The sequence below is a fragment of the Ahaetulla prasina genome, chromosome 4 (assembly GCF_028640845.1).
Source record: "Ahaetulla prasina isolate Xishuangbanna chromosome 4, ASM2864084v1, whole genome shotgun sequence".
In the NCBI taxonomy this organism is placed as follows: Eukaryota; Metazoa; Chordata; class Lepidosauria; order Squamata; family Colubridae; genus Ahaetulla; species Ahaetulla prasina.
In genome coordinates this window covers 135,496,108-135,784,465 of record NC_080542.1, presented here as the reverse complement: position 1 = coordinate 135,784,465, position 288,358 = coordinate 135,496,108, and the positions used below count along the sequence as shown (strand labels likewise).

General features: G+C 40.4%; 4 protein-coding genes across 17 annotated transcripts; 2 read left to right on the top strand and 2 right to left on the bottom strand.

Moving 5' to 3' along the window:
- Positions 1-10,356: 10,356 nt before the first annotated feature.
- LARP4B (La ribonucleoprotein 4B) lies at positions 10,357-68,228 on the bottom strand. 7 transcript variants are annotated; one of them, XM_058181080.1, is made up of 18 exons: positions 68,097-68,228; positions 52,320-52,436; positions 41,630-41,760; positions 32,885-33,029; positions 32,161-32,322; positions 29,141-29,222; positions 28,043-28,179; positions 25,606-25,709; positions 24,605-24,715; positions 23,665-23,718; positions 23,365-23,577; positions 22,039-22,145; positions 21,240-21,491; positions 20,082-20,127; positions 18,176-18,337; positions 16,933-17,051; positions 16,483-16,591; positions 10,357-14,045 (listed from the first exon to the last, which is right to left on the bottom strand). In XM_058181080.1, the coding sequence occupies exons 3-18, from the start codon at positions 41,708-41,710 to the stop codon at positions 13,782-13,784; spliced, it is 2,148 nt and encodes a 715-aa protein (XP_058037063.1). In that variant the 5' UTR covers positions 41,711-41,760; positions 52,320-52,436; positions 68,097-68,228; the 3' UTR covers positions 10,357-13,781. The 7 variants fall into 7 exon arrangements, with proteins under 7 accessions (XP_058037063.1, XP_058037062.1, XP_058037066.1 ...); XM_058181079.1 differs by lacking the exon at positions 68,097-68,228 and adding an exon at positions 67,690-67,830; XM_058181083.1 differs by lacking the exon at positions 68,097-68,228 and adding an exon at positions 67,690-67,830 and having other exon boundaries at positions 10,357-14,042.
- Positions 68,229-109,750: 41,522 nt separating this feature from the next.
- Positions 109,751-140,993, top strand: GTPBP4 (GTP binding protein 4). The gene is made up of 17 exons (XM_058184286.1): positions 109,751-109,905; positions 114,285-114,455; positions 116,300-116,403; positions 117,337-117,473; positions 121,662-121,762; positions 122,315-122,407; positions 123,343-123,534; positions 123,633-123,698; positions 124,614-124,703; positions 126,526-126,636; positions 127,129-127,206; positions 130,066-130,117; positions 131,592-131,692; positions 132,688-132,885; positions 140,158-140,223; positions 140,408-140,548; positions 140,767-140,993. The coding sequence occupies exons 1-17, from the start codon at positions 109,858-109,860 to the stop codon at positions 140,917-140,919; spliced, it is 1,902 nt and encodes a 633-aa protein (XP_058040269.1). The 5' UTR covers positions 109,751-109,857; the 3' UTR covers positions 140,920-140,993.
- A 685-nt stretch (positions 140,994-141,678) lies between these two features.
- Positions 141,679-172,594, bottom strand: IDI1 (isopentenyl-diphosphate delta isomerase 1). Of its 2 annotated transcripts, XM_058184296.1 has the most exons (6): positions 172,466-172,594; positions 167,424-167,506; positions 149,140-149,312; positions 145,305-145,397; positions 144,406-144,536; positions 141,679-143,363 (listed from the first exon to the last, which is right to left on the bottom strand). In XM_058184296.1, the coding sequence occupies exons 3-6, from the start codon at positions 149,279-149,281 to the stop codon at positions 143,046-143,048; spliced, it is 684 nt and encodes a 227-aa protein (XP_058040279.1). In that variant the 5' UTR covers positions 149,282-149,312; positions 167,424-167,506; positions 172,466-172,594; the 3' UTR covers positions 141,679-143,045. The 2 variants fall into 2 exon arrangements, with proteins under 2 accessions (XP_058040279.1, XP_058040278.1); XM_058184295.1 differs by lacking the exons at positions 167,424-167,506; positions 172,466-172,594 and adding an exon at positions 150,481-150,823.
- A 77-nt stretch (positions 172,595-172,671) lies between these two features.
- WDR37 (WD repeat domain 37) lies at positions 172,672-248,611 on the top strand. Of its 7 annotated transcripts, none has more exons than XM_058184287.1 (16): positions 172,673-172,915; positions 180,303-180,435; positions 192,082-192,259; positions 193,955-194,051; positions 195,506-195,601; positions 195,749-195,813; positions 197,049-197,132; positions 202,298-202,433; positions 202,667-202,738; positions 203,554-203,598; positions 203,978-204,054; positions 204,542-204,779; positions 207,786-207,927; positions 236,733-236,867; positions 238,549-238,663; positions 243,046-248,611. In XM_058184287.1, exons 3-16 carry the CDS (start codon positions 192,122-192,124, stop codon positions 243,175-243,177), a joined length of 1,572 nt encoding a protein of 523 aa, XP_058040270.1. In that variant the 5' UTR covers positions 172,673-172,915; positions 180,303-180,435; positions 192,082-192,121; the 3' UTR covers positions 243,178-248,611. The 7 variants fall into 7 exon arrangements, with proteins under 7 accessions (XP_058040274.1, XP_058040270.1, XP_058040272.1 ...); XM_058184289.1 differs by having other exon boundaries at positions 180,299-180,435; XM_058184290.1 differs by lacking the exon at positions 172,673-172,915 and adding an exon at positions 178,977-178,991 and having other exon boundaries at positions 180,299-180,435.
- Positions 248,612-288,358: the final 39,747 nt, after the last annotated feature.

Genomic DNA, 288,358 nt, shown 5'->3' with positions numbered 1-288,358 from the left:
GGAGATGAAGCGCCGGAGAAGACGCCTAGAGAGTGCCTGGAGATCCAGCCGCTCTGAGGCTGACCGGACACTAGTTAGGTCCTATAGTAGGACCTACCTAGTGGCAATGAGGATTGCGAAGCGTTCCTACGTTTCCTCCCTCATTGCGTCGGCAGATAACCGCCCGGCCGCCCTGTTTGGTGACCGCTCGCTCCTCCAACAGGAGGCGGAGGACCCCTACAAGGCGTGCCGAGGAGTTTAACGGTTATCTATACGACATAATCGTTCAGCTTCGGGACGGATTGGATCAAAATTGGGTAGATCCAGGTGAGGGTTGCGAGGCCCGTCTTGTTGAGGTCGTTTGGGATGACTTTGATCCTGTGACTCCCGAGGACATGGACAGGTTGCTGGGCAGGCTGAGCCACCACATGTTTACTGGATCCGTGCCTCCTGGTTAGTACTGGCTACTCAGGAGGTGACGAGGCTGGCTCAGGGATTACAAATGCTTCTCTGCGGGAGGGGTCTTTCCGCAGCCTTGAAAGAGGCTGTGGTGAGACCCCTCCTCAAGAAGCCTTCCCTGGACCCAGCTGTTTTAGGGAACTACCGGCCAGTCTCCAATCTTCGCTTTACGGCGAAGGTTGTAGAGAGTGTGGTGGCATGTCAGCTACCCCAGTACCTGGATGAAGCTGTCTATCTAGACCCGTTCCAGTCCGGCTTCCGGCCCGGATACAATCGGAGACAGCTTTGGTCGCTGGTGGATGATCTCTGGAGGGCCAGGGATAGGGGTTACTCCTCTGCCCTGGTCCTATTAGACCTCTCAGCGGCTTTTGATACCATCGACCATGGTATCCTGCTGCGCCGGTTGGAGGGGTTGGGAGTGGGAGGCACCGTTTATCGGTGGTTCTCCTCCTACCTCTCTGATCGGACGCAGACGGTGTTGACAGGGGGGCAGAGATCGACTCCAAGGTGCCTCATGTGTGGGGTGCCGCAGGGGTCGATTCTCTCACCCCTCCTGTTCAACATCTATATGAAGCCGCTGGGTGAGATCATCAGTGGCTTTGGGGTGAGATACCAACTGTACGCTGATGACACCCAGCTGTACTTTTCCACCCCGGGCCACCCCAGTGAAGCTGTCGAAGTGTTGTCCCGGTGTCTGGAAGCCGTACGGGCCTGGATGGGGAGGAACAGGCTCAAACTTAATCCCTCCAAGACGGAGTGGCTGTGGATGCCGGCACCTCGGTACAGTCAGCTGCAGATGCGGCTGTCTGTCGGGGGTGAATCATTGGCCCCGATGGAGAAGGTACGCAACTTGGGCGTGCTCCTGGATGGCCGGTTGTCCTTTGAAGACCATTTGGCGACCGTCTCCAGGAGAGCATTTTATCAGGTTCGCCTGATCCGCCAGTTGCGGCCCTTCCTGGACCGGGATGCCTTATGCACAGTCACTCATGCCCTTGTTACCTCTCACCTGGACTACTGCAATGCTCTCTACATGGGGCTCCCCTTGAAGAGCACCTGGAGATTTCAGCTAGTTCAGAACGCGGCTGCGCGGATTATTGAGGGAGCGTCTCGGAGCTCCCACATAACACCTATCCTGCGCAGACTGCACTGGCTACCTGTTGTTTTCCGGGTGCGCTTCAAGGTATTGGTTACCACCTTCAAAGCGCTCCATGGCTTAGGACCGGGCTATCTACGGCACCGCCTACTGCCGGCTTCTATCTCCCATCGTCCGGTACGCTCCCACAGAGAGGGACTCCTCAGGGTGCCGTCAGCCAAACAGTGTCGACTGGCGGCCCCCAGGGGGAGGGCCTTCTCTGTGGGAGCTCCGACCCTGTGGAACGAACTTCCCCTCGGACTTCGACAATTACCTGACCTTAGGACCTTTCGCCGCGAACTTAAAACTTATTTATTTCATATGGCTGGACTAGCCTGATTTTTATTTTTATTGGATGGGTTTTTAAAATTGTGTTATTTTACAGGGGAGTATGTTTTTTAACGTTTTGGGCATTTAAATTAGTTTTTTAAGGATTGTTTTTAAATTATTGTGTGTATTTATATTTTATCTGCCTGTTCACCGCCCTGAGTCCTTCGGGAGAAGGGCGGTATACAAATTAAAATATTATTATTATTATTATTATTATTAGCAATAGAAATTTGTTATAAGTCAAGGACCACCTGTATCACATCTTCTGTATTTACATAAAAAGCAGTATAACTGTCTGTGGGCTGTCAGGCTATTTAACATGGAGAAATTATGTAAAGAATACATTTGAGTAGCCCTAACCTGAGATTACAGGACATGGTGGCTCAGTGTCGTGTCCCACTCCTCCGCTGACAGCCGGGTCAGGGAAATCCGAATCAGGCGTGCCTCTGCAGCTCTGCCAAAGTCCTAGCAAAGTTCTCAAGGCAGGCAGGAGACCAGAAAGTGACTTCAGCAACATATGTTAGACTTTGCCTGACTCAGAGAATGCCAGAAAGCAGATCCTTTATATAGGCCATGGGGTGTGGCTCCATGACTCAGCACTTATCCAGGCCTGCCCCTCCCTTCCTTCTGTCGCCGCCTATCAATTCTTCTGAAGCGAGGGTCACTCCAATCTGCAGCTGTTGGTAATTGACCTCCCTCAGGCTCACATGCTGTAGGGGAGGGAGAGGGGTCTAGTTGCTCCGTTTGCCTGGGCATGGAGCCAGAGCTGGGGGCTGGAGGTACTTCTTCCTCCTCAGCCTGTCTGGGCATGGAGCCAGGGCTGGGGCCGGGAGGCATACTAGGATATTCCTCAACGTTCGGAAGCAGATAAGAAGGCCCCGGCTGCGGTGAAAGCGGACGAGACACAACACTCAGTGGCTAAGACGCTGAGCTTGTTGATCGAAAGGTCAGCAGTTCAGCAGTTCGAATCCCTAGTGCTGCATAATGGGGTGACCTCCTGTTTACTTGTCCCAGCTTCTGCCAACCTAGCAATTCAAAAAATGCAAGTAGAAAAATAGGGACCACCTTTGGTGGGAAGGTAACAGCATTCCGTGCGCCATGCTGGCCACATGACCATGAAGACATCTTTGGACAGTGCTGGCTCTTTGGCTTTGAAACAGAGATGAGCCCCCCCCCCTGAGTCGGGAACCACTAGCACATATGTGCAAGGGGAACCTTTACCTTTACCTTTAACCTGAGATATTTTTCAGCACAGGGAACCCCAATCTTCTTGGAAGGATATAGATATATTTGTGAAAAATATTGTAGGCACAAAATGGCTATCTTGGTTAATCAGTGGACCCAAGAAGACAGAAATAAAGCTAAAATAAAGGATAATCAAGACTAAATGCAAAATCATTTTACTCTATTCAAAATTCCACATTCCCTTGTATTAGGTAAAGAACTTGACCATGAAACTAAATACAAAGGAAAATTAAAATCACTTATTTCTAAAAAAAAAATACCGATGATGCTTAGTAAAATACACACACACACATTCACACGCACAGAAAGACAGCCTATTCCTATAATCAGAAAACAAGACCATGCAAAACAAATATCGCACATGCGAACACGTTAACTTCACTACTAATGTAGGTAGCCTCCTGCCCATACCCTCTCATCTTTCTTGGTGACCTCAACCTACCTCTTATTAATTGGACAATAAACGAATGTACAAATGAACCTATTCATGCAACCCTATACAATGTTGTTACAAATCCAGGTCTAGATCAACTAGTAACTAACAACACTAGACTCAATAACTGCCTCAACCTCGTCTTCTGCAACAGCTTAAATTCAATTTATGGACTACAGATAAAAGAACCCTTTTCCAACAGTGGTCACAGCATAATTTCCAACAATGACCACAGCATAATTTACTTTTGTCTCAATATACGCCCTTATAAAAATCACCAAAATAATGGGATACCCAACTACAACTTCAAAAAAGCCAACTATGATCTCATAGATACCAACCTCTCATCTCTTGATTGGCAAATTCTATTCTCTGAATGTAACACTGCCAAAGACCATTATAATATTTTTTCCCTTGAAATCAATAGAGTTATTAAACTCTATGTACCACTAATCACCACCAAAACCAGGAAAAACAAATTACCCTTATCGATAAGAAAGCTCCAATCCAAAAGAAAATCCCTCTGGCAAAAAAACAAAGCGGGCTATGTAGCTAACTTTAAAAGCCACTAGAAAAATATGTCACCAAATAAAGACTGAAAGCACCAATTACCACACCAAACAAGAAGAGAACCTTCTATGCACAAAATCCTACTGCACCTTTTATAATTTTGTAAACAAAAAACTTAAAGACTTGAGATCCATCCCACCCCTAAAAGGTGGGATGGATGAAGCATTTAACTGCTTCAATGATGAAGCAGTTAAAGCAAACTTCTTCAACACATTCTTTGGCTCAGTCTTTGTAAACAGCAATGGCTCATGCCCAACATTCCCTAGTCGTACCACAAATAACTACAATGATCTAACACAAATAGATTTCACTATTTGTGAAATAGTGAAGATAGAAGATAATGTTTAAAAGGCACTACGCAGGCTAAAACCATCTCTATCTATTAGACTTGATGGTCTATGTGCATACTTCTTAAAAAAGCTTTCCACTGCTATAGCAGAACCCCTAAGCATAATCTTTGAAAAATCCTTCAGGACTAGTTCCCTACCCAAATTATGATCACTAGCCACAGTCATCCCTATCTTCAAAAAGGGAGACCCCTGCCTAGTTGAAAATTACAGACCAATTTCTTTATGCTGTGTCACCTGCAAAGTAATGGAATCAATCATCAACCAATCCATTACCCTCCACTTAGAAACAAACAATCTACTCTCTAATAAACAATTTGGTTTCAGAAAAAAATTATCCTGTAATCTATAACTTCTGCATTGCAAGAACATATGGACTACAAATCTCGATCAAGGCAAAGCAATAGACGCAATTTACATAGACTTCTGTAAAGTCTTTGATTCTGTGGTACATGACAAACTACTTCTAAAACTAAAATCCTATGGCATCTCCAGACCCCTACATAATTGGATAGCTGCATTCCTGTCAAACAGACAACAAGTGGTCAAAATAGGGAGCGCCCTATCAAATACTGAACCTGTTAATACTGGGGTCCACCGAGGCAGCATTCTAGGACCAACACTCTTCATACTATACACAAATGACCTTTGCAATCATATTATAAGCAACTTTGTTCTCTTCGCTGATGATGTAAAAATATTTAACACTACAACAATGCTGCTATCCTTTAAAAAGATCTTGGCTTTGTGTTAGAATGGTCAAACAATTGGCAACTCCAAATCTCAACCAACAAATGCTCTGTCTTACACATTGGCAAAAAGAACCAGAACACAAAATATATGCCGAGTGGACACGACCTTGTAGATAACCCTCACTCTGTCAAGGACCTTGGAGTACTCATATCTAATAATCTAAGTGCCAAAGCCCACTGTAACAACATCGCCAAAAAGGCATTAAGAGTTGTAAACCTAATCTTACGTAGCTTCTTCTTCAGTAATATCACACTACTAACCAGAGCATACAAAGCATTTGCTAGACCAACTCTCGAATACAGCTCATTTATCTGGAACCCGCATTGCATATTGGACATTAATACAATTTGAATGTGTCCAGAAATATTTCACAAGAAGAGTCCTCCACTCCCCCGCTTGCAACAAAATACCTTATGCCACCAGACTTGAAATTCTGGGCTTAGAAAATTAAGAACTACTCCGCCTTTGGTATGATCTAAACATAGCTCATAAAATTATCTGCTACAATGTCCTACCTGTCAATGTCTACTTCAGCTTCAACCACAACAATACATGAGCACTCAATAGATAGAAACTTAAGGTAAACCACACCAAACTCAATTGCAGAAAATATGACTTCAGCAACAGAGTGGTCAATGTCTGGAATGCACTACCTGACTCTGTGGTTTCATCCCAAAACCCCCAAAATTTTAACCTAAGACTGTCTCCTATTGACCTCACTCCATTCCTAAGAGGATTGTAAGGGGCGTGCATAAGTTTGCCTACCGTCCCTGTCCTAATGTTTCTATTTTATGTATCCAATCCATACTTATACTTATTACCTAATACATTCTTGACAAATAAATAAATAAAATTAACTAACTAACCAGCCAACATCTATCATTAAATCAAAGGCAACCCACCATTCTCTAAGTTGCTATCTCCCATTTTTATTTCTGAGAATGGTAACCTCAAGTCATTTTCCAAATAAACATAGAGGCGGTGTCATTAAACTATAGGTAGTCCTTGCTTGCACTTATTTGAAGTTGCAACAGTGCTGAAGGTGTGGTACTTCTGACTGACTTTGAAATTACAGCCATTGCACCACTCCTGCAATCAATCTAGGCTATTGGTCCCCAACCTTTCTGGCTTTATGGACCGATGGGGGAAGGAGTGGGGTTAATTTTGGGTGAATACTGTGCATACGCACCTGCTGCTTGCACAACTTGAGTTTTGTGCATGCGGAAATGGAGCTGAGCACATGCGTCCATTTACTGCTTCAATGGCCCAGTTCTCAACAGGCTGAAGCCCGGGGGCTTGGGGACCCCTGACCTGGGCATTTGGCAACCGGCTTGCACTTATGGTTACAGTACCCCATGGTCAAGTGATAATCATTTTTGACGTTCTCTATTAGCTTCCCAAAAGCAAAGTCAATGGGAAAAGCAAGAAAGGTTGCAAGTCGCTTGGTAAGTCTCTCCCATCTATCAGCAGAACTATGCCTGGCCTCAAAATAAAAATCAATAATTGGAAACTTGATGGGCATCAAGGAACTCATCCATAGCTGTCATGAATGAGGTCTTAGATGCTGGGCTTTTATTCAAATACTTTAAGTCACCCACCTAATTATTATAAAGCATAGTTCATTGTGATAGATTTCAACAGTGCTAACAAGCCAACAGCTACCAAAATATTTTCAGCATGTCAACTGTCTCACTAGAGGCAAGAATATTTAGACCATTGCTGTACAATATTAAAAGATGCTTATCAGTCTTTACCATGAGCAGCTGTGGGATACTCTGATCATTGCATGATTCACCTTGTACCCGTTTATACTGTAGATAAAGGCTTAAAACCATAACACCAACAATTAAATCAGTGACATCTTGGACTGAGGAGGCAAAACTAAAACTACAGGCTTGCCTTGACTGCACGAATTGGGACATTTTTGAAGATACCTCTGCAGACTTGGATGAACTCAGATACTGTAACAGCATGTTTTTGTGAAGACTTCTATGTGCTGACCAGAATTTTGTTGTTTGTATCTTTATGATTTATATTGTTTTATTTAGTTCCCCAGTATGATTTTATGTTGATTGCTTATTTAGTATCCTATGACTATCACTGTTAAGTTATAATAATATCAGAGTTGGAAAGGACCTTGGAGGTCTTGTAGTCCAACCCCCTGCCCAGGCAGGAAACCCTACACCATTTCAGACAAATGGCTATCCAACATTTTCCTAAAAATTTCCAGTGTTGGAGCATTTACAATTTCTGCAGGCAAGTTGTTCCACTGATTAATTTCTCCTTAGTTCTAGGTTGCTTCTCTCCTTGATTAGTTTCCACCCATTGCTTCTTGTTCTACCCTCAGGTGCTTTGGAGAACAGCCCGACTCCCTCTTCTTTGTGGCAACCCCTGAGATATTGGAACACTGCTATCATGTCTCCCCTAGTCCTTCTTTTCATTAAACTAGGCATACCGAGTTCCTGCAACCGTTCTTCATATGTTTTAGCCTCCAGTCCCCTAATCATCTTCATTGCTCTTCTCTGCACTCTTTCTAGAGTCTCAACATCCTTTTTACATCGTGGTGACCAAAACTGAATGCAATATTCCAAGTGTGGCCTTACCAAGGCATTATAAAGTGGTATTAACACTTCACGTGATCTTGATTCTATACCTCTGTTTATGCAGCCCAGAACTGTGTTGGCTTTTTTGGCAGCTGCTGCACACTGCTGGCTCATATCTAAATGGTTGTCCACTAGGACTTTATACATTATGATGAATGTATTTTTATGACTATGATCATGATTTATCACTTATAGCTTTTATATATACTGAGAGCTTATGGACTGAAGACAAATTCCTTATATGTCCAATCATAATGGGCAAAAGACCTATTCTATTCTATTCTATTCCGTTTTGTTTTTGTTCTATTCTATTCAGATTTCCGCATCTTTCTATCTAGAATAATGAATTCAAATAGGCTCCACTCTTGGAGCATTGCTGAAAATTGCATCTGTAAGAGAAGTATAAAGCCCACTTATCTAGAGAAGTCACATTTCATAACAAGCCAGTTTCATCACTGATATTTGAAAGGAACAATGATCAAACTAGATTTAATACTGTTTGTTCTGATGCCAAGGGATGTATTAGGTAAACTATGGAAATATGCCTCCATGATGAAGCTTAAGTTGGTACAACATTCATGAGCAGGCTCATTTCTGAGCAGTCAGCAGGGATCAATCAAAATATGTTTAATATGTAGTCAATATGCACAGTTTGTTTAATAAGATTTCTTCCCCTTTAAGATTTCCAGCTTCATGGAATAATTCATGACAGTTTTAAAAAAACTTTATACTATACGTATTGCAGGGGCGGGTTTCAAAATCTGTTGCTTCCGGTTCACTCATGGGCACGCGCACATGTGACGCTTCTGCATCTGGGTGGAGCCTCCCGTCGCTGCTTACCAGTTTGCCCGATCCCACCACTGATGTATTGTTAAGCTGCAATGTATAATTGGTCTCTCATTTGGTTTTTGGAATATCTCCCATTGCAACAAAATTAAGCATTTGCAAAAAAATTCCTGCAATTAAATGACTGTATGAAATATACTGTACCAACTCATACTATTAATTCTTGTATAAGACACCAGTCAAAATCAGTGGGGCTAGTCACATCTAAATGTAATTGATTTCAATAGGGCAACTCTTGCCTAAATCTGCACCTAAGCAAAGTACTGATGTCTTTATTTTCCCATAACAAAAGGATCTTAAAAGCTTGCAGTTTTGATTATCTGAACAAAGCCATTTCCCTTGCTTAAAGTGAGAAGAATCTTGAGTATTGAATTTACCTTGTGGGCCAACCCCTCCCCCTGGTTTCCCATTTACAGTTTGGTTATACTGGCTTGTGAACAAATTCTAGCGAAGGTATCATATTCCCACAAGAGCCATATATGGGGGGCCAATTAGAAAATTGAATCCATATAGCATCAGGTTCTTAAAAATAAATCTTGGCAAATAATTTTAAGACTAACCATTGACTTTCAAAAGCTGTACTGTATATAAAAAAGGTAAAAGGCTTTCCCTGTGTGGTTGTGTCTGAACCATCTCAGATTCTTAGCGGAGGGAGTCAGTGTTTTCTGGAGACGCTTTTGTGGTCATGTAGCCAGCAAGGCTGTATATGGCCGATAAGCAAGGAACTCTATTACCTTCCCACCAAAGTGATACCTACTTATCTTGACACATTTTACATGCGCTCGCACTGCTAGATTGGCAGGAGTGGCAAGTAACCGGAGCTCATTCCATTGCATGGTGCTCAGGTCTCGAACCCAGGCTGTCAGTTTCCATCCGACAAGCTCAGCGGCTTTAACCACTGAGCCATCACATCCCTTTCACACACTGTATACAATACTTTAGTGTCATGCCCTAATACAAAAAGGGTAACCTTTTTGCCATTGCGTGGGGGTAGGTAGGTGGGGAACAGGCCATTTTCGGCCTCCGGAAGTCCTCCAGGTGTGTGGGTGGGGAAGGCCGTTTTCGCCCTCCTAGAAAGGCTCTGGAGGCTGGGGAGAGCAAAAAACAGGCCTTCCCCCACACCACCCGAGCCCTCCAGAGGCAGGAAACAGCCTGTTTCCCAACTTCTGGTGGGCCCAAAGGCCCAAAAATCAGCTGGCCAGTGTGCGCGTGTACTGTAGCTGAGCTTGTGCGCCCACCGATATGGCTATGCGTGCCACCTGTGGCATGCGCGGCCTAAGTTCGCCATCACAGCCCTAATAGATGGGATATTATCTGTTAGTTTTAAGACCGCAATTAACTGAAATAATTGCTGTGAACCAGTTGCTGAAAGGATGACACACTCAAAACACATATTACTTCAGTTCATGGCCAAAGTAGTTTTAAAGCAAGCAAACTATATAGTGAGTGAGCCAGGAACAAGCTAATTAGACGTATATTGGAAAAAAATGAGGCAAATATTAACAAGGAGCAAACTGCACATTGGGTCAGTTTTCAGCACCAAGAAGGGAGCAAAGGAACTTCTAGTAGTGGTCTTTATTGCAATAAGCCTAGATATAAGTGAATGCAAGGATGAAGGTTTTTTAAAAAGACTTTTTTTTTAAAAAAAGAGATAAACTCAACAGTGCTAAATCTTTTTATTTTTCATAACCTACATTTTTAGACAGTTGTACATTTTATGACATAAAAGGAAACTTAAATTATCAAATAGTTTACATGTAAGCTTGATTCCAGTCTTAAACAGAAGAACTAAAAATCCACCTTCAGGAAAAATATGGCCTCCCTATGACATTTTTGCTTTAATGACTTGGCAGCTATCACTTTGCAGTAACCTTTGATTGTCCGCTGCTAGCAGTCTGATTTGGGCCTGTAACCCCTAAAAATTACAGCATGTTGAAAGGGATATAGAAACAAGTGGAAACCTTGGTCAACCAATGGTTGTGAGAATGCCACTGGCATCCAAGGAATGACACCTCTCTGAAAACAAGTTCTAATTCCAGAAGAGAGGCAGGGGAAAAAAAACACCAAAATTAAGAGCTTGACAATTTATTGGGTTTTTTTTTTCTGATAAGATGCAAAATTGGAGCAAGGATAATAATGGTAGATAGGACACCCTAAGGCAAAAATACTGTACATATTAAATATGCAGAAACAAAAATTCATATTTGAATGCATCCTTTGAATAAACAGACTCAAAAGAACCTATATAATTCTATTACAAGGAGCACCAAAGTAGTCTTATCCTGTCCTGTCCACCTTTTCCAACGGGTTCTCCCTGTTTTAACCTGCAACTCAATAATTTAAGACGACTTTAAAAAAAAAGAAAGGCAGATCTGAATAGTTAAACATAAATAGCCTGTGTTGTTAAATAGTCCTGAACTGTTGGAAAATGAAAATGTTAAAAAATTACTGGAGAAGTTATTTGGCATGACACTTTCTTTTAAAGAAAAAGCCATCACAGTAACAGTTTCAAACTTTTGTCACAGACTGTTATTTGAGTGAGAATTACAGTGTATTAGCCTAGTATAAAGAGCAGCAGCAAATGCATTAAAAACAATGCAGTCTATCTACTGACCTGCAAAAGTTATTGTATCAGCTAGCTCCGATGATTAGCTCTATTACTTGTGGCCACTTCTCTCTTTGTTTGCAGCTGTTTTATTCATGCTCTCAGCAGGCAAACGAAGACACCTCATAGCTGGCCAAAATTATACCTCCAGTCTCACTGCCCCTTTCACTGCTCATGGGATGGGGGTGGGGGTGGGTGGGAGGATCAATGTTAAACCAATGTTACTTAAGGTGATTTTTGACTCCTTCCTTGTGTGTCTTCTCAGGAAATAACAAACAAGACTCAACTTGCCATTTTTAAAGTCTGCAGTGCAAGGAGCAAGATGGTTTGCTTGTTCTTCTTTTGATAAGGATAGTTATAAATAGCAGCAACTTATGTTAGGAGATCAACTGCCCTAGGATTTTTATTTGTTTGCTTTTTAAATAGCTACGTGGAAATTTAAATCCAGTTTTACTAATGTGTTGGCCTACAAATACTTGAGTGTACTTGGGGTGGGAGCTTCTGGTGGCAATGCTGTTCTTTTCTAATTCATCAAAATACTAATTTCAGCTCCTAGGAATTGAAATTTATACTGCACACCTGTGTTCCATATGAATGAAATGCAAAACTTCCAGGAAGTATTTACAATGTCAGGACTTTTAAAGACAGACTTCCTTCCATTCCCCTTAGCAGTGAAGAGGCAGACTTAGCTCAACATATCAGAGTAAAGAAAAGAAACAAGGGAAAAACAAATTAAAGTAATATTCAAACCACAACACTTAGTTATCTACATCCAGTTCAACAGCAACATTTATAATATATCAATAATTTTTATCAGGTTTTTTAATGGTACCTTTTTATATGTTCTGATTATTTACACCTGTACAAGCAAAAGCACACACTTCCAAGTGCACATCTTAATACAGTATTGACTATTTCCATTTACAGTTTTTTTTCAACATTTTGAAAAAGATCAACTGCTTAAGATCTTTCAAGGTATATTACAAAAACTGCCACTATGACCTGTACTAGAGTATGTTTACCCAGTCAGACCAGTGACAATACATAGATACTGTAACTGAGTAATTCTGTATATGCCACCCCGTGCTAACCCTTAATGGGGTCAGACTTCAATAATTCTAAGCTGTCTTATACAAAAGTTAAGGCAAAGTCATTTTCAAGTTTAAATAAAATTCAAGTCTTTAAAGATTGGATGGAAATAATTCTTTTTTTTTAAAAAAAATCAGCTGTTTAAATAAATCTTTTGGTGTATATGCGTGCGTGTATGAGTGTGTGTGTATGTGTGTAGGTGGGATAAACTACTTAGCAGGAACACCTTTTGATCTGAACCATCTGCTGCTTAAACACCCAAAGGAAAAAACTTTAGCTATTTAAAACAAAAAATAATTTATCACCACCGTTATTAGAAATTTATTAATTTAAGTGCAGCCTTGTCCTTCAGGAAGCATGTTGCTTCTAAAGTAAATGTGATAAATCTCACCCCAGGCAGAATAAAGGGCAATTTCCTTCTTCCGCATACATGCACACACATACTAAAACACCATCAATTCGTGGACTAAAAAAAAAAAGAAATTAAATCCATATGCCAATGTTGGTAGTTATAGAACATGTCAGCACTCAGGCTGATTAAGATATGAACTCTTTCAAAGAGCATTTGGAACACAGTTTTGAAAACTTAGACAGAGCACGGGGTTCAATCAGAAAAGGGTTCAAAATTTTCCTTCCTCAGTTGAGGAAGGAAAAAAAAAAAGAAATCTCATCACAAGAGTGCTATTGTGCTCTCTTGTGAAAAACTGCCATTAGCTTGCACCTGCCATACACAAGGGCACATTTATTTAATTCCTAATGTGCTTTTTTTCTTTTCTTTTCCTGAAATCATTTCAGCTTGGACTGAGAAACTGGTTACTTGCTTACTGTCTATCAATACAAATAATTTAGAGAACTCTCAGTAAATCTTTATGAAATTCTCCTTTGGCCAAGAACAAAAATATTAGAACCAGTTTTATTTTTTTAAACTTAAAAAAAATATATATAGCCTGTTTGCCAATTTGCTAAAGCAACTGGAATTTCAAAAAAAAAAAGTTACACTTATCTTACTGATTTATAAAGCATCTGTTCTGCTTTATACCTTATGTATTAGCTGCTATTATTAGTTTTCAGTATTTCTTCAGCATCGGCTTAAGTTCAGCACCAACTAACATAAAGTTTAATTAAATCCTGAAGGAATTGACTGTTTGCTCAAGGGAAATTTGATGATAAGGATGTAAGAAAAGAGAAGGAAAAAAAATCTATTTTACAAAAAAAAAGAAAGAAAGAAATAAACAATAACAATAAACAACAAAAAAAACCCTAGCAATCATTTCATATACTTCATAACCCCTGCAAGCTTTTAACCAGCAACTCCTTCTTTGTACTCTGAATGTCAACATAGGGTAGCTTCATACTGAAAACTTCTTGAAATTCCTCCTAAGTGCTACTTTCACTGAGGAGATTTGGGAGGAGTGCTCTGTTCTTTAGTCGGACGTTTCCCAATGGCTGGAGGAAGAGGAGACCTGCGTCCTGATGGTCTCCACTGGTCTTTAGACTTCAATTCTCTGCTTCTTTCTAGTGTTTCTGTGGGTTTCCTTTCCTCTTTCCCACAAACAACATTATTTGGCTTCTGTTCTTTTGGGGATTGCAACGGAGCTGCATCCTTACTAATCCTCTGGCAGATTTCTGCATAGCTAGGTTTCCGCCGTTCCTGCTTTATTAAAAACACACACACACAAAAATAAAAATTGAATAAAACTGAGCAATCTCATCACTACCAGAAATATTAATTCTGCACAAAAGAAGACGAAGGTCTTGCTTAGGCTTGTGATTCTTCAATGTGAAAAGTTACTCCTTAAGAAATTTTTTGTCTTTCTGAAGAATTGAAGCAAAAATAGAATAAGGCATTCAATTGTTCCCTTGAATCCCTGATAGGCATCAGAGTGATAAAAATCATACTGCAGTTTCAGCCTCTCTGGAAATTATTTGGGAAAATAATGTAAGGCATTATTACAGAGTTATTTGGATTGAAATCCCATCCCATCATTAAGCAGTGCTGTCCTAAAGCATGACATCCTGTGATCAGTGAAATTCCTTTAATGATTGCATCACTTAGTGCTGGCACTCCTGAACAGAATTTCACCAGTCATCAAGAGCCGTGGTAGCGCAGTGGTTGGTCTGCAGGCTAACTCATTGCTCATTGCCAGGAGTTCAGTCCTGACTGGCTCAAGGTTTACTCAGCCTTCCATCCTTCTGAGGCTGGTAAAATAAGGATTGTTATGGGAAATATGCTGACTCCGTCAACATAAGAGTGTCGTAAAGTGCCATGAAACTGTATATAAATCTAAGTGCTATTGCTTTTAGCTAAGGACCTGACCTAATCCAAACCATTCTGGGTTTGGTCCTTCCCAGCCCCGAGCCTTGGTAAAGTAACGAATTGCTTCCAACTCCTCCCCATCTACCTCTCTCTCCCCATCCCTGCTTTTGGTCATCCTGCACCCTACTAATTGGGTGACTCTGGGGCTGCCTGCCATGCTTTAGTTCAGGAGCTTAGGAGCATTCTTGGCAAGCCGCAGCTCTGTGGCTGTAGGAAGATCCTGAACTGCAGTGTGAGACTGCAACCAACCCTAGAAGCCTCAGCTTGGCCCAACAGTGTGCAACAAAATAGCTTTTTAGTATGCTGCGGTTATAGGCCACAGCACGATGTGAAGCCCAGCCCCAGCGGCAGGGCACAAAAACTCAGCCTTGGCCCCCTGCATTCCGAGGCCACTACCACCTGGCGCTCTGCCATCCCAGCTAATCTCCCTGTTCCCACTGCTGATGAGGTATGTCCAGCCTAGCTCTTCTTAGGGCAAGTGTTGGCTGTGTGAAGCCATCTTCCCCAAGTGTTGTGAAGAAACCATTGCGCACAACCAGAAAAGGAAGCTTTGTGCAGCCAGTAATTGCCTCGCAGAGGGCCAGGCTAGGTAGGCATGCTTGGTTAACAGTGGGAGCAAGAAGACAGCAAAGGTCAACCAGGGCAGCAGGGAAGGCGCAGTGCTGGGTGCCAAAAAGTCATAGATGGAGGGAGGGAGGTGGGTGGAGGTAATTGAAGTGCTCTTGCAGTTTTAAGTGGGCTATCAAGTCCCTGAATTCTGATCATGTGACCATGGTACTATTGAAACTGCCGTAATGGGGCATTGGTCACTATAACGTCAAATGAATGGCTGTAAGTTGAGGACTATGTCATAGTTCCGACCAAAAAACCTCGCAAAAGTGACGTCCATTGTAGAGTGGCTGCACCTGAGGACTTAAGCATACATACCTACTAATGCAATAGGAGGTCCATGTACTGTTAGATGTCTGACTACCTTTATGGCAGTTGCACATTTGCTTTGCAAACTTCTACTGGCAGTTCATCCCCTTGTTCGCAGAGGTAGCCCTGCCGATCACAGACCTACTGAAAACAGGGAAGGCAGCAACCAAGCCTTGGCCCAATCAACCCCTCCGGTGGACGATGGAATACCTTGGACCTCTCAGGTGCCTGTCTGGGTGGCCTCTTTCACTTTTTGGGGCCGGGTGGGCTGGTCGTTTCGAAGTTGACAGGCTACCTATATGAGCAATCTATCAGGAGGATGGCTGAAGCAGTCATGAACAGGCTGGTTAACATGGCTGGTAAATAAACCTCAACTGCCTTAATTCAAACAATAGAGTGAACCATAACCCAGGGCTTTTAAATTAAGATGGCTGGATTTGTGTAACAAACAATGGTTCATTATGGTTTAATTCTTGATTCTCAGCATGCAAGATAGATATTAACATATCTGCTTTTGACAGGATGGATTTACTGCCCAGGCACACATTCTGACTACTTTGCTGCTGGAATTTAATTGTAACTTTTTGATTCAACATGTTGTAATTTTAAGACTTGTATGCCTGCCATCTGTAAGACAACTGGAATTCTGAGGTTAGAGAGCACTTTGAAAACATGATGGCTCTTTTAAAAAGCATCAGAGAAACTGGATTTGCACAATATATTAAGTGAAAACAAATATATCACATAGTTTAGCATGGTGTGTTTTTGTGATAACAAATCTCTCCTCTAGTATAACTAAAAATATTAAAGCCAAAAGATTCTCATCAACGTCTTACAAAAATCAAAATGCACTTACTGCTAGAAGATCCCCATTGACTTGTACTGATTTAGAAGCAGTAGTAACAATGCAACAATGTCTTTGAGTACTTTGGGTTTCTTTCTGCTTCTCGATAGCTTTGGGATCACTGTAAAATAATATACAAGAAATAAGTGAGTACAATGAAAATACCTCAATTCTATCTTCTGCCCAGTGACACCCAAAGCAATAGCAAATCACTACTATCTATTTTTATTGTAAGAAACCTGTTTATATTGCAGACACACAGATAATTTTTTCAATATTGACTTATGTGCTTTTGTACAATTCAGACAAAAATTCTAGGCTGCTGCTATTACATAAGCAGTATTGTTTATTAAATGGCCCAAAAGCTATTGACAGAATAATATCCAGCCTTTTGACGATGGAAAAATGTAAAATGTTGATTCAAAACAATATGTTCAAAGCTTGGTATTATGAGGTCCTTACTCAGTAGCTTTGGATGCGGAAGAAGATGCTTCAGATGTCCCTGGCAGAGCAGAAGAAGCTGGCAAAAAAAGCTCACGTGGAATTCCAGCTGGTACTGTGTTTGTACCTACACTGATGCCCTGAGAAAAACAAAATTCAAGTCATTTAAAGTACATTTCAATTCAATAGCAGAATATATTTATAACCAAACCATTGTCTTCAGAGGCAGAACAAAGATAGTACAAGTAGTTGTTGACTTAAAACGATTCATTTAGTGATGGTTTGAAGTTATACCATCATTGAAAAAAATGATTTATGGCTGTTTTTCATATGTATGACCACTGCAGCATCCCATGATCAAAATTCAGATACTTGGCAACCAGCATATATTTATGACAGTTGCAGCATTTCAACATCATGAGATCACCATTTGTAAATCTTTCTAGCTGGCTTCCAGCAAGTAACGTCAATGGGGAAACCAGATTTATTTAATGAATGATTTGCTTAACAACTGCAGTGATTTGGTTAACAATTTTGGTAAAAAAGGTCGTATATTGGGCAAACCTCCCTTAACAACTGCCTTGCTTAGCAAGAGAAATTTGGAGTTCAATTGTGTTTGTAAGTCGAGGACAACCTGTGGCAGCCTTGCCCAACTACTGTTGTGGATTACTAAAATCTCAAAGAAAGATTAAGCCATGTTTACCTCAGAAACTAAGCATGGTTCAATAGCAAACATTTTTAAAATAATGTCAATCTGCATCAAAGTCAATGCTGAATATGATATATTGCTTTAATCTTGGCCAAATACAGACCTATTTCAGAAACTATCCACTGCAAGAAATAAACAGTAGAGTTAATATTTGATGCCACACAGTTCAGTATCTGAGAGGTTCAACAATACATGTAAGAGTAAGCATTCCCACCTAGTGTTTTGAAGTGTGACCCTTTTCCAGGCTGAAGATTATGTACCCCATTATATACCAGTCTGGGAAAAATCTGACTTCAGGAGCAGGATTTAAAGATACTTAAACATCCATGCCAAGCAGGCTTCTAGCCAAATGATATTGGCAAGGCTACTATCAAGTACAACAGCACTACCAAAAATAGCCTGCTGGAGAAAGCAATACTTTATAAGATGGGTGTTGTTCCTGAGCCGCTCTCTTTTCTCAAAACAATCACAAGGACCAATGAAGAATTATGATCCTCAGAGTGAACAAGTGTGTGTCCCCAAATGCACCCTTGCCCAACATCTGTGAATTTTTACTTTTTCTTTTGGTGATACATTCACATTTGACAATCTGTTTTCAAACAAGTCTTCGGTCTTTAGATGGCCAGCAGCTCCAGGTAAGGGAGGGAAACTGGATAACCCCAGCTCAAAACTTGGAGATGGTGGTTTTGTAGTGGGTGGAGACTGCGTTTGTCCTCTCTGCAAGAGAAGTGTAGAATAAGAAAGCAAGGCAACAGCAACCTTCAAGAAAAAGGGCACAAACTTGTAGGTAACAATCAAAATTTGCGTACCTCACACTCAAGCAGTCATAAAGTATGAATATCAGTTGGCTTTCTATTTATTAAATACATTTCTTTCCTGTCAACAGGCTATGTCTGAGTAGGTGATATAGATTTAAATATCATTCACAGGTTAGAATGAAATACAATGCATTATAAGCATTGTCCATCCATTTCAGACTGCCTAACATAAACAATGATTCTTAACAAAAATTAACAACAGAGGAATTAACATGCTATAAAAGAAGATCCATCACCAAGAAACCGTGAAGAAAACAGTCTTCCATATCACCCCAACCTAAACATGTCTACCAAATAACATAACTAAATCCTTAGAGAACAGCCATATTTTTAAGGTTGTCGCAAAAGCAAGAATGGTGGGAGGGGAGTGATTCTCCAAGGGATGCTGTCCCAAAGGAAAGGTAATACAACAAAAAAAGCCCTTTTACCATAATCTTTATTTCAAGAAACCCAGGTGAATAAAAAAAATCAGCTCTTACTTTAAGGAGTTGGTGCGGATTTTCTGGGCATAACTTGACAATTTTATGCATGAAAAATAGTCAACCAGAGATAAGGAAAGATTAAACACTATCCACTATGGAGGAATGTTTGGCAAAATTGACATATCTTGCAGACATGGATAAATTAATTTCTTTGATTACAAAAAAAGATACTATTTACATTTATTAGTAGATAGAGAGAGAGAAAGCTCTTAGGAACTTTTTGTGTAAAAATGAAAAAAAAATGAACTTAAGATTTATCAGGATACATTAGAGAAAGAAGAGTATTATATAACTTTAGAGAATGAGATTAAAATGTAATTGTACTTTTATCAGCTGTGAAGCTGTGTATTTTTTTCTTTTTTATATATATTTTTCTTCAACTTTTGTTTTTTTGCACTTTCTTTCTTGTTGATTTCTTTTGTTTCTTACTTTATACTATCCTATATTAGGCAATCTTATTTTTTTCTAAAAAAATTTCAATTAAAGTTATTAAAAAAAAACAGCCATTGCAGCACACAGCTTCCTTTAATTATGATTCGACCTGGTTTTTCTACAGGAAGCTGAAAACAATAACCACTGTAATATTTTAAATGGGAGAATTAAGTGTTTCTTCTTACTAATATGGCCAAAATATGAAAAAAGTAATGTGAGCATATCTCTGTTTTGTGGGGAAAGCGGAAAGGGAGATTTATTTTTTAAAATAAGATCCACTTAAAAGCATAAGGAAAAAAAGATGGAAATTATAGATAAGGAGAAAAGTAAGAACACAATCAGCTAAAACATCAAGGAATTTGTAGGAAACCACTGTGACTAAAATGAGAATCAGTTATTTTGCCATGGGAGAATTTTCTCCTGTTTGATAGAACAGATTAGTTAGAAAAGGAATTCAAACAGACCTGGACCTAGAAGTAGGATGCTTTGTAAAATTGCTTCAACAACTTAAAAATCTAACGGAAATATGAGTCACCAACGTCATCAACTTCGCCATTATGATGATTTGGGGTAATTCAGAATAGATATTTAGATATTTTTATCGCTTAAATCACCACTGAACATCATGTGAAATCATTCCTCACCAAGGCTGCACTACTATATTAGTCAAGAATCTTCTAGTCATGAATCTTCCAGTCTCAAGTGAATAACTAGACAATGCGTACTCACCACGAACTTGTCATCTCTCTTTTTTCGATAGCCATAAGTGTTTTTTCTGGAAGGACAGACATCATTATTATTAGAATTTATTCATTCATTTTAAATGTGATTATACTGTTACACTGATAAAACCCCTGGGGCATAGCTGTCAGAACTTTCAATTAGGTCAAAGAAGCAGGCTCAAAATTCTTTTTCTCAGGTATGTGAACTCTGATCTTGGGCAAATCACTATTATTCAGCCTAGTGTAACCTACACTCTCTCCGGGTCTCTCTCACCTAACCTCTTGGAGTCATTATGTGAAAAATTTTGGAAGGATGTAGAAAATGGAGGAGTTTGTATGGTGTCCCAAATTTCCAAAAGGAAGTCTTATACACGTCTGAATGGCCTTGTTACCAATTTTCAAATCTATACTTTCCATTTATTTGTAGCACTCCAGCTTCTGGAATATCAGAAATGTTCAATATCCTGAGTCCATAAATGTCACAACTTTCACTGAAGATTACTTTGTTAAGTCTAGATGTACATTGTTTTATTTTAAATATTTTAAAAAACAAAAAGTATGATGCTTATTAAATAACTTTTTTTCTTTTTCTAAAATAAAAACATTTTTCAAAGTTTCTGGAAGTAATTCCTTCGCCATTAGTTTTCCAAGCTGCGCTAATTAGATCCACTTTAATAAACAATTCAATATAGTAGCAATCAGCTTTTTTGATAAGTAGTTGTAAGTTATGCACAAAGTATTATTGCGCATATCATCACATAAAGTGACATCTGCATCACTACTTTCCATATGCTGTTATGTTTCTACTCAGTTTATCTTTAGATAGATAGAAAGATAGACAGACAGACAGACAGATAGATAGATAGATTACTTCTTAGCTGGATAACTGAAACTATAAACAAAAGTCAGTTCACATACTGAAGAGACCTAAATCATCATGGCTTAATTTGACCTGAGAATCTCCTTAGTGCCTTGCCACTGATTATACTATCAAATACAAATTCACTTCAAATAGTTCTGCTTGTTTAGATCTTTCTCTTTTCAACTGAGAAGTTTTTTCTTGCCTTATTTCCACAGAATTCGTCTTTTTGAAATCTCTAACATGGAAACACACAACATTCCCAACCTCAGGGGCTAGTGCTTTACCCTAAATTTCAATACGCACCTTCCTCTGCCTAAGCTGGGGGATGAATCTGAAGCCATGGATTCTACTCGCCCGCTCCCTACATCTCGCTTTATGTAGCTTGTAGTATTTTGCATCCGTGTTCTGTTTTGTCCTGGCTGCCTGGTTTGTGGGGTCCTGACACCGTTGATTAATCGGTCAGCAGAAAGATTGAATATTGTAGGGCTCTCTAGCAATCCAGTCCCTCTGTCTACAGTAGGAATTGTATGCCGTAGGTATGATTTGCTGGGATTTCTGGACAGGGAAAAATAAAAACCTTTCAGAGCTATCATATGCCATCTTCAGGAAATGTTTAGAATTGCATCAACATGCACAGCTTTTACTGGCGTCTAAGATCAATTGATCACAGTATTCGGCACTACTCTCAACCGCAATCCGTATTTCCAAGAATGCTTCTGGGCCAAGCCCAAATCCTAGAGACATCTTTAGAATGATGGGTACTACAGTCCAAAGTTTATTTTGGAAACATACTTCTCTGCACAAAGATAGCAGTTATGACTCAATAGTCATTTTGTAATAGAATTCATAATTTGCTATAAAATATTTACAGCTAATTCGCCACTTTCTTTGGTTCTTAGTCTTCTATACAAATATTTCCCTATTCCATTTTACCTGCCTTTCTTGTTGTGTATGCCTTTTTAAGAGACCAAGAGAGAGAGAGAGAGAGAGAGAGAGAGAAAGAAATTGTGACATTTTGTGATTGAAATCCCTGAGAGATATATGAGTTTATTTGCACTAGGCATATTGTCCAGGTAGGCAAAAATGTGTGAACAGAACTTGCCTGGTTCTTGGTGTATACTGCCTAAGAGTAGCAAGTGGAGCAACAGTTGGCTTGAAGGTAGGAGCTGTAAATCCATTGATAAATCCAGTATTTGGAAATGGGGTGACCTATAGAAGAGAAAATTTCAGATATAGATTTGAAACTTTCAATATATCCATAAAGTTCTGAAAATAGCACAATGGTTTCATTAGTTCACTTTACCTTTCCTCATAAGCATCAAACTTGTGCTTATTAATATTCTCATTTCATACCAAAACCATTACGTACCAATTACAATATATTTATAAATACACTTATAAAACAATACAAGTACAGGTATTCCTCAACTTACGACAATAGAACCCAAAATTTCTGTTGTTAAGTGAGATATTAAGTGAATTTTGCCCCATTTTATGACCTTTTTTGCCAGTTATTAGTGAATTGCTGCAAGCGATATGATACAACAGACCTAGTTGTTAAATGAATCTGGTTTTCTTATTGATTTTGCTTGTCAGAAGGTTACAAAAGCTGATCACATGACCATGGGGTGCTGCAAAGGTCGTAACTGTGAAAAACAGTCATAAGTCACTTTTTCCAGTGTCGTCGTAACTTTGAATGGTCACTAAATGAACTGCTGTTAAGTCGAGGACTATCTGTACACTAATATATCTAAAACCTTGGTTCTTCTGAACAAAAATTTACATGAAGAAAATAAGCATACAAGTATACAAGAGAGATGACAAAATGTCTCAGTATGCAATTTTACATCCTACGAGATTTTATTTAGTAAGCTTAGTATAATGGATTTATAAAAATTAATATACATCAAGAAGGCAACATTATCAATCCAATTTATCCTGTAAGTTTTAAAATATAAAATAAACACATGTTATATATCCAGCAAGTTGTCCGGAATTTTAACTTGTTTGATTATTAAACAGAATGTTCTGAGTTTGAATCATAGTATTAGATCGCGTAATGTAGATTTAACTCTAAAATTAGCTACTTCAGGAAATGTCCTGATGTCCAACTCAAAAAGAAAAAGCACAGGTTTCAAAATCGCACTTTGCAAACACTGCAAACATACTAAAGGCTTTAAGACTATACTGTCCGGTTTCAAAGGATTTTTATTTTTCCCATTAAAAGTTTCCTGTGCCTTACTGAATACGATTGCGGAAAACTTGACCATAATCATCTCCTCTAAGTATAGATACATAAGAAGTTTTTGGTACAGAGGAATAATATATAGAATGGTTGTAAAATACAATTGTGTAAGTTTTCTCCCCAAATCTTCTGCAATAGCATGAACATAAAACAAACAAACAAAAATGATATCCCAGTGCTTACCAATGACGGATCAATATAGCTATGTGTTGTAGACCAGGCTTGTGGTGCAATTAAACTATATAGTGGAAATTGCTGTTGGGGTCCATATACTGGAGGTATGTATGCAAATGATGTTGTATAACGCTGTTGTGCGTAGATATTCATGTCCACAGGTCTGTAGCCATTCTTTGGCAAAAATGAATTTATAGCTATTGCTTTTGCTTTTATTCTTGCCTGCGAATGACAGAAGATTATATTCTTAGAAGATGCAGTTCAAAATTATCCCAATTATAATTTCAAATTCTCAAATAATTCAGTTACCTTAATTGGCTTTCCTTGGAAAGTTTTCACATCTTCTCTAAGGTATTTGTAAGCCTTTAAAAGAAAGATACACTTGTTTGAAACGATGCAAGTGAATTAATGGGAATAAAAGCATGAATACCTTTTTACCTAAGGTAAAATTTACAAATGTGATTCAAATTTACAAATAACGTATTATAGGCTCCATATTAGGAAACACATCAATTTTTTAGTGTTTATTTTGATCTGGCAATAACCTCATATTGTGAAAAAGAATCAGCTAGAGAAAGCACTGGAAATTTTTGCAATTATGGGGTTGAAAAATGTTTTTGAGAGAAATCCAGACAAACTTGACAATCACAGAATATGCATTTTGGATTTAACAAAGCCAAAGGAACAAGTTATATAACTCATTTTAGTGGGAATTGAACCCAAGTGATACTATTAACATCTTATAGCAGTTGGGGAACTGTTAACTTCAGGCTCCTTTTCATTAGACTTCCAAACTCTATCAAGAAGGTAATAGGATGTGGGGGGGGGGGGAGAGAGAGAAATAAACTATTTGCTATGCTTCCAATGGACTTAGCGTACCTATTAAAATTACAAATACCTTCCCAACTGGAGAACTTACAAGTATATGACAACACTGCCTGTGGCTACTTATTTAACTATTTGGTGACTACCTTTAATTATTTGCCAACTGCCAAATTAACTGGGGGAAATAATTAGTTCATTTAATTATAGAATCCTTATTTGCATAACAGAGTCAGCATTTTGTTCCAAACATGGGAGAATGATCCCTTATTGTCACTTAGTAGCTGAGGTCTTCTTTGGTTGTGTTCTCATCATAGTACTGTACTTGAACCATGATTAACCTGAATCATACAGTCTCTGACATAGGTAATTCAAAATAATGTATGCAGAAATGTATACATACCCACATACAAAAAAGAAAGTTTACCTGTTGTGCATCCGCTTCAGACTCAAATGTAATAAACCAGTTGTCATTATAGGCAAACTCACAGTTGATGAACTTAGGCAGGTTGTCGCCTTTGAAGAGTGCTTGGACCTCCTTAAATAAATAAAGAAATTAATTAATTAATTAATTGCAGGTCATGAACATTACGAGGCGAAATTAATTGTAGATTCCCGTATTTATAAGGGGGAATTGCAATATTTAATACACTGGAAAGGATATCCTATTTTAGAGGCAACCTGGATAAAAAGCTGGAAGGTGAATGCTGATAGACTGATTAAAAGTTTTCATGGGAAGGATCCTCATAACCCATAAGGGGTTCCTGGGGATGGCAGGGAGGTTAGAGTTAATCTTTTATGGTTTTCTCTTTCCCAGACTCTTTTCACTTGAAGGAGGGCAGCCTGTCGACCCTGAGGACGACATATGTGTAGCCATATTTTCTTGTAGCCTTTGTACTCTTTTTCTATTAGCTTTTAGATTTGTGGTAACTGAATTTTATAAATATTTCAGGCTCACCACTTTCTAACTGTTGAAAGGGGGATGCAAAGATAAAGAGGGAATGTTTTCCTCTTTATTCCATTCCTTTCCCATGGGAAGAGAGAAGACACCTGCAGCTGGCTGAAGGTGGAGTTTGGAATCACTGGGTTGTTGGACTGATAATTGATTGGAGGTTGTGAATCAAGGGGGAAGTTTCTAATTTATGCTTTTATCGAGTGTACTTCAAGATCCGGTTCAGAGTCGGAATTATACCAAGTCCGTGCCAATTCAATGTGTTTCTAATAAATGGATCTGAAAAGGAAGACGGATGCCTTGGACTTTATTTTTGGAGACACGTTACTTGGAGGCTTGACATTTGCTTAATTTCAAGACAGGTCATGAACTAGTAAAGCTAATACTCAAGGTATCCTCCTTATTAGTGTTTTACTATCTTCATCAATTTAAAAAATAAACCTTTAAAAACTCTGTTGATGAAATAATATACTTACTTCAATTGGAGTGGATTCAGGTACTTCACGCAAAATTACAATGCAGCGATTTTGGTTTGGCCTGACTTTTTCACCTTTTTCATCTACTTGGACTAAAGGCAATGCTGGAAAAAAAACCCTCAATATTGTTGCTTTGGTATCAACAGGTAGAATTATATCTTGCATTTATTACTTTTAATATTCTATTACAGTGTTTCTCAACTTTTTCGTCATCACGGATCCCCTTTAAATACATTTTGTGGCCACGTACCTGCAAGACTTAACTCAAGATTTAAATCATAACATTTCTTCAAGTCTTCTTAGACCCCCATCTGATGACATCAACACCCCCCAGGCGTTCACAGACCGCAAGTTAGAACCACTCATTATTAACCTATAATTGCATTAGCTCAATTGTGATTAAAAATAAACATTTAACAGGGGAATAAATTAAAAAATATAATTCCCCCCTGTTATAACCATTCCCGGACACTGCCTAAATCTATATTCAATCTAATTGAAACATGACCGAGAAGTATAATAGTTCTTGGTTCTCCTATAAAGTACTGATTACTGATCACTAATAAAAGAAAGTATATCAGAATGGATGGAAGGAGAAACCTTCTTTAGCTCCAATTTAAATTTGGAATTTCCAGAAAAGCAAAAAGCAAACACAGCTAAAAATGAACCAGGAAAACCCCCATACAATTCAACTGGAGTGTTACTTGGGCAATAAGGATAAATGTCTATTTAGCAGTGAGCTAAGGTTATTCTTTATTTCCTAAGGACAAAGCAGAACTTTATTGGTTCTGATATATATTTCATACAATGGAAGCTCAACTATTCTACGTTTAATAAATTTTGAGATCTCTGTGCAATTGTGTCTCTTATGCTATTCATCTCCTGAAATCTGCCTCAGACTGAAATTCTCCTTTGAAAATTTTATAGGAGATTTCTTTAAGATGCTGTTGTGAATTGAGCAACATATTTTTATTTCTTTTACTACTAAAAGTTTTATCTGTTGACTATAGGTTGGGAGGCTCTGTGACTCACTTGGGTTAAGTGAGAGAATGTGGGATAAAGACATATCTCTGGAAGACTGTAGTTAGTTCTGCCATTACCTAACAACTACATCAAGGTAGGCTAAGGGTGTGTACCATCTAGAGCAGAGGTGTCAAACTCATGGTCTGCGGACTGGATGAGTCATGTGCTGGCCCCAACCCCACCCGGTTTAGTGAAGGGGGGAAAAAGTTCTGATACGTCACGTGACGCTGCCATGATGGTGCAAGTTTGACACCCCTGATCTAGAGGCCTTCTGGGGAAGGAAGATAAGATATATTTGACTTTTCATGCTATAGGCTCACCTGACACTTTACTATCAAACACATTCAATGCCTAAGGTAGAAATTATCTTCACTACTCTATCTACCGCATCTAAACTTTAAACAGCAATACACAGCTGTTCTAATCCGATGTGGAAAAGGGGTTTGAGATGAAGCTAAGGAGACCTCCCAAAAGAAGCTTCCTGGATTTCAACCATGCACTCTCAGAAAAATATGTGTTTGATGTTAAGAGGTGCTGGGAGAGTCATTTTAGAAAAGAAGTCATTTTATCCTGTTTCCAACTCCTTAAAGGCTTTCTAACTACTGCAGATATTCTTGAGAGTGCAAATAAGCTTCAGGTAAGGCACTCAATGCACACTGTATTCAGGAAAACCACCATTATTCAGGACAGCTGTTTGCAAACTCATAGTTCACTAGAAGAAGCCAGCAGGCACATAGTTCACTAGAAGAAGCCAGTGCATTCCTGAACCCTGACTCAGGCTAGTGAATAAATACAGGTAGTTCTTGACTTATGATCATTCATTCAGTGACTGTTTGAATTATGATGGCACTGAAATAAATGACTTATGATTATTCCTCACACTTATGACACGTGAGCGATCACATGACCAAGATCTGGGTACTGGCAATCAGCTTGGCTTTGTGATGACTGCAGAATCCTGGGGTCACATGATTTCTAATTGTGAACTTCCCAGCCAACTTCCGAAAAGCAAAGTTAATGGGAAGAGGGAAAGGGAGGTCTCAAATTGCAATTGTTATGTTTCACTTAATGGCTATACGGATTTGCTTAATGACTGGGACATAAAGGTCATAAACTCGGGTGTGGCCACATGATACTTCCTTTAATGCCTGTACTGTTTAACAAAAAATCTTCCAGTCCTGATTATGGCTCTACATCAAGGACTGCTGGTATAAAAAGGGACTTGACTCTGTTTAAGATAAAAACAACTTAGTATTGTATAAAGCTTTCCTATTAAACACGCCCCTGGTGTTCCAATTTCAAGATACATTGCTTCTTAAGAGAATAAAAATGACTTTCGACCTTGCCCATCTCAATTAAGCCCTTTTGTTTTAAAGTATGGTGCAAAAATAATACATGATTTGCCATGACTTACATCGCAGCACTTCAACAATCAAATCCATATCTGTAGTCAACTTTTTGACGTGATCAAGATTAGCTACGGTCATTATTGGCACATACTGATCACTGTCCATTTGCGATATAAGGTACATGTCACTAGCAAGATTCTCTCTGTAGAAGAAAAAAAGGGGGGGGGGATTAGTATAAAATTAACTCTCCATGCAATTCCTAGTGGAACATTCCAATAGTTGCCCTTGCCTTTAAGATTATTTCTCAATATTAAGATACTGTTGTGTTTCTTTAACTTTAAATGCCTCATTTCTTGCAAAATTACATAATTATAGCCACACTTGAAGTTTTTGCCTCTAAAGATTGTCAAGTCCTGCTTTTCTTGAACCATTTGACACAGAAAGCCAAATGTAGCCCATTTTCAAATGCTTTTAAAAAGCAATATCCAGGCAGACAGAAAAAACAATTGTGATATATACCAAACTTCTAGTAAGTCATGAAGGCGGCACATGGCTTCATTAAATTTTATTTAAAGCTACAGCTTTATATTAAAGACTAAACATTAATCAGATTATGTGGGGAGTTTTGAAAAATTACTGCTATGTAAGTCATTCTATACAAGATTTCAAAGTGTCTGGTGCTTTACATTGAATGATAAGTAAAATAAGGTATCAGTATCGAAACATTCCTTTTTAGTGCAGACGACAGCATACAATTGACTTGCATCTATTCTCAACAATTAGTTCTTCTAAAGCATTGAAATAACAAACCTTCCTGTAATAGGGAGCCCTGGAATACCTAGCAAATGGCTGGCAGCTTGTAAAATTGGGTTTTATCTTTTGTGTTTCAGTTGTAGAAATCAAGATAAGAAAATGAAACAATTAAGGAAAATAAAATATTTGTGATTGGATTTTCATTCCTTCCCAATCCTTTCTGAATTTCAAGCTATAAAATTAACATATAAATATATCCCTACCTGATCATGAATTTCTATGCGGTCCAAAGGCTAACATATTGGTTATGGCATTCATATTTAATTATATTGCCTATTCCACCCTAATTAACATTTAATCTTATTACAAGAGCAAGAAGCTTGACTATATTATATCCATTATATATTTACCTTGATAAGCAGAACTCCAGTGTTTTTTTAAGAGCTTCTCGTAGCTCTTCTTGATCTTCTGGCCGAAGATCTTCTTTACTCCCTAGAATGGAAAACAAGAAATAAAGAAAAAAAAATGGTATACAATTCTTCATAAAAGTAGCAATGTACCTTGATCAGGATTTTTCAATCTTGGCAATTTTATCTTGGGTGGACTTCAACTCCTAGAATTCTCTAGTCAATACTAGTATAATTCTAGTATACTAGAATCAATAATGGCTGGAATTCTGGGACATGAAGTTTACTCATCTTAACTTTACCCATCTTACTGCTCTAGATAGTCTACCACTATGGCATACAGTATTGACATTACAGGTTTTTTTTAAAAAATCAGTATAGAAATTGTTTTCCATATATTTCTTCTTTTTAAACTTCCTACTCAGACTGGCCAGGAAATTCCTATCTAAACATTAACCAGATCTAAACTGGTTCAGGTTTTGAAGATAAGCGAAGATATTTGATTCTAAGCAGATGAAACAAATATGTCAATGGTGATAAGCTACATTTAAGAAGGGTAATCATGGACATCCCACAATTTAAAAATATTTGATAAAAGAGGAATTACCTAAACTGAACAGTCAATGAACAAAAATATATTTAAGAGTATATTGTGTATTTAATACACAATCTGTTCACAATTTCTTTCCAAATTAGCAGGTTGTAGGAAATCATTTATACATAAAAAATAAGTAACTTTTTGGATTAAGACTGGTATTATGTATCTGAAAACAATTAAGGGCCTCCAATAATTAGCTATCACTGTTTTGGATCTTTTAGTAGCAACAGCACCTGAAATTTGCACAAATTGGACATGATTGAAAAAAAATATTTGTTTGCGTTAACTATTTCTAGTGGTTAAGGAAACCATCACAATTTTAAGGCAACATAGCTAGTATTGTGCTTATTATTTGACGCTACATATAGTCCTTGGTTTATGACTGGTCACTGAGTGACCATTTGAAGTTATGATGGACCTCTCCAGATGTATTTATGATCTGGTTCCAAAGTTTTGATGGCTGCAAAAATAAAGGTTCTATAATCAAGTTGGTCATGTAGGTGTTTGTTTTACAACCGACATGACTTACAAACATGACAGGCTTAATACTTACTTTGAATAGCAGCAGCTTATAAAATGCCAAAACCTTCAGTGGAGCAAATGCTTGTGGTATGAGAACTCAAACTACAAGCATTTTGTTGCTATTATTTACTGTTCAGATCTTTTGTTTACATTCCTTTTATACAGACCTCCAGTTTATGCAAAGTCATTGGGCAAGTTTATTTATTCACTTTTCCCAGCTCCTCCATGCAGAAAATAAATACACATATAGTCACAAGAATATGGTTAAAACCAAGCTAAAGCAGTCATTCTGCCAATTCGGTGATGAAGAAGAACTGCACCAAGGGAATGTCAAAGCTAGGCGCACTTCCAATTAACCACATTCCAATGGTTTGTGAACAAATCAGAAGGTTCAAAAATAACCTCATCAAATAAAAATTACAAATATTGGTATGAACACCATTCTTCCAAAATAAGTTTAAAATAAATTGTTATATAAGCATCCAGGAATGTCAGGTGCAAGCAAGCAGAATAGCTCTGGGAATGGGTCAAATAGGTTTCTTTATTGTTGATCACCAGTTTACAAGCATCACACCAGATTGTCTGCCTTCCCTAGGGAAACATCAGGTATGGACTTAAGGGTTCGATCTCAAATGTTTCCTTCCCCAAATGGATCCTAAGCTAGTCTGTCTTTTAACCCCCACCCCAAATCAGGACCTCGTCTCCTTCTGGCAGTGGTTTCATCATACAAAAACTATTTTCCAAATACTGTATAAAAGAGTTAAGATGACAGCATGAACTACCTTTGCTCAACAGTTACAATAAGATTATGTTTATTTTCTTCCTCATCTCCACTGTGTGGAGAGAGGCCAGAAAATATGCAAATGTTGGTGGAGGAGTGAAAATATACCGATGTCTTACATAATATTTTTTTTCCTATGACCATCATATGCAAAACATTTAATTTAAAGAACATCTGCATAGTATTTATTTATTAAATTTATATGCCACCCACTTCTCCTGTCCAAAGTGACTCTGGGATGGCTATATATGGGATGACTCTGGGATGTGGTGAATGTAATCTGGTTTCCCAGGAGAGAGAGAATGCCTTCCAGAGGAATAAGAGACAGCAAATTTTAGATAATTTGGTTGGGAGGGAGGGAGAAGGTCAAGACAGCTCCTCCCTAGAAATCCTCAAAGTATATCTTATAAGGATGCAAGGAGTTTCCTTTAGTTTGGCAAGATCTCTGTGGATGAGAAACCATGAAGGAAACTGCTTAGAAGAAACTCTGGAACTTTCTTGGCCATGATAAGACCACCCAATTCAACTTTTCTTGGAACTGGATTTTTGAAGTACACAAACCTTTTTGGAGGTATGAATTCACTGTAGAACTGAAATTAGTAGCATAACACAATATGCAGACTCATACTCTACATTCATATTTACTATCAGAAATCCAAACTCCCAACATTGTCTGTAAGGCAAAACCTTTCTACCTGACTCGACTCTGGGTGGTTCTGTGCTAAGCTGAAAGGGGGTGTGGAATGTAACATTTTAAAAAAAATACAGTTGTACATTCAGCTTGATATTAAAATGGAAGATGACAGGAAGCAATTTGTTCTTATAGTATGTGTGTAAGCAGGACAAACCTAACAAGGCAAGCAACAATTCCAATTTGATGAGTCGTAATACATGGGTGTGCTGATAAAGTTATTACTCTGCACTTCCTACTAAATAGGGTGTTATGGATTTAATAGTCACAGGTATTGTTCATATAGGCACATCTGTAACAATGCCTACAATTCAGTCCTGCTCAGGTGTGTTTCTTCAGTAGCTAGAATGTGCAAATTTCCTGAAGATCATTCTATAAACTCTTATAGAAACTCTTACAGCTTTAAGAATGAGCAAGGACCTTTTCCATACCTGACTCAGTGTTTTCATGTACAGTTTTGTACTCTGCATGATCTAGAGCCAAAGAGTTCATATCTGTTTGATTTGATAATGGAACAGATAGTGATGGTTCTTGATGTTCTTTTAACGATTCGTTCTGGTGTTTTTTGTCACCATCACCATTGGCCTCTAATGCTGTGGAGAAAACTATAAGAGTCACAAAAATATACTTCATTTGTTGTGACTTAGACATCAAAGGTTTCATAGTCTGACTAACTCCTGGGTTTGCTGTTATTTGCTGTTAAGTTTCTTTCAATGAAACCTGCAAGAAATATGCAATGATTTTTTTACTTGTGTATACGTGACTGCTGCTGGCAAACAACTTTTCTTCTTTCCTCAAGCTAAGCCGTTATTTGGTGGCTCTGGTGTGTTTTAAGAATGGACTAATTAATTTTTAAGTAATTATTTTTTAAACTGAACAACTAGAACAGGGTATACCCTCTGGATTAGGATATGAAGTTGGGGGGGGGGGGGAGAAAGGAAGAGATTAGCTAAGAGTAGTATATTGCTCAGTAAATGCTAGTTTTGTTAAGGTTATAATAAAAACAGAGAAGAAAATGTGGGCTGGGAGGAGTATGAGGAATCTTGTTAATTGAAGAAAGAAAAATTGTTTGTATAAGGAAAGTATTGTGTAAATTCAAATAGTTAGCTTTAGTTGTTAGTAATAATGTGGTATTTCAAAACGGATTTCTTGTACCTTCTTTACAGGAATCAGGTGGGTGATCTGTTACTTCTTCCCAGGGTTTGCTCACACCCCCTTCAGTACCACTTGCTTCCACATGTACCATGTGATTCCCCCACACTTTTGCATTAGGATTTAATTCTGAAACCTTGGCTGGTTCCTGTAATACATAACACATACTCAGAATACCTATGTTCATTGACTGCATATACATATACAGATATACACACAGCAGTATTTATCTCATTAAAAATAAATTACTGCTAAGAGTTGCATATATAGGTACTACCACAAAATGAAAGATACACTTTTTTAGAAAAGAAACTTCCTATAAAGATCCTGAATCAAGATGTTTAGCTGAATTAACTTTGCTTCTAAGTCTAAATCATAAGCATCCTATGTATACATTTCTTTATTATGATCAAAGCTATTTTATCTTTTGTAACTAACTTAAAAGTTGTTCCAATATCAGATAAAAGGATGGATTTCCATCAACTTCCCCTTTATTTACAGTCCCTTTGTACAACTTATTCCCATAACATTCTCTGTATCCTCACAGTTCCCACAAACAAGCTCTGGGGGAACAAGAAAAAGCAATAACGTTCTCATTTATGACAAGAAAGTAGATCTAAGTCTTTGAAAACATTGTAAGATTAGGGCCAATATCTTCATCAACTCATCATAAAGACAGCGGGGAACAAGGGAGCCAAACAAAAAGCATAATCAATAGAAAAATCAAAAGCAATACTGTATTCTTATGGTAAACCTCTAAAGTTAAAGCCAATGTTTTATAGAGGTACAGATGATTGCAATTTTAGAGCCACTTAACCAGTGAAAACAGAAGACTTAAATATGAATTTATGAATATGAATTCATACAAATACACTACTGTCTGTTTTTTATGTGTTTTAATATGTGAATCCAACCATTACATAGCTAAACAACTCAGGAAAATGTTTGAATCACATAATCCTAAGTGGTTATGTAGTTTGTAAGTCCAAGTCCAGCCAATGACAATTTAGTCAACAAATTATAATATGCATGGTTAAAAGCCTCAAGCAAAATTTATGCTAGAACTGTTGAAATCCTTTAGGTTTATAGTTCTCCATGTTAACCTATTATTTTAGTTATAGCGATTCAAAATAAAAAAGCTATTTAAACGTTTATCATATTATAATTGGGCCTTTTAATTAAATAATTCCCTTAAGGAATTTGTTTTAATTGCACTGGCTGTAAAATATATGCCTGGGAACATTTTTAAAAAGAAAAATACACTGCATTTAAATTATTAGGTATTACTTCTCCTTTCCAAATAAAGACAAAAAGAATGCATAAGACACGTGCAGCATAACATTTTATGAAGATAATTGGTTAGCTCTGCCAACAATTAAAACTACAAAGTTCAGTCCTTCGAAGTTAATAAGGAAGTCAATGCCTGATTATTTTTAAACAATGGCAATATTCAAATGTCATATTAAAACATGTTTAGTTACAAATCCAGTTTAAGCAATATTCATGTGCCCTTGATTGATATTCGTGCAACTGGATCTTAGTCAGGAAAACGAATCTTGAGAGTACATTAAAATTGCTAACAAAAAACTCATGTGTATTTTTTTAAAAGAAGACAAAACCATGTGATTTGCAACCAATGAACTAAGAATTTTCTCACTGTTCTTGTATTTCAACAAGGTGACTAAGTGCTACACTGTCCTAACTTCAACATTTGGGCATTATATACACCATAATTTTCTGTATATTTTGCAGAATTATATAATACATAATGCTATTCTGTCAAGTTACGCTAACTTAAATTGTATTTCTCAAAGTGTCTCAGTTACAAACTCATTTCCTATCCAATTCCCTATTGTGGTGGCCGGGGTAGATAAAAATCAAGGATTTTTTTTAACAAATTAAAAAAATAAGATTTTTTAAATTTATAAATCAGATTTTTAATTTTTTTATCAAATTTTATTTTAATAAAATGCTTTTGGATTAAAAATCTATCGAAAGATAGTTTTCTGTTTAAAATACATTACTAATTTAGTTTATTCAGCATGAAATGGAGCTTAGTTATGTGGCATGAGGCTGTATATTCTGCAATATTGGGACTGTTGGTGAGTCAACAGCAGGTCAGAGGAGGAGCTGCTGCAGGAGAGAGATGACAGTTGCTCTTAAAAAATTATAATTTAAATCGAGCTGATTTAAATCAAGCCTTTTTACTAGTGATTTAAATCATGATTTAAATTGAATTGATTTAAATAAAATACATCCTGGTGGTGGTGGTAATGATCTTGAAGTGGTGTTCATGGCTTAAACCTCAGGAGAAGGTTAGAAAACTTTACAATAGTGAACTGATTCTACAAAAAACGAGAAGAACTTTGGTCTTTCAATAGGGCCGACTGCAGCCTCCTATGTTCTCACAGAATGGGGCAAGTCATGGAGAAACTGCAACATTACAGGAGTTTTGCAGGAATGTATCGGTAATACAAAATAAGCAAATAGTCACTTTTAAATCCAAGCCACAGGATCTTTAAGTAAACCTTTGTCAAATTAAAATCTTCGAGTTAAGCGTCAAATAATGTACAGGTAGTCCTCAACTTACGACCACAATAGAGTCCAAAATTTCTGTTGCTAAGTGACACATTTGTTAAGTGAATTTTGCCCCGTTTTACAAACTTTCTTGCTACAGTTAAGTGAATCACTGCAGGTTTAGTTAAGTTAGTAACCTGGTTGTTAAGTGAATTTGGCTTCCCCAGTGACTTTGCTTGTCAGAATTTTGCAAAAGACATGACCCCGGGACACTGCAACTGTCATAAATATGAGTCAGTTACCAAGCATCTAAAATTTGATCCAGTGACTGTGGGGATGATACAATGGTCGTAAGTATGGAAAATGGTCATAAGTCACTTTTTTGCCCACTACCATTGTAGCTTTGAATGGTCACTAAATGAACTGTTGTAAGTTGAGGACTATCTGTTTTCTAAGAAAGTTCATGAATGAAGCTACAATTACTTACACATTCTTTATCTCTCTCTCGCCATCCCCAAATAGCACTCTTTTCTTTCATTAACAAATGATAAGGATATTTTTCCATATGAAAAGGAGAAACTCTTAGATCTCCACCTTGGTTTTGCACTGTGCCAGCTGACAGACACGCATTTTCAGTTTTGTTAAAAGAATCAATCCATAGATAGCTCATACATTCCTGACCACATGTAATATCAGTGGCTGAAAACAATCTGTTTATTTCGGCAGACTGACAAACCGGATATGCATCATCATCTTCTGAATCTCTTAGATATAGTTTTTGCATATTATCAGAGTCCTTTAATATATCTTCCATTAGATCTAAAACGTTGCTTGAATTGTCCTGTTCAGATTCTTGCTCATTATTAGGGAAAAGCAGTATTTCGTAGGAAGGAATAGCAGCATACTTATCTTCTTGTCTGGGGTCAATAAAACTCAGACCTGCATCTTCATAAGTTTCCAAACCACAGCTCCCACTGCGTTTAGGTCTTACTTTAGAAGAACTTTCTATCTTGATTTTTAATTCATCATGGTTATCTTCAAAAGCAGAATTCTTTGTGTTTTCTTTTATTAAATTATCATAATGAACAGAAAATCTAGAAAAATGATCATGTGGACATATAGTTGCTGTTTTACTTTGTTCAAGTGAAGAGCTATTTTTATAAATATCTGAACTTTTTTCATTTAAATTGCTAGATGTTTCTTTGTATTCTATTTCTGCTATTAAATCTGATATAGGAAATCTCACGGTTTCACTTTGGCTGTTAGATATGCAAGTCTGCAGATTTTTAGGAGCTTTCAGATCTGCAACCATGTATTGTGCTTCTGGAGATACACTATGCATCGCTGGTGAATTATTACTGGTATTTAATATGCAACTAAAACTAATACTGGAATCATCAGAATCTTTAGATTCCACTCCACTGAACGGTGTCTCATGGGTTCTATTTATAAGGTTTTCTGAAGGGACTACATTTATTTGATCTTCAGGCCTATAGAATATATATTTGTTCCATGCCTTTAACTGTTTCCTGTCCAAATCCAACTCATTTGATTCAGGGCATGCCAAACAGATGGAGCAATGTCTGTCTTCATTAAGTGCATTGGAATTTTCATATGTTTTACTGCTGCTTTTTAAGAAATTTTGCTGGGTTTGATCTTGCAAGCAATTTTCTTTTTCAATGTTCTTACCTTCAACATTTATGTTGAAAAGGTCTGAAAAACTTGTAGTCTCCTTGTTCTCCAGCAGACCTCCTTTTAAACCACTGTTTTCTGAAGGTATGATATTTATCTGAGATTGGAATTGCTGAGCAGTTCTTATAGAGTTGCAATTTTCATTATTGTTAAACTCTGGTACATGTGTTTGTTCTGCTCCAGAAACGAAATCATTTGATGCTGAAAGCATGATGAGAGCATTTTCAGTCAGGTTTTCAGGACTGCATGAAGCTTCTTGATGGGAAACTATATCATATTTTAAGAGATTTTCTAGATTATTCTGTTCAGAAATATCTGATATTTCCTCATTGCTGCAATCAGAAATTGTCTGAACTTCATTCTCATTCCTAAAACACTTGTTTTTGTTTTCTAATTTTTGCCTATTTCCTTGCCTTACAATTTCTGTATTGGTATGTCTTACAAAAACTGAATCAATGGCTGCATGACTACATTTTGATGAAATCAGTGGCTCTGATAACAGACATCTACAATATTCTTCAATATTCTGATTTTTATGATGTTCAAAATTTACTTTAATATCATGACTACTCCTGCCATTATCCGGGCTGGAATGGCATGTATACCCTGACTTTCTGAATTGCAAAGAATTTATGTCTACGCCTTTTTCCACAAGCAGAGGCGTTGAAGAATTGTGTTCACAATCTGATTCATTCAAAATGATTCTACTATTAAGCATATCCATTTTCCAAGTTCTATTTTGAGGTCCTTCTTCAACACGTGCTTGTGCCTCTACACCGCATGTTGCTATGCTTTCATAGCCGTCATTCACCAAGCCAAGGGGAGGGTCTTTTTTCTTTTCACTTTCTTCCACTGTGTTATTGTTCATCAGATTAGCATCTTTCAGAATGCTGATATTAACTGGCACACGCCCTGCCTCCTCAACTAAGAGTTCTTCCCTATCTTCTACCGGGTATGTTAAACTGCAGTCTTCCTGAATAGCGGATGATTGTACAGTGGTAATAGACTCTTCATTAGTGATTGCTTGCCTTTCTTCATTTCTCACATCATCATCAATTATACAAATGCTATAGAATTCATCTTTGACATTTCTATGATGTCCATCTATGTCAAAACATACAGAGTTTGTCAACGCTGATATTTCCTTATCCATTTTACTTGAAACCGCATCATTATCTTCAACAGTCTCCATTTCAGCTTGTGGCATGGAACTCTTGCTCATTACACCATAAGCATTTAGAGCTTCTAGGAACAAACCTTCTTCATTTAAAGCCATCGGCACACACAAAGCAGAAGCATTTTCAAATGAATGCCATTGCTTTTCCGAGAGAATCAATTCACTTTCACTATTACTATTAATATGATTGCCTACATTATTCACAAACTGATTATTGTGACTGCTTTTTTCTGTTAGCTTTTTATCATTAATCCCGACTGTTAATTCAGTTTCGGGTAAACGATCGTACTTATTCAAACTTCTTTCTGTATTAAACCAATGAGGCTTAAACTGCCTACTAGAAATGTTTCCAACAAATCCCACACGATGGGCTGAAGGATGCTTAATTGATTCTGTACAGTCGTTATAAATGGTAGGTTCTAGGCAATCTGCCTCTTGGATTACGTGCAATTCCATTTTTTCCTTAGCCTCTAAAACTGAAATTAAAGTTTTACTTATCCTATTTTCAGAGGTTTCCTCTTCTATACTTTTCTGCAGCAGGCTCATTTTCTCATTATGGCTGTTATTTGGTTCTTTAGTGAAACAGCAGCCCATTTTAAGTTCTCCTTTGCAAGTCCCAGAGCTGTAAGCTCTTTTCTGCATACAACTACTTCACTTTAAAACTGCTGGGGAGACAAGCCAACACCCAGATGCCAAAAATAGTACTGTTTAAACAGTGCAGGGGGCTCATGTGCTATTGCCACTCAACATTAAGCTCAGTTTCGTAGAAATGCCTTAGTATATTATACATACAAGATGTTTTGCACCGAGAATTTTACCCCTTAACTATTTGAGGGCTTGCACTGTGTTCTATGAGAGGAAGGAGTAAATTAGGAACTTCAGAAGTTTCTCCTTACAAGAATGTTGTCAAAAAGCCAAAGACATACTTGCTGAATTCTGAAGCCACTGATATATGCATTGTATAAGCACGTTATTTTAATACAATACAGAATTAACTAACAGGAAAGTAATACTGAATTCAATGTATTTTGTTGGTTAAATGTATTTAAATAAACCTTTACTGGGTTTTTTTGGGTGTGTGTGTGTGTGTAGAAATTCAGTTTTCATCACACCACACTCATGTGGTCTGCAAATTAAAATAAGAAAACATAACTTATTCTTAAATGAAACTCCACCATTACTATAGCTTGCTGAAATTACTAATTTCACATAGGAAAAAGATGTGCTATATATAGCAGCCTACGGCCCTCCGAATATGCTAAATTACAATAATTCCAAAATCACGTAACCATTTATTGTTACAATAAATTGAATGGCAGGAATTTGTACACATGAATCTTCATTTCTTGGCAATTACCGTATTTTTCAGAGTGTAAGATGTACCTTTCCCCCCCCAAAAAGAGGGTGAAAATCTGGGTGCATCTTATAGTCCGAATGTAGCCCACCCAAGCATTGGTACTTTTATTTTCTTAATGTTTTTTCTGTTGATCTGAAGTCTATGAATAGTTTGTGATGGTGCAAGAACATGTACACTACCTTAATTTCAGTTGTCTGGGTAGTCCTCGACTTTATGACTACAATTGAGCCCAACATTTCTGTTGTTGAGACATTTGCTAAGTTAATTCTGCCCCATTTTAAGTTGTTAAGTGAATCACTGCAGTTGTTAAGTTAGTGACATGGCTGTTAAGTAAATCTGGCCCATTCACTTTGTCAGGAAGCTGCAAAAGATGATCACATGATCCCTGGGACACTATAACCGCCATAAATATGAATTAGTTGCCAAGTGTCTAAATTTGGATGACGTGACCACATGTGGACACTAGAACAGTCGTGTGAAAAATGGTCATAAATATTTTCAGTGCCATTGTAACTTTGAATAATCACTAAATGAAATGTTATAAATTGAGGACTACCTGTACTATCCAATGTTAAAGAAACTCATAGGACAATATATCTATCCTGTATACTTTTCAGTATTTCAAGCTAGAAAATTAAGAAGGAAAACTATCCTTCAAGGCAAAAATATCTTGCCAGAAAACATTGTTTTTTTGACTCACTTCAAGAATATGAAGTTAAAACAAGCTCTTGCTCCATTGTTTTTTTGTAGTCACAGGAACAGATGAGGTAAATATTTTAAGAAATGAACTTTCTACCACCCAAGCTAAAAAAAAAAAATGGCCAAGGTATTTTGATTTTTTAAAAATAAACTAAAGTTATTCTGAACAATGTTTTATTTTCCTGTGCTGGAACATTAAAATATTCAGGTTTGTTTGTTTGTTTGCAAGTAGATTCCAAGCAGAATCGCTTTGGACAGCAAGATGGGCAGCACATAAATTTAATAAACAAAACGGAAAATGTTCCTATATTTTGAACAGACTGATCTGTTTTGAGTTCTAAACATCATGTTAAAACTTGCATATGCCCTTATACCTGGACCATGCCTGTATTTCGTTACATATAATTAATAGTACAATTCAATTACCTTAAATAGGCAAGCGGACAATGTCCACCAATTCAGAAGCCCATAAAAATGATTCAGGGTATATTTATGAAATTTAAGTCTACTGAAATCAGTATTAAAATCTAATCATAACTAACTAAAATTATCTTTAATTTCTGTGGCAGTGAAATGCAATCCTTGTACCAGTATATGGATATGAAAATTATACTTTCCATTGTTAACAGCAATTTAGATAATCTCTGATATGGCTTTAGTAACAATTTAGATGCCTGGGGGTATAATTCAAGTTGATTCCAAAAAATTTCAAACTGGATGAAGGAAACAAGATTCAAATTAAAAAGATGCCTTAGAGAAATGTAATTAACACCCTGTTCGTTCTGTTTGATCAAAATACACACTTTATTACATTATTTAAATAAAGGCTAAGTGGTTCATCACAGAAATTTTGCTCATGTAGATATTCTTTTTTTCACTGGGATTTGGTAAAAACAATCATATTGTGTAAGCCATTTTCACTGTATAGGGAAAGTAACTTTGGAAATCCTGTCTTTACAATACCTCATCCAATATCTCCTTCTCCTGTTGGGATTTTATAAATAAACGGTGCCTGTTTTCTCTGCTAGTAATGTAGACATGAAAAAGAAATCTTGCTAGTCCAATGAAGGATAGCTACTACTGGCAATATCAGTTATGTAATGTCTTCATTTATGTTAGTATTAATTAACTAAAATCTGAAAAAATATATTATAGTGTCATGAGAAGATTGCTACTTGCTACAATGGATTTTGTAAAGTAGTCTGACAAGTAACCAAGTGCAAAATTGTATTTCACAGCATAAAACACAGTGCCTAATTAATTATATTTGCAAGCTCCTACTAGTCGAGATAATGTCAATACTTACCAGAGGAGAACTATCCTTTACTTCCTGCACTTGCTGTACCTGCGGTTCAGCCACAACTTTAGTGTCCTGATCAGAAGTCATGAGCTGTCTGCTTTTTGACTCCTCAAAGAGAACTATATGGATCACCTAAGCTGCAAAAAGAAACAAACCGTAATTTATTTTCTATACAATTGAAAGTAGTAAACCGACCTCATAACAATTAATAGTTGATATTATACTGAAAGAAAGTTTGTGGAAAAAAATCTGATGCAAAAACTTATCTTATGCAAAAACATTTAATCCTCTTTAATCTCATTGGTAGCAGCACATATTTAGCATTTATTTTGCTAAAAAGTCACTTCACTGACTTTTGCTGCATCAATTCAGAGCATGTAGTGGGCTCACTTTGTCTGGGCAAAGATCTATTCAATTATTTTCAGATTCAATCTAGAGCTGCTGTTATACTTCTATAAAGTATATCTCTCAATTGCTTTGTTCTATTTTCTGAATTCCATTGGATTATTTCAAAGTTACTCTCCAGACATGCCTCAAGATTTCTGGCTGTCAGATTTGGCAACAGATTGGTAGATTTGAGTTAACTGGAAAGTCAAATTTTTAAAGAACTGCCACACCGTTGCTTCATGACAGTGTGAACTGATTAACTGCCCACCTAACTCCATGGAAACATGGAATTTACAAATGGATATAGGTAGATCTTGACATTTGATTGTAATGGATAGTTGAAAGTTGTTAGGATCATAAAACAGATTGTTCCCAGGACTGACTCAATTTTATGGCCTTTCTTTTTACAAAAGACATAAGGCAAACCCATGGTTTGCCATGGGGGTGATTTTGCCAAACACAGGAAGTTCCAGTTTTTAATAAATCTGGTATAAAACAAGGTCATTTGACTGTAGGGTGCTGCAAATGGCCTTAAATGCAGCTTTGCTGTCAAGAACCCAAAGTTTGGTTATATGACTGCGGAAGCCATGGTATCCTGCTGCACCGGTTGGAGGGATTGGGGGTGGGAGGCACCGTTTTTCGGTGGTTCTCCTCCTATCTCTCCGATCGGTCGCAGATGGTGTTGACAGGGGGGCAGAGGTCGGCCCCGAGGCGCCTCACTTGTGGGGTGCCGCAGGGGTCGATTCTCTCGCCCCTTCTGTTCAACATCTATATGAAGCCGCTGGGTGAGATCATCAGTGGTTTCGGTGTGAGGTACCAGCTGTACGCTGATGACACTCAGCTGTACTTTTCCACACCGGACCACCCCAACGAAGCTATCAAAGTGTTGTCCCGGTGTCTGGAAGCCGTACGGGTCTGGATGGGGAGAAACAGGCTCAAGCTCAATCCCTCCAAGACAGAGTGGCTGTGGATGCCGGCATCCCGGTACAGTCAGCTGCAGCTGCGGCTGACTGTTGGTGGCGAGTCATTGGCCCCGATGGAGAGGGTGCGCAACTTGGGCGTTCTCCTGGATGAATGGCTGTCCTTTGAAGATCATCTAGCGGCCGTCTCCAGGAGAGCTTTTTACCAGGTTCGCCTGGTTCGCCAGTTGCGCCCCTTTCTAGACCGGGATGCCCTATGCACGGTCACTCACGCTCTCGTGACGTCTCGTCTGGATTACTGCAATGCTCTCTACATGGGGCTCCCCTTGAGGTACACCCGGAGGCTCCAGTTAGTTCAGAATGCGGCTGCGCGGGTGATAGAGGGAGCCCCTCGTGGCTCCCATGTGACACCTCTCCTGCGCAGACTGCACTGGCTACCTGTGGTCTTCCGGGTGCGCTTCAAGGTTTTGGTGACTATCTTCAAAGCGCTCCATGGCATAGGACCGGGATACTTACGGGACCGTCTGCTGCTACCGAATACCTCTCACCGACCCGTGCGCTCTCACAGAGAGGTACTCCTCAGGGTGCTGTCGGCCAGACAGCGCCGGCTGGCGACACCCAGGGGAAGGGCCTTCTCTGTGGGGGCTCCCACCCTCTGGAACGAGCTTCCTCCAGGACTTCGCCAACTTCCCAACCTCCAAACCTTTCACCGCGAGCTTAAGACACATCTATTTATTTGCGCAGGACTGGACTAGATTTTAAATTCAAATTGGTTTTAATGGGGATTTTATTATTTTTATTATTATTTTTATTTTAATTTATTTTAATTATTCGACCAATTATAATAAGTTTTTTAATGGATGTTTTATTTGTATTTATATGTATGTTTTTATCTGGTTGTGAACCGCCCTGAGTCCCTAGGGAGATAGGGCGGTATAAAAATATGAAAAATAAATAAATAAATAAATAAATAAAGCCCAATCGTTGGAACTTTGGAACTGGATCATAGATCCATCGTAAGTTTGAATAATCACTAAACAACCAGTTGTAAATTGATGACTACCTGTAGGTGATTAGACATATTGATCATTAAATAATGTTTATATAAAGCTATGACTTTTTTTGGACATGGAGATAGCCCATGTCTAAGATTTTTCCTCCTAAACAAACACACTTTATACTAAGTAATATACTGTATATGCATACATCCTTTAGACAATTTTACAGGATTTCATTTTAGAACGGATTAAAACTGAACCACATAATTAAAGAACCAGAGGGGGCGCTGGGAAGGTGAATCCTTGGAGGTTTTTGTAATTCTGCATCTGCATTAACTGTTGGGAAACTACCAGGCAAGTAAAAGACCTTTTGCACAACCGCAAAAGACCTAGAACTGACAACCCCCACTCCCACACTCCACTCCAAGTTCCATGGAACCTTTCCAGTGGTGGGTTGCTCCCAGTTCACTCCGGTTCTGAAGAGCCGGTAGTAAAAATCTGCTGGCGTTCGGGAAACCGGTAGTAATGGCTGACTGGCCACGCCCCCGAACCGGTTCCCCGATCATCAGAGGTTTGTTTGTTTTTACTTTTAAAAGCATCTTTTTTTTAGCCAAAAAAAGGGCTTTTAAAAGTAAAAAAAAAAACCTTTGATGACCATGTGACTGAGCAGGGATAATCAGACCCCTTTAAAAGTTTTTTTTTTTTAAAAACAACCTCTTTGGCCAAAGAGGTTGTTAAAACAAAAGATTTTAAAAGGCCCCTCTGGCGATCCCAGCTGTTTTAAGAGGTTCTGGGCTGTGATTAGGCAACTTCAACTGGGATCATCAGAGGAGCCTTTTAAAATCTTTTTTTCCTCTGGCCCACCCAATCCCCCCTCCTCACTTAATTACTGCTCCTTTTGGACTCGCTTTCCTTCGGCTTCTGCAATCAGTTGCATTAGCTAGCAACTGAATCTGCCTGCCTAAAATCCATGTCCTCAGTGAACAACTAAATCTGCTTTTGCTGGCTGAGGAACTCTGGGAATTGAAGTCCACAATCCTTAAAGTTACTAAGGTTGGAGACCCCTGATCTAAAAAATATAAATAAAATAAAATAATAAAATATTTGTGCAGTTTTCTGAGATTTGGTGTGTTTCTATAGTGTTTCACTCTAACTACACAAACACACAGAATCTCAGAAAGCTGTATGTGGCATGTGTGAGTCAGTTGTGTTGTGTTGTATGTGTGTAAAGTGTGAAAGTTGGTTTTTGAGCTTTTTGTGGCTGTGTGAGGTTCCTGCTGTTGCAGGGGCCATTTTGGGTGAAGTGCAGCTGCTTTTACATTGTGTGTGAGTCTGTTGTGTTGTGTTGTGTGTGTGTAATGTGTGACAGTTGGTTTTTTAGCTTTTTGTGGCTGTGTGAAGTTCCTGCTTGTTGCAGGGGCCATTTTGGGTGAAGCGCAGCTGCTTTTACATTGTGTGCGAGTGTGTTGTGGGATGTGTGTGTGTGTGTGTGTGTGTGTGTGTGTCCCTTCACAAGGACTTGGAGGCAGCTCCTCTGAGGAAAAGAGGAGGTGGCGAAACTCTGGCTGTCCCCCGGGAGAAATTGCCCTGTCTCTGCAGCATTGGTCATGTGACTGAGTGGGCGTGACCGACTTGATGTCACTTACAACAAGGTGCTGCCCCACCTTGCCCTGAGTGACTTCAAGTTGGCCACGCCCATTCAGTCACATGACCACCAAGCCACACATACCAAATAAGCCACGCCCACAGAACCGGTAGTAAAAAAAATTGGAACCCACCCCTGAACCTTTCCTTTTGGTTCCCAAGTGAAGGCAAGCAGTCTGGACAGATACTTGTATTATAGGTAGAATATATTAAGTCAACTTGAACCTTTTACATGGGAATCTGGTTGCCTGCTCATTAATCTCTCTACAGATTTCTATCTCTCACTTCTGGGGAAAGGATAAAGTTTATTGCGATGGCCAAGACCCAAAGAATCAGCTCAGAATATAGTAGATGCCTAGCTATGGCATCAGGAAGGGATAGAGACTGAAGTGAGGAACTTGGGAGGCTTCACGTGGGAGGTCAGATCACTCTCTCCTTCGTCTGGACTTTTGGACCGCCGCTCAACACCGCAGGGAGACGGGACCAATGCGTTGGTTCCGTCCCAGGCGACTGATGGACCCAGGGAGGTTCCTGATGGAGCTTGGGCCGTTCCCTGGTGATCTGACCCATGGCTCGGCCGAGGAGCTTGTTGCGGCCTGGGAACAGGCCGCGACGGGAGCCTTGGACCGTGTCGTGCCTTTGCGGCCTCTGACCCGGCGTAGGTCTCAACCAGCTCCTTGGTTCTCCGAGGAGCTGAGGGAGATGAAGCGCCGGAGAAGACGCCTAGAGAGCGCTTGGAGGTCGCCTTTCCGAAGCTGACCGTACACTAGTTAGGTCTTTCACCCAGACCTATCTAGTGGCATTGAGGGAGGCCAAGCGGGCCTATGTTTCTACCCTCATTGCGTCAGCAGAGAACCGCCCAGCCTCCCTGTTTAGGGTGACTCGCTCCCTTCTACACCGGGGGGGGGGGGCGATGATCCCTTACAGGGTTGTGCTGAGGATTTCAGCAGGTATCTGTTTGACAAAATCGCTCAGCTTCAGGACGGACTGGACCAAAATTTGGTAGTTTCGGGCAAGGTGACGGAGGCTAGTCTTGTTGAGACCATCTGGGAGGAGTTTGATCCTGTGGCTCCCAAGGACATGGACAGGTTGCTGGGATGGCTGAATGCCACCACATGTTTATTGGACCCGTGTCCCTCCTGGCTGGTGCTGGCCACCCAGGAGGTGACATGAGGCTGGCTCCAGGGAATTGTCAACGCTTCCTTGGGAGAGGGTGTTGTTCCCACCGCCTTGAAAGAGGCGGTGGTGAGGCCCCTCCTCAAGAAGCCCTCCCTGGACCCAGCTGTTTTAGGTAACTATTGTCCAGTTTCCAATCTTCGCTTTGTGGCGAAGGTTGTTGAGAGTGTGGTTGCACATCAGTTACCCCGGTACCTGGATGAATCTGTCTATCTAGACCCGTTCCAGTCTGGTTTCCGACCCGGGTACAGCACTGAGACAGCTTTGGTCGCGTTGGTGGATGACCTCTGGAGGGCCCGGGATAGGGGTTATTCCTCTGCCCTGGTTCTCCTAGATCTCTCAGCGGCTTTCGATACCATCGACCATGGTATCCTGCTGCGATGGTTGGGGAGTTTAGGAGTGGGAGGCACCGTGTTTCGGTGGTTCTTGTCCTATCTCTCCAACCGATCGCAGACGGTGTTGGCAGGGGGGCAGAGATCGATCTCAAGGCGCCTCCTTTGTGGGGTGCCACAGTGGTCGGTTCTCTCGCCTCTCCTGTTCAACATCTATATGAAGCCGCTGGGTGAGGTCATCAGTGGTTTTGGGGTGAGTTATCAACTGTACGCGGATGACACCCAGCTGTACATTTCCACCCCTGACCACCCCAATGAAGCTGTCGAAGTGTTGTCTCGGTGTTTGGAAGCCGTGCGGGTCTGGATGGGGAGAAACAGGCTTAAGCTCAACCCCTCCAAGACTGAGTGGCTGTGGATGCCGGCATCCCGGTACAGCCAGCTGCAACCGCGGCTGACTGTTAGAGGCGAATTATTGGCCCCAATGGAGAGGGTGCGCAATCTGGGTGTTCTCCTGGATGAACGGTTGTCCTTTGAAGATCATTTGGCGACCGTCTCCAGGAGAGCCTTTTACCAGGTTTGCCTGGTCCGTCAGTTGCGCCCCTTTCTAGATCGGGATGCCTTATGCACGGTCACTCACGCCCTCGTCACTTCTCGCCTGGACTTGTCGTGTCCCACTCCTCCGCTGATGGCTGGGTCCGGGAAATCCGAATCAGGCTTGCCTCTGCAGCTCTGCCCAAAGTCCTAGCAAAGTCCTCAGAGCAAGCAGGAGACCAGTAAGTGACTTCAGCAAGATAAGTTTGACTTTTGCCTGACTCAGAGACTGTCAGAAAGTAGCTCCTTTATATAGGCCATGGGGTGTGGCTCCATGACTCAGCACTCATTAAGGCCTGCCCCTCCCTTCCCTCTGTTGCCTCCGCCTCTCCAATCTTCTGATGCGAGGGTCACTCCAATCAGCTGTTCTTGGGAGTAAACCCTCCTCAGGCTCACCTGCTGTGGATGAGGGGGAGGGGTCTAGCTGCTCCGTTTGCCTGGGCATGGAGTCAGGGCTGGGGCAGGGAGATGCTCCTTCTTCTGCAGTTTGTGGGGGCATGGAGCCAGGACTTGGGCCGGAAGGCATACATTCCTCAGTGTTGGGGAGCAGGTAAGAAGGCCCCGGCTGCTCTGAGGGCGGGCAAGACACAACAGGACTACTGCAATGCTCTCTACATGGGGCTCCCCTTGAGGAGCACCTGGAGGCTTCAGTTGGTCCAGAATGCAGCCGCGCGGGTGATAGAGGGAGCCACTCGTGGCTCCCATATAACACCAATCCTGCGCAGGCTGCACTGGCTACCTGTGGTCTTCCGGGTGCACTTCAAGGTGTTGGTTATCACCTTTAAAGTGCTCCATGGCATAGGACCGGGATATCTTCGGGACCGCCTTCTGCTACCACATGCCTCCCACCGACTGGTACGCTCCCATAGAGAGGGTCTCCTCAGGGTGCCGTCAGCCAAACAGTGTCGGCTGGTGACCCCCAGGGGGAGAGCCTTCTCCTACCCTCTGGAATGAGCTTCCCCCAGGACTTCGACAACTTCCTGACCTCTGGACTTTTCGCCGCGAGCTGAAGACGTACCTATTCTTCCGAGCAGGACTGGCTTGATAGGGGTTTTTAATTTGTTTTAAATGGGGTTTATTTTATATTTTATATTATGTATTTTATATTTAAATTTAGGCCACATTGAATAAGTTTTTTAAATAGCTTTTATTGTAATATATTGTACTGTTTTTACTTGGCTGTTCACCGCCCTGAGTCCTTCGGGAGAAGGGCGGTATAAAAATTAAAATATTATTATTATTATTATTATTATTATTATTATTATTATTATTATTTATTATTATTATTATTATTATTATTATTATTATTATTATTATTATTATTATTATTATTCACCTAGTTCAGCAGCAAGTTCAGAGCATCCCACTGCCAGGGGCTCTGGCTACTCAATATACTGGCTGGCCAATATCCCCAGCCATTCCAGCTGCACAGCCAGTTTTGCTGCTTTGCCATGGAGGTTTGCCATATACATTTGGGGGTGGGGGTGGGGAGAAGTGGACAAGATAAGAACCTTTACCACTCAGGTTGAACTGAAGAATTTCCCTACAGAACCCAAAAGGGTATTCTTTGTGCTAAGCTTGCTATAGGAGTTGGCAGTTAAGTGGATGCTGCCAATCCTAAAGGGAAACAACCAGGTCATGGACAATTACCAGAACTTGATGGACAGATCCAAGGGGCATTTTAGAGCCTCTGAGTATAAATCATGACAGCCAGCTGTGAGATTTAGCAGCTCAAAGAAGGCACAAGCAATTTCAAGTTATTGGCAGATGTGGATTGGAACAAAGCAACAGCGATAGAAAGCTGGGCCAGAATTCCATCTAAGAAGCAATATCTAATATCAACAAAGGAATTGTTGATCTTATTTGAGTTCCAATTTGCAGAGAGGATTTATCAGACCCTCAAAGTCACCAACTTTAGCACTTACCTTTTTTGTTCTTAAAAAGAGACAGAATTTCAGAACCCAATTAGTGAGGTCCAGATGTGCATAGTGCACAATTACAAAGATAATTACAGTAGTAAGATCACAGTAAGGGTTCATTACCTTTCTGTAGCTTTGCCATCATATTGAGACAACTGGTCATGGAAGTGTCTTCAAGACACCACACAGGATATTGTGAAACTTTGGGTGATCTAGGATGGTGGCAGACATCAAGGGATATGTACCGTCTTGCCACCTGGGTGGGAAGATTCTAGACTTGGGGCAGACAATTCCTTTAAAGTGGCATTGCTCCCACCCATCTGAATTTCCTATGAGAACTCAAACATTGGAAGCAACATGGAAAAGAGAGGGGGGCTTCTGTGGTAGAGGGATGATGTTGGTAAACTACCAGCAAGACAAGGAGGGATCAAATGAGGAATTAGCCTTGCATCGCTGCACAGCTACAAAAGACCTCAAACTGACCCCCTTCGCGAGTTCCGTGGAATCTTATTTGCTAGTTCCAAAAAGAAGGGAAGCAGTCTTTTATTATAGGTAGAGTACAATAAAGTAGGTATATTCTATTTTAACCCCTCATGTGTGGAACTGCTTGCCTGTGCTTGACAATACAGATATTAAATAACAGCTTATTTGAAAGAATGCTCAAGTACTGTACTGTGCTAAGGACAGAGGCAGACTTTCTGCTCATCCATAAAAAGTGCTAAAAAAATTGGGAATATTTTTAAAATTCAGAGTATCTACTGTATTGTTTTGGTTATACAGCTAAAATATTATTTTAGTTGAGAATATAATGGTTTACAAATTTGTAAGCTACTGCTAATAGAATAAGCTGTGCTGCATCTTCCCCAATATTTCTAGCAAAGTTACTTCCATTAAATTGCTTTAACATTTATCAGACTTTGACAATTTAATGTGTCACCTTATGCTATGCAGACATGAAATTAACAGCATATTAAGATACTGCTATGACATGCTCACTAGAAGACACTGTAACTATTTGGAAAACATCCATTTATTAGTGAACATGCTGTAGTCACCTAGAGTATATGCAAACTATGGTGTGGGTTTGAGCCTACTACTACATGTATTATAGAACACAACGTGTGGGCACATATGTAGTATAACTTGCTCCTTTAATATATCCTAAAGACACTAGAGTGTAGTTCAGATGCACTGCATATACATACTTACAGCCATTTTATATGTTGTATTTACATGGTGCAATAGGTTTATTCAGAGACCCATCTCAGTATATAAAAGCAATCATGGTATTCGTTACCTCATTGATTACCCCTGGCATTTAAACTTTAAAATAAACTTTAAAATAATCCTTACCTTGTAAATGCTTAATTCCCACCCACCCCCCAAGTTAACTTTTTAACAACATGCTAATTATTGTGTAAAAAAATTAGTAGACTTGAAATATTCATACCTTAAAACAAATGACTTGAATAACTGTTGTGAGATTATGAATTGAATGAATATGAATCGACTATTATGCGAATATGAATTGGCAAAATATGATAGGTTTTGCAATCTTGGGAGCCAGCCAGTATAACAAAATGTCCTTATTATACCTAAGTCAAAGTTTGCATTATTGTTGATTTACCCAGAGATAGTTTCCATTCAGAATCACAAGTACTACAATTATACTATTATACTATAATAATGTATTGCTCCCAAATAGCTTGTCTGAATATTTTAAAATATAACTTTTAGTAAAAAAGGAAATCCAAGCTCTCCAAAATGGCATTTGTTTGGCTCATGCCACCTGATCATCTTATTCAAATGTAATAAGTTATCCTAAGGAATTCTGTTCTTCCTAATTATTAATTACCCATATTTTTCAGTGTATAAAATGCACTTTCTCCCCCCTAAAAAGTGGGTGGAAATATCTGTATGTCTTAGAGAGCAAATGTTGCCAAAGTCCCACCCACCCTCCGGTCTCCACCTTTCGGCCTCTGCTTCCCAGCAATCTGCCTCCTTGCAGCAAACAGTCTGGTCAGCTTCCGCAGAACCTAATTTACCATGAGCAACTGATTGGCAGTTGGATCTGCCTCCTGGAATATCGCCAATCAGCTGTTCCAGGCTGCCAGAATTGTGCCTATTGCCACCACTGCATGTCCCATTTTCACCCACCGCGTGCCTCATTTTCGGCGATCCCTGCTGCCTGGAACAGGCTGAAAATGGAACATGTGGACGCCAAAAATGGGATGAGTAGAGGAGGAGGCGATCCCCGATCCAACTGCCAATCAGCTGTTCCTGCTAAATCAGGCTGTGCTGAAGCTGACCAGGCTGTTTGCTCCAAGGAGGCAAATTGCTGGGAGACAGAGGAAAAGGCAGGGGTTTTTTCCCTTGTTTTCCTCCCCAAAAGCTAGATGGGTCTTATAGTCCGGAGCATACAGTAAATAATCCAATGTATTAAAATACTGACATTTGAGAAGTATAGGCTTTGCATGATACAATTAATCCAGGAATATTCTGGACATCCCTATTCCAAATACTTTAAAACAATGCTATTAAAAATTATAGTGTCAATTCTACACTGTACACTGAATAAAAGACAACCTTCCCAGCATCCAGCATTCTATAAACTGAAAGCTGTACAAGAAGTTGGCCTTCAATGCCTTCCTACACAATAAAAGGAGAGCACTCTCTAGTAGTGGATAGGGAAGGAATCCCAAATACAGTAAATACATTTTTCCTCTTACGTTCAAATTGCAGGCTCCTTCTCTGAAACCCGTCAGTTCCCCTTTTCTGTAGCAGTAACACAGTGCTGCATCTATGGTATTCTGGAGAATCCTTCAATCTGGGAAGCCGTCAAAGTGCTAGAAACAGGAACAGAAATGGGTGGGTGAGAAAACCCTCTTCAGTGAAATACAAGATTACTTAGGAGTGTAAGATTCATGAGATTGATAAATCATCCTGAAATGTTCCATGGAAATATGACTCCCAAATCTAAAAAACAAGAGGGCTATATAGTGCTGTGGATTTAAAAGTAAAACATATTTTGAAGCTTACAAGAGTAGACACATAGCATCCATCTGCAATTGAATGAAGAGTCTTTTCCTGGGGTGGTGCAACAACTGTGGAAGGCTGCCTTAATATTTTTGGAAAAGATGCAGCTGCTTTAAGAGTTACAGAGATGTATATGAGTGCCCCCAAACATATTTTTACCTTTGACATCCAAGTGCTGCACAACTCACCTCCTTTGGATGAGGGCTGTGCTCCTCTTTAAAGGAGCAGGCAAAGATCCTGACAGAAATATACAATTGTTACTAGAGGCACTTAAAGACTAGAAATTATTTTAAACCAGAGGTAAACTATGCAGAAATGACATGGATTGTATAGCTTAGTCCCTAGAACTAATATTAGTCCCTTCTTAATGGGATTCTTATAATGTATTCTATGGGTGGGGGGAGAGGGCTACCTTTATATAGAACATTAAATGCAATGTGTAGATCTTATCACAAGTAGCATGCAAAATGCATTAGTAAGATTGTTGTGATTTACCTAGTCACTGCAAGCATAAACTGTTACTGAAAGATTAGCTGCTGACTTGGTACCATACCATTTTAAAAGTTTTTATATTGAGGCACTGATGGAATACCTTCTCTATAAATCTGCTTGCCTACTAAGAACCACATCAGGTATAAATCATCCTCCAAATGTTCCTTTGATCTCAACCAGGAATATTACATTTAAGCTTGTTAACATCCATTCCCTGAATGGCTTCCTTTCAAAATAAAATTGCAAAGACCCTTTTGATTTTTGATATGATTAATTTTAAATCTTGATAATCCTGACAAATTGTAATCCTGATTTATTATTATCATAATAAACTGTGATTTTATTGTTTCATTTACTCTTTCATTTTTAATTTTGCACATCACTTACAGATGCACCATTTGACTGACAAAATATAAATATTTTAAATAAACCTGGAGAAATGACACTACCAAGCATTGAAAGCTTAAAACTGAAGATGCTGACTACATCTACCAACAGTTTACATATTACATACACGTTTGTATCACTGACATTTTAGCTATGGATGATACTTCCATTTTCCATTCCACATAAGTTGTGTACAATCATAGACATTACACAAAGGTAAACATCCTGCCAGCTAAACTACTTTTAGGTTAATAAGCTACATGTCAGCTGCATGTCAGGAATCATCACTCTGGATCACAGCCTGGGGAGAAAATGTTTCTCTGTGAGGGAAGTGACACAACAATAGTTTTTATTCTCATTTATAAAATCTTAGCAGCTTGTATGTTATTAACAAATGCCATTACACCTTGAACAACTGGAAGGCATCTATTTTCAGCTGCTATATTGCATTTGAGAAAACTTAGAGGAAACAGTTCTCACTAACATTGTTGTTCCTTTCAAAGCGTTCTTATCAATAAGCAATTCTAAATATTAGAGTGTAAACTGAAAAGTCTAGCAATATGCGGCGCCGAAATGAGCGACTTATCTGAATAATTCCAAGATATTTTGCTTTTTCTGTCTCTGTTTATGCATTCTGTTCCCTCTCCTCATTTGCTATCAGTTGTTATTCATGCCATTATATTTTTTTAGAATTCTATCATTGCATTTTCCTGTTTGTTGTGTGGTGCCAGCTTCTTGACCTTAGATTTGACCGTTCAACTTGTTACCCGTAAAAACCTTAGTGTTCACAGAGGTTACAAAAAGTTCAATAGGCAAATTGGATGAAATGCTTTTGCAAATATTGTAGCTTTTCTGCCTTATAAATATGAAAGTATCTGAGCTTCAAACTGGCAAATTGGTGGTGAGAGAGTATTAATATCTATAATAAAGCCTAAATCTAAGCCTGAGGTGGTAATTTTCTAGATGAATTGGATCTATTGTTATTATGATCAGAAATACGTTATTTTACTGATCTGCAAAAGTTTTAGATAAACAGATAACTAAACCTTTCCTAGCAAATTCTGTAGTATGAAAATAAACATGCAGTTGGGAGTCAATAGCAATAATGTGAACTACCTATTATAGAAGTTAGCTATTTACTAGCATGAAACAAACAAAAAGCAGAGTGATCTTGACTATTTAAAAAAATCTGAGAATTATACCACCTATGTATTAGAATAATCCGAATTGTAAGTGCTATCTTATTTTAAATAGGACTATTTTGCCTTTCTAAATGCAAGTAGCTGTGGTTTAGTGACTGCCTTAATCAATTACTGTTTGCAATTAAAAGATGAACAAATAATTTTATGAGCAATACTCACATCTATGACTTTCACAGGTCTGTAAAGCAAAGGAAAGCTAAAGTAAGACCATATAACACAGTTGCAGTTTCACTTAGCAACTGCTTTAATGACCATGCTGCTGATCCTAGTGTGGTTGCTAAATGAGGACTACTTATAATCCAACTGTTGTTGCCTCAGAGAGCTGAATCTCAATTGGGGAGCTTGGACTACTGCTGCAGGTTCCTCGGCCCCAACAAACTGAAGTGGAGGGACACAAACAAACAATTCAGCCCCCTACAAGAATTTGTAGCCATGCTAACAAGAGGCATCTGGGGAACCATCTTCCACAGCACACAACCGGTGGCACACAGCATCAGATTTTCAAATCTAGTATATAAATCCAGGATTTACTAAATATGTGGAAAAAAAATGGAAAAGAAATGCCAAGGCAATAAAAGCAGCCAGAAAAGGGGATACATTAAACAATTTTAGTGACTGCACTTTTATCAGAATTAACCAGTAGAACATCCAGCTAAGTCATATCTTGGTTTGTTTTTTTTTCCTTTTAGCTGAATGGCAAACAGACATTTAAAACGGGGATAGCAAAAACAATTTGCAAAATTGCCTGGGTTAGGAGTTCAACAGAAAAAGAAAAACCTAACATTCTGCAGAGCCCTCCTCCTCCTCCTTGATGCTTCTGGGATTAGAGATATCAACAGATGATCGGGGATATCTCTTAGGGCAGGGGTCTGGAAACTTAGCTCTTTTAAGACTTGTGGACTTCAACTCCCAAAGTTCTGGGAGTTCCTCTGGAACTTGAAGCCCACAAGTCTTAAAAGAGCCAAGTTTCCAGATCCTTGTCTTAGGGTTTTTTATCAGTTACACACAGTGACAGTAATCCAGCTACCAGATCATAATTTGATATGGATATAGTCATATTTTTCAAGTTTTCAATTCACCAGATAGTTTTTCCCTATCAAAAATGTGTTATGTATTTCAGTCACATAGCTGCAAACTTTTGCAAACTCTTCAAAGACAGGCAATTTTGCTATGAGGATACCCATTACAATTAGCCAACGGAACCAACAAAAACTTTGAAGATATGCTACACAAGTGCCTACTCACAATGGAGACTTCTCAGAAAGACACAGGCAACTCTGCAAGCCTAAGACGGTTTGGGCAACTTCCTATGTAGGTGGGAATGCGTTTACAAGTTGTATTATAAAAAGTTATTGTGGCACTTTAATCTACCTTGAATCATTATTTAGGAATTACTGTTTTAGTCTTTTAAAGCATTGGTAATGCAAGCACTGTGATTATCCTTCCAATGATAAATCAGAGAAATGCTCAACTATGACATGCACACAGGTTTTAAAAGCTGACTGCCACCCCAAAGGTGGAATTCTATATTAGTTATACCGAATACTGATGCTACCCATTATACAATCAATCTTGGAAAGAATATGCTTCTGGTAAGTTATCTGGGTGCCCATTTCTTGTAAATTCTTAGCCTCTAATTGGGAGAAAATAGGAAAACAAATTAAGTGTTGACTGCTTAAAGCAGGGGTCTCCAACCTTGGCAACTAAGACTTGTGGACTTCAACTTCCAGAATTCTTCAGCCAGCTTTGCTGGGAGTTGAAGTCCATAAGTCTTAAAGTTGCCAAGGTTGGAGACCCCTGCTTTAAGCATCTTTCAGGAAGATCAATGCTACTGAAAATGAGGCTAGCATTAAGATAGTACTAGCACTAAAATGGTACAGTACCATCTTAAACCACATTTAAGTGTTCTAGCCACAGAGACAATACACCCAACTAATTAATGTAGTATCTCTATTCTGAGAATTTAAAGAACAAAGGCTTACAATACAAATAGATGTAATTAAAAAAAATATTTTGGATTTGATGGTCTTAATTATTGCAAGCTGCTAGAGTTGCTTGAATAAGCAACAGGTAACTAATTGTAATGAATACAGTAGTTTCTGAAGCACACTTCCTATCAGCATATTAACTTTACATTAAAATAAATTCCTAGATTGCTGTGTAATAGCTGAAGAAGTGTGCTTGAGATAACTGAAATAATTCTTCTAGTCATTTAAATTCATCTAGTAGTTCAAATTCAAATAATTCATCTTGCATTTGTGTAGTGTTGCATTTATTGGAGCACTGTCTGGTCTGAAGAGTGATAGCAAGCTATGGGGAACAATCCAACAGCTTTTTTTGCAGGTCTGCCAGTGACAACTCAGCATTCTAGATACATAGCTACAGAACACTGTCATGGAGCCAACTGCCTTTACTGTAGCTAAGAGTACAAGAAATGACTTCAGAGGACTTTCTTCTCTCTTTCTGTAACAATCAATCCCAATAAATGTACTGCAATGTTCCAAATTAGGATACCCTTTTTAAAACCATGCCATCCTTTCCTTTAAATGCATTTGACAGAACAAAAGAAATAAGAATGCCAGGGATGTGTCATCTAAGTTTTTTTTTCTTTACCTCATTGTATGAAACTTAAAAACCCAATTGCATAATAATAACATTTCAATAAACATAGAAGTATAATTGTTTTGTTGACAAATATCTGTGTATAGCTAAACAGATTATTATCAACACAACTAAGATGCCTATAGTTCCATTAATGTGTATTTCTTAATTCATAACCAAATTCCCTGTGTATTACTTTGAATTTAGAACTATTGTACTATAGACCTTGGTCCCTTTAAGACTTGTGGACTTTGCTGGCTGAGGGACTCTGGGAGTTGAAGTCCACAATTCTTAAAGGGACCAAGGTTGGAGACCTCTGCTATAGATAACATACCATTTGAATTATTTAACCCATACCATAACAGCAGTTATTACACAGGTTTCTTGTTTTAAGGTCATTCTCCTTCAGGGAATGGTTGCAGTTTTGTAGTGATGGGGGTGAGAGATCAGATTTGTGGACCCTGGTTTGTGGAGTGCAAATGAGTGGTCATCTCTCTTCTGCTTTTTAGTAAACATATGAAATCACTAGAAAGCGTTTAAAGCAGGGATCTCCAACCTTGGCAACTTTGAGACTTGTGGACTTCAACTCCCAGAATTCAACAATTAAAGTTGCCAAGGTTGGAGACCCCTGGTTTAAAGATTTGGTGATCATACCCAATTATACCTTGCTATTCCAGGCTATAGGTGAGATGCTGTTGATGTTTTAGCCAGCAGTTGCAAGAGTTTGGATTAAAGAGAACAGACTAAAGATGAACCCAAACAGGATAGAGTTGCTGTTTATGCAGTGGAAAAAGTTCTGTCTTTTGACAAGCAAGCAAGCATTACCTGTGAAGGAATAGGCTTGTGATTAGGGGCACTCTGGCATTTACAGTTCCTGCTTGAAAATTAAATGCAGGTTTTGCTTTAGATAGACCTTTGTCCAATTCCAGCTAGTGTAACAATTGTAACCTTATTCGGTGCAAGAGGGACTGACTACAGTAACAATGCCCTCATTACCACTTGGCATACTACAGCAAGGCACTTTATATGGGGCTGCTTTAAAGACTACAGGCAGTCCTTCACTTACAATCATTCATTTAGTGACCCTAGGAAGTTACCACTCTAATAGCAGAAAGCGAAGAGGAACTAAAAAGGCTCTTGATGTGGGTGAAGGAGGAGAATGCAAAAGTTGGTTGAAACTCAACATTAAGAAAATTAAGATCATGGCATCCGGCCCTCTAAATTCCTGGCATGGGGAAGAAGTGGAGGTAGTGACAGATTTTATTTTCCTGGGCTCCAAGTTCACCGCAGATGGGGACTGCAGTCAAGAAATTAAAAGACGCTTGCTCCTGGGGAGGAAGCTATGGCAAATCTAGACAGGGTACTAAAAAACAGAGACATCACTGTGCCAACAAAAGTGCTTATAGTCAAGGCTATGGTTTTCCCAGTTGCAATGTTTGACTGTGAAAGTTGGACCATAAGAAAGGCTGAGCGCCAAAAAATTGAGGCCTTTGAATTCTGGTGCTGGAGAAGACTCTTGTGAGTCCCTTGGACTGAAAGACGAATGAAAAAATCAGTCCTAGAGGAGATCAACCCTGACTGCTCTTTAGAAGGCCAGATCCTGAAGATGAAACTGAAATACTTTGGCCACCTAATGAGAAGGAAGGACTCACTGGAGAAGAGCCTAATGCTAGGAAAGATTGAGGGCAAAAGAAGAACGGGATGACAGAGAATGAGGTGGCTGGATGGAGTCACTGAAGCAGTAGGCATGAACTTAAATGGACTCCAGAGGATGGTAGAAGATAGGAAGGCCTGGAGGAACATTGTCCATGGAGTCACGATGGGTCGGATACGACTTTGCAACTAACAACAACAACAAGGAAGTTACAGACTGAAAAAAGTGACTTATGAATATTAAAAAACTGACTTAGGACCATTGCGGCATGCCCATGGTCACATGATCAAAATTCACACTTGGCAACTGGCATGTATTACAGTCATTGTGATTGTACAATGAGCCACCCACCTGAGTGACTGATCCATCTTTTGTGGCGCTCATTAAGTGAATACCAGAGTTAAGCAAATCAAATGTTCAACTCCGATCCTGTTTTGCTGTTCTGACAAAACGTCATAAAATGGGTCACCTTGTAAACAGCCATAAATGTGGGATGGTTGCCAAGAGCCTGAAATGTGGTCACAGGACTGCAGGGATCCTCAGCCACCATGTTGTAAGTATCACTGGGGAGTACTGTTGTAATTTAGAAAGGTCATTAAGTCAAGGACTATCTGTATAAAAATAAAAAAGTGAAAACCAATAAAAAGGTAGAAGAATGGTCAGTAAGCAAAGCTCACTCAGGCAACAAACAAGCCAAAACAAGAACTGTACAAGAAGACCATGAAACCTGCTTTTTGGCACCTGGCTAAGTACCTTAATGTAATGTCTGAAATCGCCTCAAGCAACTGCTCTTGGCACAATGATGCACAGTTGAAATAATTCAAATAATCAGCTATTCTGGACATACAAAATGTGGAAAAAAAGGAATAACCAAAATGAATTATTCTAATGTAATTCCAATGCGACATAAAGAAAGATATCAGAAAAATTATAATCGTGATTTTCATAACCAAAGTCTTTTCAGATTTCAAAATTCATATGTTTAGGTTACAAACCTTTTGGTGAGCAAAAACCAAAAAAGACAAGGTAAATACTTGACTAACATTGAAGTCATGAAATCCAGATTTAAGTCATCCTGTTCAAATGGACCGCAGGAGGAGATTGTAGAAATTCACATTGAGATCTGGCAAGTGCTAAGTTTGATAATTATGCTAAGGCTTCTGGCATGAAGAAATAATGTTTACTGCCCAGTATAAACAAAAAAACCTAATTGTAACTCTATTCTTAGAGTAAGTATACTGGTTCTTCTATATATTATAAGCAAGTAACATATAAACAACCTAACCAACGTTTATTTATAAGCAATTCAAGCAAGAATCTGGCTGGTCTATGTGTTATTGAAACGTTTGCTAAACACATCTAACCTGCTGTTACCACAATACACCAGCTCAGTAAAAATAACAGCTACTCACAGCATTAATAAAGTTAATTTTAATTCAATGGCTGGTTCAAGCATCATATTTAGCCATAAAGTAATTAGTCTGGCTTCAATCTAGAGTGATATGTAAAGTGAACCATTGTTATTAATGTGTAACTGCAGCCACTAATTGAACAAATGTTTGAGTAATAAAGATACTTTTCAGACTGTTTTGTTGAAAACTGTCAGTATTTAAGGCAAGAAAAAAAATTAAAAGGTGAAAGGTGGCTTTCTCACTAAAGGCAACAATTATAACCAACAATTTTTACCCTTTCTCTAAACAAACGGTTCTGGCCAGAAGAAAGCTCAATAATTAGCAAAAATTGAAAGAGTAGCAGATTATTATCTGCTATTAAGTGCTATTTTCCTATCTATCTCTGAAGGACAAGGTCAGCAGGAGAACGTCCTAGAAGTTAAAAGGTGTGAGTCATCACCATCACCACCACCATTGCAATTAGCCTCCATTTAACCTACTAAGAAACAAATCTATCAAATAATATGATACAGTACACTTGCTATATATGTAACAAGATTAAATCTATGCTTATTATGAAACCAAATCACTGTTGCACTGCAGGCATCTATTACAAATACTGAACTTAAATTTTCAGGGGGGGAAAATCTAGTAACAATCAAAACATCAAATAGTTGTGAATATAGTATATTCTTTTATAATTATATAAAATTAAAAGCTGGGAGAAGCACTCCATACTTCATAAGAATAAGTTGGTTCATTAGTTTTATAGTCCAGTTATAGGATCTCAACACAGATAGTAATTTTAAAGGAAAAAGTACCTTCTGTATTTGTCCTATAGATATATACATATGATCTTAACATGGAAGATATGAACTAACAGCAGGCTAAGTAGATATCCTGCTCACACAGAACTCTGAAAATACACAGCTTAAATAATTTCAAACTAACTCTATATCTAGACCAAGTAGTACTGTGTTCTTGGTGTAATGTTTCCTAAAAAGGTACTGTACTTAACTGTCTGTGACACTGAAAGAAAATAACCAGTGATCTGTACCTATGACACCCTCTGGAAATCCTAATTAAATTAAGAGATGTGGGGTGGGGAAGGGACCGATACAGAAATGACTCAGAATATTTTCCCAATGATCTTTATGTAGAATGAACTACCCCCCGGACTTCGTCAGCTTTCGGACCTCCGGACCTTCCGCCGCGGGCTTAAAACGTATTTATTTAATTGTGCAGGGCTGAGCTAGATTTTAAATTATTGGTTTTAAATTGGGTTTTATTTGATATTTTAATTCTAAATTTACGGGCTTGTTAGAATCAGTTTTTTAATTGTTTTATATTGTATTTATATGTCTTTTAAATGCCTGTACACCGCCCTGAGTCCTTCGGGAGATAGGGCGGTATATAAATTTGAATAAATAAATAAATAAATAAATAAATAAATATATGTCCCATAAAGTTAACAGTTCACTATGCAGGAACTGAAATCAGATTTTAAAACATTTTGGGAAAAAGAAAAATGCTTCTTTTTTTATATATAGCAAAGTTCTAACAGAAATAGTACAAAATGCTTGAATGGCAGTTTTTGTTATTCCCTGTTAAAGGGAAGACATAAAAAGGTAACTGCAATGCTGCAGCATAACAATATGAATTGATCAAGCAATGTGTGCATGTGTGCATCCAAAATATACCTACAAAATCAACCATGAAGCATAGGAAAAAGGACACCTGGTTTGGAGCATCCTTCATGGCTCTCAGACTGGGATAGAAGTGAAAATCTGTGGGGAGATTTCAAGTGCACAATGCATGTAAGGAGGCTCTATAATATTTCTGAGCTGCAAGGATACTTTTAGATGGCTTTAGGAAGTTGCATTATCTGCCAAAGGAAGTGTTACAAATACTAACTAAAAAGGGTATCCAAACTTATACACCATCCATATTTATTGTTTTCTTATCTTGAATAAACAAACAACTACAAATAACTAGTAAGAATGCATTCAAATATGCAGAAAGATGCAATGTTTAACACTCTACTATGCAGATGTTGTGTCAGCTTTTGTTCACTTAGGGATTCACTGAAACACTTAATTGACCAGGGGTGCATAAACCTTTTCATGCAATTGATCTGAGGACCAAGTGAAGCATGACAACTTTTTTGTTTGTGAAGCAAACTTCAAGGGAAGGTTCTTAGTGTTTCAAATGTATTTCTGGTACTCAATCAATTCAGATTGAGGTAGCCAAGGAAAGAACATATTTTTAAAATATTAAAAAAAATCACAAACAAGAAATACTAGCTTTACAGAGGTTGTGCTGTAGATATTTTAAAAATCTATCCTAAATTTCTGAAAAGCCACCAATTTTTATTTAAACAAGCAATTCTAGAGTATTTCTTTAAAATTCACGTATTAACCAGAAGAGAATCAGTAAAATATTAAACATTACTGAGTATGAAAAACAAGTATGCTAAAACTTTGTAAATTCATAATGTTAAAACTGGATGTTTTCAAGGAAACATAATTCAAAGGTATTTTTAATTTTGGGAAATAACATAACCATGTGTCATACATTTATAGAAAACCAAACTAAACTATAGTTTAGGCAACACACCTAGGCCTTTTTAATTATACATACCTTAGAAGCCTATTATTTGAAGCCAGTTTCCTCTATCAAGTATTTCTAGCTATTAACTTGCTACTATAATAACTATTCGTGTATCACATACATTTGTGCTGTTGGCTGTCAACATTTTGCAAAGTGAAGCAGAACTTCTGCATATTTTTCAGAAAAGTTGACTTGCCTGCCATTTTAGGCCAACAGAACCAATATCTGTAGCCATTCTGTTTAAGGACAAAATTACAAGAAAAACAAAAATCTTCCTACCTCCAATACAATTTCTTATTTACTATGAATTTCATTTTAAGGCTGGCTGAGAAATCATCAAAGCTTTAGCTCAGACCTTTAGTTCATTTTAAATCACTCATATAGGGCTGATCCAAAGTGAACTAAAGAACTGAGCTGTTATGTGGTGGGGTAAAGAACCTTGTGTCCCTCGGTTCAATTTGAATATTTTTCTACTTGAAACTACTCTTACCAATTTGGGGATAGGATGGCACACAGGGACGTAAAGAGTTGCTTGTTTTAAAAAAGGATATCGCATAACAGGTGTATGTTGCTACTCATTGCTTTCCCTGATCCAATGCTTCCCGCAACTACATTAATATTCCAAAAAGTTTGTTGCCTTTGCTATATAATAAACTGTGTTTTTATTATGGTATGGGTATCAACTGGTCAAAATAAACAAAGCTTACAGCTACAAAAATTGTGTTCACATTCAAGATTGTGATTTCATATTGGTTTGCTATGCCTAAGGCTGTGATGGCAAACCTATGGCACGGGTGCCCAAAGCGGCACGCAAAGCCATGTTGCCCAGCACGCACAGCCTTGCCTATTTGTCTTCTTGGTTTCTGGTGCATGTGTGCACGATAATCAACTGTCCTTCATGTGCAGGGCAGAGCCGAAAACCAGTGTGCGCATGCACATCAGCCAGCTGATCGTCAGGCATGCATGCATGCTAGAACCCAGAAGTTCGGCTTTTCCAAAGCGCGGCCCAGATGAGTGCATGCATGTGCATGCAACATTTCCGTGCAACATTTTTGGCACTTGGTGCCGAAAAGGTTCGCCATCACCGGCCTAGGGAGTCAAAGGGATTTACATATTGGTCATCGCAGGCAATAGCAAGATTCTAGTTAACTTGTCAAGTGTTAAGATATTGATACATATAATTTCTTCTTTCTGGCAACATTTATGGTTAAAACAAAACTTTATCTTTTTCGACTTATTTACCACACTAAATATAAACTGCAGCTTACTCAGAGACAAAAAACTTGATCATAAGCTAAAATAAGTTGTATCTTATTATGGCCTACTACAATATTCATTTACATACATATACATATACATATACATATACATATACATATACATATACATATACATATATATATATATATATATATATATATATATATGAATGTTCATTCATATATATGTGTGTGTGTGTGTGTGTGTGTGTGTGTGTGTGTGTGTGTGTGTATGTATATATGAATGAACATTGTAGTAGGCCATAATAATAAAGAAGTGTTGTGTGTGTGTGTATGTATGTGTGTGTGTATATATATAATTCAGTCAGAAATACTTCTACTTGGAATCATGTACAAGAAGACTCAGTGGCAGAATCTCATTAAAAACAATTTAATCCTTTGGCAATATCAGACCAAAACTAAGTTTTATATGTGCCAAATATTTCTTAATACTTCCTGCCACTGCTGCTAAATCCAATAACTTACTTCACATAATATTGAGTCACTAGGTCATACGATTGATTAGTCCCCATTTTTTCTCCAATCCCCGAAGAGCCACTAGTATCAAATGTTAGAAAAAATATTGGGTTACCTTTTAAAGATGTGAATTAACTATTGAGAAGAATGCAAGATGTGCTTGTTCTGCAAAGTGTACTTTATGTATTCTGCAAGAAATAGCTCTTCAAGAGAAGACAATAAGGAATGCCAATTTCAAGCAGGAAAAGACCTGGAACTTTTAAAATCATATATAGTAGTGATTCAATATGTCTCCACAACCTACCATATATTTTACAATCAAAAATACTAAAAGTGTTATTTAAAAGGAATAAGGTTAGTTGTCAACTATACTAGGCTTTAAATCCTATCTTACACAGTTGCACTGCTATTTGCACCTAGATTTTCAGAAAATATTTAAAAATTATTTGAAGATACAACCAAAATTGCTAAAAGCCTCCCGTGTTTAACAGCAATTAAATTTACTATTCCACACTCATTTATATATTACATAAAATGGCGTTTCTGAACCTTGGCAACTTTGAATTCTGGGAATTGATGTCTACGCAGTTTAAAGTTGCCAATATATGGATATAAACTTTCAATATTTATGATTTTCAGTACAATATGTAATGCATAACTTTCAACATTTCTTGTTGAAACAAAACTTATTTCTGTCTTACACTGAGAAAATATTGCATCCTTTAGTAAATCACACCATGCAAGCAAGCTTTGTATGATCAAGATTTTTATTAACATTCTCTATATATTGATTGGCTTTTAGCCTAATATTATTAGCAATTCTAAACATACTTCAAAAAATGATATACAAATGCATATAGTACTATACAAATACTATCTGAATGTAGTGGTTGACACAAAAAAATAGGCAAATAAATTAGATTTTATTAATTTAAAACTACAAACTAGAAAATACCATAGAAGTAAATCAGAATTCCATCTAAATAAATATGCTTAGAATGGTGACGCCAACTTCTATGCATGACATCCATTTCAAATACAAATTATAATTAGAAGACAATGTGGCATCTATTTAGCAATTTGCCAGATATAATCACTTACAAAAAAGTAGCAGTTTTTGTTGTTGTAAAACCAGCTCAATGTCTTGGAGCACCTTAAATATAACAGATTTGTTAAGACATAAATTTGATATAAAAATCGATTCTATTGGATGCCCCATGAAGGAAATATTAATTCATAAAAAGTTATGCCATTCATCTGTATTCTTTAAAATGTCTTTAAAAGATTTACTATACTAGATTTGTAACAGAATTAGAATATAGAAACCAAATTCAATTTTTCTATAAACATCACATAACTCTTTTGACTACAGATACTTACATATATCCTCTCAATTGGAACGGATGGTTATGGAGAACAAAAGTTTAAAGAAGTGGTCTAGGAACACTTGCTGGAGGACCTAACGCGTCTCCTGCAAACTCGCTTCTGACAGAAAACTGCTGCTCGCAGACAACGAAGAGCACATAACAAGGACTAGACTGTCGAGGTCAGTGTTTGACATAGCAAGGATTAGACTATCTCGAGGTCAGTGCTTGCATTTCAACCTTGATGATTTTTCTAGAACTCTGCTGTTTGGTCCTTGACTGACGCCTAACTGAGATTAATGAAAATGTCAGCTTATTTTCATATTAAATGGAACAGAGATTTTTATGCAGGCAGAGTTAATACTCTAGATAGAAAAAGGTTCTCTTTATACCAAAACACTTTGACATGTTAGTAAATGACCTCACATATATTGATTTTTGACCTTGCAAACTCTTATTACAAGTGCACCACTCTCAATTATGATATTTAACGAAGTACCATACAGGACTGCTAACATTCTCAATAACCTGTTGATTAAACATTTATATCATTAAAGAGTTTCTCTTGTCTTAGAGATGAATTGTCTCCATTGTAAGCATATCTCCTTTATTTCTAAAGTAAGTGCCTTACATTCACATATGTACTGATATACGCACAAACCCAACAAGAAGGAAAAGATATGATTCCTAATGATGCTTCTTTCAGTTCTTGTGGGAGTGACATGCAACCAAGGTAAAATACATTTCCCTTTTTGGTGACGTATAATCCTAGTAGGCAATTTACAGTCTACTATTGTGGTACATGTATCTTCATTTCCTTTAACCAATCATTTTTTTAAAAGAAAAGCCAAGAGTCCAACATGATACCTATGTCAGCAATTAATCTGCCACTTTAGCTTTCCCAATTTAAGAGACATAAGAAGAAAAATGTGTTATTGTACAAGGCATCCCACATTCCCCTTTTAAAAGCAATACACAACAAAGCTTCCACACAACCGGAGTTCAGGCAGGCCAATGAATCCAAGGCTTTCAGTTTAAGGTATATCAAAGCGTTGGGGGGATAGGGGCGGGCGGGGGAAGCCACCTTTTCGCTATTCCTTTAAGTGACAACGAACCAAGGCGTGACAAGAGAGGTGTGCCAGTCCAAGAGCTTTAGCGTTTTGGAGTTTGGTGTTACCCCATAAACTTTAAAGCTATCAGAAAGTCACAAGGGTCTCAATGGCAGAAGAAAAACAGAAAGAGAAAGTGAACCGAAACGCCGGTTTTCCCTCCTCGGGGTAGTGAATGAGGCCAGGAGGCACGGGGCAATTTGGGGCGACAGCTTTCTCCCCCTCTTCCCCCCCTCCTCACCCCAGAGCTTTGCGGAAACATGAAGCCGGCAAAAAGGAAGGCCAGGGAAGGGAAGCTTGGGAGGGAGGGAAGGGGGAAGCGGACCCATCCCAAACCCGACTTTTCCTTACCGCGAAGGCCACCCCAGGCAGACGCAGTGCGGAGCCGCCGGCACCACCAGGCCTAAAATCCGGACCCACCGGCTGAGGCCAGCCCCGCCCCCGTGAGGGCCTCGGGTGAGAAAATGGCGGGTATGGGGGGAAACGGCGGCCAGGGGGGAAAGGGGGCCTCACTCACCTGTCCAGCCCAGAGCTAATGAAGGCCCCGGAGGGCCGGAGGAATCTCGCTGGGAAGTCGGGTCGGGAATTCTGCTGCTGCTGCCGCTGCTCCTGCTGCTCCCCGCCGCCGCCGCCGCCTCCTTCTCCTCCGCCGCCGCCGCCAAGTCCCAGGAAGGGGGTGAGAGAGACAGAAAGAGAGAGAGAGCGGGGAGAGGGGCAGAGGCGGCGGCGGCGACCAGGCGGAGGAGAAGTGGCGGCGGCGGCGGCGGTAGCAGGGAGGAGGGAGAAGCGGCAAGCGGGAGGGGAAGGGCGCGGAACAGCGGCGGCAGGAGGAGAAGGCAGGGACGGAGGCAGGGGAGGCGGCGGCGGCGGGTCCGAGCCCCGGAACGTTTCGACGCCAAGAAGCAGCGGGGACAATTCGCTCACATATGAGGGAGAGAGAGAAGGTAGAGAGAACGCCAGGGAGACCCACGAGCCTCTCTTCCGGCTCCCGGCGGAAGTCCCGCCCCCGTCCGAGGAAGATTATTGGCTAATGCCTGAAAGTTTGATCCTCGCTTCTTCCCTCGCTCTAATTCGCGCGTACAGCTCTTTCCTTACCCCCACCTCTCAGCTCACGTCCCGGAGGAGAAAGCGCGAGCCTCTGGACTGGGGGAGGAGATATACACCGGCCTGGTCCGTGATTGGCTGGAAAGGAAAGCCGTGTCTCTTTGCGCGCGCGCGCTCTGAGGAGGAGGAAGGGGGCGCGGCATGACTTTTTAAGATGAACTGCACGTGAATCGAAGGGGGAGTGACGTCACCGGCTCTTTCTTGGGACCTGATTGCACGCGTCTGTGAGCGCGGAGGAGGGAGAAGGAGGGAAAAGAGGCGGGGAATTCCCGAGCACGTCGCGACCCCTCCTCTTTCCAAGCGGGCGTGCTAAACGCGTCTGTTAGTTTGTAGAAAATTGCCGTCCTTTCGGCTTCCTTAGTAGGGGAGGAGTAAAGTAGAAGCTTGCCAGGAGTGGTTGCTAGTGACGCGTTGTTAGCGGAGGCCGGGAGCGGGGGAGCGGGGGTGTCGGGGGGGGGGGAGGGATTTCTCTGAGAGGCGCTGCGACAGGAGGAAGATCAGGAGCCTTGTCGCTCCGTCACTCCGGTTTACCTCACAGGGCCGTTGTGTATTTCAAATTAAAAACATCCCCCCCCCATCTTTCTTTGGTGCCTTGAGTTCTCTGAAGAGTTTGAATCCATGTAGCAATAATGTTCCCTTTCAGATTTTTTTCACTAAAACCCCTACAGTTTGTTATTTTACAAATTCCTTACCAGGATGGAAGTATAGAGTATGCATATATAGATAATACATTTAATGATGAAAATTACAACGGTACTGAAAAAAGTGACAAACGTTTATTCACAGTTATGACCTTTGAAGCATCATGTGATCAAAATTCAGATGCTTGGCCACTGGTTCATACTTATGACCCTTGCAGATTCCTGGGGTCACGTGATCACTTTTTGCAAACTTTTGACAAGCGAAGACAAGGGGGAAGTCAGATTCACTTGACAACCAGGTTATTAACTGCAGTGACCCTCTTAACCGTAGCAAAGAAGGCCATAAAATGGGGCAAAATTCAGTTAACAAATATCTCTCTTTGCAACCTTCTGATGAGCACATTCAATGGGGAAGCCAGATTCACTTAATAACCATATTACTAACTTAACTGCAATGATTCACTTAACAACTGTGGCAAGAAAGGTGGTAAAATGTCACAGAACTTACTTAGCAACTTTCTGACTTAGCAACAGAAATTTTGGACTCAAGAGTGATCATAAATTGAGAACCACCTGTATAAGAGGTGAGGTGTTTGTTGGAGGAAACAACACCAGTACTCCATCATTTCCAAGAACTGTAACAATTCCTTTATTGTCCATGGAAGGAGAAATTGCTGAACCATAGGGTTACCATCAGAATCTGGACCTTGGATTTTATTAGAATTGGTTTTGCCTATCCTCAGATGTGCAAGTATATTTGTAGATAATGATTTGTTCTGCAGTAAAGATACATAATCAAATTAACATAATCACAACAACCATGTCCCCATATCCTGATAAAGTGAATGCAAGCAACCCAAAAAGACTAAATTGTCCATTTCATTTATGCTTAGATAAACACAGCAATGTACATTTTAGCCGCAAAGAACATTAATACCATTTAATTCCCAATTTTCCAAAATCAAAACCCGCAAAGCTGAAAAGTAGAAATTTATGCATTTTTTTTTTGTAAAACCTAGTTAGAGTTTAAAAGCTAAAATGCACAAACCCTACCTCCCTCCCCCCCCCAAACATCTGTTTTTCTAAGAATGTGTTGGAAGAAATGTCTAATGTCCATCTAGTTTCAGTTCCAAGTGGGAAGAAGGACACTGGAAACATGGAGGCTATTTGCGAAGATGGTTTAATGGTGGAGAGGACCAGAGGTGGGTTTCAGAAGGTTCTGACCAGTTCTGGAGAACTGGTAGCAGAAATTTTGAGTAGTTCGGAAAACCGGTAGTAAAAATTCTGACTGGCCCTGCCCCCATCTATTCTCTGCTTCCCAAGTCCCAGCTGATCAGGAGGAAATGGGGATTTTGCAGTAACCTTCCCCTGCCACGCCACCAAGCCATGCCCACCAAGCCATGCCACGCCCACCAAGTCACGCCCACAGAACCGGTAGTAAAAAATGTTGAAACCCACCATTGGAGATGACCACATGGTTTGAGATCCTGGGCAAAATGAGCACATGGGGGGGGGGGAGAGAGAGAGAGAGAGAGAGAGAGAGAGAGAGAGATGTATACCTTCTCTTGGGCCCTGCCTTGAAACCAGGGAAATGGCTCCAAGGAAAACAAACAAAGTTTAGTGGCCTCTTGAAAAATCATGGTTTGGGACATGCTGGGTGACTTAGAATCTCCACAGACTTTGACCTGCCACTCCCTTGGCAATGGCAAGGAGTTCCAAATGCACATACTGAATTAGATCTTAAATTTCCCAAAGCAATCAAATTCCATTTTTTTAATCAACTATCATTTTAAAGACTTTCCAGCAAAATCCATCCGGTCTGAGCAACTAGCATTCATCTGTCGGCTCTACTGATGAAACTTAAAATTTCTAGGCACTGCTAGGAAATTAAGGCATCTTCCCAGTCCCTTGGTGTCTTTGATTGATGAAGCCAGTCTACAACTGGATTCCAATACAATCGGATGGCCAACTCAGGATTCTCTTCCAGTCCCATCTCCTTTTTTTTAAAAAAAAAATCCCAGCCCATTTCTTGGAAACCTTGATGCCATTTGTAAATGTCCTCCAGGGGGCGCTAATCAAGAGAGATTTCCAAGAAAAGAACTGCTGAAGGCTAGTGTGATCATCACAAGCTTTGTTAACAGTACATAGAAGAATAAACATTGTGCGTTCCTTGTAACAGACAATGGGTAGATATTGCATTCTGCCATGGTACATCCATGCCAAGGGATTGGTTTATAAAGTTTTATGACCATCATGCTGAGCATGTGTAAAACAAGTTGTGTGAGAAGGTACCTTATCAGCTGATGGAATGCCTTTTTGGTGAACTTAATTATTGTAGGAAGTTAGCACCCACCCGTCTTCTAGAAGAATGAAATATTTTAGAAAATATTAAAAAGGCAGAATATTATATTTCCCTGGATGAGAAATGGAGAAACATTTAAGGACAAAGCAGCTCCCTGCAGCTTCCAGCCTCCCCCCACCTTTGTCAATGGACCAGAGGCAGAAACTCATTTTCCCCACCTTTGTCAATGGACCATCATCTACAACACAATAAGACCCATCTAGCAACAGAAACTCACCACATGGCACTTGGGAAGATTACATCAGCCAGCAAGGCTAGCTACGACCCCCACTCCCTGGGGGGTCTGACAATCAATCAGGAAAGGTTCAAAGCTCAGAGAAAGCATAAAACCAAGATACAGTCAATATCTTGTCCCTTTTCTGTTCAGGCACTCAAACCATATGAACCACCATTAAACCATCTTTCCAAGCAGTCTCCATGTTTCCAGTGTCTTTTTCCCCACTTGGAACTGAACCCAGATGGACATTTCTTCCAACATTATCTTCAGACTTTCTATTACCTCCACATTCATTTGCAGATACTGTATTTTCCCCAAAATAAGACCCTTTCTTATATTTTTTTGAACCCTGAAATAAGCGCTTGGCCTTATTGCCATGCGCTCAAAAACCCAATTGGGCTTATTATCTGGGGATGTCTTATTTTGGGGAAAACTGGGTACAACCTGTGCCACACTGTGCATCTTACAATAATTTGATGGGTTGTTCAATGGATCTATCTAAGGGGGCACTTTTGATCCATATTCAAAGTTCTGACAGTTGTGTTATATGACTGCACTTCAAGTGCTGAGCAACCAGGTTTCAGTTATGGCTGTTGGCCGCATTGCACAGTCATGTGATTGCATTTTATAACGGTTTTCCTGAAAACTTCCAGTTTTGGGCTAAACTGTTCCCGTAGTGGAGCATCGATTTGGCCAACAACCACAGCATTCGCTTAATGATGGTCACAAAAATGGTTGTAAAACTGAGTCAGTCGTGTGACTGACCCACCCTACAGCCATCATGAGTTATGACCGTGATGGGCAGGCTTCATTACAGCCATAATTCGAGGACTACTTGTATTATACTTTAGTATAAATATGGAATTACATCAGCCTATCCTGACTCAGTTGTAATCAATTAAAGAATTCTGACTGGCAGGATCCAAGAAAAGAGCCTGGTCTGCTACTGTTCCCATCCTGTGGAAAAGTTCCTCCCCTCCCCAAGAAGTGAGGCAAGGATCCACTCTTCTGGCCTTTTGGGAAGATTTGAAAACAAGCCTCCACAGCCTTACATGGGGTGCCTGGAGGAATACATAACTGTGGACCTGGTAAGTGCCCCCAAAGCTTCCCTTCAGCTTTTAATTATTTTTAAACACAGATTTCATCATCCTGGTCTCTTTTTTAAAATGTTTAACTTTTATATACTGTTTTTATGTTTTAATATTACATTGCATACTGTCTCTCTGTGATGGGGATATGGGGTTTCAAAATTTGATAAATAAGTTTGGTTTAGCATGTATAGTTGGTGTCAGGCCTGGAAGCCATCAGGCCTGCTACATTTGCTACTGTGGGAAATTGGGAGGGGGATTGTATGGAGCAAGGGTGACATTTATAGTCATAATAACATTTCTTTCTCAGAGAGTCAAGGACATCTTGCCCTGCACCTGGAGGGCTGGTTTTGCACAAAAGTTATAAAACATGGTTAATGGCAGTGGCCCCAAACCTTTTGGGCATCAGGGACCAATTCTGTGGAGAGGAAGGGGCATTGTTTCGCATGCTGTCTGCATCTTGCAGATGGGGCTTCACTTGTTTGCATGGCCCAGTTTCTGGCATGCTGCAGCCTAGTGCATGTCCACAGACCAGGGGTTAGAGACCCATGATTTATGGAACATAAAGGCTATGCTCATTTGCCACAGTATGCTAATATGAAAGCTGATGTAGTACAATTAATGTCTGTTTCAAATCAAGGAATGATACACTAAGCCCAGGTATATGATGGTTTAATGCAATATTGACATACAACTATTATGGATTATAAATATGATTTTGGCTTATATGGTATGAATATACCAAGTATTTGCTATATAACAAATTTAACAAAATAAACCAGTTGTGATTTATTTACAAAAAACAGAACCACATAGTAGAGGGTTGTTTATAGTTTTATTCCCATAAGATGCTTTATATCTTCAACAGCTTTATACTTAGGCTTAAACTCAGATTTCCATATTTTGTTTAAAGACGTCATGATCCCACAGCAAAGTTGGAACTCCATGGGCAATTATTTCAATTTAGCAGAATTGTGACCTCTTTCTGTTAGTCCCAGCAGGCCTGAAGTGAGTAGGAGCTGCGTTAACTATGTTTTTATTAGCAAGCCAGTACCAGTATGTTCCTCCCCTCCTTTTCCCCTCCATTTCCTATAAATAAAGTAAAAGAAGGGTTTGTTCTGCTTCGTTGGAGCAAAAGCACAGCACAATAGAAAGCCATTCATCTGCATAAATAGTCGCTGTCCTATGACATCTTTTTCTACCAAAAATATTCATGGAGTGAGCCTCATTGTTTTTATTAGCAGACTACATGATGAAGCAATTGAATTGGTATTGAAGTGACATGCAAGCATAAATGATGGGCAGGGCTAGGATTTCCTTAAGGCTGTAAACTCATGGCATTATATGGCAAATTCCCTTTCCTGTCGTTTTAGTCTGGAGATGCATTACTCCTAGACAGGTAGTCCTCGATTTACCACAATTGAGCCCAAACTTTCTGTTGTTAAGTGAGACATTTGTTAAGGGAGTTTTGCTTCGTTTTGTGACCTTTTTGCCTCAATTCTTAAACGAATCACTGCAGTTGATAAGTTAGTAACCTGGTTGTTAAGTGAATATGACTTCTCCTTTGACTTTGCTTGTCGGAAGGTCACAAAAGGGGATCATATGACCTTGGGACACAGCAGCTGTCATAAATATGAACCAGTTGCTCAATTGAATTTTGATCACATGACCATACATATGCTGCAAAGTAAGTGTGAAAAAAAAATAAGGCACTTTTTTCAGTGGCCTAACTTTGAACAGTCACTTAGTGAACTGTTCTAAGTCCAGGACAATCTAAACTGTTTATCCTTCAGCTGGTTTCATCATTCAGTTCTGAAAATCATACATTTTTCTCCTATAGTTATTACATTTATGAACTGCTTGGAGAATTCTAGTACATTGAAAAGCAGAATGCAGGCAGCTTATGACCGTAATTGAATCTAGAATTACAGTTGTAATTTGTGCTCATCATTAAGTGGATCATCATGCAACCGACTCAATTTTAGGACATGTTTTTGTGGCGACCATTAAGCAAATGTACTATGAATAGGGCACCTTCCAGATGAGCCAGGTGTGACAATCCACATCTACCATGAAGAACTTGCCTCTTGCTGTCCTGTATAGAATAGAATAGAATAGAATGGAATGGAATAGAATAGAATAGAATAGAATAGAATAGAATAGAATAGAATAGAATAGAATAGAATAGAATAGAATAGATTATTTGTTTAGCAGAGTGATGGCGTTTGGGAAAAAACTGTTCTTGTGTCTAGTTGTTCTGGTGTGCAATGCTCTATAGCGTCGTTTTGAGGGTAGGAGTTGAAACAGTTTATGTCCTGGATGTGAGGGATCTGTAAATATTTTCACGGCCCTCTTCTTGATTCGTGCAGTATCCAGGTCCTCAATGGAATGCAGGTTGGTAGTAATTATTTTTTCTGCAGTTCTAATTATCCTCTGAAGTCTGTGTTTTTCTTGTTGGGTTGCAGAACCAAACCAGACAGTTATAGAGGTGCAAATGACAGACTCAATAATTCCTCTGTAGAACTGGATCAGTAGCTCCTTGGGCAGTTTGAGCTTTCTGAGTTGGCGCAGAAAGAACAGTCTTTGTTGTCCTTTTTTGATGAAGTTTTTGATGTTAATTGTCCATTTTAGAGTTTGCGATATGATAGAACCTACAAATTTGAAGGTTTCTACTGTTGATACTGTGTATCAAAATAAATTGATACTGTGTATCAAAATAAACCTTCAACAGGACAATTGTAAGTGCCTTTTGGGGTAGCATAGAAATTTCAATAGATTGCTAAATGACTGATCATAAGTCAAGGACTGCCTATATAATGTTAGTAAACATAAATAGTTCTCCACAACTACGATCATGTGATCAAAATTCGGACGCTTGGCAACTGGCATGTATTTATGACAGTTGCAGTTTCCCGGATCATGTGATCCCCTTTGGCTACCTTCTGGCAAGCAAACTCAATTGCAAAGCCAGATTTACTTAACAACCGTGATATGAACAACTGCAGTGACTCACTTAACAATTGTGGCAAGAAGGGGTTGTAAAATGGTGGCTAACCCCCCCCCCCAATAACTGTTTTGCTTAGCAATGGAACTTTTAGGCTCCGTTGTGGTCATAAATTGAGGATTACCTGTCCTGTTTTTCTTCCTTTGGATGGGAATGTTGTTATCTTGCCTGCTTCATAAGTTGCTTCCTGCCAAGTGTGAGAAACCAAAAACAACATGAGAAACCTCTTTAGAAAACTTTCTTTGTTGTTACTCCTCTTTAGATAGGAATTTTGCTAAACCAAAACACAAACCTGCATACCAAAGATTTAATAAGGAGCTGCCTCTTTCCTCCGTGGGAATGCCCCCCTCCATCCTGTGACTCTGTATTACATTCCATCACACTTCCAAGGACATCAGCAATTTCACAGCTAACACTGCTATTTCCTTGTAGGGCTAATAAAAACTAGAGAATGCTTATTGATGGTATTAATATCAATGGAGGTTAATTACCTTTGCCCTTTCTCCTTTACATCTTCTTGACAAATAAACTACAGGAGTAGAGAAGTGATATACAAGGTAAATTAGAAGGAAGCAACCCCTTACAACCACCTTCTTACAACCGTTTTGCCCCATGACGTATCAGGCAATATCTGAATGTGTATGTAATGCTTTTTTGAAAAAGTGCAACAAAAGCTGGAGTGACAGGTTGCAGCTACCAAAGAAGAGTGTTGGATGATGTCAAAAACACTTTCTTAATGTACCATGGAGGGTTTTCCCCACCCCCACTTTCCCATTATTGCAGCTTGAAGTGTCCTGTGATCATTATTCATTAACATGTCATCATGATTTTGCCTTTGTTTTATTCTGTCAGTCCGGTTGATTCAGGAGATGGTGTGGGATAGTGTCCTCAGACTCCTGGCATTATGTCAAATGGCTGTCTAGAACCTTTCTCCAGAAGTAAATCAACTTATAAGGAACATCAGTTCATAAGGTCACCTGAAATATGTATTATTCACTTTGACTCTTGATTTAAAAACTAAATAGTTCATGGGTCACATTGGCCAGACATGGGTGGTCTGTTTTAATTCTGTATATGAATTGGAAACTGGCCATTGTGGTTTCGCTAATCTTGAAAAAAAAAGTTAATCAAGTTTAGATCTGCTTAGTTCGGTTTCTATAGAACTCTTTCCTGTTCTGTGACTGATCATAGATCTCTAGACTACACGGGAAATTGTAGAAGACTTTCATATTGTTCCTAAGAAAAATAAATGGAGGTGTCTATTGTTGGAAGAAATATCCATCTGGGTTCAGTTCCAAGTGGGGACAAAGACACTGGAAACATGGAGACTGCTTGGAAAGATGGTTTAATGGTGGTCAGGATCACATGGCTTGAGTTCCTGAACAGAAAAGGGCTGAGATCCTGTGTGCTCCCTGGCTTTATGCTTTTTCTGAGCTTTGAACTTTCTGGGGCACAGGAAGAGTACCCTGATTGGCTGTCAGACTCCCAGGGGGTGGGGGTCTTAGCTAGCCTTGCTGGCTGATGTAATCTTCCCAGGTGCCATGTGGTGAGTTTCAGTTGCTAGATGGGTTCTATTATGATGCAGATGATGGCCCATTGACAAAGGTGGGGGGTGGCAGGAAGTTGCAGGGAGCTGCTTTGTCTTTAAAACATGTTTCTCCATTTCTCATCCAGGGAAATATATTCTGCCTTTTTAAATATTTTCTAAAATATTTCATTCTTCTAGGAGGGGGATGGGTGCTAAATTCCTACACTATGAAGGCACCATGACTTGAGGGACTCTTTATTTTAATATGGTTAAATCAATAGTGGGTTCCATTTACCTTTGCTACAAGTTCAGAAGTGGGAGCTTTTGTGATGACATCTAGGCAGGTGGGCGGAGCCTCCCGCCACCACTACTGGTTTGCCCGAACCGGGGCCAACTGGTAGAAACCCACCACTGGGTTAAATAAATAAATAATGTGGTTTGAAATATTTAGTTTTCTAAATTAAAATGTAAATATTTTTTATTGTAAACACACTTTTATTCATACACTTTCCATGAAGTTAGCAATAAATAGTGTCCTTCCTTGATAGGGCCTTTGATTTTTGCACACCACAAGTAATAATCCTATGTTTCATATTCATGAGCTAGTGTTGGGATTTGATTAACCTGATTCTATCAAAAGCCCTCCCGTATTGTTTGATGTAGATGCCATCATTTCTATTTTAGATAATATGTTTCATTTGGATCATGTGCCATAACCTGGAGTGAGGTATGTCACAGATCATTCACTTTGTCTTCATTAAGTGCCTTTTGCTTCCTATTCCTGATAGATAAAATCTGAAAGAGACCACCAAGTAAGATGAATACTTGCTGCAACAGCCAACCGGGATCTATTTCCCTAATTCTATCTATCTGGTATGCCTTCTATAATTTCTTTCTGGAATGAATGCCCTTTTAATATTCAGACAAATTCTATTTCTCTCTTGCAGATAGTTTTGTTTTTTCAACAGTGCTAGTTCAAACTGAAGACAAATGTTGACATCAACAGTGATGAGATGGTAGATTGATTTCAGGAAAGCTTTGGACAGCGTCTGTTTTCCTTCCAGATGTGTTTAATTACGATAAATTTCAGCACATCTGGAAAGCAACAGATTGAGAAAGGCAACCATGCATAGTGCACTCTAAATTTAGATATCCACATTATTTTATAATCCCTATTATGTTCAATTATAGTCCTTGCTAGTGGTAGGATTTGTTCCATGAAATTTGGGACTCTGTTTATGACTGATATGAAAATATTTGTTTATCATAGAGACATAATTGATGTCTGCATATTTCTTGTTTGATCTCCATAAATAAAATTTTATATTTTCTCCTATTCTACATCCAAATCCAGTTTAGATTTCAATCTCATTTTTGTCTTTTCTATCATATCTTCTTTTATCATATGACTAATTTCTTTCTGGAATTAATGCCCTTTTAATATTCAGACAAATTCTATTTCTCTCTTGCAGATAGTTTTGTTTTTTCAATAGTGCTAGTTCAAACTGAAGACAAATGTTGACATCAACAGTGATGAGATGGGAGATTGATTTCATTCTCTGGACTCCACCAGAATTGGCTGCCTCAGTGGAAATTCCTCTTAATTTGTTGTTTTTAAACTATTGCCATCAGTTTAAGAGAGGAAAGTCTAAAGCAACATTTTTTAGATCCATACTGTGCTCACAAGCTGTGGTAGAAGAATAAATAGAATTGACTGAGAAAAATAAAGATGTGATACATGTTATTATCTAAACCTGATAAAGGATTTGAGATGCTGTCTTTGGTCAGTACTTGATTTCTCAGTAAAGGACTACATGAACAGCCTTGACTTCAACACAATCTCAAATCATAGACCACAAGACTTAGGATTTCATGTACCCTCCATTTTTACACACACACACACACACACACACACACACACACACACACCTTCAGAGAATCCAGAAATAATTTCCAAGTTGTATTATTTAGTGTCATAGACTGCAAAACAGTAGAGTAAGATAGGGAAAGGGATAAAATTGGAATAGAATAGAATAGAATAGAATAGAATAGAATAGAATAGAATAGAATAGAATAGAATAGAATAGAATAGCTTTATTGGTCAAGTGTGATTGGACACACAAGGAATTTGTCTCTGGTGCATAAATCAAAAAACAAAGTGATAGGTCATAGATCATAAACCATAGTTACAATCATTAATAGTAAAATAAAAATAACAAGTAATAAATCATAAGATACCAATAGGAGAAGATAGTAGGAAAGATGAGAAAGATGAGAAGGATAATTAAATTAATTGTATTTAACAAGTAAATTTAAATGTGAGTGCACGTTTGGGATAGTAGTGAAAAGCACTGTATCTGAAACCAGGAGACTGTGAAATATAGTTCTGCCTGACATACAACGCCAACTGGGTGATTTTGGGCCAGTCGCATTCTCTCTCAGCCCTAGGAATAAGGCGGTGACAGACCACTTTTGAAAACGTTGCCAAGAAAACTGCAGGGACTTGTCCAGGAAGTCATAAAGAGGCAAGAGGGACTCAGTTGCATATACTACACAGTAAATGATGTCAGATCATTCCCCACCCCCTTTTATTAAGTAGTGGATAGCAGCTACAGCATGCCATTCAAGAGCCAAGAAAGACTCCTTACTTTGAAAAAAAAAATGTCAAAAGCCCATAAAGAAGGATAGGATGTACCGCTTGTGAATGGGTCACTGATAGCAGGGGATTCAATAATGACCATTCTCATGGTCATTTTAAAGAAGGAGAAAGGCAGGGGTGAAATCCAGCAGGTTCTGACAGGTTCTGGAGAACCGGTAGCGGAAATTTTGAGCAGTTCAGAGAACTGGCAAATACCATTTCTGGCTGGCCCCAGGGTGGGGTGGGAATGGAGATTTTGCAGTATCCTTCCCCTGCCACACCCATCAAACCACGCCCACTAAGCCACACCATGCCTACCAAGCCATGCCCACAGAACCGGTAGTAAAAAAAAAATTGGATTTCACCACTGGAGAAAAGTGCTGAGCTGTATCATCCTAGTAATTCTCTCTGTCACTTCAACCAATCAGCACAACAGCTTCTTCTTAGGCTGATACCACACTGCCAAACAGGAGAAATAACACAGGGGAAATGCAAGGAGATATTCTAAGGCACTTGGTTGAAGCACCAGGCAGAGTAGGCACCAGGCAACTTAATTATAATGTGACACAGATTTGAATGACACCTCTGTAAGAAAGGCATAGGTATAAATAGCACACAAATATTATTATTGTTTTGGAAAAAAACAAAGTGAAATATGATTGGAACTTTGGTATGGATTCAACCCTGACTTGTATTCTGGCCACCTTAGATAATTTTTTCCTTTGCAACAGAGCATTTTTTGAAAGCTAATTTTTTCTAATCTATCCAACTAGAAAATAGACAATTTGCTATCTTTCTGACTGTGTTTAAACCAGCATTTGATCTGATAGCAGCCATAGTAGCAGCAGAGTCACATATGAATATATATGAAAGAAAGGTTTTTGGTTGATTCTTCTGTGCTCCTTCGCTAGCGCATAAACAGTTTTATTTGGATGATAATCATATATAAAGGAAAAAGTTATGCCTTCCTGATCAATTTTTCCAATTATGTTGAAAGTCATGCACTCTGCCTATACTAAGAGTATCAAACTTGATTTCGTTGATGGACGCATTGAGGGCTGGTTGTGTTTGACCTCAGAGGGCTGGAGTAGGCATGGCTGGCTCAACGTCCACTCGTATCGGGGGCATCTATGGTGGCTCGAGCGCTCTGCCAGAGAAAACAGGCTCTCGAGCTCCGTTTTCGGCTGTGACAGCTTCCTGCAATCCTCTGTCAGCGAAAACGGAACTCAGGAGGGCATCTATTTTCACTGGCAAAGGCACTGCGGGCCAGTCCTTTGCTGTTCCCAGGGCAGCCTCGCAGGCCAGATCGTATCTACCAATGAATTCCTTTAACTCTTATCTACCACCAGTTTGTCTTGACTAATAGTAGTTCTGATTCTTGTAGAGAGATGGCATGGATTAAACTTGTGCTCGGTTCCTGATTTCTTGTGCCTAGCATTAATCTGAACTAACACTAACACTTTTCACAGAATCCAGAAGACCCACGGCATGGCCTCAGATCCCAGAGCTGCAGCTACAATAAACGATCTGGCAGGTGCCAGATGACTTGAAGGGCAAGATGAGAAATTTAACAGCAAATATGCATCAGATACATCAGATACATCAGCAGGTACAAGTGTTGACTCAACAAATACCTCCCCAGCCACCTCCATCACCAGCTGCACCTCAGCCCAGGGCCAACTATGGTGGCCGCTGCACTGATTCCCAAGACCCCCAGCTGCTTACTACAAAGATTTACTGGAGACTTTTCCTAGAACATTCCTAGCCCAGTGCAGAGTATTCCTTGGCGCTCATCCAGAACAGTTTCCAGTGGACAAAAGATGGGTGATGTAGGAGCAGGGGTGGGTTGCTGGGGGTTTGCAGGGGTTCAGGAGAACCTCTAGATAAGATTCTGTGCAGTTCAGAGAATCCCAAATCCCATTCCTGGCTGGCCCCGCCCACCACACCCTGCTCCTCCCCTCCCAGGAGTCCCCATGCAGCCAGTTTTGGATGCAGGTAAGTCAGGGGTGAAATCTAAAAATTTTCTTTACCGTTTCTGTGGGCTTGGCTTAATTAGTGGCCGTGGCTTGGTGGTCAGAAACAATAAGAGGTAACAAAAACCAACTTTCACACTTTACACACACACAACACAGCTGACTCACACACAATGTAAAAGCAGCTGCACTTCACCCAAAATGGCCCCTGCAACAAGCAGGAACCTCACACAGCCACAAAAAGCTCAAAAACCAACTTTCGCACTTTACACGCACACAACACAACACAATTGACTCGCACACAAAATGCCACATACAGTTTTGTGAGATGTGTGTGTTTGTGTAGTTAGAGTGAAACACTACAGAAACACACCAAATCTTAGAAAGCTGCACAAATATTTTATTATTTTATTTAATTTTATTTATATTTTTTAGATCAGGGATCTCCAACCTTAGTAACTTTAAGGTTTGTGGACTTCAACTCCCAGAGTTCCTCAGCCAACAAAGCTGGCTGAAAAACTCTGGGAGTTGAAGTCCACAAGCCTTAAAGTTACTAAGGTTGGAGACCCCTGTTTTAGATAAAAGCAGCTAAAGTTAAAACTTCCTTAACTTTAAATTGCTGTCTAAAACAAACAAACAAACAAACAAAAACTCCTTAAAAACCCCAATTAACTATTTTTTAAAGCTCCCCCCATATACTTACCCAATTGGAGGCAGGCAGATTGAGTTGCTCACCGAGGAAATGGATTGCAGACAGGCAGATTCAGTTGCTAACTGATGCAACTGATTGCAGCAGCCGAAGCAAAGCAAGGCTTTGTGAGCCTGAAAGGAGCAGCAATTAGGTAAGTGCGGATGGGCGATTGGGTGGGCGTGGGCATGGGCTGTTGTAAGAGCTTGTAGAAAACATGTTTTTAAAGGTTCTGGTGATCAGGCAACTCAGCTGGGATTGCCAGAGGAGCTTTTAAAAGCTTTTTTTTACAACTTCTTCAGCCGAAGAGGTTGTTAAAAAAAACCTTTTAAAGGGTTCTGATGATCCCAGCTGAGCCGCGCAATCATCAAAGGCTTTTTTTTACTTTTTAAAGCATTTTTTCAGCTGAAGAAAAAATGCTTTTAAAAGTAAAAAAAAAAAAAAAACCTCTGATGATGGCGCGGCTCAGCTGGGGCAGGGGGCAGGGCCAGGTATTTTTGCTACCGGTTCTCCGAACCACCCGCTGCCATCGCTACCGGATCAGGTGATCCGGTCCGAACCGGGAGCATTTCACCCCTGAGGTAAGTGCAGGGTGTGCGTGGAGGCTTGGGGAGGGTGAAAAATGGGCCTACCAGAAGTTTGGGAAGGCCAGAAGCCTTCTGGCCTTCCCAAAAAGCAAAAAGGAGGGCAAAAAGCCCCCCCCCACCATGGTGCAGGAGGCCGACTAGGCCACATCCACCCAGCAACCGGGCAGAAAACCCCTTGCTAAAATTTTTGAAGCCCACCCCTGTGTAGGTGACTGAGACTGAGGGAGGGGTCAAGCATGTCATCAGTCTTGAGTCCCTTCATGTCAACAAGAGATCTAAGTCCAGTACGCCTTGAATTCCTGCAACTCTTAATCTACCACTTGCCTTGATCATTAGTAGTTCAGATTGTAAAGAGATAGCATGGACAAACTTATATTTGATTCCTAATGTCTTGTGCTTGACTAATAAACACGATATACCTCCAAAGAAATATTTCATTGCAATTATTCAGTGAAACTGCTTTTTCATGCATATGTTAATAGGTGGCAAAGCTCATATTGAATTGCTGCAAGGAACATATTTAATATAATTAACAGTTTGTCAAGGGCACCATGCCTTCCCTTTTTTTTTTTTTTTTTTGCTGTGTTCCCTTGGTGTTGACTATTGTTTAGTAAAATGTCAACATCTCAGAAACTGAATTCATACACCTGTGCTAAGCCTTTGTGAAATCGTAGACTACAGGCAATGAGAGATCTCAATTGTTCTCTGTGCATGAAGTATTCCGGATGAAAATATCATTATTTGTGCAAAATGAGTCTCATCTTGATCATACAAGTATTGTGATGGCATTTTTTCAACTAATATATTGTGAAATATTTCAGTATATCACTGCAGATATCTGTGTATCTGTGGACAAGGAAAATCTCTTTCAAGATAGCAATTCCACTTGCAAAATGGCAATGTATCACTGCATTAAAATTGGTACCCTTTCCATATTCTGAGGCCAGGACCATGAAGAAATGATAATACAGGCAATCCTCATTTTATGTCCCCAATTGGAGCCAGAATGTAAAATGGTTGTTAAGCAAGTCACACCCAATAGCAATAGCAGACTTATATACCACTTCACACTGCTTTACAGCACTCTCTAAGCATTTTATGGAGTCAGAATATTGCCCCCAATAAAATGGGTCCTCATTTTACCGACCTAGGAAGGGTGGAAGGCTGAATCAACCTTGAGCCTGGTGAGACTCAAATTGCCAAACTGCTGGCAATCGGCAGTTAACAGAATTAGCCTGCAGTGCTGCATTCTAATCACTGAGCCACCATGACTCATAATGAATCACTGCAGTTGTTAAGTAAATAATGTGGCTGTTAAGCAGATTTGATTTTCTCCATTGACTATGCTTGTCAGCATAGTCTAAGAAGGTTGCATATGGTGGTCACCTGAACCCAGGATTCTGAAACTGTCACAAATACATACATGCCAATTGACAAGTGTCTGAATTTTGATCATGTGGCCTTGGGAAGGCTGCGACTGTTTAAGAGGTCGTAAATTACTTTTTTCCAGTGCCCTTGTAATATTGAATGATCACTAAATGAATGGTTGTAAGTAAAGGACTATCCATATCTTATTCCCTTCTACTTTTACGAAGATTGGGGGGGGGAAGTAATGTTCCTTGTGCTCAGCTGCTATCCAAAGAGGCAAATAATAGTCGACTGACTACAGATCTCTACAGACTCAAAATGCTCATAGTGATCTGATATTTTGAAAACGTTCAAAATATCCTAGATGTAACTTGGATACATTTTAAAATGGATATAGAAGAAGTGGCATATATGGCATATATGTTCCACTAAGCAAAGATATAGTTTATTTATTTTTGATGTGCCTATTTATTCCTTGAATTTAAATATTATTATCATTCATTCATTCAATTTCAATATTTACTCAATATTGTGTGAATTCAGTCATTGAGTGTGTAAATCATTACAGGTACTCCTCGACTTGCAACCATACCCTTTAGTGACCACTTGAAGTTAGAGAGGCACTGAAAAAAAGTGACTTTTTACCATGTTTCACACTTACGACTGTTGCAGCAACCTCATGGTCATGGGATCAAAATTCAGCCACTTGGCTATTGGCAAGTCTTTATGATGGTTGCAGTGTCCTGGGATCATCTTTTGCAATCTTCTGACAAGCAAATCTGGGGAAGCCAGGTTCATTTAACAAGCATGTTAATAATTTAACAACTGCATTGATCCATTTAACCATTGTGCCAAGAAAGTAAAATTGTAAAATGGGGCAAAGCTCCCTTAAGAACTGGCTTGTTTAGCAATGGAAATTTTGGGTTCAGTTGTGGTCATAAATTGAGGATTACCTGTGGTTGTGGGCTAAGCATGTTGGGTGAGCATAGCCATTTGGACTTAATACCATAATTAAATAACAAAGCTGGGCTACATCTATTTTTCTACAAAGAATACAAGTCCAGTTGGAGGCAGTACTCCACTCCCTTCTCAATAATCCTTTATTTTCAAAGAGTGCTTCCTTATCCTTCTGGTGATGCTATTGTTCCCATTGACTTAAAAGTGGTGCAGAACTAAAGGAACCATCCTTTCTGTTCAGTGAGATGGACTTGGACATACACTGGCTCTAGATTCAGGTACAGGTGTGTGAGATTTGAATATGGACTGTAAGCTGGAGAAGTGGAAAGTCCAACTCTTTTCTCTAATGGCCTTATCCTGATTTTAAAAAAATCCTATTTTGAAGCTAATGAACATCATTCCTTCCAATAGCAAATTTTTTTGGTAGAATGTCTGTGGGATTGGTGTCTCCTAGAATATAAACATAAAGAAAAGAAAATATACATACTCTGAAAATGCTGCTCTTCCCCCATCATTACTAGGCAGTTCCAAATATGACCAATTGACATTACCTACTTCGGATAATGAAACATCTGCAAGAAAACAAGCAAACTCAAAGAGGACCAAGGACCACTCTTGATAACTATGCTTCATGTACCTAGGACTTTTTTTTGAAAAAAATAGAAGTGGGTGGGATAACGTAGATTACCAGGGGAAGCCCAAGGGTGGGGTCAAATGCATCATTAGCCTGGAGTCCCTACAACCCCTGAAAGAGATCCAAGTTCATCTTCATTCCCCTTTGAAGTTCATTGACTCTTATCTGGCACTCATTTGCCTTGACAGGTAAGATCAGATTCTAATGTATAGGTTGCACAGAATAAACTTGAAGTGTTTTTGAACTGTATCCTGGCTCTTGGCATCTTCCACCTGGCAGAGACTTGATTTAGCATCATGGAAATTAGGATGTCTGTACAGAGCGCTTAATGCAGAGATAAGAACTTCATGCAACTTCTAAAACTGCCCATTCCTCGTAATCTTGTCCAAGCAAATTATTTTTGAATTCTCATCTGGGATCTCAAAATGTTTGACTACAGATGCTATCACTTAGATTTGCACAACTGTTTTGGTAGCAATTTTTCATTGAGGAAATTCAACATTGAGAAAGGGGCATTGAGAACAGAGAAGGCGGCTATGTAAAGCGTTAACAAGTGTTAGTGTGAGTGCAACCACAGAACAGGAAAAAATGACTTGCAGCTAATTTTTTTTCGAGAAAAGCAATAAAATACAAAACTGATTGGGGTCACTAGTAGCCACTGAAACCAACTGACCTCAATCAGCATAGAAGCCCAAGGCTATAAGTAGATGATCATGCTGGAAACTCAAGGAAAGTAGATGGTTTTTCTTGGGAAGGAAGGCAATTTGATAGAAAGAGAACGCTTTTCTTCATCTGAGATTTATTTATTACATCGATTTATATAGTTTCCCTCCTTCCACATCTCACCATTTGGGACTCTGAGCAGCAAAACAAGATTAAAAATGAACAAATAACAAAATGCAATAAGTAGCACAGGAAGATAATGGTGCTCCAGGAGAATCTAACCAAATTCATAAAAAATTGAAAAATCACATTGGTGGCTCACCCAGCCGCTTTGCTCCATGCCCCAAAGGATCATCTATGTCTTTAAGGATTTACAAATTGCATGTAGGGTTGGGCTGAAGGAATCTCAGGAGACATGATGTTCCACATTGTGGTTGTTATGACAAAAGAAGGTACATATCCAGATGGTATTGTTTAATAGATAGGACCCAGAGGATACCCATTCTTCCAGATCTATTTTTTTTATTTATTTATTTATTTTTATTTTATTTATTTGTCACAACAGTATATATAAGCATAAGCATGAAATAACTATATGATATATAAGCATATATAAGCATAAGTATGTAATAACTATATTAATTGCATATAGTGAAAGGAAACATTAGGATAGGAACTGTAGGCATGCTTGTGCTCTTATGCACGCCCCTTACAGACCTCTTAGGAATGGGGTGAGAATCTAGTGAGAAGGGAAATGATTTCTTTGCTTAATTGCAACCCAGATATACAGGAAGCCCTTGATTTAACAGCAGTTCATTTAGTGACTGTTCAATGGCACTGAAAAAAGTGACTTATGATCAGTGGTGGGATTGAAGTAATTTAACAACTGAGTCTCTGCACTAATAATTTCTTCCAACAACCAGTTTGCCAAACTGCTCAGAAAGTTAACAACCGGTTCTCCCAAAGTGGTGGGAACTGGCTGAATCTCATCACTGCTTATGATCGTTTTTCACATGACCACTGCAGCATCCCTATGATCAAAATTCAAACTCTCGGCAACTGGCTTGTATTTATTATGGTTGCAGTGTCCCCAGGGTCATGTTATCCCCTTTTGCAATCTTTTGACAAGCCAAGTCAATGGGGAAGCCAGATTCACTTAACAACTGGGTTATTAACTTAACAACTGCAGTGGTTCACTTAACAACTGTGGCAAGAAAGATCATAAAATGAGACAAAACCCATTTAACGAATTCTCACTCAGCAACATAAACTTTGGGCTCAATTGCTGTCGTAAGTCGATGGTTGTCTATAGTAGCCCTGGCATGTCATGTTTAACTAATGTAATGCTGCCTAAGCACTTGAGGTATGTCTAGCATAGGAGGAAGGTTAACTATAATTCTGAGAGTTGAAGTTCACACATTTTAAAGTTGCCAAGGTTGAAGAATACTATTCTAAAAAGTCTTTCCAGGCAGTTCGTTCAGATACGGTAGTTCCGCACAGAACTATTGTATTTTTCGGACTATAAGATGCTTTAAGTATAAGATGCACCTAGCTTTGGGGGAGGAAAACAAGAAAAAAAAATCTGCCTCTGCCTCCCAACAATTTGCCTCCTTGCAGCAAACAGCAAACAGTCTGGTCAGCTTCAGCACAGCCTGATTTAGCACGAGCAGCTGATTGGCAGTTGGATTGGCCTCCTAGAATAACGCCTATCAGCTGTTCCAGGCTGTGGGGATCGCTGCTGCCTATTACCGCCACTGCCTATCCCTGCCACCGGGAACGGGCTGAAAATGGGATATGTAGAGGCTGAAAATGGGATGTATGAGGCCAAAAATGGGGTTGTGAGGCGACAATAGGTGACCGGTGATGGGTGCCGCTGGTGCCAATGGGCAGTGGCGATCCCCGCAGCCTGGAACAGCTGATAAGTGGTATTCTGGGAGGCTGATCCAACGCCAATCAGCTGCTCGTGCTAAATCAGGCTGTACTGAAGCTGACCACACTGTTAGCTGCAAGAAGGTAAATTGCTGGGAGCCAAAGGCCGAAGGGTAAGGGCCGGGGGATGGGCAGGGCTTCAGCAACATTCCCCTTATAAGTGCATCTTATACTCCAAAAAGTATGGTAAATATGGGCAGTGTTATCCTTGATTTATGACAAAAAATTGTCTTTAAAATGTGTGGTTGTCATGGGAGCGCACCCAGCTTTATGATAATTTTTACCATAATACTGAAGCAAGACATCACAAGATTGCATTTTGTGGCTTTCTCTGCTGGCTTGGGAGCTGGCCGGGAAGGTTGCAAATGACGATCATGTGCACCAATCTCAACCACATGACTGCAATGTTTGTAAGTGTGAGGAGTGGTCAAAAGCCATGTCTTTCAGCATCATCATATCTTTGAATTGTCGCTAAATGAAAGATTCTAAATTGGGACTGCAGGCAGTCCTAGGTTTAGAACCACTCATTTAGTGACTGAATTGCAACACTTGAAAAAGTAACTTACAACTATCCCAAAAGTACTTTTTTCAAGAGGCAACCGGACTTTCTGGCTTTTCTTTGAAGACGTTTTGCTTCTCATCCAAGAAGCTTCTTCAGCTCTGACTGGGTGGTGGGGAATGGAAGGATTTATATTCCTTGCAGCTGATCATTTGCATCCTTTTAGAGAGTTGTTGAGGCCTTTTGGAGATTTATCTGTGTCGTCAGAGTTACCTGAATGGTACAAATGGGTGTGGAGCCTTCTTGGAGCTACTGAAAAGACTGTTTTTTTTTTCCATAAAAAAGTTTTATTTTTACAATCATATCAAACAGCTCATCCAATGTACAGTTATATACAATTAGTCGGGCTTGCCCAGTCACCACCACCTCTTTTAACACTCTTTCCTCTTCTATCTTCTTTTACTTTCCAGACCTTCCTCTCCTTCTCTTATCTACATCCTCTCCTCCCTCTATCCTACACCTTCCTTCTCCCTCTTCTACCCCTCTTCCTTCCTCTTCTCCTCTTTCCTACCTCCTACACTCTCCTCTTTTCTCCCTCCCCACCGTTCTAAAATGGTAACTGGGCAGACCCGACCCTACATTAATTATATTTATACATCTTCAATAATCCCTGTACATTAACCATCACTCTATCCTTTACCCTCAACCCCCCAATTCCCCTCCCCCTTACCCCCCACCCCCCACCCCGACTTCCCAGAACAAAATGCAAGGTATCAAAACTAATAATCATAATCCAAAATAATTCCTAAATTATAATCTCTAGTCACTCCACACATAATCACACTCTCAATTCCCCTCTCCTTCAGAAATATATCTAATACAAAATATTTCCTAAATTTACTCATATGCTATATATGCTATATTTTTTTATCTGATACTTATTTTGAATATAATCAATCTGAAAAGACTGTTTTGTAGACTGGAGACAGTACCTGGATGAAGCTGTCTATCTAGACCCATTCCAGTCCGGCTTCCGGTCCGGATATAGTACGGAGACAGCTTTGGTCGCGTTGGTGACCTCTGGAGGGCTAGGGACAGGGGTTGTTCCTCTGCCCTGGTCCTGTTAGATCTCTCAGCGGCTTTTGATACCATCGACCATGGTATCCTGCTGCACCGGTTGGAGAGTTTGGGAGTGGGAGGCACCGTTTATCGGTGGTTCTCCTCCTATCTCTCTGACCGGTCACAGATGGTGTTGACAGGAGGGCAGAGATCGACCGCGAGGCGCCTTACTTGTAGGGTGCCTCAGAGGTCGATTCTCTCGCCTCTCCTGTTCAACATCTATATGAAGCTGTTGGGCAAGGTCATCAGTGGCTTTGGGGTGAGTTACCAGCTGTACGCTGACGATACGCAGCTGTACTTTTCCACCCCGGGCCACCCCAACGAAGCTGTCGAAATGCTATCCCGGTGCCTGGAAGCCGTACGGGTCTGGATATGGAGAAACAGACTCAAGCTCAATCCCTCCAAGACGGAGTGGCTGTGGATGCCGGCACCCCGGTACAGTCAGCTGCAACTGCAGCTGACTGTTGGGGGCGAGTCATTGGCCCCAACAGAAAGGGTGCGCAACTTGGGCGTTCTCCTGGATGGACGGCTGTCGTTTGAAGACCATTTGGCGGCCGTCTCCAGGAGAGCTTTTTACCAGGTCTGCCTGGTTCGCCAGTTGCGCCCCTTCCTTGACCGGGATGCCTTATGCACAGTCACTCACGCTCTTGTCACTTCTCGTCTGGATTATTGCAATGCTCTCTACATGGGGCTATCCCTGAAGTGCACTCGGAGGCTTCAGTTAGTTCAGAATGCAGCTGCGTGGGTGATTGAGGGAGCCACACGTTGCTCGTGTAACACCGCTCCTGCGCAGTCTGCACTGGCTACCTGTGGTCTTTCGGGTGCGCTTCAAGGTTTTGGTTACCACCTTTAAAGCGCTCCATGGCTTAGGGCCCGGGTACTTATGGGACCGCCTGCTGTTACTTTATGCCTCCCACCGACCTGTACGCTCACACAGAGAGGGTCTTCTCAGGGTGCCGTCCGCCAAGCAATGTCGGCTGGCGGCCCCCAGGGGAAGGGCCTTCTCTGTTGGAGCACGTACCCTCTGGAACAAACTTCCCCCTGGTTTGCGTCAATTGCCTGACCTTCGGACCTTTCGCCGTGAATTGAAAATGCACTTGTTTATCCAAGCGGGACTGGCTTAATTTTTTAAACTTTTGAATTTTAATAATTTTAATTGGGGTATTTTATGAATTTTATGGGTCAAATTTTCGGCCATTTATAGAATATGTTATTTTAATTTTTGTTTTAATTTGTATATTGTACTGTTTTTTAATCTGGCTGTACACCGCCCTGAGTCCTTCGGGAGAAGGGCGGTATAAAAATAGTAATAATAAAATAATAATAGATGATGTCTTATCATGCCCCCTTTGTTGAGAGAGAGCTGTTCAGTTTTGACATAGATGGCCTGTTTGACCCAGGGGTGAAATGCTCCCAGTTCAGACCAGATCACCCGAACCGGTAGCAATGGCGGCAGGTAGTTGAGGAACTGGTAGAAAAAATCCCTTCCTCCCTCCCCGCCCCCATACCCAGCTGAGCTGCACGATCATCACTGGTTTTTCTTTACTTTTAAAAGTATTTTTCCTTCAGCCAAAAAAATGCTTTTAAAAGCAAAAAAAAAAGTTGGCCACACCCACCCAGTCACATTACACTTTCCCCACCAAGCCACGCCTACACAACCAGTAGTAACAAATTTTACATTTCACCCCTGGTTTGACCGCTCTTTCAAACCAGCTGCCCTCTCTGTCCAAAATGTGCACTTTGCTATCTTCAAAAGAGTGGCTTTTGTCTTTTAAATGCAAATGGATTGCTAAATCTAGTCCTGATGGTTTGTTTTCTTACGTTGTGCCATGCATTTATGAAGTGGTTGTTTTGTTTCTCTAATGTGCAGATCTTCACATGGCCTCAATGACTCTCTAAAAGAATGTGAATGACCAACTGTCTGCAAGGAGTATAAATCTTTCCATTCTCCAGTATCCAGTCAGAACTGAAGAAGCTTCTTGGATGAGAAGCAAAACATCTGCAAAGAAAAACCAGAAAGTCCAGTTGCCTCTTGAAAAAGCATCTTTGGGATAACTAGGACCTGGATGACTGAGAATCTCCATAGACAGATAACTTACCACTAGTTCTTGAACTTACAACTGTTGCAGCATCCCCATGGTTACATGAACAAAATTTGGGTGCTGGGCAACTGGCAATATTTATGATAGTTACAGTATCCCAGGGTCATGTTGATAGATCGTTCCCCGAATGGGTTCGAATTTCCTGGCTGGGAGAGCCTCTCCAGCAGATTGGAGCGTTGCCGATGTATTAGAAGAACTGAGATCGAAGCGAGCTGCGTGAAAGCGAGGTTTCTTTATTTTTCAGGAAGACGAATCCAGCAAGCGCAAGGACCGCGTTCCTGGGTGAGCTGACAACCATATACAGTAAGTGTACATTTTTAATACTCTTTTTCCTTTTTCATTTCTTTGTTTTGGGAGTACTTGATGGGATTTCCCTTTGTGTATGTGCTTGCTAAGTTTTCTGTGTTTTGTCTTTCTGATTATGTTAATGTGGGTGAGTTTTGTGTTCGGGTGTGTTTAATCTGTTCATTCTAACGATTTGATTCCCTCAAGTATTCTCCCTTCTGTTAGTTGTTTTCCATATGTTTTAACTGAAGTTGATCTATTTAGGCTTGTGATTGAATCTTGTCTTGATCTAATCTATTTCTTTTATTCGGTCGGCTATGTCTGTGTGACCTGATTATTTCTTTTCCTGTATTTCTTTGTCTTTTAAATAGCCTTGAGGTTTTTGGGTTTTTCCCTGGCTAGATTTAATTCTGAGTCAGTTTCTTTTGTTATGATGCATCCTGGCTTGGTTTCCTTTTGCTTAACACTGCCTAGGTGAAGTTCCCTTCCTACAATGTGATCACCATTTGTGACTTTCGTAACCAGCTTCTAACAAGCAAAACCAATGGGAAAAACTGGATTCGCTTAACAACTGTATGGTTCCACTAAAGGAGAATATTTGTAGCTCAGAGTTTGACATGAGGGGTCGGTCCTTGGTGCTCTCTGAGCTTGCTTGTTTTCTTGCAGATGTTTCATTACCTAAACCAGGTAACACCATCAAGTACTAACAGCATCACCAGCACTGATGATGTTACCTAGCTTGGGTAATGAAATGTCTGCAAGAAAAGAACCAAGCTCAGGGAGCACCAAGGGCCCCTCAACTTTGTGATTCACATAACAACCATGATTCACTTAACACCCATGTCAAAAAAGACCATAAAATTGGGTGCAACTCAACAATGCCTTACTTAGCAACAGAAATTCTGGTAGTTTCTAGTTGAGGACTAGCTGTGCTTTTAATTCGTTGATCTGAATTCAGGATGCTTCAGCCTGTGAGGTAATAGACTGATTCCATTAATTTAGTTTAGTCTACTTTATCTTATTGTCATTGCACCCCATACAGTTAAATGCCATCTTCAGTGTTCATTATAGCTATAAAAATAAAACACCAACACACATCCTTCATATTCTATACAATTGAATAACAAGATTTTGGTGTCATTCCTCGAAATAAAGCAATGTCTAAGATTGAAAAAAGTGGGTTTTTTTTTAACAGTACAGGCATGATTTATGCTTACTAGTTTCTGCTCACCCCCAGTGATATTTTATTTTTTTAAACTCCTGCTAGAGATTTCATATTCTCTTTTGCAAAACGAACCATTTTGGTTTCAAGGGCAAATGGTGAGACTGAGTTCAATAAAGGGAAGGATTAAGGCATAACCCTGTATTCTTGCTTGCTTGCCCAATTATTAAATGAGTCTTTGGACACTTGTCATTTGAGTGCCCATATCCTATGCCCATGCTAGAATAGAATAAAGCTAGAAAGGACCTTGAAGGTCTTCTAGTCTAGCCCCCTGCTCAAGCAGGAAACCTTATATCATTTCAGATAAGTGGCTGTCTAGACTTTAATTAAAAACCTCCAGTGCTGAAGCACCCGTATCGTCTGACGGCCAGCTGTTGCACTGGTTAATTGTTCCCACTGTTAGAAAGTTTCTCCTTAATTCCAGGTTGCTTCTGTTCTTGATTAGTTTCCATCCATTGTTTCTTGTCTTGCCTTCTGGTGCTTTGGAAAATAATTTGACCCCCTCCTCTTTGTGACAGCCCCTCAAATATTGGAACACTGCTATCATGTCACCCCCTAGTTCTTTTATTTTCTAGACTAGTGAAACTCTAGCTCATTTGCTGTCAATAATTCCATACATTCCAGCTACATTTCCAGTAAAAATCCAGTTTACCAAATCAAACCTAAATTATCTTTTAGCTGAATTATTTCTCATGAAAGGTCCCAGCTGTAGACTGGTTGTTGCATTGTAAGGAGGAAATCATTAAGCATTAAAAAAAAAAGTGATAAATTACAAGCAAAAAGCGCCTTTTTAAAATCCTGTTGTTTTTGGCAGGTGGCCTTCCTAGGCTCATTATCTCATTTTTAGCAAGTGTCTTCCTGGGCTCTTTATCATTTTTGGCTTCTGATTTGAGAAATGATGTTGTGTAAATATTTGCCAATGTTTTCCCAGCCTTATGTACTCCTTTCCCAAGCCTCTGGAGTTTCTCACAACAGTTCTCAGAGAAGGTTCTAAGATACAAAAGAAAACTGATTTATGCTTAGTGATTTCTGCTCACCCCCTCATGACATTCAATTTTTTAAAATTCCTGGTGGAGATTTCATATTCTCTTTTGCAAAATGAACCATTTTGGCTACAAGGGCAAAAGTTCAATAAAGGGAAGGATTAAGGCATAACCCTGTATTCTTTCTTGCTTGCCCAATTATTAAATGAGTCTTTGGACACTTGTCATTTAAGTGCTCATATCCTGTGCCCATGCTGGCTTAAAGGTGGTTTAAGAAGATCCTTTCCAGACTAAAACACTGGGCCAATAACTTTCAAGATGCTCAGTCTGAATTACAGTCCACCTATCCATCTGTTCCAGAAAAATAATTGCTAATTGCCCCTGCACATACATGTGTGCAGTGGTGAGATTCAAATTTTTTAACAATCGGTTCTGTGGGCATGGCTTATTCTGGGGCATGGCTTGGTGGTCATGTGACTGGGTGGGTGTGGCTAGCTGGTCATGTGACTGGGTGGGCGAGCCTAGTTGGTCACTGTTGACCTAGTTGGTCAACAGTGAAAAAAGTAAGGTTCTACATTTAGGCCAAAAAACCAAAATGCACAGGTACCGTATATGTGGTACCTTGCTCAATAGTAGTAACTGTGAGAGGGATCTTGGAGTCCTAGTGGACAACCATTTAGATATGAGCCAGCAGTATGTAGCAGCTGCCAAAAAAACCAACACAGTTCTGGGCTGCATAAACAGAGGGATAGAATCAAGATCACATGAAGTGTTAATATCACTTTATTATGGCTTAGTAAGGCCACACTTGGAATATTGCATCCAGTTTTGGTCACCACGATGTAAAAAAGATGTTGAGACTCTAGAAAGAATGCAGAGAAGAGCAACAAAGATGATTAGGGGACTGGAGGCTAAAACATATGAAGAATGGTTGCAGGAACTGGGTATGTCTAGTTTAACAAAAAGAAGGACTAGGGGAGACATGATAGCAGTGTTCCAATATCTCAGGGGCTGCCACAGAGAAGTGGGAGTCGGGCTGTTCTCCAAAGCATCTGAGGGTAGAACAAGAAGCAATGGGTGGAAACTGATCAAAGAAAGAAGCAACTTAGAACTAAGGAGAAATTTCCTGACAGTTAGAACAATTAATAAGTGGAACGACTTGCCTTCAGAAGTTGTGAATGCTCCAACACTGGAAATTTTTAAGAAAATGTTGGATAACCATCTGACTGAGATGGTGTAGGGTTTCCTGCCTGGGCAGGGGGTTGGACTAGAAGGCCTCCAAGGTCCCTTCCAACTCTGTAGTTATGTTATGTTATGTTATGTTATATGTTATGTGACCGGATGGCCATGGCTATGTGCATAGAAACTACTCAGAGGGCTAAAAAAAGTCATTTTTGACCAGTCCTTGCACTTTTGACCGGTCCTCGCACTTATGACCATCCTCACATTTATGCCTGTTGCAGCATTCTTAACAAGTGTATCACTCATTTCACAACTGCTTCTCTTCACCATGGTTACAAGATAGGACGCAAAATATAAATGTGAGGACAGTCATAAGTGCAAGGACCAGTCAAAAGTGTAAGGACAGATCAAAAATAACTTTTTCAGCGCTCTGAATGGTCCCTATGCACATAGGCACTACCCAGAGGGCTGAAAAAAGTGATTTCTGACTGGTTCTCACACTTTTGACCAGTCCTCACACTTATGACTGGTCATCATTTATGCCTGTTGCAGCATTCTTAATAACCATTTCACAACTGCGGTGCTTCATGTGACCGGGTGGGCGTGGCCAGGTGGTCATGTGACATAGCTTCTTTGGCTTAATGACAGTTTGCTGCAACGTTTGTAAGTGTGAAAAATGGTCATAAGTCACTTTTTCACTGCCATGCTTGTTAAACCAATTACCAGAACAAATCATTCTCCCTCCCTCTCTTTCTCTTCTTCATCTTTCTCCCCCTTTCTCTCCATCTCTCTTTCTCCCGTCTCTTCCTCTCTGTCTCTTTCTTCCCTTTTCTCTCTTTCATCTTTCTCCCCCCTCTTTCTCCCCTTCTTTCTCTTTTATCTCTTTCTCTTCATCTCTTTCTCTCCTTCATCTTTCTCCCCCTTTCTCTCCTTCATCTTTCTCCCCCCTTTCTGTCCTTCATCTCTTTCTCCCCCTCTTTCTCTCCATCTCTTTCTCCCCCTTTCTGTCTTTCATCTTTCTCCCCCTTTCTCCTTCTTTTTCTCCCTCCTTCTCTCCATCTTTCTCCCCCTCCTTCTGTCCTTCATCACTTCCCCCCCTTTCTCTCTTTCTCTCCTTCATCACTTTCTTCCCCCCTCTTTTTCTCCATCACTCTTTCTCCAGATGGGGTAGGGTAGGCTGGCACTGCGTGTGTGGGAGACAGCTGCAGGACAGTCCTGCTGGGTGGGCAGCAGGCCGAGGCAATTGACACATGCCTCGCTGCTCACCTGATTCAAGCACCTTGCTGGCCAGAGCCAACTGTGGTCAGTGGCCACGTGGCCAGCGAGGCGCTTGGTTCGGGTGAGCAGCAAGATGCTTGAATGGAGGTAGGCTTCGGTCGGTGGCCACGTGGCCAGCGAGGTGCTTGGATCGTGTGGGCAGCGAGGCGCTTGGATGGGGTAGCCAGTAGCTCATGGCCGTTGTCCACACAATCCAAGTGCCTCGCTGCCCACCCAATCCAACCGCCTCGCTGGTCATGCGGACGCCGACCAAAGCCTACCTCCATTCAAGTGTCTCGCTAGCCATCCAATTCAAGTGCCTCGCTGGCCATGTAGCCACCGAACACGGTTGGCAGTCACATGGCCAGCGAGGCACTTGGTTCGGGTGGGCTGCAAGATGCTTGAATGGAGGTAGGCTTTGGTCGGCGGCCGCATAGTCAGTGAGGCACTTGGATGGGGTACCTCCTGGCTGCTGTCCACCCGATCCAAGCGCCTTGCTGGCCACGCGGCCGTTGACCGAAGCCTACCTCCATTCAAGTGTTTCGCTGCCCACCCGAACCAAGCGCCTCGCTGGCCACATGGCTACTAACTGTGTTCGGCGGCCACGTGGCCAGTGAGGTGCTTGAATTGGGTGGCTAGCGAGATGCTTGAATGGAGGTAGGCTTCGGTTGGCGGCTGCGTGGCCAGCGAAGCGCTTGGATCGGGTGGCTAGCAAGGCACTTGGATGGGAGTAGGCTGTGGTTGGCGGCCGCATGGCCAGTGAGGTGCTTGGATGGGGGTAGGTCACGGCCGGCAGCCGGGCGGGCGCAGGTTGACCACCTTTCCCAGTCCTGCTTCCCCAGAGGCAGCACTTGGCTGTACTTGCCTATTCTGCTGCTGGTGCAGTCGGGGCAGTCCAAGGTGGGCAGTTAAAGGTGGGGAACAGAGTGGGAGGCTGCGGCAAAAGTAGGAAAGCACGCTGAAGAGCCAAAGAATAGCTACAGCTATGCGTCAGTGTGTCACTAAGCCAAGCTGTGCAACACTTCGAGCGAGGCCAATAAATAGTGGTGGCGCGGGGTGGGGCGAGGGACGGGGTGAGCCAGAAATTTAACAAATGGTTTGGTGTGCTCCGAGGCCAGTAAGTAGTGGTGGGGAGGGGAGTGCGATCCAGCAATTTAACAAATGGTTCATGTGCTGCAAGGCCAGTAAGTAGTGGTGGGAGGGGCAGGGCAAGGGGTGGGGCGAGCCAGCAATTTAACAAACAGTTCGGCTGAACCGCCTAGAACCGGCAGAATCCCACCACTGATGTGTGCATATATATAGAATAGAATAGAATAGAATAGAATTTTTATTGGCCCAGTGTGATTGGACACACAAGGAATTTGTCTTGGTGCATATGCTCTCAGTGTACATAAAAGAAAAGATACGTTCATCAAGGTACAACATTTACAACACAATTGATGGTCAATATATCAATATAAATCATAAGGATTGCCAGCAACAAGTTATAGTCATACAGTCATAAATGGAAAGAGATTGGTGATGGGAACTATGAAACGATTAATAGTAGTGCAGATTCAGTAAATAGTCTGACAGTGTTGATGGAATTATTTGTTTAGCAGAGTGATGGCCTTCGGGAAAAAACATCACATTCATGTGATGTATATATAAGCACACATTTGTACATGCACCAATACAAAGTTATTTTAAAGATAGTCAACAATCATCTTACAATAAAAAATACTTTTCTTCCCACCCTGTTGGATTACAACAGTTTCTATACAGCAGTCTTCAATTTATGACTGGCTGCTTACCAACCAGTCAAAGTTACGATCTTCCTATAAAAAAGAAATTACAGGTAGTCCTTGACTTACAACCACAGTGGAGCTCAAACTTTAAATTGCAAAGTTGTTAAGTGAGTTTTGCTCCATTTTTCCACCTTTCTTGCCACAGTTATTCAGTGAATCACTACAGTGGTTAAGTTAGTAACACAGTAGTTAAGTAAATCTAGCTTTCCATTGACTTTTGCTTTGTCAGAAGGTTGCAAAAGATGATCACATGACCCCGGGACACCACATAAATAGGAGTCAGTTGTCAAGTGTTTGAATTTTGGTCATGTGATCAAGGCGATTTTGCAAACAGTTGTGTGAAAAATGTCATAAGTCACTTTTTTCAATGATGTTGTAACTTCAAATGGCCACTAAAAGAACTGTTGTAAAATTGAAGACAACTTGTATGACCTGGTTCCTGAGTTCTGACTTTTGCCCTCCACCCCAATAGTCACTTGACTGCTCTTCCAGTGGTTGGCACAACCCAGCCATATTTACGGCCATTTTATGGTTGTTTTGCCAAAAACCAGGAGGTTAATTTCTGTTCTTTTGGCAAAACGGTGCCACAGTGAACAATGGATTCACTAAATGATTGCAGTAGTCATTTTACTACTGCTGCATTTGCTTAATGACTGTCCACAAAAAAGCTAATCAAATCGGGTTGGTCACATGACTGATCCAATGTCTGACTGTCATGATACACAACCATTATGGGCAGGGTCCATTGTGGTCATATATCAAGGACTATCTGACACTTCCTTTTTCATTGATGCTGAAATCTTGTGAATCTAAGAATGTAATTTGCATAGTTCAGGGTTAACAGTCTCTAAAAGGACCCAAAGTTTAATTCAAATCATTTATGGCAATGATGACGTGATATACCGGTAATCCTCGACTTACGACCACAATTAAGCTCAAAAATTCTGTTGTTAAGTGAGACATTTGTTAAGTGAGTTTTACCCCCTTTTTATGACTTTTCTTGCCACAGCTGTTAAGTGAAGCATTAGTAACCTGGTTGTTAAATGAATCTGACTTCCTCATTGACTTTGCTTGTCAGAAGGTCGCAAAAAGGGGGTGACGTGACACAGCAAAGGTCATAAATATGAACCAGCTACCAAGCATCTGAATTCTGATCATATGGTCGTGATGCTGCTGTAAAGGTCATAACTATGAAAAACAGTCATGACACACTTTTCATTGCTCTTGTCATTTTGAATGGTCACTAAATGAACAATTGAAAGTCAAGGATTATCAGTAGTTTGGGGGAATTGTCCCTTGGGGGGGGGGTGAGGGGTGAGGTGGGAGAGAATATCTCATGGGATTGTATAAATTGAGGAGTGCCATAAAATGAGGACAATAAAGATTTAAAAGACCATTTCATATTTCAACAATTAAATTGGAAAATCAGTTTAAAATTCAACACTTTTATAAAAGTCGTTTACAGAAGAATGAATCTCCTAAAAAAGAAGGAAAAGAAATAAATTTCAGTTCTCATATTTTTCTTAAACTTAACTAGAAAATTTAGTCCTGTAATCATTTGAAGAACACTTCCATTATTTATACTGAAAACCTTAAACAAAAAATAATGCACATATACAATTATCCATACTATATCTGTAACGTACCAGTCCAAGATCCTTTCTCACAGGATAATGAAAATTATTTTGAGTCAATATTGGGTCAATATTAAAGGGGCGGGGGGAAATTATATTGCCATAGCTTTATACTATAGGCCACCCAACCAAATAGACTGGAAGTGGATGAACTTTTTGCTAATCAGCTAAGGTATGTAGGAAGCACATCACAGTAGTAATGGGGGATTTTAACTACCCTTAAATAATAACAACAACAACAACAACAGAGTTAGAAGGGACCTTGGAGGCCTTCTAGTCCAACCCCCTGCTTAGGCAGGAGACCCTATACCATTTCAGACAAATGGTTATCCAACATTTTCTTAAAAAATTCCAGTGTTGGAGCATTCACAACTTCTGCAGGCAAGTCGTTCCACTGATTAATTGTTCCAGCTGTCAGGAAATTTCTCCTTAGTTCTAAGTTGCATCTCTCCTTGATTAGTTTCCACCCATTGCTTCTTGTTCTACCCTCAGGTGCTTTGGAGAATAGTTTGATTCCCTCTTCTTTGTGGCAACCCCTGAGATATTGGAACTCTGCTATCATGTCTCCCCTAGTCCTTCTTTTCATTAAACTAGACACACAAATTCCTGCAATCGTTCTTCATGTTTTAGACTCCAGTCCCCTAATCATCTTTGTTGCTCTTTTCTGCACTCTCTCTAGTCTCAACATCTTTTTTACATCGTGGTGACCAAAACTGAATGCAGTATTCCAAGTGTGGCCTTATCAAGGCATTATATAGTGGTATTAATACTTCACGTGATCTTGATTCTATCCCTCTGTTTATGCAGCCCAGAACTGTGTTGGCTTTTTAGCAGCTGCTGCACACTGCTGGCTCATATCTAAATGGTTGTCCACTAGAACTCCAAGATCCCTCTCACAGTTACTTCTATTGAGCAAGGTACCACATATACTGTACCTGTGCATTTTTTTTTTGCCTAAATGTAGAACCTTACTTTTTTCACTGTTGAATTTCATTTTGTTAGTGCCCAATGTTCAAGTCTGTCAAGATCCTTCTGTATCTTGAGCCTATCTTCTGGAGTATTGGCTATTCTGCCAGCTTGGTGTCATCTGCAAATTTGATGAGCTCCCACATCTATCCCCTTGTCCGAGTCATCGATGAAGATGTTGAAGAGTACTGGGCCTAAAACAAAGCCTTGCAGTACTCCACTGCATACTTCCCTCCATGTGGATGTAGTTCCATTGAGAACTACATGCTGAGTGCGGTTGGTCAGCCAGTTACGAATCCATCTGGTGGTGGTGATGTCTAACCCACATTTTTCTACTTCATCTAGCAGTAGGTTATGGTCTACTTTATTAAATGCTTTACTGAAGTCCAAGTAAATTATATCGACAGCATTCCTCTGGTCCATTAATTTTGTTACTTTGTCAAAGAATGCAATAAGATTAATCTGGCATGATCTGTACCCTGACATCAACTGGGAGACAAACTCCGCACCAAGTGGAAGATCCAACAGGTTCCTAACAAACCTAGTAGAAAACTTTGTTTCCCAAAAAGTAGAGAAGGGAACAAGGGGGTCAGCCATATTGGACTTAATTCTCACTAATAGAGATGAAATGATAGAAGGTGTTGAAGCGACAGGAACCTTGGGGGCAAGTGATCATGCAATATTGGAATTCAACTTTACGCAAACACAAGTAGTAGAACAAAATCAAACTAGAGTCTTGGACTTTAAGAGAACTAATTTCAATAAACTTAGAGAGAGCTTGAGAAGGATTCCATGGATGAGAATCCTCAAGGGGAAAACAACTCAAGAAGCTTGGGAAGTTTTGAAAAGTGAGATTATAAAAGCCCAGTCTAGCACAATACCAATGAAAGAAACCAGCATGGACGCATAAAGAACTATCTGACAAATTGAAAGACAAAAAGGACAAGTATAAAAAGTGGAAAGAGGGGCAAATAACTAAGGCAGAATATCAGCAAATAGCCCGAGCCTGTAAAGATTAAGTGAGGAAAGCTAAGGCTCACAATGAACAAAGGCTAGTGACAAAAGTAAAAAATAACAAAAAAAAGCTTCTTCCAACAGGTTAAAAACAAGAAAAAAGTCAAGGAAACAATTGGCCCATTGCTGGGAGAAAGTAGCAAGAAGGTGACAAGCAACAGGGAGAAAGCAGATCTACTTAACTCATTTTTTGCATCTGTCTTTACTCAAAAGGAGAAAAACAATCCAACCTATCAAAAACAGCACCACAAAAAACAGGTTAGGAACACAAGTTAAAATAGGGGAAAAAATGGAAAGTGAACATCTGTCTACCCTAGATGAGTTCAAATCACCAGGACTGGATGGATTACACCCCAGGATTCTGAAGGAACTGGCAGATGAGATCTCAGAACCACTGAACTATATCTTTCAAAGATCCTGGAGCACAGGGGAGCTGCCAGAGGACTGGAAAAGAGCTGATGTAGTTCCCATCTTCAAAAAAGGGGGAAAAAAAACCCAGATTCAGGAAACTATAGACCTATCAGCCTGACCTCAATACCAGGGAAGATTCTGGAAAAGATAATCAAGCAATGAATCACTGAACACCTAGAAGCAAACAAAGTAATAACCAAAAGCCAACATGGGTTTGTCAAAAACAGATCATGCCAGACTAATCTTATTGCATTATTTGACAAAATGACAAAATTAGTGGGGCAGAGGAATGCTGTCGATATAATTTACTTGGACTTCAGTAAAGCATTTGATAAAGTAGACCATAACCTACTACTAGATAAAGTAGAAAAATGTGGGTTAGACATCACCACCACCAGATGGATTCGTAACTGGCTGACCAACCGCACTCAACATGTAGTCCTCAATGGAACTACATCCACATGGAGGGAAGTACGTAGTGGAGTACCCCAAGGCTCTGTTTTAGGCCCAATGTTATTATGAAAGGAGTGGCGGGGGGATTTTTATCTGTTGTTACAATGCTTCCCCACTTCCTCCTTAATGAGAAATTGGGATTGTTGAAGAAAAAAGAAAAAATTCTTGCAAACAATTATTATATCTCAATATGTACAGCAAACAGCTATGTGAATCTGTTGGTATCTATATTATTAAACCAATCCTTCCAATGCTTAATTCTACTTCTTTAAGTGCGGAGATTTCCCAGTGAATGTGTCCATCTCTGAACTGCTTTAATAAATGAGTTGAGAATAAATGAGACTATATAAAGGAGCAGGACATGAGTTAATTAGGGTGTTTAAAAGGTTATATGTCAGCCGTAAATACACTGTCAAGGACCAGAGTTCATGTAGGTCTATTAGCCTGTTTGTGATTACTGTTCATTTACTCAAAATTAAAAAAATTAAAACTAAATGGTGAAAAGATTAGTTTAACATTTGGCTGATTGGAGTATAAGTGCTATTGAAATGTAATGACAGTAGCTAGAGTGTTAATTGGCTAAGAGTAGCTGAACAAAAGGTAGTTACAGAAAAAATGCATAATAAATTGATTTTTTAACACGTTTATGTTGAACCTTGCAATGTCAACAATCCTTTGGGTTTTTAAAAGGGCTGAGTCTATTTTGAAGTCTTTACACCTTATAAGGGGAGAACTGTGATTCTGCCAAAATGTGTATTAAAAGAACAGTTATATTGGTGTACCATCTTTCTTGAAAAACATCCTGTGCCTCTGGTTTGATCCCACTGGGGATAGAGATCCTAAACTGGGTTAAGGTTGGCCAATCCAATAACACACGGGGTATCAAACACCGCATCATGTTGCCACCATGTGATGTTTTGTGATGTTTTCCCCATTCGCAGACCTGGGATGGGTGTGGCCTGCGCGTGATGCATGCGGCCCACGGGACTCCAGTTTGACATTCCTGCAATAACACATGAACACATACAATGCTGGGCTTGCTTAACACATTCACTGCTTTATATATGGTTTGTGGAACAAGAAACAATAATGGGGTTTGTTTGTATCCTCTGGTAGGCCGTACCATGGTGTAAAATAGGGCAGGGGTGTCCAAACTTGGCAACTTTAAGACTTGTGGACTTCAACTCCCAGAATTCCTCAGCCAGCTGCTGGCTGAGGAATTCTGGGAATTGAAGTCCACAAGTCTTAAAGTTGCCAAGTTTGGACACCCTGAAGTAGAGTTTTCCAAACTGTGAGGCGTATCACCCTTAGGCAGGTGCAGGTGTGAAGAGCCTTTTAATTATACAGGTAGTCTTCGACTTACAACAATTCGTTTAGTGACCAAAGTTACAACAGCATTCAAAAAAGTGACTTATGACCCATTTTTCACACTTGTGAACACTGCAGCATCCCCAAGGTCATGTGATCAAAATTCAGGTACTTGGTAACTAGCATATATTTATGACAGTTGCACTGTCCAGGAATCATTCCATCACCATTTGCAACATTCCCAGCCAACCTCTGACAAAGTTAATGGGGAAAGCTACATTCGCTTAATGACTATGATTCACTTAACAACTGTGCTAAACAAAAGGCCACAGAAGGGGGCATAGTTCACATAACAACTGCCTCGCTTACCAATGGAAATTTTAGCCTCAGTTGTGGTCGTTAAGTCAAAGGCTACCTATATTGTTATAATAAATCTATCTTTCCCAAAGATTCTTTGTATTGTTGTCATTGTTCATTTGGGTTCATTTTGGAGGGAAGTGGCCTTTTTAAGGGGCAGGGGTTCCATTAGGGCTGAAGTTGAGGCTCAGGCTTAAATGAATAACAGCGTTGGAAGGGACTTTGGAGGTCTTCTAAATCCAATCCCATGCTCAGGCAAATACCTCTATACCATTTCAGACAAGTGATTTCCCAATCTCTTCTTAAAAACCTCCAGTGTTGGGAGCATTCACAACTTCTGGAGGCAAGTTGTTCCACTGATTAATTGTTCTGTCAGGAAATGTCTCCTTAGTTCTAGGTTGCTTCTCTCCTTGATTAAGCAGGGGTTGGACTAGAAGACTTCCAAGGTCCCTTCCAACTCTATTATTCTATTGTATCTGGGGATTAGTTTCCATCCATTGCTTCTTGTCCTACCCTCAAGTGCTTTGGAGAACAGCCCGACCCCCTCTTCTTTGTGGCAGCCCCTGAGATATTGGAACACTGCTATCATGTCTCCCCTAGTCCTTCTTTTTATTAAACTAGACATACCCAGTTCCTACAACCGTTCTTCATGTTTTAGCTTCTAGTCCCTTAATCATCTTTGTTGCTCCTCTCTGCACTCTTTCTAAAATGTCAACATCTTTTTTATATCATGGCAAAAAAGTGACATTTGACCTTATGACCAAAGGATTCTACTTTAGACCCAGTCTTAGTGCTACCACCAAGCTCTATTCTTCAGGGTACCCTAGTTTTTTTTTTTGGGGGGGGGGAACAGATAATGGGTTTTTTTTTCCTCTTTCTATGTGTATGTGTTGGAGTTAAGAGTCAAATTAGGCGTTTTCTGAATTTTTGACACACTGAGTCCAAAAGGGTTGCCAACATTGGTTTAACCAAAGGAATGTGAAGCGTACCAAGCCTGCAAGATCAATTCTGGGGATGTGATCAGAAGCTGGGACCTGACTGACTCTTCTTGGCAATTTAAATTTGCACTGGGCAAGCCCCTCCATCTTCCTGGCATCTTTCCTCCGTGGCCCTGTTGCCTTGACTGCACAAGAGCATGGACATCTGCTTTCCTCAGAGATACCTGACTGGTACTTTTTGAAGCACTTGGTCACTTCAGTGTTACAGCTAAAAAGCAGGACTGGTATTCTCCTGGTCCAGAGTGGTTCTTGGATGTGTAAGCCAGTAGTGGGTTTCAATTTAGTTTGCTACCGATTCGCTTGTGCGTGTCCGCTCTCTTGTGTGCACATGCAACACTTCTGTGCATGTGTAGAAGCGTCAGGGCAGGTGGGCAGAGCCTCCTGCTGCTGCCACTTACCAGTCCACCTGATCCGGGGCGAATCGGTAGCAACCCACCACAGGTGTAAGCCTGAGAGAATGTAATGACACTTTCTTCCTCCTGAGGCTGCAGACTGATTGGAGATTGCATAGCAGTGTGCAGCAGCAGCCAAAAAAGCTAATACAATCCTGGGTTGTATAAACAGAGGCATAGAATCAAGATCACGTGAAGTATTAGTACCACTTTATAAAACCCTAGTAAGACCCCACCTGGAATACTGCAACCAATTGTGGTCACCTTACACAAAAAGATGTTGAGGAGCTGCCACAAAGAAGAAGGGGTCAAATTATTCTCCAAAGCACCAGAGGGCAGGGCAAGAAACAATGGTTGGAAACTAATCAAAGAGACATTGTGGATCATTTGCTCTTCGTTTCCTAACAGGCTGCTACAAACTTCAATATGAAGACTGGGGAATGCCAATTGGGGTGGAAGATCTTGAACTCCCTTAAAAGTTAGCCAGCACCCAATCCAAAACAGAGAGGATATAGCAGGTCACCTCATCATCACACCTGGACAACAAGCAAGCACACAGACGACATTAGGGGCTACCACAAGGAAGAGGAGGTCAAGTATTCTCCAAAGCACCAGAGGGCAGGACAAGAAACAATGATTGGAACCATTGAGAGAAGCAACCTGGAATTAAGGAGAAACTTTCTAACGGTGAAGACAATGAACCAGTGGAATAATTTGCCTTGAGAAATCGTGGGTACTCAATCACTGGAGGTTTTTAAGAAGAGACTGGATAGACACTTTTCTGAAATGATATAAGGTTTCCTGCTTGAGCAGGGGCTGGACTAGAAGACCTCCAAAGTCCCTTCCAATTCTATTCTATTCTATTCTATTCTATTCTATTCTATTCTATTCTATTCTATTCTATTCTATCCTATCCTGTCCTGTCCTGTTCTTTTCTATTCCATTCCATTCACTTCACTTCTATTCTCATTCCCTTTCCCTTTCCCTTTCTCTATTCTGTTCTGTTCTGTTCTATTCTATTCTATTCACTTCACTTCTATTCTATTTTCATTCCCTTTCCCTTTCCCTTTCCCTTTCCCTATTCTATTCTAATTCTATTCTATTCTATTCTATTCTATTCTATTCTATTCTATTCTATTCTATTCTATTCTATTCGAAATCATGAATTAACAGGGGTTTTTGTATGCCTGCTGCCATCTAGCGATTGCTTTAAATCACTGTCCGATTAAGTTGTTTGCCCCAAATTCCTTGGCCCGAACGTCATGGAGCTGAAAGAAGAAACTGCAGTTCTACATTGAGCCATTTGGTGGCGCACAATCCTTTCAATCGAAAGTGGCTTTCCACTCAGGTAAAGGTAAAAAAACAACACATAACCACCAAATCTAACAGACAACAAGTGGTCAAAATTGGCAATGCTCTATCAAATCCTGTTCCTGTCAAGAGTGGCGTTCCTCAAGGCAGCGTCCTTAGACCAACACTCTTCATACTATACATTAATGATCTTTGTGACCATATCTCAAGTAATTGTGTTCTCTTTGCTGACGATGTCAAACTATTTAATACCACTGATAATACATCTATCATTCAAAAAGACCTTGATCATCTAACCACTTGGTCTAAAACTTGGCAACTCCAAATCTCAACCAGCATATAGGAAAAAAGAACCCAAACACTAAGTACTTGCTTGATGGACATTACCTTACAGATGACCCCCATCCTGTTAAAGACCTTGGAGTTTTCATGTCAAATGATCTAAGTGCCAAAGCCCACTACAAATACATAGCAAAAAAGGCTCTAAGAGTTGTAACCTAATCTTGCGTAGCTTCTTTTCCAAAAACACCACACTACTAACCAGAGCATATAAAACATTTGCTAGACCAATTCTAGAATACAGCTCACCTGTTTGGAACCCTCACCATATCTCTGACATCAATACAATTGAACGTGTCCAGAAATATTTTACAAGAAGAGTTCTCCATTCCTCTGTAAACAACAAAATACCTTATCCCACTAGACTTGAAATCCTGGGATTGGAAAACTTGGAACTCCGTCGCCTTCGACAAGACCTAAGTTTAACTCAAAGAATTATCTATTGCAATGTCCTTCCTGTCAAAGACTACTTCAGCTGTAATTGCAATAATACAAGAGCAACCAATAGATTTAAACTTAATGTCAACCGCTTTAATCTAGATTGCAGAAAATATGACTTCTGTAACAGAATCATCAGTGCTTGGAATACTTTACCTGACTCTGTGGTATCTTCCCATAATCCTAAAAGCTTCAACCAAAAACTTTCTACTATTGACCTCACCCCATTCCTAAGAGGATCATAAGGGGCGTGCATAAGCGCACAAACGTGCCTACCGTTCCTGTCCTATTGTTTTTCTTTTCTTTTCTTCTTCCTATATATATATTGATGCTTATACCTCCTAATATTTACTCATATATATGTTTATATACTATATAATCCTTTTTATATGATGTTGGGACAAAATAAATAAATAAAATAAATAAAAATATATAGACGTACTAAAAACAAAGAATCGCCATCCTGCGGCATCAACGGCTTTTTTTCTGTGGTTACAGAAGCCGTAGGTCACATATCATCAGTTACAACGTCCTTCCTGTCGAAGACTACTTCAGCTTCAATCACAACAATACACACACACACAATAGATTTAAACTTAATGTTAACCGCTCCAATCTCGATTGCAGAAAATATGACTTCAGTAACAGAGTTGTTAATGCCTGGAATGCACTACCAGACTCTGTGGTCTCTTCCCCAAATCCCCAAAGCTTTAACCAAAAACTGTCTACTATTGACCTCACCCCATTTCTAAGAGGTCTGTAAGGGGCGTGATAAGAGCACAAGCGTGCCTACCGTTCCTGTCCTATTGTTTCCTTTCGTTATATCCAATTTGTATGGTTATTACATACACATACTCATATATATGCTTATATATGGTAGTTATTTCATGCTTATGCTTATATATACTGTTGTGACAAATAAATTAAATTAAATATTCATTCGCGATCGTGGAATGCTTGTCCTCCCCGCCGCCCCCCTGCCCCCTCCCAATTCTCAATACTGTCATTTTGCCTGTGGCTCAGATTTGGGCCCACGCGTATCTTCCTGACGGGAAAAAAAAACCGTAGAACGTCACGTTGAACGTTGTTCGGCCACGTGACGGGGGGATTCGAGAGAAAATCGATGCCACGGAGGGCTACTTTCTGGCTGCAGCTCTCGCGAGAACTCCTCTCACCGGAAGTCCCGCTGCCCCGTGCCAACCTGCCTTTCCGTACCAGACCTGGCACCGGGTGATCGCGCTGCAGCCATGGCGCTCTACAACTTCAGGAAGATTATGGTGGTCCCTTCCGCGAAGGTAAGCGATTCCCGGATCCCTCTTGCCTTGGAGACACACGCGATCGCCCAGGCTGTGCTGGCTGCGTGCCCCGGGGCGCCCCACGTGTCTGCGTCCGGGAAAGGGAGGGGAGCCGCTCCGCTTCTGGAAGGGAATCCGGTGGCTCAAAGCCCCGGGAGGCTTCGCCGGTTGGAGATCTGCCCGCTGAGGAGCCCTCTGTGGCGAACGCTTTGGTTCAAGCCGGAGGCGGCTTCCCCCGACGCGCCGATTGAATCCAATTCCCCCCCCCCACTCTTAATCCAGGAGCCTCGCCATCCTGCCAACGCATCTGGGCTGGCTCCGATGTTGGCATTGCAGACGAAAGCATCTCCTTTCCTTTTTTCCTTCCTTCTCCCGTTTCCTTCCTTCCTTCCTTCCTTCCTTCCTTCCTTCCTTCCTTCCTTCCTTAGTCGCCTCCAGGAGCCTCGCCGTCCTGCCAATGCATCTGGGCTGGCTCCGATGTTGGCATTGCAGACGAAAGCATCCTTTCCTTTTTTCCTTCCTTCTCCCGTTTCCTTCCTTCCTTCCTTCCTTCCTTCCTTCCTTCCTTCCTTCCTTATTTAGTCACCTCCAGGAGCCTCGCCGTCCTGCCAACGCATCTGGGCTGGCTCCGATGTTGGCATTGCAGACGAAAGCATCTCCTTTCCTTTTTTCCTTCCTTCTCCCGTTTCCTTCTTTCCTTCCTTCCTTCCTTCAGTCGCCTCCAGGAGCCTCGCCGTCCTGCCAACGCATCTGGGCTGGCTCCGATGTTGGCATTGCAGACGAAAGCATCCTTTCCTTTTTTCCTTCCTTCTCCCGTTTCCTTCCTTCCTTCCTTCCTTCCTTCCTTCCTTCCTTCCTTCCTTCCTTCCTTCCTTCCTTCCTTCCTTCCTTCCTTCCTTCCTTCCTTCCCCTTCCTTCTTTCCTTCCTTCTTTCTACTTTCTTCCCCTTCCCTCCTTTCTTCTTTCCTTCTTTCTTTTCTTTCCTTCTCCTTCCTTCTTCCCTTCCATCCTTCTTCCCTCCCTTCTCCCTTCCTTCCTTCCTTCCTTCCTTCCTTCCTTATTTATTTATTTAGTCGCCTCCAGGAGCCCCGTCCTGCCAACGCATCTGGGCTGGCTCCGATGTTGGCATTGCAGACGAAAGCATCCTTTCCTTTTTTCCTTCCTTCTCCCGTTTCCTTCCTTCCTTCCTTCCTTCCTTCCTTCCTTCCTTCCTTCCTTCCTTCTTCCTTCCTTCCTTCCTTCCTTCCTTCCTTCCTTCCTTCCTTCCTTCTTTCTTTTCTTTCCTTCCTTCCTTCCTTCTTTCCTTCTTTCTTTTCTTTCCTTCTCCTTCCTTCCTTCCTTCTCCCTTCCTTCCTTCCTTCCTTCCTTCCTTCCTTCCTTCCTTATTTATTTATTTAGTCGCCTCCAGGAGCCCCGCCGTCCTGCCAACACATCTGGGCTGGCTCCAATGTTGGCATTGTAGGCGAAAGCATCTCCCTTCCTTCCTTCGTTCCTTCCTTCCTTCCTTCCTTCGTTCCTTCCTTCTACTTCCTTCTTTCTTCCTTTTCCTTCCTTCCACTTCCTTCTTTCCTTCCTTCTTTCTACTTTCTTCCCCCTCCTTCCTTATTTCCTTTCTTCTTCTCTTTCCTTCCTTTCTTCCTTCCACTTTCTTCCTTCCTTTTCCTTCCTTCTCCTCTTTCCTTCCTTCCTTCCTTCCTTCCTTCCTTCCTTCCTTCCTTCCTTCCTTCCTTCCTTCCTTCCTTCCTCTTCCTTCTTTTTACTTCTTTCCTTCTACTTCCTTCCTACTTCCTTCCTTTTCCTTCCTCCTTCCTTCTTTCTCCTCCCTCCCTCCCTCCAACAGCACAAATGGGAGAGGTAGTCCTCAACTTACAGCAGTTCATTTAGTTTAAAATTGCAATGGCACTGAAAGAAAGTTATGACCATTTTTCACACTTATAACCGTTGCAGCATCCTCAGGGTTATATGATCAAAATTCAGACAGTTGGCAACTGGCTCATATTTATGATGGTTGCAATGTCACAGGATCAGGTGATCACCTTTTGCAACCTTCTGACAACCAAAGTGAATGGGGAAATCAAATTCATTTAACAACTGTGTTATTAACTTAACAACTGCAAAACTCACTTAACAGATGTCTCACTTAGCAACATACATTTTGGGCTCTGGTGGTCGTAAATCGAGGATTACCTGCATTTAGAAAAGGGGGGGAGGGCAGAAGAAGAAGAGGAGGAAGAGGAGATGATGATGATGATGATTTCTGGAAAAGGGCAAGGAAAACTGAGCCAATAGCAGAGGCGGGATAGGAAGCATATTGATGCCTTTAACTTTAGTGTTGGAAAAGACTTGTCAGGGCACCATGGACAGCAATGAAAATAAATCAGTGGATCACTGGACAAATCAACTCATTGTGGCTCAGACTGGTAAGACAGTCTGTTATTAACACAGCTGCCTGCAATTACTGCAGGTTCTAGTCCCACCAGGCCCAAGGTGGGACTAGGTTGACTTAGCCATCCATCCTTTATAAGGTAAGTAAAATGAGGACCCAGATTGTTGGGGGCAATAAGTTGATTTTGTATATAAATATACAAATAGGATGAAGACTATTGCTAACATAGTGTAAGCCCCCGAGTCTTCGGAGAAGGGCGGGATATGAATGCAAATAATAAACCCCCCCCTCAGAGTTCTCGCTGGAGGCCAAACGATCAAAATAAAGTTATCCTACTTCAGACACATTATGCAAAGACTTAGCTGTCTGGGGAAGGCCCTAATGAAAGGTGAGAGGAAAGAGAAGAGGAGGACTGACCAGCAGCAAGATGGATGGACTCAGGCATTCAGGTGATAAGTGCACTACTCTGGACCGGCACCGGTCGATGGTGTGCCAGAAACTGGTCTGTACAAACAAGTGAAGTCCCATCCATGGGATGCAGGCAGCATACAAAGCCATGTCCCCTCTGGTCCATGGAACAACCTCTCCACAGAATCAATCCCTGATGCCCAAAAGTTTGCATCACTGCACTACTGGAAGACCAGGTCAGGGACAGATCATCATGGAGACAATCTAGGTGGTTGCTAGGAGTTGAAAATGTCTTGACGGCACATAATCAAATTCAGAGACATTAGTAAGAGCATTAAGTGAAGCAGTAGAAAAGAAAAATTGGTGGTCTAGGCATAGGAAGGGGAAAAGCAGATGAAGTTGTTATAGAGCAGGGGTGTCAGACTGGCAGCCCATGGGCTGGATGCATCATGTGCAGGCCATGCCCACCCCAGCTCCGCAAAAGGGAAGCAACATTGTGATACATCACATGACGGCAACGTGACGCCATGAGTTTAACATCCATGTTGTAGAGAAAATGGAAATTGCTGTAAAACAAGTAGTAGATTTGAAGGGGAAGAAAAATCAGAAAGAGTACCTGTATTCATGTTCTCATCAAAGGATTTCCCTCGGAGGTGTTAAATAATCCAAGAAAGAACAACAATGGAAAAAAATGTAGAATAAGATCAGTTGCTCCTGAAATAGGAAAATGAAGAAACTGGTGATAAACTGGAGGAGGATGAAATGATTAGGTTATTCAAAAGGTACATATTTGGCAGATCTGTTTCTGAAGACAACTTGATTAGTAAGAGTTCATTGAAGCTAGTAGAAGTATGGATTGCATGTGTTCTAAAATAAAGGAATAAATCTGTAAAGTACAGGAAAGGGATTGGGTTGAATTTTAAAAATACTATATAATTATTGATATAATGGCATAACACTGACATTTTTCTTCCTTCAATCAAGGAGAGAAATTGTGTGTGTGTGTATGCTTGTGTATAATTTGAGAAGACTCTTTAGAATTCTTTGGACTGCAAAGACATCAAATCAGTCAATCCTAAAGGAAATCAAAACTGGTTGTTCTTTGGAAGGGCAGATAGTTTGGCCACCAAAGGAGAAGAGAGGACTCATTGGAAAAGACCCTGATGTTGGCAAAGATTGAAGGCAAAAGGAGAAGGGGGATGGCAGAGGATGAGATGGTTAATGTCATTGACACAGTGAACATGGATTTGGGTAAACACTGGGAGATAGAGAAGGACAGGGCATGCTATGGTCCATGGGTCATGAAGCGTTAGACATGACTAAGTGACTGAACAACAGCAACAACTATCCATCTATCTATCTATCTATCTATCTATCTATCTATCTATCTATCTATCTATCTATCTATCAGACTCATAGTTATTATTTACAATACCTGTTGTAATGGTTCATTTCCTGTCTCCGAGATTGGGTAGGATTGACACACATTTCTCCTCTTCGGGGCCGTTAATTATTCTTGACACCATTGATAATAGCTGTACTGCTTCTTCATTTTCATCAGTTGTTATTTCTTCTTTATTTGCAGGACTTCATTGATTTAACATTGTCCAAGACCCAGCGAAAGACTCCTACAGTCATTCATAAACATTATCAAATTCACAGGATTCGTCATTTCTACATGAGAAAAGTAAAATATACTCAACAAAATTACCATGACAGGCTTACTCAAATAATTATGGATTTCCCAAAGCTTGATGTAAGTGACTTTTCAACTGAAACGTATGTTCATTACAGAAATTTAATTATATCTTCTTTCTTGGAGAAAGCTTGTATAGAGTTAGTCCTTGGCTTACAACAGTTCATTTAGTGATCGTTCAAAGTTATAACGGCACTGAAAAATATGACTTGTGACCATTTATCACACAACATCCCCATGGTCATGTGATCAAAATTTGGACACTTGACAACTTACTCATATTTATGACAGTTGCAGGGTCCCGGGGTCACATGATCACCTTTTGTAACTTGATAAGCAAAACCAATATGGAACCCAGATTCACTTAACCACTGTTACTAACTTAACAACTGCAATGATTCATTTAACAACTGTGGCAAGAAAGGTCATAAAATGGGGAAAAACTCACTTAACAAATGTCTCATTTAGCAACAGGAATTTTAGGCTTAGTTGTGGTCATTAGTTGAGGACTGCCGGTATTTTAGAAATATGGGGACTAAGGTAGTGCTAAAACATTTCTGTACTGCTATCAAATAATTAGGAATTGAGTTTGATGAGAACGAATCTTAAACTTCATGATGGGAGGGTGGGTATAAAATTTCAATAATCAATTAGGTATTTAGTAGTCGATGGATCTTTTTTAATGGAAATGTTAAAATGCTCTATGGATACTATTAATTTTTATTGTACTTACAAAGGACTGACAGTGGTTGGATTCTGGTATTCTCTGAAAATATAATCATACATTATACTTGTGCTGTTCCTGGCAAAACAAATAATAATGAATTAATTTGTCATTCTTGAAACTTGTATATTATTAGATAAATCTGGATTGATTGATCTACTTTTTTAAAAAAACACAGCTTCTGTTCATGCCATTTCATAAGTTACTTTCTGAGCTTTCTCTATAGGAATCAAATTTTCTTTGGGTTCATAGAATTAGCTTTGAATTCCTTCGAATCCTGGCTGAAAGCCCTCAGGACTAAGCCATTGAGATCTGGTTATTCTAATGGGCTTGGGGTGGGGAATTGTTATAACAAGGGTGCCTATTATAGCATGTAGGAATGTTTGTTTATTCCTTTGAAGCTGTCAACTCTGAAGCGAACCTGGCTGGGGCCATTTTGGAGAATTCAGGATTGCTGCAATGTGAAGATGGGATAGGGAGGGGGAGAACAGTTAGATGGGGGTTATGTAGCCAAAACACAACAGTTCCTGGGACATTCCAACAGGTGGCTGGAGAAGGATTGGTGAAGTAACCAGGCAACCAGCCAGCACCTTGATTGGACAACATGACTGACTGACTGGGGAAAGGGGGAGACATTCACTTTTTAATTAGATGAAAACCGTGGGAACTTTCAGAGTCAGTGTTCACCAGATTGTGCCAATACGATATCTCCAAGAAAACTGTTCTTTGATGAATCTACCAACCTCGGAGTTCTGCTTTCTGTGGGACTATTACTTGGACTCCTGACACATACTTTTCTTTCTTTGGCTTTTTAATGTATTGTTTTTAATCCTGGAGAAGGTTTTACTCTATAAATCTCTACAGATGACAGCAGGGGTCCTCAACTCCCAGTCTGTGGACCAGTACTGGGCCGTGACATGCCAAAAAGTGATCTGCACAAATAAGCGAAGCCCAATCGTGGGATGCAGACAGTATGCAAAATCACACACACACACCCAGTCCGTGGAAAAATCTCTCTCCACAGAACCAGTACCTGGTGCCCAAGAGATTGGGGGCCCACTGGATTAGAGTGTTAATACATACCTACATAATCAAAAATCCTATGGAATTGTGTATATTTTATTGACAAATCGTTTATTAAATATATTGCTGATCGATTCTCTATTTTTGTTGATTTTAGGATATTCATCCCTTTTATGCGGATTTGATGAATGTACTCTACGATAAAGATCATTACAAGCTAGCTTTGGGGCAAATAAATATTGCCAAAAATCTGATTGACAAGTAAGAGAATTTTACTATGTACATACTTATTAGGTGTTTTATATTTATATCCTGTCTTGCTTCTGGAAGCTCACCTGATTGACCTGGAGGATTCTCCAGCCAGTTTATTTTCAAAGCAATAAATATGTGCAGCCAGGAGGGAGAGATTGGCCTGAAATCATCCAGTAAATTTGATACTCAGTTGGAGATAAGCATTGAGTTTGGCCTCTTGCAGTTCCAATACAAGTCATACTAAATAATGATTTGCTGAACTATGAAGTAATCAACAATCCTTGTTTACAAGCTAAGCAGTGTTTCTCTACCTAAGCAATTTTTGCACATCTTAAAACTGCTAAGGCTGAAAGACACTGAGTTCAGGGGGGAAAATGAAATCAAACAAACTATATTATGATTTACTGTGGCAGATGAATTGATAATATTAACATTCTATTCTAACTCATTCTTTGTTCATTCTACCCACCTTACCCTGATAGTGTGCTGAAAAGAAGGATTAGGGGAGACATGATAGCAGTGTTACAATATTTCAGGGGCTGCCACAAAGAAGAGAGAGTCAAACTATTCTCCAAAGCACCTGACGGTAGAACAGGATGCAATGGGTGGAAACTAATCAAGGAGAGATGCAACTTAGAACTAAGGAGAAATTTCCTGACAGTTAGAACAATTAATAAGTGGAACGACTTGCCTGCAGAAGTTGTGAATGCTCCAACACTGGAAATTTTTAAGAAAATGTTGGATAACCATTTGTCTGAAATGGTATAGGGTCTCCTGCCTGGGCAGGGGGTTGGACTAGAAGACCTCCAAAGTCCCTTCCAACTCTGTTATTCTATTCTATTCTAAGTGATAGTGTGCTATCAAGTGAAATAAAATTGTAATAATGTTAAACATTCTCCTAGCTAATAGAATATAGATTTGATACCTGGTTTTGTGACTTAGTGTTGCCAAAGATTACGTGCGTCTGATGAAATACGGGGATTCCCTCTATCGATGCAAACAGTTGAAACGTGCAGCCTTGGGGCGGATGTGTACCATAATCAAGAGACAGAAGCAGAGCCTGGAATATTTAGAACAAGGTACGTCAAATGTAGAAAACTACTATTTGTTAAACAAATTTACCGTATTTTTTGGAGTATAAGATGCACCTTTTTACCCCCAAAAAGAAGGTGAAAATGTGGGTGCATTTTATTCCTCAAATATAGCCCCACTGGCCCCCACCTTTCGGAGTTGTTGGCCTCCGTGCGTCGCATTTTCCGGCGGTTTCAGGCGGCGAGGATCCTCACATTGCCAAAAATAAGGATTGCATTTTTGCAGTGGCTGCAGGAGAACTGCCGCCGTTGTGTTTTCATGAAGGTGTTCAGCTCTGCGAATTGCTTCAGGGAATTGGGGAGGAAAATGCTGGAAAACGTGATGCATGGAGGCAATGCTTCCCTGATTCTCTGAAGCAATTCACAGAGCCGCGCACTCTCCTCCTCCTTTTCCGCAATCTCTCTTTCCTCCTGGCCAGAGCTGTCTCCTGGGCTGAGAGCAAAAGCCGACTCCCCTTAGCCTGGGACGTCTGGAGAAGGGGCAGGCCGGGCGGCAAGCACCTTGCCTTACGCCTCTCACCAGAAGGACCCATTTTGTAAGAGCATCCCCTTCATGCACCGCGTTTTCATCCCCGATTCTCTGATGCAATTTGCAGAGCCGTGCACCCTCCTCCTCCTTGGTGGCTAAAGGGAAGAAAAAAACTCTGGGCACGTTGAGAAGACACCCGCTCCTGTTGCTGGAAGAAGGTCGAAGTTGCTTCCCCCCCCCCACTCTCTTAAACTGAACTGCACTGCTTTTCTAATTCGTTGAGAAATGATCCTGGGAGAAAACAGCAGCTGGCCAATATGGAGGCAGCGCTGATTCGTTTCGGGTGCTCAAAACACCAAGCGGCTGTGGAGAGCTGAGACATTTCTTCTTCATGCTGCCCCCCCCAGCTGCTCAGTGCAGTTCTGTTTAAGAGAGCAAGTGTGGGGGGGGGAACCATCCTCAACTGCGGATGGAGCCCCTCTGGGCACAAAGATCGTTTGGGACGAGAAGGTGGCTGAGGTGGGAGGAGTGTAGAGCCAAGGGAAGGTGCAAGGATGGGAGGGGGGGGGACTGCAGGAGAAGCAGCCCTTCCAGCAAGAGGAGTATGTGTGTTCTCAACGTGCCCAGCATTTTCTTCTTCCTCTTTAGCCACCGAGAGCTCCAAGTTCTCCCAAGGACTGCCTGGAAACAGCTCCAACAGTTCCGACGGCTGCCTTCACAACTTGTGCAAGGACTGGAGATCCCCACTCCCTACAGCAGTAGACTTCTCCTTACCCTCCTGAGATTTCTGCCCCTGTGGCTGCTGTGCGGCATAGGGTGAGGATGGTCTGTGCAGACTACCCGCAGACTTCAGGTGTGCTGAGTGGGCTTGCATCTTCAAGGAACTGGTGGCTTGCTGAGCGCTGCGCAGGAGGTGTAAGGCAAGGCGCTGCCACCCAAAAGCTATTACCTTGATCTCCGCTGCCTGGAATTGCCCGAAAACGCAATGCTTTTTCTTTGCCTCCGCATGGCCTATTTTTGGAATCGGGGAGGCAGCGGAGATCTCCAGGCAACGGAGATTGCAGCAGCAGTGTTTTTGGGTGGCAGCACCTTGCCTTAAGCCCCTGCGCAGCGCCTGCTTCGCCAACCAAGTCCCGACCTCCTCGCTTCCCCGGGCCACTTCTGGAATCAGGCTCCAACCAAGGCAGCAAAGGCGCAGGGGGCTTGCCGGCAAGCTCGGCGCCGTGTTTACAAGATGGCAGCTTCCAGGAGGAATGAAGTGCTGCGTCTCTATGGGGCCTTGCTGCGAGAAAGCCAGGCTTTCAATGCCTAGGGCTATAGGTAGGAATACGAGGGCGTCCCGAGAGTGTAGCCTTCAGTGCCAAGTCCCTCTTCTGCCCCCATGAAAATCATTCCCCACCCCACCCTACCCACTCCAGTTAAATAGAGTAATAGGATTTGTTTTAATCTGGTAAAAAGATCTGTGCTACTGTGTTATCAAAATCCGAATGGAAGTGAGGACTCCGCTGATTCTGATGCTGGTAGGCAGTGGCAGAATTCTTTTTTCCTTGTTTTCCTCTCCCAAAATTAAGGTGCGTCTTATACTCCGTAAAATACGGTATATGGCTGTCTAAGTCCCACATAGGTGATTCCGGGTAGCTTACAAGATTTAAAAATTCATCAAGATTCCCTCCCCTCCCCCCATGGCAGCAACAACAACACAAATCAACCGCTTGGATTGTCAGTGTTGTGGCTCCAGCCCCCGAACCTGGCCCCATGCCCGAAAGTGCCTTGGAGCTGGGCCTGCTGCCCGAAAGTGCCTTGGAGCCGGGCCTGCTGCCAGAAAGTGACTTGGACAGTGAGGGGGAAGGGCCGTCAGGACTTACCTCGGAAACACCGGCCTCCCTGGCTCAGCTGCCGGAGCCAGAAGCAGGCCAGGTGGAAGAACTAATGAGGCTTCCATCCCCTGACTCTTCCCCCCACAGGCCACGCCTGCAGACCCAGCTGACAGCAATCAGGCGTGGTTGAATCCTAGGTTTCGTAGGCAGGAGAGAAGGGAACAACAGAAGCAGGGGAGGGGCAGGCCTAGAAAGTGCTGAGTCATGGAGTGACACCCCACAGGATATAAAAGGCAGCAAGAGCTGGTGTGTCGCTTTGTATCAGGCAAATCCACTGATTGACTAGAGCTGGAGGTTGTGACTCACCAGCGTCTTGGCAGCTATCGAGGGCTCTTGGCATATGCTGGCTCTTTTGCTGCCAGAACTGATAAGAGCCGGCTAATTAAGCCATCGTTCGGACGGAGGCGAGGAGAACAGAACAGTCTCCATCTCTATTTATGGTCCCTATGCTTGCTGACAAAACCATTTTTAGGTTTTTGGGGAACAATGAGGGACCCAACCATACCTTGTGGTACCACAGAGAAGAGGCCACCACCAAAAAGGCCCTTTTTCATGGTCCCACCAGATATAGACCCCTAATCAATGGCTCCAGTGGTTGTTTATGGATGAACAGTCCATAACTACAGAGCAGGTGGCTAGTTTCTGCGCAGCAGCACTGGGGATTCTTTGGAAACACGTGTCTAATGCACCAAAGCTATTTTATACAACAAATGTGGCAAATCCTTTGCACTGCTTATTCCTTTCCCTTTTAGTATTAAACTGACTACAGGCCTCACAGTTTATGGATTGTAATTTTAATATAGTTAGACCATGTATCAAACCATTTATTGGTGTCCATATCACATCCAGACAGACTGGATTTTATTATAGATTTTATCTATTATTTTACTCTAGAATTTTTAATTGCATATTTACTGAATGTTTTTATTTGTTCTGGTCTCTGGCCTTCTCTCTGTGGAATATCATCCCTGGAGAGATAAGCTCCCACATTGACACTCTTTCTCAGGGCCCTGAAGGCATGGTTCTGCCAACGGGCCTGGAGACCTAGGTGTGATATGGACACCATCAAGTGGTTTGTCTGATTTTTGTTGCTGGAGGTTGAGGAGTTATTTGCTTTTTGTATTGAGTTTTAGACAGCATAATAAAAAGCAGAGACATCACCCTGCCAACAAAAGTGCGTATAGTCAAGGCTATGGTTTTCCCAGTTGCAATGTATGGCTGTGAAATTTGGACCATAAGAAAGGCTGAGCGCCAAAGAATTGAGGCCTTTGAACTCTGGTACAGGAGAAGACTCCTGTGAGTTCCTTGGACTGCAAGGCGAACAAACAAGTCAGTCCTAGAGGAGATCAACCCTGACTGCTCTTTAGAAGGCCAGATCCTGAAGATGAAACTGAAATACTTTGGCCACCTAATGAGAAGGGGAATGATGGAGGGCAAAAAAAGAAGGGATGACAGAGAATGAGGTGGCTGGATGGAGTCACTGAAGCAGTAGGTGTGAGGTAAATGGTCTCCAGAGGATGGTAGAGGACAGGAAGGCCTGGAGGAAAGTTGTCCATGGGGTCATGATGGGTCAGAAAAGACTTCGCAACTAACAACAACAATTGTTTTATCCTTTAAGCCCCCTAGAGGTCCTTCAAATACGAAATGGGACAACTGAATGCATTTGAGTGAGGTTATCTAACAGGCCAAGCTGCCAAAGCATAATTTAGAACCATAATGAATGACTGAATTTTTAATACCATAATGGCTAAATTCATACGAAACCGGAAAGTCAAACTACAATATTATGTATCTAAACAATACTTTTGTGTCTTTTTAAAAAATTTTCAGTGCGACAGCATTTATCACGATTGCCAACCATTGATCCTAACACACGAACTCTCCTGTTGTGTGGGTACCCCAACGTTGGGAAATCAAGTTTCATAAATAAGGTTTGTGGATATGCCTTGCATCAGAGTCACACTAAATTAGAATGTAATAATAAACACTGAGTAAGCACAAGTAATTTTTTAGCACTGTATTTAAAATTGCAGGGTTAGTTAAATTGAGAATGGTCCTGTTGATGTATCGTTTCCAAAACTGTGAGAAAATACGTGTTAGTATTTGTTAATACTGTGTTTCCCTGAAAATAAGACCCTGTCTTATATTTTTTTGAACCCTGAAATAAGCACTTGGCCTTATTGCCATGCGCTCAAAAGCCTAATTGGCCTTATTATCAGGGGATGTCTTATTTTGGGGGAAACAGCTTAATAGTTTCACATCTTACCTTTTTGTAAGATATAGTTGCATAAGATTATAAGAAAATAACATCTCCATTTTCCTGTCTTCAGAATATTATTTTTTATTCTGTATCACCCAGTTTAGAAACATTTATTGTATGTGTTGGGACATTTGTGTGTGTTGGGACATGTGTTGGCACATTTACTGACGGTTGAGATTCAGAACAGGAGTTGTTTCATAAATGACACCCTTTTTTGTTTTAGGTAACAAGAGCTGATGTAGATGTGCAGCCATATGCATTTACCACAAAATCTCTGTTTGTGGGACATATGGATTACAAGTATTTGCGTTGGCAGGTAAAAACTATCTTAGTTAAATCAGTTAATTGTTCCTATTTAAGGGAGTGTATATATATATATTCTTTTTGTCTTATAAACTCAGGTTTTGGAATTTTTGCTCAGGCTTTAAATTATTGTTACTATTTACTTATTATTGATTTTCATGTATTCCGGTGGAAATTTGAAGCAGGGTCATTAGTATTTTTGGAGGGAGGGGGTCTGTTGGAACTTTAAATGGTCATTAAATGACCGGATGTAAGTCGAGAATTGCCTGTATTTGTACAGGCAGTCCTCAACTTACAACCACAATTGAGCCTAACATTTCTGTGGCTAACCGAGACAGTTTTTAATTGAACTTTGCCCCATTTTACAACTTTTCTTGCCATAGTTGTTAAGTGAATCTGAGTTCCCCATTGACCTTGCTTTTCGGAAGGTTGCAAAAGGTGATCACATGACCCCCGGATGCTGCAAATGACATAAATACATGCCGGTTGCTAAGCATCCTAAATCTAATCATATAAATGCGGGGATGCTACAAAGGTCATAAGTGTGGAAAAATAGTCATAAGTCACTTTTTTAGTGCTGTTGTTGCTTTGAATGGTCATTAAATGAACTGTTATACATCAAGGACTACCTGTACTATAAATCAGCAATTTCTAACCTTTTGGGTACCAGGTACCAGTTCAATGGAGAGAGGTTTATCTGTGGACCGGAAGGGCTGTGCTGCCTGCATCCAGTGGATGGGGCTTCGTTCGTTTGCACAGCCCAATTTCTGGCAGGCCACAGCCCATTGCTGGTCCCCAAACCTGGGGTTGGGAACCCCTTTTGTAACTCACATTATTAATGCCCTACTTTCATTTGAGATGGTTTCTCAGATGGGGCTCTGTATTCTACCTTACTCTTGTTTTAGTTTGTTGGGCCAGCTCTCTTAATTTTCATCTGTTTCATTGCAGGTCATAGATACTCCTGGTATTTTGGATCATCCTTTGGAAGACCGAAACACCATCGAGATGCAGGCCATAACTGCACTTGCACACCTCCGGTCCGCTGTGCTTTATGTCATGGATATATCAGAACAGTGTGGCCATAGCTTGGAAGAACAGCTGGCACTTTTTGAGAATATTAAGCCTTTATTTGCCAACAAGGTACTTGGGATTTTACCTCTTTAAAGCTTCATGTTGTTTCTTAGAAAATCCAAGCTGGCTTATTCAATATGTGGTTTTCTTTCCCTGTCTTATTTTAGCCTCTAATTATTGTAGCCAATAAATGTGATGTGAAAAGGATTTCTGAACTTTCAGAAGAGAATCAGGTGAGTAGTTTTCAGAAGCAAAGATTATAAAGACAAAGGCATGCTTATGTCTTGGTTGGCTAGCCTCTCCTCCTCCTCTACCACCACCTCCTCTTCCTCCCTCCCCTTCCATTTTTTCCCCTTTTATGGCAGCTTGAGTGCTTCACTCCCAAATCTTTGAAGTCTACGCAAAATCTCAGAGAGCTGGTGGTCTGCCGCGCTTGACTCTTAAGATATCTTTATATATTACATTTAAAAAAATCATTTCCATTCATAATTACTATTGCAGTCTAGGCATCAGTCACTCGATATCTACCTTTGTTGCTCTAGCCAAGCATTCTCGTCATTGCAGCCTTTTTAAATTTTCTATCTTCAGTTCTGATGGCAGCTGATTGATTTTCCCTTTCCCTTTACTTATTTATACCTGGCCTTTATTACTTTACAAATAGTTCAAGGTGGTGAACATATCCAACACACCTTCCGTCTCCTATTTTCTCCTCCCATTTTGCACCTTTCTCTGCTGATGAGCAAGTTCATCTTGCAAGCCTGAAATCTACCTGCATACTGAAAAGATTTATATTTTATAATGTTAGAGGAATATGAAATAATAACACCCACTCTTAACCTTCCCTAATAATCAGTCTTTTTCAGAATGCATGTGCCAAAAGTCAGGTTTTTTTCTCTAACCTGGAAATATTGTTAATTAAACTGATATATCAAAAAGTATGTTTATCACACACACACACACACACACACACACACACACAATTTCCTGTATACAAGTAAGTGTGTGCAGTTTTGAGGTTGCTCTGTATTCCAGTGCAATCTTTACATTATGTTTTATGTGGATAAATAGTATCATTTGGATACCTTAGGGATGAGTGTGCGTATAATTAATTTTGCCAAATGCTTTCATTTATCTATTAAATATTTCAGAAAATATTTGCTGAATTAGAAGCTGATGGACTTCCTGTAATCGAGACAAGCACCATGACAGAAGAAGGTGTTATTCAGGTTAAAACTGAAGTGAGTGAATGCGTGTATACTAAATATCTACATTGGGTTCGATCTACTTCTGCTTATCCAAGGACTATTTTGCAGCTTGCATTAAAATATTGCAGTAGAAAAATGGAAACTATTTTTGCTTGATCTTTGCACTGTCATTAAAACCCCCATTAATTAGATGCTGGGTTCTCTTTTTCTCTCCCTTGTTCCAATATTTGCAGCATATGCTAATGCCAGTTTTCTCCCCTGCTTATGGTTATTTGGCACTATACTGCCTTCCCCCCCCCAAATGACCTTGTATGATGTGGGTGGTTGAACTTTCCTATATCATTGTATCATATCAAAAAAAGAGAATTAAAAAAATAAAATAAGATATCCTCTTATTTGTCAATTCCTGGAAATTGCTCCCAGCAATTCATCATCAGTCTCCACTGTGGGAAAAACAGCTTTCTTCATCTGGTCATTAAAAAGTACAGATAGTCCTTGACTTACGACCACAAGGGAGAGCAAAATTTCTGTTGCTAAGTGAGACAAAAAGTGAGTTTTGCCCCGCGACTTTTCTAAGCCGCAGTTGTTAAAAGTGAATTATTGCAATAACACGATTGTTAAGTCAATTTGGGCTCCCCATTGACTTTGATTGTCAGAAGGTCCCAAAGGGGATACTGCGACCGTCATAAATATGAGTCGCCAAGTGTCTGAATTTTGATCACGTGATCATGGGAAAGCTGCAATGGTTGTAAGTGTGAAAAGTGGTCGTAAGTCACTTTTTTCAGTACCCTTGTAACTTCGAATAGTCACTAAATGAACTGTTGTAAGTTGAGGATTACCCGTAGTTTTGCCTTATGATTTGGCTGTTGCAAGGGGACATGTGATTGCACCTTTTTTCAAGCTCTTGCCTTATTGTTATTTTTTCTTTCTGGTCAGGTTCTAAATGACATTTCTTGAAACTGAGAAATTCTTCTTCCCCCAAACTGAGATTGAGCTTGTCATAGAATCATGTGATATTTAAAGGAGCCATTTATCCCAAAGGTGCTTTTTCAAGAGGCAATTGGACTTTCTTGTTTTTCTTTGAGGATGTTTTGCTTCTCATCAAGAAGCTTCTTCAGCTCTGACTGGATGGTGGGGAAGCTTCTTCAGTGAGAAAGGAAATGTCCTCAAAAAACCAAAACAAAACAGAAAGTCCAGTTGCCTCTTGAAAAAAGCAAGAAGGACAACCATGACCTGGAGGACTGAGAATCTCCATAGACAAGAAGCCATTTAGGTCCTCAAGTTCAATACCTCGTTCAATACGGAAATTCAAATGAAAGAACCCTAATCTGACATAATTCTAACATGCAAATACCTTCCTATTACAAGTAAACCTCAACTTATGACTGTAATTAAGGCAGCCAGCTTAGTAGGTTGAAAAGTGAGTCATCCTTTGACTGGACCTGACTTTGCAAGCTTTTTTTGCAAGAGTTGTTCAGCAGGTGCTGCAATTCTTTAGCAAACCCGTTGATCGCTATAGTGTGTTCTTTTCCAAAAACTGGAAGTCAAACCAGTTTTTAGGAAAAAAATATATATTATAAATTGCAGTCACATGACCGTGGGATGCTTCAAATAGCCATAAATGTGGTCTGGTTGACAAGCATCCAAAATGAGTTCATGTGACTGCAGGCAGGCCAAAGTTCATAATTTTAGAACTGGATTATAAATCGCTTTGGGGTGGGGGTTTCTGCTGTTAACTCTGAACAATCACTATGTCCCTGGTTGTAAGATGAGGATTGCCTGTATGTCTGGATCAGTGTTAATGCTTTGCCTAGCTTCATTATTTCTTGAATTAGTATTTTGTTGTTATTTGCAGGCTTGTGACAGATTGCTGGCCCATCGCGTTGGCACCAAAATGAAAGGAAACAAAGTGAATGATGTACTGAACAGGCTACATTTAGCTCTTCCAACAAAAAGGGACAACAAGGTAGGTGTGTGCGTTTGTGTGTGTGTGAGAGAGAGATTGAGAGAGATTGTATCTCATTGCCTCTATTGCAAACATATGTATCCACCAGCTTTTCCAAATTCGCGCCCTCCAGATACATTTAGACCACATCTGGCAAAATTTCCTGCAATAGTTTCCAGTTGAATGGATCTGAAAGGCATTAGGGTATATGGATCTTTTTTGCAGTGGGGGAACAGTGAAGATTTGTCATCTTACAGACTGAAAGAAAAGCAGGAGGATGTTGTCCTGCTCAGTAACCTAGTTATAGCGGTCCCTGCAGACTGGCAGGGGCAGTTGGTGGGGTGGGGCGGGGGGTGTTATTGGAAAGAATGCCCACCTCTTGCGCAGATGGAGCTTCGTGTGCTCGCCTGCTACTTGTGCGGCCCGATTCCCAATGGGTCATGGCCCCGAGGTTGGGGACCCATGAATCCAGTACAAGGGAAATTCTTCAGCTCACTTTTTCCTGCCTTTTAGGAAAGGCCCCCTTTTATTCCGGAAGGAGCCTTGATGCGGAAGAAGCACATGGAAGTTGATGGCCCGAAAAAGAAATTGGTAAGCATTTTACGTCACATTTCCATATTTTAGGGGTATAAAAGAAATAATAATTTATGTTGCATCTCTATTATTTTTATAAACAACTCAAGGCAGCACAAATATCTAATATTTCTTTCCTCCTCCTGTTCTGTTCTCCCTAAGTTTGTGCAGTATGTGCATTGTGCCACCAGAGGTAAGAAGACTCTAGAGCAGCGGTCTGCAAACCTGGCTCTTTTAAGACTTGTGGACTTCAGCTCCCAGAGTTCCTCAGCCAGCAAAGCTGGCTGAGGATCTCTGGGAATTGAAGTCCACAAGTCTTAAAAGAGCCAGATTTGCAGACCCCTGCTCTAGACCATATGTACTCAAACTTAAGACAGGCACATAGAGCAATCCCCCTCTCCCATCTGGGTACACCTGGCCACATCTCTCTGCTACTGTGCCCAAAGAATATCCCTCTTAAGAAAAGGATACGGCCAGTCAGGAAAATTGTCAAAATCTGCCCCGAGGGAGCACTGCCAGTTGCAGGACTGCTTTGAGACTACCGAGTGGAATATATTTGAACATTCAGAGCTGCAAGAATTCACTGAAGCTGTACTCTCTTACATTAAAACATGCACAGACAATGTAACAGTGAATAAGCGCGTCAGAGTTTACAGTCATCATAAGCCCTGGATGTCAGCAGAGATGCAATCACTTCTGAGAGCCCGAAACTCCACCTTCAAGGCAGGAAATGAAGACAAATACAACGAGGCCAGGACAAACTTGAGGAGAAGGCATTAAGGTAGCTAAACAGAAATGCAAACAAAAGGTAGAGAAGCACCTGGAAGATAATAACTCAAGACAGGTGTGGCAGGGGCTACAACACCTAACCAACTATAAGGGCAATACGAAAAAAAATAAAATAGCCAGTGTTGATGCCCTACCGGTGGAGGAGCTAAATAGCTTCTTCGCCCACTTTGAGGTCTGTGGCTCTAGCCCAAAGGCCCTCTAACCTCCAGCCACTCACCCTGGATGAACATCAAGTGAGAGCTGTGCTGAAGGCTGTAAGTCCCAAGAAAGCTGCAGGTCCAGATAGGGTGCTGGGGAAAGTGGTAAAAATCTGTGCTGACCAATTAATGGGTCCTGGCAAGGATTTTTAACATCTCCCTGCAACAGGCTAGAGCCCCATCATGCTGGAAAGCAGCCACAATTATCCCAGTTCCGAAGAAAGCAGCCATAAACAGCCTGAATGACTGTAGACCCATTACACTGACGTCTGTAGTGATGAAGTGCTTTGAGAGACTGGCCCTACAACACCTCAGGTCCTGTCTTCCACCAAATTTCGATCCACACCAGTTTGCTTATAGAAGCAACAGGTCGACAGGGGATGCCATCGCCACTGCTCTACATGTTGAACTGAGCCACCTTGAGAAATCTGGGAATTACGTCAGAATGCTTTTTATAGACTATAGCTCGGCCTTTAATACCATCTTACTAGGCATTCTCATTGAAAAACTGACTGACCTGAATTTCCCTCCCCTCACTTGTGACTGGATCAAAGGCTTCCTGATGGATTGTGCACAAACTGTAAGGGTTGGTTCCTTTATATCTTCTGCCCTGAATCTCAGCACAGGTTCCCCTCAGGGCTGTGTGCTCGGCCCCTACCTGTACTCGCTGTATACACATGACTGCATATCCTCTGATCCATCCAACATTATAATAAAGTTTGCAGGCAACACAGTGGTACTGGGTCTCATAACTGGAGAGGACTAATCAGCCTACAGGGAGCAATCCAGAAAGTATCCGCATGATGCTCAAAAAACAACTTACATCTAAATACTGGTAAAACAGAGGAGATGATGTAGATTTCTGAAAGCACAGAGAGGAACCTGCCCCACTGTATATTGAGGGGGGCTGTGTGGAGAAGGTTTCTTCTTTTAATTCTTGGGAGTGCTCATTAATCAAGATCTCACCTGGAAAAACAACACGTCCCTGGTGATTGGCAAGGCCCAACAGAGACTTCATTTCCTTAAGAGTCCTGCGAAAAAATCAGGTGAAACAACAGCTGGTGACCGCTTTCTATCGGTCCACGATAGAAAGTGTCCTCACATACTGCATTACAATAGGGTACACTGGTTTAACTGCTGCGGACAGGAAGGCACTACAGAGACTGATCAATTTGGCACAAGGAACCATTGGTTGCCCTCAAACATCACTGGATGACATCGCCAGGTCTTGCTGCTTTAGCAGACTAAGGAAGATACTCAAGAGATGATTCACACTCTGGTCAGTGTCTCTTCGCAGTTCTACCATTGGGCAGAAGACAATGAAGCACAGCCAGCCAAACAAATAGGTTTAAAAATAGTTTTAATCCTTGGGCTGTCAGACTCTTAAACACAATCACAATCACTCCACATGCATGCAGAAATGTATGATTAGTTTTTCTTTTTCTTTCTTTTCCCCCTCTAATTTCTTGCATAGGGATTATTCTTTATACTATTTATGTTTTTTGTATTTTTTGTCATGGGTTGCACCAGTGAGGCTAAAACCAACTTTGTTGTATACATGATGTACAATGACAATAAAGGCTATACTGCACTATACTGTTTTCCCCACAACAGTAACTCTATGAGATAAATTGGGTTTAGAGAGAGAATGACTAGCTCAAAGTCATCCAGCCTTAGGCTTCCATGCCTAAGGCTGGGATAGAACTCACAGTCTCCTGATGATTGGCCCCAAATCAGTCAGCCAGCTTTCATGCCTAAAGTGGGAACTATAACTCACAATCTCCAGGTTACTAGCCTGATGCCCTAACCACTAGACCAATTTGTCTCTGTGTGTGACCTTTTTTGTAAAATTTATAAGAAACTCTTAATTAATGATGCATCTTTGCTGCAGGAGAAAGACGTGGAAATGGAAATGGGGGACGAATATATATTGGATCTTAAGAGTAAGTCTCAAGTTACCTTTCTGTTTAGAAATGCAACAAATTTACACAGCAGGTTGCTCTATCAGATTATTATTTTTTTGTAAACAGCTAAAGTAGAAACAAATTAAAAAAAACCACACAGGTTATGATAAATCTCATAATTTCTAGGCCTACCGTATTTTTTTGGTGTATAAGATGCACCGGAGTATAAGACGCACCTTAATTTTTGGGGAGGAAAATAAGAAAAAAAGAATTCTGCCTCTGCCTACCAGCATCAAGATCAGCCAGGTCCACACTTCCACTCGATTTTGATAATGAGCAGCACAGATCTTTTTATCTGTTTAAAACAAACCCTATCACTCTACATGCATTTAACTGGAATGAATGGGGTGGGGGATGATTTTAATGGGGGCAGAAGAGGGACTTGGCACCGAAGGCTCTGCTCCCGAGTTGCCCCTCCCCCTGTCTTCCTACTGATAGCTCTGGGGTGGGTGGGGTGGGGTGGGGTTGGTGCACAGCCTGAGGAACAGACCTCTTCAGGACGGTGGGGGTTGGGGGAATCTGACCAGCAGCTATGGTCATCCCTCTGGCCACCTAGCAGGCAGTTCAGGCCAGACAATGGTCACAATGACTTCACTCCCCAGCAACATGAGGAGCCACTTCTGCCGCCACCACCTAAGCCCTCTCTACGCCCAGGAGCCGAGCCGAGCGGGAGCCCCTCAAGTGAAACGTCCCTCCTTTCCAGCCACTGCTGCCCATTGGCCCGATTCCTCAATGCAATCCTCAATGCAAATTTCAGGTGGCGGCCAGTCCCTCTTCAATGTGCAGCGGGGAACCGGGACTGCTTTGGATTCGGGGAGGGGATTGTAGCGCTGCCGCCTGAAAATGCTTTCCTTCCCATTGCACATTGCAGAGCCGCGCGCCCTCATCCTCTTCAGCAGACTCACCTCTTTCCTCCTGGCCAAATCTGCCTCCTAAAACGCAATACACTTTTTTTGCCTCTGCACATCCCACTTTTGGAATCAGGAAGGGGATCGCGGGTCTGCCGCCCGAAAACGCTTTCCTTTGGAATCAGGAAATCTATGGGGGGTAAAGAGGTGCGTTTTATACACCGAAAAATACAGTACATTTTCCCCTTGTATTGGTAGGATCCATTCCCCTTTTCATGTTCTGTTAAGAATGGTACCAGGTTATAGGTAGGAATTGCTGCCGACTAGTGGAGAATTCTATTCTATGGGCATTTTAGACCATATATAGTTCAAGCATATATTTCAAATCTATATTTTTATCTAATTTTGATATACTTCAGAATTTAAGGAATGTTGTCAGTTGGAAAGAAAATTTTAAGAGCTCCATTATATGTAACTTACTTCCGGCATGTAATTTATTACTATTGGATGGGCTTTTCTTATTAATAAGGCTATCAACTGAATAAAATTGCAGGAGTTTTAAGAGTTGCACAAATAAAACTCCTTCATTTCACCCCCTGCTTTAGAATATTGGGATCTGATGAATCCATCTGAAAAATACGATGTGATACCTGAGATTTGGGAAGGTCATAACATAGCTGATTATATTGACCCAGACATCATGAAAGTAAGTATTAAACTTACTTGGTGTACTTGGTGTACTAGGTGTACTAGGTGAAAAATAAAATACATGTTCTGCTATCACACAAGTTTCTTATTTTTCTCTATGGTGTTGTGCAAATGGTTTTAAATTCAGAATTTTCTCTTTCCAGTTCTGCTTTACACTCAAAATGAATTGTATAATCACTTTGGGACGGTTGTGAGCTCAAACCGGTACAGGTAGTCCTCAACTTAACAACGGTTCGTTTAGTGACTGTTCAAAGTTACGATGACACTGGAAAAAGTGACTTATGACCATTTCTCACGCTTGTGACCATTGCTGCTTCCCCATGGGTCATGTGATCAACATTCAGAGGCTTGACAACTGACTCATATTTATGACAATTACAGTGTCTCTGAGTCATGGGGTCACCTTTTGCAACTTTCTGACAGGCAAAGTCAGTGGGGAAGCCAGATTCGCTTAACTAACTTAACTAGTTAAGTTAGTTAACTTAACTAACACATTACTAACTTAACAACTGCAGTGATTCACTTAACAGTTGTAGCAAGACATGTCATAAAATTGGGTAATCGTACTTAATAAATGTTTTGCTAAGCATCATAAATTTTGGGCCCAATTGTGGTCGTATGTTGAGGACTTCCTCTATCAAAATTTGAAACAACTATACAAGTCAATCTAGGACAAAATCGTATTTAAGTTTTTATTGCCATATAGACCAGGGATCTCCAACCTTGGCAACTTTAAGACTTGTGGACTTCAACTCCCAGAATTGTTTTGCTGGCTGAGGAATTCTGTGTGTTAAAGTCCACAAGTCTTAAAGTTGCCAAGGTTGGAGACCCCTGATATAGACAGTCTTTCTATGTGAAATGAAACCCCATCAACTTTCTAGTTTAGCAGAGGAAGCAAGAATTTGTGTGAATTGCCTGAAGGGCAATGGTGGTCTATAAGAAAATACACAATAGAAATCAATTTCTAATCTATTGAGTGTGGCGTCTTTCTAGAAATTGGAACAACTGGAGAAAGAAGAAGAGCTAAAGGAAACAGCTGGAGAATATGATAGTGATTCAGAAAGCGAAGATGAGGAAATGATGGGAATCAGGCAGTTGGCACAACAAATTCGTGAGAAGAAGAAACTGAAGATCCTGGAATCAAAGGAGAAGAATATACACGGGCCCAGAATGCCTAGAACAGCTAAAAAGGCAAGTATTAAAAATATTTGGGTGAGAATTTGGTGGGATGTGAGTGTGTGTGTGTCATGGACAGAAGAAAGTTGGACTGGGAAAGAAATAAGGGACTCCAGTAGATGCAGGTAGGCCTCGACCTACAACAGTTCATTTAGTGATTGTTCAAAGTTACAGCAGCACTGAAAATAGTGACTTATGACCATTTTTCACACTTATGACCGTTGCAGTATCCCAACGGTCACGTGATTTACATTCAGATGCTTCATATAGCTGACTCACTCTTATGACCGTTGCAATCTTCAGGAGCCATTTTGTGACCTTCTGACAAGCAAAGTCAATGGAGAAGTCAGATTCATTTAACAAATGTGGCAAGAAAAGTTGTAAAATGAGACAAATTTCACATAACAACATAAATTTTAGGCTCAAAATTGGTCATACGTTGAGGACTACCAGTATCTTAAAGGTCAAGTAGTCCTCAAGTTATGACCATGATAAAAGCCACCCTTTTTACTACCTTTTATGTGCAGTAATCATTAAGTGACAGACACTTAAGCAAACTCATTGTTTGCTATGGTGCAGTTTTATGAAAAATTGGACGTAAGTGCTAGTTTGGGGGGGGGGAGGAGTTACAAAATAGTCATATGATCATGGAATGCTGCAAATGTGACCATATTGCTGGGTTCCAAGGTTTGGTCATGTGACATTGAAAGTTGAATTTAGGTCGTAAATCTCCTACCAAGTGTAAATCAAGGACTACGGTAGAAAAAAGAAAAACAAGGAGACTTTTCAATGGTATTTTCAGCTGTGGTTTGTCTTAAAAAGTACAGATTTACTTGGGTTTCCTATACAGGCAGCAGGGCAAAAAAACCAGAAGGAACCTTATGCTGAAGGAAATCAATACCGGTAGTCCTCGACTTACAACAATTTGTCTAGTGGTCGCAGTTACAACAGAACTGAAAAAATGGACTTATGAGCGGTTTTGACACTACATCCCCTTAGTCATATAAGTCAAAATTCAGGTGCTTGGCAACAGGCAAATATTTATGATAGTGGCACTGTCTTGAGGGGTCAAGTGGTCACCATTTGCAACCCTCCCAGCCAGCTTCTGACAAGCAAAGTCAATTGGGGAAGCTAGATTTGTTTAATGACCGCATGATTCACTTAACAACTGAGGTAATTCACTTAACAGTGTGTTAAAGAAGGTCATAAAGTGGAGGCACTACTCACTTAACAACCGCCTTGCCTAGAAATTTTGGGCTCAATTATGTTCGTAAGTCGAGGACTATCTGTATGGTTATAATAAATCTGCCTTATCCCAAAGTTTCATTGTATTGCTTTCAGTGTTCATTCGCATTCATTTTGGTGTTTGGGTTTTTAAAGGAGGTGTGTGCAACATGAAGATTAGACTAAAGGGTTGGCAAAAGGTTTAGGATCCCCTGGTATCCTAAATGTGTCAGTCAAATTGGATCATTATATTTATTGATTACCATCCCCATTTAAAACATTTAGAGAGTATTCGTGTATCACAGAATCTATCTCCTAACAATTAGTAAGTACCCAAACGAGACATTCAAGGCCATGCTGCTCTTTCCTATGATAATAATAATTGATGAAACTTTTCTGTTTCCTGACTGCCAAATCACTCCGGGCACATCACAACAATCAAACCAATGACAACAAAATCAATATAAGATAGCAAGTAAACGAAGTGAAGGGTCTCGCTCTTACCTTGTCTCCAGCCTGGGTGAGGAGCCAGATTTTCAACATTCTTCTGAACAATGGTGGAGAAGGGATTCGGCTTTCAAAGGCAGGGGTGTCAAACTGGATCCCATTGTGGGCTGCATCAGGAGTTTGTTTGTTCTTGGGGGGAGGCTGGGGTGTGCGTGGCCTGGTCATCGCGGCCAACTGGGTGGGCATGGCCGGTCCCTTGCTGTCTCCAGGACAGCCCCATGGGCCAACTCAGCGGCCTATCGTGGGCTGGATCGGGCCGTAGCCATGTATTTGACATATCTGCTCTAGAGAAAATCTTATTCTGGGGAGTAGGACTGCTACAGTTCTGGAGCTCCAAGAGATGGCACTGTTTAATTCAGTGGCGGTGAACTTTTAACATGTGTCAAAGTTGACACGCTCCTGACAACTGTTCTTGGAAGCATGAGCGTTCTTTCATGATTTTGGGACACTGGGGAGATCAGGTGAGATTGGGATGTGTTCTTGTGTGGCCTCTGGAGCCTCTGAAAATCATGCCAGAATGGGAGTGTGTGCTTTCACGTGGTTTTCAGAGGCTCCGAAGGGTATAGAAAATCATTCTCCAAAGCTGCTTCAAGAATAGCAATGGTATTTAAGACTTACAGTATATACCGCTTCACGGTGCTTTCCAGCCCCCTTTAAGCAGTTTTACAGAGTCAGCCTATTGCCCCCAACAATCTGGGTCATCATTTTACCCACCATGGAAGGCTGAGTCAACCTTGAGCCTGGTGAGATTTGAACTGCCAAATTGCAGGCAGCCAGCAGTCAACAGAAGTAGCCTACAGTACTGCACTCTAACCAATGTGCCAACGTGGTTCTTTAGAGGTCCCTTGTGTCCCAGAGCAGCCTTCAGTAGTCCACAGGAGCATGTCAGCAGAAAGAAAAGAGCCCCTGAAGGCAAGTAATCTTCAGCAGATTCTGGAGAGTCTTCAAACTGGAGGGCAATCACACCAAAGTTACAATAGCAGTGAAAAAGTGACTTTTCACACTTTCAGCCATTATAGCCTTCCAACAAGCAACTGTCATACCCTCAACTTACGACCACAGTTGAGCCCAAGATTTCTGTTTACACGAGATAGTTAACCGAGTTTGCCCCATTTTATGACCTATCTTTCCCCAGTTGTTAAGCCGAATCATTGCAGTTGTTAAGTGACTCTGGCTTCCCCATTGACTTTGTCTGAAGATCGCAAAAGATGATCACATGACCCCAGGACACTGCAACCATCATAAATATGAACCAGTGGCCAAGTGTCTAAATTTTGATCACATGACCATAGAGATCCTACAAATAGTTGTAAGTGGGAAAAGATCATAAGTCATTTTTTTCAGTGACTTCAGTTGTAACTTCAAATGATCACTAAATGAACTATTGAAAGTTGAGGACTACCTGTATTTATAACTTTTCCCAGCCAGCTTCTAACCAACAAAGTCAATGGGGTAATCCAGATTCACTTAATGATTAATTCACTTAACAACTGCTTTGCCTAGCAACAGAAATTTTGTAGTTAATTGTGGTCATAAATTGAGGATTCCCTATTACCTATGTAGTCCATATAACTCCAGTGTACTTATAGTGAAATAAATACACTGGAGTTATATGGGGACGTGGTGGCTTAGTGGGTAGGACGCTGAGCTTGTTGATCGAAAGGTCAGCAGTTCAGCGGTTTGAATCTCTAGTGCTGCGTAACGGGGTGAGCTCCCATTACTTGTCCCAGCTTCTACCAACCTAGCAGTTCGAAAGCACGTAAAAAATGCAAGTAGAAAAATAGGGGCCACCTTTGGTGGGAAGGTAACAGCGTTCCGTGCGCCTTTGGTGATGAGTCATGCCGGCCACATGACCACGGAGACGTCTTTGGACAGCACTGGCTCTTCGGCTTTGAAATGGAGATGAGCACTGCCCCCTAGAGTCGGGAACGACTAGCACGTATGTGCGAGGGGAACCTTTACCTTTACTTATTTATAGTGACCACTATCCGCTATCCAAGCAATTAGATAGGAGAGTTTTAAGTATACAATTACTTCACCCAGTTTTCCCTAAAGGTAAAGCTGGTTAAAGATTTCAGTAGGGAGACCACAACATCTGGAGGCCTACACATTATGAAAAGTGAACATAAACCACAATTCTTCTCCACTTCAAACACGACTATGCAAATCCTTCTGCATTTCAAAGATGGTTACATCCTGTTTTTAAATTCTTTGCAAAATTAAAAATCTTGTTAATTAAAGAGACAGCAAATGCAGAATAAACTTCTACATTTGCTTTCTTTTTTGATTAATAAAAGCCTCAGTTTTGTAAAGAATTCAAAAATAGGATGTTTATTCATTCTTTTTTATCTCACATTTATTATTTTTTACAAATAACTCAAGACAGCAAACAAATCCAACCTACCTTCCTCCTCCTGTTTTCCTCACAATAACCCATGAGATGGGCTGGGCTAGAATGACTGGCCCTAAATCAGCTAGCTGACTTTCCTGGCTAAGTCAGGGCTTGAACTCATGGAAGAACAGAAGAAGCTTCTTGGATGAGAAGTAAAACATTTCCAAGGAGGAAAAAAAACCATCTTTGGAATGGTTTTTTTAGGAAAAGCATATTTGCGACAAGAGGACATGAGTTCAAGCCCTAACTTAACTAGGAAGGCAGTGGGTGACTTTTGGCCAGTCATTCTCTGTCTGGCCCAAAAGGCCAGCAAAAAGCACTGAAGAATTTTCAGTATAGAAGAATAGAGATAGAGATCTTCTATTCCAACCCCTTGGCCAGGCAGGAAATCCTATACTATTTCAGACAAAAAGTTGACCAAAATGTTTTCAAGGAAAAAAAACCCCAAGAATGTCCAGTTGCCTTTTGAAAAAGCACCTTTGGGACAAACCATGACTTGGATGATTGAGAATCTTCATAGCTATAGTGGTCTCTTGCTTTCTAGCCTGGTGCCTTAACCACTACAGCAAATATACTCTTAGCTTGCAAGGTTGGTTGCATTGGGATGCATTGTGCGATTTCCATGCTACAGTTCAAAGAATAACCATTTGGCCACCTTTGCCTGCTGCCTGTGTACCCAAACTTTTCATTGGTAACATTTCAAAACCACTGTTACTGAGATAGTCTTTTCCAGATGTGGAATTAGTAAGAGCATTGGAGCTGTTGATTTTTCACCTCAAAACAGCTATGCTGCTCTGAACTTTGCTGTCCCTTGCTTTTGAGAAGTTTAGGGCTGTTCCCTAGGTTCCTTAATGACACATCTAGAAGATTCAAATTAGATTAAAAAATAGGATGTAAACCATGTTTATTTATTCATTCTTTTTTTATCTCACATTTATTATTTTTTACAAATAACTCAAGACAGCAAACAAATCCAACCTACCTTCCTCCTCCTGTTTTCCTCACAATAACCCATGAGATGGGCTGGGCGAGAATGACTGGCCCTAAGTCAGCTAGCTGACTTTCCTGGCTTAAGTCAGGGCTTGAACTCATGGAAAAACAGAAGAAGCTTCTTGGATGAGAAGTAAAACATTTCCAAGGAGGAAAAAAAAAACATCTTTGAGATGGTTTTTTTAGGAAAAGCATATTTGCGACAAGAGGACATGAGTTCAAGCCCTAATTTAACTAGGAAGGCAATGGGTGACTTTTGGCCAGTCATTCTCTGTCTGGCCCAAAAGGCCAGCAAAAAGCATTGAAGAATTTTCAGTATAGAAGAATAGAGATGGAGATCTTCTATTCTAACCCCTTGGTCAGGCAGGAAAGCCTACACCATTTCAGACAAAATGTTGTCCAAAATGTTTTCAAGGAAAAAAAACCCAAAAATGTCCAGTTACCTTTTGAAAAAGCACCTTTGGGACAAACCATGACTTGGATGATTGAGAATCTTCATAGCTATAGTGGTCTCTTGCTTTCTAGCCTGGTGCCTTAACCACTACAGCAAATATACTCTTAGCTTGCAAGGTTGGTTGCATTGGGATGCATTGTGCGATTTCCATGCTACAGTTCAAAGAATAACCATTTGGCCACCTTTGCCTGCTGCCTGTGTACCCAAACTTTTCATTGGTAACATTTCAAAACCACTGTTACTGAGATAGTCTTTTCCAGATGTGGAATTAGTAAGAGCATTGGAGCTGTTGATTTTTCACCTCAAAACAGCTATGCTGCTCTGAACTTTGCTGTCCCTTGCTTTTGAGAAGTTTAGGGCTGTTCCCTAGGTTCCTTAATGACACATCTAGAAGATTCAAATTAGATTAAAAAATAGGATGTAAACCATGTTTATTTATTCATTCTTTTTTTATCTCACATTTATTATTTTTTACAAATAACTCAAGACAGCAAACAAATCCAACCTACCTTCCTCCTCCTGTTTTCCTCACAATAACCCATGAGATGGGCTGGGCGAGAATGACTGGCCCTAAGTCAGCTAGCTGACTTTCCTGGCTTAAGTCAGGGCTTGAACTCATGGAAAAACAGAAGAAGCTTCTTGGATGAGAAGTAAAACATTTCCAAGGAGGAAAAAAAAAACATCTTTGAGATGGTTTTTTTAGGAAAAGCATATTTGCGACAAGAGGACATGAGTTCAAGCCCTAATTTAACTAGGAAGGCAATGGGTGACTTTTGGCCAGTCATTCTCTGTCTGGCCCAAAAGGCCAGCAAAAAGCATTGAAGAATTTTCAGTATAGAAGAATAGAGATGGAGATCTTCTATTCTAACCCCTTGGTCAGGCAGGAAAGCCTACACCATTTCAGACAAAATGTTGTCCAAAATGTTTTCAAGGAAAAAAAACCCAAAAATGTCCAGTTACCTTTTGAAAAAGCACCTTTGGGACAAACCATGACTTGGATGATTGAGAATCTTCATAGCTATAGTGGTCTCTTGCTTTCTAGCCTGGTGCCTTAACCACTACAGCAAATATACTCTTAGCTTGCAAGGTTGGTTGCATTGGGATGCATTGTGCGATTTCCATGCTACAGTTCAAAGAATAACCATTTGGCCACCTTTGCCTGCTGCCTGTGTACCCAAACTTTTCATTGGTAACATTTCAAAACCACTGTTACTGAGATAGTCTTTTCCAGATGTGGAATTAGTAAGAGCATTGGAGCTGTTGGTTTTTCACCTCAAAACAGCTATGCTGCTCTGAACTTTGCTGTCCCTTGCTTTTGAGAAGTTCAGGGCTGTTCCCTAGGTTCCTTAGTGACACATCTAGAAGATTCAAATTGTAGGAGCCACTGAGCGTCAGAGTGTCTGAAAATTAGCTAGCATTTGGGATATAGTGCCCTGCTCCTTTAAGACCTCACCTTAGCCAGCCCACTTGCCCAATAATGAGCAGCTATAAAAGCAGAGCAGCAGAGGCTGCCTGTAATGGAGTTGATTACGGAGTGAGCAGTCAAGTCGAGTCGTCTCTTCATCGTTGGTAGTTTGAAGATATTTTGGGGGTGGTGGTGAGGGGTAGTGGTTTCTTTTGTTATTCTTTGTGGAAGTAAAGCCACTGGAAGCAGCTTAGAGTTAATAGGCAGAAGTGCTGGTCTTTATAACCTCTGAAAATTTTTTACTTCTGGCTTTAGGTTCAACAGAAAACCCTTGAACAGGAGATGACCAATCTTGGTCTTCAAGTAACTAGCAACAGTGAGGTAAGATGTGCTTTGGGGGGGGGGGCTTATTAGTTTTCTCCCTTCTATAGCATTGCTACACTGGTAATTACGTTTACAAAGAGTTTACTCTTTGTAGGTTCTCAGCTAATATAATAATCTAGGTTAACAGAACACCAGGTTGCAGCAAGGCATCTGATTAGGTTCTTTATTTGCAAATATTCAGGTACACTATTTAGCCGAGGGAAGAAGATCGCGCGCTGTTACCCGCAAACGTAAGCGAGAAGACTCTGAATCCTCTGCATCTATGCCAGTAAGCCGTAGCAGGTCTACACCTCGTGATGTCTCTGGTCTTCGTGATGCTAAGGTATGTCTCAGTTTTATCAAGTTTATTCAGATTTTTGCAATTGAATATATTCCCTATCAGCTGGGTTATCTATAATGTGCATTTTCAGCTTTGAAGAGTTTTTTTCCCCATGGAAACTGAAGTTCAACATACATGGAGCAATGTGTGGCCATGTAATGTTTAAATTCATAATGTGTGGGATGTGCACCTTTTCACTTGCAAATGTTATTTTTTTATAGATGGTGAAGAAAGCAAAAACCATGATGAAGAATGCTCAAAAGGTGATGAATCAATTGGGCAAGAAAGGCGAAGCAGATAGAACTGTCTTTGACCTTAAGCCCAAACACCTGTTTTGTGGGAAGAGAAAAGCCGGCTCAACTACTCGACGATAAAGCAACTATTAAGGAAAAAATAAAAATAAAATATCTCTATGTTGAGAGAAATAAATAAATTGCAAGCATTGAAATTTGCCTCTTTGTTTTTCTTTAAAATAGTTCTCTTACCTGTTACAGGTCTAATTTTCAAAACTGCTTGGGTTATTCAATCATGGTTTCCTTAAACTGCAACTATACAGCAACAATTCTGGTTGAGGGATATACTTTGCCAAACAGCCTATTCAAACCATGTCAGACCTTTAGTGGGCTATGGCCTAACTGGGATAAAAAACATTCAAACTGAGTATGCAAAGTGGTTCATGCACAGAACAGCTGCTTGGGGTAATTTTGGCCTCCTATGGAAGGAAAAGACGTTCTAACCTGGTTTGTGAAATAAAATACAGCTGTTCTAAAATAGAAATGGTTTCAAAGAGTGTTAAGAGCCCCAGATAAGGGGACTGGCCATGATATATGTGTATATTTGCAGCAGCAGCATGATAAAGAGAGGCACTGCGACACCTAGTGGTGGTAGGAATAGGCTGGATAGCCATGGTGGGAATTTGAAATAAAGGGACACACAGCTTGGACATAAACAGCTGAAAAGGGGGTGAAAGAGAATGGAAGCAGCTCGGAATATCAAGGCTGCTGCATTTTAACCATTACATTATCAAGGGAGGAGACATGATGGAAAACCATTTTCACTACACACATCCCTTGTGGTAGTAATAAGTGATTGAAAAAGTTACCCTTGCTTTAAGAATCCTATACAATTGGAAATTTCAAAAAGTAAAAGTGATTTATTAGTCATCTTTGGGTAATCCTTTTCAAATTACAAAACTGGCACCTTAAAAGCAATTCACCTAGAGCTCCCAAAATAGATTACTGATGCCATGACAAGCCATTTGAAATATGTCCAATGTGTAGTTGTTTCTCTCTTCCTTGGAGGATCTGGAAGTGCTACTCAAGCGTTTAAAATGTTTGGACTATCAGCCAGTTTTGTCTTCCAGATAGTACAAATAGTAAAATTACCCAATCGTCCAGCCCACAATTACATTTAACAAGCCATTATAAAGAACACAAAAGCATTTATTTTTGACTCTACATGAACTAATTAATAGGAAATTTCAACACCAATCAGATTCAATTTTTAAACTTTAATTTTCATGGTTCATAATTGTATTTACCAAGAATACACCAACACCATTTCCCCCTAGACCAGGAGTCTCTAACCATGGCAACTTTAAAGGCTTGTGGACTTCAACTCCCAGAATTCCTCAACCAGCAAAACTGGCTGAGGAATTCTGGGAGTTGAAGTCCACAAGCTTTAAAGTTGCCACGGTTGGAGACCTGCCCTAGACCATAGGATATGCCTAACAATCTTTCCCTTCTTGGTTCTGTTAATAGCTCAGGTGTTTTTCAAGGTTCTGTGAAAAAATTATTTACATTTAAGATTTTCTTTCTTTTAGATCATAGCTTAATTCTTATAGGAAAGACGTATTTAGAATCTACAGGTACAGAAATTTTAATTTCTAGTCTGAAATATCAGGCATCTTTTCTAATAGGGAAAATATCTTATGTGCTAGAATAGCTTACAAGGGAATAGGTTCTTCAAAAGAAGTCAAACACAGAACAGTGTGAAGTATAAATATGAAAGTGCTAATTACTCAAGATAGGTAGCTCGAAGGGGAACAGTATAGAAAAGCTGCTGCGCTGCATGCTTCAATAAGTGGTATAAAATATGAAAGAGCTTTAGAGTCAACTTGTTCAGGTTCACCTCTTCATTTTACCTACACTTAATAAGACTGGTTAGCTGATGCATTCCAAATTGTGCAAACAGATCATTGTGGGAGAGATTGTAATCCAGTCCTAATTACTCCCATAGCATTGTGGCTTGGTGACTATTCAGACTTAACAGTGGTTTTTCATGGAGTGCAAACTTGTTAATGACTTATTAATACACATGAAATGAAAGGAAAAGAAATATTATTCCAGGAGCAAGCCAGCTTTGCAATATGAGATAAATATCTAATTTCCACTTAAAGGGGCCTATTCCTATTTTGCAATCAATCTACAAATACATTTCTTCAACAAACAATTTCAGTATGAAAAATGTAAGGTATGATATTTTAGAACAGCCTAATTTGTTACATTCTGTGTATCTTATCATGATCAACATATCTCTTCAAATTATTCAAATTATCCCACCATTTAAAGAGAAAAGTCTCTGCAATTAGTCTGAACCACGGAGTAATCTTAATTTCATTTCGAGAAGCCTTTTCCAGCAGTTCTCTCAATTCTTCTTGCGTCATGTAACAGTAGCTTTTAATTTCATTGGGATCTGGATCCAGCGTTACATTCTTCTGCACAAAAAGGATGTAATCTATTTCATGTTCTCCCCATGTTCCATTGGATTGGGCTTTGTAGTGAATTCGGGTTAGGTAGAAGATTTCTTCTGGAGTGACCTACAATTAAACATGTTTCAAAAGATTCCATATCGATTCTCTTTCCCATTCCCAGAACATCTCAATATAGATATAAAGGCAAGTTATTGTTTCTGCTGCAGGAAAAGCAATGGCATTTTCCTGGTTTCAGGCATTTCATAGCATACTTTATGGAACCAGGGCCCTGGCAAGAACCAAAATGATTCTCTTCTCTAAATGATGCCTGGGAAATGTGACATTTTTCTGAACATTATACAGTGATGGAGCAATTGTGCCTGAAACGTTGTAGGTTCAAACCATGTTCTGAAAATGGTCTTAATAATGAAAATGCATCCTGTTAATAATATTTTTAGATTTTTTTATTATTATTCCGCATTCTATATATGGAGATATAGCTAACGTTTCCTGTCTAATACCTACTGGTAAGAAGGAAATGAAGATTGATGGGTTCCCAGCTTGGCCTTGTACTTGGCCAAGCATTACAGATATTTTGTGCACGTTTCCAGGACAAAAAGAGAATACACAAAAGAGTAGCTATTTTACCCTTGTGACATTTTGGCAATACTTCCTTAGAAGACAATGGTAGAATTTGCTTTGGGAAAAATGACTGCTGAAAAAAGTTCCTAGGTTCAAAATTGTTTAGCCACCAAGAAATGTAAATCTGAACAAAAGTTCTCTTTATAGTGTTGTAGCTTGTGACTGGACAATTTTACTTTTTTTTTTTTTACATCTGGTTATATGCATATTGTGACTACATGGTAGTTTAGGATGAAATTGAAAACTGGAACTTTGGTATAGCTTGGAAGGTATGCTCTCCATCTTGTTCCAAAACACAAATGTTGAGATAAAACACCAGGGCTAACTATTTTAAAAAGGGAGATGGTACAAATATGATATTGCATTAATTGTTCCCTACTCTAGGCTTTTGGGAATACGGCAGGTTATGAGTTTCCAAATAAATATTGTAGGTCTGATTTGTAATTAGACAAAAGGGATTGCCGAATAACTAAATGCTATGCAACAACTTTTCCCCAAGGAAGTCATCGCTCTGAAGAATGTTTACCTGATCCAGTGGAATTCCTAACTCGGCTTTCAGTCTTCTCTGCGCTGCTCTTCTAATGCCAAGGGCATTATTTTCTTCCAGTTCAAGGGGGGTGCTTAGTGGATGACTGCAACAGGTATTGGTAAAACAGTCTTCAAAAAAGAAATGAAAAGTTTTAATAAGGTCCTGCAGCATTTTGGACAGAATATCTGAAATGCTGTCGTTTGAAGTTTTCAGTTAATACAGAGGTCTGCTTTGGAATATTCTGTCCCTCCTCACTGAATGAGCTGTTAATGACAATGGCAATCAATTACTGAAGAATCTAGGAATCAGTCACATTTATCTCCAGATTTAAGCCCAGGATCTCCCCTTTCTCTCTCATACTTTAAAGCTAGTGTGAAATGTGCTTTTTGCTGCAAGAACCAGTCTGTGTCGGACCAGAGTTATAGTCTGTCAAACTTTTGGACTCATGCTGGAGCCCATCCTCAATGAACTTCTCTTTCACCAGAATTCTCTCTCACAGTCTGATGAGACTGATGTCCCTCAAGCTGGGTTCCAGCATGAATCTGAAGGCTCAGATTTGGCCTGCTGATTGATCCAGATCGGATCCTGTAACATTATATATGTGTCATATGTATATTTGCCTTCGTTTGTGAACTTTTTGCTCCTGTTTTTCAGCCTCAGATGTTGAAGACACTTGCAGTATTTTGTCTATCCTCATTTTTTTTTTGTCAGCTTCAAACCTCACATTGTTTCCCCAATTATTTGTTTGTTGACAAATATAATCACACAACTTTTCAATGCTTTGTTTTATCAGAAAATCTCATTCTTTTAATATTTAATAGGTAATAAAGCTCAAAATGTATTCAAACTACAGATGGATCTCTGCTATACTGTTGTACTGATTCATTATTACATACCTGGAAAAGTGATTTTGGCATCTGATCTCTGTTGCAACAGTAGCTTTTTCTCCGTGTTGAACAAGAAGACGCTGAAAGCACGATGCAATAATCCTAGTGCAGAAAGACAGGCAAAGACTATACATATTGCAAAGATAATCAATTTAATGTCTTTTGCATTAATTTTAAGACTATAGGTAATGCTCAACTTACAATCATAATTGGGACTGGAATTCTGGTCACTAACAATGCAGCTGTAAAGCAAGATGTTTGTTTGGGTGACTGCAATCCCTATTGACACTGTTAAGTGAATTTTACTGGTCATTAGCTGAGTATCCATCTCAGCTCAATTTTTTCTGAGGTTTCTCCTTCTAAGCCACAGATGCCATCTAGCCTAACTGCCCTCATTAGCCTGCACACCAAGATTCACCTTGCCCATTTTGCTCTGCTGCTCCAGATGACCTTTGCTGCCTCCTTGTTCCTGCTGCTGATGAGTATGCCCAGTTGGGCTGCTGGCTTCACACAAGGGAAAAGAAAAAAGCACAAAGCAGCCTTTCTTCCTTCTTTTTCGCAGCACAAAGCCAACCCCATAAAGGCCAGAAATGTAGTGCAAAAAGCCTCTTTGTTTTCATTTTCCTTTTTTTGCAGGACAAACCATCTCCCATGACCCAGCAACAAAATTGGGCACATCTCATCAGCATTGGCAACAAGAAGACAGCGACAGAATGACAGAGCCCAAGGGGCCAAGAGAAGGGAGGGGAGATGATGGAAGAAGTTACAGCACCCTTGCAGTTGGGCTACTTAGTCCCAAAATTTTATTCATTTGATGGTGCAGGTGCTGCAATGGTCATAAGTTTGGGCATGGATAAGGCTGCAAGCAATGACAAGAAAGGACAGATGAATTCATGCTTCCTACCGATCAGTGGTGGGATTCTGCCAGTTCTAGGTGGTTCGTCCTGTCCCTTGCCCCTCCCTTCCCCACCATTACTTACCGGTGTCTGTCGGCGGGCGGGTGGCGCTTGGATCGGGTGGCCAGCGAGGCACTTTAATCGCTGGCTAGAGAGACGCTTGGATGCAGGCAGGCTTCGGTCGGTGGGCACTTTAATCGCGTGGCGCTTGGATTGGGTGGGCAGCGGGGTGCATGGATCCGATCAGACAGAAGCCAGCCTGCATCCAAGCGTCTCTCTAGCCAGAGATTAAAGCGCCTCACTGGTGGCCAGCAGCGTCTCTCTAGCCAGCGATTAAAGCGCCTCGCTGGTCACGTGGCCCTTCCTTTACTCCTCCTCCTCCTCTTCTGCACTGATCGTGAGCAGAATTCACGGACTCACATGATCCTTACTCGACTGAGGGGGGTGGGGTAGGTGGGGGGGGTGTCTCTCTGCATGCCGTGGTAGCCCTGGCCTCCCTCCCTTCCTCCCTGTCACGTGGTTTTTGCAGCATTACCGGTTGCCGGAAACACGTCACGGGGCGCGGGCCTGGCTCCTCCTGCGTCTTACCCGTTCGGAATTTCGTTTTGAAACTAAAGCCAACCAAACCAACCGCGCGGGGGGTGGGGGAGTCGCCGGGGATCTGCAGGGGGAGGGGGCCAGTGAATGATTTCCCCCCCATGGGACTGTTGGGGAGGGGAGGGGGGGGATTGGGGAATGAGAGGCAGAGGGGGGGGCCTGGGAGTCCGTGGAGAGGGGCCTTTAAACCGGGAGGTGTTTCTATGGGGACAAGGGGCGCTGGCTGTGGGGCTTCTGTGAGGAGGAAAGAAGCCCTTCCCCCGTGTTTGCTTTGCCGGTTGTCACTTCAAAGGTGCTTAGCCTCCCTCGGGCTGCTGGTGGCCTGCTAATCCTCCTTCCCTGGTCCGCCTATATCCAAGCGTCTCTCTAACCAGCGATTAAAGCGCGGCCAGAGAGGAGCTTGGATTGGGTGGGCAGCGAAGCGTGTGTCAATCGCCTTGGCCTGCCGCCCACCCAGCAGGACTGTCCTGTGGCCGCCTCCCACCCACACAGCGCCAGCCTACCCTACCCCATCTGGAGAAAGAGTGATAGAGAGAAAGAGGGGGGCAGAAAATGATGAAGGAGAGAAAGAGAGATGAAGGATAGAATGGGAAGAAAGATGAAGAAGAGAAAGGGGGGAGAAAGAGAAGGAGGGAGAAAGAGAAATTAAGGCGAGAAAGATGGAGAGAAAGATGAAGGAAAGAGAGATGAAGGATAGAAGGGGAGAAAGATGAAGAAGGAGAAGGCGGGAGAAAGAGAGATTAAGGAGAGAAAGATTGAGAGAAAGATGAAGGAGAGAAAGAGGGAGGGAGAAAGAGATTAAGAGAGAAAGAGAGAAAGGGGGAGAAAGAGATAAAGAGAAAGAGGGAGGGAGAATAGATTTGTTTTGGTAATTGGTTTAACAAGCGTGGCACTGAAAAAGTGACATATGACCGTTTTTCACACTTACGAACATTGTAGCAAACTGTCATTGGGGCAAAGAAGCTATGTTACATGACCACCTGGCCTCGCCCACCCAGTCACATGAAGCACCGCAGTTGTGACGAGTGACATGGTTATTAAAAATGCTGCAACAGGCATAAATGATGACCAGTCGTAAGTGTGAGGACTGGTCAAAAGTGTGAGAACCTGTCAGAAATCACTTTTTTCAGTCCTCTGGGAGAGGGCTGAAAAAAGTGATTTCTGATAGGTTCTGACACTTTTGAACAGACCTCGCATTTATGACTATCTTCACATTTATGCCTGTTGCAGCATTCTTAACCGTGTCACTCATTTCACAACTGCTTCTCTTCACTACGGTTACAAGATAGGGTGGAAAACGTAAAATGTGAGGACAGTCGTAAGTGCGAGGACTGGTCAAAAGTGCAAGGACAAGTCAAAAATAACTTTTTTCCGTCCTCTGAATAGTCCCTTGCGCATAGGGACTACCCAGACGGCTGAAAAAAAGTGATTTCTGACAGGTTCTCGCATTTTTGACCAGTCCTCACACTTATGACCGGTCATCATTTATGCCTGTTTGCAGCATTTTGTACATAGAGACTACTCAGAGGGCTGGAAAAATTATTTTTGACCTGTCCTCACACTTTTGACCAGTCCTCACACCTACGACTGTCCTCATATTTTACATTTTGCGCTTGTAACCATGGTGAAGCAGTTGTGAAATGAGTGACATGGTTGCTAAAAATGCTGCAATGGGCATTAATGTGAGGATGGTCATAAGTGCGAGGACTGGTCAAAAGTGCAAGGACTGGTCAAAAGTGCAAGGACTGGTCAGAAATGACTTTTTTTAGCCCTCTGAGTAGTTTCTATGCCCATAGCCATGGCCACCCGGTCATATGACCAGCTAGCCACACCCACCCAGTCACATGACGAGCCATCCATGCCTACCTGGTCACATGACCAGCCATCCATGCCCACCCGGTCACATGACCAGCCATCCATGCCCACCCGGTCACATGACCAGCTACCCACACCCCAAAATAAGCCATGTCCACAGAACTGGTTATTAAAAAAATTGAATCCCACCACAGCTACCGATGCTTAGAAAAAACTTCTGAATTCATATGCAGTTGGTAAAACATATGTAATACTAAATCTAAATGGAATGACAGGCTATGTCAGCAATTAGAGTAATCTGTGAAAAGCTTTTCAGCTTCTCTATATCAAAATGTTTGTAATGTCTGAAGAACAGTATTAATCCAAACATACTTGATCAACAGCATTTTTCCTTTTCTGACTTTATCTTGATCTATATCTAAAGGTCAGATATCTGGAGGCAAGAAATGTGGCTCTGTATCATACAGTGAGTCTTTGACCCAGTTGAGTTAAGCAATGTTCTCCTTGCCTATTATATACTTTAAATCATAATTTACCTTTGTCGATGTTTTCATTCAGGTGGCAGTTTTTCTTTGTGTCTGAACCGATCTTGTTGTCATTTTCATCTATTAGGATGCACATCTCTTCTAGCAATTGCACTTGCTGCTCATCCAATTCATCTGTATTTATCTCAGGCATGATTGTGTTGTTGATCTCCCTAAAAAAAATACTGAACAGAAACAGCAATTTAGACCATAGCAAAACCTACAACCTGGAATTTGCAATTAGGTGATCCCAATGCAAACATTTTGAGTTAAAGACTACCAATTGATTGTTAATACTCTACATGAGAATCGACTGAATATTCATAAAACATGCAATATTAAAAGACAGGGTAAACTGGTTTCAGAATGCCTCAACATCTAGGGCAATTCTGTATCTCATTATGGATTGCTAAACAAATCAAGCTTTTTGCATCCTGCAAACATTCCTCTATTTTACTATTTTAACTTTTCAAGAACGTATGGTCTGCTCCAGTAGATGTTAAATCACTGTGCCCCTATCCTTGACTTTTTCAGGAAAGATTCTAGTATATTTTCTCTTCATGACAATTTCTCTTAAAGCCCCACAACCTCTGCTTTGACAACTGCCTCCTTGATAAGCTTTTCAGCACCTGGAAAGAAAGTAAATTTCTTTAAAGCAACAACAAACAACAATAGAGTGAAAATAAATTTCACGTAGCCACCACAGCTCCTTGCAGAAAAGCAAGCCGAAAAGTGCAACGAATGACTTATTTAAATGAAAGTTTCTCCTTCTCATCCAAGAATCTTAATTCAGTTTTGAACTGAATAAGCTTTTGGAGATGATGGCAAGTGAAATGTTACCAAAGTGGGGAAAAAATCCCAAGGAAGTCCAGTTTTGTCTTTTGGAAAAAGCACCTTCGGGACAACCTCATCCATGACTGAGAACCTCCAAGAAAAGCTCTAAACTTTGTCCCCACTTATTGGGGGGAGGGTGTGTGTGAAAAGGAATAATTTAGCGTTACTGCCTTTTATTCAGGCTCATCTAACCAGACACTATTACACCAGTCTGCCAGGTTCCCCATCTTCCCCAGCCAGCTGAGTCAAAGACCCATGTTTTTTAAGGTTACCAAAGGGAATCTTACCCCGAAAAGCGGATCTAGAGAGGGATCTTCTCAGCCGCTGCGAGAGCATCGGTACTTCCAGAGCACCTTCCCTCGTCAGAAGCAGCCTACCTACCTACCTTGGGTTCGAGGGTGCAAGGTTTTAAGGAGGTGGCCGGTTTTGCGCTTTTTATCCCGAAGGCCGGCAGACCCCCCCCCAACGTTTAACCCCCGCCCCCCAAACTCCAATCCGATGCCCAATCTCGGTACTTACCGCGCCCCGTTCACCTTCGGGCCCGCGAGGGAGGCAGGCGAGATCCACTTCGGTGCGCGGCGGCTCGACTGACAGAAACAGCCGCCCGCCCGCGATGATAAATGGAGCGGCGCTGCCCTTCCCCCGCCCGCCAGGGAAGACGACGGCGTCGCCGCCGCCGTTGCCGCCGCCAACCTGCGCGTCGCGCGCCACATCGCCAGGCAACACGCCCCGCGACGCGCGCGGCCAATGGCGACGGCGCCGGGTTCCGACGTCACCGCGTGGACCGATGGCACCACCGCCCGGAGAAGACCGGAACGCCTGCCAATCATCCGGACGGGAATGCCACTGGCAGACGGGCCTAGCCCGATGGCAGGAGCGGGCGGAGCTTACGGGAAAGGTGGGTGGGGGGCAAGACAGTTGCGGTGGCGGAAGGATGAAAGCGACAAGCTGAGCAACAGCCAATGGGTGAGAAGAACGGGCGGATGGATAGGTCGGGGAGCAAATGGGAATAAGGATGTGGATAAGAGATTGGCCTATAGGACGCTTTAGAATATCTACCTGTTGATCAATTTTGGGAATAACAGAGATTGCCAGGGAATGGGAAGCAACCAGACAAATTGGATTATTACAATGATCGTAAATCCCATTTGTAATTGTGGGAACACTTCAAATAAATCTGGAACGCTGCTGAAGGAGCATAGAGTACTATAAAGTACAATAGAATAGAATAGAATAGAGTAGAATAGAATAGAATAAAATTCTTTATTGGCCAAGTGTGATTGGACACACAAGGAATTTGTCTTGGGTGCATATGCTCTCAGTGTACATAAATGAAAAGATACGTTCATCAAGAATCATAAGGTACAACACTTAATGATAGTCATATGGTACAAATAAGCAATCAGGAAACTATCAATATCAATATAAATCATAAGGATACAAGCAACAAAGTTACAGTCCTACAGTCATAAGTGGAAGGAAATGGGTGATGGGAATAATGAGAAGATTAATAGTAGTGCGGATTTAGTAAATAGTTTGACAGTGTTGAGGGAATTATTTGTTTAGCAGAGTGATGGCGTTTGGGAAAAAACTGTTCTTGTGTCTAGTTGTTCTGGTGTGCAGTGCTATTGTGTCGTTTTGAGGATAGGAGTTGAAACAGTTTATGTCTAGGATGTGAATATTTTCACAGCCCTCTTTTTGACTCATGCAGTATACAGGTCCTCAATGGAAGGCAGGTTGGTAGCCATTGTTTTTTCTGCAGTTCTAATTATCCTCTGAAGTCTGTGTTTTTTTTGTTGGGTTGCAGAATCAAACCAGACAGTTATAGAGGTGCAGATGACAGACTCAATAATTCCTCTGTAGAATTGGATCAGCAGCTCCTTGGGCAGTTTGAGCTTTCTGAGTTGGCGCAGAAAGAACATTCTTTGTTGTCCTTTTTTGATGATGTTTTTGATGTTAGCTGTCCATTTTAGATATTGCGAAATGGTAGAACCTAGAAATTTGAAGCTCTCTACTGTTATAATAATAACAACAGAGCTGGAAGGGACCTTGGAGGCCTTCTAGTCCAACCTCCTGCCCAGGCAGGAAACCCTACACTACAGGGGTGAAATCTAAAAATTTTCTTTACCGGTTCTGTGGGCGTGGCTTAATTGGTGGGCATGGCTTGGTGGTCAGATGACTGGGTGGGCGTGGCCAATAACAATAAATAATAAAAATAATAAACAAAGTATAAAAAAACAATGAGGTACCAAAAACCAACTTTCACACTTTATACACACACAAGACAACACAACACAACACAACTGACTTACACACAATGTAAAAGCAGCTGCACTTCACACTTCACACAGCCACAAAAAGCTCAAAAACCAACTTTTACACTTTACACACACACACCTGACACACATACACACACAATACCACATACAGCTTTCTGAGATTTTGTGTGTTTGTCTAGTTAGAGTGAAACAGTACAGAAACACACGAAATCTCAGAAAGCTGTACAAATATTTTATTTTATTATTTTATTTTATTTTATTATTTTATTTCATTTTATTTTATTTCATTTTATTATTTTATTTCATTTTATTCAGCTGAAGCAAAACCTTTTAAAAGTAAAAAAAAACGCTCTGCTGATGGTGCGGCTCAGCAGAGGCCGGGGGGGGGGGGGCAGGGATTTTTGCTACCGGTCCTCCGAACCAGCAGCTGCCATCGCTACCGGATCGCGCGAACCGGTCCGATCCGGGAGCATTTCACCCCTGCTACACCATCTCAGACAGATAGTTATCCAACATTTTCTTAAAAATTTCCAGTGTTGGAGCATTCACAACTTCTGCAGGCAAGTCGTTCCACTTATTAATTGTTCTAACTGTCAGGAAATTTCTCCGTAGTTCTAAGTTGCTTCTTTCCTTGGATGAGTTTCTACCAATTGCTTCTTGTTTTACCCACAGGTGCTTTGGAGAACAGCCCGACTCCCTCTTCTTGTAGCAACCCCTGAGATATTGGAACACTACTATCATGTCTCCCCTAGTCCTTCTTTTTATTAAACTAGACATACCCAGTTCCTGCAACCGTTCTTCATATGTTTTAGCCTCCAATTCCCTAATCATCTTTGTTGCTTTTCTCTGCACTCTTTCTAGAGTTTCAGCATCTTTTTTACATCGCAGCGACCAAAACTGAATGCAGTATTCCAAGTGTGGCCTTACCAAGGTATTATAAAGTGGCACTAACACTTCACGTGATCTTGATTCTATCCCTCTGTTTATGCAGCCCAGAACTGTGTTGGCTTTTTTAGCAGCTGCTGCACACTGCTGACTCATATCTAAATGGTTGTCCACTATGACTCCAAAATCCCTCTCAGAGGTACTACTATTGAGCAAGATACCACATATACGGTATCTGTACATTTTGTAGGTTTTTTTGCCTAAATCTAGAACCTTACTTTTTTCACTGTTGAATTTCATTTTGTTAGATAGTGCCCAATGTTCAAGTCTGTCAAGATCCTTCTGTATCTTGAGCCTATCTTCTGGAGTGTTGGCTATTCCTGCCAGCTTGGTGTCATCTGCAAATTTGATGAGTTTCCCATCTATCCCCTCGTCCAAGTCATTGATGAAGATGTTGAAGAGTATTGGACCTAAAACAGAGCCTTGGGGTACTCCACTGCATACTTCCCTCCATGTGGATGTAGTTCCGTTGAGGACTACAGGTTGAGTGTGGTTGATCAGCCAGTTACAAATCTATCTGGTGGTGGTGGTGCTGTCTAATCCACATTTTTCTACTTTATCTAGTAGTAGGTTATGGTCTACTTTATCAAATGCTTTACTGAAGTCCAAGTAAATTATATCGACAGCATTCCTCTGGTCTACTAATTTTGTCACTTTGTCAAAGAATGCAATAAGATTAGTCTGGCATGATCTGTTTTTGACAAACCAATGTTGGCTTTTGGTTATTACTTTGTTTTCTTCTAGGTGTTCGGTGATTCGTTGCTTGATTATCTTTTCCAGAACCTTCCCTGGTATTGAGGTCAGGCTGATAGGTTTGTAGTTTCCTGGATCTGTTTTTTTCCCTTTTTTGAAGATGGGAACTACATCAGCTCTTTTCCAGTCCTCTGGCAGCTCCCCTGTGCTCCAGGATCTTTGAAAGATATAGTTCAGTGGTTCCGAGATCTCGTCTGCCAGTTCCTTCAGAACCTTGGGATGTAATCCATCCGGTCCTGGTGATTTGAACTCGTCTAGGGTAGACAGGTGTTCACTTACCATTTTCTTCCCTATTTTCCCTATATATTCTTCCCTATTTCCCTATATGTTTCCCTATATGTTGTCTAGTATTGTGAGAGGTGGAAGTATGGAAGGGTTTCTCCTAAAGTCTACTATCATTTCTACTGTTTTGAGTGTGTTCAGTTCCAGATCGTTCCGGTCCAGATTGTTCCAGTCGTTCAACCTCCCATCTGTATGCAGATTCATTGTTGTCTTAAATGAGACCGATTACTGTTGTGTCATCTGTGAACTTCAGTAGTTTAACAGATGGATCGTTAGAGATGCAGTCATTGGTATACAGAGAGAAGAGAAGTGGGGAAAGCACACAGCCTTGGGGGCCCCCTGTGCTACTTGTACAGGTATCTGATGTGATTCTGCTTAGCTTCACCTGCTGCCTCCTGTTTGTTAGGAAGCTTATGATCCACTTACAAGTCTGTAGCTGGTTTAGCTTAGTTAAAAGTGTGTCTGGAATGATGGTATTGAATGCTGAACTAAAGTCCACAAAGAGGATTCTTGTGCAGGTCTTTGGAGATTCAAGATATTGTAGGATGTAGTGCAGAGCCATATTAACAGCATCATCTGTTGATCTATTTGCTCAGTATGCAAATTGCAAGGGGTGTAACAGCGGATCCATGATGGTTTTCAAGTGGGACAGCACTAGCCTTTCAAAGGTTTTCATGACTACAGATATCAGAGCAACTGCTGTGTAGTCATTCAGTTCCTTAATGGTGGGTTTCTTTGGCACTGGGATGATGGTAAACCGTTTGAAGCAAGAAGGAACATAGCACATCTCTAGCAATTTATTGAAGATTTGGGTGAAGATGGGGGCCCATTGGTCAGCACAGACTTTTAAGCAAGAAGGAGTTATCTTGTCTGGGCCTGGAGCTTTTCCTGGTTTTTGTCTGTGAAATAGGTCTTGCACTTCCTTTTCTGTGATCACTAGGGGTTGTGAACCCAATGAAATGGGGTCAGTTGTAGGAGGCTTGGCTGTTGCTGGTATGTCTGAGATGGGGATTGTGGAGAGAGGTGGCTGTAGTTTCCTTTCAAACCTACAGTAAAACACGTTCAGGGCATCTGCCAGTTGTTGATTTTCTTCAGCCTGGGAAGGAGATTTGCCATAGCTGGTGATACTTTTAAGTTTTCCACATGTTTGCTGGTTCATTTGTCGAGAATCTGGAAAGCTGCTGAAGGAGCATAGAGTACTATAAAGTACAACAGTCAGCAAACATTGGCTTAAGTCTCTATGGAGATTCTCAGTCCTCCAGATCATGGTTGTCCCGAAGGTGCTTTTTTCAAGAGGCAACTGGACTTTCTAGTTTTTCTTTGAGGACATTTTGCTTCTCATCGAAGAAACTTCTTCAGAAGGATTTCCATTCCCCACCATCCAGTCAGAGCTGAAGAAGCTTCTTGGATGAGAAGCGAAACGTCTTCAAAGAAAAACCAGAAAGCCCAGTTGCCTCTTGAAAAAAACACTTTTGGGACATAAATTAGGTTATTTATTTTTTAAAGTATGAATTGCAGAGATTTTTGCGTATAAGTACAGATAGTCTTTGACTTACAACAATTCATTTAGTGACTGTTTGGAGTTACAATGACACTGAAGATAGTGACTTACGACCATTTTTGACACTTATGACATTGCAGCATCCCAATAGTCACATGATTTACGTTCAGATGCTTGACAATTGACTCATACTTATGACGGTTGCAACGTTCAGGAGTCATTTTGCGACCTTCTGACAAGCAAAGACAATGGAGAACCCAGATTCATTTAACAGCCTTGCTACTAATTTAATGACTGCAATGATTCACTTAACAAATGTGGCAAGGGAAGTCGTAAAGTGGGACAAATTCACCTAACAAAATTTTCACCTAACAACATAAATTTTGGGCTCAGTTGGTGTTCGTAAGTTGAGGACTACCTGTCTATAAGCAGTCTAAATAAGACAGTTTAAAGACTCTGGCGCAAATAAAATAAAATAAAACTTGAAAGGCAAGAAACATTTTGTAACAAGTGGAATTCTAACAAGGGCATAATTGCAATGATGTATTTGTAAGTTGTTACAGCAGAATCTTGTGGTAGAAGAATCTTGGGTTTCACCCAGAACCATGTTAATATTGCAGGAAATACCATGACCATCACATTATTAAATAGTCCAAAGCAGTCCGGTCCAAAGAGGTCCTTGGTCATAATCGCTTTGTGGCGAAGGTTGTAGAGAGTGTGGTTGCATGGCAGCTCCCCCGGCACCTGGAGGAAGCTGTCTATCTAGACCCGTTCCAGTCCGGCTTCCGACCCGGTTATAGCACGGAGACGGCTTTGGTCGCGTTGGTGGATGACCTCTGGAGGGCCAGGGACAGGGGTTGTTCCTCTGCCTTGGTCCTATTGGATCTCTCAGCGGCTTTTGATACCATCGACCATGGTATCCTGCTGCGCCGATTGGAGGGATTGGGAGTGGGGGGCACCGTTTATCGGTGGTTCTCCTCCTATCTCTCTGACCGGTCGCAGTCGGTGTTGACAGGGGGGCAGAGGTCGTCCTCGAGGCGCCTCACTTGTGGGGTGCCCCAGGGATCGATTCTCTCGCCTACCCTGTTCAACATCTATATGAAGCCGCTGGGCGAGGTCATCAGTGGTTTCGGGGTGAGTTATCATCTGTACGCTGATGATACTCAGCTGTACATTTCCACCCCGGACCACCCCAATGAAGCGGTCCAAGGGCTGTCCTGGTGTTTGGAGGCTGTACGGGTCTGGATGGGGAGAAACAGACTCAAGCTCAATCCCTCCAAGACGGAGTGGCTGTGGATGCCGGCACCCCGGTACAGTCAGCTGCATCCGCAGCTGACTGTTGGGGGCGAGTTAGTGGCCCCAAAGGAGGTGGTTCGCAACTTGGGCATCCTCCTGGATGGACGGCTGTCCTTTGATGAACATCTGGCAGCCGTCTCCAGGAGGGCCTTTTACCAAGTTCGCTTGGTTCGCCAGCTGCGTCCCTTCCTTGACCGGGATGCCTTATGCACAGTCACTCACGCTCTGGTTACGTCTAGGTTGGATTACTGCAATGCTCTCTACATGGGGCTGCCCTTGAGGTGCACCCGGAGGCTACAGTTAGTCCAGAATGCGGCTGCGCGAGTAGTAACGGGAGCCGCTCGTGGCTCCCACGTAACATCACTACTCCATAGTCTGCACTGGCTTCCTGTGGTTTTTCGGGTGCGCTTCAAGATTTTGGTTACCACCTTTAAAGCGCTCCATGGCTTAGGACCCGAGTACTTACGGGACCGCCTGCTGTTACCCTATGCCTCCCACTGACCAGACGCCTCACAGAGAGGGTCTCCTCAGGGTGCCGTCTGCCAAACAGTGTCGGCTGGCGGCCCCCAGGAGTAGGGCCTTCTCTGTGGGAGCAGTGACGCTCTGGAATGAACTTCCCCCTGGCCTACGTCAAGTGCCTGATCTTCGGACCTTTCGTCGTGAGCTTAAAACACACCTATTTATTCAAGCGGGACTGGCATAATAGTGTTGAATTTTAAATTTGGGGTTTATTAATATTTTAAAATTTTAAAATCTAAATTTTAATTTATCAGCCTTTATAATCTGCTATGTTTTAAATGTTGTTTTAATTGTATATATTTTGTTTTATCGTTGGCTGTACACCGCCCTGAGTCCTTCGGGAGAAGGGCGGTATAAAAATTTAATAAATAATAATAATAATAATAATAGAAATATGTTATTGATTAGCCATTGGGCCATATCAGAACAACACATATAAAGAACAGAACAATAATAAAACCCTGTATTAAAAAATAAAAGGCATAGCAAATTATGTTTCTGTAACACACTTGCAGATGACTATCAGGTATACCGCTGCGGGCAAGAATCCCTCAGAAAAAATGCAGTAGCCTTCATAGTCGATAAAAGAATAGAAAAAGCAGTACTGGGATACAATCCCCAAAATGACAGAATGATCTCTCTTCGAATTCAAGGCAAACCGTTCAACATCACAGTAGTCCAAGTCTATGCCCCAACCACTGTGCTGAAGAGACTGAAGTTGACTGGTTCTATGAAGCCCTACAGCACCTTATAGAATTAACACCAAAAAATGATGTCCTTATCATCATGGGGGATTGGAATGCTAAAGTAGGAAATCAAAAGATAACCAGAATAACAGGCAAGTTTGGCCTTGGAGTACAAAATGGAACAGGGCACAGGCCAGCGTTGGGTTGCTACCAGTTCATCCCGGATTGGGCGACCGGTAATGGGGGTAACGGGAGGCTCCGCCCACCCACGAGACATCTCTATGCATGCGCAGAAGCGTTGTGTGTGAGCGTACACGTGCCCATGTGCAAACTGGTAGTGACAGGATTTGAAACCCACTAATGGCACAGGCTGATAGAATTTTGTCAAGAGAATATGATGATCATAGCAAATACTTTTTTCCAACAACCCAAGAGATGACTCTACACATGGACATTACCAGTCTCTCAACACAGAAATCAGATTGACTATGTGCTCTGCAGCCAAAGATGAATAAGCTCTATACAGTCAGTAGAAACAAGACCAGGAGCTGACTGTGGCTCAGATCATGAGCTTTTGGTTGCAAAATTTAGGCTTAAATTGAAGAAAGGGAAAAGCACTCAGGTATGAATATCCCTGATGAATAAACAGTAGAGGTGACAAATAGATTTAAGGAATTAGATGTGATAGACAGAGTGCTTGAAGAACTATGGATGGAGGTTCATAACATTGTACAAGAGATAGCAACTAAAACCATCCCAAAGGAAAAAAAATGCAAGAAAGCAAAATGGCTGTCTGAGGAAGCTTTGCAAGTAGCTGATGAAAGAAGGGAAGCGAAAGGCAAGGGAGAAAGATACACCCAATTGAATGCAGAATTCCAGAGAATAGCTAGAAGAGATAAGAATGCTTTCTTAAATGAACAGTACTAAGAAATAGAAGAAAACAATAGAATAGGGAGGACCAGAGACCTCTTCAAGAAAATTGGAGATATGAAGGGGAAATCATGCAAAAATGGGCATGATAAAGGACCAAAATGTCAGGGACCCAACAGAGGAAGAAGAGATTTTTTTAAAATTTACATTAATATCCCGCCCCTCTCCGAAGACTCAGGGCAGCTTACAGTGTGTAAGGTAAGAAGTGGCAAAATTACACAAAAGAACTATACAAGAATGAACTTAACGTCCCTGATAACCAAAATGGGGTGGTTTCATGCCAGACATCCTAGAATGTGAAGTCAAATGGGCCTTTGGAAATCTGAGCAACAACAAAGCTAGTGGAGGTGACAGTATTCCATCTGAGCTATTCAAAATTTATCATTTTTATTATTATTTTTTATTTATTTTATTTGTCATAACAGCATACATAAGCATAAGCATAAAGTATTCCACTATTTTAATGTGCGTTGTCATCAGCACTTTACATCGCCTTTTGGGATTCTTTGGCCATGATTGTTCCCTTGGAACTGTGGTGGAAGAGGCTTGGAGACCGGCTTGCGATCTGCCGGGGGACTTATCCAGAAATGACTGAAAAAGAGATACTGATGGCGATGTTAGAAGAACTACCTACCTCATTTACAATGGATTTTAGGACTTAGTTACTTTTCTATCTTTCTCCATCGTTATATCATTTGTCATCATGTACCAGCCACATTTGAAGAGTCATCAGAAAATGGGTATCCATTGGAGAAACTATTGTTTAATATCCTGGCGTCCTGGGACAGTTTAATCCCTCGTCGAATTCTTTCTTCTAGTCACGCGATGTTTATACGATATCTATGCGATGTTCGGTACATGAACTCTTGCGCCTGCGAGGTGCCCCCGCCTCGCAGGAATGGCCCGCTTCTTTATCAAGGGCCGGCCTCAATGACGGGTCTTGGGATCCACAGAGGTGGCATGCGAAGAAAAAGAGCCTTTGGGGTTTTTTAGATAGGGCATTTTTAAGGGGTGGGAGGGTTAGGGGGTAGCCCGTCGGGTGGGGAGCCAGTTCCTGCGTGTGCTCGTGGCGGTTATTTATTAGGTTCGGAGGTTATGGGGGGGAATGTGTTCCTTCTGGTGAGGGTGGTCCTATTTGTACGGTAAGTGGGAGGGGCAGATACGGCGGAAGGGGGGGATCGTATCGTTCTGTGGGGGCGCGCGCTCGATGTTTACAGGCGATTGCGTGCCCCGATCCCTCTGACTTGTCCCGTTCCCTGGATGGTCAAGACCCTCAGAGCCTGGGCCTTCGGCTTATGTTATGCAACGCACGGTCCGTGGTCAATAAGGCCCCCCTAATACACAATCTTATTCAGGGGGGCGCCGCGGATCTTATAGGCGTTACGGAAACCTGGTTGGGCACAGAAGGGGGCGTGCCCCTTGTTGAAATGTGCCCACCGGGTTTCCGTGCATTCCATCAGCCGAGGGCTCAGGGTAGGGGTGGGGGGGGGGGTGGCGGTTGTGATTAGAGAGAGTCTGGAGCCGAGGGAGACCACTGTACCTCAGATTGCCGGTTGTGAATCCCTCTTTGTGAGATGGGGTCATAGGTGTCAGATGGGCTTGCTGGTCGCGTACCTGGCTCCTTGCTGCATGACAGCTGCCCTGCCCGAGCTCCTGGAGGTGCTTGCTGGGGTGGCAGTTGAGACCCCCAGACTTTTAGTCATGGGGGACTTTAACTTGCCATCTTCCGGCTCGTCATCGACAGCAGCTCGGGAGTTCACGGCTTCCATGACGGCCTTGGACCTGACTCAAGTAGTCGATGGCCCTACTCACACTGGGGGTGGCACACTGGACTTGATTTTTATCTCTGGTCGGTGGTTGAGAGATCTGGACTTGAAGGAAATAGTCATTGAACCTTTGTCATAGTCAGATCATTCTCTCCTTCGCCTGGACTTTCTGACCGCCATTCAACACCGCAGGGAGACGGAGCCAATACGTTGGTTCCGTCTCAGGCGCCTGATGGACCCGGAGAGGTTCCGGACGGAGCTTGGGCCACTTCCTGAGGGTCTGGCTCACGGCACAGCTGAGGAACTTGTTGCGGCCTGGGAACGGGCCGCGGCGGGGGCCTTAGACCGTGTCGTGCCTTTGCGGCCTCTGACCCGGCGCAGGTCCCAACCGGCTCCTTGGTTCTCCGAGGAGCTGAGGGGGATGAAGCGCCGGAGAAGACGCCTAGAGAGTTCCTGGAGGTCTAGCCGTTCAGAGGCTGATCGGACACTAGTGAAGTCCTATAATAGGGCTTACCTAGTGGCATTGAGGGAAGCGAGGCGTTGCTACGCCTCCTCCCTCATTGCGTCGGCAGATAACCGCCCAGCTGCCCTGTTTCGGGTGACTCATTCCCTCCTTCACCAGGGGGAGCGGGATGACCCGTTGCAGGGACGTGCTGAGGAGTTTAACGGTTATCTATACGATAAAATCGTTCAGCTTCGGGACGGTTTGGACCAAAATTGCGGTGACTCAGGTGAGACGTCTGAGGGTGGTCTTGGTGACATTGTTTGGGGTGAGTTTGACCCTGTGGCTCCCGAGGACATGGACAGGTTGTTGGGTAGATTGAATGCCACCACGCGTTTACTGGACCCGTGCCCCTCCTGGCTGGTGCTGGCCACTCAGGAGGTGACACGAGGCTGGCTCCAGGCGATTACGAGTGCTTCTTTGGTGGAGGGTGTCTTTCCGGCCGCCTTGAAAGAGGCGGTGGTGAGGCCCCTCCTCAAGAAGCCTTCCTGACCCGCTGTTTTAGGTAATTATCGTCGGTCTCCAACCCGCTCATGCGAAGGTTGTAGAGAGTATGGTGGCATATCAGTTTCCCTTACACCTGGATGAAACTGTCTATCTAGACCCGTTCCAGTCCGGTTTCCGGCCCGGTTACAGCACTGAGACGGCTTTGGTCGCGTTGGTGGATGATCTCTGGAGGGCCAGGGATAGGGGCTGTTCTTCTGCCCTGGTCCTATTAGACCTCTCAGCGGCTTTTGATACCATCGACCATGGTATCCTGCTGCGCCGGTTGGAGGGATTGGGAGTGGGAGGCACTGTTTATCGGTGGTTCTCCTCCTATCTCTCCGATCGGTCGCAGACGGTGTTGACAGGGGGGCAGAGGTCGGCTCCGAGGCGCCTCACTTGTGGGGTGCCGCAGGGGTCGATTCTCTCGCCCCTTCTGTTCAACATCTATACGAAGCCGCTGGGTGAGATCATCAGTGGCTTCGGTGTGAGGTACCAGCTGTACGCGGATGACACCCAGCTGTACTTTTCCACACCGGGCCACCCCAACGAAGTGCTGTCCCGGTGTTTGGAAGCCGTACGGGTCTGGATGGGGAGAAACAGGCTTAAGCTCAATCCCTCCAAGACAGAGTGGCTGTGGATGCCGGCGTCCCGGTACAGTCAGCTGAGTCCACGGCTGACTGTTGGAGGCGAGTCATTGGCCCCGATGGAGAGGGTACGCAACTTGGGCGTCCTCCTGGATGAACGGCTGTCTCTGGAAGATCATTTGACGGCCGTCTCCAGGAGAGCTTTCTACTAGGTTCGCCTGGTGCGCCAGTTGCGCCCCTTTCTAGACCGGGACGCCCTATGCACGGTCACTCACGCCCTCGTGATGTCTCGCCTGGATTACTGCAATGCTCTCTACATGGGGCTCCCCTTGAAGGGCATCCGGAGGCTGCAGTTAGTCCAGAATGCGGCTGCGCGGGTGATAGAGGGAGCCCCTCGTGGCTCCCGTATGACACCTATCCTGCGCAGACTGCACTGGCTGCCTGTGGCCTTCCGGGTGCGCTTCAAGGTCTTGGTAACCACCTTTAAAGCACTCCATGGCATAGGGCCGGGTTACTTACAGGACCGCCTACTGCTACCGAATACCTCTCACCGACCCGTGCGCTCTCACAGAGAGGGACTCCTCAGGGTGCCATCAGCGAGGCAGTGTCGTCTGGCGACACCCAGGGGAAGGGCCTTCTCTGTGGGGGCTCCCACCCTCTGGAACGAACTACCCCCAGGACTTCGTCAACTTCCGGACCTCCGAACCTTCCGTCGCGAGCTTAAAACACACTTATTCATCTGCGCAGGACTGGATTAGATTTTAAATGTATTGGTTTTAAATGGGTTTTATTATTTATACTGTTTTTAATAATTCGGCCTTGTAGAATAAGTTTTTTAATTGTTATTTTAATCTGTATATTATATGTTTTTTATTTGCCTGTGAACCGCCCTGAGTCCTTCGGGAGATAGGGCGGTATATAAATGTGATTAATAAAATAAATAAATAAATAAAATATCTATACAACATATAAGTATATATATAAGCATGTAATAACTATATAAATTGTATATAATGAAAGGAAACAGTAGTACAGGAACGGTAGGCACGTTTGTGCTCTTATGCATGCCCCTTATAGAGCTCTTAGGAAAGGGGTGAGGTCAATAGTAGAGTTTTTGGTTAAAGCTTTGGGGACTTTGAGAAGAGACCACAGAGTCAGGTAGTATATTCCAAGCATTAACAACTCTGTTACTGAAGTCATATTTTCTGCAATCAAGATTGGAGCGGTTAATATTAAGTTTAAATCTATTGTTTGCTTTTGTATTGTTGTGATTGAAGCTGAAGTAGTCTTCAACAGGAAGGACATTGCAATAGATGATTCTATGAGTTAAACACAGGTCCGGTCGGAGGCGGCGAAATTCTAAGTTTTCTAAACCTAGGATTTCAAGTCTGGTGGCATAAGGTATTTTGTTGTATTCAGAGGAGTGGAGAACTCTTCTTGTGAAATATTTCTGGACACGTTCAATTGTATTGATGTCTGAAATGTGGTATGGGTTCCAGACAGGCGAGCTATATTCAAGAATTGGTCTAGCAAATATTTTGTAAGCTCTGGTTAGTAGTGTAGTGTTTCTGGAGAAGCAGCTACGTAAGATTAGGTTTACAACTCTTAATGCCTTTTTTGCAATGTAGTTACAGTGGGCTTTGGCACTTAGGTCATTGGATATGAAGACTCCAAGGTCTTTAACAGGGTGGGGGTCATCTGTAAGATAATGTCCGTTGAGTTTGTATTTAGTGTTTAGATTCTTTTTTTCCAATGTGTAAGACAGAGCATTTGCTGCTGCTCTGTCTTACACATTGCTGCTGCTGGTTAAGATTTGGAGTTGCCAGGTTTTAGACCATTCTGACACAAAGTCAAGGTCTTTTTGAAGGGTAGCTGTATTGTTGGTATTGTTAAACAGTTTGACATCATCAGCAAAGAGAACACAATTACTTTTAATATGGTCGCAGAGATCATTAATGTATAATATGAAGAGTGTTGGTCCAAGAGCACTGCCTTGGGGAACGCCACTATTGATCTTAAATCTTAAAAGAAAATCTTACAGTCTTAAAAGAAAATCGGGGCCTCTGGTGGCTCAGACTGCTAAGACAGTCTGTTATTAACACAGTTGCTTGCAATTACTGCAGGTTCAAGTCCCACCAGGCCCAAGGTTGACTCAGCCTTCCATCCTTTATAAGGTAGGTAAAATGAGGACACAGATTGTTGGGGGCAATAAGTTGGCTTTGTATATAATATACAAATGGATGAAGACTATTGCTTAACATAGTGTAAGCCGCCCTGAGTCTTTGGAGAAGGGCGGGATATAAAGGCAAATAAAAAAAAAGACGATGCAGTAAAAGTGCTACTCAATTTTCCAGCAAATTTGAAAACTCAACAATGGCCACAGGATTGGAAGAGGTCAATTTACATTCCAATTCCAAAGAAAGGCAATGCGAAAGAATGTTCAAACTATCGCACCATTGCACTTATTTCACATGCTAGTAAGGTTATGCTTAAAATCCTACAAGCTAGGCTCCAGCAGTATGTGAATCGAGAACTACCACAAGTACAGGCAGGACTTCGAAGAGGCAGAGAAACTAGAGATCAAAATGCCAACATACGATGGATAGAACAGAATAGAATTCTTTATTGGCCAAGTGTGATTGCACACACAAAGAATTTGTCTTGGTGCATATGCTTTCAGTGTACGTAAAAGAAAAGATATATTCATCAAGAATCATAAAGTACAACATTCAATGATAGTCTTAAGGACAAACAAGCAATCAAATCATATTAGGAAACAGTCAATACAAATCGTAACAACAAGCAACAAGGTTACAGTCATAAAGTCATAAGTGGGAGGAGATAGGATGGTAGGATCACGGAGAAACGTAGGGAGTTCTAGAAAAATATCTACTTCTGCTTCGTTGACTATGCTAAAGCCTTTGATTGTGTGGATCACAACAAACTGTGGCAAGTTCTTAAAGAGATGGGAGTACCAGACCATCTTATTTGTCTCTTGAGAAACCTATATGCGGGTCAAGAAGCAACAGTGAGAACTGGACATGGAACCACTGATTGGTTCAAAATTGGGAAAGGAGTCTGACAAGGCTGTATACTGTCATCCTGCCTATTTAATTTATATGCAGAACACATCATGAGAAAAGCGGGGCTGGATGAATCAAAAGTTGGAATTAAGATTGCCAGGAGAAATACCTCAGATATGCAGATGATACCACTCTAATGGCAGAAAGTGAAGAGGAACTAAAGAGCCTTCTGATGCGGGTGGAGAGTGCAAAAGTTGGCTTGAATTCAACATTAAGAAAACTAAGATCATAGTATCCGGCCTTCTCAATTCCTGGCAGATAGATGGGGAAGAAATGGAGGTAGTGACCGATTTTATTTTCCTGGGCTCCACACTTGGGGGCTACAGCCAAGAAATTAAAAGACGCTTGCTCCTGGGGAGGAAAACTATAGCAAAGTTAGACAGCATACTAAAAAGCAAAGATATCACACTGCCAACAAAAGTGCATATGGTTTTCCCAGTTGCAATGTATAGTTGTAAAAGTTGGACCCTAAGGAAGGCTGAGCGTCAAAGAATGGAGGCCTTTGAACTCTTGTGGCTGGAGAAGACTCCTGCGAGTCCCTTGGACTGCAAGGCAAACAAACAAGTCAGTCCTAGAGGAGATCAACCCTGACTGCTCTTTAGAAGGCCAGATCCTGAAGATGGAACTCAAATACTTTGGCCACCTAATGAGAAGGAAGGTCTCACTGGAGAAGAGCCTAATGCTAGGAAAGACTGAGGGAAAAAGAAGAATGGAACAGTGGAGAAAGAGGTGGCTGGATGGAGTCACTGAAGCAGTCGGCATGAGCTTCAGTGGTCTCCAGGGGGTGGTAGAGGACAGGAAGGCTTGGAGGAAAGTTGTCCATGGGGTCCAGATCAATCAGACACGACTTTGCAATTAACAACAACACACTTACAATTTATTCCAGTCAGATCCACATGCAATATGCAGTTCTCAGTTGTTCTGTTTTGTTCAGTTAAAGGGCTGTATTATATAATTTTGGGATTCTGACTGCACATTTGATATGTTGTTTTAATGTAAGAATTCCAATAGGCTGTTGTGATCTAACTTTTTATACCACTAATATATCATTTCCTTTGACCAAAGTGTTTCAATGTCTTGGTTCTCTTAATTTTTATAATCCAGATAAAAACGTATGAGGTCTATGGAATTTTTTTGGGGGGTGGCGGTTGCCACATAACACATGCTGCAACAAACATGTGCTTCTATTCCTCTGGTAGGTAATCAGTCACCTTCCGATTAAGCTAATTTAGCAATGAAGCCTTGCCCATTCATCAAAAAAACTAAGTGAGGTTAAATTTTGTTAATAAGTGGATCATCAGGAAATCAGTTTGGTCTAGTAGGTAAGGCACCAGCTAGAGACCAGAAGACGTTGAAGGCTGACTGGGTGACTTTGGGCCAGTCACTTTTTCTCAGCTCAGCCCACCTCACAGGGTTGTTTTTGAGGGCAAAATAGGAGAAAATAATATTAGGTATGAGGGGTCCTTGGTGCTCTCTGAGCCTTCTTGTTTTCTTACAGACCCAAAGTAGATAACATCCATGCTAGTGAGGAATGCAGTTTGCTGTCAGTTTATATTCTGGTGGTCTTGCCCTGTCAGTGTTGGTGGGAGTGATTTTAGAGAGTCTTTGGTTGGGCTGTTTACTGTTGGCTTCTTTGGCAGTTTCTTGATTGAGGTATTGTTTACTTCAGGAGTCACCAGCCTTTCGGACCTCAGGGACCACTAAATTCATAATTTTAAATCCCATGGACCACTAATATGATCTGCGTAATGACCAGCTGGGTTGACGTGGCTAGGTGGTCATGTGACTGGATGGGTGTGGCCAACTTGATGTCACTCACATCGAAGGGTACCTTGCCAGCGTCTACTCACCCCTTTCGTCCCAGCCACTCCTCGCCTCCCCACCAGGATTCCTTTGGGCCCCAGGAAGCAGTTGTTGGAGCTAAGCAGCCACCCTGAGAAAGAGTTAGCAAAACAGCTCAGTTCAAATTGGATCTGACCAAGAAGGAGGCTCAGCAGAAGCACCTCACTTGAGGGCTACAAGCAGAAGGAAGACCTGCGCCCAAGACCAGGTACTGGCGCCTGGAGATTCAGTGGGCTGAGATGGTCAGCCAGTTCCAGGCCATGATGCAGTCCCACTGGAACAAGGCCCTCCAGCTCTTCGCCACCAGCAGCACTTCCCTCCAGCCTTTGCCCAAAGCCCTGCACCAGAAGGCTGAAGCAGACCCCAAGTTGGAATTTCTGCCCCACTCCGACCACACAAAAAACCCAGAAGGGGGAGACTCTCTGCAGCAACACAAACATTCATTGCATATATTTGGCACAGGAGATGTAGTTTGAGGACCCCTGGTTTAGTGCAATATAAAAAATTCAAATAATTTTTCTGCGGACCACCAAAATTTTCTCCATGGACCACCAGTTGGTGACCACTGGTTTACTTGATTGTTCGTCTGATGTTAACGTTGGAGTTAATCTATGCTGATCTGAGTGCTGATAGCTGGTGGAGAAGTGCTCGGATCTTTTTGTTCCCTTTTGGGCTGGTTGATTGCCTTTTTTGCAGTCTTGAGATGTTAATATTTGTGCGTCTATTGATGGCTAATTTGTCAGAAGCCTGTCAAACACCAGGCTTCTAAAATTCCCTGGTGTTTTGAGACTTGGCCTGGTCTATGAAACTATGGTTATCTGTCTATATGTTGTGAAAGTAAAGAATTTTCATCATGTCTTCCAACTGTTAGTTGGTGTTCATGGATGTGTTCTGCCTGTTTGACCTACATAGTGGTCGTTGCAGTCCCTACATTGTATATTGTAGATGATTCCTGTTTTGCTTAGGGTTTTTGAAGGGATTTAGTTGGCTTGTGTACTACACTGATTCCATGTAGTTGTAGTAGTCTGTTGTGGTTTCTGAGCAGTGGTGGGTTGCTACTGGTTCGCCCCGGATCAGGCGAACAGGTAATGGTGGTGATGGAAGGCTCTGCCCACCCACCCGGATGCTTCAGCTCCCATGAGCGAACAGGTAGCAATGGGTTTTGAAACCCACCTATTCTTGAGGTATGGCAGTGTAATTCTCCCTTGGCTAAGAAATGGAGATGAGCACCAGCCCCTAGAGTCGGACACAATTGGATAGGGGAAACCTTTATCTTAAAAGATTCAAAAGCTATCTACCAGCATAAATATTTCCTATCTGGAAGACAGGATAAAAGAAATGATACTTGCGCAAATGGAGCATTTTTTCAGTGAGCACTTTTATCTATCTCAGACAACTTTTTAATATGAAAAGTATTATGTATCTTAGATTATATGTTATACAGTGTAATTAAAAACAATTGTCTTCTTTCCCATTTGTTTTACAGGCAGATCTTAACTTATAATCTAGTTTTTTCTTTTTCTTTGCATTTATATCCCGCCCTTCTCTGAAGACTCAGGGCGGCTTACACTATGTTAAGCAATAGTCTTCATCCATTTGTATATTATATACAAAGTCAACTTATTGCCCCCAACAATCTGGGTCCTCATTTTACCTACCTTATAAAGGATGGAAGGCTGAGTCAACCTTGGGCCTGGTGGGACTTGAACTTGCAGTAATTGCAAGCAGCTGTGTTAATAACAGACTGTCTTAGTCTGTTATTAGTCTGTCTTAGTTGTTAAGTGACCAGTGTTAAGGCACTGAAAAAAGTGGGTTATGACAGGTGCTTGGACCTAATGACCACAGCATCCCTATGGTCACTTACCGTAATCATCATTGGGGTCTTGGTGCTTAGCATGTATTTATGATGATTACAGTGTCCAAAAGTTGTGTGATTTTCAGATCTTCCCAGCCAGTTTCCCACAAGAAAAGTCAATGGGGGAAGCTGGAATCATTTAATGACCATATGATTCACTTAACAACTACAGTGATATGCTTAACAGCCATGGCAAAAAAGATAAAATTGGGTGCAACTCAGTTTAAAGTTGTCTTGCTTAGCAATGGAAATTCTGGTTTCAGTTGTCATTGTAAGTCAAGGACTACCTGTAGAATGTAGTCATTCCAAGTAAATTGGCCTTTTTTAGGGGAGTTCCTAAAATTTATCATCCTGATACTAGACTGAGCATTGCTGAAGATTAGAACAATATAGGTAGTCCTCAACCTACGACCACAATTGAGCCCAAATTTATGTTGCTAAGTGTGAAATTTGTTAAGTGAGTTTTGCCCTATTTTACGACTTTTCTTGCCATGTGTAAAATGAATCACTAGGAAAGGTTCCCCTCGCACATATGTACTAGTCGTTCCCGACTCTAGGGGGCGGTGCTCATCTCAATTTCAAAGCTGAAGAGCCAGCGCTGTCCAAAGACGTCTCCATGGTCATGTGGCCAGCATGACTAAATGCCAAAGGCAAATGGAACACTGTTACCTTCCCACCAAAGGTGGTCCCTATTTTTTTATTTGTTTTTTTTATGTGCTTTCAAACTGCTAGGTTGCCAGAAGCTGGGTCAAGTAACGGGAGCTCACCCTGTTACGTGGCACTAGGGATTTGAACCACTGAACAGTGAATCACTACTGTTAAATTAGTAACACGTTTGTTAAGTGAATCTGGCTTCCCCATTGACTTTGCTTGTCAAAAGGTTGCAAAAGGTGACTACAATGCCCCAAGACACCGCAACGATTATAAATATTATATCTATAATATTTATATCATAAATATTAGTTAGTTGCCATGCATCTATCTGAATGTAAATCACATGACCATGGGAATGTTGGAACGATTATAAGTATGAAAAACGGTCATAAGTCACTTTTCTAGTGCCGTTGTAACTTCAAACCTACACTAAGCAAACTGCTGTATGTCGTGGACCAACTATAGTATATATGCATCTGGCTTTTTAAAAAAGAAAATATTTTAAAAGGAAGCTCATGCTGACTGTAATATCATGTCCTGCCAATTACTAACTTTATCTGAATGAGCAACTTTTACAAAGATCTAATGTTTGTTTTTCCCCCAGATATTGATCATGTCAACATTGGTTTTGCTATACTAATAGAACAATGTTCACATAGCCTTAGTAAAAAACATTTAAAGAGAAACAGCACTAAACATAACAGTTGAAACTCGATCTGAGAAAATCTATTTCCACACTGAAGTTGGCATTTTCACTTTGTTGTTGACAATAATTTGACACTGAAAATTCGATCCTTTGTACAATTTTGGAATTAGCTGTTTTGGAAAGACTATATTTACTCATTATACTAAGGCAGATGTAAATTATTTAGTCTGAGATCCCAGGGCTGCTATACTTAGAAACGATAATTAGACTCTTGTCTAATCATAAGTTTTAAAATGAGAAATTAAATACACGACTGATGATTAATTGTATTAATTACATTTAACTTTATTATAAGAGTAAATAAAATTAAAACTAGTTTAGCATTCTTCCTACACTAATAGGTATGTTTGCCATATTCAATTTATAAAAATAATAAAGGCGGGATAAAAATAAATAAAATATACATAGAATAACAATTTTTAGAAGCATGCTCAAAAGGATAGTGAATAAAGAAAGGATGCAGTGATATGCTATTAAATTGGAAAACCTTTTTAAAAAACGGTTTTATTTGGTTAATAGTGAATTGATGCAAAATTGGGAGCAAACTTAAGAATTTTTAGGAACTCTTCAGTTCAATGATTAAAAATTCAGGAAAAAGGTAAGTAAATGGAACAGGAGAGGTAACGTAATGGGCTGAGTATGTGCTTTGTGTTTAATCGTAGATTGTTTTAAATCATCGCTTACTAAATAAAGCATCATTCTATACAGATACAGGGACACGGTGGTTCAGGGGCTAAAGGCGTTGAGCTTGTCGATCGAAAGGTCAGCAGTTTAGTGGTTCGAATCCCTAGTGCCATGTAACGGGGTGCTCCCATTACTTGTCCCAGCTTCTACCAACCTAGCAGTTCGAAAGCACGTAAAAAACGCAAGTAGAAAAATAGGGACCACCTTTGGTGGGAAGGTAACAGTGTTCCGTGCGCATTTGGCATTTAGTCATGCCGGCCACATGACACCGGAGATGTTTTCGGACAGCGCTGGCTCTTTGGCTTTGAATGGAGATGAGCACCGCCCTCTAGAGTCAGGAACGACTAGCATGTATGTGCGAGGGGAACCTATATCTTTTTATACAGATACAGCAACTAAGATGATTAAAAGTCCTTGACACAAAAACATATGAACGGTTGCAGGATTTGGGTTTGGCTAGCCTAGAGAAAAGAAAGACTGGGGTGGGGGCATGATAGCAGTTTTCCAGTATTTGTGGGGCTGTCACAAAGAATGGATGTATGTGTGTGTATGTCCCCTTTCATAAGGATTTGAAGGCAGCTCCTCTGAGGAAAAGAGGCGGAAAAGCCCTGGCTCCCCCCACCCCACCCCAGAAATTGCCCTGTCTCTGCAGCATTAGTCATGTGACTGACTGGGCGTGGCCAACTTGATGTCACTCACAGCAAGGTGCCAGCCCACCTTGCCCTGAATGACTTCAAGTTGGCAACGCCCACTCAGCTACATGACCACCAAGCCACGCCCACCAAATAAGCCATGCCCACAGAACATTTGGAACCCAACCTTGGGTGTCAACTTATTTTCCAAGGCAACCTGGAATTGAAGAGAAACTTTTTAAAGAGTGAGGACCATTAATCAGTGGAAGGGGTTGCCTTCAGAAGTTGTGGGTGCTCCATAACGGGAGGTTTTTAAAAAGAGACTGGACAGCCACCTGTCTGAAATGGTTGAGCAGAGGGCTGGACTAGAAGACCTTCAGGGTCCCTTCCAGCTCTTATTCTGATTCAGATTCAGATGAATCTCAAGGGAGGGTCTCTGGTCGCCTCCCTTTCCCCAGCAAAGGCGCCCAGGATGAGCATAAGCCTGCGAGAGGCTGGAGGACCCCCGGCCAACCTCACCAGCCTTTCCGCAATGAAAGCGGATCCGTCCCAGAATCCCAGGGTCGTCTTCCATGCCCCGTCTAGGCGCTAAAACCGCTCAAATCACATGATTGCGCTTCGCATACTCGCGCTGGTGAATTCCGTTCTCTACTACGGTGCCCTTCTCTATGGTGGAAACAGGAAGTGACGTCAGGGGAGTTCTGGAGCGAGCGGTTTTGATGCAGGTCGCCTCAGGGGTTAAAAAAAAAGCACAGCAAAAAAAAAAAAAAAGCACCCCACAACTGCAGCTCGGCCGCCGGTGGCGTCTACCTCGTAATTTCCCTCCTCATCGATCCCTCTTGGCCGGCTGTCTTTCCTCCCTCACCGCTTCCGTGCCGTATTCCTGCCTCCGCCTGTTGGTGACCTCTTCTTCCCCGCTCCCGCTCCGGGTTTGGGAGCCGCCCCCTCCGTTTCTCAGCTGGGCTTCAGGTGAGCCTTCGGGGAAAGGTGGGGGGGGGGACGGACACCCACCTGCGGATTGTTTTTTTTTTTTTTGCCTTCCCTTCCTCCCCTCCCCTCCCTCCCCTTTTGCGCGGCGTTGGGAAGACTGACAGGCGAGGCTGCTGGTTCTATTTTGGGATGGGGAAGGAAGGAGGCAACCTGAGGCGGTGGCTGATGGTGCTCTCTCGTGCCTTGGAGAACCGTTGGACTACAACTCCCATGGGCCTCAGCTTCTTTGCCCTCATACCTTTGTAAGGGCATTGGATTATAGCCCTCCGTCGCTCCCAGCCAGTCAGCGCCCCCCCCCCCACGGCCGATTTGGCTAGAGATGATGGAGTTTATATCTCTTAAGCTGCGGGTGATTGGACCTGTAGCTTTTACCATATGGACTTTTACTTGGGTGAGGGGGGAGGTTTGGGAGAACAAATAAATGGGGTTTTGGGGAGCAGTTGTTTGCTTGGCAAGATGATTTCGTACGGATGTTACAAGGATGGTTCATTTGAAATTTCCTTTTTCTCTTTACTATCCATGTTTCAGTCTTTTCCATGCCTGTGAGAAGAGATTAGTTTTATAAAGACGCACTTGGGGATTCTTGCCTATATGAATGTAATATAACTTTAAAGGGGATGAAAAAAGAACAGGTAATTGACCTGACAAGTGTGTGAGAATAGAATAGAATAGAATAGAATAGAATAGAATAGAATAGAATAGAATAGAATAGAATAGAATAGAATAGAATAGAATAGAACAGAACAGAACAGAACAGAACAGAACAGAACAGAACAGAACAGAACATTTGTTTTTATTGGCCAAGTGTTATTGGACACACAAGGAATGTGTCTTGGTGCATACGCTCTCAGTGTACATAAAAGAAAAGATAACGTTCATCAAGAATCATAAGGTATAACACTTAATGATAGTCATAGGCTACAATTAAGCAATCAGGAAACAATCAATTACCATATAAATCATAAGGATACAAGCAAGTTATAGTCATAAGTGGAAGGAGATGGGTGATGGGAACAATGAGAAGATTAATAGTAGTGCAGACTTAGTAAATAGTTTGACTGTGTTGAGGGAATTATTTGTTTAGCAGAGTGATGGCATTGGGGAAAAAACTGTTCTTGTGTCTAGTTGTTCTGGTGTGCAATGCTCTGTAGCGTCATTTTGAGGGTAGGAGTTGAAACAGTTTATGTCCAGAATGCGAGGGGTCTGTAAATATTTTCACAGCCCTCTTTGTGCGTGTATATGTATATGTGTGTGTATATATAACTTTGAACAGCTAATCTGACACTATATATACACACATACACACATACATACATATACATATAAAATTTTAATTTTGACCAGCTAATCTGATCATATATATATATTTGTTTTCTGAGGTTTTCGCGGGTGTTTGTATATAGGTCTTTGGTTATTCAGGTTTTCTCCCGCATAAAATTGGAAGTGTCTTGGCGACGTTTCGACGAAGTCTCATTCATCATCTTCAGGCTTCAGCTTCGTGCTCCCAGAAGCTCCAAGTGCGTCTTTTGCTCCCAGAAGCACGAAGCTGAAGCCTGAAGATGACGAATGAGACTTCGTCGAAACGTCGCCAAGACACTTCCTATTTTACGCGGGAGAAAACCCAAATAACCAAAGACCTACATATACATACATACATACATACATATAAATACATATATATATATATTTATTTTCTGAGGTTTTCGCAGGTGTTTGTATGTAGGTCTTTGGTTATTGCTCCTAGAAGCATGAAGCTGATAGCACCAGCCTGAAGATGACGAATGAGACTTCGTCGAAACATTGCCAAGACACTTCCAATTTTATGCAGGAGAAAACCCGAATAACCAAAGACCTACATATATATATATATATATATATATATATTTATATATATATATATTTGTTTTCTGAGGTTTTCACGGGTGTCACCAACACAGGACACACCCCCAGCCAATCAGAGCACAAAAAAACCCCCATCCAATCAGAGCACAGCCAAGCTCCCACCCAATCAGTTCAAACCCCCACTAGCAGTTAAAAGGAAGAAACAGCTGCGATCACACATTGCTCCCAGAAGCACGAAGCTGAAGCCTGAAGATGACGAATGAGACTTCGTCGAAACGTCGCCAAGACACTTCCAATTTTACATGGGAGAAAACCCGAACAACCAAAGACATATATATATATATATATATATATATATATATATATATATATATATATATATATATATGTTTTCTGAGGTTTTCGCGGGTGTTTGTATGTAGATCTTTGGTTATTCGGGTTTTCTCCTGCATAAAATTGGAAGGTCACATAAGGTCACATAAAATGGAAGCTCTTTGGACTTCTAGTTTTTCATAGGTCCTGGTCAGATGGTTCTCTGCACCGCCTGCCCCACCACATACATTGGACAAACCAACAGAAGAATAAGTGCACGCATTGAAGAACACAAGAACTCATTCAAAAAAGAGGAACCAACTTCTTCCCTGGTCCAACACTTTAAAGTCACAGGACACGATATTGACTTTAAAAAGACCAGAACTATCGCCAAAACTGAACACTTTAACAACAGAATAATCAGAGAAGCCATCGAGATAGAAAAACGCCCACACAGCATGAACAAACGAGATGATACCTCCCGCCTACCAGCCATTTGGAAACCTGCCCTTATTGACAAACGTGTCCCTAACACGAGGAATGACACCAGACCCACACTCACGAGGTCCACACAGGATGTCACCACCACACATCCACCCAGAAAGCACACCCAAACCCACACTGATCAGGAAGCACGACCAAGGACCAGAAGCCAGACCGCAGCTGCAACATTAGCCATTTCAAACCCCTCCAATCCATACATGCAGCAGACTGACACCCACTACGAAGATGTAGCATGACCACGAACACGAAGCCAAACAGCAGCAGTGCAGCTCACCAGCTCAGATCCCCCTGCAACTCAGACTAATTTGAGCACAACCAAGCCCCCACCCAAACAGGACACACCCCCAGCCAATCAGAGCACAAAAAACCCACATCCAATCAGAGCACAGCCAAGCTCCCACCCAATCAGTTCAAACCCCCACTAGCAGTTAAAAAGGAAGAAACAGCTGCAATCACACATTGCTCCCAGAAGCACGGTTGAAGCCTGAAGATGACGAATGAGACTTCGTCGAACATCGCCAAGACACTTCCAATTTTACGCGGGAGAAAACCCGAATAACCAAAGACCTACATACAAACACCCGAAAACCTCAGAAAACAAATATTGCACCTCTACGGGAGAAATCCACCATCTGACCAGGACCTATGAAAACTAGAAGTCCAAAGAGCTTCCATTTTATGTGACCTTGCATTCCTCTGAAACTGCGAGATCAAAATTTAATCCCCAAATGCTTCCAATTGAAATTCCACTCCAACTCTGCAGCCGCCAAACGCATCCTAAAAAGAACAGAATTGGCCTTAATCAGAAATGAACTTCACACAAAAAGATTCCTCCTAGATCAAATCAACAAAGATCTCCTCACACTTCACCTCAAACTCAGCAACAAGATGCACCCTGCACTTTGGGACAAATCCAAACAACTCGCCGTCTGGAGGCGAAACACAGACCACCCTCAAGACAGACACACACCAACAAACTCAAGACTACAAGAACGCCAGAAACAAACCCCTCCACCCTCACAGCAACACATGAAACAAACAGTGCATAACATCTCAGATAGGATCCTCACCAAAGCTGAAACCGATGTCCTTTCCAAAGGATTCAACTTTGCAGTCACTCCCAAATACATCCCCACTGAGACCATTATATGCGGAGTTGAAACCAGCCTGACCAAAATCAACCCCGATGACGCTAACAAAATCAGACTCGAAATCACCAACATCCTCTGCAGCAGCAAGCCACCCAAAAGCAACTTACCCAAAGAGGAACAGACAGCACTACTTAACCTGAAAAAAGATACCAGCATAATAATCCTACCAGCAGACAAGGGCAACGCCACGGTGGTTATGAACACATCTGACTACCAAACCAAATTAACCAACCTACTCCAAGACCCTGCATACAAGCCCCTAAAACAGACCCCACCACCTACCTAGAAAAACCACTAGATCCAAAATAAAAGCCTCCCCATCAGCGAAGAAATCCAACAAAGAATCATTCCCAGAGAGAAATCATCCAGATGCCCTAAGCTCACGGCCTCCCAAGATACACAAAGAAGGAACCCCCACTCAGACCCATAGTCAGCTCCATAGGCTCACCTCTACAAAACCTAGCCAAATTTCTCGCCAAACAACTACAGCCCTATGCAGAATCCATCGCCTCACACGTAAAAACTCATTCCAGTTCATAGAGATCATAAAGAAACAAAACTTACAGCCCAGCGACCTACTCGTGAGCTTTGATGTCATATCCTCTTCACCCAAGTGCCAATCAAAGAAGCCTTGACAGCTATCCAAAACAAATATAACCCCCAAGCACATACTAGATCTGACCAACCACTGCCTATCCAACACATACTTCATCTATAACGGACAAAAATACAAACAAATAGAAGGCGCACCCATGGGATCACCCTCTCACCTGTCATTGCCAACCTCTACATGGAACACTTTGAAACCCAAGCACTAGAAAAATCTGATCACAAACCCAAACTCTGGCTCAGATACGTAGACGACACCTTCATAATCTGGCCACAGGAAAGAAAAACTTGAAAACTTCCTCACACACCTCAATAGCCTACACCCCAAAATACAGTTCACCATGGAAACAGAAGTTAACAACCAACTTCCCTTCCTAGATGTCTTAGTCTACAAGAAACCCAATGGCTCCCTAGGACACACCATCTACCAGAAGAAAACACACACAAACCGCTATCTGCATGCACTCTCACACCACCACCCAGCACAGATCAACTCCGTAGCCAAGACACTCATCTCTAGAACAAAATGCTTAGCTGACGAACAACACCTAAAAACCGAACTACACACTCTCACAAACGTACTAACATCCAATGGATTCCAGAGAAATAAGATTACCAAACTAATCCAAAAAGAACCCCCCACTAAAACCCAAGACAGAGAGCAAGAAAGAGAACCAAAGACCTACATACAAACACCCGCGAAAACCTCAGAAAACAAATATATATATATATATATATATATATATATATATATATATATATATATATATATATATATATATATATATATATATATATATAATGTCAGATTAGCTGTTCAAAGTTAAACGAAAGTGTCCTTTCTTCCATTCCTCTGAAAAATATTTTAAAAGTACACACTGTTATTATATGAAGGGTGTTAACTTAAATGCTTGCTCCAAGGCATATACTTTATGAACAATTGAGGCAAGTTAGGAAATTAGTGTCAGGCACACTGCCAATCATTTTAGCTGGCCTGTGATATTTTAATGAGCTGATAAAATTACCAAATATATAATCTCTCTAATCAAATGAGATCTTTTCAAATTTGAGGATTCATTAGGTAACTGAAGTCTGAATTTTAGCTAGAGCCAGCTTTAAGAAAACATACAGTTTAAATAATGCTTTAAAAAAACTTTATAGTAATATAAAATTTTGGGACAGTGATAGAACGTATGCTCTGTGCAAATGCTTCAGATTTTGTTTCTGCATTTCCTGGTAAGCTTTAAAAATGTTGTTAAAATGACAAGTTATGGTACACATTTAAATTAAAAATAATGTGATTATGGTACACATTTAAGTTAAAAAAAATGTGAATGTTATGATTGCTCAATGAAATGTTTGGTTCAGATTCTTGGACTTCTGTTCTGAACTAGGGATGCTGTGAGGAAGCTCAGTGGTGTAATATTTGATTGTGATATTTACTTTAAATAGGTATATTTGACACCCTTATAATGTGAAACTTAAGGGATCATAAGAAATAAAGAAAATTTTCTTGTCTTTCATATAACAAAACTCACTTAACAACTTAGCAACAGAAATGTTGGGCTCAATTGTGATTGAAAGGACTATCTGTACTGATTGCTCAAGCTTGTGAAGATTAAGATTTTCATCCTGAAGTAAGAGTGACCTGCTTCTAATTATTTCCTCACTGTTATATTTATTATATTTTGAATAGTGAGATGAGTGGCATACAAATTAAATACATAAAATAAATATTTCAGTTTGCTTCTTTTTTGGTTTCATAGATAGCAAAGTGCTCCACATGTAACTATCCTTCATTAAGGTTGTCCAAAGCCTTGACAGTCCTAGCAGAACCACAGTTTGCATGGACATGGAGGCACAGACAGCTGAAGAAAGCTTCCAAGTAACTCAGTGAGCCTTGTAAAAGATGTGGCTACTCTAAGGCCTCCAAGGATGATTATTTGTTTGAGGCTGAGATCCGTCACGAAGTATTTCTTATTTATGTTATACTGTACAGCTTTATTTTGTGTAACTTGTGTCCATACGGTTCTAGTGGCATTTTGTTTATAGTGCTGCTCAAAAGCCCATATTAGTTTCTGTGAGAGACTGAGGTCCTACAATATGTACAGTGCTTACTTTCAATGCTCCATATTAATATTTCAGCAGTGTGTGACGGGTTTCCTGCAACTGTTACTCCTTTGACTTTGCCAACTGGGTCTCATTCTGGATTAAAATTCTTTATTGTGAAGCTATTTCATCCTTTTGTTGTTGTGCTGTTGTTTTGGTGCTGACATTTCACTCCTGTAAATGTTCTGTTGTGTCAGATTTTATAGTGGCTCAGAAATTATGGCCACTGTTAACAGCAAAGGAGAAGAGAAATTAGACTGGTGATCGACTACTATCCTTACTGCAAATCCTGTTTTGCCATTAAACACATTTTAAAATACATCTTGCTTTTCTTTCACTTTTGCATTAGTTGTCACTCTCTTCAGTTAATACAACTCAAATGTTATCTGGGCTAAATCTTATCTTTTAGCTGTGTGTGAAGTGGAAGAGAGAGAACTTACTTGAGTAGGCATCATGGATAACATATGTTCAGTGCTATTTCCAGTATTTTTCCTTTGCTTAATATAAACTTGTGGATCTGATCTGTCAGTGAATTAAGTACAGTGCCAACTTATTTGTGAGATCACTTTTGGCACAGTGTTTTGAAATGTTATCTTTTATCTATATTATGACAAATCTATTTAAACACATGAGGACTTTGCTAACTACCCACATAGATGAAATGTCATATAAACATTTGTAAAATAAACATTAGTGTTCTTCAAATGTGCTTGAATTGCCTTTCCATGAGATAAAGCTGCTAAACCAATATTATTAAATTGGCAATAGAGTCAATGTTAAAAAGCATGGTAAAAAATGTTGCGGTAATTCACTGTTTGCTTTTTTTTCTGCCTAGAAAGATAGGAATGCGGATTTCTGGAAGAGAGGAATTAAGTTGGAATTCTGCACCTAGCAGTCCAGATTGTAATTGTACCTACATTTTGTGATTACTGTAAAAGTTGGTGGCTCATTTGTTACAGAAATTTAACTACGGTATGTGGAGGGTCTTAATTTCTTAGTGATTGTTTATTTAAATTATTACAAAATTCCTTGAACATTTACTTAATGTCGTTATAGTCATGGTCAATTTATTAGACAGCAAGTAGAGTTTTTACAAACAAACAAACAAATAAACAAAAAGTCCATTGCTTAACTAATCTGAAATGTTTAGTAAAATGTTGCCACATATCGGTGTGCTGATTGGCATTTCGCAACTGTCATATGGTTGTAACTGAATTAATGTTGTGTCACTGACTACAGTGTGCTATATTTGTTTTGCCTAAAGTTGCAGTAGCTTTGGAATACTTTGCTTGAAAGTAGTTTACAAATAAGTGAAAATTCGAGCCAAATTTTCATGAAATGGTAAAACTGTATCTGAATTACAGTATTTCAGATACCAGGAGAAGTTCCTATTGCTGACTACTAGTAGACAGAAAAAAGCTACTGTCCATACCTTTCATGTTTCATGCAAAATCATTTTGAGTTCTATTAGTATATCTTGATCTCATACCCTTCCCACTTCTTTTTATAATTCCTTTAAGTCAAGACTGACTTTTAATCACTATATAGACAAGTCCATGCAGTTTCCTTGATAAATATTTTGGACAATGATTTGCTGTTGTCTTTTTCCTTTGTTGAGAAAGGTTGATTGTGCTCACTGTTTTTAAAGTGACCTTTTCCCACGAAGGGTCCCATAAACCAGAATGGGATGTTGGCTAGGAATTCAGGGATTCAAAAATCTTTTAGGCACCATACTGGAAAAGGAAGCTCTATAACTTTCAATGCATTCAGGAGAGAGAAAAATATTGCTATTTTTCTCAATTTTGCCCAATTGATTATTTGATTGCCACAATCAATTTTATTGTAGAATTTTTGGCAAATTGTTGAAGAACTAGTTTATGTAGATCAATTTGCAAAGCCTCATTCTTTTTCAGAGTATGTAATTGTATTCAACATTTTCCACTGTTTAGACCAGCTGGCTGAGGAATTCTGGCAGTTGAAGTCCACATATCTTAAAAGTTTCTGAGGTTGAACAATACTGGCTTAGACCATAAAAGGGATTGGTTTATTTTTAAGGTCCAGAAGACTCTCCAAAGATCTTCTGCTTTTGCTGCAGAGAGTAGCTCAGCTTCCCTCTGAAAATCTTATAATCTTTCATATTGTGTTTTATTGCAAATTGCATCCTTTTATTCCAGCATGTCTTTTGAAAGTGTAATTTTATAATAATTTTGTTTGAAACTTAGGTCCAAAATCACTGTTTGAACCAGAAAAGAATAGAAATCTTGTCTCAGTTTGCATATTCATTCTACTACTTTTCCTACTTTTACATAATTCTCAGGGAACAAGAAAGGAAGCGGGCTGCTTTAGTCATCCTTTCCGTGTTCTCACACTTCTGGTAACCAAAGATAGTCTGTTAGCTTTCAGATCAGATATGCCAGTGGAATTCCCCCTCCCTCTTTTCATTACATAACACATTCCCACTGTTAAACCTCTGATAAGCAAGATTATGAGAATACCAGCTATTTCTGTGTTAGGTAATTTAAGAGGAAAACCTTAGAGCACCATTGCTAGAGCTTTAAGCTTGATCTTTCTTGTTTTTTCATAGAACATTTAAAGCCAATTGATTATACTTGACCTGAATGTAGAAAGCATTCATCAAGAAATAATATATAATTATCAGTTGTTTATTTTGTAGAATACTTTCCTAGTTTATGTGTAAAATTTATCAATATATGAATTATCTAAAGTGAATGATTTTCTATCATGCATGCACTTGATCTATTCTTATATAAATTAATTTCACTTGTGAGTATTTGTAAAGGAATTTTGAGCTGACCATGGGGATAGGGAAGAGATGAACAAGCCATTAAAATTGACTTGCGGAAGAAAAATTATACGGTTCTTACCCCAGAGCAAAGATAAACTCTGCCTTAATTTCACTTCTATTAGATGGGACAAAGAAACGTCAAGATTATGTTATTCTACTTTAGTACAATAAAAAATATTCCTAAATCGTATCATGTCTATTTCTTGACCTGGCCTACCTTAACAGTATTTAAGGAATCATATGCTGACATATTATCCAAGAAAATGTAATGCTAAATCAGAGTGTCTGTGTCATTTGGGGTGGGTGGTGGTGGTGGGGTCTCATCTGATAATGCTAGAAAGTTATTTACTTTATTTGTATTCTGCCATTTTTAAAGACTTCACTAACTAAAAAAGAACTAAGCTAAATCTAAAGAAGAACCTTTCAATAAAAAAAAATTAATAAACCCAACCAAGAGGAAAAATTGAAACAAACCCTATCCAATATCACCAGGGACAAAAATAGATCTAAGTCAGGTATTTGTTAATAGATGTCAATATCCATAACTTCCTTGTGGGATAGATGGAAAATACAGCTCCTAATGGCTCCTCTGAAGCTCAGCTGGCAATCAGATCGCCATAGAGAAGGCGCTCCAAGCTTAGGGTAGGAATAAAAGAGGCCAATTTCCTAGGTCCTGTTAGATGACATTTTTGAAAAAACTAGGGAATTGAGTCTATTTTTAATCTGATTGGATGGCCAGATGAAGAAGGGAAAATGTTGTCCAGTATATAACCAGGTCCAGGGTATAGAGGGTCTTAAAAGTGACAAAAGCATATTGAATTGCATCCAAAACCTAACTGGCAACCAATGCAGCTTCCAAAACAATAGAGGGGGGAGGAGTTTGTCACCTGAATATAATGGAAAACAGCCATTGCCATCCTGAATGCCACAATTAAGGATAGTACTCTGTAGAGTGCGTTACTGCAATTCAAACGAGAAGTACCTAGAACATTAATTACTCTGAACAAGGCTTCCAAGTGTAGTTGGAACAAGGCTTCCAAATGCAATGGAAAAGCTCTCCTGGCTATAGTTGCCATCTAGTTTTTAAACTAGAACTACATTCAAGAGACTCCCATATTTGTAGATTATCTCTGAGCAGATGAGTACAACTATATTCAAAGTACAACAAAGATAGTATTGGACTTATTTTGCTCAAAGCCATTGTTTTATTTCTATCTAGTGCTAGCAGGCCTCTAGGTACTAAATTAGCATGTCACCTGTTTGGCCTAGATCTGGTACCAGCCATGCTCCCAGGAGAGAGTAAGGGCATCTAGAGACATTATTGCACACAAAATGATTTATTTGGTTATTGGTGGAGCAGGTCTCTTGATGTCGTTCACATCCATCCAAAAGTGGCATCTATATACTCAAATTTGTTGTCCCTACTCTGTGGTAATGTTTTAGGAAAATAGTTGCAGGTGACAAAAGGAAACATAGTCTGGGTTCTTGAAAGAAGAATTCTAGCTGCATTGTGCTATTGGGTAATTTTTTAAAAAAAACCTTGTTTGCATGAGTCAATGTCATTCAAATGAACATAAATGATTTATGATCTTATACAGAGGGAGTCCGCGGACTTTACAGGCATTACGGAGACCTGGTTGGGCACAGAGGGGGGTGTTCCCCTGGTCGAACTGTGCCCTCCGGGTTTCCGTGCATTTCATCAGCCGAGGGCCCAAGGTAGGGGTGGCGGGGTGGCGGTTGTGATTAAAGAAAGTCTAGAGCCGAGGGAGTCCACTGTGCCTCAGATATCTGGTTGTGAATCCCTCCTTGTGAAGTGGGGCCATAGGAATCAGATGGGTCTGTTGATCGCGTACCTGGCTCCTTGCTGCGTGACTACAGCCCTGCCTGAGCTGCTGGAGGTGCTTGCCGGGGTGGCAGTTGAGACTCCCAGACTTTTGGTCATGGGGGATTTCAACTTGCCATCGGCTGGCTTGTCATCAACGGTAGCTCAGGAGTTCCAGGCTTCCATGACGGCCATGGACCTGATTCAAGTAATTGATGGCCCTACACACATGGGGGGAGGCACACTAGATTTGATTTTTATCTCTGGACAGTGGATTAATGATCTGGTATTAGGAGATTTAGTGACGGAACCAGTGTCATGGTCGGATCATTTTCTCCTTCGCCTGGACTTTCGGACCGCCACTCACCACCGCAGGGAGACGGAGCCAATGCGTTGGTTCCGTCCCAGGCGCCTGATGGACCCTGAGAGGTTCCGGACGGAGCTTGGGCCGTTTCCTGAGGATCTGGCCCACGGCACGACTGAAGAACTAGTTGCGGCCTGGGAGCGGGCCGCGGCTGGGGCTTTGGACCGTGTCGTGCCTTTGCGGCCTCTGACCCGGCGTAGATCTCACTTGGCTCCCTGGTTCTCTGAGGAGCTGAGGGAGATGAAACGCCGGAGAAGACGCCTAGAGAGTACCTGGAGGTCTAGCTGCCCGAGGCTGATCGGACACTAGTGAGCTCTTTTACTAAGACCTACCTAGTGGCAATGAGGGAGGCGAAACGTTCCTACGTTTCCACCCTCATTGCATCGGCAGATAACCGCCCGGCCGCCTTGTTTCGGGTGACTCGCTCCCTCCTTCAACAGGGGGGGCGGGATGACCCCCTACAGGGACGTGCCGAGGAGTTTAACGGTTATCTATACGATAAAATCGTTCAGCTTCGGGATAGTTTAGACCAAAATTGCGATGATCCAAGTGGGATGGCAGAGGCACGTCTTGTTGAGGTTATTTGGGATGAGTTTGAGACTGTGGCTCCCGAGGACGTGGACAGGTTACTGGGGAGGCTACATGTGACCACGTGTTTACTGGACCCGTGTCCTTCCTGGCTGGTGCTAGCTACTCAGGATGTGACACGAGGCTGGCTCCAGGGAATTATAAATGCTTCATTGTTGGAGGGGGTTTTCCCCGCTGCCTTGAAAGAGGCGGTGGTGAGACCCCTCCTCAAGAAGCCTTCCCTGGACCCAGCTGTTTTGGGTAATTATCGTCCAGTCTCCAACCTTCGCTTTGTGGCGAAGGTTGTAGAGAGTGTGGTTGCATGGCAGCTTCCCCAGTACCTGGATGAAGCTGTCTATCTAGACCCATTCCAGTCCGGCTTCCAGACCGGTCACAGTACGGAGACAGCTTTGGTCGCGTTGGTGGATGACCTCTGGAGGGCCAGGGATAGGGGTTGTTCCTCTGCCCTGGTCCTATTAGATCTCTCAGCGGCTTTTGATACCATCGACCATGGTATCTTGCTGCACCGGTTGGAGGGGTTGGGAGTGGGAGGCACCGTTTATCGGTGGTTCTCCTCCTATCTCTCCGACCGGTCGCAGACGGTGTTGACGGGGGCAGAGGTCGACCGCGAGGCACCTTACTTGTGGGGTGCCTCAGGGGTCGATTCTCTCGCCCCTCCTGTTCAACATCTACATGAAGCCGCTGGGTGAGGTCATCAGTGGTTTCGGGGTGAGTTATCATCTGTACGCTGATGATACTCAGCTGTACTTTTCCACCCCAGACCACCCCAATGAAGCTGTCGAAGTGCTGTCCCGGTGCCTGGAAGCCGTACGGGTCTGGATGGGGAGAAACAGACTCAAGCTCAATCCCTCCAAGACGGAGTGGCTGTGGATGCCGGCACCCCGGTACAGTCAGCTGCAGCCGCAGCTGGCTGTGGGGGGCGAGTTATTGGCCCCATCGGAGAGGGTGCGCAACTTGGGTGTCCTCTTGGATGGGCGGCTGTCGTTTGACGATCATCTGGCGGCCGTCTCCAGGAGGGCCTTCCACCAAGTACGCTTGGTGCGCCAGTTGTGCCCCTTTCTTGACCGGGATGCCTTATGCGCGGTCACTCATGCCCTTGTCACCTCCCGCTTGGACTATTGCAATGCTCTCTACATGGGGCTGCCCTTGAAATGCACCCGGAGGCTGCAGCTAGTTCAGAATGCAGCTGCGCGGGTAATAGTGGGAGCGACTCGTTGCTCCCATGTAACACCAATCCTGCGCAGCTTGCACTGGCTTCCTGTGGTCTTTCGGGTGCGCTTCAAGATTTTGGTTACCACCTTTAAAGCGCTCCATGGCTTAAGACCCGGGTACTTACGGGACCGCCTGCTGTTACCTTTTGCCTCCCACCGACCCGTACGCTCACACAGAGAGGGCCTTCTCAGGGTGCCGTCCGCCAAGCAATGCCGGCTGGCGGCCCCCAGGGGAAGGGCCTTCTCTGTTGGAGCTCCTACGCTCTGGAATGAACTTCCGTTCATTCCGGTTTACGTCAAGTGCCTGATCTTCGGACCTTTTGCCGTGAGCTGAAAACGCACCTATTTATTCAAGTGGGACTGGATTGATATTTTATTGGGTTATTTATGTCTTACGATTTTAAATGGTTTTAAAAATTTTGGCCACGTTATAATATTTCTTTTTAACTTCTTTTTAATGTTTATACATTGTATTTTTACTAGGCTGTACACCGCCCTGAGTCCTTCGGGAGAAGGGCGGTATAAAAATTGAAAGAAAGAAAGAAAGAAAGAAAGAAAGAAAGAAAGAAAGAAAGAAAGAAAGAAAGAAAGAAAGAAAGAATAAATAAATAAATAAATAAATAAATAAATAAATAAATAAATAAATAAATAAATGTTTTAATCTCTCTTGCCATATAAGACATGGTATATATTTTGAGGGAGCAATAGTGGAATGAAGATAGAAATCTGGTTAAAGCTTCACAGTAAAGTGTTTTATACAACTGCATCTAGTAGAGCCAGCGGAGTAGAGCAATAGAAGTTTTCAATAAATCAAGCTTTTACTTCAGCCGCATAAACTCCCTTTGGAATAGGTACTTCCTCAGCCCAATTTACCTCATAGGATAGTTTTTGTGTGTGTGTGTGTGTGGGAGAAATAGGAGGAAAAGAGTGGAGGGTATGTTTCCCTTGAGGAAAAGATGAGAGAGATCTTTAAAAAGAAAACAATATACTGGGAAGGTTGCTGAAACAGAGAAGCCTTCTTAGCAGGAATAGTCTTGCCACCTTTCCCTTCCCATTTCCATTTGCTCAATAATTGTAAAAACCAAAATATGCCTTTGGGAAATTCTGACAAAAGCCATTGTAGCATGCTTTGCCTGCAGCAAGTGTCATGAAAATGTTAGGGTAGGGTTGCAGTAATGTCTCCTATGTCTTATGACCTAGTTGTGTCATTTGGGCAGGCTATTGCTAAGTATTTCTTCTCTGCCTGCTAGAATTTCCTACCCTAAATTCATGTCAAAATATGGTGAGTTTAGATCTTACATATGTAATGACTTCATGTGGCACTTTGATTTAACCAGGTTATGCTGCGACATCTGCATCAATGTTGAGGCGGCCTGAGCAAGCTGAGATTCTGGTGGGCCACAGTTCCCTCTGCGGAATGGGACTTTTTGCCTCCTATCCTTGGCCATGCCTGCTTCTCTGCCAGGCTTCTATCTCGGGAGATTCTCCTCTAGCTTTTCTCTTCGGCTGACACGCCCCCGTCCATTCGCCCTAGCTAGTCATCCATAGCCCCTCCGTCCCACACGCTTCAGCATGGCCCATTCGATGCCACACTGTTAGTCCCGGGCTTTTCGCCTCCTGGGACACTTAGCCACCAGCCAGTCGGCTAGTTGCCAGTGCTGGCAGCCAGAAGCCGGCTTCATCCAAAGAAGTTTTTGTTTCGGGTGGTTATCCTAGCCTTAGAAAGAGAGAGGGAAGGAGGAAGGGAAGTGAGAGAGAGAAAGAGAAAGAGAGAGAAGGGAGATAAGAAGAAAAGAAAGAAAAGAAAGAAAAGAAAAAAGAAAAAGAAAGAAAGAAAGAAAGAGGGAAGGGAGGGAGGGAGAGAAAAAGGAGAGGAAGAAAGGATCACAAACCCTGGTACTAGATGTAGCTTCAGTGGATGCTTTGAAACATCATAGCAATCCAGGGCTGGAAGGGTCCTTGAGATCATCCAGTCCAACCCCCTGCTCTAGCAGGAGACCTTATATCATCTTGAGATAATTAGATGTGCTTCTAACATAGATGAGAAATTCCCAGAAAAGGGAAGGAGTTTACTAGGCAAGGCTGCCATGCAGAGGAAGGCGGATATAGTCCTCGAGTTGCGACAACAATTGAGGCCAAAATTTTGGTTGCTAAGCAAGAGCATTGTTAAAGTGAGTTTTGACGCATCTTACTCAATCCATCCTTGACTTGCGACTGTCATGGCCAGCTGTCACTGATGTCGTATGTCCATACCTAAGAGTCTGCTCTCTCCCCACCTCACACCTGATTCTGCAGTTGGGCTGCTATTCTCCCCCACCGCCAGCCATCTAGGTATGGACATACGACATTGGTGACAGCTGGCCATGATGGTCGCAAGTCAAGGATTGCTGTCAAATTAGAAAAAAGTACAGGTAGTCCTCAACTTAAGACTGTATCATATAGTGACCATTCAAAATTGCAATGCCACTGTTGTCCATTTTTCACACTCATGACCATTGCAGTATCCCAGTGTGATTTACTGTTGGATGTGTAGTAACTGACTCACATTTATGATGGTCACAGGTCCTGAGGTCACGTGATGTGATATCCCTTTTGCAACCATCTGGCAAGCAAAGTCATTGGAGAAACCAGTTTCATTTAAACATTGTCTTAAACAACAATCCACTTAACAACTCTGGCAAGACGGGTCGTAAAGTGGGAGAAAGCTTACTGAACAGCTGTGTCCCTTAGCAAAATAGATTTGGGGAAGCCAGATTCACTTAGCGACTGTGTGACTGACTTAGCGACCGTTCAAGTTAAAACGGCACTGGAAAAAGGGACTTATGACTGTTTTTCACATTTAATGACCATTGCAGCATCCCCATGGCCAGGTGATCCAAATTTGGATGCTTGTCAATTGACTCTTACTTCTGACAGTTTCAGTGTCCCAGAGTCACACCATCCCCTTTTGCAACCTGACCAACGAAGTCCACGGGAAAGCCGGATTCACTTAGCTACTGTGTAACTCACGAGCTGCAGCTACTCACTTAACAATGGTGGCAAGAAAGGCCGTAAAGTGGGAGAAAACTCACTGAACAGCTATCTCCCTTAGCAACAGAGATTCGAGGCTCAATGGTGGACATACAGTAAGTCTAGGGGTACCTTTACCCTTCCCTTACCAGTAATCCGGCAGGCCTTTCCTTTAAAATTCTGAATCTGGCCCACAGTGATCGACATCCACTGTTGGAGGATGGTCAGATTTAGACAGATACTGTAAAGGGCTCATAAGTCACTTTTTCCAGTGCCATTGTAAGTTTGAACAGTCACTAAACGAAATATTGTAAGTTGAGGACTACCTGTATTCATGCAGAAATACTGAAAATTCAAAAGTATTCACAAACATTTAACTATTACTGTCTAATACAAAATAACTCCATTGATATTAATATAAGTGAATATACAGTAGGATGGCAGCCTGAAAAAGAGTATACCTGTAAACTATATCTAGAGTTATTTATACATGAAGCTTTTTCTGTTTTGCTTCGTGATGTGTTAAATTTGTGAAATAATCTACATTGATTGTGAAATAATCTACATTGTTGCATCCAGTGATGTTCTTGATTTTTGTATATATTATTGATATTTATGCATCTGATGCATGATCATAGGTGATAGGATGTTAGTATTGTGAAACACAAATGATAATGTCTAAGCTGTTAGCACTTTGTGAGTAAAGATTTTTTTATCTGGTTCTCAAAATAGATGGGTTTTTTTGAATCCTTACGGCTGGTCTGTTTCTCTTTTACTATTTAAAATTTACAGTGTCTATCTAAATCTGATTATAAACTTACTGGTAGTCCTCAGCTTACAACCAATTGCTTAGTGACCATTCAGAGACACCTAAGAGCTCAATTCAAAGTTTCAACAGTTGCATCAATCTCCCTCCCTAGTTGCATGATGACATTATGGCTCTTGGCAAGTGGATCACATTTATGGCCGTTTGTAGCATCTCATAGTCACATGACCACTGTTTAAGACTTTCTTGCTGGAAATTGATGTTTACTTTTGGCTTCCAGGAAAATACATTCTTTGCGGGCAATGGATTCTCTTAACAACCATGGTATTTGCTTTATGATCATGATGTTTGCTTAATGTCCAGTGCAAAAAAAGAGTAAAATCAGTTACAATCACATGGTGACTCACTTAACAACTAGCACAAATTACAAACATAATTTCAGGTTTAAACATATATATTGTTTATATATGTTTATATATTGTTAAACATCTATATTGAGGATCAGCTATATAGCACAAATTGTCTAAGTATTACACAAGTAACAAAATGATGGATGCCAACATGACTTAATACAGTTCCCAGGTTTATTTTATATTGTGGTTTCTGGCTTTTTCTTTGAGATGGAATTGAGAAGTATTAAAAGAAAACAGGAAGTTCTAATGTTGTAAGCTAGGAGTTGACTACATACCTCAAGGCTAGAGGTTTGTGTGTACAGAGTTAATATAGAAAGAAGGAAATGTAAATCTCTGACAGTGTTTAACTGTCTAACTAATTCTGATGCAATGATACAACTATAACTGCTCTCACTAAGTGAGAGCCACCCAATGTTTTCCCTAATGATCACTTCATTTAGTGATGGAACTTTCTGTTCTGATTAAGATAATTAAGCAAGGTCTATCTGTAAAAAGAAAGAACTGTTGCTGGTTTTTTTTCTAAAAAAATTATTCAAAGTTTTAAGGACGGTGTAAAAACTGACACAAACTAACAGACACAGACTAATAAAAAACAAAAAGAACCAAAAAAAAAGAAAAAGAATTATATGAAAAAGAATAGAAAAAAATAGAAAGAAACTTCCGATTTCTTCTGCAGCAAATATAAATATTGCAACATTATCTTTTATTATGATTACAACAACACTCAATTTTTTCTATTCATTTTTTATAACCATCAAAATCACACACCAAAAGTGCATTTTTTCTTGTTTCATGCAGTAAGAAAGTTGATTTAGCTATCAAGGAAAGTTGCTGCATAAATGGTAGTTACTTTTTAGGTTTCTAAGAAAGAGCTATTAATTATTGTAACTTAATAAGGTCATCTACAGTGTTGGATTCAAATAGGGTGCAGTTCACTTGACACTGCAGAAATGTCACACAGTTTGATGGTTTAAGGGAACCAAATTGTTCATGCATGAGTGAGAGAGGTTGAAGTGTTCTGTCAGGTAATTTAGATAGTTTAATCGAAATTCATTTATGGAATTAAATTTTAAGATGCATAACAGTGACTTAATAGAGGAAAGTATTATAGCATTAATAAATCTATTTCATAGTACCAGTAGGATTAATTGCTGAAAACTTTTGGGGAAGTTTAGCTCTGCAGTAGAGTTTATGGTCCTGAAATTTGACATAGAACAGATTTTTTTAATGACTATATTTACTAAATTGTTGCAGTTTAGAATAAGGCATCAATGCAGTTTTTGAATTTAAATAATTTGCTTGTCATTGCCATTCAGGCATCATGCTTTTATGCTCCTGACTTTGAATTTGTGTTGTGGAAGTGTATATAGATGTGGGTTTCTTAGAAGCACTTTTGATTTTTCATAGAGCTTGCATTTGGAAAGTAGTTATAATTCAAAGGGATTTTTGTATTTATAGAATGGCTTAATAATTGACAAATAATATTAAAAGTAAGATTTTTCACTGTCTCATTGCTCATTACCGTAACATCTTACTCCAATGATATATTTTAGTAGGATTAAATGTTTCCCTTACGTTTGCTACTTAGAAAATAATTTCTTACATAGATCAAATTATAATATTTAATACTTGGCTTTAGTTTATCTTTGCAGCTATTGGAAAGTGATTGTTTTGAAGTAATGCCCACAGAAAGTGGAAGCTGTGCCACTGCTCGCCAAGCCAAGCAGAAACGAAAATCTCACAGTCTTTCTATACGAAGAACCAACAGCTCTGAACAAGAGAGGTCAGGATTGCAGAGAGAGATGCTGGAAGGCCAGGTAAACTGGATGGAAAGAAGGAGCTTGATTTCACTGCTATCTGATAAAAATAGATTAATATCCTGATAAAATCACTTAATTCCCCAATTTTGTATTCTTCACAAGGTCCTAAAACAAACCTAAAATCCAATGTCAAAGCAAGGTTGAAATTTCCTGTTCAAATGTAGGGAAAATGCTTCTGATATTTGGTTATATCTATGGGTTTCTTCACTTACTATAATGACAGTGTCCAAGAGTCTTTGAGTGTACAGGTAGTCCTTGACTTCTGACCACAGTTGAGCCCAAAATTTTTGTGGCTAAGTGAGACATTTGTTAAGTGAATTTTGCCCTATTTTAGGATCTTTCTTCCCCCCGTTGTTAAGTGAATCACTGCAGTTGTTAAATTAGTCAGATGGTTGTTAAGTGAATCTGGCTTCCCCATTGACTTTGCTTGTCAAAAGGTCGCAAAAAGGAGTCACATCATCTCAGGATATTGCAACGATCATAAATATGGGTCTGATCTCAAGCATTTGAATTTTGATTACATGACTAAATGTGAAAAACATCACAAGTCCCTTTTTCAGTGCTGTTGTAACTTCAAACAGTCACTAAATGAACAGTTGTATGTCGAGGACTACCTGTATGTACTGTATTTTTCGGTATATAAGATGCGCTTCCCCCCTCCTCAAAAGTGGGTGGAAATGTCTATGCGTCTTATACAGCAAATGTTGCCGAAGTCCGCCCACCTGCCGGCCCCCACCTTCCAGCCTCTGCCTCCCAGCAATTTTCCTCCTTGCAGCAAACAGCAAATAGTTTGGTCAGCTTCAGCACAGCCTGATTTAGCATGAGCAGCTGATTAGCGGTTAGATCTATCTGCCGGAATATCGCCTATCAGCTGTTCCAGGCTGTGGGGATCACCATTGCCCACCATTGCTGCCCATCGCCGCTACCATCTAAGGCCGCCTCCGCATGCTCCGTTTTCTGCTTTCATGTGCCCCATCTTCAGCCCATTCCAGGCGGCAGGGATAGATGGTGCCGATCCCCGCACCCTGGAACAGCTGATAGGTGGTATTCTGGGAGGCAGATCCAATCACCAATCAGCTGCTCGTGCTAAATCCAACTGTTCTGAAGCTGACAAGCTGTTTGCTGTTTGCTGCAAGGAGGAAAATTTCTGGGAGGCAGAATTTTTTTTTCTTGTTTTCCTCCCCAAAAGCTAGGTGCATTTTATAGTCTGGAGCATTTTATAGTCCGAAAAATACGGCAATTCATACTGTGAATTCAATCTGTAGCAGATAGATAACTGAAGTCTGGTTCAGTTCTGTACATGTGAGCTGCTTAGTTTTGGGAGATAACTTGAGTTCTATTATCTCAGTCTTTTATTTTTTGTCCTTCAGTGTATATGATGCATTTTCCTGCAAGTTTGATTTAGCGAAGTTTATTTGAACATTTACATTTCAAACATCATTTTAAAAATTAAGTCATTATCTTTCAGTTTTGAATTGACAGCAAAATATGCAACCAAACTGTAAAATCTTGTCTTTGCTATAGGATTGAACTAAGGGACTTGCTCATCTTGTTATATCTGGTATATTATGGATTATTATGAGCCACTGTGGCACAGTAGTTAGAGTGCAGTACTGCAGGCTATTTCTGCTGACTGCTGACTGACTGCAATTTGGCAATTTCTGCCTTAACTGATACTTTTGTTTTCCCTAGGATTCAAAGCTGCCATCATCCATTAGAAATACACTTCTGGAACTTTTTGGTCAAATAGAAAGAGAATTTGAGAACCTCTACATTGAGAATCTTGAATGTGAGTTTATGTTTGTGCAATTTTGGGGGAAAATGTTAAATTGGAATAAGATACTGATGAAAGATGCTAGATGCAAGACTATAATTCTGGATATCCATTCCTAATCAATTTCATGCGAACTCTGAATGGTTAGTTAAAATGTCCAGATTATCTAAATACAAGCCTATATTCTTATTTGAGATCTCTAATACTAATGGTGATTAATCCCAGGATAGATAGTTTGGTGCACATTAGCTCATTTAGCCTAAAATTCCCATAATCCTGCTCATTGAGTATTTTAGTTTATTTGATGTCTGTAACCTGATATTTAATTGCATACACATTTGATTCTTCTTATTTCAAAGCTTACTGGAATAACCATACAGATATGTCAGCTTTTATGATTGCACTGTAATGCTAATTCATTTTTTAAAAAAATCTACACTGACTTTTGGATTCCAATGAGCAATGATTATGAGTCGCTGCTTTAAATAGTAACTATATTTTGCTTTTCTAACAAATACAGTTAAAAGATAGTATAGAAAAGGTAAAAAGAGATGAGGAATACTTTATTTCTCAAATAAGTCATCTATGAAAATTATTCTCATTTTGCCTTCAGGAATGTATGGAAGAGAGAAGGTTCGACTCTGTATTATCTTATGAATTGCCTCCTAAGACTATTGTCCATTGGTAAAAAGTTTGGAGGGAAAGCTTGTTTCCATGTTTTAACTTTCTCAGGAACCGTGTGTGATTTAATTTCCAGCCTCAGGGAAGACCCTGTCAATATTCATCCAGACATTTATTTCCCCTTTTCGGTATTCTGTTGGTTTGGGAGTGAAGATCAGAGACCAAGGCTCTTGGGGGCCAGTGTGTCCCTTGGTCTTAGAACACCTGGGGATCATATTATTGTGTGTGTGTGTGTGTGTGTTAAGTAAATAGGGACTGAAAATATATCTACTGTATAAACATCCTGGTACATTTGTAAATCCTCTAGTTGAGGAACTACAGAGGCTCTTATTCATTACTTGTGTTCATTAATATAACTTTCTGTTTTCAGATATCCAGACTGGATGCTGGATATGTTGTGTTTATTGTTTCCAGTTTGGAGAGGAATTACATACAGAAACAAGTTATTTGGCAAGCAGTGGCTTCCTGAATCCGGAAGGGAGATACCAAACTTTTCCTTCCTCAATTTTTATTTAGTTTTACTAATGGATATTTTGCATCAACATGAATCTCTTAGAAGCAGTATTTTTAGAATTAAGATCCATTGTCAGAATTTTATCCTAGATTTGGAGAGTTAATTACTTTCATATTATGTATTTTTTAAAATTGTGGCACACAAAGAAACACAAAAGATTATGAAATTATGATCCTGCACATAATGGCCTTTGAGATAAGGGTTATGTGGTAATTTAAAAATTGTGATTAATGATTCTTCTTTGCATTGACATTAATTTTTGTGCTACTGATAGTACGCAGAGAGATTGATACACTTAATGAACGCTTAGCAGCTGAAGGCCAAGCCATTGATGGAGCAGAATTGAGCAAGGGGCAGCTGAAAACAAAAGGTAAGAAGAGAGTTGAGAAAAATACTCCTCTCTTAGTTGGTTTTTCATAATTTAGGATGACAACCAGTTAGAAGGATGTTAACAATCAAGTAAGATAATCCAATGTGTTTTAAAACAAACTTCCTTTAAATGTATTTGTTTCAACAGCCAGCCATAGTACCAGTCAGCTGTCTCAGAAATTAAAGACTACTTACAAGGCATCAACTAGTAAGGTATGAAACATATTAAGCCTTTTATTGAACTACAGTATACTTATCAGTTTAGTTGTATTTATTTTTTATTACTGTCTGTTTCATGTGGTTGAACTTTTGAAGTTGATGCCATCCCGATATAGTCCCATCTCATATTGCAGAGATTAATGGGAGTGGTTTTGGGAGACTGCGATCAACATTAACCATGGAGTTTCCATTTGGTTTTGTCCTTTAGTTATAATTCAGTAAATAAATGATTAAGAAAAGAAAACAGAGTGACAAAATGGATTCGTAGTAAAACGTCAAAAGCTTTTTTATAAAATGCAAAGAAAACAAAGTTATTATTTTTATTGTGAAAAATTCTTTAGCAGTTAATTACAACATGGGACGCTTCGTTAAATCCATTTTGCTCATTAATTCATAGTCGTTTTAATTTGTCCTTTTCCAAAAATTGGGTTGCATCTGATTGTAACAGTTATTAATTTGCTTGATACTTAGAATTATCAAGCATGTATCAACTGTAAAATGTTTACTAAATTACTTAACTACCTGCCAGTAATTTACATTTATGCAGGAGAGAAGGTTATTTAGTAGTGTTGTCTTTCATATTTGGAAATTATCCAAACTGTATAAACAAATCCAAAGTTGTATTCACTAAGTATGTTAGGATACAGTTTTTCAAATTCCTAGAATTTTCTAAGAATTTGGGAGATGTGCTTCCAAATACATCTTGAAAACTCCATATTGGGAAAATATAGCAAGGGAAAGGTACTTGGGGTATTTTGATCAATTTTTAATCTGGTAGTCTTGGTGCAGAATTTGTAGTATCATTAAATTTTGTTTTCATTAGATCAAATAAACAGCTGTATATATTTTTTGTTATTATGCTGCCAGATTCAACATAATTTACTCCTGGCAACTTTACAATATAAAAGCAGAGTAAAACATATAGAAGCTAATATATAAAGTTTAAACACACATTTCCTGCAAGTAATTTTTTTTTTTTTACAAAAATTGAAATTGTTTCTATCTGACAATCAATTGTGCACACATTGGTTATTTTTAATAGAAAACATTTTTATCCTTTTGTCTTTTAAAGGATGGAAATGCATTTTTTCTCTATTAATGTTTTTTAATCTATTAAAAAGTAGAGTTTAGTTTCTAGATCATATATAAGTATGTATATTGTTTATTGTAAATATGCTGTTCTTTGAAAGCAAGTGCTGAATGCCTATCTTTTCTTACTTGCTATGTAGCGCTCAAATTCTTTCCCAGGGAGATCAGGTGGACCTCGCAAATTCCACGTGGGAAGCTGGGAAATATGGGGTGGCGACTCCTGGGTAATTGCTTTGCTTCCCAGTGTGCCAATTTGCATGCCCAGCTAAACAGTAGTGAGTGGTGGAACATACAGAATCTCATTTCAACCAGTTTTTCTTCATGGATATTATATTTATCAATTGGTGCTTTACCTGGAAGACTTTCTATTGCTCATGTTTAAGTATTGCATATAGATATCAAATGTTAACAGAATTTTTCCTGTTTACTGTTTTTTATTGTTATTGATCTCTGAGATTGGGTAGGCTACAGTTTTTATTATGACAGGCATAGTCTATGCCTTGGCACAGTATTTGCACATTAAGTCTGCCTTTTTTTGTTACTATAATGTCAGTTCAGTTTTGATTTTAAAAATACTTTGTTAAAAACACGTGATTTAAAAAATGTCAGTGAATAATGAAAACATAAATACAATGATAACCCTTCCTAAAACTGCATGCAGGCAGAATAGCAGTACTATCAAAAGACAAAAATTTGACTTAATCAGAAGCTAAGGTAAATAGGAATGTCTTGAACAGATTCCCAAATCTTAGAAGACCTAGTACATGTTAAAATTGAACAGGGAGTTCAATAAATAAACATATTTATTTTAAATATATACATTATATACCTTGCTATCTGAGTGCTTAAGTTATCTTAAGTAAAAATAATGTAGTGTCTGTACTCTGGTGAAGAAATGTTCACATTTGTTTGCTGCCAATGGCCTGATCTGTATTACAAGCTTTGATGGTGGCAAAGAATTTCCATTATGAACTTTGTGGCTCCTCTCTAAGTCTATTTCTTTAACAAGTCATAATATAAATCTATAAATTGTCTGAACTGTTCATAAAAGAGAATGAGCTTCCTTTAAGGTTTCAGAAATAGGAATATTTCAACAATCTTTTGCTGTAGTGTGGTGAAAATGTTTAAAATATTGCTTTGTAGTAATAGTAGCATTTATTGATTGCTGTAAGATTAATAATAATAAAACCATCCACATTAACCAAATTCACAAAATATAAGAATAAAATGTGTGGGCTGGGAATCTAAGAATTGCATAACTAATTCTAGGTGCTTTGTGAGGTTTTCAGGAACAATAATTCCTTCCCTGGAACACAGCATGGCAAACTGTATTTAAAACTGATTGGCATCTGTAAAGGTTGGCTAAATGTAATTTCTCAAATCTTGCTGCTGAATTCCAGAGGTGAATGTCTCATAAATATGCATATTTCTTTGAACTAAAAAAATGAAATGAGAAATATGTTTGAAAATTAACAAGAAAACCTAAGAACATTGGCTGAGTTATGCTCTTGGGGATTTCACTATCTCAAAATAAATAATGATAATGAAAAAGTCCAACCTTCAGTTACCAAGAGGTTGCCTGCTCTTCTTGCAAGTTCCTTGAATGAGATTTTTGACATTTTGGGACTGTAAATTTGACTTCCTTTAAGCACTGTGTCTTATGGTTGTGATCAAAATACACATGAATCATTAAATGAAAGCCCAAGTAATTGTTACAGGAGTCTACAGTACAAATTCATCTTCCATTAACTTGCCAGACTGAAATGGTGAGCAGGATGATTATTATAAGAAAGTATGGTGAATTTGCATTTGAAAGCTTTGAGCATTTGAAGAGGGAACTGTCATTTCCTAGCTAGGAAACAGTCTAGATTTCTCTTTTGCTGTGCACAGTAGCATATGTACTGTTCTTAGAATGTGTTTACTTCATTGAGGTTAGTCAACAGAATGTGTAACTGGTTGAACAACATTTCCTTGACCTTACTATCACATGATTAGGCTTCCTTAGGAACACTTATATTTATTTATAAGTCACATTTTTCAAAGGAGAAACATAACCATTTTGTAGTGTAAAATGAGATATTTCTAAACTCTTGTCTATATATATAAGCTAAGAATTGAAATGGAAGTTTTAATAGTAGTGGTTTAGTGTGCATATTAGCATGATTCCCTGGCTCTGCTTGCTGAACATAACTTGATGACCATTGCACTGGGAGAGTGGCTGGCCCCTTTTTGAAGTAAAGCAGAAAGTTTTGCTGTCCCGTTGCTGTTTGTGATTTATGAAAGGACACTTCCATTATTGTTTTAAAAGTAAAAGGAAACTAAAAATGTGAAATGGCATTAAAGGTGATATTTTAAGGGAAGAGGGGAAAACACTGTAGCCCCTGAAAATTAAACCAGTCAGTTACAGGGGTACAGAAGATTTTCTGAGGAAACTAAAACAGTTTGGTAATTCATTTTATTCCTCACTATGTCTTATTAAGACTGATAAGGTATGTGAGAACTGTTGTGATAATATATTCTACTGTTCCACTACTCTTACATAACTCCATTTTGTTTGAAGATATGTATTAAATTTCAATTGAATTTTAATACTGCCTTGACAGTTTTATGCTTAATGCTACACTATGGTTCAAATACTAATCCCTTCCTAGTTCTGCAAGAATTAACCTGTTCCTTTTGCAGTGCATCTGTAGAAATTATTGCTTATACTGGCTTGGAAACAATTCTTCTCATTAACAACTAAATTATAGTTCCATCTAGGTCGCATTTCATTACTGTAAAGATAAATAAAGAGGTAAAAGCTGAAAATTATATTGTTGCAGTTTTTTCTAGACCTTAAATTTATTTTTTTTCCTCCTGAAATTTTAATTGAATATATATATAAGATGCCTTATTTTTATTTTTAATCATTGAACATTCCTAAGAATATTTTCAATAACAAAATTTAATAGATGTTTTGCTATGTTTGATGATCAGATAATACCTTTTAAAATTTAATTATTACTTTAATCTCATTTTGGTTTAATGAGGCTTTTATTTTTTTAAAAAAATTACATAGTTGATTCTCATTTCTAGGGTGATTTTAGAATTTTTACATTTAAAAAAAATAAAAATTGCCTACAGTACATACCTAGTCATTTACTGTGGCAAAGGTATCCAATTGTAATCTATTGAAATACTCTTGGAATTCTATATTTCACAATTACATGAATATTTTGTCATATTAGACAGCCATATACCTCAGTTTATCATGAAGTCTGCTAGATCTAGCTTAGTGATATTTAACACAGAGCCATTAAAATCAGTACAATGAAAATGAGTTATGACCTATTGGTTTTTATATTATTCCTTACTCCAATGCTTGGCGAAAAGCCTCAGGAAGTTTTACCTATATTTCAGACTATAGACTTGGGCTTCATGCTCAGATGGCATAAAGCTAGTATGAAAGCTTGAGAAGGCGGGATATTTTAGTGTTGAAGAAATCAATTGGAACCTTCCTCTCCCCCTCCTTATTTTTATATTAACTGTAACATTGTATGGTAGCAAAATTTGTCATAAATTCTGAGTGAATAGAAATACATTCATCTTCTAGAACTTTGAAAGGATATGCCAAGATATGATACAATGGGGATAGTGATACAATTCAGCACAGATGTTGTGGCATGGGTTTTCAGAGGGCGCTCTATTTCATATTTCATAACTAACACAGCTTTTTGCAGTCCTGGAACAGCAATCTGCGCTCCCTGTCCCTGTCCAGCAAATCTTCACTGATTACCTTCATCTAGCCGTTCTTCCCAATTATAGCATAAGCAACAATTTCCTCAGTGATTTCTTGATACCTACACAATAGATCCAAATAGATGGTATTGTTTTATACATATAGAGAGTACCTACTGATAGTACAGTACTGAGTTGCTGCTGATCCAGAATTTGGTCCAGTAGCTTGAGTAAATGTGGTTGAGATGCTGCAGATTTTAGCATAAATCATATAAAGGACATAGCAAAGTTCTTATATGATTTCTGTCCAAATCCTAAATGATGAAGATGTATATGTGATATGAAGGTTAGCTCTAGTCCCAATCTGCTTATCTGGACTGAAGAACATATCGGGGTCAAAAAAAAAGGAAAACATTTTGTATGGAATAAAACAGATGGTGTCGCTTGTTAACATGCAAAGACAAAGGCAGCCATTGGAAGACTGAGGGTAGAACTAGTTTTCTCCACTCTGTTGTGGATGGAAAAAGACTTTGACCACTTTGCACCTTTTTCTGATAAGGGAAGTTGAGTGGCTGAAATGAGAAACTCTTTTCATGTCCTCCAGAGGTGGCCATACATGATGTAGGGTGTGCTGAGTCTCTTGTTCTTTCTAAAACCATTTGGCAGTTGCTCCTGGTAGGGCAGAGTAGGACTCTTGAGAACAGAGAGGAATCTGAGGGTGAGCTTGAGGCCTTCCTGCCTGGGGGTTCTTCATTCTTGCTTATTATGCTACTGCATCACTCATGGAACCCCCTTTCTACCCTTTAAAGACAATGCAATTATTGCACAAAAATACTTCGGATGGCCACATTAATATAGCTCATAGTAGTTTGCTATATTTGCTCCAGCCAGCAAGTATTACTGATTTACTTCTTCCAGTCCAGTGACCCAGCATTTACCTAATCCAGTAAATTGATATTCCTGCACTGCTAATCCTTGCTGTGTCACTTAAAGAGTGTGAACCGCTGCTTGCTTGTCCATGCTGATTTTTTAAAAAATATAGCAGTTCCAAATTGAGAGTGTTTTCTTCTATCCACCCGATACATTTATTTATCTAAAGATAGTAAAATAAGTCATTCTTACTTTCATGTTTCTCTTATTATTTTAAAATTTTGATTATGTTATTTCTGTACTGCTTCTTGAAAATAACATTTCATTGTCATACGAAAGGAATTGGTCTGAACTTCCAAGTTAATATGAATATCACTTCATATGGCTCTGAGCTTTGAATTTTTATGCATCTTTTTCATTCTTCCCTCCTAACCCCTTTGAGCTAGCTCTGTTTAATAAGTTGGCTTGTATGGTGCATACAACATATTGTATAAGAAAAAGAGAGGTGCTTTGCAGATTATAGCCACTTGTATTATCATAAGATATGAAAAAAATATCGGAAAAGTTGTATGCTTTTATGATATCCTAAAAAGATTCAATCTGGCCAAATTCGTCTGTTATACCTACATAGAATGGCATCCTAGCTTCATTCAGGACAAATTTGGTCTCAGAGAATATGCTAAAGCTTATGCATCTGTTGATTTGGCTACAGTGCAGTGCTTCAATGGTTCTTACGTTGTGTGTTGCAAGAGTTTGGGGGTAATTTCTCTACCTATCAGATACCTGCCTTTTGTCTCCTTAGATAGTCTCCAGTTTCAAAACAACAACATCCAGAGCAATATGTCAGCTAGTGAAAGAGTATATTGGTCATCGAGATGGCATTTGGGATGTCAGTGTCACAAAAACTCAACCTGTGGTGCTTGGGACAGCATCAGCTGGTAATAATCTTATCTATTGTTTCAGCCACAGATTATATTTTGCATTTCTAATGATTAGATTAGAATAGATTATGGTCCAGGCTTCATTCCCAGATTATCTATCTATCTATCTATCTATCTATCTATCTGTCTGTCTGTCTGTCTGTCTGTCTGTCTATCATCTACCCACATCCATCCATTCATCTGCCCATCCATCATTTTAATTCCTCAATTCTTTTTTAAAATTCTTACAGATCATACTGCTTTGCTATGGAGCATAGAGACAGGAAAGTGTCTCGTGAAATATGTTGGACATGCTGGATCAGGTAAGAATAAATAACAACTGGTGAATAAGAATCATGAGGGAAAATTATCTGTTATAAAGGCATATGTATTGAGTAAGTGAAGTTGACTCTTCTCGGAATTTATGTGCAGTAGGAGTTTGGGTGGAGAATTTAAGAACCTCTTTGTGTGGGAGCCTGCAGGACCTTATTCATTCTTTGCACCCTTTGGGTATCCCATTTCAGTAAGCATGAAAAATCAGTAGTTTGCTACCTTTTGGATGTGAGAGTTATTAAGAAGATAAGATATGTCTTTAAAAAAAATCATCATCGCGTTACAAAGCAGTAGAATTCTGTCATGTATCATTTCAGACAGAAGGGGGACTATCAATTTTTAAAAATTCATGTAAAAATTTTATTGTTCCAAACAGAGGGTCAAATAATTGTTCCAAACAGAAGGGCAAATAATAGTTTTTAAAAAGCTTATTGATAGAGATCAGATGCAGTGATGATTCCCTAATGTACTCAATCCCACAGCAAGTTCTTGTCTGATGTTCTTATGCATGGAATCATTCCCCCAGGAACCTTAGCTCTTCACAAATCGGATAAACTATTCCTTCTGTTGAGAGATTTTGTTCAGTGGTGCCATATGAAGTTGGTTTTTCTCTCAGTTATTATGTTTCTATTTTGATACTAGAAATTCTGTCTTCCAAAAAATAGCTTTATTCTTGATTTTCTTTAAACCTCGCTTTTCCTGTATAATAGGATAATAGGATAGAGAGCTGAAGCTCAAACTGGAAAATTAGATATTTTTCTAATTTTGTTCTTCTAACATATGTTTGTTTTTTTCTTTAATGCAGTAAATTCCATAAAGTTTCATCCGTCAGAACAGGTGTCTCTTACAGGTATGTAAATGGTGTTTATCCTGCCAAATTATGTTCACTCAATACTTGAGGAAAAAAATATACCTCCTAATTTATTTCAGATTAAGAGGGAATAGGTTTATAGTGCACCTGGGATCTTGGTATTGTGGAAAATCCATTCAAGGTTTTTTCAGTGAATGAGTTCTTTCTTTCTATTTCCAGATTGGAAAAGCCTGCAGGACAGCTTTAAAGACTAGGCTGTGTGTACATTATAATAATTTAAGAGGGCTTATATATTAGAACAGAAAAGAACTGGGAAAGAGGAAATATCATTTATACATATTGCTTGGTTCCATTCCTTTCCTGTTTTGGAGAATTAAAATCAAAATTGCTGTCACAGAGTGTTAATTTTGTTCTACAGCTTCAGGAGATCAGACAGCTCATATCTGGAGATATATGGTGCAGTTGCCCACCCCTCAACCTACCACAGACTGCAATGTAAGTTAAGATTACTAGTATGACTTTTGGGTTCTTAAAATAGTATTTATCTCTGCAGAATGAAATGAGTATTGGAGAAAATGCACTTCCCCCCCCCCCCAATTTCATTCATATCAGGGGTGTCAAACTCGTGGCCCACAAAGGACCAAAATAGTTTAGAATCTGAAGAATAGCATTCCGATAGCAAATACTACGTACATGAAATAGCATTTTGTTTGCAAAATTCATCCAGTAATAAACATTCCTTCCTGTGTTTTCTGTTCCCCAAGTACTTATACACACTATTCTCTATTAAATTTACATCTCTTTAGAGTCTTCAACAGTTCCTCTTTCCGTGTCTCATATTATCCCAAGCACTTTAAGCTCTTCTTTTTCTCTTTAGAGATCTTTGTGTTTTCCAGAGATATCTTTGATGTCAAGAATTAATTGGACCAACCTATTTAATGTAGCAAATTTCATGCAAATTAAATATTTTCAAAATTAACAGCAAATGTCCGGTGAAGATGAAGTTGAGTTCTCTGATAAAGATGAACCTGATGGAGATGGAGATGGCTCAAGTGATTGTCCCACCATCCGAGTTCCTTTGACTTCCCTAAAAAGCCATCAGGGTGTTGTCATAGCAGCTGATTGGCTGGTTGGAGGGAAGCAAGCAGTGACCGCTTCATGGGACAGGACAGCCAACTTGTATGATGTAGAGACATCTGAACTTGTGCACTCTCTGACAGGTATCTTCTTGGGGGGGGGAGAGTTTTATCTCCATCTCCTCCCCCCCACTTATTGGTTGGTTGTTGGGCCTCTACTTTTCTGTAGTGCAAACTTTTCTTTGAGAGCAAGGAAGACAATCCAGTTGTGAACTTCCAAGATGTTATATGTCGTTTTGCTGTTTCTTTGAAGTCAGTCAGTCCTTCTTAGCTTGGATACTTGGAAACCATATAATCTGAACAAGAAAACTTCAAAGAGAAAAATAGTACATTTTCAAGGCTTTACATATTTATTAGATATTTCTTTTCTTCAACTTTTAATAACTTCTCTTGTACAGTCTCAGCAGGTGATAGCATTGGGCTGCCTTTTGTTGCAGATGGAAAACTAAGGAGGGTCATATCTGGTTGTCACTTGTATGGCCCATCACCATAAAACCCTAAAAATATAAACTCTTGGTGTGTGTGTGTGTGTGTGTGTGTGGTGTGTGTGTGTGTGTGTGTGTGTGTTTATCTATGTTTATATGAGGCTACATGAAATAGCAATGGTAACTTCACTGTTTTATTTACATGTATTGCATATTTATTTAAATTTTTTGAATGGATTTTTCTTACAAAGCAGGAATAAAAATCGTCATCAATTTTGTGTAGTGCTGTTATTTCCAATCCTTATAGTTATATAGTTATCCCTGTATAATTGCTATGTAATCTTAGTGCACTCTGGCTTCATCATTACAGGGAACAATCTAATTTTTCTCTTCACTAGATATGAAAGTGCAAAAATATCTGCCTGATTAAAAAAAGATTCTCGGTAATTGTCCTTGCTAAAATTTGGCTCAGCAAAAGAATACAGTGAAATTTCAGCTCACTTTATACTTTGTTTTAAGATTAACAAAGTAAAGTACAGTTAATGCCAACATTTTTGTTTGTAGAGAAGTTGGGAGGTTTTCAGTTCGTGCTCTAAATCAAGCAATTTCAAAAATGTATTAACAAGTTTTAGCAATATTTATCTTAGCAGTTGATTTTCTGAGAATTGGTGATGGGATGGAGTTGTTAGGGTTGCTTTTGCTCCTTGAAGTATAGAGTTATCTAGGTAGTTTTCTTGTTCAGATTATATGGTTTTCCAAATATTCTTCTACTGTAGGTAGTTTTCCTAAACCAGGGATGGAAAAAATGAGGATGCCTCAATTTCAATTTCCTGCATTTTTTACTATTAATTGTGCTTCCTCAGTTGCTGGAAGTTCAGCTCTTATCATCTAGAACGAAGATTGGTAACATTTTGGTCTACCAATTACACTTAATGTTGAGGTATGTGCTAGATAAGGTATTAATGCAACTTGCAGAACAAATTTTTTTTCATTTCAGGGTGGGAATTGTACTTTCTTTTTGAAAAAAAAAAGTAAATTAACCTTTTCTAGAGCCAAATATTCTTGCTTTACACCTTGCCTCAAACCTATGGAAACTGTACTACCAATTTTTATGTCATAAAAATGAGTTCACATAATTTGAAAAATCCAGATACCAGAGAAAAAGTGTATATGCACATTAAGATATTTAATATCTTAAATTTGAAGGCTTCATAGCCATAGCTCTAATCCTAAACTATTCCTTGTTTTCAGGCCTTGACATGATAGATGGAGTAGTGTGTTTCTGCTGGTGACAAGTTTATCATTTTCTGATAGTTTATTGGTAGATCATATGATTGCAACTGGAGATCCTGTAAGAAAAATGGATTAACTAACACACAGATGTTACAACATTATGATTCTGTAATCCTAAAATAAAACAAGGACTAATTACTGTACTTTATAGTAGACTTGCTATAAGTTATCTAATTATATGTCACTATAACTATAACTTTATAGTTTTAGCAGCCCCAAATTAAACTGCATAGAACTAGAAACTTGTTTAATATTAGTGTCTGAAAATTTCTTGTTATAGAAGCAAATTTGGTAGCTGGTCTAATACGCAAAAATGCTTTTGTGATTGTCACAGATATATAAATATCTATAGCTAGCAGGCTGCATTATGTGTTTCTGAAAGCATGCAAGAAACAATGTTCATATAGGTACTCAAAATTTGTTTTACAGAATATCCATCATGTCCATAAGTCATGTCAGTACAAGAGTGAAAGAAGTTTGTTCCCTTACATCCGTGATGGCGAACCTGTGGCATGCATAGCCATATCAGTGGGCATGCCAGCTCAGCTCCGGCCCGCATGTGCACGCCAGCCAGCTGATATTCAGGCCTTCTGGGCCCAACAGAAGTAGGGAAACAGGCTGTTTCCTGCCTCCGGAGGGCCTGTGGTGGATGGGGAAGCCCCGTTTTTCTTTCTCACCTAGCTCCAGATCCTCTCTGTGCATTTGGGGAGGGTGAAAACAGCCTTCCCCACCCCCTCGGAGGCCCTCCGGAGGCCCAAAACGGCCTGTTTCCCAACTTCCGGTTGGACACGAAGTGATGTTTTTTTGCTGTCCCCAGCCTCCAGAGACTCCTAGAGAGGCTCTGGAGGCTGGGGACAGCAAAAAACATCACTTCGTGTCCAATCAGAAGATGGGAAATGGGCCATTTTGGGCCTCTGGAGGGCCTCTGAGTGGGTGGGGAAGGCTGTTTTTGCCCTCCACAAATGCACAGAGAGGATCTGGAGCCAGATGAGAAAGAAAAATGGGCCTACCAGGCCATCATGTGCCAGGAGCGGGAGGGGAGGGGGGTTGCGCGCGCATGCGCAGGGCACATAGAATTATGGGTGTGGGCATGCACACGCGCGAACCTTCCCCCCGCCACATACTGACACGCAATGGCAAAAAAGTTAACCATCACTGCCTTACATTTTTAAAATGTCTGTATTTAGATGAAATGTGGAATTCAATTCACATTATTCCAATAGGGAACAAGCAAGATTGGGCAAACTTGTTTTGCCAAGACCATTTTGGTAACCTTTGGAACATAATTGTTTCTATGATATTCTTCATCTCCAATTTTTGTAAGCAGGTCCAGCTTTTTCAAAGTTCATAATGTTTTGCTTTGTGGTTTTAGGACATGATCAAGAACTTACACACTGTTGCACTCACCCCACCCAGCGCCTTGTGGTAACTTCATCGCGTGACACAACTTTCCGTCTATGGGATTTCAGAGACCCTTCTATTCACTCTGTGAACGTCTTTCAAGGCCATACAGAGTAAGTGACAGCTTTGTCCTAGAATTTTTTTTTTTTTTTAACGTGGGAATTGTATTTGGCTACTGATATGGGAAAAGTTTTCTATCTGGATTTTTCATGCTAAATGTAATTAGTCTAAGTCTTCTTTTTCCTGTTTTGTGGCCTAATTAAAGCTTTAATAAATGCTGAGGAGAAGTAAGTTATATCCAATTCAATCATGAAAGGTTGCATACATTTGCAGGTATTTCCTCTTAAAATATCATGTCTGCGTATAGATCAATTTTATTAGACTTTGATCAGCAAATAAAACAGAGAAAAATGGGAATGGAATTAAATAGACAGGAATCCAGATTAAATGTTGCTTTGTGTTTTATCATGGAATATGCCGCTTATGACTGTTTTAATATTTTTTTCTGCATGTGGAACTTCTTTTAGTTATTCAGTAATTTTTTTATTGTATATTTTGATATATTTTTATTCATCCTGATTCATTTGTTTGTTTACCTGTTCCTCTCCGTACATCTTAGCAATTTACTTTTATAGATAAAATACCAATTATACTAATTAATATAATTAATACTTCAATACTTAAATCAGTTTTGTGTCAAAAAGATCAAGAACCTTTCATTTTTATTGAAATGATCTATTAGTTTTTAGTGTAATGATCTATTTGTATGCTGCTTTCTATTGATAGAAATCATGAAGGGTTAATGTCAGTTCTGTTATCTTTGGCAATGCCATGAAGCCGAACATGTGAATGGTTACCTTTCCTAATGACATTTTTCTTGTTCAAGGAGTTCTTGTCTTGAAGCAAATTCTTGTCTTGAAGCTCCTATTCTTTTTGGAAAGAATTAATAGCTTGGTTCAGTTGTGGGATTCAAGTAATTTAACAATCGGTTCTCTGCCCTAATGATTTCTTCCAACAACCAGTTTGCCAAACTGTTCAGAAAGTTAACAACCGGTTCTCCCGAATGGTGCGAACTGGCTGAATCCCACCACTGGCTTGGTTATTGGTATTCAGATGTGCCAAAGAACATAGATTTCTCTTTTTAATGTCTCTAGCAGTGCATTGAAATCTGCATTTGTTGATTATAGTTAGTTGCATTGGTTTTATAAAACAATTTCTTTTATAATTCTGGTTCCGTCCCAGGCGCCTGATGGACCCTGAGAGGTTCCTGACGGAGCTTGGGCCATTCCCTGAGGATCTGGCCCACGGCACGGCTGAGGAACTGGTCGTGGCCTGGGAACAGGCCGCGGCCGGGGCCTTGGACCGTGTCGTGCCTTTGCGGCCTCTGACCCGGCGTAGATCTCGTCCGGCCCCTTGGTACTCCGAGGGGCTGAGGGAGATGAAACGCCGAAGAAGACGCCTGGAGAGCACCTGGAGGTCCAGTCGCTCCGAAGCTGATCGGACACTAGTTAGGTCCTATTCTAGGACCTACCTAGTGGCAATGAGGGAAGCGAGGCGTTCCTACGCCTCCACCCTCATTGCGTCGGCAGATAACCGCCCGGCCGCCCTGTTTCGGGTGACCCGTTCTCTCCTACATCAGGAGGTACGGGATGACCCCTTGCAGGGACGAGCCGAGGAGTTTAGCGGTTATCTATACGATAAAATCGCTCAGCTGAGGGACGGTCTGGACCGAATTTGGGATGATCCAAGCGAGGGAGAGGAGGCACGTCTTGTTGAGCTCATTTGGGATGAGTTTGACCCTGTGGCTCCCAAGGACGTCGACAGGTTGTTGGGGAGGCTGCACGGCACGACATGTTTACTGGACCCGTGTCCTTCCTGGCTGGTACTGGCCACTCAGGCGGTGACACGAGGCTGGCTCCAGAGGATTATCAACGCTTTATTGGAAGGGGTTTTCCCTGCCGCCTTGAAAGAGGCGGTGGTGAGACCCCTCCTTAAGAAGCCCTCCCTGGACCCAGCTATTTTGGGTAACTATCGTCCAGTCTCCAACCTTCGCTTTGTTGCGAAGGTTGTAGAGAGTGCCGTGGCGCGACAGCTACCCCAATATCTGGATGGAGATGTCTATCTAGACCTGTTCCAGTCCGGCTTCCGGCCTGGGTACAGCACGGGGACAGCTTTGGTCGCATTGGTTGATGATCTCTGGAGGGCCAGGGACAGGGGTTATTCCTCTGCCCTGGTCCTATTAGATCTCGGCGTTCGATACCATCGACCATGGTATCCTGCTGCGCCGGCTGGGGGATTGGGAGTGGAGGAACCGTATATCGGTGGTTCTCCTCCTATCTCTCCGACCGGACGCAGACGGTGTTGACGGGGGCAGAGGTCACCGCGAGGGCCTCACTTGTGGGGTCCCACAGGGTCGATTCTCTCGCCCTGTTGTTCAACATCTACATGAAGCCGTTGGGCGAGATCATCAGTGGTTTCGGGTGAGATACCAGCAGTACGCTGACGATACCCAGCTGTACTTTTCCACCCGGCCACCCCAATGAAGTTGTTGAAGTGCTGTCCCGGTGTTTGGAAGCCGACGGGTCTGGATGGGGAGAAACAGGCTCAAGCTTAATCCTCCAAGACGGAGTGGCTGTGGATGCCGGCATCCCGATTCAGTCAGCTGCAGCCGCAGCTGGCTGTCGGAGGCGCAGTTATTGGCCCCAAAGGATAGGGTGCGCAACTTAGGTGTCCTCCTGGATGATCGGCTGTCGCTTGAAGATCATTTGACGGCCGCTCCAGGGGGCCTTCCACCAGGTTCGCCTGGTTCGCAGTTGCGCCTTCCTTGATCGGGATGCCTTATGCACGGTCACTCATGCGCTCGTTACCTCTCGCTTGGATTATTGTAATGCTCTCTACATGGGGCTCCCTTGAAGTGCACTCGGAGGCTTCAGTTAGTCCAGAATGCAGCTGCGGGTGATAGAGGAGCTACGCGTAGCTCCCATGTAACACCGCTCCTGTGCAGACTGCACTGGCTGCCTGTGGCCTTCGAGTGCGCTTTAAGGTGTTGGTGACGACCTTTAAAGCGCCCATGGCTTAGGACCTGGGTACTTACGGGACCGCCTGCTGTTACCACACGCCTCCCACCGACCCGTGCCCTCACATAGAGAGGGACTTCTCAGGGTGCCGTCCGCCAAACAATGTCGGCTGGCGGCCCCCAGGGGAAGGGCCTTCTCTGTGGGGGCTCCCACACTCTGGAACGAGCTTCCCCCGGGTTTACGTCAAATACCTGACCTTCGGACATTCCGTCGCGAACTGAAGACCCATCTTTTTATTTGCGCGGGGCTGGCTTAAATTTGGATTTTAATAAGGGGAATTTTATTAATTTTAAATGGGGTTTTAACTGATGGCAATTTTTTAACTTTGGGCTATTTTAAATAAGTTTTTTAAAGGGTATTTTAACTTGTATATTTGTATTGTTGGTTTTTATCTTGCCTGTACACCGCCCTGAGTCCTTCGGGAGAAGGGCGGTATAAAAATTAAATTAAATAAATAAATAAATAAAATAAATAATCCTGGAATTTAACTTTTAAATGGTAAAGAATGCTTATTGATTCGAAAGACCTAGAGGAGATCATGTTAATCTATTGGTTTTATTTGTAGTGAATGTATGTCTAGAAAGGCTGGATTAAGATGTACCCTTTGATACATGTGGTAGACATTGTACAGCTAAAGGTAAAGGTTCCCCTCACACATACGTGCTAGTCGTTCCCGACTCTAGGGGGCAGTGCTCATCTCTGTTTCAAAGCCAAAGAGCCAGTGCTGTCTGAAGATGTCTCCGTGGTCATGTGGCCAGCATGACTAAACGCCAAAGGCGCACGGAACACTGTCCCTATTTTTCTACTTGCATTTTTTACATGGTTTTGAATTGCTAGGTTGGCAGAAATTTTATAGCTAGTTCTCTATTCTCATGTAAAGGGAAAAATCAAATCTTTCTATATATTTTGTTCTGTAAAGAAAAAATAGAATTGCATGTTCTTTCCTTGGACAAGTGGTCAGTTGGCAAGACACTGAACTTATATTACTGCACTCAGACAGCACATTTTTAAATCACAAGTTGTAAATTTAAAGCTGAAATATAGTAAAACTCACAAACAATTTTGGGGCATTGATTTTCCCCCCCAGCAGATGGCGCCTTAATCCTGTTTTGAAACTCAGAATGTGAAATACTTTCTATGTTCAGTCTTTATAGTTTCTGTGAGGAATACCATACTTAATCATTGGCTTTGTTGAGGTTTTTTTATAAGTTTTATGAGCATATTTCAGTAGGAGTTTGCAAGTGCATTGATTTAAAGTTATGTCTTCTAGGAAAAAACACACACCCAGCAATGAAAAATAAGCACATTTTCTTCTGTGGGATGTGGTGACTTTATATCAGATGGTGATGGTAATGAAATTTCATGTGATATTAATTGAATATATATAGTGCTCAGAATTAATTTGCTCTAATAAAGCTGTTGTGTAGGCTTAATGATACAGTGTTGCTTTGCAACCAGAGGTGTCAGCTTCAATTGTAGCATCATTAGGGAGCTTGGAAAAAGTGCACCACAGCCTGTGACGACAATCAGTGATTTGCTAGATGGGCCCTGGGCCCAACTTCAATTTGGGGCAGAGTTTCTGTTGCTAAGAAAGATGGTTGTTAAGTGAGTCATATACCCATTGTAATCTTTTTTTGCCATGTAAAGTGAATTACATTGCAATTGTTAAGTGCATTGTGAGGTAGTTAAGCAAATCAGGATTTCCTGCCCCCCCATTGACTTTGCTTGTTAGAAGCCAGCTGGGAAGGTCACAAATGCTGATCACATGATCCTGGGACACGGCAACGGTCCTAAATACGTGCTGGGTGCCAAGTGCCTGAGTTTTAATCACATTGACCATGGAGATGCCATGGCAGTTGTAAATGCAGAGATTGGTTGTAAGTCACTTTTTAAAATGCTGTTGGAACTTGAAATGGTCACTAAATGAATGGTTGTAATTTGAGGACTATCTGTAATTCAGTATCAATTTTTCAGTTATTATTTTTAACAGGCATTTTTGCTTGTTGAAGGCATCTGGTCAGAGGGGCGGAGGAGACCTGGATAGGTCACAAAATTTTGTATGAAGATTAAGGACAGTTATGTGCAAAAGCAGAAAAACTATGAGAGAAGAGACCAAAGATCTATTCAAGTCAGTTCCTTTTTTCTTAGAAGCTAATAGGTAGAGATTGTACCACTATTAGGACATGGGTTGAGTAAGGCTGCCCCATTGATGTTTCTAGTAACTGATATTGTGGAATTTATGGTTATAATAACTGGTAGCTACTACTAGCCCTGTTTTTCATTAGTCTATCCAATATCCATGTTAACTATTACAATTGCTTCAAATTCCATTACTGTCAACTTTGAATGTCTGAAGGATTAAACTCAGGCACTGACTCTTTCTTTCTTTTTTCAGAGTTTCATTTTATCTGGCACAGGATTTTATTTTTCCTTTTTATGACTGTTTTTTATTTAAAATAGCTTGAGTGCATTGTGGTCATTATCAATGGACTTGCGGATAATTCAGTGTTTGTTAGATTGCAGATCATCATATATTAAAGGTGGCATATCATAATAATTTAAGAAAAAGACCTTAGAGGAAGTATTCTGAGGCAGGACTTGTAGAAATCAAATCTTGATTCTTGTGAACATGGAATTTCATACATAAAATACAAGGAAATATTTCCAAACTCATTTCTAATCCAGAGATATGAGACCGGTGTTCTCATTTTCTATTTTTATTTCAGGGAATTGAACTACAACTTTTAAGTAACTGAAATTAAATTTGCAAAAATAATGACTTGATTGGCTTCAATCATTTCTTTTTGAAAAAGGTCTATATTATGTAACCTCAAATTAATGAAGACTTCCAGATGAGAGAAAGAAACAGCTACCTTAAAATGATAGATACTAATCAAAAAACGAAGGGATAATTGGAATTAAAATATATTGCTGAAAAGATAGTAAACCTTTCCTATACTGAATATTGTCATATGTTAGCAAGTTCCCAGTTTTTCTAAGTATCTCAGCATCAGTGTTGATGTCAATTCAGATTTTTAAAAATCGTTTAAAAATACTGACTTTTTTGGCTTTACCATCTTGAATTAGTAGTCTATAGAAGAAAGCTTCAATTTTGTTGATGTTAGTTTTGCTTTTGATCCCCTCTTAAAGCCACACCAATGATTAACTTCATATGCAGGATACTGGTGTTCTTTGTATGATATGTATGTGTTATAAATATTCCTAATGAATCTTGAGACTGGTGAAAACAGTAGTACTATTGCTGCCTAATATAGTTCTTAAAAACAAATATTACATGTATCTGAGTAACACATTTTCTAGCGTCTGTCATCCGCAAATGTTGTACCATGTTAAAAGCCCATAATATTTTAAAGGGAATTATATTGTTGACTGGAAAATCCAAGCATTCATGGCTTTTGTCACTATACATGTATGTATAGGAATGAATGATTAAATGAATTAAGGTCAAAAAAAAAATCTTTCCCTTTTTAACTTTAAATATTTTATTCTTGTTTTAACTTCCTCCTGCTGGTTTTTATGTTTTAACTGTATACCACCTAGAGGGAGATGGGCAGGCTCCAAATTGGATAAATAAATAGATAAAACATGCTTCCTGGAAGTTGGCCCTTTTATAAAAAAGATATCTGTGTATGTGTGTTTAAAAAAAACTCTTAACTCTCTAAAATGTCATGCTGTGAGAGTGAAATGGGCACCACAGTGTTAATTTTTTCCCCAAAGCTGTTCCAAGCTGTACACTGCATCACCATTTCATGGTCCAGCATTTTCTGCTTCATATTTTCTGCCCCCACCTCCTCCTACCCAGCCCCAGTGTGAAATTTCAGCAGATTGTTATGCAAAACAGTTTTGTGTCTCTGTGTGACTGGGGAGACAGCTGTTAGTCCTAATGAGGAGTGCTAGCATTACAGTCTTTCTGTTGATTGAGACCCACAGAGGGAGCAGGATATTCCAGTTCAGGCAGTGGTGTGTGGTGAGAGAATGCCACTCTGTCAGCTGGAAGTACATGCTCTGGTGCTTCCTACGACAAGATAAATGAGTTTTGCTGGGGTTTGGCAGAGTCTGAAGTTTTTCCAGAGAATGGTAGTAGCACACCAAACTCCCTTTGGGGAACCTACCATATCAGGGTGTCTTATGAATAATATCTCTTTGCCAACTTTTTTTTTTATGCCCAAAGATACCTGTCATCCATTGTTGAGTTATTAAAAGCCTAATGCCTTTTAGCGTTCCATTAGCATAGAGCCTAATGATCTCTTGTTGACATTTTTCATTAATTTAGTTGAAGAGATGTTAACCACAGTTTTAAGTTGGCTACAGCTGCATAAGAATCAAGCATCTATTGAGAGAAAAATAGGGGGGAAACGTTGAACGACCTTCGCTTCCATACTTCGTTAAACTTTTCAGATTCAAGTGCACTTTGAACAGTATTTTTCATCATTAAAGCTCCAAAGAAGTGGCAAATGCATTAACTGAATACTCTATTTAACCTTCTGCTTTCCATTTAACTTGGTGTTTACACCTCAATTTGGTGGATAAGTTAAAAGTGCTGGCCTCACTCCTGTATTGTTTGTCAATGGAGCAATTATGTAATAGCCTCACGTCAAAGCCGCAAATTATAGTAGTTGAAAGTTGCATTAAATTGGAACAAAAAACCCACATTACATTTAAAAAAAAAATTAATACCAGGCTCTCTTAACGCTGTGCTGTGAAGTATCATTTCTGGAGGATTTAAATTTGCAGGCTTTGCTTAATTAAATGTGGTCATTAAGGGATTGTTTCAGATGCATTTATGTAGTTGGCAAATGATCCATGAGAATTTTTCATGCTTTGTGAAATAAATGCACTTATTGATCAAATTGTATGACCCCCTTTATCTGTTTATCAATCTACCTATCAAAGCGGGAAGATAGCAGGACTTTAAAAATAAGCAAGTATATTTTAGGGTAAGCTTCTGTAGGCACATGCCTACTTCATTTGATGCATGAATTGGAGAATATTGAAGATATTAGGGAAATAGTGGGATAACCCTACAATGCAAATTCATATGCCATCTGCACATTTGAAAGAAAATGAAGTTCTAGTTATTGACAATATTTTTAAATAATCTCAAATGTGGGAAGCATGAAAGAATCAACAAGCTGTATGGAGAATAAGTTTTTCCTTGCTCCTGATCATTTTATATGATACATAAGTTTATGTATAATACAAAATTATAAATAATAATAATAATAATTATAATAATAATAATTCCTGATTCTGCCACCCAACAGGCAGTTAGACTTGTTTACTCCTACCCATGCCTTATCCTGCCTTTTAGCCATTAAGAAAGCAGTTAGGCTGCCGTGGCTGGGCCTGACAGCTATTCGGTGCAGTTCCTTCGGTTATGGAATTATCTTATTTGGATCAGTAGTGGCTTAGCCACCATCATTTGCACCTCTATAACTGTCTGGTTTGGTTCTGCAACCCAACAAGAAAGACACAGACTTCAGAGGATAATTAGAACTGCAGAAAAAACAATTGCTACCAACTTGCCTTTCATTGAGGACCTGTATACTGCACGAATCAAGAAGAGGGCTGTGAAAATATTTACAGATCCCTCACATCCAGGACATAAACTGTTTCAACTCCTATCCTCAAAACGATGCTATAGAGCACTGCACACCAGAACAACTAGACACAAGGACAGTTTTTTCCCGAAGGCCATCACTCTGCTAAACAAATAATTCCCTCGACACTGTCAAACTATTTACTAAATCTGCACTACTATTAATCTTCTCATCGTTCCCATCACCAATCTCTTTCCACTTATGACTGTATGACTGTAACTTTGTTGCTGGTATCCTTATGATTTATATTGATATATTGACCATCAATTGTGTTGTAAATGTTGTACCTTGATGAACGTATCTTTTCTTTTATGTACACTGATAGCATATGCACCAAGACAAATTCGTTGTGTGTCCAATCACACTTGGCCAATAAAATTTTTTATTCTATTCTAAAAAATCTAACCCAGATTTTTTCCCATATTTCCATCATAATAGGTTGTTGAATATTTTGTGCCCATTTTATCATACAATCCTTAACTAACTCTGTTTGTAAATCTCTTTCTATCAATACATTATACAATCTCTTAATATGCTGTTGACCTTGATCTCTAATTCCGTGAACAGCATTTTAACGTCCATCCCACCCAGCACACTAAATGAAACCAACCAATGTATAGCATAGCTGCCATTATAACTGCAGAACTGGGTTATAAAATGCCAAAAAAGAAACCCATTGGAACATCAAAGTGGAAAATTTGACTTGAAAATAAAATAAAAAAAACTATGAGGGGATGTCAGCAATCTGAAGTACTTTAAAGAAGGAAAACTAAATAACAAAAAGCTGAAAAATAGTTTACACAATAAATACAACCTGGAGGAAAAAACAATAACAGAAATCATGGAAAGAACTAAACAGCGTGTAATAGCAACAGCAACGAAAATTGAAAGATATGAAGGATGAATTAAACAATATTGTGAAAATGTCCAGTTCAGAAGAAACCAACACTTCTTCTACCGGTACCTTGATGAAAATCAAGTCCAAACAAATGTTCACCCATATAAAGAAAAATCTTTGAACTTTTGGAAAGAACTGTGGGAAAACCCAGTGGAGCACAACAAAACTGCCTCCTGGATCAAAGATATTCAACAACGAACAATACGAAACAAAATTGAAAATATTGTAATAACAACTGACATGGTTGCAAAACAAGCAAAGAAAGTCAAGAACTGGAGTACACCTGGCCTGGACGAACTGCATGGATACTGGCTAAAATACCTGATCAGCCTCCATCATCGCATAGCCACTTAATTTGATCAAATGCTTCAAAATGCAACAAGCAAAGAATGGTTAACAGCTGGTTGAACATACTTGATAATGAAAGATCCAGAAAAGGGCACAGAGCCAAGCAACTATTGCCCAATTACTTGTCTGCCAACAATGTTCAAACTTTTTATAAGAATACTGGCAAATTCAGTATTCAATCATCTGATGGAAAACAGTTTGTATGCAGTACAACAAAAAGGAAATTATAAAAAAAAATCAAGTGGAACAAAAGATCAGCTACTCATTGACAAAATGGTACTAAAAAATGCGAAACAAAGAAAAGTGAATTTAAATATGGCATGGATTGATTACAAGAAGACATTTGACTTATTACCCCACAACTGGATTAACACCTGTCTGGAAAACTTTGGAATCAGAAAAAATATTTGTACATTTTTGAAAGCAAATATGCAAAAATGGAAAACATTCTAACAGCAAATGGGGAGAACATTGGTGAAGTCAACATCAGATGAGGAATCTTCCAGGGGGATTCACTACTATTCAACATATCATTAATTCCACTGACAATAATCCTACGAAACACAAAACTGGGATACCAAATCTCAAGCCAACATGGCAAGATAAACCATCTACTGTACATGGATGACTTAAAAATGTATGCGAAAAGCCCCCTGAACTTAAATCAATACTCAACACAGTTCAATTGTTCAGCAGCGACATCGAAATGAATTTTGGACTTGAAAAATTTACTATATTATCCATGCAGCAAGAAAAAAATAAAAAAAATAGAAGGAATAGAACTGGGAAATGGAAACATAGTAAAAGCATTAGCAAAGGATAATGGTTACAAATACCTAGGCATATTGGAAGCAGATAACATTTTGAATGGAAAAGTCAAAGAGTCAACACAAAATGAATACATTAGGAGGCTTCGCAAAATATTAAAATCAAAGCTGAATGCTGGAAACATAATTAAAGGCATTAATACATGGGCAGTTCCAGTGATACTTTACTCAGCTGGAATCATCAACTGGACTTTGGCTGAACTGGAAAACCTGGACCAGAAAACACGCAAACTTTTGAATATGTACCACACTTTACATTCATGAAGTGACATCGACAGGTTGTACCTGTCAAGAAAAATAGGGGACAGAAGACTATTGCAAATCCATCAAACTTTAGAAAAAGAAAAACGAAGTTTGGATGATTATGTGAACCACAGTACAGAAAAATAGCTGCAGGCTGTGAAAACAGCTAACATTATAAAAACAACAGAAACAAAGGCAGAATATAAGGAAAAACAGCTGGATGACAGATTAAATAGATGGAAAACCAAAGCTTTGCATGGACAGCACTTGAAAGACATTGAAGGAAAATGTGATGACAATTTTACATGGGCATGGTTTAAGATGGGAACCATCAAGAAAGAAACGGAAGGTTTAATATTCGCTGCTCAAGAACAAGCACTACAAACTAATGCCATAAAAGCAAAGATACAAAAATCCACCAACAATCCAAATTGCCCACTTTGTAACAACAACATCAAAAATGTTTCACATTTAATATGTGAATGCAGCAAAATCACACAAACTGATTACAAAGCTAGACATTACTGAGTTGCTAAATTAATCCACTGGTCATTATGTAAAAAATACGACTTACCTGTAACCAAAAAGTCATGGGAACATAAAGTGGAAAAAGTTATAGAAAATGAGAAGGTGAAGATCTTTTGGGACTTTCAAATACAGATGGATCACCATTTGGAACACAACATGGCAGATATCACAGTTGTGGAAAACCGAAAAATACAATTTATTGACATCGCGGTACCAGGAGATGCCAGAGTTGAAGAAAAAGAACTGGAAAAAATCAGCTATGGATGAAACATGTAACAGTGATACCCATTGTCATCAGGGCACTTGGTACCATATCTAAGAATTTTATAAGATACATCAACAAATTGCAGCTTCCTGCAATAACAGCAGTGGAACTGCAAAAAACGGTGCTACTTGGAACACCTTTTTTTTTTTTTGTTTAAAAAAGTTTTATTTTAATATTCTTAACCAATAACATATCCAATAACATATTTAATGTACCATCATATACAATTAATCGGACCTGCCCGGTCACCACCCCCTTCCTTTTACTCTCCTTCTCTACCTTCTTCTACTTTCCACAACCATCCTCCCCCTCTCTTATCTACGTCCTCTCCTCCTTCCTCCCTACTCCTTTCTTCTCCCTCTTCTATCCCTCTTCCTTCCTTTCCTCTTCCTCCCCTTCTCTTTCCTACCTCCTTCTCTCTTCTACTTCCTTCTTTCCCATCATTCTGAAGTGGTAGCCGGGCAGCTCCAATCTTACATTAATTATACATCTTCAATCATCTTTGTACATTAACTATCAATCCCTTTTCTACCCCCTCCCCCTTTCTTTCCCTTCCTCCCCCCACCCCCCGGGACTTCCGAAAACCGAATACAGGGTATAAATCTAACAGCAAAAATTAAAATATAATACAAATCATAATCCATAATCATTCCTTAAAACCTCCACTCCCCTTCCAGAGACAAAGAAGATACTTTTCTTCCAATCCATTATATATCAAACCATTCCACTCCTAGAGTTCTCAGAAATTTCCGTTTGAATTAGTGTTTGTTCTTGAATAAAGTACATAGTTTTTAATATCCAACCTTCATCAATCAATATCAAAACAACGTTCCATCTTCCAATATTCACCAAGGGTTCTTCTAAAATGTCTTTCTTCCTTAAGCAGTCTCTCAAGAATAGTTCATATTTCCAACTTAATTTCTTTAATTTTCCTGTCCAACCTCAAGGGTAAACAATAGTCCATCTTTTCACATCTTTAACCTTTATATACAACAAATAATATTACAAATATCCAATATATCAATTGTAATAATTAAAATCTTCACTTTACCTTACTTATATCAAATAACATTATTAAAATTACACCTATAACTTATCCAAAATATATCTATTATAACAATTACATTTTAATTAGCCATATAACAACATTACATCCATCTCTTAAATATAATATTTAATCCAAATTCCTAAATTTTACTATCTATCCTCCAAAGTTAAACAATATTCCATCTTCCTATTCCTTTATACCTTAAATATATCAAATAGTACCCCTAAAATTACACATTTATATCCACAATAAATCATTTACAAAAATTAACCATAATCATATATAATAAAGTTAAACATTCTCCCTCCCCTTCTTCTGTCTTACATTTTCCACCATCTTTTCACCATTCAACTTAACATCTATTAATAAAGAATTCCCAATCTTTAATACATTAGTATAAAAATCTCGTGCTTTACAAATTGTATTGAGAAAATACTTTCTTCCTTTATAATTCACTGTTAAACCAGCTGGAACCTCCCATCTAAAATATATCTGATGTTTCTTAAACTCATCCACCAAAAAAGCAAATTCTTTTCTCTTTCTTAACATTTTAGGAGGAATTTCCTTCATCATTATTATATCTTGTCCTAATATTTGAAATTTATTTTCATAAAATGCTTGCAAAATTCCATACCTAATCTTCTTATTTGTAAATTAAATAACCACATCTCTCGGTAAACACTTCTGCCTTGCCCACCAAGAATTAACACGATAAATTTTTTCAATATTAACTTCAAAATCTTCTGGTTCCACTCCCTCTATCTGAGCAAAGGCCTGAATAAAAATCTCTTTCAAATTTTCTTCCTTACCCTCTTTTAATCCTCTCACCCTTATAGCATATTCCATTAATTTATATTGTAATATAACCCTTTCTTCATCTGCCTTATCAACCTTAACCTGAATATCGTCTATTTTATTTTCTAAAGTCAGATTAATTTGAACTTCATCTATTTTCCTTTGCAAATCTAAGTTAATTTGGTTAAATTCATCCAGTCTTTCTTCTGTCTGTGTGCTAGATAACAATAATGGGGTAATTGATTCTTTTAATTTTTTCATCTCCCTCCTCTGCTCTTCCACCAGATCTTTAAAATCCAGTATTTCTTTCTCCATTTCATTAAATTTTTGATCTATTTCTGAAAGATGAGCCTCCATGAGCTCCTGTAAAAAATTCCTTAAACTTTCTTTAATATCCTCTCTCAATTTCCGTACCTGAAGTGAAGAAATTTCCAATATTTTAGAAGTGGTTAAATCTCTTTGCTTAAAAGCCATTTTTAAACTAAGTAATATCAAGAAGAAAAATAAAAAAAGGAATAAAAAGAAGAAAAAATCAATAAACTTTTCTTCTTAAACACTATAAGAAAAAGATGATAAAAAAAGAGATTTTAAAAAAGAAAGAATTCCGTTAAAAAATAAAAATAAAATCTTGTTATATTCTTCTTAAAGGTTCCACGCCAGCAATTGTAATCAGCATTTCCTTAGCTTTCGCTTATCTTAGCTTTCACTTTCAAGAACGCCATCTTTCATCATCTCCACTCTTAAATACAAATACCTTCTCTGTCAGGGAGTTAAAATCATCTTACAATCAAATGCCAGCCCTCCTATTTTCGGCTCTTTCCGTGTTGGCAATCTATCAATAATCCTTTTCAGTCACGGAGATGGACGCTGCGTTTTGTTCTGCTTTTGCAGAAGCGTTCTGGATTCTGGAGCTTTTTTTCGAGCTATAGAAGGAGCGTTCCCAGCAAACCACCAGAAATCATTCTGGGGCCTTTCTTGGGGGCTCTACTTCAGCTCAAATGCTCATCTCTCCCTTTTTGCCCGAGGGCAGAGATTTACGAGCTGTTGACAGCAGATTAACGCTGTCTAAACAGCTCTACAGAATCACACAGAACTGGTGGATTGAGATCGCCCGCCATTTAACGAAGCGCAGCCACCCGGAAGTCGCTACTTGGAACATCTTAAGGTACGTGGTTGATACCTAGGATGCTGGTAGCAACCCGTATCAACCATTAGCATCAGTCAGTGGTATTTGTGATGCATTTTTGAATGTTCAGTTGACTGAGTTTCACGTTAAATGAATAAAATAAATAATAATATTGTTAATAAAATAATCTTGGTCTCAATTCCTGTCAGAAGAACTTGTGTCACATCTGTTGTTAGAAAGTAATCTTTAAAATGTCACAAGAGCCTTGATTTCTTGCAGTAGACTAATAAACTATTCTTTTATTTGTTTTTTTTAAAAAGATCTTTCTTCGAAGAGCTTGCTAACTGGGGATATTGATGAAATTTTTTATGAAAAATATTTGGAAAGATGGTAATGACCTTAGGTTTTAATATATGCCTCCCCAGCTGAAATATTTGTAAATGACAGTTCACCAACATTTAAAATAAGAGCATTATGACTCAATATTTTATGATAGGCATAAATATGACTGTTAATTTCAGTTTTTTAGAAATAGTTTTGGGGTAGCCACATCCTTTCGTAGACTGCCAAAAAAAATATGGAATGCATGATCTCCTAATTATTAGGTATGTTTTTTTTATATTAAAAAGGTTTTTTATTTTCCATAATAATTCCTGCAATTTGACCAGTGTACAGTACAATCACTTATCCAACAATCGATCCTATATCAAATTATGCTCAATCGGGCCTGCTCGGTCGCCACTCCCTTCCTTAATCCTTTCTACCCTTCTCATCCTTCTTCTACTTTCCCCACCATCCTCCTCCTCACTTTCTTATTTCTCCTTCCCACTTCTCACTTCCATCGTTTCTAACCCTCTATCTTCCCCTCCTTCTCCTCCTCCTATCCTTTCTTCCCCCTCCCTTCTCTCCTATCTACCTGCCTACCTTCTTTACTCCTCTTTCCTTACCCTTTCCCTTGGTTACCAAGCAGTCCCAACTTTACACCATTCCAACTTACTTAATTCTACCATTATTCCTGTACAATGACAATCAATCAATTTATAATCTCCCCCCCCCCATTTCCCTCCCCCCCCCGAGACTTCCCAGAATAGAATACAGGGTATAGTAACTAACAAACATAATCCATTTCACATCATCACACTATCAATTCCCTTCTTTCTTAAACTCTAATACATAGCAAATCCTAACTTCACTCAAAAACTAATTGGTATTTTTTAATCTGATACTTATTTTGAATATAATCGATCCACTTTCTCCATTCCAAAATATATTTTTTCTTGTGTATAGTCTTTCAAGTAGGCAGAAATTTTTGCCATTTCTGCTAAATTTGATACTTTACTAATCCATTCTCCAATTGTAGGTAAGTCTTCTTTCTTCCAATATTGTGCAATCAATAATCTTGCAGCAGTTATTAAATTCAAAATCAATTTTGTCTCTATAACAGTACAATCTGGAATTATTCCTAATAAAAAGAACTGTGGAACAAACTTGATCTTTTTTTTCAAAATGTTCTGCATAATCCACCATATTTTAATCCAAAAAGCTTTAACTTTTTTGCAAGTCCACCATATATAAGTAGCATCCTCACAATCACATCTCCAACATTTTGCTTTCACATTTGGATACATACATGACAGTTTTTTCGGATCTAAATGCCATCTATAAAACATTTTATAAAAATTTTCTCTTAAATTTTCTGCTTGCGTAAATTTAACATTCCTCACCCAAATTTTTCCCCATGTTTCTAACATTATAGGTTGTTGAAAATTTTGTGCCCATTTTACCATATAATCTTTAACCAACTCCATTTCTGAATCAATTTCTACCAATACGTTATATAATCTTTTTATATGCTGTTGACCTTGATCTTATATTTGTTTTACCAAGTTATCATCACTTTGCCTAATACCAATTTTCTGATCTATTTTCCATCTAGATTGCAATTGTCCATACTGGAACCATGTATAGTTTCTCCCTTCATCCCTCAATTTCTCCCTAATTTTAATTGTAATTCCCCCTTTTCCATAATCAAAAGCTCTTTGTAAGTAATAACCTCCATTTTTTGTAATATATTTATATTCTCTATCATATGTCTGGGGATAGCCCATATGGGTATCTTACCATCTAACTTATATTGATATTTTTTCCAAACCCTCAACAAAGCACTTCTGACTAATTTTAATTTTAATTTTAAGATTAATTTTCTTGTCATATAATACATATGCATGCCAACCATATAACAAACCATAACCTTCTATATTCAAAACCCTTTCCTCTGTTAAATTAATCCAATCAGAAATTAAAGGTAAAGCAGCTGCAACATAATACAATTTCAAATTAGGCATTTTTAAACCCCCTCTTTCCCTAACGTCTTGCATTATTTTTAACTTTATTCTCGGATTTTTACCCTTCCATACAAAATTACTAATCCCTTTTTGCCATTCCTGTAAATTTGCATCTTTCTTCAATATTGGAATCATTTGAAACAAAAATAAAAATCTAGGCAAAACATTTATTTTTATAGCTGCCACTCTTCCCAACAATGATAATTGTAACTTCTTCCAATTCTCCATTTCTTTAATTACTTTTCCCCACAATACCTCATAGTTATTTTTATATAACTTTACATTCAATGCTGTAATGTATACTCCTAGGTATTTGACTTTTTAACTACTTCATATCCAGTTATTCTTTCTAGTTCTTCTTTCTGATGTGTATTCACATTTTTAATTATCATTTTTGTCTTCTGTTGATTCACTTTAAACCCAGATACCTTACTATACTGATCAATTGTCTCCTTTAGATATACGGCTGAATGTATTGGTTGAGATAAAGTAACAACCAGGTCATCTGCAAATGCTCTTAACTTATAATCTTGATTTTTAATTCTAATTCCTTTTATTCGATCTAAACCACGTATCTTGCTCAATAATATTTCCAAAGTTAAAATGAATAATAACGGTGACAAGGGACATCCTTGTCTAGTCCCTTTCTCAATCTTGAAGGATTCTGTTAATCCACCATTTACTATTATTTGAGCTGTTTGCTTTCGATATATAGCCTTAATTGCTTGAATAAAATAATCTCCAAATTGCATTTTTTCTATTACTTTAAACAAAAACTGCCAATCCAATCTATCAAAAGCTTTTTCCACATCCAAAAAGAAGAGTGCTGCTGAGACCTGGCTGTTTCTTTCCAAATATTCAAGTAAATTTACAATTTGTCTCATATTATATCTCATCTGCCAAAATCCTGTTTGATCATTGTGTATTATTTGAGTCATCAGTGGCATCAATCTATTCGCTAATATCTTAGCAAATATCTTATAATCAGTATTTAAAAGCGATATTGGCCTATAATTCTCTGGTTTAACACCATCTCGATCTTCTTTAGGTATTAATGAAATAAAAGCTGTCCTCCATGAAGGAGGAACCTCCCCTTTGTATTCTGTTAAAGAACTCCTTAAGTGGTTCAATCATCTCATTTTGTAAATTTTCATAATAAGTAGTTGTCAAACCATCTGTACCTGGTGCTTTATTCGCTTTAAGCTGCTTAATTGCAAACACTATTTCCTCTGAATTAATTAATTGGTTCAGCTCTTCCCTTTGATCTGCTGTAATTTCTAAGATACCGTGGTCTTGTAAATATCTATTTATATTTTTATCATTAATCACATCTCTAGCATATAACTTAGAATAATATTCTAAAAAGGCTTTTTTAATCAAGTTTTGCTGATATACTTCCTTACCTCTATATTCTATTTTATCAATTATACGTCGTTTCTGTTTTGTTCTTAATAAATATGCTAACCACCTTCCAGGTTTATTAGCATTATTAAACAAATTATGCTTTGCATATTATAAATTAGTTGCCACCTGATCTGCCATTAACATATTAAATTGACCTCTTAATGTATTTATTGACTATTTTATTTTACTATCTCCTGGGTTACATGCCAATAACTGCTCCTTCCTTTTAATTTCCTCTTCTAATTCCTTTCGCTTTTTCTGCAATCTATTTCTATATTTATTATTCATATCCAATAAAATTCCCCTCATAGAAGCCTTGCTGGTGTCCCAAACTATCTCTATAGGTGTCCCCTTATCCATATTCAAAGAAAAAAATTCCTTCATTTGAGTTTTACATTCATTTACATTTTGTTCAAATTTAAACAAATTCTCATTCGTCCTCCACGACCTCCTGGCCTCCTTTTCCCGCTCTAGCTCAATCCAAACCGGGCTGTGATCAGACAAAGTTCTAGAACAAATTTTAGTCTTTTTCATTCTGAAAAACAAATCATTAGTAATTAAAATAAAATCGATCCTAGAAAATGATTGATGTATATCAGAAAAAAAGGTAAAATCTCTCTTTTTCATTACGTTTTCGCATTACATCTCTCAGTTCTAAATCTTCCATCAAATCAAAGAAGGCCTTTGGCAATTTAACATGATTGGAAATATTTCTTCTTTTATCTTTCTGGATATCCATCACTCCATTCCAATCACCCGTTAATATGTAAGTTTTATAGTCCAAGATGTTATTCTTTTATGTAAAAACTTATAAAAATTTTCTTGTTGTTGATTTGGCGCATAAACTCCTATTAAAAGTATCTTTCTCCCCTCCAATAAAAGTTCGATAACGATATAACTTCCTTGATTATCCGCCTCAATTAATGTTGCAGATAAATTACTCTTTATATAAACAACTAGTCCATTCTTCTTTTCTGTAGCAGATGCAACAAAATTTTGTTGCATCTAATTTATTTATTTATTTATTTATTTATTATATTTGTATACCGCCCTTCTCCCGAAGGACTCAGGGCGGTTCACAGCCAATAAAAAACAACAGAAAACATATAATACATATAAAACAGCTAAAAACAGTATAGAAAACTTATTCAATTGATGGCCTAAAACTTTTAAATACAAATTTAAAACCCTGTTTAAAACCCCTGATTTAAAACCCCAGTTTAAAACTATGTTCACGCTAGTCCTGCTCTTCGAAACAACATCGTCTTCAGCTCGCGGTGGAAGGTCCGGAGGTCGGGTAGTTGACGAAGCCCCAGAGGGAGCTCGTTCCAGAGGGTAGGAGCCCCCACAGAGAAGGCTCTCCCCCTGGAGGTCGCCAGCCGACATTGTTTAGCTGACGGTATCCGGAGGAGGCCCTCTCTGTGAGAGCGCACCGGTCAGTGAGAGGCTACTGGTGACAGTAGGCGGTCCCGTAAATATCCCGGCCCTAAGCCATGGAGCGCTTTAAAGGTGATAACAAGTACCTTGAAGTGAACCCGGAAGACCACCGGGAGCCAGTGCAGACTATGCAGGAGCGATGTTACACGGGAGCCATAAGGTGCTCCCTCTATCACCTGCGCAGCCGCATTCTGGACCAGTTGGAGTCTCCGGGTACCCTTCAAGGGGAGCCCCATGTAGAGAGCATTGCAGTAGTCCAGGCGGGATGTAACAAGGGCATGAGCGACCGTGCATAAGGAAGCCCGATCCAGAAAGAGGCGTAACTGGCATATCAGGCAAACCTGATGAAAAGCTCCCCTGGCGACGTCATATGATCTTCTAAAGACAGCCGTGCATCCAGGAGGATGCCCAGATTGCGAGCCCTTTCTGTGGGGGCCAATAGCTCGCCCCCAATGGTCAGCGATGGAATTAGCTAACTGTACCGGGCCACCGGCATCCACAGCCACTCGGTCTTCGTGGGATTGAGTCTGAGTCTGTTCTTCCCCATCCAGATCCGTACGGCTTCCAGGCACTGGGACATCACTTCAACAGCCTCGTTGGGGTGGTTAGGGGTGGAAACATACAGCTGAGTATCATCAGTGTATAGATGACAACTCACCCCAAGACCACGGATGATCTCACCCAGCGGCTTCATATAGATGTTTATTTTATTTATTTTATTTATTTAATCACATTTTTATACCGCCCTATCTCCCGAGGGACTCAGGGCGGTTTACAGCCTGATAAAAACATACATATAAATACAAAATAAAACACCAGTTTAAAAAACTTATTAAATAAGGCCAAATATTAAAAATTGCGATAAAAATAATAAAACCCCGTTAAAACCAAATTTAAAATTTAAAATTCTAGTCCAGTCCTGCACAAATAAATAGATGTATCTTAAGCTCGCGGCGAAAGGTTCGAAGGTCAGGAAGTTGACGAAGACCTGGGGGAAGTTCGTTCCAGAGGGTGGGAGCCCCCACAGAAAAGGCCCTCCCCCTGGGTGTCGCCAGTCGGCACTGCCTGGCTGACGGCACCCTAAGGAATCCTTCCCTGTGAGAGCGCACGGGTCGGTGGGAGGCATTCGGTGGCAGCAGACGGTCCCGTAGGTCCCGTCTTTTCAAGGTGGTAGGGAAAACACCCTCCATCAAAGAAGCGTTCACAATTTTCTGGAGCCAGCCTTGTGTCACCTCCCGGGTGGCCAGTACCAACCAGGAGGGACACGGGTCCAATAAACATGTGGTCGCATTCAATCCCCCCATTAACCTGTCCATGTCCTCAGGAGCCACAGAATCAAACTCATCCCAGATAGTAACACCAAGACCTGCCTCCCTCACCCTGCCCGGATCTACCCAATCTGTGTCCAACCCTTCCCGAATCTGAGCGATTTTATCGAACAGATATTGTCCAAATTCCTCAGCTCGACCCTTTAAGGGATCCTCCACCGCTCCCTGATGCAGGGCAGCCGGGCGGTTATCTGCTGATGCAATGAGGTTGGAAAAATACTCCCGTTTTGCCACCCTCATCGCCACTAGATAGGTTTGAATTTGAGACCTAACTAGTGTCCGGTCAGATTCGGAGCGGCTGCCCTCCAGATACCCTCTAGGTGTCTTCTCCGGCGCTTCATCTCCCTCAGCCCCTCGGAGTACCAAGGGGCTAAACGAGATCGGCACCGGGTCAGAGGCCGCAAAGGCACGACTCGATCTAGAGCACCAGCTGCCGCCCGATCCCAGGCGGCGACCAGAGCTCCAGCCGAGTCGTGGGCTAAATCCTCAGGGAATGGCCCAAGCTCCGTCTGGAACCTTCCAAGGTCCATCAGGCGCCTGGGACGGAACCAGCGAGTCGGTTCCGTCTCCCTGTGGCGGGGATCGGCAGTTCGAAAGTCCAGCTGAAGGAGCGAATGATCTGACCATGACAGGGGTCTGATAACTAACTCCCCTAATTCCAGATCATTCAACCACTGTCCAGAGACAAAAATCAAATCCAGAGTGTTTCCCCCGATGTGAGCGGGGTCGTTCACTAACTGGGTCAGGTTCAAGGCCGTCATGGAAACCATGAACTCCCGAGCTGATGTGGATGCTATCCCCACCAACGGCAGATTGAAATCCCTCATGACCATAAGCCTGGGGGTCTCTACTGCCGTCCCAGCGACCACCTCCAACAGCTCAGGCAGGGTTTCTGTCATGTAGCAAGGAGCCAGGTACGTGATCAGTAAACCCACCTGAACCCACGGCCCCACTTCACAAGGAGGGACTCACATCCGGTTATCTGTGGCACAGTGATCTCCCTCGGCTCAAGACTCTCGTTGATAATAACCGCCACTCCCCCACCCCTACCCTGGGCCCTCGCCTGATGGAATGCACGGAAACCCGGTGGCACATCTCTACAAGAGGAACACCCCCCCCCTTCCATGCCCAACCTAATTATTAGGTATGTTTGCCACCTTTAGTTATTTATAAAAATAATAAAGGCAGAATATAAACATTTAAAATCTTTGCAAAAGGCAAAGAGCATTCTGTAATACAATTTTATTTTATTTGCATAGCATTGGCATAAGGAGGTTTCCATGTATTTCTGCATACTTCATATATTTTTTTAAAATTGAGATATGATGCAGGTCACTTAGTTATCAAAAAGACTGTTGCTGGTTTATCTGTTTGGTCTCCTGCTTTGTTATCATGGTGGATGGTCCTCTTGCAGATTCCTGTTTTTTCTTTCTTCCAACATGTTTTATCTTTAAACTATCTTGGATTCAGCCCTGCAGAAAGACCACCACTCTGAAAAATATAATTCATGGCTGCTCTATATTCTGCCAGTATTTTTCAGAGCTTTGTCTTGTATGAATGAATTTTTATTTTTCTATTTTTTTAATTTTTCTATCTATATTTTTTATCAGGACCTGGGCATATAACTATAACTGTTGATTACAGCCAGTGTAAAATAGTAATTAAGGTGCTTGAGAGACCCAAGTCCTAGTTCTCACTTGGGTATTGTTGTGGAAAGATGAGACACAAGCCAGCTCTTCTGGGAAGGAAGGGTCTTTATTAATGCGCAGGTTCAGGAAACAGAACAAAGCTGAGAGTCTGAACAAAGTCAGGGGACTTCCAATGGGGCTTTATATACTGTTCTGCTATGTATAAGCTGCGTATACATTTCTTAGCATGTTACACTCCATATATGGTTATAATTCCAAGAACTGAATATTGGGGAACTGATACCAGACATGGGGGAGGTAACACAAACATGTTCATAGTGATACCAGGATGCAGCTAACGCCTGCAAGCAGAATATGGCTATCTGAGCTCAGCACATTTATGGGTGTATCTTGGCCTCGATATGGTCCTACATCAAGCTGAGAAAGCAGTTCCCTTAATATAGCTGACAAGGCATTTCCTCAGGCGGGGAAGTCATGCTTGACCAAAGTTTTTCCCCGGGCTTGGGACCTTTGTTCGTAACAGGGTTTTGCAGGCCACCTTAGTATGGTCAGTTAGATGACTTTGGGCTAGTTCCTCTCTCAACGCAGGAATAATGGTTTACCAACCTCATTGGACCTCATGATAGATTACAGTCTGTAATTCTCAATGGTGGATTGTTCATGATGGAGAATGAATAGCCTCTGTGTGGGAGTGCGTGTGTATGTGTATAATAAAAAATAAAGGCTATTCAATGCCACATGCTGTTAAATTAAATGCTATCTAATTGCAGTTTCGGTTGATTTAATGCTTTGTATTGATCTCAGTTGGAGGGCTTAGTGGTTAATTTTCCATCTCTGTCATCTGCCCCATGTCAGTTTTTCTTTTGCCACTATTTGCGTTTTCTTTCAAGAAATATTGAAGTAGTTAGATTATTGTTTCCTATTTTAGTGTTTCTTAATTTTGGTAAATTTTTGAAATTTTTATTTGACATTTCCACCATTTGGTCATATGTCTAATTTCCATTTCCAATATGCATTTTTTAAATTTACATTATCCTTCAGGTTCCTTCTCTGTTTTTTAAGACTTGGCCTCAACTCATTTAGGGCTTCAAAGGCTGAACTTAGAATTTTAAACACAGCCAAAATATTAATTGGCTGATTGTGCACCTGCTGTACATGACTAGAGGAAAATAATCCATATTTTGTTCATTTAACATTTCCAAACACACTCCCTAAGCCAGATAGTTGCTAAAATTCCATGGATCCAGAAATAACTTGGACTGCATCTCTGGGAAAGGCTGTAGTTGGTAATCATAAAGTATCCCTTAGCATCTGAGGAAATTGGTACATCCAGGGCCACCTTCAAATTGTCTCTTAAAATAATTTACTTGGGTTGAATTTCAATTTATTTCCCCTGACTTGTTCCTAATTTGTAAAGTTTACTGCCTCTCTTGGATCCCCAGATGTGAGCCAAATGTAATACACATATTAAAGTTTTGGGGTTTTTTTAATAGAAATTTTCTTGGATTAGTTGCTTATTTTAGCTGCATTATTGTTTGTCAGCTACCCAGAGTCCTTTGGTATTTGGAGTAGCCTTGAAATGCCATTAAATACCCATACATTTCATTCCAAAGCTTGAAGAATAATTTCATTCTATGTTAAAAACAGCATGAGATGAAATTCACATTTTGTGGAATAGAATGTGGTTTCTTTAATAAAATGAGAGCAATAATCAAACAAATAGTTGAATTCACACCTTTATTCATATGAATATGAATTTATTCATATTATTTGTGCTTAATAGAAGGTATGAAAAGTTTCAAAACAAGAACCATATTATTTTCCTGTTTTTAGCAGCAAAGGCTCTGATCGCTTACCATTGGAAATATCTGGATAATCTTGCTTGAGAAAAAAGTATTGGATAAGGTTTATTCTTTTACCCAGCTTGAGAGATTTCCAATAACATCCACCAACTTAAAAAACAAAATAGGAAGTCATTATTGATAGGATTTTATCTGTTTTATAAAGGACAAAATGACTTCCATAAGAATGTATGGAAAATTTAAATGGAATGTAAAAGCTGTTGTATGTGATGTAATGTATAGAAACTTAATGTCATTGCTTTGAAATGGTCAGCCATATAAAGAGCTAAGGCAACCTTTCCAAAAAGAAACACAATATTTTATTGCTATAATTATTTATTTATTTATTTATTTATTTATTAATCACATTTATATACCGCCCTATCTCCCGAAGGATTCAGGGCGGTTCAACAGGCAAATAAAAAACATATAAGTACAGATTAAAATAACAATTAAAAAACTTATTCTACAAGGCCGAATTATTAAAAACAGTATAAATAATAAAACCCATTTAAAACCAATAAATTTAAAATCTAATCCAGTCCTGCGCAGATGAATAAGTGTGTTTTAAGCTCGCGACGGAAGGTTCGGAGGTCCGGAAGTTGACGAAGTCCTGGGGGTAGGAGGGTGGGAGCCCCCACAGAGAAGGCCCTTCCCCTGGGCGCCACCAGACACTGCCTCGCTGACGGCACCCTGAGGAGTCCCTCTCTGTGAGAGCGCACGGGTCGGTGAGAGGTATTCGGTAGCAGTAGGCGGTCCCGTAAATAACCCGGCCCTATGCCATGGAGCGCTTTAAAGGTGGTTACCAAGACCTTGAAGCGCACCCGGAAGGCCACAGGTAGCCAGTGCAGACTGCGCAGGATAGGTGTCATACGGGAGCCACGAGGGGCTCCCTCTATCACCCGCGCAGCCGCATTCTGGACTAACTGCAGCCTCCGGATACCCTTCAAGGGGAGCCCCATGTAGAGAGCATTGCAGTAATCCAGGCAAGATGTCACGAGGGCGTGAGTGACCGTGCATAGGGCATCCCGGTCTAGAAAGGGGCGCAACTGGCGCACCAGGCGAACCTGGTAGAAAGCTCTCCTGGAGACGGCCGTCAAATGATCTTCCAGAGACAGCCGTTCATCCAGGAGGACGCCCAAGTTGTGCACCCTCTCCATCGGGGCCACTGACTCGCCTCCAACAGTCAGCCGTGGACTCAGCTGACTGTACCGGGATGCCGGCATCCACAGCCACTCTGTCTTGGAGGGATTGAGCCTGAGCCTGTTTCTCCCCATCCATCATTGCATTGTGACATCAACATAAAACTTTTTTTTTTTGGTGAAGTCTAGGAGAGATTTGTGTGTTTACCCAATATCAGAAGGACCACACTGGGGTTGAGGGGAAGAGCAGTTAGAGAACTTCAGCCACAGATTGGAAGAGAAGATTTAAATGAACAAAGAAGTGGTTGGGTTTAATTTTGTAGAACTAGGTGGCTTTTCAACCATGAGTTATTGTGGTATTTGGCTTTTCAACCAATAGTGGTATTGCTGGCCAAACCTTTTAAGAATCCCCAGTAAGTGGTGGAAGTGAGATAGTCACTTACAGAGAAGGTACATCTGTGTACAATCTCTAGTCAGTCCCCAGCATCAGAAGTCTTCAGGATCTTTCAAAGCAGGGCTAGGAAATCTCCTTGGAGGTGATCTCAGCTAGTTAAAGCCCGTAAAATAGGGCTGTTCTCATATTGTGCACAATATTGGAAAAATGAAGAAACACTGCAAGATGAAGAGATAATTAGGAAGATGCGGATTGTGCAGAAATTTACTTACATTGAAAATAAAACATAAAGAAGACGCAGAATATTATCAAACACAGAATTTATTTTACAGTGGTTGGAAAAAAAAGGGGTGGAGATTAAGAATGTATTCTGTATTGTTAAGCAAGTTAAATATCCAGACAATACAATGCTCTGATTTGGCAGTGAAGGTATTTTCAATAGGTTGTGTTGGATCTTCTGTTTTTTATGGGGAGCTTGATTGTTTTCTTGCCGACATTTCATTACCCAAATACATAACCTCATCCGTGCTTGATGATGCAGTGGTGTTCATATACAAATGTCCTGTCCTGTCATTGTTGGTGAAGTGTTCTTGGTGGTTCGTTGATTAGGCTGTTTGCTTGGTTCTCTGAGTTGGTAGTTCCTTGATTGAGGTATTGTTTACTGTTATTGGGTAATAAAATGTCTGCAAGAAAGCAACTACGTTTGGAGAACTCCAGGGACCCCTTGGGGCTCCTTGCAGTTCAACTCTGAGCGGCAAGTATTCTCTTTTATTGATATTTTTGTGCTCCAGTGAACACAGCTCAGTTTTGTAAAAAGTTGATTTTTTTTTATTTTGTCACAACAGTATAAACAAGCATCAACATAAAATAACTACATATCATATAAGCATATATATAAGCAAAAGTATGTAATAATTATATTAATTTGATATAATGAAAGGAAACAATAGGACAGGAACAGTAGGCACTTTTGTGCTCTTATGCACGCCCCTTATAGTCCTTTTAGGAATGGGGTGAGGTCAATAGTAGACAGTTTTTGGTTAAAGCTTTTGGGATTTTGAGAAGAGACCACAGAGTCAGGTAGTGTGTTCCAAGCATTAACAACTCTGTTACAGAAGTCATATTTTCTGCAATCAAGATTGAAGCGGTTAACATTAAGTTTGAATCTATTGTTTGCTCTTGTATTTCCTGTGTATATCTTTTAATGCAACCAACACTGCAACTTTGGGGTGTAGATTAGGATGTAAATGCAGAGAAGTGGAAAGAATAAAATCATTCGCATTTTAAGGAAGAAGTTCAAAATACATTTGAATAGTTCCTTGAAAGTAACAAGGTTTTAAGAACTTAACTAGATGAATAATTGTAATGCATGATGAAGGAATCAAATCAATTTTCGTCTTGCCAAAGAGCGGCACCCTCTGCTAGCATGAATATATCAGTGCCTAATGCATATATTTTGGGAGATTCAGTATTCTTGCTCTGAATGTATGATAATTTTGGAGATCTTCCATGGTACCAGGGGCCATTTGTAATTGCTTATGCCCCCAACGCCAGTTCAGACACAAAGGCTTATATAATTGGGCTCGGAAGGCCTCTAGTTCATGCCACATAATTACCCTGACCAGCTCAGTGGCACTCTGATGCAGCATTTAAAAACTTCATACCACTGACACAATGGTATTTGGATCTAATTAGACTTTAATTTGATGTCAATTTAAATTAAGAGGCCTTGCACATACTAGCCCATTGTGACTTGGGTAATACTAATCTCAATCAGTAGGCTGAATACAACATGAAGTCAGATTCTCACAGAATCTGTGACAGGGGCAACTTGACACTGTAAATTAAAATTACTAAATTCCAAGCAATTGATGTGTGTGACCCCCAGGCTATAACAGGATAGGTCATTAAATGCAATCCATAGAAATTGAGCTGAGAAGCAGACTGTAATGAACCAGGGAAGGAAAGCAAAGTGCTTTGTTAGCAGGCTGTGTAGGTGGGAGCAAGCAAGAAGCTTTGCAGTGAAAGAAATAACTTGATGAATGGATGTTTCCCATGTTTGTTCAAAACAGCCTGAAAAATCATGGCACCCAAGCTTTGCCCATTAGGGCAAAAGGATGAAAGAAATAACATAAAACCCCAGTTATTATCTTTACAGATGCAACGGTTAATACATTTCTGGTTACTGAAATTAAACATTTTTTATTCCCTGTAATTGAAATGTGGCAGATATTTTCTTTCATGTTTTAATTTTAAATAGATGAGTATCACAACAAAAATTGAATGTCCTGTAGTCTTTCTGTATAGGAAAGACTATACATGATATGTATATGTGATTTGGCATGCAGTTACAAAATTACATCCTTTCTTTTGTTTGAAAGAAGCTATTACTTTGGCATGTCTTATGTTAAAAGTATTAAACGATGTGCCTGGTAAGGGTTCATAATTGAATCCAGAGTCTAGCAGGTAGCTATTGTGCTTTCATATTGATAATCTGCCTTGTGGTTTCTCAAAATAGTGAGGATGGTACTGTAGGTACTTAAAATCATCACTGAATTTTCTGTAACATGTTTAACTGTGGTTCTAACTTCTTCCTTTCAAGCACTGTGACTTCAGCTGTTTTCACTGTGGGAGACAATGTGGTTTCAGGTAGCGATGATCGTACTGTGAAAGTTTGGGACTTGAAAAATATGAGATCACCCATTGCCACTATTCGCACAGACTCTGCAGTAAACAGGTAAGATATACTTCATTTAATCTGGAAGGCATTTGTTTAACAAAAAGTGGTGCTCAGATCACAGGATAATTTAAGGTTTAATAGAAAATAGTAGAAAACAGCTACTGCTTTGAAATGCCCATTTTTCTTAATTCCTTCCTGAAATGCATTGTTGAGGGGCCATGTCTTTGGCATCAATTGTTTGAAAAATAGCATTCTAGTGTGGCAGTTAAGGACTGACTTTGTCTAATCAGTTGTGGTATTTTGTAACTATGGTTGCTGTTCTAGCCTCTTCTGTATAAGAGAATTATGAATGATGAAGAGTACAAATACTGTATAATTGAGAAGGGAAGATAATATGGATTTGCGGTTTGAAAGGCTGTTTTTGGATTGATATCCCATTTTTCTTCAAAACAACCTGAAAAAAAAACATGGCAACGAAGTTTTGTCCATTACGGCAAAAAGCTTTATAGCCTTTTGAACCATTTTTGCAGTAAAAGCAGACCAGGCTCTTAAATTAATGCAAATTGATTACTTTTTTTTTTTTTTTTAGTATTTGGGGGTGGAATGTTTGTGATCTGCATGTTCATCGCCTTAGGTTCCTCACATTTTGTTGATTTGAAGAATTTAAATGCAAAGGATCTACTGTGTTTCTCTGAAAACACGACCCACCCCAATAATAAGCCCAACCCTAATTTTTTGGGGGTGGGCCTAATATTGCCCCTACCCTGAAAATAAGCCCGGAGGGATGGGCATGGTCAGCATGAGTGACGGCACGGGGGTGGGGGGGGGAAGAAACTCTCCGGCTGCAGCTGCAACCTGCTGGCCCCTTGGGGCAGCGCAGATACCGCTTTTGCCCTTCTCTTTCTGAGCACAGCACTTCTGCTTGTTGAGTTTGCAGCAAGCTGCTTTGCTTTTTCCCTCTTATAGGGAAGCTCACGGGAGGCTTTTTGGCTCACAGGAGAAAAATGGGGTGGGGGATTTTCCTGCCTGCCAGGCAGGAAAATTCCGCTCCCCATTTTCCTCCAGTTCGCCAAAAAGCCTCCATTCTGAACACTGAAAGTTTGGAATAGAGGCAATGGTGTGTCAACGGCACGTCCAGCTCACCGAGTCTGGCCTGCTGCACCTCAAAAACAGTAAGTCCACTTCGAAAATAAGCCCAAGTGCTTATTTTCAAGTGTAAAAGAAAATAAGACTCGGTCTTATTTTCTGAGAAACCTGGTATTTACGCTAGTGTTTTCTCAATCTTGGCCGCTTTAAGGTGGATGAAACTGAAATCCACTCATCTTAAAGTTGCCAAGGTTGAAAAACCCTGATCTCCATAGCTAAAGTACTTCAGATGAATTGATGCAACTTTTCTATTCATGGTTTTGGTAGAGAACCCTAGTGCTCACTCCATTAAGTACTAACTTGAGAGGGTTTTCTTTCCTGAGGGAGAAATTGAGTGTGAGCTTCAGAGGGATTTTTATATTATTTTTTTGTCCTTAGCAAAAGACTATGGGGAGCATCTGGTGATGTCTTTGTGAATGTCTATGATACCATCAGCGCCAGAAACAACCAATTTTTTTGTAGAAAATAAAATTATATATGTGGGAACTGTGTGTAGCATGAAATTCCAATTAAATCACTTTCAGTGGCCTTGAACTACTGTCAATTCCTGGCAGGCTGTCTAATTTTTTTTTTTTTTATCTCCTCTGCACAGGATTAATGTTTGTGTCGGCCAAAAAATCATTGCCCTTCCACATGACAACCGACAGGTTAGATTATTTGACATGTCTGGAGTGCGATTAGCACGTCTTCCTCGCAGCAACAGACAGGTAGCAGAACTTTAGCTATTTCTTTAACATCTCTCTCATTCTTCCCTTGAGTTGTTTTTCTGCATGTTACAAAATATATATTATAGTTGAAACATAGCGTGTTGTTGCAGTAAATCATCCAGTTGCCATTAAAACTAAAAACACGTATACTCTTACAGATAGATACAACCCTTGAATTACAACCCTAATTGAGTCCAGAATTATTGTTGAAGTTATTGCCATCATAACTTGAGGCATCAGTTACAACCATTTTTTACAATGGTCATTAAGTGAATGCTACAGTCATTAGGCAAATACTGCATTTAAGTGAATCCATTTCCTCCAGTGGGTGACTTTGCCAGAAACTGGAAGTAAACACTGGGAACACACAAAAAGAATTACAACTTGTTTGGTCACTTAACTGCAGGACGCTGCAAATGGTTGTAAAGGTGATCCGGTTGCTATGTGCCCAAAATGTGATCATGTGACAGTTGTACATGTGGCACTTGTAACTTCAAAAATGGATCATAAGTAGTTCATAAGGAAATCATATTTTAAAATGGGTTTTAGGCAACTGGTTATATGTCAAGGACTACCTGTAGCATATATTAATTGGTATCTTGCAAACTAAAAATCACTGGGTTGAGACTCAGTTTGGACTTAATTCTAAATGTCCTCAACTTTTAAAGCAGTGGTGGGGAGCCTCTTGGTGCCAGTTAATATTTTTAGGAGCCTAAAGGTTGCAGTGAACAGTGATGCGAAGTGGACAAGACTGATATTTTTGATTTTCTCCTTGAAAGCTTGTAAAGGTTTTCTTTAAATTTTATTGGCATGGTAAAGCATGGACACTATGGACTTAAGCTTCAGCCTGTTGGCTATTCCTTACCTCAAAAGGGCTGGAAATTATGCTATGGCTATGCAGTAGTATTAGTGAAAGGTCTTAGATTAAGGAAATAGGATTCAGAGATTGCTCATTCATATTGTAAGCTCTAAAACAATGTTTCTCAAACTTAGCAAATGTAAGAGGCGTAGATTTCATTTCCCATAATTCCTCAGCCAGCCATACCATTAGGATCACTATATGACAAATCCCTTGTCCCAGATGAAGAGTAATAGACCAGCTACCTGAGTCCTCACAGTGATGCTCCTGGTGATAGAACAGGTTGGAACTATCTCATTACAGAGATGCAGTTGAAAGTAAATCTGATTTCTTCCAGAGCCAGTTGAAGCTGTTTTTATTTAATAAGTTTCTTGGATACACTAGAGACTGGCATTGTCCTGTTACTTTTTTCCCCAGTTCCTATTTTTAATGTACTGAAATCTTAAATAAGGCAATAACTGCTTGAAATGCTTTGTGAATGGTGAAAAACCCTACTTTGTGCCATTAAAATAAAAATAAAAATAGGCTTTGATTTTGTTTTTGTTAGACTTGCAAGTGCATGAGGTTGTTTATATGATGTTTGTTTATTTTCTTATTTTTATATTCAGCTTTGTGCTGAAACTCAAGTGGTTTATATGAGGTCACCTATATTTTTATTCTCACCACAACCCTGTGAGATAGATTGCACAGAAAGGTGATGATTGGTCCAAAATTTCCTCAAGAAGTTGAGAACCTGGTTCTCCTTAGTTTTAGTCTAACATTTCAGTTGTGTATATTGCTTGCCATTGTATAAAACTGTTAAAACATTGAATTTGGACTAAATTGGTCAATTGAGTTAAGTCATTGTAATAGCCAAACCATCTCTTTCACAAAAGAATTTTTTTCAAGGCTTTTTAACATACTACGTTGGAATTCAACTTGTGGTTTGTAAATATATATATATATATATCTAATTTGATATATAGGTTTTTGAATGTATCACTACTTCATGTGCTTTTACATCTAAAAAGCACAGTGTATTAAATCTGACGTACAGTGTTCATTTTGAGAACTGCGGTTACAATACACTAGGTTGAGGAAGGATGCTGTACATTTTTAATTATGCTGTGGACATTCTATATGCATAGAGTTCAGCCCAAACCAATTTTCAAACCAGATCTTTGAAGTTTATTTCAACATACAACTACTAACCAGAGCATATAAAACATTTGCTAGACCAATTCTAGAATACAGCTCGCCTGTCTGGAACCCTCACCACATTTCTGATATCAATACAATTGAACATGTCCAGAAATATTTTACAAAGAAGAGTTCTTCGCTCCTCTGAAAACAACAAAATACCTTATCCCACCAGACTTGAAATCCTAGGCTTAGAAAACTTAGAACTCCGTCGCCTTCGACAAGACCTAAGTTTAACTCATAGAATCATCTATTGCAATGTCTTTCCTGTTAAAGACTACTTCAGCTTTAATTGCAATAATACAAGAGCAACCAATAGATTTAAACTTAATGTTAACCGCTGTAATCTAGATTGCAGAAAATATGACTTCTGTAACAGAATCATCAGTGCTTGGAACACTTTACCTGACTCTGTGATCTCTTCTCATAATCCTAAAAGCTTTAACCAAAAACTTTCTACTATTGACCTCACCCCATTCCTAAGAGGACCATAAGGGGCGTGCATAAGCGCACAAATATGCTTACCGTTCCTGTCCTATTGTTTTTCTTTTTTCCCCCTTCTTATGTGTGTGTGTGTGTGTGTGTGTGTGTGTATATATATATATATGTAGGTCTTTGGTTGTTCGGGTTTTCTCCCGTGTAAAATTGGAAATGTCTTGGCGACGTTTCGACGAAGTCTCATTCGTCATCTTCAGGCTTCAGCTTCGTGCTTCTGGGAGCAATGTGTGATCGCAGCTGTTTCTTCCTTTTAACTGCTAGTGGGGGTTTGAACTGATTGGGTGGGAGCTTGGCTGTGCTCTGATTGGATGGAGGTTTTTTTGTGCTCTGATTGGCTGGGGGTGTGTCCTGTTTGGGTTTGTTAAATGAGACAGTTGTTAAATGAATTTTGCCCCATTTTATGACCTTTCTTGCCATTCTTGTTAAGTGAATCACTGCAGTTGTTAAATTAGTGACATGGTTGTTAAGTGAATCTGGCTTTCCCATTGACTTTGCTTGTCAGAAGGTCACAAAAACTGTTCACATGACCCTGAGACACTTCAACCGTCATAAATATGAGTCAATTGTTAAGCGTCTGAATTTTGATCACATGATCATGGGGATGCTGCAGTGGTCATAAGGGTGAAAAATGGTCACAAGTCATTTTTTTTCATTGTCATTGTAACTTTGAACGGTCATTAAATGAACTGTTGTAAATTGAGGACTACCTGTATGGCTTGATTTGCTTAGTAAATACCATATTTTTGGTGTATAAGATGCACTTCCTCCCCCATTTAAAGTGGGTGGAAATGTCTGTGTGTCTTATACAGTGAATGTTGCTGAAGCCCGCCCACCTGCTGGCCCCCACCCTTCCGGCCTCTGCCTCCCAGCAATTTGCCTCCTTGCAGCAAACAGCCTGGTCAGCTTCAGCAAAGCCTGATTTAGCATGAGCAGCTAATTGGCAGTTGGATTTTCCTCCCAGAATACTGCCTGTTAGCTATACCAGGCTGCAGGGATCGCCACCACCCATCACTGCTGTCGTTGCCCATTGCCGTTGCCACCTATCATCGCCTCCATGAATCCCATTTTTGGCCTCTGGAAGCCCCATTTTTAGCCCATTCCAGTGGCGGGGATCACTGCTGCAATCTAACCGCACCACCTGGTATGGGCTGAAAATGGGACATGGGGAGGCTGAAAATGGAAGTGTGGAGGCCGAAAATGGGACACACGGAGGCCAAAAATGCGGACGCAGAGACAATGATAAGCATCAGCAGTGATAGGCGGTGACAGTGGCAATCCCTACAGCCTAGAACAGCTGATATGTGGTATTCTGGGAGGCAAATCCAATGCCAATCAGCTGCTTGTGCTAAATCAGGCTGTGCTGAAGCTGAGCAGGCTGTTTGCTGTTTGCTGCAAGGAGGCAAATTGCTGGGAGGCAGAGGCAGATTTTTTTTCTTGTTTTCCTCCCCATAAGCTAGGTGCGTCTTATAGTCCGAGCGTCTTATAGTCTGAAAAGTACAATAATTAGAACTTAAAAAAAATATTCAGAGAGCTTAACTTTCTATTTTTCTTTGTTCTAATGCTATATATTTTTTAAAAACCTGAACAACTATGTTTTCAAACTTTTTGAGGGACTCCTTCTCCTCAGATTTCCAAACCGAGACTCCATGATCCTGGAGCCCTTGTAAGTACATGCCAGTTGCCAAGTGCTCAGATTTTGTCATTATGTGACTGTGGGATACCAGTTGCAGGTCACTTTTTTCAGTGCTTCAAATTATTGCTAAAAACTATCTGTATGGCCTAACAAGAGAGGGAGAAAAAAAAAACCCAAGCAAAGTCTAACACTTTGTTCTCTTTGTTTTCCCAGGGTCATAGAAGAATGGTTTGCTGCTCAGCATGGAGTGAAGATCATCCAATATGCAACCTCTTCACTTGTGGATTTGATCGCCAGGCTATTGGATGGAACATCAACATCCCTGCTTTGCTTCAGGAAAAATGAGAAGTTCTCCTCATGTTTCCCCAGTTTTATTGTCACAGACTTTGTGCAGACTTTCCTGTAAGCTGCAGTCAGTCTAAAAGGCGCACTTTGAAAAGGGCGGTGGGTGGAATTGCAAATATTGTTACTGCATTGTGCACAGTTGCATGAAATGTACAGAAAAAAATGTGACCTTTTCAAAGAAGTTAGGCCAATGTTTCTGAACCGTGGCAACATTAAAGTGTGTGAATTTCAACTCTCAGAATTCCCCAGCCAACATAGCTAGCTGGGGAATTCTGGGAATTGAAGTCCACACATTTTAAAGTAGCCAAGATTAAGAAACATTGAATTAGGTTCTTCTGTATGAACTTTTTTTATCTTGATATCCACTGGTGTCTAGAAGGACACTTAGCTTTCCTATGGAGCATATATGTTTGCAGTTTACTCATTCTAGTTGAACGTTAGGGCATTAAGTTCAGCTTAAATATGATTCTATGTACTTCTCATGAAAAATATATAGTTCACCTTTCCCCCATCACATTACACATTTGCCCTGTGGATAAAAGAGAATATAAAGTTACTCTTTAAGATGAAGGAGGGAGCAGTTTGCTACAATGTATAGCTGAGCTTTTCTTGCATCTATATACAGTGTGTTCTGAAGACTCAAATATAGTATTAATTTCAACTCCTAGCATAGCTTAGTTACTGAATTAAAACAAGGGTCAGGGAAGAAAACTATAAATATCTTTATATATCACATATAAAATGTTGGATTGCCATATTGGGAATGAATACTCCTGTACGTTTCAAGACCTATTTAAATTATTACACTCCTGGTCTGAGGAACCTCTGTGTCAGATTCTCACAAGGCAAATGACAATATTTTACAATCATGCAAATCTGAATAAGTTCTTAAAGCACTTTAGTTTAGATATAAACCCCAAATGTCCAGTTACATTTCCTGGAGAATGTGAGACTTGTATCTAAGAAGGATTTCCTTACTAGGTTTTTGTGAATATTTTAAAGCTGGTGAGTAAATCTTGTTATTTTATTTTTTTTTATTTTTTTTAAAATACACCAAGGTTTTAATGTAAATTGACATAATTCTCTTTGAGCCAAGGACAGCGCAAAGCCATGTCCAAGCATTCTGCCATACAAGGGGCATTGCCTCTCTCCCTTCCCTCTCTCACTTAATGACTATTCTTGGAAAGAAGAATTTTATGGGGTAGATTGCTTGCACCACCAATTTTAAACTAAATTACCAAAGATTACCAAATTTTAAACTAAATTTTAAACTAAAATTGGAACGAGTTTAATAAAACTTTACTATGCTGAAAAAATCAGCTTAAGAAAAATATAGTCTCTGTTCAACACAATTCTCTAGTCCTTCCTTAAATTTCACAGGAGCACATGCTAAGTGGGCATTATCCTATTTACATTGTGCTGCCGGATTTCCATATTTAATTCATATTTGCAAGAGCATTTGGTAGCCACCAGTTGGAAGAAAAGTCTGAAAGTTGTACTTGAAGTTCTTTCACAGATGAAAACAGAAAATTTCTTTACTGTCCATTATTGTCCCCAGAGTGGCATGCAAATTGCTTAACAAAATTTTTTAAATTAATTTCCATAAATCAGAGATGTAGAAAGTATAGCTTGCGGTGGTGGTGGGGGATTCATATAGCATGCCAAGATCTGCTTTGTGGCCCAACAGAGCTCTTTTTTGAGTAAATGGTAAAAAAAAATTGTGCCCATTTGATGGTATTTGAAACAGAAAATGGTATCTTAATCCTTGCATATGTTTGAAAACACTTATTCCATCTCTTTAAGCTTTGTGACTACCTCCCATACAAGCTGCAGGCCCCATCCATTTTTAAAAAGTTGGCTTTGACATGCTATATTAACCTAGATGTGGCTCTCAATTTCAAGTCCTGCGGTAGAGCATCGTGAGTTATTATTGCTTCAATTACCCCATTTTTCTTTGGCTAACGTTGTCTTCCAGTAGTTCTGCAAAGTATGAATTTCAGAGGCAGTTCTACCTTGAGAACAAATAGGATGAGAGTCAAGGACACAATTTATGAGGTAACTAAAATCCTAGAAACAAGTAGAGATATAAAATCATAGAATATCCGTGTGGTTATGGCTATCTCAGAAGAGGGTTTAATTATTAAATGTATAGAATTTTAATGTTGCAGGTAAGGGGCTAATAAATGAGGTTTATGATGATTATCAAATGTAGATTGTTAAGCAAATAATGATCTACAAGAGCAAGACTTATATGAGCTATGAATAGCTTTGTTGTGTATTTTGGTAGTAGTAGTAGTAGTAGTAGTAGTAGTAGTAGTAGTAGTAGTAGTAGTACTATTTTACAGTGTTTGCAATGCAATCTCAGTCTTGCCAGATGGAGTGGAAACCTGCAGTGAGAGAAACAACCATATCATTTTGCCCTCTTGACTGTTTTTGGCTTTTGCACTGATGTTAGGACAAACCACGACAACAAAACATACATATGGGGTTATGTTGACAATGGCTTCTTGAACTCATATATACTTTGAGAGCAAGTTCCCTTAGTTGCTTGGCCTTGTGAAATCCCATTAGGGAAACCTGGTTTCATTTTATTGCAGTAATGTGAGTAAAGCAGTAAAGTTTTTTAAACCTTTTTAAAAAGGAAAGGAGTCTCTGCGGATTTTACTCTGCTAGCTGTTGCTGACTATAGGAGGTGGAGCTCATCTCTGTTTCAAGGCCATTGAGCCAGCGCTGTCCAAAGACATTTCCGCAGCATGATGTCACAGAGCGCTATAGTATGAGTACATACCATTTTTTAATAGAGTTATAACCCTGCCCACTCAGTGATGTCACATCTGCATTCCCTCCAGAAATGTTGTAATATCTTATTGCCTGCTCCAGAAATGCTTGTCTGTATCGATTGGGGGCGGCGGGGGTGATTGTTGATTGATAGCTGTTGACTATGATGCTATTGTCCCATCTCCAGAAGTACTTCTGATTGGTACAGAAAGTTTTGATTGACAGGCTGAGCACATGGTATCCTAGTCCCATCATTGTCACAATCATCACCTTTTATCAATAGATAAAAGGCACCACTTCCTCCAGCCAGCATTGACATGGGTGCAAGTATCCAGAAAGCTATTGATGTCGCTGCATATGAGGGAGCCAAGGAATAGCTCTACTTCCTTCAGGTCTTCACCACCAATGTTGATGGTTCCATCAGTTTGGGGGCCACATTCTATATATTCCATTTTATTGATGTTCAATTGAAATCCAAATTCACGGAGCTGTTCATTCCGTTACTGAGTTTGCTCTTCAAAGTCTTCACTTTCATTTGCCAAGAAGACATCATTGGTGTAGAAGAGCGAACATGGATGGGACGATTGGAGGTAAAACATCATACTGTTTATGCAAAGAATGAATACTAGGGGCAAAAGTGCCGATCCTTGATGCGCTCCGATATTGATGGCCAAGGGAGGCGATATTTCCATTGCACATTGGACCATGCTAGTGATGCTACGGTGATGGAGTTGAATCCACTGGACAGAGGCTTCAGGGGCATTGTGGGATTTTAGGATATGCCAAATGAGTTCGTGTGGGATGCGATCAAAGGCCTTTTCCAGGTCAAGGAATGCCATATGAATGGGCTTGGTGTTCTCACAGTTCTTCTCCAAAAGCAACCAAGCAGTGAGAATGGCATCCATTGTTCCACTCTCTTTCACAAAGCCACTTTCGTTTGGAGTAATGGATAATGCAGAGCCTGGCATCGATAACCAGTTCGATTAAAATATTTTCATGGTGTGACACAGGAGCTGGAACAGCCAATAATTTGAGCATTTGTTCACATCAACCTTGCCCTACCAAATTGGCACTGTAGTACTAGTTGCCCAAGCTCTCAGGGCTGCTCCCTCATTGATGACTTGGTTAAAGAGGGAAGCAACATTTGTGGCACCTTGGTGACTGAGGATCTTCCACACTCCAGGTGGAATGTCGTTGGGGCTGGTTTCCTTCCTATTCTTCCTCTTCATTGCATCTTGGACTTCCCTGATGATAATTAGTAGCACAGAGTCCAGAGACCAGATTGGCACTTCAGATTGAAGGGTGGTCAAATTCCTCATTCCTAATTTTTGAGAAGTAATCGCTCCATTTGTGGAGGATGGCAGGCGGGTCTCGAAAGAGTTGATGGTCCTCATCTATGTTCTTGACTTGGCCAATGTCCTGAGTGGCTTGATGATATGCATTTTATTTTCTTCTTTGGGCATGTCCAACTTATCATATATGGAATCGAAATAAGCAGCCTTGGATGTTGGTACTGCTCTCTTGGCAGCTGATTTTTGCACCTTGTTATGTCAAGAGATTTTTATCGGTGTCGGGCTGGAACCACACTTTTAATAGCCTCTTCTCCTTCACAGCTGTTTGCACTTCTTCATTCTTTCACCAAATTTGTTTATCGATGGCTCATTTCCCTGGCTTAGTGAAATTTGTAAAATTCAGCATTGGAAATTCAGCAAACAACTGATTGCCAATTTGAAGAAACACAAACAAATAGTAGTCCTGTCTCAGAATTGTTACATAGTACATAGAATTTATTGACGGTTGGATGAACAAGGAAATCTTCCTTATATTTTTATTATTTGGAGGTCGGTTCACATCAATATTCCTAATGACTTCGTTTTCGAAAAACCTACACATGAAGCTTCATTTGTCTGAGCAGTGCTGGCGTGCAAAGCTCCATTTTGTATGAGTGGTGGTGTGCCCACCAGTTGTACGGAATCATCCCCTCTCTCTCTCTACTAGTCCGCCAAGCCAGAAAGGTTGAGGACTACTATTTTACATGATAGCTCCTTTTAAAAATGATATGTACTCATACTCCTTACAGCCTGTAGCTAATGCATGATTTTATCTAATTTGGGGATTGGTTTGGGAAGGTAAGAATGGATTTTATTGGCATGGACTAGGCACATGATTTTTATGATTTTAAAATAAAATAGAGGTGCATGAGATTATCACTAGCTGCTATTGGCTAAAGGACCAACTTTTCACAGTGGAAAAAGTTTGTTCTTTCCTAAGCCATAACGTGGCTGGTTTTTGAGGAGCAAGCTAGTTGCTCAGCTGCTGCAATATCTCAAGGTTTTAATGGAGGTAAAAGAGCCGCCAAGGGCTGAAGCATTACTGACAAACATGGTTAATGGTCATACATTTCACATTTTATGATCGCCACCTCGAATGTTTTTAGCAACTATTGTGTGAGGGTATTTTAATTATGTCATATATTTTACTAGGAGGGGAAGTAATTGTTGCGTATTTTAAATTTGGAGACCTCATTTTAGAGAAGATGGCTGTATACTGGGCAAATCATAAAATGCAATGTTTGTCTGTCTTTTTCTCTATGTATACATGTTCTTTAAAGAGTGCACAATATTTTTTTGAAGATAAAAAAATGTAATTTTCAGAATCTAAAGAATCTTATTTTGATGCTTAAGATTTTGAAAACTAGCTTCTCTGAGGAAAATATCTTACGATGTATTTCAATGTAGAACCACTGTGTTTTTTTTTGTTTATATTTGTTTACTGATATTTGGTGATTGTGTTTTTCAGATGTTCAGTGTTTGTCCTTGTTGCAATCTGAAATGCCATTAAAATATTCAGCAGTTTCTGAATTTGCATTTTTAATAAGCTCCAAATGACACAATTTATAAAAGTTGTGTTCTGCTCTCCCAATATCCTGCCTTAAAAAAGTTTTTTTTATTTATTTCAATCTTACTGGAATTTCTTCCGCTATTAAAGAGAAAAACTAGATTGTAGAGAGTGCAGGAATATTACAGAAAACAATAGCCATGGGTATTGTTATCCCTTCTGTGTTGTAACACCTGTGACTATGAAATGCATGGTGTCATCAACCTGATTTTGACAAGGTTTGCTTCATTAATTGGCTTTTGGCTCAAGGCTGGAAAAACAAGTGTCATGCCATTCATATTTCTACATGTATTTTAAAATAGTATTTTTCATTAAAATGTTTAACTACAAAAATAAAAGCTAATCCAAACAAAAACTAAAAAGACATACTAAAAAAATAGAAAGAGGAATAAAAGGTATAAGAAAGAAAATAAAGAAACAAAAAAAAAATACAGAAAACAATTTTCTATCTCATCACAAGGCTAAACAGTTTCACTATCTCTTCACCACCTCTTATTTATCAAATTTAAAACTCATTATGTCATAATTCAATTCTTAATTACAGGCAAGTCCAATAAATAACATCTTTTTCAGTCCAGAGGTCAGCAAAAAGTCCAAATAGATCCCTAATAAATCACATTCTTTAACAAATTAAAAATTCACCATTCCACATCTCAATCCTTAACTCTAAGCAAATCCAGTACACATTTTTTTCAGTTTTCGGAAAGTCCAGAAAACCACACTCAAATAACACATTCCATTTTAACTCTGATTCAATAAGCCAACTTTATGTTCCTTCTTTTTACATTAAATCTTGCTATTTAATTCCATTCAGATGATCATACTTGTCTTGAATTTCTTCAGAATTTTAACAAGAGTCTTTTATAAGTTGAGTAAGAGGAAATTTTTCTGATTACTCTCTTGAACTGGTATTTTTATTTCCTTCTTAGTTTAAAGCCTTATTTGATTTTTTTTCTATAGCCAGTAATAAATTCTTGTTAATGTTATTATTTGTAATCATGCCAGATAGATTTTATTTAATTTTTTATTCTGTAAAAGTATCTTCTGATGTAACTGCTTCTGAAACAGTGTGTTCATAAAAACACACAATATAGCTGACATTGTTGATTCAAATCCTGTTGCTATTCATCATCAATATCTCTGAATGCTGTTATAAGTTGCTTATCTGGCAATGCCAGTAATATGGAAAATAAGTCTTTCGCCCCCACTTTCCCTTGAAAATTTATTCTTTCAAATTAATTTCAAAACCTTAATATTGAAAATCAAAATTCCAACATTTTGTAAGCTCTTAATGTGTTCAAAACTTTTTATAGCAAAAAAACCTTTCCTTTTTGCTGTTTATTTTGAATTTTTAAAGTTTTTAAAGATACAGTTTCAATGAGATACAACAAGAGCTATGGTGTCGCAATGGTTAGAATGCAGTACTGCAGTCAAATTCACTGTTCACTCCGTAAGTTCGATTCTGATTGACTGAAGATTGACTCAGCCTTCCTTCCTTCCAAGGTTGGTAAAATGAGGACCCAGATTGTTGGAGGCAATATGCTGCCTCTGTAATCTGCTTAAAGAGGGCTGTGGTATAAATTGTATTGCTATTTCTATTTCATTTGTTTTTGTTAAAACCTTCATTTGTCTAGTGTTTCCATTTTGAAGATGTCTTAACTTCTCCAAAATAATTAATAGGCAATTTCCAAAGATAGTTGGCAAAAATTGTGTGAACCAAGTAAAGACTCTGATTTGCTGAAGCAACAATAGCAAATTCCCTCATCTCCTGGGTCTCCCATCCTCTGGAAGTTGCTGCCTTGCAGTCTCCTTGTGAGGAATAACTATATGGAATGTAACAAGGATAATCTCTTGTTCCCTCTTTCTCCAGAGAAAAGTGAAGTAGCTTTTCTACTTGTCAGCTTCTTGTTCTTTAGCCACAATCCACAGAACCGACTTCAGTCTACCCTTTCTTCCTTGGAAGCTCTCATATCTCTAAATCTAAGTATTACAGAGAAGAATTGGAGAATGAAATACAGATACAGGTAGTCCTTGACTTACAACCACAATGGAGCCCAGAATTTATGTTGCTAAGTGAGAAATTTGTCAAGTGAGTTTTGTGCCATTTTACGACTTTTCTTGCCGCATTTGTTAAGTGAGTCGCTGCGGTTGTTAAAATAGTAACATGGTTGTTAAGTGAATCTGGCTTCCCCATTGACTTTGCTTGTCACATGATCCCGGGACACTGCAGTTGTCATAAATATGAGCCAGCTGTCAAGCATCTGAATGTAAATCACATGACTGTAGAAATGCTCCAATGGTCATCAGTGAGGAAAAAAATTATTTTATTTATTGAATTTATATTGCCAGCTATTTGCCCAGGGTGACTCAAGGCAGCTTACAGAATATAAAAGCACATTTAAAACAATAAAACCAATGAAACAAATAAATTAATATAGTATAATATAATAAAATCACCCCCCGCCCCAGCGACAGCAGATTACATGAGTCATTTAATGGGCTCCATCCCACTCTGGGTTCCCCAGGCCCGCTGGCAAAACCAGGTCTTCAGCGCCTTCTGGAAGAGTATTAGAGTGGCAGCCGTTCTGATGTTCCAGAGAGAGGGAGCCACCATAGAGAAGGCCCTTTTTCTGGGTCCCACCTGGTGTATCTCCCTCAGGGATGAGACCCGCAACATTCCCTGCCTCTGGTCAAGTCATTCCCTGGTCATAAGTCACTTTTTTCAGTGCTGTTGTCACTTTGAATGGTCACCAAGTGAACTGTTGTAAATCGAGGACTAGCTGTAGTTCTCAAGCATGACCGTCCCCATCATGATTGTAACTCATGAGGGGTGAAAATTGAGTCACCCACATGACCGACATGATCTTAGGAGGTTTTTTTTCAGCTACCATTAAGCAAAAGTCATGGACATTAAGTGAACCAATGGATCATTACCGGCTTGTTTTGCCAAAAATCCCAAGTAAATGCACGGTTTTGGCAAAACTGTCATAAAATACAGTCAAACAACCGTGAGACATTGTAAATAGTTGTAAATGTCGCCTGGTTGACAAGCACCCGAAATGCAATCACATGATGGTCACGGTGACTGTCGGAACTTTGAATCTGGGTTGTAATTACTCCTAAGGAAGTCTGTTGTAACTTCAAATAGTTGCTAAGTGACTGGCCATAAGGGCAGGTCTACTTGTAATTGAATGCCGTCTTTGGAAACCTAGTTCTGTTTAATATCTGATTATGGCTTCAGCCATGGATAGCAGGAAAAAAGGCCCACCTAGCTGTTGAAAGTGCTCTTCTCTGCGTTGCAAACTCCTCCTTGTACTCTGGAGGGTAAAATGTTAAAATTGCCTTTGACAAGTACTTCTGTACACTTCCATTTCTCTCTATATTCTGTGCAAACAAATCTTTAATTGCATCTTGCTACACAGGTTATGAACATCTTCCATGTGGTTTTTTCCCCCCCGTGTTACATGAAATTGATTTTTCTTACGTAAAGAAATGAGTCAAAGCATTGATTCAGTGCAATTTATTTTGATACAACAGTCCTTAGAGTATCACGAAACACTTAAATTACGGATATCACTTACAATGAGCCGAAGCCAGGACTGACAGCTGATCCAAAAGTTGTTGCATTCATGTAAAAATGAAATGTTAGGATTGCTATGGAAACATATTGCATAGTTAAACATTCTTTTGTGGAGATTTTTATTGAAGGGAGGGGATACAATTGTCATCAGTAACATATTGGAGGCCTTATGCTTTGGGTTTTTCAAGCAGCACAAGTGAGGTTTGGCATAACAAGTTACTTGAATTGAACATTTCAGTGGAATTCTTGCCAGTAGAAAAATGGGGCTGGAAACTGAACAAATGACACCATATTGTTCCTCTCTGCTTCTATTTAAGGCTTCTACTTAATTGTGAAAAAGCATTGACTTCTATTTGTTACAGTAAAAAAGAATTGCATGGAGACTAGCTGCCACGATTTCTAGAAAAGTATGAAAATGAGTACAGATCTTGTAGCACTTTTTCTAACTAACACATTTTATTAGATGGCAGGAGCTTTCTAAGGCTCCTTTGCCATATGCAGTAGGTTTCCATAGCAATCCTAACTCTTCATTTTTATATGAAAGCAACACTCTTTCGATCACTTTTTGCAGCTTAAAAAGCATATGCCTTCTAATAAAATGTGTTAGTTGGAAAAGGTGCTATCGGATTCCTGATTTTTTGTTACTGTAGACTAACACGGTTCTCCTATTTAGTATTTCGCGAGGGGCCAAACCAGCATAAATTTATCCAAATGCACACTATTTGCATATTTTAGCCAGATGCTAAAAATATTTTAAACTACAAATTTACATTTTAATATGGAATATCCATAACAGTTCTACTTGCATAAGGGATATATCTATGTGAAATCAATAGCTTGGCCTTCAATGAGAAAATAACATACAGTCCCGAATAACATGATGTGTTTTGTCCTATGAAAATTCTAATATTTTACAAGTTTTATTCAAATGCTATCCACTTCTTCAGTTTTCCCTTTATCCAAGCCCAAGAAAATGAAAGAATTGTAATGATTCTAAGCTCAGAGGTCCAATACTACACAATTTTAAATCCAGCAAATATTGGAATCAAATGCAAGATCTAAAAAGCAATAATCAAGATTCAATGCAGTATTTATTCGTTTATACTGAAGAAATTCAGAAAACAGTTGAAGAGATTCCTTACAGACAAAAGGATACATTCATATTTATATATTTCAGGGACAGAGGAAAATAATATACATTAATAGATAATGTACACATAGATTTTCATAATTACTTCCCTGTCCTTGTATTGTTTACTGTCTTCAAGAACGAGTTACTGTCTTAATAAAAATAAAATATCAGTTGCCATAGAAGTTTTGACAAAACCTATTGAGAACCAAAAACTTCAAGGGCTTCAAGGGCCTCTGTGGCTCAGACTGGTAAGACAGTCTGTTATTAACAGCAGCTGCTTGCAATTACTGCAGGTTCAAGCCCCACCAGGCCCAAGGTTGACTCAGCCTTCCACCCTTTATAAGGTAGGTAAAATGAGGACCCAGATTGTTGGGGGGCAATAAGTTGACTTTGTATATAATATACAAATGGATGAAGACTATTGCCTGACATAGTGTAAGCCGCCCTGAGTCTTCGGAGAAGGGCGGGATATAAATGCAAATTAAAAAAAAAGATAGCTCTAATTAGCAGACACTCCTTCTATATTTCTATCTTGCTAAAATGCTGCCCCGTCCTCAAAGAATTTGTTTTCTTCAAGAGAAAAGGCTTGAGAAAGTTTTACACAATGTAGAATGACTCCTTTCAAATTCTGTTTGCATATAATCACACCTTGTAGACTGGTTGGGTTGGGTTTCCACCAGATTGCTGCTGGAAAAATATACCTTACTTATCTGTTGCAGGTAGAGAACCAAAACACCATATTTATGGAATATGCTGAAATTAATAGGCTGTCACCCAACTGGGTTTTGGGAAAATGAGTTCCAATAAACTCACAATCCCAAAGATGAGAAACCACCCAGGGTGGGTAGAAGGCCAGAAGATGATCTAAGATTTATTTAGAATTCTATTTGTTTTAAGGGAGCTGCAAGATTCTTTGATGGATGGGAATATTATGGTCTGTTGATACCCTGAAGAAATTTAGCAGCAGGGAAGATGAGAAATTTGCAGAAGGAAGCTGCAAATAGTCTAGTTTTTCTTACTGTGTGTGTTCAGTACAGAGGTTAACTGACTACTGAGCATAAAATGTATGACAGGACAGTCCCAATCCAACAATTATTTATTGGGGCATGCAGAATTGATTTTTGTGTCTTGAATGAAGCACAAAGATCAGAAAGTAAGACTTGGTGCTCAAGGCTCAAGTGGTCTTGGTAGGTTTGCTGTATTACATTTATTATTTTACTAGGAAAAAAAAGAACTTTTTAAAAAATAAATATTTAAAACAGAAACATTGTCTTAGATTTGTTGAGTACTTAAACTAGTAGTGTATATGATTTTTCTCTCTCCATCTTTATGAGTGTGTATTTCAATTCAGGATTGTATCATTTTCAACAAATGCAGGGAATCAAAGTGAGGTAGGAGGCTTTTAGTCATACCAGCTGTGGATGATGGGATCTGTAATATAAATATTACATTAGGGCCGTGATAGCTCAGGCTGTTAGAAGCCTGTTATTAGAACACAGCAGCCTGCAATTACTGCAGGTTCAAGCCCGGCCCGAGGTTGACTCAGCCTTCCATCCTTTATAAGGTAGGTAAAATGAGGACCCAGATTGTTGGGGGGGGCAATAAGTTGACTTTGTAAATATACAAATAGAATGAGACTATTGCCTTATACACTGTAAGCCGCCCTGAGTCTTCGGAGAAGGGCGGGATATAAATGTAAATAAATTAAAATAAAAAATACATCTGGAGAGTGTTGGAAAAGACTTCCATAGCAACAATGATCCGGGAGAATCACATCTTCCCATGCTCAAGTCTTCTGCATGTACAGTAATTGCAGAATGGCCTTAATATAACTTCTGTGTATAATCCAATTTACATAAATGCCAAAAAAAACCAAAAACATATTCCCCTTCTTTCTTTTACACGCCAGAGTCAGGTCTGAGCATCAGATTTAAGCAGAATATTGGTTCATTATTCCGAATCACAGTTCTATACTATTGTTGTGATCCAGGCCCAAATAAGTAGTAGGAAACTCAGTCAGTGTAAAAACAAACAAACTTTATTATAACAGTTGAGAATTAACTCATTCTTAGCGTAATTCAACTAAACTAAAGCAAATTCCTCCCAACACAATTCCTCAGTCCTATCACCAACTTTGGTCCAATTAGGCAAACTGCCACAGGCCTTTCTTGGCAAAAGTTCAGAAGACACTGATACAAATGCAACAAGACAAAGCTATCAACGTTATTTTCTGGCCCAAACACTGTTGTTGGTCTTTTAAGCCTTATGGGAGGGGCCAATCATCTCTTGGCCTTACTCCCGAGTTGTCCCCTTTGCTTGAGCTGCTCTTGCCTTCTGGCAGCTCTTCTCATGCGTGCATTAGGAACAGGCTCCTCCTGTTCCTCTGCCTCACTACTGTCAGCCTCTGGAGGCTCTGGAGTCCGCACATCACTCCCTGATGGCCCTGGCCTCACCTCTGCCTCCAACGTAGAGGCCTTATCCGGGCCTTCCCCAGCCTCCAGGACTGGCCCATGTTCTTCCTCAGCCTCATTGCTGTCTGACTCCATTGCCAGCTCCACAGGCTGCTGGCGGACCACAACAACTATATAAAATAAGTACAATCTCACTATTCTAACATTTTAATCTTTCTTTATCTATTCTGGAGGTGCTTTTTCTAGCTTTCAGTCCTTTGGTGTTGCAAGGTCCACAGAGATCAAAAATTTCAGAATTGGGTCAATGATATTTGCATATGAGCTATGCTTGGTTAAATGTGTTACCCAATAATTCCTTTTATAATAGTTTTATGGCATAAGAAGGTTTACTGTCTGGCATCTTTCAAGGGTTACTCTACATACATTCCAGGTTAGTGATTTATTTCTATGTCTTCAAATACATTTTGAAGTTTGCAGGGGACCCTTCCCTGTTCTTCACAAAATCCTGACCTTCTAGGCCCAAACTAATTTGACTATATGAGGTGAAATGTTTTTAATCCATTTAGATTTTGCTTCAACTGCCATTCTAAAACTCTGCAAAATTGTGCTCATCTCAGTAATTACTGATGCGACCACAATCTGTATCTTGATAAATGATGATGTTATCTCCCATTGAGATGTAGAGCTTCTGAAGGTGCCAAACAAAACCATAATATTGTTCTGTTTTCCTCCAGGGAAAAGAAATAATGTTTGAAGGGATGGGAAGCCATGGAAAGCTTACAGATGGAAGATCTCCACCTGGATCTTGTTCTCACCCCCCCTTAAAATCCTAGGAATGAGTGAGGACAATTTGGCATCTTTTTGATCCAGATACGTACTTATGCCATTTTAGCTGTTTGATTTGGCCTCTTTTGTGGAAGATTCTCTTAACAAACCATACGGTAGTTTGCTCTCCCTACTTTCAAATGGTTCCCTATAAACAATGAGAGAAATGCTATTAAAAGTTATTTAAATCTAAGGCACATTCTTCTTCATTTATAAACAGCAAAGTCTGGATTAAAGTTATCAGGATAAACATAAGGAAGGATTCAGCTAGCATCTTCTTTTCAAGGAAATTACAGATGGCTGTTTAGGGTTAATCCCATACTTTCCAAGTAGCATATATCAAAGAAAGGGAACAGTTGCATCTGCTTTATGCAATCTGGTTTTCTTGTTAAACTATACATTAGCATGGTTAACATACATTAACATGGTAACATGGCTTTAGTTTTGTATGATGGAGGAACTCAGCCATTTTGCTTTATGATGATGAACTACAGTTTAACACAATGTCTGAAAAGGCGGTTGCAGAATGCTTGTTCAACTACCAGGGTTGTCAAACTGGCGGCCTGCGGGCCGGATGCATCAAGCACAGGCCACACCCACCTTAGCTCTGTGAATTGAAAAAAACCTCATGAAACATCACATGACATCAATGTGACGCCGTGAGTTTGACACCTGTGATCTAGTCCATTAATGTCTCCTCTCACTGGTGATGATTCCAGCACCTCAGCAGAGCTTTTGCCAATTTTGTTTCTTTAATAATCCCAATAAACCAGGGACAAGAAAACCCATTTCTTCTCAAATAAGTGAGGTCTTTTTTTAAAGCCAAGACTGTAATGGTACATGCACCTGTGGGAACGGTGGGAAAGAGCTTTTCCAGAATTAAGGTCTGGATTAAGAAATTGCAATCCTGAATTGAGGTATGGTTAGGAGGAAGAGATTCAGGCAGTCATACTCTAGAACAGGGATGGCTAACCTTTTTGCCATCGCGTGCCAAAAGCAGGGGGAGCTCAGGAAGTCTTGCGCGCATGTGCCCACACTCATAATTCTATTCCCCCTGCCCCCTGTGCATGCACGTGTGACCCCCCTGCACTTCCCCCGCTTTTGGCATGTGATGGTATAGTTGGCCCGGTAGGCCTGTTTTTGCCGTTCTCAGGCTCCAGAGGCTTTCTAGGAGCCTGGGGAGGTGAAAATGGCCTTCCCCCTGGAGGCCCTTCAGAGGCTGGAAATGGCCTATTTGCCAACTTCTGGTGGGCCCGGAAGTCCCATTTTTCTCCAGAGCGATTCTAGGAGCCTGGGGAGGGTGAAAATGGTATTCCCCACCCCCTGGATGCCCTCCAAGGGGGTTGGAAAAGGCTGTTTTTGACCCCCCCAGGCTCCTAGAAAGGCTCTGGAGCCTGGGGAGAGAGAAAAATGGGCCTTCCCCACCCTCCAAGGTGGGCCTTCCCCAACCCCCCAAGCCCTCCGGAGACAGGAAACAGCCTCTTTCCCTACTTCCAATGGGCCCCAAAGGCCCAAAAATTAGCTGGTCTGCACGCGCATGCAGAAGCTGAGCAGTGGGCATGCCGGAGCATATCGCGTGCCCACTAATATGGCTCTGCGTGCCACCTGTGGCATGCATGCCATAGGTTCGCCATCATGGTTCTAGAATCTGTCAGGATATACCTAGTAGTTTAGTGGCTTATAACTTTAGTTTGGCAAGTTTCTGTTCATTAGGATCAGGTCCACTGGATCTTGCTGTCTTGTTCCTGGGCTTGGGTCTGGCAGAGACTGCCCTGGGTTCAGGGAATTGGTTCCTCTGAGGCCTCTTAGCAAGATCCTTCAAGATCTTTTACAAGTCATTTTCAAATCAAATACACATACACACACACACACACATTTTTAGACCTTGGCTAGAATATGCTAGACACTTTCAACAGAACCTCAGGCCCAATTCCCATGGGCGACGTTCTGAGGCAATGATCTTTCTCCTCCTTGATGGCTGATAAACTATTAGGCATCCGACCTCTAATTGTTAACAATTAATTACTATAGTCATTAAAGAAAAAGAGAGATAGAGAAAAGGAAACAGCATCCCCCAGGTACAAGAAGAAGAATTCTCACTGTGAGCTAATTGAATATGTCTGTCCTGCATTTTATTGAAAACATAATAGTTCTTCCTCTCTCACACACACTTTGAATGAATGGTGAGTCTTAGAAATGCAGGACACATGAAACAACTCCCTTGGCTCTCCACCCCTTGCAAAATGCCCCCAAAGCCAGAATCCCAAATTACAGAGTGGGAGATATTCCATCCTTCTGTCCCAAAACGTTCCTTCCTTTCACTACTCCTCTGGTTATTCCTGGTTGACCCACCCCACCAGCCATCCTACATCAGCTGCTGGCCTCCATCTTTGGAGTGGGGTGGGTGGGTGGAACCAATCCTGATCCTATTGCAGCCCCAAGTCCTGGTTAGCTGCAGGAGTGACTTCTGGACTGACTAGAACATTGCAGGAAGGAAAGCTTCTGTTTTTTCCTTTTTACCTCTTCCTTCCTTATTAATTCTTTCCCCCTCTTGTCCCAGGGAGAGAGATAAAACCCCAATTGTTTCAAAGCCCCTCCTGTTCCTCTTCTTTCTCCCACTGTTTGTGTGTGTGTGTCCTGCATTTATATGTTTCTGGCACCCAAGTTTCATTTCTTCCATAGGACAAACTCCTTCACAGCTGGCCATCCTTAATTTATTTATTTTATTTATTTATTTTTCAAATTTTTATACCGCCCTTCTCCGAAGACTCAGGGCGGTGTACAGCAAAATAAAACACCAATAATCAAGAAATTTTAAAATACAATATCCAGTTAAAATCTAATTCAATAGCTGTATGTTAAAAATATTAAATAAGAAAATTACAAAATTACAAAATAGATTAAGATCCCTATTAAAAGCCCACTAAAAACCCACAGTGTTAAAATTAATCAATCAATTAGGCCAGACCCGCTTGGTGAAAAAAGAAGGTCTTGAGCTCGCGCTTAAAGGTTCGAAGATCAGGGAGAAGACGCAGTCCCACAGGCAGATCGTTCCACAGGGCCGGAGCCCCCACAGAGAACGCTCTTCCCCTGGGGGTCGCCAGCCGACATTGGTTGGCCGACGGTACCCTGAGGAGGCCCTCCCTGTGAGAGCACACTGGACGCACTGGACGATGGAGGTACCTGGCGGCAGCAGGCGGTCCCATAGGTATCCCAGTCCCATGCCATTCTGTTCTTAGGCTCTGCGTAGCCTTTCCCATGGTCTCATTTCCTCTCTATCTATTCTTTGTTACTCTCACCAGAGTTTCCTATCCGGACTTCCTGCTACAGACCCTGATTCTTTTGCACCAAGGTTTTAATTTCCTACCGATCCCACCCTACTTTTACTTCAACATGATTCTCCCCCCGTATATTTGCAGACTCTTATCCCCCTTCAGCTTCTGAAAGCACAGCCAATGGTCCAAGTTGATGGCAATTGTGATCCAGACATTGGTTGCCCACTCTTGTTTTGATTGTAGGTAACAAGCCATTGGTGGCGCAGTGGTTAGAATGCAGTACTGTAAGCTACTTCTACTGCCTGCCGGCTGCCTGCAGTTTGGCAGTTCAATTCTCACCGGCTCAAGGTTGATTCAGCCTTCCATCCTTCCAAGGTCAGCAAAATGAGGACCCAGATTGTTGGGGCCCATATGCTGACTTGTAAACCATGTAGAGGGGGTTGTAAAGCACTGTGAAGTGGCATATAATTCAAAGTGCTATTGCTGTCGCTATTGCTTCCAGGATGTTATTCTTTAAGGTGACACTAAATTCTAGATAGCAATAGCAGCAATTAGGCTTATATACTGCCTCATAGTAGTTTACACCATCGTCTGGATGGTTTACAGAGTCAGCATATTGCCCCCAACAATCTGGATCCTCATTTTACCAACCTCAGAAGGATGGAAGGCTGAGTCAACCTTGAGCCCATCAGAATCAAACTACAGGCTGTGGGCAGAGTTTGCATGCAGTACTGATGATTAACAACTGTGCCACCACTAGATCCTTCTTGGAAGGCAAGCACATGGCCAAATATCTCCATAACATTCTTAATTTATAGTCTATCTCAAGGGTCGGCAACTTTAAACACTCAAAGAGCCATAAAGGTCCTAACCAAAGCCCCCATTCAATTCGGGAGCCCATAGTCTCCCCCTAGTGTGGCATCCTTTTTCCTCTGCTGACTGGAAGTCCAGTTCCCCCACCATAGAGTCTCCTCCTAGCGCGGCATCCTTTTTCCTCTGCTGACCAGAAGTCTGGTTCCACCACCATAGAGTCTCCTCCTAGCGCGGCATCCTTTTTCCTCTGCTGACCAGAAGTCTGGTTCCACCACCATAGAGTCTCCTCCTAGTGCGGCATCCTTTTTCCTCTACCCATCCTAACCGAAAGCTCTATCAATTGTGGAGCTGACCAGCAACAGGGAGCCACAGCAGAGGGAGGAAAGAGCCACATGCAGCTCTAGAGCCCTGGCCTATCTAAACTGACATTCTTATTTCCAGAAAGAACTGTAAGGAAGGTAAGAATCATTAGACATTGTCTTACGCTTTCTGACGAATACATAGTATTGTGCTTACTTGTTTAACCATGATTAACTACAGTTGGGAAGATTCTAATCTACTACTAGGTGAATGTACATAACATTCAGTTACATCACGCCAATCACTGAATCATTATTTATTTATTTGGGTTTTTGTGTTACCCATTTTCTTCATGACTTCACATGATTCATAGCCTCAGACATATACAGATGTTTGCAATGAAGCCCAGTATTGTTTATGTCAGGGGTCAGAGGTCCCCAACTGCCAGGTTGCAACCTGGTGCTGTATCTGTTTGGAACCAGGGCGCAGAAGTGCTGGACAAGCGTGCATGAAACTGCATGTGTGAAAGAGGTGCTCACGTGCGCAAAACTATCCTCTCTTCTACCACTGTCGCCAATGCCACTTCCACCAGTCCATTGAGCTAGAAAGGTTGGATATTGCTGGTTTATGTGATTTACCCAGAAGTTGCAAATTGGATTTTTTTTTTTACTTGCATAACTCTGCTCACAATTTAAGAAGCCCATTATGTATACTCCCCGGCTTTATTAGTAAGTTTTTGACCCTAAACAGAAAACAGAACAATTATAAGGCCACAGAAGAATTTAGAAGGAATCTTACTTCCCATCTTCTAATTCTGAATCTGATTGCCATCACAGTGGGATGAATCAGGAGAACCATCTCTTGCTGATGCCACCTGTTCGTATCATTAAACCATGGGAAATCTACCATGGCTGCTCATCTCCCCTCTGGAATAACAAATCCATTGGCGGGTCTATGCTGCAAAGTTGACACAACATCTGTCCGTGCTGTGCCTGCCTATGGAATCAGTCAACCATCAGCCCCAAGTGTTTTTTCTGTGTTTTTCTTCAACAAATTCATCCTCGGAAATGCAATTGCAATTGTAATTGAACCCCTCTTGAGCAAATTGCTTCAGATCAGCACCAGGATTTTGAAGACGGCCTTCATCCCCATTATAGAACTGATCCCCAAAATGAGGTTGTCCTGCTAGCAGACCTCCTTCCAGTTAATTCTAAGGCATGGTTTTCTTCCTGCAAGACGTTTGATCATAGCCCATGAAGTCCCTTATAATACGTTATAAATTACTATCGGAGCATCTATTTCTACAACAAAACCAACAGCACTGACAGGTTGATAATGTATAGACTTACAGCATGAGATTGAATTAAAGGTGGAAATAAAACCCAGATCTCAGTGGGGTCCATGTTCAACACGCATAAAAACAAGACAAATTTCAATCACACCATTGTAGCTGCTACCTTGACTTTTTTATTACACATTCTCTGCGGACTTCCTTGCCATATTCTGAACCATGTATCCTTCATCAGTTTCCTGAATATGAATTTCACCTTTCATAATCCTTTGCCTAATGCCATGTTGATTAGGAACTGTGGGAGTTGCTGTTTCAAACTTCTAGAGAATGCCAAGTTGGATAAGATGGATTTGGTGAAAAACTTCATAGGATGAAACTCTGGAGAAAAGCAAGTGATCTAAATTACTTCCTCTTCTATATTTCTCTCTCTCGCTCTTTCCCTTTCTCTCTCTTTGCATGTAAAGGTTGTGTTGCTTTTTAAGTCTGAGCAATGGATCGACGAAAGTGATTAGTGTAGATTTTTTTTAAAATTAAAATGTACATGTAGTCCTCGAGTAACGACCACAATTGAGCCCAAAATTCCTGTTGTGAAGTGAGACAGTTGTTAAGTGAGTTTTACCCCATTTTATGACCTTTCTTGTCACAAATGTTAAGTGAATTACTGCAATTGATAAGTTAGTAAACATGATTTTTAAGTGAATCTGTCTTCCCCATTGACTTTGCTTGTAAGAAGATGACAAAATATCACAAAAATGACCACAGAATATTGCATCGGTCATAAATATGAACAGTTGCCAAGCATCCGAATTTTGATCATGTGACTGGTAATGCTGCAATGGTCGTGTGAAAACAGTCACGTCACTTTTTTCAGTGCTGTTGTAGCTTCAGACGGTCACTAAACGAATGGTTGTAAGTCAAGGACTATCTGCACTAAATTTCAAAAATAGATAAAATGTAAAATAACAGCTTTTGAACCTCAGTTTGCTGTCTTTTAATTGATTTAAATGAACTTTATTATTTAAATCTCTGGTGCTCCCACCTGCCTTTTTCTCCTAGGTCAGGGGTCGGCAACTTTAAATACTCAAAGAGCCAGAAAGTTCCTAACTGGAAGCCCCCTATTTAATTCTGGAGCCGACTGGAAGCCCGGTTCCCTTACCATAGAGTCTCCTCCTAGCATGGCATCCTTTTTCCTCTGCTGACCAGAAGTCTGGTTCCTCCCCACCATAGAGTCTCCTCTTAGCGCAGCATCCTTTTTCCTCTGCTGACTGGAAGTCTGGTTCCCCCACCATAGAGTCTCCTCCTAGCACGGCGTCCTTTTTCCTCGACATGTCCTAACTGAAAGCCCTATCAACAACAGGGAGTTGCAGCATAGGGATGAAAGAGCCACATGCAGCTCCAGAGCCACGGGGTGCCGACCCTTGTCCTAGGTGAAATCCCTGAAGGGAGGTTAGGATGTCTGCAGATAGTCCTCAACTTACAATGGTCCGTTTAGTGACCCTTCAAAGTTACAACATCAATGAAAAAAGTGATATATGACCCCTTTTCACACTTTTCACACTTATAACTTTTGCAGCATTCCCATTGTCAGGTGATCAAAATTCAGACACCTTGCAACTGACTCATATTTATAATCTTTGCAGTGTCCTGGGGGGTCATATGAAAGTCCTTTTGTGACTTTCTGACAAGCAAAAGTAATGGGGAAGCCAGATTCACTTAACAGCTGTGCTACTAACTTAACAACTAGAGTGATTCACCTAACAATTGTGGCAAGAAAAATTTAAAAACGGGGCAATACTCACTTAACAAGTGTCTCACTTAGCAACATAAATTTTGGTCTTAAGTCAAGAACTACCTGTATAGAGAGAGTAGGTTTATACATACATTTACCTATGCGTACATATATGAACACACCTGTTCACTCTTCTGTTGCTATTTGCTTTCTGCCATCATTGTATGCATACCTCTTCCCTATATTGTCATGTCTAAAATGTTTCCATTGCTCTCAAATTTGTTTGTTTGTTTATAAAATATATTGGCTGCCCATCTTACCATTGTAACTGTAAAACTTACCATTGTACAGTTACCATTGTAACTATGATTTTTCATAGAAGAATCGTTTCTTCATAGAAGAAACAATTGATTTCTTCATAGCAATAGCAATGGCACTTAGACTTTTATACTGCTTTACAATGCTTTACAGCCCTGTACAAGCAGTTTTACAGAGCCAGTGTCAGGGTTCAAAGTAATACCCCCAGTGAAAGAAAACCCTGAGACTTGAGTTTCCTCAAAGTTACACTTTATTAGAGATGTCATATTGACACACCTGGAAAAACCCGAATCTGAAAATTCCCAGGTTTTCCTCAGCCAAAGAAAAGTTTAAGTCCCTGCCCAACACCCACAAGTCCATCACATGGTCCAATCAAACATCGTTCCAACTGGAGATGCCTCCCAGCTCCAGCCTTCCAGGTGCAGGGCAAGACGTCCTTGACTCCTTGAGAAAGGAATGTTATTATGACTATATATCACCCATGCTCCATAAAATCCCCACTCCAGTTTCCCAAAGTAGTAAATGTGGCAGATCTGAAGGCCTAATACCAAAGATGGCTTCCAGGCCTGACAGCCAGCATATTGCCGCCAATAATCTAGGTTAGTGATGGAGAACCTTTTCAGCACCAAGTGCCGAAAAGATCATGTGGAAACATCACGCACTCACTAGTCGGGGTTGCGTTCCGGAAAAGTTGAATTTAAGGATTCTAGTTCGCATGTGCGCCTGACAATCAGCTAATCGACGGGCATGCTCAGGCTGGTTTTCAGCACTGCCGCACGCGCAAAGGGATCGCGCTCTGGAAAAACTGTACTTCTGGGTTCTGGCGCGCATCCACATCTGACAATCAGCTGGCTGTTGCACATGCATATACCAGATTTTTGCACTGTTGCATGCATGAAGGACAGCTGATTGTCACATGTGCATGTGTACTAGAAACACAGAAGACAAACAGGCAAGGCCAGGCATACCGGGCGATACAGCTTCGCGTGCCACTTTGGGTTCGCCATGTATTTAGGTCCTCATTTTACCCACCTCAGAAGGATGGAAGTCTGAGTCAATCTTGACCCTGGTGAGAATCGAACTGCTGGCAGTTAGCAGAATTAGCCTGCAATACTGCATTCTAACTACTGCTCCACAACAGCTCTTATGTTTTATGTTGAGATCTTGACTCAACCTGGTGGCTCAGTCAAGCTTCAGGTAACTTTTTTGTATGGAAAGAAGCGATGTTGTCCCCTTCTGGGTATCTATATATTTGAGATTTCCTTGGGTCTATGGAGTATTAAATTGATCTGAACTTGCTTGGTTTTTTTTCAGGATTAGTCAATCTCAACAAAGGGTTACCATTTGTTTTGAACTGCAGGTATGTTTTGCTGTCAAACATTTTATTTCTTCATTTTTTGGTATCAAAACCAGAAAAAAATAAACCTAGAGCCTACTTCCCCCACTATTTTTTATTAAAAACGCAGGAAAATAATGTTCATCGCTTTATTTTCCACAAGAGGGCAGGGCAGGATGTAGAAGGAAACTAAAAAGAAAACTCTGGATAGCTATATGTATTCTTTTTTAAAAATATATATACCACAATTATTTGATTAATAGGATAAAATGAGCCAGTTTTGGATTTTTGTACCTTTCAGGCATTAGAAGAAAAGACATTTGCTTGGTCAGGGCAGATGATTGTCATAAAAATAAGCCTTCATGAAATCTTAAGTTTAAAGAGGAATGTGGTTGAATTTTTGTAAGATTTCATCCAAGCAAAACTGTCTAAAGACCTACCAAAAAGAAAAAAGTGGAATTATAAATGAAATTAGCTGGAAAAAAATTTAACAGATTGTCTAGATTTTGGACCTCAGGCCCTGAAATACCTATCTGATTGTTGGAGTTAACTTATGCACAGTCCTACTTCAAATTGCAAAGCTAAAAATGGCAACCATATAGCCAACCAAAACTAGCATTCCTTTTACAGGTCAATTTAAAACTGCAGTTGGGACTAAAATTTTCATTGCAAAGCAAGCCAGTTGCATCTGATCTTACAAGCTTTTTTGTCCCAGTTGTTAGCCGAATTGCTGGGGTTCTTAAGTCACTTATGTGATCCTTAAGCAAATTTAACTTCTTCCATTGATTTTGCTGGTCAGAAGCTGGCTAGCAAAGTTCACAAACCTGACCTTGGAGCACTGTAAATATATGCCAGTTTCCATGTCTATGGGCATGCTGCAGTGGTCATAAGTGTAAGAACTTATGCTTATATTTATATATACTGCTTATACTTATATATACTGTTGTGTTTGACAAATAAATAAATAAATACAAATAAATAAACTGGTCACAAATATTTTTTTCAGCGCTGTTGTAAATTTGAATGGTTGTAAGTTGAGGACTACCTGTGTGAATTCCTCTGAGATGGCCACTAACTTCATGTCCCCAAAGTTGGTGAAACAAAACAGTTGGTCTTCTCCTTCCTAGTTTTTAAGTTGGAAAGTTTAAAGGGTTTTTCAATGGAATCTTGCCCTTTAACCTCCAAAGGAAACATTCAGCCCAATTTGTTAGGAGTTGACAGTTTTAAGCAGCCTATTGGATTTCTAAAAACTTCGCCAGGTTTGAAGTACTTATTCCACCTTTCTATTCTTTGCAAAGTTACAGAAATGGAAGTGTCCAAAAACGTAAAGTTTGCCAAATTTAGGGGATGTATCCCATACTACCATCTTTTACCATACTAGACAACACAGTATCAACAGTAGGACCTTCAAAGTTCTGGGTTCTACCGTATCTCAAGACCTAAAATGGACATCTAACATCAAAAATGTCATCAAAAAGGCACAACAAAGAATGTTCTTTCTGTGCCAGCTCAGAAAGCTCAAACTGCCCAAGGAGCTGCTGATCCAGTTCTCCAGTGGAATTATTGAGTCTGTCATCTGCACTTCTGTAACTGCCTGGTTTGGTTCCACAACCCAACAAGACAGACACAGACTTCAGAGGATAATTAGAACTGCAGAAAAAACAATGGCTACCAACTTGCCTTCCATTGAGGACCTGGATACTGCACGAGTCAAAAAGAGGGCTATGAAAATATTTACAGACCCCTCGCATCCTGGACATAAACTGTTTCAACTCCTACCCTCAAAATGACACTATAGAGCACTGCACACCAGAACAACAGAAGAACAGTTTTTTCCCGAACGCTATCACTCTACTAAACAAATAATTCCCTCAACACTGTCAAACTATTTACTAAAGCTGCACTGCTATTAATCTTCTCATCGTTCCTAACACCCATCTCCTCCCACTTATGACTGTATGACGGTAACCTTGTTGTTGGTATCCTTACGATTTATAGTGACTGTTTCCTAATACAATTTGATTGCTTATTTGTTCCCTATGACTATCATTAAGTGTTGTACCTTATGATTCTTCACGAAGGTATCTTTTTTTTTATGTAGACCAAGAGCGTATGCACCGAGACAAATTCCTTGTCTGTCCAATCACACTTGGTCAATAAAGAATTCCATTCCATTCCATTCCATTCCATTCCATTCTATGTAGGTGTAGGCTAGTTGCTTCTATCAGAGGCAGAAATATTCACTGCCTTTCTATTTATCTAAGCTACCATTTCTGTATTCGATGATTGTTGATTTTCACCAGCTAAATGCCTGCTGTCTCAAAGAAGCCTCTACATAAATTTGTGCTTGAAAAACAAACTGACATTTGACAAATGATTATATGTTTAATCCTAACTATTTGCATCTAGAAATGATCTGGAATATCTCAGAAGAAGATTGTGGTTTTTAAACTCAGGCAGTCTAATCCTACTTTATTGCCTAGCATTTGTAAATTGGGGTTAATGACATCTTGAGGAGTGGTTTGGGCAAACACAATAATGCAAGCAATAAAGGAAGCTTTAATAAAAACCAAAGGATTCCCAGGGAATAGTTTTTATCATCCATCTTCTGCCACCTCCAGTTTAATTCTTTCTGTGAGTAATTGGACCATGACACAAGACCAAGTCTCAGAACGCCAAGCTTCAATTAAGAGCAAATGTACAGAAAAGCTAAAAAACACACACACACAAAAACAGGCTATTCTCCTGAAGAGGCAATGATGTGGTGTCAAAGGATTTTAGAAATTATACTTTTTCACCCAATGGCTTTCATCTGGATATCTAAGGCACAAAAAATGGTTGCAAAACAGCCTTAGCAATCCCAACCTAGAAGTGTTCTCAGAAGTAAATCAGATGGATGGATGCCTTGATTTCAATTAAAGGAAGGAAAAGCAAGATGTGTAGGTCTTAAAAAGAGGCCTTTAGTTTGTGTGAAGGGTGAGAAATGTCTAAAGCCGAACATGTGGAAGAAAGGGCTGCCATGCAGGAGTCAGCAGGCTGCGAGATAGAATAATTTCACTTACTTGGTTATCCTCCTCCTCCTCCTCCTCCTCCTCCTCCTCCTCCTCCTCCTCCTCCTCCTCCTCCTCCTCCTCCTCCTCCTTCTTCTTCCTTTTCCTCCTCCCCTCCCCCTCCCTCCTCCGCCTATGGCTTACATGTCTTTTTTTATTGTGTCTTGCCATCTCTCTTTTGGGTGCCCATAAGGCCACTGGCCATTGACTTCTACTTGGTAGGCAGTCTTGGCAACAGTGGGAGGTGCTGCTCTCAGGACATGTCCATACCAAGGGAGCTGGCCTTCTCTCATCCTCTCTATAATTGATGCCACACCAAAATTTTGTTGAATGGTGTCATTTGTGATGTGGTCAAGAAGGGAGATGCCCGATATCCAATGGAGCATTCCCATTTCCATGGCATGGAGACAGATTTCAGTTCCTGTGGTTGCTGCCCAGCAAAGGCGACAAATGTCTGAAACCGAACATGCGGAGGAAAGGGCTGCCATGCAAGGGTCAGCAGCAGGGGTGAAATGTAAAATTCGTTACTACTGGTTCTGTGGGCATGGTTGGGCATGGCCAACTTTTTTTTTACTTTTTTTTTACTTTTAAAAGCATTTTTTCTACAAACTCTTTGGCTGAAGAGGTTGTAGAAAAAATGCTTTTAAAAGCCTCTGATGATGAGGCACCTCAGCTGGGATTGCCAGAGGAGCCTTTTAAAAGCATTTTTACAGCCTCTTCGGCCGAAGAGCTTATAGAAAAAAATGCTTTTAAAGGGTTCTGATGATCCCAGCTGAGTTGCCTGATCACTAGAACCCTTTAAAAGCATTTTTTTACAGCCTCTTCGGCCAAAGAGCTTATAGAAAAAAAATGCTTTTAAGGGTTCTGATGATCCCAGTTGAGCCGTGCGATCATCAGAGGCTTTTTTTTTACTTTTAAAAGTATTTTTTTGGCTGAAGAAAAAATGCTTTTAAAAATAAAAAAAAACCCACAAAAACTTCTGATGATCGTGCGGCTCAGCTGGGCATGGGCATGATTTTTGCTACCGGTTCTCCGAACCACCCGCCGCCATTGCTACAGGATCAGGCGATCCAGTCCAAACTGGGAGCATTTCACCCCTGGTCAGCAGACTGCAAGATAGAGTGATTTCACTTGGTTGATTAGTGTATCTCATGAATATTTGTGATTGATTGAAGCACTTTTATCACGGTAAGCATTTGTTGGTTAAACTGAGTTAAATGTAAGCTCATTGCTGTTTAATGGGCTTTGACCCTTGGTTGCTGGATATCCTGTTTGGATCTACTGGCAAAGAGGGAAAACTCCATGCCTTGAAATAATTTCTTTTATGGATCAGTGTTACATCCTCCAGGCATCCTTTAAACTGAGGGGTCCTTTTGTGGTCTCTGAGCTTGATTGTTTCTCTTGCAGATGTTTCATTACCCTAACTAGGTAACATCATCAAAATCCTTTCAGCTGATTTTGATTTTGTATTCCTTTGGAAAGGAAAAAAAAAATCGGTGGCTATGTCATTGAAGTTCTGCCTCGCTTTTTATTTGTGTTGCTTTGATGGTCTTGGACACCAGCTTGAACTTTTAAGTGTCTTGTGGATGTTCCTAAGCATCAAGACTTTTAAGTCAACTTGCATAGAGGTGATCCTCAACTTATAACTACAATCGAAGCAGGAGGTGGTCATTAAGTGAGCCATGCCTGCTTTATGACTTTTTTGGGTTTTGGGTTGTTAAGTGAATCATGTGGTTAGTAAACGAATCAGCTTGCCTCATTGACTTTGTTTGTCAGAAGCTGGTTGAAAGTTAACAAATTGCAATTGTGTTACCTGAAGAGGTTGCTGTTATACGTACATTTTGGCTGACAAGCATCAACATTTTGATCAAATGCTGCAACAATTGTAAAGTGGGAGGACTGGTTGTTAAGTCACTTTTTTTTTTAGGACTGGCATAATCTTGAATAGACATTTAACAGATGGTCATAAATCGAGGACTACCTGTACTTCAGTATACTTGGAATTAGTCCTATTTTTGCAGTATGATTAACCTAATCCTAACAAACAGGAAGCAGCAGGTGAAGCTAAGCAGGGTCACATCAGATACCTGTACAATTAGCACAGGGGCCCCCAAGGTTGTGCGCTCTCCCCACTTCTCTTCTCTCTGTATACCAATGACTGCATCTCTAACGATCCATCTGTTAAATTATTGAAGTTCGCAGATGACACAACAGTGATTGGTCTCATTCGAGACAATGACGAATCCGCATATAGACGTGAGGTTGACAACTAACCTTGTGGTGCGACCGAAACAATCTGGAACTGAACACACTCAAAACTGTAGAAATGGTGGTAGACTTTAGGAGAAACCCTTCTCTACTTCTACCTGTCACAATACTAGACAACACGGTATCAACAGTATTCAAATTTCTAGGTTCTATTATATCGCAAGATCTAAAATGGACAGCTAACATCAAAAACATCATCAAAAAAGGACAACAAAGAATGTTCTTTCTGTGCCAATTCAGTAAGCTCAAACTGCCCAAGGAGCTGCTGATCCAGTTCTACAGAGGAATTATTAAGTCTGTCATTTGCACCTCTATAACTGTCTGGTTCGGTTCCACAACCCAACAAGAAAAACACAGACTTCAGAGGATAATTAGAACTGCAGAAAAAATAATTGCTACCAATCTGCCTTCCATTGAGGACCTGTATACTGCATGAATCAAGAAGAGGGCTGTGAAATAATTAATGTAGGGTCAGGTCTGCCCAGTTACCATTTTAGAACGGTGGGGAGGGAGAAAAGAGAGAGTAGGAGGTAGGAAAGAGGAGAAGAGGAAGGAAGAGGGGTAGAAGAGGGAGAAGGAAGGTGTAGGGTGGAGGGAGGAGAGGATGTAGATAAGAGAAGGAGAAGAAGGTCTGGAAAGTAAAAGAAGGTAGAAGAGGGAAGAGTGTTAAAAAGTGGGGTGGTGACTGGGCAAGCCCGACTAATTGTATATAACTGTACATTGAATGAGTTGTTTGACATGATTGTAAAAATAAAACTTTTTTATGATAAGAACATGAAAAGAAAAGAAAAAAAAAGAAAAAAAAAGAGAAGAGGGCTGTGAAAATATTTACAGATCCCTCACATCCTGGACATAAACTGTTTCAACTCCTACCCTCAAAACGGTGCTATAGAGCACTGCACACCAGAACAACTAGACACAAGAACAGTTTCTTCCCGAAGGCCATCACTCTGCTTAACAAATAATTCCCTCAACACTGTCACACTATTTACTAAATCTGCACTACTATTAATCTACTCATTGTTCCCATCACCAATCTCTTTCCACTTATGACTATGACTGTAACTTTGTTGCTGGTAATCCTTATGATTTATATTGATATTGATTGTTCCTGATTGCTTATTTGTACCCTATGCTTATCATTAAGAGTTGTATCATTAAGTGTTAATTTTGTACCCTATGACCATCATTTGTGTTGTAAATGTTGTACCTCGATGAAGGTATCTTTTCTTTTATGTACACTGAGAGCATATGCACCAAGACAAATTCTTTGTGTGTCCAATCACACTTGGCCAATAAAAATTCTATTCTTCTATTCTATTCTAATCAATGATTAACCCAATCAGATCTCAAGAATAGTGGTTCCAGCAACACACAATTGTAATCTATGAGTCAGAGATCACCAGGAGTGGGATGTAGATTCTTGACTTCAAATAGTTTTTGCGATTTGAGCCATGAGAGTACTGGCAGTGCTTCATTACATTATATTACAGCATTCATTACATTCTTAACAGCAGGAAGCATGACTTGGCCAATTGGTGAATGAACGTCCTGTTATATAATGTTATTAGCTGCCAAGAGTTGCTTTGTGGTGATATGACTGGCAAAAAGAAATTTAAAGAAAGTAAAAACAAAAAAAAGAGAAAGAAAAAGAAAGAAAGAAAAAAGAAAGAAAGAAAGAGAAAAATAGAAAGAAGGAAGGAAAGGAAGGAAAGAAAGAGAAAGAAGAAAGAAAGAAAGAAAAGAAAGAAGAAAAGAAAAGAAAAAAGAAAAGAAAGGAAAAGAAAAGAAAAGAAAAGAAAAGAAAAGAAAGGAAAGGCTGGCATTTCAATAATTCTTTTTCCTCTAATTCTTTTTCTTTGGAGGCTAGGTAAGTCATGTTTCCACAATGTGATAGACCTCATGAAGTTAGCTCAGGACAACAGAAGATTGGGATTCTTGATGTTCCCAAAATGCACTAATGTTGTTCCAGTTAAGTATCTTCGAGAGTAGAACTATCACAGTACCTACACTTCTATGGAGAATAACTGTGATAGAATGTAGTGAGGTGGACTCTCAAGAATGCATTCTAGAGGAACAAGAGACAACTCAGTCCAGATATTATGTGTGAGGGAAAGACGGTGCAGACAGAACCTTCCTAATACTTCACATATTATAGACACATATAATAATAACAGAGTGCTCAGTCTGGCAAGATTTTGTCTGTGGGTGAAATAATAAATAATTCTGCTTGGGAGAGTTGCCCTGTGTCCTTCTTGGATTTAGGCCCAACAGTTTCTTGTAGACTTGTTCATGTCTGTTGGGCTTGTGAATGCAAGAATTTCTACAAGAAGGAGCAGATTATGAATTGTGATGCAAATAGGGCAACTCTTAAGACTTAAAAGTATATAAGGGCAGGATTTGTATCACATGTTTATCACACATGGACCATCATTTTGTCACACTCTTAATGTGCTGCAGGTACCAAGGGGCCTTTTCTGTGGTGTTCCATCTTTATGGAATACTGTCTATGCATGTGTGTGTGTGTGTGTGTGTGTCTTTATGTTTGGATACGGGTCTGGATGCACCAGGCTATTTTTCATTTTATTTTGGATCTAAATACTGTTGCTATCCTTATAAATATTTAAGCGTTTGTTAGGTTTACTGTTTTAAAATTATTCACCACATTTTAAGAGAGTTTTGTATCTTTTGTCCCAGTTTTAATTCTGAATTTCTTAACTAGTAGATGATTTTGGAATCTCATCATTATTGTGGAATGAGCTTCCTCCGGGATTACAACAACTCCCCGACCTCCGGATCTTCAGACGTGAACTGAAGACTCTATTATTTCAGCGCGCTGGACTAGCCTAAGAATAAAATGTTTTAGCAAAATTTTAATGGGGTTTTTACTGTTTTAGTGATCAGGCCATGATAATATTTAGTCTTAACTGGGTTTTAATGCTTATTTATTATATTGTTTTAATATGCCTGTGAACTGTCCTGAGTCCTACGGGAGATGGTGCGGTATATAAGTATGATTAATAAATAAATAAATAAATTGTTCTGTGAAGCAAAATGAGTTTGTGCCATCCAGCTGAGTTTCTGGAAGGGCCCAGCAGAATGCAAGTGGGTTGATGCCTTTATTAGAAAAGATTTCTCCTCAAGTCATTTTCCTCCTCTATGGCAAGGTCAAAATGGTAGCCACTTATCTTTCATAGTCAGAGTCCAACTGGACTGTCAGCTGAGTGTGACTTCAATACTGGTTTTGGGAAGTATTCTATACCAACTTTGAGGGCAATAGATTACTCTAACAAGGTGCAGGACAGGTCTCTTACCCTAGGATCTCTCTTGATTAAGGAAGAATTCAGGATCCATAGTTTTATCCTACTACAAGGTAGAATCAGCCTCTGTAATAAATTAAAGGCAGCACAAGACTGAACACTCTATAGCTCAAGACAGGCATGTTGAGGTGAGGTGTAACTCTGACACCTACTTGCTGTGCTGTAAAATATTTGCTTGTTCACAAGGCTGCTTCCAGCCAATGTCCAAGAAAACGTCTAGCAAGAGCAAGGAACGGTGGAGAAAATAAGAGGTGAACACCGTGAAGGTTACAAAGGTGATTGTGAGCTTCCAGGAACAGCTGGCAATTAATTTCTGCTATAGAGACCTTCACACTGTTGGCAACTGCATGCAGCCTGCTTTGCCCTTCAAGTCTTCCTATAGTTCTTCATATTGACTCAAGAAACCTGTTCTGTCTGAGTACCCGTGATGTCTTTTCCTTCTCAGCCAGAAACTGTGAGGTGCAGTCCAGGTCTTCTCCAGTCTGTTGTTCTGATGAAAGAGGCTGAGATTCCCGAAGCCGGAATAAAGCATTCCAGGGAATGAGGCCATATACACAACAGTGCAGCCTCAGACAATTAGAAGGCCAGATCTTGAACGAAGAGATTAAAGAGAATTTAATGAAAAGGTTAAGGCATCAAATAAAAGTACAGAACATGTTTGCTGCATTGGTGCTTAATATGGTAAAGACTACTGCAAAGGGGGCAGTAATTGCTGTATAAAATCACCCTAGTGATCTCGTGACATACACCTGATATAAATTGCTGTATAAAGTCCACCATGGCACATGGCACCAAGGTACACCGGCAAAACTTTACTGTGTCACTTTTTTCTGCTAAATAAAGTTTTTGTTTACAATCTCCACCTTGGTGCGTTCAACTTTGGGCGTGGGCCCATCAGGCTGTGGATCTAGCATTGGACTGAGATAGCAGTTCTCCAATCAGAGATTCTCAACTCGTGGTCTGTGGACTGATACCAATACACAGCCCATTGGGAATCAGTCTGTACAAACGGTGGGCGAGTGCGCAAAGCTTCATTCGTGCCTATGTGGGACCTAGGGTTGTACACACAAAACACGGGTGGGATTCTACCAGTTTGGATCAGTTCAGGCAAACCGGTAGCTCCGACGATCAGCTGGGAGTGAACCAGTTCGCTCTGATGATCAGCTGAGCCTGCCTACCTGCCCCTGCACTTTATTTACTTTTACTTCCTTTGTTTGAAGCCCAGCTGATCGGCACAGCAAAGCGGATTGCCATGCCTCAGCTGTTTTATTCACGGGGGCTGCAATAGAAGGTAAGTTTTAAAGCTGAATTAAAATGCACAGCGTGTTGTTACACCGGCTGAATCCCACCACTGGCATAAAACCACCACTGTCACCTCCATTGCTGGTGCAGATCTAAGCCAGAAAGTTTGGTGACCGTGCCTCTACATGACCTGGGATTATCGCTCTCACATTTTTGCCCCAACTGGCTGGGAATTCTGAATGCAGTAGTCCCAAATCAATGGTCGGCAATTTTAAGAAGAGAAATGTGGGGTATTCAACATCTGGGCCTATAAAACTGGCAAAGGGTCTAGGAGTGTTCTGTATACTTAAAGGTAAAGGTTTTGCTTGTCCAGTTGAGTCCCAATTCTATGGAATGATGCTCATGTGTGTTTCATGGCTGAGGGAGCCAGCGTTGACATTTCCATGGTCATATGACTAGCATAACTATATGTCAAGGCGTACAGAAAGCTGTTACCTTCCCACCAAAGTATTGCCTATTTAGTCACATTTTTGCATGTTTTCAAACTGCTAGGTGGGCAGGAATTGGGCCAAATACTTGGAGCTCACCCCACCATTCAATGCTTGGGTCTTGGATCTGGCTGGTCAGCTTTCCAGCTGACAAGCTTAGTGTGTTTAACCACTGAACAATTCCTTTCCAATAATATTAAAAATATAAATATGAAAATCCAATATTGGATTAGCCAAGAATTTACCCACTCTATTATCACTACCAGTTCTTCAGGGTTTCAGATCTTGAAATGGTAAGGACTGGAACTGGAAGAAAGGCGCATTCTCATATTTTAAGATGGTTCTTTTAATCTATACAGCCAGTGTAGTGTACTGGTGAAGGTATTAGGCTGGCTCCAGGAGACCCAGGTTCAAATCCTGCTTCACCCATGGAAAGCTTTTGGTCAATCATTGTTTCGTAGCCCAACTGGTTTTATGAGGTTGTAATTGGGGGTGGAGTGGGAAGGACAGGAGGAGGGAGTAACTCCTGAATGAAAGATTAATAAGGATAGTGGATGTTGCAGGGCACCAATTACCTGCTTATCAACAACTTTCAAATTGCTAATTGGTGCTATAGCTGATGCAGTCTAACAACATCTAGTTGAAAAGACACTCTTTCCACTGAAGAGAAAGGAAATTGCCCAAACAGCAGAGGAACAAAAACAAAAAAACAAAAAAACCCACCACCAAACAACAATATCTACCTATTCCAAGGTTTTGGGAAGGGCTTAACAGGTGGATAAAAATGCCAGATCTAATCTAGACATCTGGTTGATAGTTTCACCAACCAAAATAAATTTATATTCTGCCTAATGCCCAATGGCTCTGGACAGTTGATATAGAACATAATATACAAATCTAATTCATTAATGAATTTATCTATATGAAGTGCACCAAGTTGGGGAAGGCTGGATTACAATAATTTTACTGACCAATTGCAAAAAACACACACAACCCCCACCCTTTTTAAAAAAAAAAAATCTGTAGCAGATTACAAAAAGCAATCCAATGAGAAGGGTAAGCAAACAGGATAGTGTAGAGGTAGTCCTTGACTTACAACCAAAATTTCTATTGCTAAGCAAGACAATAATTGAGTTTAGCCCCATTTTATGATCTTACTTGCCACAGTTATTAAGTAAATCACAGCCATTGTTAAGTTAGTAACATGGCTGTTAAATGAATCTGGTTTCACATTGACATTGCTTGCCAGAAGGTCGTAAAAGACTTGATCCCTGGACATTGCAACTGTCATAAATATGAACCAATCGCCAAGTGTCTGAATTCTGATCACGTGACCTTGGGGACACTGCAGCAGTCATGTGAAAAATGGCTGTAAGTCACTTTTATCAGTGCCATTTGAAGGGTCACTAAGGGAATGGTTGTAACTCAAGGACCCCTTATAATGATGAAGTTGTGAATGGATATGTGAGAATGACCTTGAGGGACAGGAATGGAAAGCTGTAGAACATATAAATGATTTCTCAACCCACGAAAGGAAAGGGCCTGAAGAACTTCACAAGATAAGTTCTCTCTAGCTTTCTGGAGAGTAAAAGGAGAGGATGGGAGAAATGTTAGTCTTACAAGATTCTGTTAATGTACCCTTACAATAAACATAGAGCTGGTACTTATATATAGGACAGCAGTGTGCTACAGCTGCCAAAAAAGCCAACACAATTCTAGGCTGCATTAGCAAATCAAGATTAAAAAGGACAACAAAGAATGTTCTTTCTGCGCCAACTCAGTAAGCTCAAACTGCCCAAGGAGCTGCTGATCCAATTCTACAGAGGACTTATTGAGTCTGTCATTTGCACCTCTATAACTGTCTGGTTCAGTTCTGCAACCCAACAAAACAGACACAGACTTCAGAGGATAATTAGAACTGCAGAAAAAATAATTGCTACCAACCTGCCTTCCATTGAGGACCTGGATACTGCACGAATCAAGAAGGGGGCCGTGAAAATATTTGCAGGCCCCTCACATCCAGGACATAAACTGTTTCAACTCCTACCCTCAAAACGACGCTATAGAGCACTGCACACCAGAACAACTAGACACAAGAACAGTTTTTTCCCGAAGGCCATCACTCTGCTAAACAAATAATCCCTCAACACTGTCAAACTATTTACTAAATCTGCACTACTATTAATCTTCTCATCGTTCCCATCACCAATCTCTTTCCATTTATGAGTGTATGACTGTAACTTGTTGCTGGCAATCCTTATGATTTATATTGATATATTGATCATCAATTGTGTTGTAAATGTTGTACCTTCATGAACGTATCTTTTCTTTTATGTACACTGAGAGCATATGCACCAAGACAAATTCCTTGTGTGTCCAATCACACTTGGCCAATAAAAATTCTATTCTATTCTATTCTATTCTATTCTATTCTATTCTATTCTATTCTATTCTATTCTATTCTAAGATCACGTGAAGTGTTAATACCACTTTATAATGCCTTGGTAAGGCCACACTTGGAATATTGCATCCCGTTTTGGTCACCATGATGTAAAAAAAGATGCTGAGACTCTAGAAAGAGTGCAGAGAAGAGCAACAAAGATGATTAGGGGACTGGAGGCTAAAACATATGAAGAACGATTGCTGGAATTGGGTATGTCTAGTCTGATGAAAAGAAGGACTAGGATGACACGATAGCAGTGTTCCAATACTTAAAGTGTTGTCACAGAGAAGAGGGAGTCAAGCTATTCTCCAAAGCCCCTGAAAAAGAAGCAATGGGTGGAAATGAATCAAGGAGAGAATCAACCTAGAACTAAGGAAAAAATTACTGACAGAACAATTAACCAGTGGAACAACTTGCCTCCAAAAGTTGTGAGTTCTCCAACAGTGTGGAAGTTTTTAAGAAGAGATTGGACAACCATTTGTCTGAAATGGTATAGGGTTTCCTGCCTGAGCAGGGGGTTGGACTAGAAGACCTCCAAAGTCCATTCTATTCTATTCTATTCTATTCTATTCTATTCTATTCTATTCTATTCTATTCTATTCTATTCTATTCTATTCTATTCTATTCTACTCTACTCTACTCCACTCCACTCCACTCCACTCCACTCCACTCCACTCCACTCCACTCCATTGCATTCCATTCCATTCTTTTCCATTCCATTCTTGTCCCTGTACTTCTAATCTGCACTATCTCACAGGGCTAACAAAGCATTGGAGTGATGCTAAGAGATGCAAGCTCTAATCTTCCTTCAGCTATTTGGGCCAGTCCCTTCTCTCAGGTTAACCCACCTCACAGAGTTGTTGGGGAACGAAGCCACTGGCACCCTGAAGAATAGTGGAATAGAAACCTAATAAAATAAATAAAAAACCTCCAAGCTTCTTATTTTTTTTTTTTAATTATCTTCAATAATTTCCAGGGCTATGAAAGTCTCAGCACATGACATTGCCAACTGGTGGAGTGTATGAAATCCAGGAGACATTTTGAAATGATCTTCTTGAGATAGGTGTTACTTTTCTTCATACTTTTCCATATTATTTCTTCTGATTTTTTTTCCATTGGAGTGAATGCTATTTTTTTTTTAAAGCAGGGGATGGTCTGCGCTGTTATGCATTTTCAGAAATATCAAAAATGGAATTGCAGAATTTAAATAGAAATGTTGGGTTTATATTTTGGATGTATGCATTTGTAGCTATAGAGCAGGGGTGTCAAATTCACGGCATCATGGCAGCATCACGTGACGACTTTCCCCACTTCGCTAGACCAGGTGTGGGTGGGCCAGCGTGTGACGCATCTAGCCTGAGGGCCATGAGTTTGACAGCCCTGCTAACTTACCTTGGAACTCAGTTAACTGTGCTTTATTTAGCCTGGCTATGTAAGTGTGTCCTTTAAGTACGTTGTTAACCACAACATCATCCACCCAAAAAATCAAGACAATGCTCCCTTCCTCCAAAGAGACAGAACTTTCATCACACTTTCATGGCTGCCATCATGATTTTTTTGCATTCCTACCCCACGCCCTGTAGATGTTTCTGATGATTTATTAAATTTTGTTTGAAAAACAATTAAATTTTAATTGCTTGAGGGTGGATAAGAATTCAAGCCCGAATCTGCTGCATGTTCAATTATCTGCTTTCCTGACAGTGCGAGAATCGAGTGGCTTTGCTTCACTGAAGCTTCTCTTAAATGAACAGTTGGATGTAGGGCTTCCTCTGACTTCAAGGCCTTCCGTCACTCACAATCCTGCTAGCTAAAGGCTGTTCTCCGAACAACACTTGGAGCTTGACAGCAGGCTTCCACCTTCGTGCAGGTGCACAAATCCCAACAAGTAGGTAAAAATCAAGGAAGTCAAACTCACATTCAGCCCTGAAGAACTCCAAGCAGTTACCTGGCCTGAAGTGCACAGTTTCACCTGGATTCCCACTGTTATTCCGTCACCTTGATGTAACCGTAAGTCTGAAAGAGAGCTCTGGAAGACGATCCCTTTGTATTCACTGCATACACACGCACGCACACACACACACACACACAGAGAGAGAGAGAGAGAGAGAGAGTGACAGAGAGACAGAGAGACAGACAAAGACAAAACAGAGAGACAGAGAGAGAGAGAAAGACAGAAAGAAAGACAGAAACAAAACACACACACACACACAGAGCGAGAGAGAAAGAGAGAGAAAGAGAGAGAGACAAAAACAGAGACACAGAGAGAGGGAGAGACGGAGGGAGAGACAAAAAGAAGAGAGAGGGAGGGAGAGAGAAAGGGGGGGGGGAACTACAAGCAGGTGATGAAAACATTGGTCATTTAAATAAGAATGTACACTTTTAAATCTCCCTTGGTGATTTCTAATATTATTAGGGTTGTACTCCAATCTTGGTGAAGTGTCTGAATCTGAAGGGGAAAGAGGGTACTTTGGTGAAATTGAGTTCCCTCAGAGGGGGATAAAGGTAAAGGTAAAGGTTCCCCTCGCACATATGTGTTAGTCATTCCCAACTCTAAGGGGTGGTGCTCATCTCCGTTTCAAAGCCAAAGAGCCAGCGCTGTCCGAAGGTCATCTCCGTGGTCACGTGGCTGGCATGACTAAATGCCAAAGGCACACAGAACACTGTTACCTTCCCACCAAAGGTGGTCCCTATTTTTCTACTTGCATTTTTTATGTGCTTTTGAACTGCTAGGTTGGCAGAAGCTGAGACAAGTAAGAGAAGCTCACCCCGTAACACGACACTAGGGATTTGAACCGCTGAACTGTTGACCTTTCGATCGACAAGCTCAGCGTCTTAGCCACTGAGCCACCACATCCCAAAGGGGACACACACACACACACACACACACACACACACACACACACACACACACACACACACAAAGGTATCCCAAAGGGGAATACCTAGCTCAAAAATTGCCATCTCCCAGTTTCAGAATTCCTCCTTTGAAATGTGACTCCAGAGCGGGGTACCTTAGCGTGATTTTAGCAACAGCACCCTTTCTTACTTTGGAGTTCACTAAACGTGCTTGCAGCTTGACAGCTCAGCAGCGCAAGTGATGAAATAATGTATGCTTTTAAGGGGTGGCATTGGGGAGGGCACAACCTTTGAAAAAGCCAAATGGAAACGGTTGGATTCAGGGAGTTGATAAAAAGGAACATCCGCGGCCCTGAATGAGGGATTTAATTACCTGGAAGCCGGCACAAATAGGTTATCCATGCAGAACCATTTCAGCCCAGGGAAGTCAGCAATTCTTAATCCCCATTCTCTGAAGCTGCATTAGTTATCTCACAGAGCCTCCGGCCGACAAGTTTTGCACGTTGGTGGACCGCAAGCTTTTATTGGCAGCTTCACAGGTGCTAATAAATGTAGCAAAGCAACCTTACCATTTAAAGAAGATGGCTTTTTGTGCTCCTGAAGTGGAGGGAAGCATCTGCCGTTTGTTTGGGTGGTGGAAACTTCTAATGGACGTGCCTTGGCCATTCAAGAAGTACTGATGGTTTGGACTGGTGCACTCCTGCTTAACTCATTGGTTAAAACCAGGGGTGAAATCTAAAAATTTTCCCTACCGGTTCTGTGGGCATGGCTTAATTGGTGGGTGTGGCTTGGTGGTCAGGTGACTAAATGGGCATGGCCAATAATAATAAATAATAAAAACAATAAAGTATACAAAACTTGGGAGCGCACCGGTCTACCTTCTTTAAAAATAGAGGCATCGGTCTACTAATTGCCTTTTTTTGGGAGGCACCGGTTTACCTTCTTTAAAAATAGAGGCATCGGTCTACTAATTGCCTTTTTTTGGGAGGCACCGGTCTACCTTCTTTAAAAATAGAAGCACCGGTCTACTAGCCACCTACAGCGCTGATCAGCTGTAGTGCGGCCCTTTGAAGGGCTGCGGCAGTCATTTAAGGCTGTTTGCAGCTATATCACTACCAAGAGTTTCAGGGACAGAGAAGACATAGTGTAAGCCGCCCTGAGTCTTTGGAGAAGGGCGGGATATAAATGCAAATAAAAAAAAAAAAAGAGGAACAGTGAGGCGTGTGCGGTGGCGGGGGGACAGGGATTTTTGCTATTGGTTCTCCAAACTACCCGCCTCCATCGCTACTAGATCGCGCGATCCGGTCTGAACCGGTAGCATTTTACCCCTGGTTAAAACCTGGCAACCACCTTTCCACTATATGGAACATGCTTGGTATTAACCTTGGTTTGTGACTTATGTAGTTATGGACCAATGCTTTATGGTGTAGTTAAGGCAAACATTTAGACCAGGTGTGTCAAACTCAAGGCCCCGCGGGCTGGATCTGAAAGCAGTGAATGACTGCCTGTGGTTCCTCTGCCAACGGAGCTCTGTTTTCACTGGCAGAGGGCTGCAGGAGGCCGTCACAGCCAAAAATGGAGCTGGAGACAATGGATCACACCAGCCTCACCCGGGCCACCAGAGGTGCCCCTGACACGAATGACACTAAGCTGGCCACACCCACTCCAGCCATGCCCACATGGCCCTCTGAGGTCAAACACAACCCTAATGTGGCCTTCAATGAAATTGAGTTTGACACCCCTGATTTAGACTATTATCCACAGATACGCGTGCACACACACAGATACACACCAAATGTTAGATGCAGAAATGTCACAGAGGTAATAAAAACAAGACAAGTAATGAGTGTGCTTGTTTGTACTATCCAAAATATATGAGGTGAGTGTCACCATCTTTATACTTATGTATTTTATATGTTATTTATGTTGCATATTGCATGTTTTTTATTTTTTCCTATATTTATTCCCAACCCTGGATGTTTTAGCTTTTTTGTAAGCAGCAAAAGTCTTTTTGGGTTGTGTTCTCACCTAGGCTTCCTTAGAAATTAAACAGCACAAACTTAGTCCAGGAAAAACTCTTTAATTTAAACGGTTGTAAATTACTTTCATTTACAGTCTGCAAGGCTTGATAAACAGTCTTTCAGTGGAAGGTTATCAACACCCATCTATCTCATGTGGAACACTGTCAAAGAGCTAATTTCCAGACACGGGGCAAGGCAAACTTGGTACAGAGTCACAAAAAGAATTTTCAAACCTTGAATCGGCCAGGTGAACTAACTGCTTCCTGCAAAAGCTCACATCCCGTTCGCTTTTCTTTTATGTTTTATGGGAGAGACCAATCATCTCCAAGCCTTACTCCCAAGTCGACCCTGTTTCCTTAATTTTTCCTGTCTCCTGGCAGCTCTGTGCATGTGCACACTGGGAACAGGCTCACACTGTTCTTCTGCCTCGCTGATGTCAGCCTCTGGAGACTCGAGAGGCAGCAAAGAACAACCAGATGGCCTTGGCCCCCTCTCTGCCTCTGACACAGAGCCATCATCCAAGCCTTCCCCAGACTCCAGGACTGGCCCACGTTTCTCCCCAACCTCCTCACTGCCCGAATCTGCTGCCAGCTCTGCTGGTTGCTGGTGGGCCACAACAGGTTGCAATGATACAGAAATGCGTTTAAAGGCAAAGCTTCAATCACACCATACCTTGGCTTTTTTGACCATTCACTACGAACAACCCTGGTTAGATGATCAGAAGTACAAAGTGATGATGGGATAAATATAACCCTATGTCCCCCTATGTAACATGGACAAACCCTACATATGCACTTACAATCATCAACCCATGCTTTTCAGACATATGGACCTGGGCACATTAAACAAAGATCTGAAAATTGGCAGTACAATGATATTTCTTAGAGGCATAATTTTTGGAGTTTTATTTTATTATTATTTTTTAAAAAAAAAACACCTTATAATGAATAGGCAGTTAGACTTGCCTCAAGGCTAATGCAATATTGGCTTTGCCTTTAATAAATAATGAATATATCAAATAATTTCTCTTGTACTTCCTTCCATGATGCCATCACATCACTGCTATAACAATTCTTTAGTGATGGTTTGAGGTTATAACAGCACTGAAAAAAATGATTTGTGACCATTTTCCACACTTACAACCATTGCAGTATCCTCATGCTCATGTGGTCAAAATTCACATGTATTTATGTGAATACAAATTTATATCTACATCATGTGATCATCTTTTGCAACCTTCTGACAAGCTGTCAATGGGGAAGCCAGATTCATATAACAATCACATTACTAATTAAAAAACTTAACTCACTTAACAACTGTGGCAAGAAAAGTTGTAAAATGGGGCAAAGTTCACTTAACAAATGCCTTACTTAGCAAAATAAATTTTGGGCTCAATTGTGGTTGTAAGTTGAGGACTACCTGTACTCTGTGAGGCTATAGAAAGTAAGAAAACTGATCTTGCTGTATTTAAGACAGAATTGTTATCTTGGTAAGTGGCTGATTTTTTTAAAGTCCAGAGCGATGAAATAATATTCAGAAACACTGAAGCGTAAGGAAAAGAAGGAAGTACGGCAAAAATCAAACTTGCAAGAATCTTTTGTTATAGCCAATCTCAATAAAATTGCCTTACTACAGTTGATTTCCTCATTTGCTCAGCCTAGTAAGACTGATAGAGGCTTGTAGAGGCCAATATTTTATGTTCCTGAGAAATACTGCAATCCCCTTACCCCTCTCCCAGTCAAAAAAGTTGCTTGTCCTTGTGTTATGAAATAGGAATAAACTTGAAGGAACTTTAGACTTCTGTGAGAACTTTATGAGTTTTCATGAGAAATTAATGCAGTGTTTCTTAATCATTTTTTAAAAATTTGAATTTATATCCCGCCCTTCCCCGAAGACTCAGGGCGGCTTACACTGTGTTAAGCAATAGTCTTCATCCATTTGTATATTATATACAAAGTCAACTTTATTGCCCCCAACAATCTGGGTCCTCATTTTACCTACCTTATAAAGGATGGAAGGCTGAGTCAACCTTGGGCCTGGTGGGACTTGAACTTGCAGTAATTGCAAGCAGCTGTGTTAATAACAGACAGACTTAGTCTGCTGAGCCACCAATCATTGCAACTTGCTGGCTAGGGAATTCTGAGAGCTGAGGCCCATGTTAAGTTGAGAGAATGAAGAGGCTGGAGACAAGCTTCAGACAACAGCTCTTCATTCAGCAACTATGTACAATCCAACAGCTAGCCTCTCTGACAGCCTGCCCTTTTATAAGGAGCTGTCAGGGGGCTCAGCCAATCAGCTTTGAGGACCTTTCCCGCTCAAATAGCGGACCAGATAGAAAACTATACAAACTGTCAATATCTAACAGGTCACATGCTTAAAGCTAGGGAATAAGTTGACTTTGTATATTATATACAAATGGATGAAGACTATTGCTAACATAGTGTAAGCCGCCCTGAGTCTTCGGAGAAGGGTGGGATATAAATGCAAATAAAAAAAAAGAATTCTGGTAGTTGAAGTCTACGTGTCTTAAAACTGGAGAATTTTGGAAGTTGAAGTCCACATGTTTTAAAATTACCAAGAAACACCGAGATTAGGCAAAGAAAAATCCACTAGATTGCAGCCATATTTATGATCCTAGAGCAGGAGTATCAAATTCAATTTCATTGAGGGATGCATCAGGGTTGTGTTTGACCTTGAGGGGCCAGGGTGGGTGTGGCCAGCTCAACATCACTCCTATCGGGGGCGCTTGTGGTGGCCCGAGCGCTCTGCCAGAAAAAAACGAGCTCCCAAGCTCCGTTTTCACTGGCAGAGGCACTTTGGCCCAGTCCTTTGCTGTTTCCAGGGGGCCCCCGCGGGGCAGATCTAGGCACCGGATCCAACCCCCGGGCCTTGAGTTTGACACCTCTGCCCTAGAGTTGGCTGAGAATTTTGTTCTGTGGTTGAAAAAGTATAAAAATCCCTGGATTGGATAAGAATAGTAGATCCCAGAAAGCAAGCTAGTTGAGTTCATGAGTTGTCAGATCTATTTTGTTTGTGACTTAATTCCTCAGAACCAGTGTAATAGACTCTTGGCACCCCTAAATCTCCCCGCGTCCCATGAATTTTTCATTTGTGTCAGCCATTAATTATACCTTCCAGGTTATTCCTTTTTTAAATTTTCAAGGCTGTCTGACTTCATTGCATCTCTTGGGGAAGAAGAAAGCAATTTGATGGATCTGAATTCCCTTGAAAAGTGGGGGTGGGGGTGGGGGAAGGTGTTAACTGATTCCTGGAAAAAGACCCAAGTTTTAACAACTTTTTTTGTCCAAGGTCAGGGCAGGGAGCCAACACATTTCCGGAGAGAAGTTGTTCCAGAAGGCAAGTGCTGTGACAGAGAAGGCACCAGAATGTCTTCTCTGCATCACAATTAATGTGGCAATACACACGCACCAATGCAAGCCAGCAGGTGTGGTTGCCTCCCTGTCTGTAAAGGGCCATTCAGATAGAAATCTGGTGTTTATCTTTCAAGAAATGAGAATTAGAAACACAGAAGTCATCCGTATGTTCTATCCAAATGTCTGGTTTGGCTATTTTCCTTAACTTCCTTTGAAAGAAAAGGAAAAGAAGGAGAGAGAGAGAGAGAGAAAAAAAGCCTAAACGAAATAAAGAACTGCAATTGCTGTGCAGCCACGCTGAGGAAAACCAGTATGTTTTGGCCCTTCAACAAACAGAAGGCAGCAGCATCTTGGTGATGAGCAAAGAGGAAATTTAATTTAAAGAGGCCACTTGGGTTGAGTGGCTTAACTTCATGCCTGAGGGAACTAGGAGAGTCCTAGATGAAAGCCTGCTTGTAGGAAAGGACCAAGAATGCTTTGTTGGAGGATGGAGCATAAGATCTTTTGCCTTCTCTGCCGTAGCTTTTTAAGCATTTCTTCCTCTCCCAAGGCATTAAAAGGTCTTTCTAAGCCAGGTGATGTGTGTGAATATAAGCTGGCATGACCGGCTTAGAACTGGAGAAACTCTCAGAAGAATCAGAGAACAGAGATGGTCCTTTATTTATGACCATCATTAGGATTGGAAATCCATTGCTAAGCATGGTGGTTGATAAGTGAGTTGCAGCTGATTTTATGACTTTTTGGGGGGCCCACAGTTGTTAAGTGGAACAGCTTGCCTTCAGAAGTTGTGGGTGCTCCATCACTGGAGGCTTTTAGAAGAGACTTGGATAGTCATTTGTCTGGAATGGTACAGGATCTCCTGCTTGAGCAGAGGCTGGATTAGAAGACCTCCAATTCTATTCTTCTGACTCATGCAGTCCTTAAGTGAATCCAACTTTCCCCCATTGACTGCTTGGTGCAAACTGTCTGGGAAGGTTGCAGATCTATTTCAATAGGAGACATGGTAGGTCATTTCTTCAGGTAAGTATGCGTGTGTGATAGTTTTAAAATGAAGCTGCAAATTTGGTCCCTGGAAATCTGTTGGTAATTCATGTCAGTTATGGAAATGAAAGATGATTGGCCCTCTGTTTTACGATCAAATTGCAACTCCCACTCCCTTCTAGTACAGATGATGTTACCTAGTTGTGTAATGAAACATCTGCAAGGAAACAATCAAGCTCAGAGAGCATCAAGGACCCCACAGAAGATTGTCACATTTCATTTACCCTAGAAGATAGCCTCTGCTCTTAGAGCAGCATGGTGGCTTAGAGGCAAAGATACTTGCCTCCCACTTGGAAGGTTGAGAATTCAATCCTAGGCAGTGACAGATAGTTCTCTATCAGGATGCAAAGAAGAAAATATCTGCTGTGAACTCTGGATAGGCATCAGGAAAG

Coding starts and splice junctions, on each gene's coding strand:
- IDI1 (XM_058184295.1), bottom strand. CDS start 150,791: ATGATTGGCAGGCGTTCCGGTCTTCTCCGGGCGGTGGTGCCATCGGTC. Junction 149,313..150,480: donor CCGAAGGTGAACGGGGCGCG/GTAAGTACCGAG, acceptor GTTTCTGTTCAG/TATTTTTTTTAGGGAGATCA. Junction 143,364..144,405: donor TAGGAATTCCACTGGATCAG/GTAAACATTCTT, acceptor GTTTAATTGTAG/GTCACTCCAGAAGAAATCTT.
- WDR37 (XM_058184291.1), top strand. CDS start 192,122: ATGCCCACAGAAAGTGGAAGCTGTGCCACTGCTCGCCAAGCCAAGCAG. Junction 192,260..193,954: donor GAGAGATGCTGGAAGGCCAG/GTAAACTGGATG, acceptor TGTTTTCCCTAG/GATTCAAAGCTGCCATCATC. Junction 195,602..195,748: donor GGGGCAGCTGAAAACAAAAG/GTAAGAAGAGAG, acceptor TTGTTTCAACAG/CCAGCCATAGTACCAGTCAG.
- GTPBP4 (XM_058184286.1), top strand. CDS start 109,858: ATGGCGCTCTACAACTTCAGGAAGATTATGGTGGTCCCTTCCGCGAAG. Junction 126,637..127,128: donor CAACAAAAAGGGACAACAAG/GTAGGTGTGTGC, acceptor CCTGCCTTTTAG/GAAAGGCCCCCTTTTATTCC. Junction 130,118..131,591: donor ATATATATTGGATCTTAAGA/GTAAGTCTCAAG, acceptor CCCCTGCTTTAG/AATATTGGGATCTGATGAAT.
- LARP4B (XM_058181080.1), bottom strand. CDS start 41,710: ATGACTTCTGATCAGGACACTAAAGTTGTGGCTGAACCGCAGGTACAG. Junction 33,030..41,629: donor TAAAGGATAGTTCTCCTCTG/GTAAGTATTGAC, acceptor TATGTATTACAG/GAACCAGCCAAGGTTTCAGA. Junction 28,180..29,140: donor CTGGAGTTCTGCTTATCAAG/GTAAATATATAA, acceptor TTTCTTCTACAG/AGAGAATCTTGCTAGTGACA.